General features: G+C 38.7%; 2 protein-coding genes and 1 pseudogene across 4 annotated transcripts; 1 reads left to right on the forward strand and 2 right to left on the reverse strand.

Annotated features, from left to right (window-relative positions):
• The first annotated feature begins 22,026 nt into the window (after positions 1–22,026).
• Positions 22,027–22,359, forward strand: LOC119523859 (PHD finger-like domain-containing protein 5A). The gene has a single exon (XM_037822665.1). It carries the CDS (start codon positions 22,027–22,029, stop codon positions 22,357–22,359), a length of 333 nt encoding a protein of 110 aa, XP_037678593.1.
• A 20,965-nt stretch (positions 22,360–43,324) lies between these two features.
• Positions 43,325–45,657, reverse strand: LOC119522065 (annotated as a pseudogene).
• A 2,319-nt stretch (positions 45,658–47,976) lies between these two features.
• Positions 47,977–149,813, reverse strand: TAB3 (TGF-beta activated kinase 1 (MAP3K7) binding protein 3). 3 transcript variants are annotated; one of them, XM_037821630.1, is made up of 9 exons: positions 149,659–149,813; positions 107,294–107,378; positions 97,788–97,979; positions 93,625–95,086; positions 92,092–92,252; positions 84,468–84,561; positions 81,410–81,493; positions 63,034–63,135; positions 47,977–52,233 (listed from the first exon to the last, which is right to left on the reverse strand). In XM_037821630.1, the coding sequence occupies exons 3-9, from the start codon at positions 97,887–97,889 to the stop codon at positions 52,085–52,087; spliced, it is 2,154 nt and encodes a 717-aa protein (XP_037677558.1). In that variant the 5' UTR covers positions 97,890–97,979; positions 107,294–107,378; positions 149,659–149,813; the 3' UTR covers positions 47,977–52,084. The 3 variants fall into 3 exon arrangements, with proteins under 3 accessions (XP_037677558.1, XP_037677559.1, XP_037677560.1); XM_037821631.1 differs by lacking the exon at positions 149,659–149,813 and adding an exon at positions 149,244–149,313; XM_037821632.1 differs by lacking the exons at positions 107,294–107,378; positions 149,659–149,813 and adding an exon at positions 99,188–99,247.
• Between the last annotated feature and the right edge of the window lie 138,545 nt (positions 149,814–288,358).

Below are 288,358 nucleotides of genomic sequence, written 5' to 3' on the forward strand. Positions count from 1 at the left end.
AAACTTAAAGAACAGATTCCTCAGACTAAATTCCAGAGATAACACATTAAAATATCAAAAGAGACAGGTTTCAACAAAAAAATAGGAAGCAATGGCCCAGGCAAAAGAGAAGATTAAAGCATTAGAAATCATCAATGAGGAGGACCGACCTGGGACATAACAGACAAAGATGGCCCTTGGTGAATGTCCTGTGCCTGGGGTTCCCACATATTGGGAACCCAACATGAGACATAACAGACAAAGACTAAAAAATGGTCCTAATTATGATCAAAGAGCTAAAAGAAAACATGAACAAAGAACTAAAAGAAATCAGGAAAACAACAGATGAATACAAAGAGACTATCAATAGAGAGGTGGAAATTGTGGAAAGGAACCAAACAGAGCTGAACACCACAGCAACCAAAATTAAAAATTCCCTAGGGGGGGTTCAACAGCAGATCGGAGCTGGCAGAAGAAAGAATCAGAGAACTTGAAGATAATATCATTGAAACCATCCAGTCTGAGGAGCAGAAGGAAGAATGAATGAATAAAAGTGAACAGAGCTTAAGGAACCTGTGGGACACCATCAAGTGTACCAAAATACACATTGTGGGAGTCCCATAAGAAGAAGGAAAAAAGAGGCAGAAAGAATATTCCAAAAAAATGGCTGAAAACATCTCACATTTAAGGAAAGACATGAATATATGCATCCAAGATGCTCAATGAAATCCAAACAGGATAAACTCAAAAAGACCCATGCCATGGTACGTTATAATCAAACTATTTAATGCCAAAGATAAAGAGAGAATTCTGAAAGCCACAAGAGAGACTCAACATGTTACATACAAGGAAGCCTCAATAAATTAAATGCTGATTTCTCATCAGAAACTGGGGAGGCAAGAAGGCATACTTAAAGTGCTGTAAGCAAAAAATTGCCAACCAAGAATTCTGTATTTGGCAAAACTGTCTTTCAAAAATGAGGGAGGTATTAAAACATTCCCAGATAAACAAAAAATGAGGGAGTTTGTCACCAGAAGACTAGCCCTACAAGAAATGCTAAATGGAGTTCTGCAGGTTGAAAGGAAAAAACACTAGATTATTGAATGAAGCCACATTTAGAAATAAAGATCTGGTAAAGATAATGACATGGGTAAGTATAAATACCAGTATGTGGGAACCCCAGGCACAGGGCATTCACCAAGGGCCTTGAAGATTGCACACAGCAGCTTGCGTGACCTAGGTCAGTTGAGATTTGTCCTATTCTCCTTGTAATATCAGATGCTAACTGTAATCCATACCTGAAACTACCTCCTCCTTGAGACTCCCTGAGATACTTATCTACACGATAATCTATAATCTTCCCCTCCTCCCTGTTGATTACAATCACACCCTCTGTACAATGCAGGACCCTCCACTCCCCACCTTATGCTCTCATACCCATTGGAATGTCAAGCCCTTATAACCAGCTTATTCAGCCCCACAAAGTGCAGACTATTTCCACGTTGTGCTCTGAACTGGCTGCCATTCAGAGCAGCTCCTGAATCCATCCAGAGAAGCTCCTGATTTCAGGGCAATGTGGCTCAACTTCCCCACCCTGTAGGTAAGCCCTATAATAAAAGATCATGTCTCAGAACATGTCTGGTGCTTTCTTTAGTCCTTTGGCTACAAAAGCCCTCTTGGGTCGTGACACAGTACTACTGTATTTTTTATTTGTAACTTCACTTTTTACTTCCTACAGGATTTTAAATGCAAATGAATAAAACATAATGATAAATCAATGATTTTAAGACTCATAATGTATAAATACAAAATTTACAAGAACTATGTAAAGGTGGGGGGATGGAGGGGTATAAGAACATAGTTTTTTTTTGTATGCTACTGAAGTTAACTTGGTATCAAAGCACATGAGATTGTTATAGATTTAGAATGTTGAATTTAAGCCCCATGGTAACTACAAAGAAAATATCAGAGAATCTTCAAACTCAGAGACAGAAAGTAGAGTACAGGTTACCAGGAATAGGGGACAGGGGCAATGATGAGTTTATGAAAAATGAATAGGGTTTCTGTTTGGTATGAGGGGAATATTCTAGTAATGGAAGGTGGTGAGGATACTGCAAGACTGTGAATGTGATTAATCCCAGTGGATGGTATACTTGGGAGGGGTTGGGATGGGAAGATTTATGTTGCACATGTGTCCACAATCTAAAAAAGAAAAAAATTTAAAGAGATAATGACAGGTAAATGAAATACATGATATTGGATGGAATTTAAGAATGGAGGAGAAAAGATTTAAAAGGACATTATCCAACATCGCTTAAGTTTACTGCTTTAGAAACTTTTCTTTATTAATCGATTGTTAAGTAATGTCCAACTGGGTATGCCTTTTTAGGGTTTTTAATTGAAAGAAAGCAGCAATAATAACATGTTCTTAAAAAGGACATTATAGGGGCATGAGAAACAAATTGGAATATAGAATGTAAGCTTTATATCAATGTTAAACTTCTTGAACTTGATAACTGCCCTTAAGATGAGTATATAAATGAGTATCCTTGTTCATAGGTAATGTACCTGTAGTATTATGTGTTCAAAGAGTATGATGTGTGCAACCTGCTCTCAAATGTCCAAAGATAGATGGATGACAGATAGAATGATATGATACAGGTGGCAAACAAATGGGGTTTATATTATTTTTGCAACTATCCTGTAAGTTTGAAATTATTTCAAAAGAAAAAGAAAAAAATGCATGCCCATTTGTTTTGTTTTCTAGATAGTACCTTCCACTAATTTTAATACATGATTGACTGATGTGAGCCTAGCACATTTATAATTGTATGTTAAGGCTAGAAATTTTCTGGACAGAAAAGTCTCAACTCTATACCTAAGTTTAATGTCATGGGAAAAATAAAATTGTGATCATCGTGTTGGATTTTAAGTCAGATACAAAACCTATTTACTCCAGGTCCTAGTTCATTGCGGTCCAGATAAAGCACTAAACAATAAAATTGGAAGTAATTTGTTTCCTCCAGACCATGTATTTAAAAGACACGGCAACATAAAATGGTAGGGTGATGATCCAAATGGTTAACCCCTGATATTGAAGGGCTTTGAAACTGAGATTTTTCAGTTTCACCTATGCTGCTGTTTTTTTCCCATTATGACTTGGTATTTCACTTCTCTTTGCTCACACTCAGATATTACTGCCAATCAGTTGCTTTAATGAATTTTAAAAGAAGAGCTGGAAGTAATGATTAAAGCTAAGTTGTTTGGATCATTTCATGGGTTTTCAATGTTATTTTTATGTACCCATCCCACAGATGGACTGAATTTTACACACTAAATCCCCTGTAGGGATACACATACCACACATACATGCATGTATAATACATATTTTTGTACTATTCAGTGGAATCACATTTGAGTATAGCAGCAATTCCTTAAGTTTTCTAGTAAGTAGGTTAATTTGGAATAAACAAAACCAGAGCCATTCTCTCATCTATGGATTACAGGCTGGAATAATAAAAATTTTGGGTGGGGGATTTTTGCCAAGTCTCTAGTGTGTTCATCAGAGACACCACAGTCACCATCCCTCCCTCCCGGAGAAAAGTTTACCCGTGTATGCCAGGCCTGGCACACACAGGCCTGTCTCCTAACTAACTTCCACAACTGTTTTGGGCTAATTGAACCGCACTTTCTGGTAAATGCCTGAAGGTCCAAAAAAGCAGATTGCCTTTCAAACCTAAGGAAAGAAAATCCTCACTCTATACCCAACCCCAACTGTGAAGTTCCAGCCACCTGTTTCTGTCCCACAGCTGAAAGAAGAACTTATGAAATTACAAGTGTTAATATCGGTTTCTTTCATTTGATCAGAATAGAAAGGACCTCAAATTTAATGACTGTTTTTTTGCATTAAGTTTTATTTTAGACACCATAAAGCCATTATTAGATGATTGTAATGTGGATAGGTGCTGAACCATTTCTTTGAAATATTGCAAACATTCATTCACATTTAAGTAATGTGTATCATACAAGATTTCTCTATCTTTTCCAAGTTCATAACCTGTAGTCTAAAATCTTTTACCATTTTGCCCTAAGCCATCTAGAATAGGATCTAGTGATCAAGTTACCTATGGAAAAGCTAGCTTCTTATTAGAAACAAATTGAACCCCTAGATGGCACTGCTTCACAGTCAGTCTTTTAGGTCTTCTCAGGCACCCTTTCATTAGCATGTACTGGATCCCATCAGCTTGTACTGCCGAAGTTACTACTGTACTCATTTTGGTAATCATAGTTAAATGAAACCAGTGTAGTGGCCATGGGACATGTATGGGATGCTCTCATGCTAGGATCATAAAAACCAAAGGCTTAAATGAAGTTACTAAGCCATTTACACTTTCCTGCATCTTTGTTTTTCCTTAGACTTTTCAGCTCATCATAAGTCAGGTTCAAATTTTTATCTAAGATAAATAATCACATTTTACTTTTCATTGTACTATTAGTGAGAAATTTAATTGTAGATGTATAGATGCCAAACATATACAACCAGAAAGGCATAGTCAAAGAGATTGTCTTGCTCCCCAAAATTTTTTTGGAGCTTTCTTGTAGAAAGACATCAAAACGTGGTTAGGATTTTAACTTGAAATAAAGTGAATGGCCATAGAGTCATACTATTCCTTCTTCTGTGCTCAGGTTTCTAGGATAAGAAATAATGAATTTTGTTTGTAAATATTGCTTTCAGTATAGCTCATTTTAGTCCCTTCATGGGGGCAGGAGGGGATTGAAGAAAGGAAAGTACAGTTTTTCTTGCCATGCTCAATAATCAGTTGACTTTGGTGTATCCAAATGAACTTGACCATTTTAACCATGTGTGCTTAAAATTTTTTCTGAAATAAAAAAGGAAAAAAGGTAAAATCCAGCTCTGCCATGAAATATTTAGTAAAGTAAAAAATACTTAGATCATTTTAAAAATTTACATAAATATCTTCTTGAAAAATACATTAGAAATATGCTGCTTAATAATTGGGTGAATGATAAAATTAGTGATTTTTTTAGCATTAAAATTTCAGTTTAGAGTAATGAGTTAGGTGTATTAGTAATCTATTGCTGCATAGCAAACCACCCCAAACTTGGTGGCTTAAAACAACATCAATTTTATTGGTCACAATTCTGTGAACCATCAATTTGGGCTGGGCTCAGTGGGGCCCGTTCTTCTGTTGATCTCACTTGCATGGCCAGTTGACTGGGGGCTGGCTGGTCCCAGATGGTCTCGCTCACACATATGGAAGTTACCTGAAGCTGTTGCTAGAGCACCACAGTTGTCTTCCATGTTGCCTATCCAGCAGAAGAACTCACTCAGACTTCTTCCTGTGTTGGCTGGTTCCAAGAGGGCAAGAGTGGAAGCTGCAAGGCCTCTTGAGGTCCTGACTTGGGAAGTCCCACAATGTCAAGATTCAAGGGAGGGGGGGCGCCAGCCTTCCGCGTGTTTGGCTGGACGCCCCATCTTGCAAGATCGTAAATAAATTCTTTTCTCCTCCAGAACCGAGAGAGCGTTTATTCCCTTACAGGTACCACTTTATTTCCGACAACTTGGGGGCTCGTCCGGGATCCAAAGCTTCGGAGGGGGACCCCCGAGGTGGACAAAGGGAAGGCGCGCCCCGCTGATTGAGCGGTCTCGGACTCCGCCATTGGGGGCCCATCTCCGGCAGCTAAAGGGCCCGAGACCAGATGCTTGGATCTGCCGGTTGTGGATGAGAAAAGGGGGAAAAGAAAAGGCCTGCCTCTGGTTAACCAGGCAACTCCGTGCACGGACCAAGGTAAGGAAAGAAATATTATATTACCTTGGTGGTTAAAGCATTCTGAAAGTCTGGGGCTGATCCTGAGGGAAAGATGCCCAAACAAGACTCAGAATGGGGACATTCTGATGAGCCTAGAGCTGATCCTAAGGGAAAGATGCTCAGGCAAGACTCAGAATGGGGAATAGAGGCAGTCAGCCGGCCGGGAATAAAGGGAAGGGGGTACCTTTAGGGTCCCCGGGGAACATTCCTCTAAATAATCCATTGGGAAACATGTTAAAACATTGGGCTAAAAGTAATTGGACCAAGGGAAAGGGTAAAAGAAAATGATCAAATATTATTGTTATGTTTAGACAAAAAAAAAAAAAAAAAAAAAAGCATTTTGCTGCCAAATATATTCTGGCCAAAATATAAGGCAGATAAGAGTTGGCTTTGTGCTGACCTCGTGTGTCATGTTAATAAAAATAAACCTTTTTCCAAGGCAGAATTGAACTGTGCCATGTGGTGGCTGCAGGGAAAAAAGAAACTAAAACCTGGGATAAGCATTCCCCCACCTTATGGTTTCCCCTCCCCCACTGGGGCGGGAACCATTAAAGCCTGAGGTTTTGGTGGAAGCAGTCTATGCCCCCAGGCAATTGGAGAGCCAGTTAATGCTGACTGCTCCAGTAATTACAACCCACCAAAAGTTAAAAAAAAAAAAAAAAATGGAGAGATTTCCAAAAGTTTCTGTTTCTAAAGGCTCTTAAAGAAAGGAAGGTAAGAATCATTAATAAAAAGCCTAGCAAGGCTAGCTGAATAACAATTAACTTGATTCTTAAAATCTGGTTTATGTAAATATCCCTTTCTTGGGAGAAGAAAGGGAAATGGGAAAGAGGGCGGCTGTGAGAGAAAGAGAGAGACTGCATCCACCTAAAATAAAATTGGCTGTACCCATATCCCCAAAGAACGATGAAAGTTGAGGTTTGAAGTCAAGTGGTCTCAGGCTGGGAGAGTGGAGTGGCCCACATGCATGAAAAGGGTGAGTTTGCCCTGGGGGTTGAGGGTGGGCCTTCCACCTCAATGCTCTAGAAAAGTTTTGCCGCCTCAGGACCCAGAGGGTGGAGCACATTCCCAGGGGAATGGGAAAAGCCTGGCTGCCACCCCACTGTTAGGTAGAGCCTTTACCCCGAAGAGGCAGAGTCTGGGTGGCACCCCGATGTTTAAGAAGGGTGGGGCCAAAAAGGTAATCTCCCCAACATCACCCCAGACTTTGAAAAGAAAAGGGCTGCCACAAAAGCCTCTGAAAAGGGTTGGACTCCCACTCCCTCAAGCCCCAAGAATACAATGTCATTCTGTTAATAACTCAGACTTTAAAAGGTCAGCTATATAAAGGAATTTTAGCCTAATATTCAGAGAAGATCCAAAAATCGATGAATGGCTGAATAAGCCATTAGAGGAAATATTCAGAGAGTCAACAAGCCAGGGAGGAAACAGACAAAAGTGAGATAGAGAAGTAATTGGAGCAGTTTAAAAAAAAAAAAAAAAAAAAGGAGGAAGGAAATTTGTAGCATGGGGTTTGTGTGATTCTCTATTCATATACTTATGTGGGGCTAAACAGGTATTAATAAATACATTTACATATTTTAGTGTGCTGTGTAATTAAGTCTAAGGCATGTGGAAGCTACATTTAAAGTCCCTTAATGTGTATATCAGGGTATATAGAAAGTTATATGCACATTTTTTAGGACTGTATTTGGATGCATTCTGAGAGTTAAAACTTCATGAATCTAATGGGAGTTTAAGTTGTATGTTTACACAGGAATGTGGGATAGTTGTATTTGTATGTAATAAAAGCATGTAATATAATTACGTAGGAGTCTTTCAAACTGTTAAAGTTTGTCAGTGTGTAATTTAAAACTTGGCAAAAATTTTTTTTTTTTTTTTTTTTTTTACTCATCTATAGTAAACTGAAGCTATTTCTTTGTGTCTTTATAGCGTATACTAGTTTGTGTGTACTCTAAAGCTGGGCAATTGTGTGCAGTTTCACAATAGTGTGAAAAATGAAAAAAAGTGAGAAAAACTGTGTAAAAGTTTTCTATGTATGTGTAACAGTAGTGTATTGGCTATACATGCTTGTAAATGGGAATGTATGTCTGTTTCGTATGGTTATGAGTGTGTATATAAGTTATATGTGTCTGTATTCCAGATATATGAGACTGTATTCTTGTAAAAAGCAGAATAATTTTTCTGATATATTTTGGGCAAAAGCAAAAGGTCCATACTCAAAGTGCAAGTAAATGTTCCTATAAAAGGGTTTAAGGTTCACTAAAGCTGAATTAAACAAACTTAGAACAGTGAATGGTTCATATCTCTTCCCAGGTCTCCATTTGGTAATGCCAGGTTGCTATCTTAACATTAAGTCTAATAGGAATAAAGACACCACATATATTGTCAAATACTACACACCAAGGCTTGTCCTCCTCTCCCTGGAGAGTGGGTTTTTACTCATCTAACAGCAAAACTTGTTTGTATGTTCAGGGTATGCATATATGTGAATCACGTATATTCAAGCATCACTAAACTAGGTGTACTAAAAACTGAATTTTAAGTTAGCATTTAAGAGTGGTAAGCCTTTTTATGTTCATTAATCTTAGGTTATTGTAAATTATTGTTGTCCTTTAGTCTAATTGTTCTAGCCTGAAATGTTGGTAAGTTGTGTCTGTACCTAAAGCAGGTATTAGCAGTTTTACACTAGGGGAGGCATTAGAGGGGTGCAAGCCATGTGTAATTTAGTACCTAGGCAATTACAAGGTGTAGGCCTTTGGTTTTTGGTTTGCCTTTCCCCAGGAGGACTGGAGAGCTCCCCTCCCTAGACACAAAGGATCTTTTTCTTAAGAATTATATACTGGCCTTGTCTTCTACTTTATCATCTCTCAGGCACCGTGGACTGCTGGCTCAGACCCCGCCTCTTGAATTTGCTGCCCATCGACATCAGCCTGGCAGCTGGGTTCTGATCCAGTCGTGGAAAGAATCCAAACTTCAACCGATCTGGGAAGGACCCTATCAAGTCTTGCTGACAACTGAGACGGCAGTCCGAATGGCAGAAAGAGGCTGGACTCATTACACACAAGTGAAGGGACCGGTGCCTGAACCAGACGATAAGTATCCAGCAACTCAACCTGAATCCTGGAAAGTGACTCCTACCTCAGATCCCCTAAGGATCACTTTAAATAGGCAACAGTTAAAGGAACATATTAGAAGGGAGAAAGGGCTGGATTAAACCCTATGTTTGCATTGTGCTCTGTGTATAGCTTAATGATGAAATTGCTTATGCTGATCATAATGTTCTATATTCAAGGAGTAACAGGTTCTGCTAAGCTGGTTATAAGTGTAGTCAAAGGCTTAAAGTCTCAAACTGTACAATTTGATGTTTGTCAAGTAATGAGCTGTAAAAATCTAAAACATCAGCAACAACTGAGGGAGGAATATAAGCATTTATGTAAGCAGACTGTTCAAATAGAAAGCAAGATTGTTGGGGGGCGAACATTTGAGAGTATAACTTATGAGACACCTAACCCTTGTTATTCTTCGAACACTGCTTGGTGGACCACACAGTATGAGGGATGGGTTTTACCCAGGTTGGAGGAAAAACCATTAAGGGAAACTTGGCTGGAATTTAACTCACCAGTACAAATTGACCCCAAGGTCATTAGAATACTTAAGACCAAAGACTTAAAGCAAACCACAGAAATAGAGACAGGTTATGGAAATACAAATGCCTGGGTAGAATGGGGCAAACATACCATCCAGAGTCTAAACAGAAGTGACTGTTATGCTTGTACAACCAAACAACCCACTGTTCAGATTATGCCCTTCCCCTTGGGGATGAAAAAGCATGAAAGGGAGTTTAAATGTATAACACTCCTCTTTCAAAATGCTACTCCTGGTGAAAGTTGTAGTACGTTGTCCTCCCTTTTCCCTCCAGTCCAGGAGGGAAGTGTCAAAGCCATACCAGCGTCTCACCTTGGTCCTGGAAACCACTCTGCCTGTCTCTCCAGATGGGAAGAAGGGCTCCAGGATCTTGGTACCATGGCTTTGTGTACACAGGTGTGGAATGTGAGCAAGGATAGTACTGGCAACTTCTCCAGCCTAACTATACCCCGAGCAGACCTCTGGTGGTACTGTGGGAAGGGCATCCTCTGGCCAACACTACCTGAAAGGTGGGGAGAAACCTGTGCTCTGGTTCAATTGGCTATCTCATTTACCCTGGCATTTGAAAGTAATAAAGTACCAACCCAAGGCAAAGGAGAAAAGAAAAATGTACAAAGTGTACCTAGTTCCTTCAATAAAAAAATGTTTGTAGATAGTATAGGGGTTCCCCAGAAAGTTCCTAATGAGTTTAAAGCTAAAAATCAATTAGCTGCAAAATTTAAATCGTCCTTATTCTGGTGGGTCACCATCAATAAAAATGTCAATCATCAGCTAAAATTTATCAACTATACCAGGAATGTCATTAAAGAAATAGCAGAACAGTTAGATGCCACTAGCCGAATGGCATGGGAAAACAGAATGGCCCTAGACATGATGCTAGCTGAAAAAGGAGGCATCTGTGCTATAGTTGGGGGAAATTGTCGCACATTCATCCCCAATAATACCGCACCTAATGGAACTATCATCAAAGCCCTACAAGGCTTAACAGCCTTATTTCAGAAACTAGAAAAGAATTCTAGCATTAACAACCCAGTCATAGAATGGTTGGAAAATTGGTTCGAGAAATGGAAAGGAATTGCAACATCTATTTTAATTTTCCTTATCATTCCAGCCAAAATGTTTATAACAGCTGGGTGCTACATAATCCCGTGTGCTCAAAGGCTAGTTCAAAAAGCCATCAAAACCACTAGAATCAAAAATAAGAAAGATCCCTATGATGAGGAATGTAAAAAAGCCCTTAGCAAATTTGAGAATCTAAAATGTGAAAACTAAAAGTGTTTAAAAAAAAAGAGGAGGGAATCTGTAAGAAAGGAATAAGTTTCGTTTTCACATAGAGACAGCATGGAATAAGGGAAATGGAGGCAAAACCAGTTTAAACAAGCCCCAGACAAAGAGAAGAGAGAATCTGCCTGATGTAAAGAGACATGAGGTAGTATCAGAGGCGGGAACTCACAGCAAAAAAAATAAAAATTTGGGGGGGGGCATTGGCTAATCAGTTCAAAATCTCAATAATGAGCTAGTTGGCTCTCTGGGATTGGCTGTACAAATTAAAATCTCAAAAGATGAATTAGTTAGTGTTCTCGGATAGGCTGTAACCTCTGTAGTACCCAGTCAATGGGGAAACAGGGGAGGGACTTGCGAATTAGGAGTAGGAGATTTAAACATCGCCATTCTCTTCCTCTGGGGCGCCAGCCTTCCGCGTGTTTGGCTGGATGCCCCATCTTGCAAGATCGTAAATAAATTCTTTTCTCCTCCAGAAAAAAAAAAAAAAAAAAAAAAAAAAAAAGATTCAAGGGAGGGGAAAATAGACTCCACCCCTTGATAGGAAGAGCCGCAAATGATTTGTGGTCATTCTTATATAAAACATTAGATTATTTAAATCAACGTTTTCATTGAAAATGTCAAAATAATACCTTAAAGCTATTGAACAGTTGAAAATGCATTAGGTAACTCCGAGGCCAATTTTTAATTTTTGAACAATAACTTATAATCAGAGGGATAAGCTGACTATCAGAGCACCAACAATTCATAGGCTTCACCCTTGGGATCTAGATCAAGAAGTCCAGATATAGGGAGTCTTACAGGCAGTTAGGGGATTCTCCAGCATTACAAAAGGACCCAAAAGGACAATACCTGCATGATAAGGATTGGCTCTACTCCCTCACTCCCCAACCCAGGTGAGTACAGAGAAGGCTGCTCTGGCTCTAAGCAGAGCTAGAGAAGAAGAAAGAAAAAGAAAGGAATCCCTGAAAAGTTCCACATACATGCCCTCTTGCAAATTTGCACCCCAGGGGCACAGAGTCTCAGAGGGTCAGGGCCCTCAAGCCCTGAACTTGGTTGAGGCTATCTGGACTAGAAGTACTCCCAGGCACCTGGAAGAATCAGATCACAAAACCTCTCTGAGAGGCTCCAACCATCCTAGGCCTTTCCAACAGAATTGATCAGCATGGAATCAAAGATAACACTAGAAAACAAGGTGTCAGGAATGAGAAACTGCTGAAATAACAGCAGAAAGAGAACTTCAAAATTTCAGATATTATCAGACAGGTTTCAGAAAATAAATGACAACCTTGAAAGCATTGCCCAGGCAGAAAATGATAAAAAGTGACTTGGCAGGATTGAAAGAACCAACCTGAACTTCTAGGAACAAAAAATTCAATAACCAAAATTAAAAACATAGTGGATATATTGAACAACAGATTGGACACATCAGAAGAGCTATGGGGTATTTTGGGTCATGAGAATTATTTAAAATGGAGAGTGATGAGGATTGTACAACTAAGTGATGATAATGTGAGATAGGGATGGATAATTGTGGACAGAAGATATGCTATGTGAACTTAGAAACCCCTGACTTTATAAGTCGAGCCCTCAATCTTGAGGCTTGCTCTTATGAAACTTATGGTGGTAAAGGGGAAGCTAAGCCCACCTATAATTATGCCTAGGAGTCACCTTCAGAGAACCTCTTTAGTTGCTTAAATGTGAACTTTCTCTCTCTTAGCCTAACTCTGCAAATAAATTCATCACCCTCCCCACCCCAATGTGGGACAGGAGCCCCCAGGTGAATGAGTCTCCCTGGAAACGTGGGACATGGATTCTGGGAATAAGCCTGACCCTGGCATTGAGGGGTTGAGAATGCCTTTTTGACCAAAAGGGTGAAAAGAAAGGCAACAAAATAAGTTTTCAGTGGCTAAGAAAATTCAAATAGAGTTGGGAGGCTGTCCTGGAAGTTACTCCTATGCGAGCTTCACCTAGATATGCCAAATGACCACAGTATGATAAGCTCAAGTCAACAGTGTTCCCGAAAACCCTAAAGAATACCTGGATCCCTATCTGAGACTCTATAAAAAGTTTCACTAAGTTTATTTTTCAGCAACTTAAACCCCCCAGTGTTCCTATGCCAGATAAGTCCCCAAACCTAGAGTCAACGGCCTCTTCAAGAACATCAAGCAAATGCATCCCCCTTCCCTATAATATCAACACCTCTTTTCAATATGAACAACTTGGGGGGGAGGTGTTACAGCCCAGATATCCCGAAAATTGAGACAGTGATCAAATGAGAGGGAGGAGTAGCAATAGATAAGATAGGATTTAACAAAGGATTATGAATATTGAATCTTTATATAAATATATATATTTTTTAGTCTGTAGGTTATTAGAACAGCTAGAAGGAAATAAGTGAAATGTTGGACTGTAACCCATAGCATTCTTTGAAAATTGCTCTATAACAACTTGTTAAACTGTACTTTGAAAGTTATCACTTTTCTGTATATATGTTATATTTCACAATAAGGAAATAACTGAAATCGTGGAACTGTAACCCATAACATTCTTTGAAATTTGCTCTGTGATGACTTGTTAAACTGTACTTTCAAAGTTATCACCTTTCTGTATATGTTATATTTCACAATAAAAAATGTTAAAAAATAGAATGTTCACTTTAAACTGTTCCCTGATTACTCTCCTTACTAACCTTGTTTACACTCCCATTATCTCTCAAATGTACAAAATGTAGAAACAATCACTAGAACCATAGGAAATCCATCCACAAGGTTTTTTTAAATTCAGTTTTACTGAGATATATTCACATACCATACAGTCATCCATGGTGTACAATCAGCTGTTCACAGTACCATCATATAGTTGCATCCACAAGTTTTGAATGAAACCCTATGCCCTCTGCAGTAGATTGCTGCAGTCATGGTCCCCAATTTGGTCACACCTTCCTGTAACCACACCTTCAAGTGGACCCCCTAGGCACTGACTCAAGGCTTGGTCGTGAGACTTGCTTTGGCCAAAGAATCATGAGCTATGAAATCATTGTTGTTTTAAGCCTCTACATTTGGGGTTCATTTTTTAAAACACAGCAAAAATAAACTGTCCCAATCTTGCCACCCTAACAGAATTTTCTAAGCATGACTCTGATGACACTCCACTACTTAAAACTATTCAAGATTCAATAGTGGCCCCAAAGAAGGAATCACCAACTCTGAGAGGTCAGAAGCTGAATGAGGAGGCCTCTCAGAAGAGGAGTCAAAGTTCATTCAGGAGTTTCATCCAATCTGTGTGTGTATGTATGTGTGTGTATTTGAGTGGGGCAAGAAGAGGCTCAGTGTCCATGAAATTGCAAATGTTTTTCCAGAGTCTAATCTAGGAGCAAATTCTAACCTCATTTTGAAAGCACTAAAAGATTCTAAAATATGGAGGCAAGGCTCTCAAATATTCAGAAGATGGATGGATGGATGGATAGATAGCAATAGATACATAGATCAGATAGATGATAGATAGATAGATATAGATAGATAGATGATAGAGAGATAGATACAATGATACAGCAGAGGTGGCAATGAGTTAACATTGGTGGATCTCGGTACCTGTGGGGGTGGGGATATGTTGGAGTTCTCTGTATGGGGTTTATATTATTTCTGCAACTGTCCTGTAAGTTTGAAATTATTTCAAAATAAAAAGTTATAAAAAGATAAGGAAAAAAATATGGAGGCAGGGACTGGGGGTTTTTTGCCACATGAGACATTAATAGTTCTAAGCCTTAGGGAAGGAGAAATGTTGGCAGTCATGTCTCGCCTTGTGAATTTCTTTGTGATGCACACTCAGCATCTTAGTGTAATTCTCTGGTTAGTACAACCCCCTTCACATTGTTAAACAGTGATAAATAGGTCCAGATGCTTTACTTTAAAATGACATTTTAGTTAATGTTCCTTGAGGAGAAGCAATAGTAACCAATGTTGCCCATTTGTCTGGTCATTCTGGGCTCCAGATGGCCTCATCAGTGCTTGAGGAAATGGGAATGTTTTATATGAGCTAGAAGATTAAATAATATGTGCTGAGCCACTTCTACCATTTTTGGAGGGGTTTTAAATTTAAGCCTCCAGCGTTTCTGGTAAAATTCATGCCAAGTGTGACAAGGTAATCAAAACTGCTCTCTGTTGCAGCAACAGGATGAGTGAGCTGTTACTGTCTTTTCCACAACCAACGATTTATAGAACTGTCCCTCTTTACCTATTAGCAGAAAAGCACTTTGGAGTACTAGTGACCAGATTTGCAAAGTAAGTCATTTCAGTGAGAAATTTAAAAATATATACACTGGACATTACTGAGATTATTCAATAAATATTCTAACCAAAGTCATTGAAAATGGGATTGCCCAGTTAAGATACCAGCAGAGATTGCTTTGAAGCCGCTGTTGGTTCATAAACTTGAAATGTATTTATTTTAAAGTTTGCCTGATTAGTTACAAGGGATTGCTGTGCCAATGGGATATTAAAATAAATATTATTCCAGTTTTAAAAACTGAAAATAGTTTGTCAGTAGTTGTTCACAATTGATAGAAACTTAATTTAAACTAGCTATGGTAGATTGCAGACATGACCAAAATTCTTTCCTTCCCTTCACAGTATGAAGTCTATTTCCCTACCCCCTTGAATCTGGGTTGACCATGTGACTTGCTTTTAGCCAAGGGAACACTAACAAATGTGACACAATCAGAGGCTTGAAAAGTGCTTGCACATTGTAGCCTGCCTTCTCTTGCAGCTCATGGACCCCTAAAATTGTATGTGTAGAAGCCCAAGCTGGCCTACTGGAGACAAGAAACCACACAGCCCAGTTACCTCCAAAGCACCCCAGCCAACAGTCATCTTCCCACCAGACCTGTGAGGTCATCCTCTAGATCATCGAATTGCCAGCTTATCACAGATACACGAGTGAACCCAGGTGATATCAACCAAAGCAACCCAGCCCAGAATCATCCAGCTGACCCACAGTATCATGAGCTAAATAAATTCTGGTTTTAAGCCACTGAGTTTTGGGAAAGTTTGTTATGCAGTAAAAGATAGCTGCTACTTCGCTTAAGCCAAAAAGGAAGATTCACTAGATCTTGTGTTTTGAGGCTGAACCAAGGGGAGGAAAGGATAGGATACATTTGGGCCCAGGAGCAACCAGAACAAGGTCTTGAAAGCAGTGCAAAATAAAACTCACCGTTATCTAAAGTGAAGATATTTTTAAAAGCTCATAGAGCTGGTAAGCAATGAAAACTCAAATGTTAGCCCAATAGGACTCCAAATCCACCTCTTTCAAAATATTCCCTGCATGACTACAACAAAAAAGGAACAATCTGTTTTCATGGGCCCTTCAAATTTTCCTTACCCACATTCACCAAGGCAGGTACTGCCTGAGAATATCAAGCAAACAACTCTAACCCTCAGCGGTTGTCATGGACCTGGTTTTTCATGAAAGGCAAACACATGTTAGCTACAGAAGGTATTAACCCAACAGAATGTTTCTTTTGAATCTTCTCCATTAGCAAACAAAGTCACTGCATCTGCGACATAGAGTTTTAAAAAATGTATTGTTTTCCCAGATTGCCTCAGGATGCAAAAACAAAAGTTAATTTGGTATGCACATTAATGAGTACGTGTGAGCATTCCAAAGAGTGTGTACTTTTATAATTTCTTTTTAATAAAAAGCATTCTTGTTGGGGGAAATGTAAATGTATCTGTCTTCACAGTTTGTTTTGAGATGTATAAATTTAGATTAGGTTGAGTTCGAGAGGACCACAAGAGGCAAATCACAGGCTCTGGGGTCACAAATAAGGTTGAAGATCACCCATGCCACTTTCTAGGCGTGTGACTCTAGGCATTGAACTTATCTTCCTAACCACAGTTTCTTCAACTGTAAGGTACTTAGCACAATGCCTGAAACAGTCAATTCTCAATATAGTTTAACTACTCTTTTAATAAGGGCATTAGTAATGGAAGTTTTTGTCTCTGAAATGGAATGAGAAAGAAAATCTCATAGTTGGCAAGAAAATTAAGATTGTTCTGAGGAAAAGGCGTCCACATAGCTACCTGATTGGTTTCCTTTGGAGTGGGGTGATGGCACATGCCTCAATAGCACAAAAGGCCAAGCCTATGGTAGGGGCTCACTCTACTTCGCAAGGAGACACTTGGATTAAATAGACTGTTGATTCAGTAGGAAAGCTTTTGGTTGTAAGCAACAGAAACTATCATTAGCCAAAGAAAAAGTCACTTTCTTGGATGGACCTTAAGGTATATCTTGGAGGCCAAGAACAGGAAGGTAGCTTGGCCTTGACCTCAGCTCTATATTATAGCCAAGAACTAGATCACCATCAGGTCCCTGTCACCCTTTAAGTCACCCTTTAATCTGTCTGCAATCAAAGATCATTTTCTCTCTCATCACAGACCAGCATTATCTGTTTCTAATTCACACGGTACAAATTATGGCTACCGGAACTGCCCAAGTTTTACATATTACATTTAATGGCCAGTGGGAGACACTGCCTCACACTCTTCCCTTTGTTCCCCCAAAGCTTTCTTTATTAGGGTGCTTGATGCTATGAATAGCAAACCACAAGTAGAGTGAGCTAAAAACTGCTAAAAGTAATGTCTCCTAGGAAATTCACTTACTTATTGGTTAAGGAACATTAGTTTTAGAATATATTCTTGTCTACTGGTGTAAGACACAATATTTGAAAGCCGTATGCAAAAAAAAATCACTGTCAAAAACTTGATTCACATCACATAATTGGCTTTTTTTTAATTTTTATTTTGAAATAATTTCAAACATATAGGACAGTTACAAATACAATACAAACCCCATATAGAGAACTCCAACACCCCCTGCCCCCAGATATCTGTATTTACCAATTTTACATTTTGCTACCTTTGCAGTACCTTTCTTTCTTTCCTTCCTTCCTTCCTTCCTTCCTTCCTTCCTTCTTTCCTCCCTCCCTCCCCCTCATCTTTCTTTCAACTATATCTATTATCTTTCTATCAATTTTCTATCTACCCATTTATCATATTCTGAACATTTGAGAACAGGTTGCTTACCTCATACTCCTTGAACTTGTAATACTTCCATGTACATTTCCTACAAACAAGGATGTTAACTTATGTCATTAACTTAACTGCAGTTAATTCAAGAAAATTAATACGGATATAAAGCTTAAATTCTATATTCCAATTTTTCCTTATGCCCCCTTTGAGCTTTTCTCCTCCATTCTTAGATCCACTCCGGTATCATATATTGCATTGATTGCCATTAACTCTTAATTAACTCTTTTTTTAAATTAACTATATCAAAAAAAAATTTTTTTTAAAGATATACAATAAAAAAAACATTTCAAACAAACTATAACAAGGGAGTAAGAAAAAGACAACTAACCTAAAATAACTACTTTACTTCCAACATGTTCCTACTCTATCCCAAGAAAATAACCAATGTAGCAACATTTCTGTGAACTTGTTCCTACCATACCCATCAGAAATTAACAAATCATGGTCATCTTTCCTTCTGTGATCATTTTTTTCACATTCACAAACACTGACCCGTAAGCTTTCCTGGGGATTCTTAGACAAATATCTACTATTCCAGTTATCAATTGCTGCATAACAACTTATCTAAAACTTAATGCCTTAAAACTAAAACCATTTATTATATGCCATGATTTTGTGGGTCAGGAATTTGGGCAGGGCTCAGCTGGGTGATTCTTTTGCTCCACGTGGCATCAGCTGAGATAGCTCTGTGGCATTCATGTGGTGGATGGACTGATCGGAAAGGTCCAAGATGGCTTCACTCACATGTCTGGTGTCTTGCCAGGGGTTTTTGGGCACAGCGAGGACTGCTGACAAGAGTACTGACATGTGGCTTCACTAGTATGGCAGTCTCAGGGTAGTTGGATTTTACAGGGTAGCTCAGAAGTCCTAGATTGTTCCAAGAGGCAGGAAGTGATGCTGCCAGTTTCTTGAGGTCTGTGCCTGGAAACAGTAGTGTATTGCTTCCACAATAGTCTATTGATCACAAGAGGCCACCCAGGTTTAAGGGGAGGGGACATAGACTCCACCATTTGATGAGAGTGTCAAAGAATTTGCAGCTATCTTTAATCCTTCACATCTACTATGATCCAGCCCCTGCTTTTGAGGGGTTAATGATCTATGGGAAAAGCAGACATGGAAACTGGTGGTCCTCGACTTTGATTCACATCGGAATTACCAGTGGAGCATTTTAAAAATATAGACAATATCGATCCCTTCTCCTGCCCCCAGACTCATTGAAGAGATGAGCAGAAATCCAAAGCAACACTATCAGTTCATAATGGAGGTGTAAGAAAGTGCTGTGGGAGCCCAGAGAGTAGAGTGTTAGGGAAGATCTGTGGGAGTTTCAGATCTTCTGAAACTATGTAGTTATGAGAGACATAACTTCTCTCAGCCTTGAAGGATAACAATAAGTTTGACAGGCCAAGATGGAAGGGAAGTTCAATGGATCATTTCTCTGTTCACCACTCCCAACTTCCTGATTCTGCCATGTGTACTACCTGTAGGCCAGGCTGGTAACGTTTATACTCTGTCTTCTAACTACAGTTGTCATCCCGGCTTTGTCTTCAGGTTGACTCCAAAAGCTGAAAAGCAACAATGTGCATATAGCTATGACTGTGTTCACTGCAGAATTAAATGGGTCTTAATGTGTTCTTTCCTGGAGTGTTTAAGAAGATTGTATACCTCCCTTCTGGAACTTTCTGTTCACCTGCTGTAATCCAAACTGATTGCCTCTGCACAGCTGTCATCCAGGAGCTTGTTTTCATTGCTCTCCTAAGATGTACCATCTGTTTCATAGTTACCATGTCCACCTCCTCCTTCCTTCCGCCTCCTCCTCCTGCTGCTGCTGCTGTTTCTCCTCCTCCTCCTCCTCCTCCTCCTTATTCTTGTTTACTCCCTCATTTTGCCAGGGAATATCCTCCAGAAATTTCTCCAAAAGGGTATAGGAAAGGTTAACTGCTGACTTCTTGCTTTGTCTGGGAATTTATGTATTCTGTCCTCACACTTAATTGAAATTTCCTTAAGTATATAATTTAAGTTTGAAAATCACTTTTACTCAGAACTTAGGATGAAAACATTGTTCCTTTTTTTGCACCTGGTGTTACCATTGAAAATTCTGATACCAGGCTGATTGTTATTCCTTTGTAGGTGATGTGTTCATTCTTTCTGGAAGCTTTTAGGGTCTTCTCTTTATAAAGAGAGTTCACTATTATGTGTGTGGGGCTTTGCCATTTATCTTTAATATCACTTAGTAGGCCCTTAAACTCCAGAAACTTTTCTTGTGCATCTTATTTGATAATTTTCACCCTTTGTTTTCTCTATTTTCTCTTTGAAACTCTTAGTTTTTGAAGATTGAAACTCCTGGATGGAACCTCTACATGTCTCTGTTTTTCTCTTGTTTTCCCTGTCCTTGTGATTTAGCTCTACATTTGAGATTTTTCTTCTGCTTCCAGCGTTCTCTTTATTTGCTTACTATTTTAGTAATTTAGTATTTCTAATTTCCAAAAGCCCTTTTATCCCTATGCTGATTATTCCTGTTGTAGCATCATGTTCTAGTTTAATGAATGCAATCTCTCTTCATATTGCTCTTATGGAAATAATTAGAATTGTTTCAAAGTTCCCTTAAGATCCCCAAATTATCTCTGTTTCTGCTGTACTGAATTATTTCTGTTTCTCTTGGTCAATTGCTTTCAAGTTGCAGGTTTTTCTATATGGCTAGTGATCCTTGATTGTTGGTTATTTTAAAAGGCTGCTGGGGCACAGGGCTTACCACCTGACAGAGGCAGTTGGCAAAAAACTTCCAACACCTCCAATTAGTTTCACTTATTCAGAGAAATATCCTCAGATTTGTTGTGTTGTTTTGCTGGATTGTTAGACAAGTGGTCACAAGCAGTTTTTTGAACTGGGGTTTGGAAGTGGAATGCAGGGATTTGACTGTTTTCCATTTCAATTCTCTTTTCTGTCCTTCATTGAACGTACAGACCCCAAACCCTAAACCTCTTCAGGACTTTGCTGTGATGTTGGTTGGCTCCTCAGTGGTCAGAGCTTCCACATGTATTCTCGGCTGCAGGTTCATCAGTCCATCCTGAGGCCCTACCAGAAATTTGTTGTATCTCTTGTCCCTCAACGGCCACCATTCTGTTCTATTCAATGCTATGGGTTTGCACCTTTTTAATTTCTTTATTATCATTTTAATGGGGTCTTGATGGGGAGAAGAGGAATATGTGGTTCTGGAGGATTTTTTCAGGAGATAACTTTTTGCTTTGATATAATTTCTAGCTACCAAAATCACCATTTTGCTCCATTTGTTTTATCATTCTCTCTCTCATAAATTTTTTCTGAACATTCGAGAATACATTGAAGGCATCATATTCTTTACCCCTAAATACGTCACTTTAGACTTCCTAAGAATTATACATTCTCTTACATAATACAGTATAATTTTCAAAATCAGGAAAATTATTCAATATGATACTATTATCTAACCCACGGTCCATACTCAAATTTTGCCAATTTTCATAATAATGTTTTTATAGCAAATTTTCCTGGTCCAGAAGTCAATTCAGACCACACATTTCATTGACTTTTCATGTGTCTTTAATCTCCTTTAACACAGAACAGTTCTCCTGCCTTTCTTTGTCTTTTAGGACATTGATATTTTGGGACCATTATTTTGTAGAATGTCCCTTAATTTGGGTTTCCCTAGTGTTTATCTATGATTTGATTCAGTTGTGCATCTTTGACAGGACTATCATGTGAGTGATTTTTCCTTCATGGAAACCATGTGATGACAGTTGATCTTATTACTGGTTGTCTTGATTTGCCAGAGCTGCTATGACAATTGCCACACAATGAGTTGGCTTAAACAACAAGAATTGATTGTCTCACAATTTTGAGGCTAGAAGTCCAAAATCAAATTGTCATCAAGGCCATGCTTTCTCCCAGAATCCGTAGCGTGCTGGTAACGGCAGTCTTCTGTCACGTGGTGATGTCCTTGACCTCCTCCTGGTTTCTGTGTCTTCTGACTTCTCTGACTTTATCCAAATTTCCTCTTTTTATAAGACCTCCAGTCATAGGGATTAAGACCCACCCTAATTCAATTTGGCTGTACCTTACCTAATAAAAACACCGTCAAAAAGTCTTTATTTATGAATGGGTTCCCACCCACAGGAACATGGATTAAGATTAAGAATGTGGGGTGGCCAGTTTAAGGGAACACTATGGCTAAGCATCATCCAGATTTGATCTTTTGCCGCAAGCAGGCTGGTGTTGCCGTCAGAAGACTGTGTGAAAAATGTGATGGCAAGTGTGTGATCTGTGATTCCTATGTGCATCCCTGTACCCTGGTGCGCATTTGGGATAAGTGTAACTACGGCTCTTACCAGGGGCGTTGTGTGATCTACGGAGGCCCTGGAGTCTCTGGTGCCTATTATTGTAGGGAGAGCACCATTCAGGAGAAGGATAGAGATGGTTGTCTAAAGATTGTCAATTTGGGGAGCTCTAAGACTGACCTCTTCTATGAATGCAAAAAGTATGGCTTCAAGAAGAGATGACTGGTGGGTGGCCCCTTCCTCCTCCTATCAGGCTGCCACAGCTGCCCAAGAAGGCACCAACAACCACCAGCAGAAGAGAAGCGAAGCCCAGAGCACCACCATGCTTGCTTGTCCAAATACTGACATCTTCCTACCCATTTCCTTACCCCTCACCCAGCCATGTGGCTGGAATGGAAAAAGATTCTTTATCGAGCACTCTGACAGACTGTATCAGAGAAAATGTGATAGATTCATTCATGATTTTTCTTATATTTAAGAAGCAAGGCTTTTGTTCTCTACACTGACAGCGTTCTCTCTACACCAGAGCTTCTAGAACAGGAAAAGATAATTTCAGTCTTCTGTTTGAGTAGTTAGTTGCCTATGAAGCTTTCCTTTACTACCACAGTGAAAACGTGTCCTTGTAGCAGTTCTGATGGCAGTCACCCTTAATGAAACACCAGTGTGTAATAGGGAGCTATCAGAACAATAAATGTGGGCATTTTATCTTGTAAAGCTTACCAGGTAGTGCTGGCTTCATGTTATTTTTCTTTTAAGAAATGGGACACTCTGCTGCCATTGTATTAATAAAGTTGGTGTTTATTTTTCTGGTGGCCAGTCATCTTCCCCATTTATATTTAATGTAACTCTAGGAATTTATTTTAGTCATCCAGGAATGTATGATTCAAAATTGAGGTAGTGGAATTCATTAAGCACATTGTCGTGTTATTACCACTGTAAAGAATCCAAAACCATTCCTGCCATTCATTATAGGTAAAAAAACAATGTTTGGAAACTTACTATTTTTTTCCTTCCTGTCCAACTTTAATATTTTAACTGAAAAGGCAGCTTCCAATAATGGTGAAGGGAATGAGAGAAAATTAACTCAGTGATTAGGAGGACTCCAGCTAGTTGATTGGTTTCATAAAGTGCATATTTACTCAAAAAAAATTAAGAATGTGCCTTTTGTGGGATCTGTGATTCAATTCCCAATACTGTTGATGTTAACTTTTTAAAAAAATTATTTTTTAGAGCAGTTGTGGGTTTGCAGAAAAATCATGCAAAAAGTATAGGGTTTCCATATACCACCCCCACACCCCCCACCACCACATACATACATACATACCTGCAATTTTCCCTGTGGTTAACATTTTGCATTAGTGTAGTACATTTGTTACAATTGGTGAGCCAATATTAGTATAATTCTATTATTAACTATAGCCCATAGCTTACACTAGGGTTCACTCTGTGTTGTCCAATGCTATGGGTTTTGTGATGTTAACTTTGATCACTTGTTTGAGGTGGCATCTGCCACGTTACTCCACTGTGAAGCTAGTTTTTTTGTTTGTAAGCAATAAGCTGTCTGTGAGGAGATGGGGAGATTTAAAGATGGGGAAGTCTTGAGCATATTTGAGGAGGAAGGAGCCAGTGGAGAAGCAGAGTTCGAGAAGATAATTGAAAGTGTGGGATCCTGGAGGATGTGGGTGGGGACGAGTTCCAAAGCACAGACAAAATGATTGGCCATGAGGGGCCTGGGGAAGAAGTGGGCCAGTGTGTGACTGAGCGCTTCTGCGAAAGGTATCATGCAAAACAGTAGTTAGCCCAAGAACAGACGTGTCATTAACTTATCCACCAAGGACTGCAGATCTGATTCACAGATGATTCACATTCCTTTATTTCAGTAGCTTTAAAATCTAGTATTCCTCCCAAAGCTGGTAATAGGGGTTGTCACTGGGGAGAACAATTTGACAGGTAAAGGAGAGGGGTAGGAGGGACAAGTTTAATTCTACGCTTTTGGATGATGAGCCTCTTGGTTGCATTACCAGTTAAAGACTCTAAATTAAAAAGAAAGTGTTCCTGATCATTCTGGAAAGTAGTTGTTAATTTCTTCTCTTTACCAGTTCATTTTGGCCAGGGAAATCAATATTTATGTGCTTCATAATGATGAAATCTTACATCTGCAGCAAAATCAGTTACTTTGAGCACAACAATTTTTTCCCTTTACTTTTTTTTTAATAGGCTTTAAATGTTTTTAATTAAACTGCTTATTTTGAGACAATTGTAGAATCACGGACTGTTGTAAGAAATAATGCGGAGATTCTGTGCACCCCTTACCCAATTTCTCCCCAATGATAACATCTTGCAAAGCTGTAGCACACATTCCCAACTGTTGGCGTTGTAACAGTCAAGCCACAGAGTGGTTCTGTCACCACAAGGATCTCTCAAATTGGCCTTTTGTAGCCACACCTACTTCCCTGCCAACCTCCCGTCTCTCCTTAACCCCTATGAGCCCAACTATTTAAAATGTATTAATGCTCATATATTTAATGAAATAAAGATCTTTTTAGGTGTGTGCCCCTATGATACAACAAAGGGAGCATAGGGATCCTTTCATTTTCCTCTCCTTTAATATTAGTCAGTAAACTTGTTAGTCAGCCTAATTCTACCTAATAAGGGCATGAAAACAGGATATATTTGTGATCTTCTCTAGTAGAGGCTAGTGGAGTTTATGCTTTATTTTGTAATAAATTTTTAATTTTAGAGTAATTGTAGATTTACAGGAAAATTGTAAAAATAGTACAGAGTCTTCCCATTATACCCTTCACCCAGCTTCCCCTAATGTCAGTGTCTTTGATAATCATGGTGTATTTGTCAAAGCTAAAGGGATGGGCAGTGGTACATTACTATTTACTAAACTCCAGGCATGATTCAGATTGGTTTGCCAATTTTTCCAGTAATGTTCTTTTCTATTCCAGGATCCAACCCAGGATACCACATTGTATTTAGTTACGGCTTTATTTTAAACATAAGAATTCATGCATTGCTTCTCAGAGAACAACAAAAATGTAGAACCTTCTATTTCTTACCCTAAAATACTTGCGTGTTAAGATGCTATCATTTAACCATTTAATAAATAATACTGAGTTTTCATTTTCCAGGAAAATCTGCCCTAGTATCAAGAGAAAAAAAAATGAACCAATAAACTGGCCGATGGGTGTTTCTAAACTACTCAGGGAATTATGTTCGGGTTGTTTTACAGTTATTTGCTTGAGAGAGAATTAGAACTGGGATTTTTAATAAAAAGAAAAGCTGAAGGTTCACAAAAACAAGTATCCTAGTCCTTCAGCTTATTCCCACTTCTGGTGGTGACATAATAATTATTTTAGAACTCTTTCTTCAACTTTTTCATTATTTGGCCAATTCAACATTCTTTCACCAAATATTTGTTGAATGCCTAGTATGTACCAAGCATGGTTTTAAACTTTTGCAACTCATCAGTGAACAAAACAGAGTCTGCTCATTTGTTCTTGGCCCCAAGATATCATCAATTATGCTTTGTTTCCATATATTCTTTCTCTAATAGCATTTCCTTTTGGAAGTCCCAGTTGGTTTCAGGGGCTCTGACTGTGACCGGAGCAGCCTGCCTGTGTAATCAGAACGATGTTCCCCCGAAGATGTCCATTTCCTAATCTCCAAAGCCTTTGAATATGCTAGGTTACATGGCAAAGAGTGGAATTAGGGTTGCAGATGGAATTAAGGTCACTAATCAGCTGACTTTATGATGGGAAGATTATCCTGGATTATCCAGGTGGGCCCAGTCTAATCATGTGAGCCCATTGAAGCCAAGAAACCTTTCCCGGGATATAGTCAGAGAAAGAGATGTGAGGACAGCAGAAGGGTCAGAGAGATGCTATGTTGCAGGCTTTGAAGATGGAGAAAGGGGGCTAGGAGCCAGGGAAGGGGGTCACAGCCAAGGAATGAGCCAATTCTAGAAGCTGGACAGGACAAGGAGTCAGATTCTCCTGAGAGGCTCAAGAAAGGAATGCTGTCTTGCTGACATCTTGATTTTAGCCCAGTGAGACCCGTGTCAGACTTCTGACTTACAGAACTGCCAAGTCATAAATTTATGTTGTTTTACAGCACAAAGTATGTGATAAACTGGTAAGCAGTGCTAGAAAATGAATACACTGCCCAAACAAAAATAGGCCTTGCTGTGGTCCCATTCTGAAGAAGTGATGCCTAGTTGGTCTCCCTACTCTAAACACTGGAATAGTGATCACCTATGACATTCAGGACCTCTCAGCTCAGTCAGTGCCCTTAACAGTGCCATAAGGATGCTTTCAGCTGCAAGTAACAGAATACTCAACTACAAACATGGCTTAAGCAAGAAGTCTGGAGGGAAGTGGTTACATGGTTGATTCAGTGGCAGTGGCTCAATGATGTCAACAAGGACCAAGGCTTTTCCATCTTTCGGTATCACCCCCAGTACCAAATTAGCTTGGTCTTCAGGCTTTTTTTTCCCCCTCACAAGATGGTTAGAACAGATCCAGGCATCACATGCTAACACAAGTGCAGCCAAAGGCAGCATGAAGGGAAGTTTTGCCATGCTCTTCCTTTTCTTCTTATTAGGGAAGAAAACCTTTCCCAGTATCCATCTTTCCAGAAGACTTTCCCTCTGGTTCCATTTACCAATATTTGGGTCACATGTCCATACTCAGTTTACAAGGGAGACTGGGAAAGCAAGGATCCAAAGTAGGAAGTGGTCTCTGTCAGCCAAGAAGAATGAGGGAGGGGATAGCTAATTGGTAGGCAATGATATCGGCTCTTTCCTCAGAACTATGTAAAGGCAATGCAAGGAGTAATAGGAAACTACTCACTACAGAATGACCCTATAGAAGTTTATAAGTTATTAGACATTCCTAATAGCATAGTGCAATTCTTTCTCAGAAAGGCATTGCTAAGGATCCTTTTTGGGACTGAATTTAGAAAAGTCTGTGACATCCGTGCTGGGTTCTTCTGTGTGTCATCTCTGTTATTCTGTGTCACCTGCTAATCTGCTTCGTTGTCCCTTGCCAGTTTATGTCACAAATTTTCCAAGCCAGAGACTCTCTATTCTTGCAGCAGAGTGGATACCCTGATTATAAAGGGTTCTCAGTCTCCATTCACAAATCACAGCAACTGTCTTTTAACTGCTCTAGCTTTTATTGTTCCCATTCACCCCCTATAGATCCATGTGACACTGAAATATTAAGCATTCACTCTTCTCCAATGATTCTATGCCTATGACTAAATCCCTCTTTTCAAATAAGTGAAGTGTTTTCCTTGGCTGCTAGGAAATGGGACTTACAGCTCACCCTGCGTTTTTGGCAGGAGGAGAACACATTTATGGTGAGTGCAATTTGGAAAGGGACTCCTCTTTCTTTTTTTTTCTTTTGTTTTTCTCCTGAATCCCAATGTCAAACGTCACCTGAACTACAGCATCCTTAGTTGAAAACTGTCCTTTTCACACACACGCACGCACACACACACACACTCCTCAGCAGCATAAAAATCGGGGGATGGAATTAAGGGATAGAAGATGTTCCTTAAATCTACCTATCAGAAGAAGATCCAAGTAACAGCTCCAAGTCAGCCAAAATCCTCAGTTACACTTTCTTATGAGAGAGAGAAAACCTAGAATGTTCTCAGTGGAAAGCCTGTCTATTACCCAAAGGTGATGTGTTTATAGCAGTCCCAATAACTGGTTATCATAAAATAAGTCATAGTTCTGAAGTTAAAATTGAAAAGCAAGTGGGTGTGTGTGAGAGAGAGACAGAGATAGAGAGAGATGTTTTCATTTGGCCACAAACATAAAAACAGCAGCACAAAATTTGTCAGAGTTGGAAAAAAAAGTGAACAATGTAAGGGTACTTCAAGCCAAATATATTTTGATGAACATGTAGCTCAACCAAACACAGGACTCACTTTCAATGCAGATACATTTTAAAATGTCAGCGGGAAAAAGCCAGCTCCCATGGAAGAGGCATATCAAATTGTCAAGGCAAATGTTTCGTGCCCAAGGGATCTCTGGAAGTTCACGGAAGAATGTGGTGTGTCAGGAGGACAAAATCCTAGTGCTCAGCCACTTTAAATTTAAAATCCTTCTCTGGTTCACTGGTTCTGATCTCTAGCTGGACATTCAAATTTACCTAGGGTGCTTTTTAAAGAGATTGATCCCTGGGTCGAGCCATCCATAAATTCTGATTCAGGTAGACTGAGGTGAGGTCTGAGCATCAGTACTTTTTAAAACTCCCCAAGTTTTGTTTTTACAAATCTCTCTCAAATGTATTATTTTGGTGACAAAATGAAGGAGCTTTGTAATTTTTTTTACAAATTATGAAGCATGTCAAGTCATTGTTTACATTTCTTGACAAAATAGGTACTACAGCAGCAGAATCAAATTGGTAAAAATCTTTAGATTAAATAGGCAATGATTAGGTCTGCTGTTTTGACCTTTTGTAGTAAGAGAAGTGGTTGTAGTGCTTAGATTTGTAGTAAGAGAAGTGGTTGTAGTGTTTAGATATGTCCTTGGTCTTGCTTCCTGCATTGCATTTTTCGATAAACTTAAAAAAAAAAAAAAATAAATAAATAAAACTCTCCAAGTGCTTTTAATGTGCAGCCAAGGTTGAGCATCAATTCTCAAGGCAGATGTTAGCCTAGTAAGTACTGGAGCTTCCTCCCATTTCCTGTAAATGCTAAATTTACTTCAAAGGAGAACCAAAGTCCTTATCATGTAGAACAGCATTGTACCTTAGAAGATAGAGGAATAAATATCTGCAGTCCCCACTGGTTTAAAAAGATAATAAAGGGAATAAAACAACAATCCATCCATCAACTGAAATTCCATAACTTCAAGAGATCCAGTCATCAAGAATCAGGCTCCAGGGAAACATCCTTAAAAACCAAACCAAGGACAGGACAAAGGTCAGCTGTTCAAAGCTGGGGTGTTAAACTTATCAAGTTGCTATAAATCTTATCAAGTTGCCATGGCAGAGAGGGGCAAGTTCCATTATATCGCTGGAAATGAGCCATGTGGCACCCTCAGAGGAGAGCTAGAGGCCAGAAATATGATCAGCGTGTGCCTTTGTCAAAATACCCATTTATGAGAGTTACACTGAACTCAGGGCGAAAAAGAGAGTCCAGCGGAGAGACTGACTTCTCACAGTTGTGAAACTCAACTTCTGCCAAAGTCTGCCCAATCCTCCTTCTGCTAACAAGCATAATCATTTTTCGCTTGGTTTTAAAACCATGGACTTCAGCCATGGCTTAGAATTCTACACGTTTTTTTGTTTTGTTTTGTTTTGTTTTTGGTAAAACAATTCAAAAGATCCTAACAATTGGACACATTTTAATTGATGATAGCATTTGCTATCTACATACATGCATTTTTTTTTTTTTTTAAATCATCATTTTATTGAGATATATTCACATACCACGCAGTCATACAAAACAAATTGTACTTTCGATTGTTTACAGTACCATTACATAGTTGTACATTCATCACCTAAATCAATCCCTGACACCTTCATTAGCACACACACAAAAATAACAAGAATAATAATTAGAGTGAAAAAGAGCAATTGAAGTAAAAAAGAACACTGGGTACCTTTGTCTGTTTGTTTCCTTCCCCTACTTTTCTACACATCCATCCATAAACTAGACAAAGTGGTGTTTGGTCCTTATGGCTTTCCCAATCCCATTGTCACCCCTCATAAGCTACATTTTTATACAACTGTCTTCGAGATTCATGGGTTCTGGGTTGTAGTTTGATAGTTTCAGGTATCCACCACCAGCTACCCCAATTCTTTAGAACCTAAAAAGGGTTGTCTAAAGTGTGCATAAGAGTGCCCACCAGAGTGACCTCTCGGCTCCTTTTGGAATCTCTCTGCCACTGAAGCTTATTTCATTTCCTTTCACATCCCCCTTTTGGTCAAGAAGATGTTCTCCGTCCCACGGTGCCAGGTCTACATTCCTCCCTGGGAGTCATATTCCACGTTGCCAGGGAGATTCACTTCCCTGGGTGTCTGATCCCACGTAGGGGGGAGGGCATACATACATGCATTTTTACACCAACAATACACATTGCTTCATTTATTTCATTTCAGCTCCCTGGAGAGGGTATGTGGAAAAATTAATCAACTGGGGAAGTGAGGCATGGTCTCTAAGAAATTTTATCAGGGCACACCTAATGATTTTGGGGAAAAGTGGAAATCTCAGCAGACATGGTCTCTCTTGTGTTCCATATTTCTCTATGAATGGACAAATATTCATATCCCAACAGCACAAATACCTTCAAATTTTAATGCCATGGTTCTAAAAAAAACTCTTATGCCTCAGAAGGGAGCAATGAAACAATTTATTTTTGGCATGTTGTTGAGGAACTCTCTATAATGGGATTTCAAAATCATAGTGGGTTCACTGTATTAATATGAAGTTTGCTTGGGTCAAATATAAATTTTTGAAAGTCAGCATTTCAGAGCACTCTTTTATAAATCAGAATGTGTGGTAACATCATTAAAAACCACAAGGCATGGTCTGGATGCAACGTTCAACAAATCGCTTTGGAGAGCAGGATTATGGTTTGGATACCTAAGATAATTTGATGTCTTTACAAACCTATGGTATAATTTTTAAAACTTTTTTATTTTGAAATAATTGTGGACTCACAGGAAGTGAGAAAATAGTACACAGAGTTCCATGAACCCTTCACCCAGTTTCCCCCAATAGTGATATCTTATGTAATTGTAGTACAATACCTTAGTGCCATTTTATATTAATAATGGTTTTGAGTTCAGTCAAGGTTTGCAGCAGAGGAAGACATTTGATTTGGCCAAATGATTTCAGCTCAGATGTATTTTCATCTGGTTCCCTTGAAGAAGATTTCACAGAAAAAGAATGGTGGCATGTTCTTTCAGGATAAATAATCTTGAATCGTGTAAGAGGTGGTAATTCATATATGCTAGAGAAAACTTCATTAGTTAGACCATGTTTTGTTTAAGCTTCATCTGCTTGAAATTTAACATAGTACATAATGGTTAGCTGGTCAACCCTTGATTTTCCCCAAATACAGATATTTCAGTTGAAACTCTTCTATATTCAGTTGCCTATAATTAATGTGACAAGCCTTAAGTCACATCATAATACATTCAATTCTGAAGAATAAATTGTGCTATTCTAACTAATTGTGTGGCAGTGTAGAATCTAATAATACTCTCACACATTAATATTGCATTATAAATTATCATATATTCCGTATTTAATATCTGCTTAATTGAAGAAGATACAAATATTTTGGCAAAGCAGCCCATTCATCTGAATGGATAAACTGAGCTAAGATTTCCTGTATTTTACTTTAGGTTTATAATCTATTCTGCAGGCATCTTAAATTTCCCTTCCAGACATGCTGAGACCTCAGTTGTAGGGACTGGAAGAGTAGAGGAGAAGCTGAGAAGCATCAGGCCAAGACCAAGAGAGCTAATTTGATCACAAACCTGGTCCTAGGGAAGGATATTTTGCATTTTTAAAAAAAAGAACATTTTCCATAATTTAACCTTTAAACATGTCTGTATGGTCCGTGCATCTGTTTTTCAAAGGGAGAAAGAAAAACAGAGTATTCTGCAGAAGAAAGTCCCCAATTCAGAACCTATCATTTGCTTTACCATTTTATATCCAAAACAAGGTTAAATAATTCCAAACAGATTGCTAAGAAATATCCCTGATGGGGTGGATTGGCACTGAGTCAACTCTCAGCATCTTGTTCACCATGGTGTGCCAGCATATCTGGCTGGGACTCAGGACATAGTCTGGCTCAAGAAAAGAAAAAATTTTTAAAGGATGGAGGAAATCTATTTTGAACACCATATTTATTTATTTATTTTTTGTAATGACTCAAAGTTTCCTCGTACATTTATTTCACCTTTATTAGCAAAATTGTACCAAGGCAAATGGAAACAGACACCACTCTAGTTATGCCAAGCAGAAAGTTATTCAATGTAGGGAATTAGATGCTTACACAGTCACTGGAAGGGCTGGAGGAACAGAAATCTAGGAGGTCTGCCATAGTCTTACGGTTCCCACTGATGAGATCCAGAAATCAAGAAACTCCAGGAAACACCAACCAAGGATCTAGTCATCACAAGGCTGGTGACTAGACAGTGATGCATGGGGCCTGGCCACTGCAAAATGTCTCATCTGTTAGAATGTCAGTCAACCCTGCTGCAGGATGATTTACCTCTCTTCAGCCTAATGGGCAGAACATGATTTGATCTAATGGGCAAATCTCACATGTCTTGACTTAATGAGCAGAACTTAAATTTAATTGTATCCAGTGCCCAAGTGTAAGGCTGTCTGGGAAATAAACACTTCAGCCTTTGCAATAGAAGGGAGCATATAGAAGGGATGGAAAATGTGCCAAGTGCTAATTGACAATATCTTGGACAAAAGTGATATATATGCATGTGGAAATAGCGTATGTGTATATGTCATATGGTTCAGCATGTCCCAAAGTCTGCAGGTATCAGGAATAAAGAGGTCTCATAAACAAAAGCATTTAGAAATCCCTGCATCCCCATCTTTTGGAGAGTTCTGGTACATATTAGCATTTAAAAGTGTTCTGGTTTGCTAATGCTGCTGTTAAGCAAAATACCAGAAACGGATTGGCTTTTATAAAGGGGGTTTATTTGTTTACAAAGTTACAGTCTGAAGGCCATAAAGTGTCCAAGGTAAGGCATCAACAATTGGGAACAAGTTCACAGAAATGTTGCTATATTAGGTTATTTTCTTGGCATACAGTAGGAATATGCTGTAAGTAAAGTAGTTATTTTAGGTTAGTTGTCTTTTACTTATTCCCTTGTTTTGGTTTGTTTGAAATGTTTTTTTGGTTGTATTTTTTTTAAATTTTTTTTATATAGTTAATAGTTAATTAAAAAAATGAAAAAATATGCAGAGTCCCCCTGAGGAGCTGGTGGAGAATGCAGGGGTGTTGGGCTTCCCCACCTCAATGGTTGCTGATGTGCTCACAGACATGGGGGACTGGAGGTTTGATGGGCTGAGTCCTCTATCACAGGACTTGTACTTGGGAAGACCGTTACTGCAAAGGAGAGGCTAGGCCTGTCTATAATTGTGCCTAAGAGCCTCCTCCCGAATGCCTCTTTGTTGCTCAGATGTGGCCCTCTCTCTCTGGCTAAGCCAACTTGAAAGGTGAAATCACTGCCCTCCCCCACTACGTGGGATCAGACACCCAGGGGAGTGAATCTCCCTGGCAACATGGAATATGACTCCCAGGAAGGAATCTAGACCTGGCATTATGGGATGGAGAACATCTTCTTGACCAAAAGGGGGATGTGAAAGGAAATGAAATAAGTTTCAGTGGCTGAGAGATTCCAAAAGGAGCCGAGAGGTCACTCTGGTGGGCACTCTTATGCACAATACAGACAACCCTTTTTAGGGTCTAATGAATTGGAATAGCTAGCAGTAAGTACCTGAAACTATCAAACTACAACCCAGAACCCTTGAATCATGAAGATGATTGTATAAAAATGTAGCTTATAAGGGGTGACAGTGTGATTGTGAAAACCCTGTGGATTGCACTCCCTTTATCCAGTGTATGGATGGATGAGTAGAAAAACAGGGGCAAAAAAAAAAAAAAAAAAAGGCACCCAGTGTTCTTTTTTTACCTTAATTTTTCTTTTTCACTTTAATTTGTATTCTTATTACTTTTGTGTGTGTGGTAATGAAAATGTTCAAAAATTAATTTTGGTGATGAATGCACAACTATATAATGGTACTGTGAACAATTGATTGCTTTGTATGACTGCATGGTATGTGAATATATCTCAATAAAATTGAATAAAAAAAACACAGCAATTGGGTACTTTCACTGAAGGATGGCCATTGGCGTCTGGAAAACCTCTGTTAGCTCAGAAGACACGTGGCTGGTGTCCGCTTGCTCCCAGGGTGGCGTTTCAAAATGGCATTCTCCAAAATGTTGCTCTTGGGGTGTTTTGTCCTCTCTTAGCTGCAGCTGCTCTTCAAAATGTCACTCTCAGTTGCTCTGTGTCTGGGCCTGTGTGGCTCTTTTTAAAGTACTCCAATGATCCAATAAAGACCCACCCTAAATGGGTGGGGCAACACCTCCATAGAAATAATCCAATGAAAGGTCTCGCCCACAGTTGATTGAGGCACATCTCCATGGAAACACTGAACCAATAGGTTCCAACCTAATCAACACTAATACGTCTGCCCCCACAAGATTGCATCAAAGAACATGGCGTTTTGGGGGATATAATACATCCAAACTGGTACAAAACACTCTGAGAAGCTCAGCTGTAGAGTATCCCTCTTTCCCTTTCTAGAGAATGCACAATATACTATATTAACTGTGGTGGTCTCTGGGAAATGGAAATAGGACATCAAGGGACTGTTACTTGCTGCTTCTACCCTTCTGAACAAACATTGTTTTATTTAATCATGAAAGATTATCTTTTATAATAAAATAATGTTTGTTTTCTTTATATCCAAGGTTCAAATAAGAGAGCTTTAGCTGTGAGCTGAAGGTATGAGCCTCATGGGGGCAGGGGCTCAAATGACATTAACAATAGAGGAACAAGGCCACTATTTCTTAAAGTGAGGTCTTTGGACTCCTGCATCAGAATGACATCAGGGGTTTATTTAAATGAATTCTGGGCCCTTGTGGAGATCTCCTGAATCAGAATTCTTGGGGCCAGAACCTGATTATTTGCATTTTTAACAAGCTCCCCAGGCTATCAACCCCCAAGTATACCATGGTTTGAAAACCATTGCCTCAGAACCTTGAAGTTTCAGTCAGTTTCTATTCTGGTCTCAAGGATTTCTCTCCCTTTTCAGGAGGAAAACCCAAATGACCCCATTTTGTGGTCTTACCTGGTTCTACTTGGACTCTGACAATTGACACATCACAGGAGATAAGAGTGGTGGCCCCAGAGGCCCAGTCTCAATCTAGCCTCAGGAGAACTGTTCATCCTCAACACATCCATTGAACCTACAGGCCCTGAGCTTGAGGATGCACCATGAGTGGTGAAGAGAGAAAAACACTCCACCTAGAGTCATTGAAATACTGAGGGAAGAAGCAGAAGTGTTAGCATCTCTAAGGAAGAAACTGAAAACATCCTTTGAAGGAGAAGAGGAAGAAGTATAGCGTGCTCTGTTTCAATGAGGTGTCCTGCTTTACATTTGAGGGCATGGATAATTATTCCCCAGGGATGTCCCCAAGAACAATGCCCAATCCCTTCCAAATCAAGTTATAGGAAATCCCACGGCTTTCCAGGAGCCGCAGTTCTCTATTATGTCCAAGAACCTCCAAAGGCTCTTCCTCATATACAAAGTGCCAGCTCTCGACAGTTCTGGTAGCTACTGACTTACCTCTAGAACCAGAAGACACACAAATGTACTCCCTTAGTCCTGGAAGATTCTATAAAGACTCCCTGGTACCTGGCAGCTCCAGGATGAGCTCTGCTGCTACAGCTGTTGCCAAAGCCAGAGGTTTGGTGCTTCTCCTATGTGAGTCCCTGCCCTTGCTGGACCAGCAGAGGGTGCTGTGACATATCACCACTTCTGTATATATAGCTAAACAAATGTGGCTGCTTCCAGGTCTCCTGAACTACGGCTCCTAGTACAAAATTCTCCCTCTCTTAAATGAAGGGAGAGGGGCCAAGACCTCTCAGAAAGGGGAAGAAGAGTCTTTTTAACAAATGGTGCTAGTATAATTGGGTACCCACATAAAAAATAATGTTGAACCCCTACCTTGCACCATATACAAAAATTAACTCAAAATGGTTCAAAGATGAAAATGTAATTGCTACAACTATAAAATATAGAAAACGCAGAAATAGAAAACAGGAGTAACTTCACGATCTTGGATGAGATAATGGTTTTTTAGATGAGGCACCAAAAGCACAAGCAACAAAAGAAAAAATAGGTAAATTGGACTTCATCAAAACTGAAAACTTTTCTGATACAAAAGTGAAAAGACAACCCATAGAATGGGAGAAAATGCAAATCATATATCTGATAAGGGACTTGAATCTGTAATATATAAAGAATTCTTACAACTCAATAGGAAAAAGACAACCCAATTTTAAAATGGGCGAAGGATTTGAATAGACAGTTCTTTAAGGAAGCTACGTGAATGCCTAATAAGCTCATGAAAAGATGCTCAACGTTATTAGTCATCAGGGGACTGCAAATCAAAACCACACGAGATAGCATTTCACACATACCAGAATGGCTATAATCAAAAAGAAAATTTGTTACATTGGCAAGGATGTGGAAAAGTTGGAACCCCCATATACTGCTGATGGGAATGTAAAATAGTATAGCCACATTGGAAAAGTTTGGCAGTTCCTCAAGACGTAAAAATAGAGTTAACATATGACCAGCAATTCCATTCCGAATATACTCAAGAGAAATGAAAATACAGGTCCTTGGAAAAATTTGCACACAAATGTTCACAGCAGCATTATTTATAATAGCCAAAAAGTGGAAACAATCCAAATGACCATCTACAGATGAATGGATAAACAAAACGTGATATAGTCATATAATGGAATAATATTTGTCAATAAAAATAAATGAAGTACTGATACATACTACAACATGAATGAACCTCAGAAATGTTATACTAAGTGAAAGAAGGCAGTCACAAAAATCACATATCATATGAGTACATTTATATGAAATGCCCAGAACAGCCAAATCTATATATAGACAAAGTAGAGTTTGCAGAAGAAAGAGATAGAAAAGCAAGCAGAAACAAAAGAAAATAATTCATAGATTTTGCATTTGCAAGCACCCAGGCTCTAGCAATTTGGGGGCAATTAACAGACTTTCAAGGTTAATTTTGGCTATAGTTGATTTTCATGTTATGTGGCAACCTCAGAACCTAATCCCAGAGTGAGTTAATAATTCTAATAATTGTAATAACAATCATAGTTTTAAAATATCAATAATAACATAGTGATAACAATAGGTTACCGTTTTTGAGCATCTAGAATATGCCAGGCTCTAAGTGTTTGAATGTATTAACCATTTAATCTTCACAACAACCCATTTTATATATGAGGTGACTTGCAGGTCTCGGAGGTAGAGCCAGGATTTGAACCCAGGTTGTCGAGGTCCATAGCCCAAATGCTTGACCGTCAACAGTACAGGCACCTCCCATCCCCAAAACAAAAATAAAATACTGTCTTAGGAATCTGTGTGGCATAAAAAGTGAAGTATGTGTGAGTGTGTGTTAGTGTGTGTGCACTTATAATTGGGTGAATATGGTTATTTCAGAGAATGAAATTATCAAACAATGGAGGAGTTAATATAGTGCATCATTCATTGTGAGCTTTCAGAAAGCAAACTTGCATTCTTTGTATCCAAACATTAATCCTGAGAGTAAATCTCATTTGCTATTGAAACTAGCATACTGACAGGTTAGAAAGGCACACTCCTTTATAAAGAGTGCTATAAAATTGTTACATCTTTAGTATAAATTCTCCTACAATGGAAATATTTTGTGATAGGAACAGCAGAGATTCTAACTTTATGTCTGGCCCCAAATAACCTTCTGTGTAAAAATATTTTAAAAATTGTTAGAGAAGGAAAAAGATTAATCAAATTGACAAGATTTGATAAGCTAAATTAGCTATAATTTTCTTAATTATCTGTGTGGCTCCTGTAATTATCTCTCATAGATTCCTAATTCAAGACGGACGTTTCCCCTACAACATCGCCTATTCATTCTTCCTTAGATTTCTTGTTTCTTCTGATTATAAAATTATTACATGATCATCACAAATAACAATAATTATCATTATGCAAATTCAGTCGTGTAGAATAGAAAATACCCTATCAACTGGATCATATAATTTAAATGAAATTGTAGTTTTTTAAAAAAATTATGGTATCATGTAGATATTTCATAATTTATTTACCAACCCCCATTAGTGATAACTTGTTTCTAATTCTTCATTGTGGCAAACAGTACCTTGACGATACTGGGGTTGAAGGGTACCCACATTTAGACTTTGGAGAAATGTTGCCAAATTGATCTCTAGCAGTGTGGGAAGGTCTCCAAGCACATTAGCCAGTGCTGGGTATTATATTTTTCATATTTTTATTCTGGTATTTATGCCAATAAATTCCTATTGAATTCAAGCCAGAACAGCTGAGCATTTTATAACTTTATTTTATTTAAATCCAGTATATTAGGTTAATAAGTGAGTATAGTTGAATTTCTTAATGTGTATTACATAAAGGCAATATTTCAAATTCCTTATTCAATGATGTCAATACCATTGGTGGCACTTTATTGGGAAAATGCTGAATATGCTGCAAAATGGTGACGCTCTCTACAATTTACACAGATTAAGTAGTTTTATTACATGCTCTCGAATCTTATGATCTGGACTCTAAGCAGAGAAAATTTCAATTAGAGAAATCAATACCAATAGAAAATACATTAACTTTAATACAGGTGTAGTTTAAAACCAGAAAATGAGGCACAACTAATGTAGGACAGAAATAAGAACTAATAACGTTACCATGGTGTTCAACCAGCAGCATAGAAATTGACTTTGTGGAACTGATTACCTAATGGCCAAAGATCAGGCAGTGAAATAAATTAATACAGGGGAAAGTATGACAGGGAAATGTGGTATTAAATATCAGGTAATCCTAAATGTTCTGTATCCAGTAGGAAATTATCACAATAACCAAATGCTGTGATTGAATATATGAAGAGATTTTAAAACTTAAAGCCTGTAAACAACTCAAATATAAAATGTTTAATAAATTGGCCTTCTGCTAGCTCACAATATTTACTCATAATTGAAGTTAATTTCTTATCTTTTATTCAAATTCAGAAAACAGGTTATTTATAATATGCATTAAGTTTATATTCAGAAAATTCTTTTTACAATTTAAAGTGCGTAACAGGCATATGAGAGGCTTTTCAAAAATTTTCAAAGCTCAGTATGTTTTCCTTGTTTTTGACAACTTAATGTATTAAAAATGAAACAAACTGATGTGAATTTTCAAACTGTACCTTGGCAAGATTAAAAAAAAACACACACAAAATATCTGTTTAAAACTTTTTTTGAAAATGTTGTCTTAAATATCTCAAACCAAAAGTACTGCCTTCTGATTATCTTAGAATACTGAGTTCTAAACAAATAAACATTTCTATAGCTTTTAGATTTTATGAAAAATGTTTCTTTTTGTTTCATTAGAAAAATTACCTCTGACTGAATATATTAAGAGAAAAATAGCACAATTCTTATTCAGTATCTAAAATTTATTAGTCAGAAGTATCATGTTTTTCCCATAGGTTTATGGGGTGGGCGTACAAACGGCAATAGTCTTGGGCTGATTTTTTTTTTTTTTTTAATCTTCATTTTATTGAGATATATTCACATACCACGCAGTCATACAAAACAAATTGTACTTTTGATTGTTTACAGTACCATTACATAGTGGTACATTCATCACCCAAATCAATCCCTGACACCTTCATTAGCACACACACAAAAATAACAAGAATAATAATTAGAGTGAAAAAGAGCAATTGAAGTAAAAAAGAACACTGGGTACCTTTGTCTGTTTGTTTCCTTCCCCTATTTTTCTACTCATCCATCCATAAACTAGATCTTGGGCTGATTTTGTTATGTTTTTTTCTTTTTTTACACTATTATGGATTTTGCTCATGTTTTGAGGGGAGAAAAATAACAAAAATCTCAAAGGTCAAAAATGAATCATATATAGACTCGGGCAAGATGGCGGCATAGAGAGGAGTGGAAGCTAAGTAGTCCCCCTGGAACAACTACAAAAAACCAGAAACAACTAGTAAATAATCCAGAATAACTGCGGGGGGACAAACGAGACCATCCATTCATCATACACCAACCTGAATTGGGAGGAATGCCCGAGAACACAGCATAAAATCTGTAAGTAAAACCTGCGGAACCAGGTCGGGAGACCCCCTCCCCCATAGCCTGAGCTGTGGAGCCGCGTGGTGCCACAGAGAAGCTCTCTCCCAGCAAGCGAATACAGCTCAGCTGAGCTCCAACTGGGGTTTTAAGTAGTGAGTGTGAACTGCTCACTACAGGCACGCAGCCCCAAAAAACAGACAGAGGCTTTGGGTGACGACTGACCTGGGAGAGCCGGAGGGTCGCCTTGGACTGGGTCTGAAGGGGACTATCTGTTTCTTTTTTGGCTCAGTGGAGAAAGCCCCAGTCATTTTCAGTTTCCAGGGCTGTGACTCTGGGAAGGGTGGAGACACCACAAGCAGAGAGCGAGACCATTGAAATGCTAATGACCTCCACCTGAGGGGTCTGTCTTCTCTAGGAGGAAAGGGGTAGGGCCCTTTCCATTCAGAACCAGACCCCAGAGCCTGGGGGAACACGGCCATACCTCCTCACACCAGTCAAGAATTATAGGCTAACAGGCGTCACCTGCTGGGCAGAAAAGCACAGTGACCCGAGGCATCAAAGGGTGGAGCAATTTTCTAAGACACACCCGCAGGGAAACCAGATACTGAATATTTCTTCCCTCTGGGACCTGAGCCTGTTCTGGTCTGAGAAAACCTGATTTGGATAACCAAGGAAACCATGCCTAGACAACAGAAAATTACAACCTACACTAAGAAAAACAAAGTTATGGCCCAAAGGAACAAACGTACACTTCAACTGAGATACAGGAATTTAAACAACTAATGCTAAATCAATTCAAAAAGTTTAGAGAAGATATTGCAAAAGAGATAGAGGCTGTAAAGGAAGCACTGGACATGTATATGGCAGAAATCAAAAGTTCGAAAAACCTACTAGTAGAATCTATGGAAGTGAAAGGCACAACACAAGAGATGAAAGACACAATGGAAACATACAACAGCAGATCTCAAGAGGCAGAAGAAAACACCCAGGAACTGGAGAACAAAACACCTGAAAGTCTACATGCAAAGGAGCAGATGGAGAAAAGAATGAAAAAATATGAGCAACGTCTCCGGGAACTCAAGGATGAAACAAAGTACAATAATGTACGTATCATTGGTGTCCCGGAAGGAGAAGAGAAGGGAAAGGGGGCAGAAGCAATAATAGAGGAAATAATCAATGAAAATTTCCCATCTCTTATGAAAGACATAAAATTACAGATCCAAGAAGCACAGCGTACTCCAAACAGAAGAGATGTGAATAGGCCTACGCCAAGACACTTAATAATCAGATTATCAAATGTCAAAGACAAAGAGAGAATCCTGAAAGCAGCAAGAGAAAAGCGATCCGTTACATACAAAGGAAGCTTAATAAGACTATGTGCGGATCTCTCAGCAGAAACCATGGAGGCAAGAAGGAAGTGGTGTGATATATTTCAGATACTGAAAGAGAAAAACCACCAACCAAGAATCCTGTATCCAGCAAAGCTGTCCTTCAAATATGAGGGAGAGCTCAAAATATTTTCTGACAAACAGACAATGAGAGACTTTGTGAACAAGACACCTGCCCTACAGGAAATACTAAAGGGAGCACTACAGGGTGATAGAAGACAGGAGTGTGTGGTTTGGAACACAATTTTGGGAGATGGTAGCACAACAATGTAAGTACACTGAACAAAGGTAACTATGAATACGGTTGAGAGAGGAAGGTGGGGAGCATGTGAGACACCACAAGAAAGGAGGAAAGATAACGACTGGGACTGTGTAACTTGGTGAAATCTAGAGTATTCAACAATTGTGATAAAATGTACAAATATGTTCTTTTACGAGGGAGAACAAGCAAATGGCAACCTTGCAAGGTGTTAAAAGTGGGGAGGCATTGGGGGAGGGATGCAATCAGCATAAACTAGAGACTGTAACTAATAGAATCATTGTATTGTGCTTCCTTTAGTGTAACAAAGGTGATATATCAAGGTGAATGCAGATAAGAGGGGGGGATAGGGGAGGCATGTTAGACACTTGACATTGGTGGTATTGTCTGATTCTTTATTCTACTTTGATTTAAGGTTATTTTTCCTTTTGCTGCTTCCTAGCTGTCATTTTTTTGTTTCCTCTTTCTTTTGTCTCTCTACCTTCTATGACTCTCCCTCCTGCCTTGTGGAAGAAATGTAGATGCTCTTGCTTAGTATGAGCAGAATGTTCAATTAGGATGAACTTAAATGTTTGGAAATGAACAGGGGTGTTGGTAGCAAGATGTGAGAATAACTAACAGCGCCGAATGGTGTGTGAATGAGGTGGAAAGGGGAAGCTCAGAGTCATATATGTCACCAGAAGGAAAGTTGGAGGTCAAAAGATGGAAATGTATAAAACTGAATCCTATGGTGGGCAATGTCCATGATCAACTGTACAAATACTAGAAAGCACTTCATGAACCAGAACAAATGTATGACAATACAATTAGAAGTTAATAATAGAGAGGCATATAGGGAAGAACTATATACCTATTACAAACTATATACTACAGTTAGTAGTATTTCAACATTTTTTCGTAAACAGTAACAAACGTACTATATCAATACTAGGAGTCAACAATTGAGGGGGGTTGGTTAGGGATAGGGGAGGTTTAGAGTTTCCTTTTCTTTTTTTCTTTTTTCATCTTTCACTTTATTTCTTGTCTGGAGTAATGAAAAGTTTCTAAAAATTGAACAAAAATTAAGTGTGGTGATGGATGCACAGCTGTATGAGGGTACCCAGGGGCAAGTGATTGTACACTTTGGATCTTTGGATAATTGTATGGTATCTGAATAATCTCAATAAAAATGAAAAAAAAAATGAATCATATAAACTGACATCTACTTATATGTATATGAAGGGCAAGTCTAAAATGCAAAAAAAAGGGGGGGGATTAAGGCAGCTTGAAAAGAAGAGAAAATTTATCCATCTCAAATAATCTCTACGTAAAAGTACTGCCATAGTGTAATTCATTCCTAAAATCACTGTGCATATAGTTAGACTTGAAAGTCAAAAATTAAAACAAGCATTGCAAAGTGAAGATATAGCACCAAGTGCTTTTCCTTGAGTGAATGAGAACTTGACCAGAGATATTTTTGTTTACTATCAGACATCTCACCATTTCTGAATTCCTTGCAAAGTCAGTATAACTGTTGCAAAAAATAATTAAAAAAAAAATTAACTCTTGTTCCGATAACAGTTCCCAGCTGACTACAACAAAGTATCTGATGTAGGAGACTGATTATCAGTGACAGGTTTTCATTCCCAAGTGGGTAAACTAGTGGTAAAGTCATATCAGAAACCTTCATATCCACAGTTTCTTATGAAAAACTTTCTTGTATGGAATCTCATTCACTCAAAGTATATGACACTGGAATCTGGAGTCTGTCAGTTCTGGAAGGAACTTTGCTTTTTCCATCTTTCAATTTTTAATATCCTTGTAAAATTTCTACATAATCAATGGTCTTTCTTCTTGATGGGATCGAAAGTGTTTGTTGAGCTCTCCTGAGGAAATAAAACTTTTCCCACAGAAACCACCTATGTATGGTTTTTCACCTGTATGCGTGAAAAGAGAACTAGAGACAGCAAATGTCTTCCCACAGGTATGACACACGTAAGGCTTTTCTCCAGTAAGCCTAACGAACATGGCAGGTCAGCGTGCTGACTGGGGCAAATTTTTATCCACACCTATCACAGACATAGGACTTCTCGCCACTATGTGTCCTTGTATGAATCTTGAGATTGCTAGAAGTTGCAAATTGTAAATTGCACACATCACATTTATAGGGTTTTTTTTCTCACCACGATGCACGTGACTATGGATGACAAGATGTCATTTTGAGCAAAGCCTTTATCACATAATTCATATTTGTATGGCTTCTCACCTGTGTGAGTTCTTCCATGAGTTTTCAGCTGGGTAAAAATGTCTTTCCACACATGTGGAATATGTGGGATTTGACTCCTTTACATATTCTTATGTGCTTTCCCAAGCTGCTTGCTTCTAAAAGCCCTTTGCCACACGTTACACATCGGTGTGGCCTTGGAAAACCTCTGATCCAGCTCTTGTCTGGAGCTCTCCAGCTTATAAGAATTCTCAACACTGACCATGTTAGAGTGCTCTCTCTGAGATAGTTGGGCTGTGATTTTCCACGTTTCTGTTTCACTGTTACAGATTGCACAGATACCTTGTGCCCTTATGCTGGAAATATATTTTCCACAAGTGATGTCAACTCGAGCTCTGAATTATCATTTCTTTGTGCAATTTGTTCTGCTACCGACAGTGTGGACAATTTATTTGCATCTTAGAAATAATTCAACAGATGCATTCTCTAAAATGTCACTGGGATATTGCACCGTTTTATTTTGCCTTGTTTCCTGGGAGTTGAAAGCCTTCCTTTTAGTTTGAGATGATGTTTTTGCTAAAGCTTCTTGCTTAGGATTTGCATGAAGTAAATCTGACTTTATATTTTATTCCAATTGTGATACAAGAGTTAGTTAGAAGAGCATTTTTTTTTAAGTTTTCAGTTGACTTCATTTTGGGGGAGGAGGGTAATTTTTAGATTAATGCTTTGAAGTCAGAAAAATTTGGCCCATATAATTTGTTTTAGAAATTGAGGTTTTCTTTATGTCTTTTGTGTGTGTGTGTGGTAAGTGTTTGGTGGACATTTGAAAGAACATTTAGTTCCTCTGAGGTATAAAGTTTTATCAGATGGAGATTTAACCAAAGTGATTACAATATTCATTCTTATTTTGTCTGTTTTGCATGTTGAAATCAGAGTTGTGTTCAAATTTTACACAAAGTTTTAGGAGAATTCTGTTTTCAACTTTATTTTTTACCATTTATTGTAGGTAATACTTTTTCAGCCTCCCAACCATTTTTTATCTTTGTTGCTTCTCTCCTATCTTCTGTTGTCCTTTATGGTATTTCTTATTACTTCACATTTCTTATGTTATTAGCTCTTCATCTCTTTATCTTTTTCCTCTGAATTCTAGAAAAATTTCTCTATTGATTCAGTTTTCTGAAGTTTCACCTCTATTTTTATTTTAGAACTTAGTAAAATTAGTTTTCATTTGAAAGCAAATTTTCCTGATCTGATTGTTCTTTTTTGAAAGATACAATATGCTTGTAAATTTTATTTGTTCTTATGCTTTAGAATGAGGTCCTTCTTTAAGAATGCTAAATCTTTCCATATGTTCACTGTTTTTCAGAGGATTTTTTTTAAGGTTATGTGGGTCACACTGCTCAAATCTTTCAATCCCCGACCAAAAGGAAAACAGAAAGTTTGCTACTTTATTTTCTGTAGTTTTTTCTCAATTGGAAATTACTTGATTTTGGAGTGAGGGAACACAGGGAAGTTCAATGCTTTGCTAAGCATTTGGTTTTAGCCACTCAATAAAGAGGCACCAGTCAATAAGCAGACAGCCTGTGAGTGCTGTTTTAGGTATTTATCTTGGGGTTGAAAATTTTTCCCTGGAATTCTCAGCTGGGCCAAGGAAGTTTTTCCTCCATGTTCGCTGTGGCAGCTTGAAGTTACTTGGTACATTACTAAGTCCCTTTTCTAGGTGGCTAAATCACTCTCACTAAGTCCTTTCCTTATTTAGTGAACTGTGTGCTAAGTGAGACTCAAAGCAAATGCTGCAAACTCCATGCTTCCTGTCTAGCCCATAGATCCTTTGATTTGCCCACTGCTAGGTGCTCAGGGTCTTCATGGGCTCTGTTGAGTTCCATAAACCTGCTTTGCAGATTGACCTTCGATTCAATGTCAAATGAAACCAATAGGGTAAGCAAACTATTTCAGTGTGCTAATCTAATTTTCTTCTCCCTTCAACTCCAAATGCCTGTCAAATAAAGATCTCTTTCATATCATGCACACTCAAAACAGACTATTATTAGTGATTTAAAAGAAGGCAAAATTGGGGGGGTGGGATTAAGAAGTAGCTATGTTAGCAGCTCTTAGTCAAGGGAACAGAATTATCTGAAAACTGCCTCGGTCCCCTCCACCTCAAGTCCCAAGAGTAAATGCACAAATACGGCAAAATAAAGTGAAATAATATAGAAGTAATATGGTAACCAGGGTTTCGTTCCCAACCTGCAATGCAAAACCCTACGAAGTTAGACTGCATTACTTGACTTTTCTCCCATTACATATATCTTAACCACTGCAATGTCATGAAAAGGTGGTTAAAAGCACACACAATATTCAAAAGGCAGAATAAGTGAGATGATTTGGATGGCTGTGAGGATTTGAACTGGTGAAACGAAATCACATCTGCATACCATATATCCTATTAAAACCCTTGAAACCTCTACCTCCATCACAAAACATAGTCTGTGTCCTAGAAAAGGGATAAGAGGACGGTCAAGTCAGGAAGCCTTTGGAGGGATGCAGGTGGTAGACGACACCAACAGCCCCTCTTCCCCTAAGACTTCTGTATGGAAAGCTGAGCTGGTCAGTATCTAAAAAGAAATCATTGTATGGACAGTGGGATTACAAGTAGATACTGTGGTTCTAACAGATGCTTCTCTCTAAAAATGAGCACCAAAGTAAACCACTTTTGTGCAGGTACAACACATGCAGAGCCTTTGTGGTAACCAAACAGATTTGAAGCAATTTTTTCTTTCAAAATAAATCAATTGCTTAAAAGGGACAACCAGGTTGTGGGAAAAAATGGGAGAAGGGGAGGAGGGGAATGAGAAAAATATCTCACATATTATTTTTAAAATGATTTCTATACATTATTATACTATCTGGTGGAGAGTAAACTAATAGTTGATGAGGGAAAGTTTCTTTATAAAAAGTATTCCAGTTAATAAATGACTGGATTTCTGAGGGAGAGGGGAAAGGGGAGGGGACAGGGAAAGGGAGAATTTATCCCGTAAAGATTTAATAGGCATATCAATTTCAAGTCTACCTTATTTAACTCTATTTTGGACAAGCTTGTAAAAGATATTTTGTGAGACTATTGGGAAAATTTAACACTGGCTATGATTTTTAAAAATTAGTTTTTAAGGTGGGATATGGATATACTGTGCTTATGTTAACAAAGTTTATTTACAGATGAAATGAAACAATCCAGGGCATGGGGGGAAGATGAGAATGTAGATCAAATAAGATTGCCTATAAGTAAGTAATTTTGGAAGTTAGGTAATGAGTAAATGGAGGGCCATTATACAATTCTGTACTTTTGTATGTTTGTAATTTTTCATAGATTGAAAGAATCGAGTGGAAATTATTTTGAATTAAAACATACAATGTTTACAAATTCTAGAAATTTTGAAATTAAAAAAAAGGGGGGGGGGGATGCAAGATCATCTGGTCAAATTTATTTGAGTCCCAAAATCCAGTCATGACCAAAGCTTAGACTTCTTAGCTTTGTGGTCAATTATATTGGGGGGGGGGGGGGCTCAACTGAAAAGGTTATCTACTGTAGTTCATCTGTGATGATTTCTGTGCAAAATTGGGAAGGATGAATACAGACCCTAGCAAGATGAGGGTCAGGGCCCTCTGTGATTATTTGCTTTTGAAAAACTAGCTATAAATGACATACAGATAATAAAAGAAAATTCCTCATTCTTTTATAAATAACACTGAGGTGGAATGAAAAATATAAGGTCCTAATTTATTCCAACTTTAAAATCTGTTTATATAGACTTTTGCCAATTTTCAAATTTGAGAAACATGCACTTAATATTCACCCCAAATCTATGATTACTACTACTTATTCTAATAGAGGAACAGAAATGTGATGGAAGATTACATTTGTGAGACAGCATATTTCAGACCACACATATATGAGTGTTAGAACTAGAACTAGTTTGATACTTTGAATTATTTCTAAATACACAGAAAAGATACAGAACATAGTGTTTGCTTTTAGTTTATTAATTTATTTTGCAGGAATCTTTGACTCTCTGAATATGTACTGTTTGGTGGTACGATGCATGCATAGCCTTTTAAAATGCCTTTGTACAATTTCATCTCAAAATAATTTCAATCACAGCATACACAGAAATCTAAAAGAGACTTGGTATTTACAAGATTTAATAAGTTCTTGTTTTAAAGAAGAAACTGATCAATTCCTTACAGTAGGGAAACATGGACATTAGGTATCGTTATAAATAACAATTCAGAATTGTTCAGTCTCACAGCAACTTTTCATGGCTTTAGAAATTAAAATGGGGGCATCATTCTATTAATCTCTGAATGCCCAAGCCATGCAAAATCTACTTGTATTAAATATTTGGGGATGCAAGTAATACAGAAAAAAATGCATGTCTGGTGAATGTGAAAACGTCATCAGAATTAACTTTTACAATAAGAAAATACTGTTAATTCTTTCAAAAAGATACAGTAGTGGTGCAACAGACAGTGCCCAATTTATTCTGACTTTTTAAAGTAACATTTCAATTGTCATTTTCTTCCTCTACAGATATACAGACACATTGCAATGTGGACACATTCCAGGTGTGAACAATGGTACAATATTAAAATAATTCAATTTTTAACTATAAAGGGACATTTTCACATTCCAGGATACATCACTGATATTTTTAAAGGTCAATTTTTCTGTCTTAATATTCTTGCTTTTCATTTATATTGTTGAAAAGACATTATAATTACCTTTAAAAATACTACATAATTGAATTGCCACAGAAAGCCGATATGAACCCTAGGTAACTGTGACAAAGCAATGACAAAATTTAAGGAAACATTGATTTCTTTCAATAATTAAAAAGTACTAAAATTGAGACCAGCTCCTTAAAAATTATTAAAATGCTCATCACACTTCCCATTTCATTCAGGGAAATAAACAAATTAGCAACACTTTCCCCAGCATCAATAATCTGCTCTAAAACTACATTTTTACAAGGCATTTCTTTTGTTTCTTTAAAACACCCCCCCGCCTCTATTCTCTCCCATACAAGGTCAATATCAATTCAAAACATTTTACAACGCTTAGAAAGTTTCTGGTTCCTCTATTACCACTTTAAACATTTAAGAGTACTCCATAATTTAAGGGGCAACGTACTTAACAGAATGGCAAATGTGCTTTCTAAAAACCCAGTTTGCAAAACAGTGAAATAATGTAAAATGAATAGTCAGGTCTATAGGTTACAAATGAATCAAACTAGTTGTATTTTAAAAGTCTTAATAGAAACAAGTGCTCCACCTGATTAAAAGGGCACAGGCACCTCAGCAGCCAGGCATTCATCATCCACTTTATGCCCTACCATTTACATGCCAATTGTCTGTACATACTAATATGACTAGGAGATCCTTTTGAAAAGGTACCTTGAAAGTTGGGTGAATTCTTGTTCAAACTGATTATAGGCAAGAAGCAGTCTATATAAGGGGCACAGTTAAATATATCAAATTGATCAGTGTTAAATAATTTTGCTCATTTTAACAAATGAATACAGCCTATGTTGGCATTTGAAACTTGTGCACAGTCATAAATTAACACATGCAAAATTTCCTTAAAAATCAATCTCTGATGTCTCATACCTCACCCTCCACACCTATCAAATAGACTGTTTCCTCATTTTTCCTGGCAGATGAAAGCAATGATCGGCTAGATATATCACCAAAGGACTGAACCCATGCATCTACTGTATGATAACACCTTTATTAACCTTGGTGTATTTTCATGCAATAGTTTTAAAGTCATCTACATGGTTTTAATAAAGCATCGAACTGTTTTCATACATGCTACTTTCATTCTCAACTGACAATTGCCAAATTAATTGCTGTCATTTCAGCACATCACTAAGAATACTGGGTAAACTTTTAGCTAGAACACCAAGGAGTGTGTGTGTGTGTGTGTGTGTGTGTGTGTGTGTGTGTGTGTGTATATATATGTATATATTTTCCTTAAATTGTTATGTAAAACCAAGTTGGGTTGACCATCACTAAAGAGATATGAAACCATACAAAGGCAAAGGCATTGGCATATTACAGAATAGGACTGAACTGTTATTGAAGATACAGGTCTGACAAGATACCAGTGTTGCAAAAGCCTTTAAAGAACACTGTCTTCAGGTCAATGCTTCTAAAGCCCATATTCTTTCTCACCATTATTTTCACAGTTTTGCCACAGTTGTTGTATGAGAGATGTTTTACCAGTGTAATTACATAGTCACGTTTATTTGTGAGACGAGAGGATATATTTGAGGGAATTTTCCACAGACGAAAGTGTTTTCAAAGCTGTAGGTGGAGTGTGAAATTATGATTTTTGCCTTTGGTTTCATTATGCTATTAAGTGCAGCTTATTTTCCAGGTCTGCCAGAGATTACTGCTAAACTAGAATACAAAGAGAGAGAGAGAGCAAGAGAGAGCAAGAGAAAAAGAGAAATGGAGGAAGGAAGGGAGAGAGGCAGAGAAGTGTGTGGGGTGGGAGCACATGGTATGGTAGAGTGGATATTTCTAGGTTTATAACCTTATAACCTCAGGTAAAATCCTTTAGGATTGGAAAACCTACCAACTTTATTGCTGTTTATAGTCACCAAAATGGGGGGAAATTCCAAAATCCAATTCTGAGCTAGGAAGAGTGGTAGAGACCTTAATTAAATGTGCTATAATTCATTTTCTAGTGATGGACCCTAGTGAGTCACATGATTTTAGATCTTTTCAGTTATCCACACCCTAAAGTTCTGGTTTCATTAATAAGGAGTGCTTTAATATTGCCTGAATGAACTCAATATGATCTTCGATTACAGTATGTTAAACAGTTCTTTGTTTCAAAGTCCTTTGTATTTATCTTCCTCTTAATAACATTTCTCAAGCAGCCTTCTCTTCCTCCCCGAATGTTGTAGTGTGCAACTTAAAGATATTGGCCAACTGATATTTCCCTCATGTTCATTTATTAACATATGTGCAAATAAATCTTTATTGAACAGCTAATATTGATTACTTTTCAACTAAATTAGAATTATGGCACAAAGTATTATCTGTGCTGTAAACATCATGAATTCTTCACAAAATTGGAAGGAGGAAAAATAAAAGCCCTATGGACTGCAAACATTTCTTATAGAACCACAGTTGAGCTCAAGATTTCCGAATGGATTTTGGAATGGGTTTACATTTGGCATACATTCACTGTGCTATTAGCAAAGCGCAGTTTTACAAGAATATCATTTATAAAATCATACTTTATAGGGACTTGTTAAGTTTTAAAACCAATGGCCGAATAAAAGCATGCAGGAACTTAAAAATATATATCTATTATGCAACATAATTAGGTCTTAGGTACCAGTGTTGATACAGCTTGATGAATCATTGTACAAGCAAAAGGGATCTTACCGCCTCTGATTGTACTTTAGAACAAAAGGCATGATATGCCTAATTCCTGACTGCTACCAAGTCACATTTTAAAACATCTTATTTTTGTATATGTATTTGTGTGTGAAATTACCCCTGAAAAAAGCAGCAATTACAAATATCCTTACTATTTTGCAAAAAAAAAAAAAAAAAAATCTGGGTGCTTTACCTGTCCTTCTCTTTGGCAGGAGGCAAAGGGAAGAAGCACAGGGAAGCCTTTGTTTTCCAGAGAGCTGTGACCAGGTAAGTCTGCTCTGGTAATTCACAGTTTGTCTGCATAAACTGTAACATTTCACACCATGATTCAAAGTTCTAGTTTAAAAAATAAGGGCCACTCAGCAGTAACTTTAACAATAAGGATTCCACAGAAGAGTTCTTGACTTCTCTGTATACATTCTTTCAGGAGTGACTCCTATCCCGGTTTTGGTTTCAAGTATCCCTTTTCTATCTCATTCTGCAATGAGTTAAGAAAGGAAAAAAAAAAAATCCCCATTTTTCTGTGAGTAAGCACAAGTGGATACAGTGTCAATCTTCCTCCCCTTGTGTGATGTGAAATGAAAAGGCCGGGCAGATGAGTAAATTCCCGAGGTTTCCTTTTCTCATGATGGGTGCTTGAAATTTCATTCTCAACCTGGTGCAGACTCTTCTGAATTCAAGTGTACCGTGGCATTTCGCACTGCTCACAGCGATTTAGTGCTGGGTGGTTCAGAAAGGTGCAGCTATCACAATTCCATGGAGCCCCTTCGTAGTCTTCATCTCGTGGTTGCGCCCGAGGACTCTGTTTGGAGCCAGTTAAATGCTCTGCAGGAAGTCAGGATTAAAAGAGAGAGAGAACAGATTAAATTCTTTCCAATTATAATCCATATTGAACTTAAAAACTATCAAAAAAGAACAAGGGATGTAATTTCCTGGCAGTGTATAAACCTATTCGGAAATAAATCTACTGGAAATGCATAACTGAACAGAAAGTTTATGATATGTATATATACTCCACTTTGTCCTAAACAGTTTACTCCTTTTGCCATAAGAAGACAGACAGTAGTTGAGCACAGATTACCCTCCTAGTACATTATCCATAGATAGTGGATAGTTATGCTATATTCCAGCCAAATTAAAAAAACAAACAAAAAAAAAACAAAACAAGAAATGTTATAAAGCACTGCTCAATTCTCTCTCTTCCATAAATCCTCCCTGACAACTTCAGCACCCCTTGACTTTTTTTTTAATCATCATTTTATTGAGATATATTCACATACCACGCAGTCATACAAAACAAATTGTACTTTCGATTGTTTACAGTAACATTACATAGTTGTACATTCATCACCTAAATCAATCCCTGACACCTTCATTAGCACACACACAAAAATAACAAGAATAATAATTAGAGTGAAAAAGAGCAATTGAAGTAAAAAAGAACACTGGGTACCTTTGTCTGTTTGTTTCCTTCCCCTACTTTTCTACACATCCATCCATAAACTAGACAAAGTGGAGTTTGGTCCTTATGGCTTTCCCAATCCCTTTGTCACCCCTCATAAGCTACATTTTTATACAACTGTCTTCGAGATTCATGGGTTCTGGGTTGTAGTTTGATAGTTTCAGGTATCCACCACCAGCTACCCCAATTCTTTAGAACCTAAAAAGGGTTGTCTAAAGTGTGCGTAAGAGTGCCCACCAGAGTGATCTCTCGGCTCCTTTTGGAATCTCTCTGCCACTGAAGCTTATTTCATTTCCTTTCACATCCCCCTTTTGGTCAAGAAGATGTTCTCCGTCCCACGATGCCGGGTCTACATTCCTCCCCGGGAGTCATATTCCATGTTGCCAGGGAGATTCACTCCCCTGGGTGTCTGATCCCACGTAGTGGGGAGGGCAGTGATTTCACCTTTCAAGTTGGCTTAGCCAGAGAGAGAGGGCCACATCTGAGCAACAAAGAGGCATTCAGGAGGAGACTCTTAGGCACAAATATAGGGAGGCCTAGCCTCTCCTTTGCAGCAACCGTCTTCCCAAGGGTAAAACTTATGGTAGAGGGCTCAACCCATCAAACCACCAGTCCCCTATGTCTGTGGTCATGTTAGCAACCATGGAGGTGGGGTAGGCCAATACCCCTGCATTCTCCACAGGCTCCTCAAGGGGGCAATACATCTTTTTTTTTTTCCTTGTTTTTCTTTTTTTTTTTTTTTTAACTTTCCCTTCTTTTTTAAATCAACTGTATGAAAAAAAAAGTTAAAAAGAAAACAAACATACAATAAAAGAACATTTCAAAGAGACCATAACAAGGGAGTAAGAAAAAGAAAACTAACCTAAGATAACTGCTTAACTTCCAACATGTTCCTACTTTACCCCAAGAAAGTTACATAATATAGCAACCTTTCTGTGAACTTGTTCCTACTATATCCATCAGAAATTAACAGACCATAGTCATTTCTGGGCATCCCCAGAACGTTAAAAAGCTTATCTGTTCATCTTGGATTATTGTTCCCCCTTCCTTAATTACTCTCTACTGCTAGTTCCCCTACATTCTACATTATAAACCATTTGTTTTACATTTTTCAAAGTTCACATTAGTGGTAGCATATAATATTTCTCTTTTGGTGCCTGGCTTATTTCACTCAGCATTATGTCTTCAAGGTTCATCCATGTTGTCATATGTTTCACGAGATCGTTCCTTCTTACTGACGCGTAGTATTCCATCGTGTGTATATACCACATTTTATTTATCCACTCATCTGTTGAAGGACATTTGGGTTGTTTCCATCTCTTGGCAATTGTGAATAACGCTGCTATGAACATTGGCGTGCAGATATCTGTTCGTGTCACTGCTTTCCGATCTTCCGGGTATATACCGAGAAGTGCAATCGCCGGATCGAATGGTAGCTCTATATCTAGTTTTCTAAGGAACTGCCAGACTGACTTCCAGAGTGGCTGAACCATTATACAGTCCCACCAACAGTGAATAAGAGTTCCAATTTCTCCACATCCCCTCCAGCATTTGTAGTTTCCTGTTTGTTTAATGGCAGCCATTCTAACCGGTGTTAGATGGTATCTCATTGTGGTTTTAATTTGCATCTCTCTAATAGCTAGTGAAGCTGAACATTTTTTCATGTGTTTCTTGGCCATTTGTATTTCCTCTTCAGAGAAGTGTCTTTTCATATCTTTTGCCCATTTTATAATTGGGCTGTCTGTACTATTGTCATTGAGTTGTAGGATTTATTGGATATGCAAGATATCAGTCTTTTGTCAGATACATGGTTTCCAAAAATTTTTTCCCATTGAGTTGGCTGCCTCTTTACCTTTTTGAGAAATTCCTTTGAGGTGCAGAAACTTCTAAGCTTGAGGAGTTCCCATTTATCTATTTTCTCTTTTGTTGCTTGTGCTTTTGGTGTAAAGTCTAGGAAGTGGCCGCCTAATACAAGGTCTTGAAGATGTTTTCCTACATTATCTTCTAGGAGTTTTATGGTACTTTCTTTTATGTTGAGATCTTTGGTCCATTTTGAGTTAATTTTTGTGTAGGGGGTGAGGTAGGGGTCCTCTTTCATTCTTTTGGATATGGATATCCAACTCTCCCAGCCCCATTTGTTGAAAAGACCATTATGGCTCAGTTCAGTGACTTTGGGGGCCTTATCAAAGATCAGTCAGCCATAGATCTGAGGGTCTATCTCTGAATTCTCAATTCGATTCCATTGATCTATATGTCTATCTTTGTGCCAGTACCATGCTGTTTTGGCAACTGTGGCTTTATAATAAGCTTCAAAGTCAGGGAGTGTAAGTCCTCCCACTTCGTTTTTCTTTTTTAGAGTGTCTTTGGCAATTCGAGGCATCTTCCCTTTCCAAATAAATTTGATAACTAGCTTTTCCAAGTCTGCAAAGTAGGTTGTTGGAATTTTGATTGGGATTGCATTGAATCTGTAGATGAGTTTGGGTAGAATTGACATCTTAATGACATTTAGCCTTCCTATCCATGAACATGGAATATTTTTCCATCTTTTAAGGTCCCCTTCTATTTCTTTTAGTAGAGTTATGTAGTTTTCTTTGTATAGGTCTTTTACATCTTTGGTTAAGTTTATTCCTAGGTACTTGATTTTTTTAGTTGCTATTGAAAATGGTATCTTTTTCTTGAGTGTCTCTTCAGTTTGTTCATTTCTAGCATATAGAAACATTACTGACTTATGTGCATTAATCTTGTATCCCGCTACTTTGCTAAATTTGTTTATTAGCTCTAGTAGGTGTATCGTTGATTTCTCAGGGTTTTCTAGATATAAGATCATATCATCTGCAAACAATGACAGTTTTACTTCTTCTTTTCCAATTTGGATGCCTTTTATTTCTTTGTCTTGCCGGATTGCCCTGGCTAGCACTTCCAGCACAATGTTGAATAACAGTGGTGACAGCGGGCATCCTTGTCTTGTTCCTGATCTTAGAGGGAAGGCTTTCAGTCTCTCACCATTGAGTACTATGCTGGCTGTGGGTTTTTCATATATGCTCTTTATCATGTTGAGGAAGTTTCCCTCAATTCCTACCTTTTGAAGTGTTTTTATCAAAAAGGGATGTTGGATTTTGTCAAATGCTTTTTCAGCATCTATTGAGATGATCAATTGATTTTTCCCTTTCGAGTTTTTAATGTGTTGTAATACATTGATTGTTTTTCTTATGTTGAACCATCCTTGCATGCCTGGAATGAACCCCACTTGGTCATGGTGTATGATTTTTTTAATGTGTCTTTGGATTCGATTTGCAAGTATTTTGTTGAGGATTTTTGCATCTATATTCATTAGGGAGATTGGCCGGTAGTTTTCCTTTTTTGTAGCATCTTTGCCTGGTTTTGGTATTAGATTGATGTTAGCTTCATAAAATGAGTTAGGTAGTGTTCCATTTTTTTCAATGTTTTGAAAGAGTTTGAGTAAGATTGGTGTCAGTTCTTTCTGGAAAGTTTGGTAGAATTCCCCTGTGAAGCCATCTGGCCCTGGGCATTTATTTGTGGGAAGATTTTTGATGACTGATTGGATCTCTTTGCTTGTGATGGGTTGGTTGAGGTCTTCTATTTCTTCTCTGGTCAGTCTAGGTTGTTCATATGTTTCCAGGAAATTGTCCATTTCTTCTACATTATCCAGTTTGTTGCCATACAGTTGTTCATAATATCCTCTTATAATTTTTTAAATTTCTTCAGGATCTGCAGTTATGTCACCTTTTTCATTCATTATTTTGTTTATATGGGTCTTCTCTCTTTTTGATTTTGTCAGTCTAGCTAGGGGCTTGTCAATCTTGTTGATCTTCTCAAAGAACCAACTTTTGGTGATATTTATCCTCTCTATTGTTTTTTTGTTCTCTATGTCATTTATTTCTGCTTTAATCCTTGTTATTTCTTTTCTTCTACTTGGTTTAGGATTGGTTTGCTGTTCATTTTCTAGCTTCTTCAGTTGATCCATTAGTTCTTTGATTTTGGCTCTTTCTTCCTTTTTAATATATGCGTTTAGTGCTATAAATTTCCCCCTCAGCACTGCTTTTGCTGCATCCCATAGGTTTTGGTATGTTGTGTTCTCATTTTCATTCGTCTCTATATATTTAGCAATTTCTCTTGCTATTTCTTCTTTAACCGACTGATTGTTTAGGAGTGTGTTGTTTAACCTCCAGGTATTTGTGATTTTTCTAAGTCTCTGATGGTTATTGACTTCTAATTGTATTCCATTGTGGTCAGAGAATGTGCTTTGAATAATTTCAATCTTTTTAAATTTATTGAGGCTTGTTTTATGTCCCAGCATATGATCTATTCTGGAGAAAGTTCCATGAGCACTAGAAAAGTATGTGTATCCTGGTGATTTGGGATGTAATGTCCTGTATATGTCTGTTAAATCTAATTCATTTATCAGATTGTTTAGGTTTTCAATTTCCTTATTGGTCTTCTGTCTGGTTGATCTATCTATAGGAGAGAGTGATGTGTTGAAGTCTCCCACAATTATTGTGGAAACATCAATTGCTTCCTTTAGTTTTTCCAGTGTTTCTCTCATGTATTTTGTGGCACCTTCATTGGGTGCATAGACATTTACGATTGTTATTTCTTCTTGCTGAATTGCCCCTTTTATTAGTATGTAGTGGCCTTCCTTGTCTCTCAAAACATCCCTGCATTTGAAGTCTATTTTATCTGAGATTAATATTGCTACACCTGCTTTCTTTTGGCTGTAGCTTGCATGAAATATTTTTTTCCATCCTTTCACTTTCAGTTTCTTTGTGTCCCTGTGTCTAAGGTGAGTCTCTTGTATGTAACATATTGATGGTTCATTTTTTTTTGATCCATTCTGCAAATCTATATCTTTTAATTGGGGAGTTTAATCCATTTACATTCAACGTTAAAACCGTGAAGGCATTTCTTGAATCGGCCATCTTATCCTTTGGTTTATGCTTGCCATATTTTTCCCTCTCTCTATTAATATCCTTTATTGTACCCATACCGAATCTCTTTAGTACTGAACCTTTCTCCAAGTCTCTCTGTCCTGTCTTTGTTTCTCTGTCTGTAGGGCTCCCTTTAGTATCTCCAGTAGGGCAGGTCTCTTGTTAGCAAATTCTCTCAGCATTTGTTTGTCTGTGAAAAATTTAAGCTCTCCCTCAAATTTGAAGGAGAGCTTTGCTGGATAAAGTATTCTTGGCTGGAAATTTTTCTCACTCAGACTTTTAAATATATCGTGCCACTGCCTTCTCGCCTCCATGGTGGCTGCTGAGTAGTCACTACTTAGTCTTATGCTGTTTCCTTTGTATGTGGTGAATTGCTTTTCTCTTGCTGCTTTCAGAACTTGCTCCTTCTCTTCTGTGTTTGACAGTGTGATCAGTATATGTCTCGGAGTGGGTTTATTTGGATTTATTCTATTTGGAGTTCGCTGAGCATTTATGATTTGTGTATTTATGTTGTTTAGAAGATTTGGGAAGTTTTCCCCAACAATTTCTTTGAATACTCTTCCTAGACCTTTACCCTTTTCTTCCCCTTCTGGGACACCAATGAGTCTTATATTTGGACGTTTCATATTATCTATCATATACCTGAGGTCCATTTCGATTTTTTCAATTTTTTTCCCCATTCTTTCTTTTATGCTTTCATTTTCCATTCTGTCATCTTCCAGGTCACTGATTCGTTGTTCAACTTCCTCTAGTCTTGTACTATGAGTGTCCAGAATCTTTTTAATTTGGTCAACAGTTTCTTTAATTTCCATAAGATCATCCATTTTTTTATTTAGTCTTGCAATGTCTTCTTTATGCTCTTCTAGAGTCTTCTTGATTTCCTTCATATCCCGTACTATGGTCTCATTGTTCATCTTTAGTTGTTTGAGTAGCTGCTCTAGGTGCTGTGTCTCTTCTGGTCTTTTGATTTGGGTGCTTGGGCTTGGGTTATCCATATCGTCTGGTTTTTTCATATGCTTTATAATTTTCTGTTGTTTTTGGCCTCGTGGCATTTGCTGAACTTGATAGGGTTCTTTTAGGGTTTGTAGACCTATTGAAGTCCTTATCTCTAATTTATCAGATCTACAGCTTCGTGGAGTACACTTTCTCTAACTAACCAGCAGGTGGCGTCCACGAGCCACCTGTTCTCCACAAGCCAGTTCTCCCCTGCTTAGCCTTTTTGGTGAGTGGGGGAGTGAGTCTTGTGGGGTCCAATTGGTGTACCAAGCTTGCGTGTGTAGTTGGTGTTGCCTGCCCTGTATGTGGGGCGTGTTTCTGGGCAGTCGGGGAGGGGGGGTGGCCCTAACAATCAAATCTCTCTCGTGATCCTAGAGTTTTAAAGCTGCTGCAATAGTCTAATCCTTCAGTTCAGTCGTGCCACAGTTTGTCTCTGCCACTGACCCACAAGTCTTTGGTATTGGCGTATGGCTCCTGAGACTTGCAAGTGGGCCCCTCTTCCAGGCTGTGCACCCCGGGTCCTCTGTTGAGGGATGACTGTGCTATGTCACAGGTGAGTGCCGTCCCCCCAGGGCAGTTCTGGGCTGCTGGGCTGTGTAGGGAGGCTCCCAGTCTGCTCAAATGATGGCTGAATGGGGCTTTGTTAATTCATACTGCTCCACCTTCCCAGCTCTGGGACAATCAGCTGAGGTTGCAGGGAAGGCTAATGTCCACGCCCAGTTTTGTGGTGTGTGCCTGTTATTTGAAGCACTTCCGTCACACTGGGTTGTCTGGGGCAGCTCTGGGCTATGGGGCTGGCGATGGGCAGGAGTGTTTCCTGTCCACCAGGATGGTGGCTGTGAGCGGACACCCCCCTTTTCTTGGGAAGTTGTGGTGTTTAGTGAATTTTCTCAGCCACTGGATTATTGCCTTTTGTCTCAGAGCTCTCTTAGCTCTGCTCTTGACTTGACGTGCCCAAATTGCAATTCTTTGAAGCTTTCTGTATTGGGCTTCTTAGAGTAATTGTTTTAGAAAAAGAAAAAAGGATTAAAAAAAAAAAAAAAAAAACAAACAGGGCCCTCCTCAGAGATCTAATGGGTTATTGAAATGCTAATAGGCAAAGCAACCAGGGCCATTAAGGAAAGGTCCACAGGGCAGAGAGATCAGCTTTTCTTCGGGATTTGCATATGCGCCTCAAGGCCTGAGCTCCGCCCTTCCCCTTTCTGTGTTCCCCAGAACTCCAAAAATCCTCTGCTTTTATTTTGGAGTTTTTCGTGTTATTTTTTTTTTTCTATGCCTGTCTCCTCTCTGCTGGGCTGGCAGCTCTCAGATTCTCTGGTGTCTGGTCTCAGTCTATGGTTGGAGTATGGATCAGTAGAATGAGTTTCCGAGAAGGGCTACCACTGCAGTTCTCCCTTCTCCTTCCCGGAGCTGGCAGCCCCTCCTCCCACGGGACTGAGCCTGGCAGGGAGGGGCGCGGGTCCCCTGGCCGCAAAAACTTACAGATTTTGCTGATCTCAGCAGTTCCACGTTTTCATGAGTGTTGTATGAAGTATGCCCAAAGACAGATTGCTCTGTGGTGTCCAGTCCACGCAGTTCCTGGCTTTTTACCTACTTTCCTGGAGGAGTAACTAAAACTTACAGCTCACCAGTCTGCCATCTTGCCCCGCCTCCCGTCCTTTTCTCCCCTTGACTTTTGCTCCCTATAGCACTATGTATACTATGCTAAACATCTGACTAAAAGTGTTTCTTCTTCCATAAGACTTTAAGCTACAAAATATATGTGTGTTTTATACTAATGATTCATAAATGGTGGTGACAGTTCATAAGAAAGTTTTTCTTCAGAATGACAAAAAGAGAGGGATAAAATGTACAGTTAGTTTTTCTTAAAGCTAAATTCATTCAATAAAAAAGACTGCCTTTCAGTCTAAGAGTCTTTTCTGCCTTTCTGGCAATAAAACATCCTTCAGTTATTAGTTTTAAAAAATGTTTAAACCTGGCAATATAAAATGCTGGCATTCTTATGGGGGTCCTGAAGATTCTATCAAACCCTCAAAACTGATCTTACATTCCTCCTAGGACCTCATTCTCTAGCCTTGCGCACAAAAAGGCTCTTTGCTTCTGGAGTTAATTTGTAAATCCTGCCTTTTAGGAACATACCCTACTGAGAGTGGTGTCAGAGAATAGAAGGCTAAAGATCACCAGATGGAATTCACCCTAGAATCTGGAGCAAAGGCAGGGGACTGGGATAATATATCTGTAAAACCCTAGGAATCCTCACTGCAAACTGGAAATAATAAAATTAAGATCTAAAGCGAGCAGCCTTCTTAAATAGGTAACAAAAGAAATTGAGATCTGGGGAGGCTTTACCTGTCACCATTTTGAGTTAAACGTATCCTTCCACTGGAAATTAATTGACTGACTTCTGGTTTATAAACTTGTCTTTCATGATAAATGGATGATGTAAATTACTTCCAAAGAGGTGGAGAGAATTGAGCTTAGCCTTGAACATTTACCCCAAAACATAAGGCTCAGCCTCAATCAGGAATGTGATCTTACAATATAACAGAAAAGTATAGGGTTCTTCAGCTTATTCCTATGACTATAAAAAGGAGATGGGCTTGCTTCTTTTGCCTCAACTGATGTTTTTAACGGCCATTATCACTCATCGTGTGTCTTTTGGCTCATGACTCCAAAACATGTAGATCCGACAGTTTTCTTTTTTTCTCATGGAGAGAAATAAAAAGTACATTGTTAAAGCCTCATGTTAGAGGAAAAATGTTCACTCTGCATTTCCAGAAAAGATACTTTCTTGTAGTCTTTATCTCCTAAAAGAACAATATGCCCCCAAAACTGGACACTTAAAAAAAATCGTATCATACTGCTACTGGTTTTTAATGGTCAGGCTCTAAAACATCAATTTTATACTTTTGTAGGACAGGGGACTTTTTATTTCATGAAATATTTATTATAAAGTTATACAATTTAAGATATTAAATCCTTAAGCTGTTATTTTCTGTCTTTATATGCTAATTCAAAACGTAGGCTTCAATTTTAGATTGTGGCAGTGCAAATGTTTAATATGAAAAGGTTTTTCAAACTCTCCTTTTTTCTAAACTACATAATCGAAAAAATTCTTTTAATCTAACTAATTCAGGATAACTGGAGATACTCTTTGCAGTTTAGTACTATGATGATTTAATTTGGAAAAAAATCAACTACTCTGAAGTAACTTATCAAAAAATATATTTAAAAGGCACCTATTTTAGAATTATCTTTGGTCCTAAAACAAGACACTGACCATTTCATCATAGAGAAGTACTGTTTGAATAGAAGCATCTAAAACCCAAGACATTCTTGATATCTGGTGTCACTTGATTTACAAGTTTACAGGTGTGCAAATTTTTTCTTTTTTACGAAATAAAATTTAAAAAGGTAAAATGTTTCAAGCCTCATAGAAAGTAAAAAACATTCAAAAGAATACACATATTTACATACAAAAAAGAACAGAAATAAAGACTTCTCCTTAAAAAACTAATTCTTTTTAATGAATTAACTTTAATAGGTTAAATTTCCATAAAAATGAAAATCCTCACAAATATACAACTTATTAATTTACTCATTACTTATATTACATAAGTAGAAGATGGAAGGAAATTGCTCAAAAGGAGGCAACTAGAAATTTTTAGAACTGAAAGTGTATTTTCTATGAAATAAATTTCAAAGATAAATGAATCCAGAGCTTTCAAGTCTTTTTTTAATTATTTATTTGGCCTTGCTTCCTAGATACTATTACCTTAGAATTGCTCTGTCCAATATGGTAGCTACTAGCCCCATGTAACTACTAAGCATTTGAATTGTAGCCAGTATGAACTGAGATATGCTGAAAGTATAAATACACACTAGATTTTGAAGATTTCATATGAAACAAAAAATGTAAAATATCTTGCTAATAATTTTTATACTGCTTTCACATTGAGATAATATCTTGTACATATGGTGTTACATAAAATACATTAAAATTAATTTCACCTGTTTTTATTTTTTTACTGTGGCTACTAGAAAATTAAAAATTATATATGTGGTTTGTGTTATATTTCTATTGGACAACTTGAGAAACAGTACAGAGCATAATTTTCTAAAGGAAAAAATAAAGGTCTAGCTTTAGTTATGATGAACTCTACGTAAGTTAACACGTGTTTTTGAATATTATGCACAAATTTCAGATACATAAGTACAAACCATCTGCAGCTACTGCCTGGGTGTCATGGACGTCTGCCTGTACTTTAGAAGTCACACTAATTCTTCGGGCTTTTCTCTCAATAGTGCAGGGGTCTGAGGAATCTGCAAAAGAAGAAGCAAAGCCAGTAAGAAGGGATCAAGTCATTAATTAGCAAGAGTGAAGTAGGCTCACAAGGATCTCTTCAAGTATCCACACATTGGAGTATTTAACCTTTCTATTACTTCATGTTGCCTTTAGCTCTCCTGTGGAGGCAAGTGTCATGTTTAATGCTGCTTTTACAACCTATGTAGGGCAGTGGCTCTTAAAACACTTTTGATCCTCTTCAATTACTTAGAACAAATGCCCTGCTTCATCAGTTTCTCATTTTCTAATGGGTCAGAGGTATAAACTCAGTGATAGCAATTAAATGTCAATGTGAAAGCAAAATTTGGGACATTAAGCTTTGGCAATTCTCTGATTAAGCAATAGTTATTAGAAAAATCTGTAAGGCTAACCAAAGAACCTATCACGATAATAATGATGAAATTAAACTATTGCATTTTATAATTAAAAAGCAAGAATACCTGAAAAATCAGAACCAACTCAACACTATGCATTAAGCTCATTCTCAAATCATTTCATGAATTCTAATTACCTACATGTGCAAAAGTCTAGTAGACACTTTGCAACATTGACAAGAAAAGCAGGCATCCCGATTTCTTGGTAGAATATTGTTTCTATTAATTTACAGGTTATTGGTAAACAGCCCTTTGTATTAAGTAAAAACAAAAACAAAAATGGTAGACTTCATATTATTTGCTTTTAAGAACAACAACAACAAGAAAAGATTTTGCATTTTCAAATAAGTTCTGAACCCATCAACAGTCCCCTAGTACAAACCCTCTTTGGAAATCACTGCTCCAGAATCCCTTAGCATAGTGCTTAAGCACTTAAACACTCCATTATCAGGGTAAATGAAAGCAGTTCCTGGCTTGTCTCCTTAGGCTCCAAAGAATAAGGTAAAGTTCCATTCCTTAGATTTGCAAAGAATTTAATAGTGTCACATACCTCATCTCATTGATTCTTAATAGAACCCTGCAAGATAAACAAGGTAAATGTTGGGATCTGTCACTTCTCTGTAGTGCACAGCTAAGATCCCAACAAGGTACAGTGGCCAAGATGACCCAAGAGCCGAATTCAGGTTGTGGCATACCAAGGTCAGTGTTACTGCCATGTATGAGTTACCAATGATGACGGGGAAGGGAGAGGAGATTAGCAGAATCAACCCAAGGAGTTTACACACACTCTATACTGCTTAACTACCAAGTCCATCCCAATAAAGTCTTTTTCTCTCTGTCCCTTCTCTGTTTTTCTGTCTCACCTGATAAAATTCTATATTCCACATGGATTTCTGTAGTAACTCCAGGATATATGTTCTAACCAATGAACCAATTCTGCCAGTTACTTGCATCTCACTGGTTTTGTTTTTAAAAGTGAATGGTATTGCAAGCCAATCCAGAAAAATATAGATGTACTTTTTAAAAAGGCCAATTTATATGTGAATATATTACAATAAAATCTGCAGATTAAAAAAAGTCCACTTTAGCTTAAAAAACAAACTACAGTCTGCAAATTGCTTAAAAGAAAACAAGTTTGACGTCATAGAGAAAACCAAATAGTTTTTATAAATCTGTGATAAAAAGGCTTACTAAAAAAATTAAGAACTTAATCAAGTTCTCTTGCTTATAAATTTAAACAGAAAAAAGATGAAAGGTTTAAAAACTATTACATAACAGCACCATTTTCATTCTCACCAACAATGTTATACATTATATAACTAAATAATTAGGTAATATATAACTAAAGCTCAAATTTCTAAAATAGAAGTTCATTTATAGTGAGGATGTGAGTTTAGATAGCTTTCTATTCTACTCCTTATTAAAATTCTTTGTGTACCTGGAGAGTATAAACTTCATGGGGGTAGGAGTTCTGTCCTACCTTTGCAGTGTCAAACACATATATATACATAATCTATCTACATAATGAGCATAGTAATCATATTTAAGAAATTATTCCATAATTGGAATCCCATTACAACTACCTCTTAAGACTAATACCCAATATCAGTTTTAGCAAATTTTGTCTGAATTAAAGGAGCTATGGCAAAAAGCCTTTTTATTGTAAAGGTATTTGATTTGTAGAGCACTAGATAAAGCTTGGTATTACTGAGACCACGTCACGGAATATTAATGGAAGCCTTAATTCTCTAGCTGAGGAGTGTATCAAACAGGAACCTCCCACCTCAGATATATATGGTCTTGTTACCAAAGACAAAAGGTAGGGGGACATATTGGCAACACTAACATCAGCACCGCTAGAAAACCACAAATCTTGAGGGTATGGGCTCCTGGGAGCAGATCCACAAGGTTACTTCAAGAAATTTTTTTTCCTTTTTAGTTTTTGAGGTAAAATCTATACAAGTGAAATATACAAACCTTAAGTGTACTGCTTGATGAGTTTTGACAAATGCACATATACCAGGATAACCTGAACCCCTATCAAGCCTCAGAACATTACCATCAGCCCATAAAGCCCTCTCATGCTGTTTCTCAGTTAATCCCCATTTCAGCCCCCACCCAGAGACAACATTGTTCTTACTTCTTTTTTACCATAAAGTAATTTAGCTTGTATGAGAATTTCATACAAATAGAATCACACAGTATGCATTCTTTTGTGCTTGGTTTCTTTTGTCCAGCATTATGTTGCTGAGACTCATAAATGTAGCGTAATATCAGAAGCTTTGTTGTTTTATTTCTGAGTAGCATTCCATGGTTTGTCCATTCACCTGTTGATGGGATGCTTGGGCTATTTCCAGTTTGGGGATATCATGAATAAAAATGTCATAAATCTTCTTTTTTATGGACATATGCTTTAGATTCTTTTGAATAAATCTTTAAACATAGAATTGATGGGTTATAGGACAGATGAACGTTTAGTTTTGTAAGAAATTGCCAGACCATTATCCAAAATGGCTGCACCATTTTATGCTCTCACCAAGAATGTATGAGTTGATTGCTCTACACCCTCACTTAACATTTGGTATCATCAGTCTTTGGAATTTGAGTCATTCTGGTGGATGTGAGTTGGTATCTCAGAATTTTAATTTACATTTCTCTGATGACTACTGAAATCGAGCATTTCCATGTGCTTATTGGCGGCTCATGTATTTCCCTTTGTGAAGTGTCTATTTGAGTATTTTGCCCTTTTCCATTATGTTGTCTTTTTATTACAGCATTGTAGAAGTTCTTTATATATGTTGGACACCAGTCCTTTGTCAGATATGTTTTACAAATATTTTCTCCCAGTCTGTGGCAGAAAGAATAGGTATCTTAACAATATTGATTCAATCATGAATATGGTATATCACTCCATTTATTTAGGTCTTTAATTTCTCTGGCAATGTTTTGTAGTTTTCAATGAAGAATCCTCACATATCTTTTGTTAAATTTATTCTAAATTATCTCGTGTTTTTTGATGCTATTGTAATCAGAATTGCTGTTATAAATTTTTAACTTAATTGCATTGTGATCAGAGAACACACTCTGAATGACTTCAATCCTTTTTAAATTTATTGAGACTTGCTGTTTTTCTTTATTAGAGAAGTTGTAAGTTTACAGAACAATCACGCACAAAATATAGGATTCCCATATATACCACTCTATTATTAACATCTTGCATGGGTGTGGAACATTTTTAACAACTGATTATAGCACAATTTTATAATTTTGCTATTAACTATAGTCCATGGTTTAACTTAGGGCTCACTTTTTGTGCAGTGTACTTGCATGGATTTTAAAAAAATTTTTATTCTAAACAATCTAAAGGCAATCTAACATTTTGTCTTTAATCACATTCAGATACATGTATCAGTGCTGCTACCATAGATAAAATCTAGTATTTCCCCATTTAATCATATTCAGATATATATTTCAGGGCTGTTAATTGCACTCACAATGTTGTGCTACCAACACCACCATACATTACCAAAAAATTTCCATCATACCAAATAGGAACCCTACACATTTTAAGCCTTAACTTCTCTTTCCCTATCCCCACCCTGTCCTCTGGTAACCTTTGTTCTAGATTCTGACTCTATGAGTTTGCTTATTCTAATTATTTTAATTATTTCAAATCAGTGAGATAATACAATATTTGTCCTTTTGTGTCTGGCTTATTTCACTCAACATGACGTCTTCAAGGTTCCTCCATGTTGTCGCATGTATCAGGACTTCATTGCTTTTTACAGCTGAATGATATTCTACTGTATGTGTATACCACATTTTATTTATACATTCACTGGTTGATGGACACTTGGGTCGCTTCCATAAAACTTGTTTTTGATCCCATATATTGGTCTATCTTGGTGAATATGGCATATGTATTTAAAAAGGATATGTTTTATGTTCTTGTTGCATTTAGTATTCTATAAATGTCAATTAGGTCACATGGTTGATAGTATTCAGAGTTCCTATATATTTATTAATTTTTTGTCTAGAGGTTTTATCAATTGCTTAAGAGGGGTGTGAAAATCTCCAATTATGATAGTGGAATTGTCTATTTCTCTCTTTAATTTCCTCAATTCTTATTTTATGTATTTTGAAGTCTGGTATTAGGTGCATATATATTTATGATTGGTATGTATTCCTGATGAATTCACGCTTTTATGATTATACAATGTCCCTCCTCTTTCTCCCTGGTAATACTTTTTGCCTAGAAATCTACTTTATCTGATGTTAATATAGCCAATACAGTTGTATGCTTACAGTTAGTATGGTATAACTTTCCAGTCATTTACTTTCAACCTGTCTGTAATTTTGTATTTAAGAAAAGCATCTTTTATAGGTAGCATATGGTTGTTATGAGGATTAAATGAGGTCATATATGAAAAACTTAGACCAGCACCGCAACATGGTAAACACTCATTGAGTATTAGCTGTTATTGTCCACTGTCCCTCTCGTCTCTGCTCTTTTATGTTGGTTGGGGCTCTGGTCTCCTAACTAGTCAACCTACTTCTCTCTCCTCCAAACAATCCTATACTCTGCTGCAAAAGTTCTTGACATGTTCTTCATCTGCTCAGTTCTGCAGTGCCTGCTAAAATCTTGGGTTGGCACTAAAGACATCCCTGTTCTACCCTTGGCCTAACTCTCCAGGGAAGTGTTCTACCCTCTAGCCTAGACCACTTTATTGACAGTCTTCGTCCATGCTATTTTGCCCTGTCTAGGCCACTCTTTCCCAGTACCTATCTGCAGAAATTTTACTGAACCTTCAAGGCCTACTTTAAATGTCATATCTTCCACAAAGCCTTACCAATCCCCTCAAAAGGAAGCAATCCTTTAACTTTTCCTAAAACATGTGCACAGGGTGGGATAAAGAAAACACCAGCACAGGCCAAACAAACCTATGTATGAAGCATATCTCTGCCACTATCAGTGTTACCTTTAGCAAGTTAATCTCTCTAAACCTTAGTTTCTTTGGCTGAAAAACAGACAACACAATTAAATCCAAGGCTTAAATGAGATAATTACCAAAAAAGGGGCTCAACAAAGCCGAGGCAAAAAACAAAGGATCCAATTAATAAAATGTAGCTTCCTTTCTTCTTACTTAGTGCCTTACATAGTAATTATTTATTGGTTCATGGGGGACCAGGCCTTGGTCTTAATTTTCATTGCATGCCCTAATATATTTCTTGATGAATAACTGAAAAACATATTGAGGTTTCAAAAAAGGTAAAGAGAACACCATGATTTAAAATAATAGCTAGGTGATAAGGGAAGAAATATTAAAGAGTAAGTAAATTTCCATCTTCATATCTGTATTAGTGGATTACAGTTGTACCCAAATATTTACAACTTGCTAGCAAATGAGTAAGCTTATAAGAATTGTTACAAAACCTGAATGTGCTGACAGTCCATAGATCATACACAGTCCTATTAAAAAAAAAAGTTATTGTTATATAATTTCTAAATATGTGAGAGGAACTTGATGCAGAGATGTCAATGAGGGATTTTTCAAAAGTCAGTTTGGATCATAAAGCAGTTTCTATATAATTTCTGGTTTTGTAGTAAAGATATTCACTGAATTGAGAAATAATAGAGTAAAAGTACCATGCAAATTAGTATATTGAGCAGTAAATTTTAAATAAGGATGTATAAAGCAATTTTATAATAACTATCACTTTAGAATTATCCTAAATCAGTGACAATGGTAAAGGGGTGAAACATCTTAAAAACAATCCCATGGATGGGAAAGTAAAGAACATTTACTATTCAGTGCTAACTGATCAATTTAGCATTCTAAGAGTTTTATTTAATTTCTCTTAATCAGAAAATGAACTATTAAAATGAAAACTTATTTTGTCCAAATTTTAATCTTTGCTCCCATAGGTATGTGTAATTTGGACGTCACTGATATTGCCTTAATGACATGAGAAGTCAAACAATCTAATACACAGTCTTTTAGAAATCCAAAGGGCCATTCAGAGCAATGAAGTAAATTTGGATGTTAAAGCACTAAGACTGTTCCTAATGGTCAAAATGGTGTTGCCTTTAAATATTGTCATCAACCTTGACATTCATGGTGAGAAAGAAAAAAAAGAAAGGAAAAGGAAAAGACAACTTGACAGCTAACTGGCAATTCCTCCTAAAAAGTCATTAGTTACAATTAAAGAGAAGGCAGTGTAGCAGTAAATTACACAATAAACTAAAATAAGCACATACCCTACCTTGAAACCAAAAGTGTTTTCAATAAAGGTTTTACATAAGAATGTAATAAACGCATAGATTACCTGACAAATTAATGAAAATTAAGTACTCTAGTCCACTCTATTAAAGAATACCAGAGCAAACGCATTAATGGAGCCATATACAAGTAGCTTTTCCTCCTATTTGTGAAAGAGTATTTTTTAGGGCCTTTTATTGCGTCAACTATATAGGTTTGGTGCCTGGGATGGAAGTGGGTCAAAATTCTGCCAATGGAATTTAACAAAAAAATAATCAATTAACTTAATAACCTGTACCAGAGTCCAATTCCTTGACTATTAGAGATAACCCATACACTACAATACCTACAAGTTATAATGTAGGTAGTAATTTTTTTAAAAAGAAAGATCAAGCAGATGGAGTGTGATAAAATAATTTTTACTCAACATCTTCTATTGGAGTTCAAAGGCCTACTATAGAGATTAAGGCAATGGAGGGAAGCTTCGAGGTCATTATCTGATGAACCTGATAAAAATCACTATCCTGCTGCTCTATCACTCCTAGGAATCACAGAAATCACAATGTCAAATCCATATTTGATCATCCATGAAACAAATATCTGATCAGCTACTGTGTCCAAAAACACAGGCTTGGTTAGCTGGAGGGGTGTGTGACCCTGAGCACTGTCCTATACCTCGGGCTTCCTGAAGAGCATCATTTACAAAGTTATGGGAATACATACTATCCACAGAAGGTCCTATTTTTTTCTCCTTATCCTTTGAACACATTGCATTCTGGATTTCAGTCTCCCTGCCCAGCTCTGGCTATTATCTTGAAGATCATGGACTTTTTTCTAATCAAATTTCTTCTCAAACTCCTTACATGATTACACCACTGGTTTCTTTTTTTTTTTTTTTTTTTATCATCATTTTATTGAGATATATTCACATACCACGCAGTCATACAAAACAAATCGTACTTTCGATTGTTTACAGTACCATTACATAGTTGTACATTCATCACCTAAATCAATCCCTGACACCTTCATTAGCACACACACAAAAATAACAAGAATAATAATTAGAGTGAAAAAGAGCAATTGAAGTAAAAAAGAACACTGGGTACCTTTGTCTGTTTGTTTCCTTCCCCTATTTTTCTACTCATCCATCCATAAACTAGACAAAGTGGAGTGTGGTCCTTATGGCTTTCCCAATCCCATTGTCACCCCTCATAAGCTACATTTTTATACAAATGTCTTCGAGATTCATGGGTTCTGGGTTGTAGTTTGATAGTTTCAGGTATCCACCACCAGCTACCCCAATTCTTTAGAACCTAAAAAGGGTTGCCTAAAGTGTGCGTAAGAGTGCCCACCAGAGTGACCTCTCGGCTCCTTTTGGAATCTCTCTGCCACTGAAGCTTATTTCATTTCCTTTCTCATCCCCCTTTTGGTCAAGAAGATGTTCTCCGTCCCACGATGCCGGGTCTACATTCCTCCCCGGGAGTCATATTCTACGTTGCCAGGGAGATTCACTCCCCTGGGTGTCTGATCCCACGTAGGGGGGAGGGCAGTGATTTCACCTTTCAAGTTGGCTTAGCCAGAGAGAGAGGGCCACATCTGAGCAACGAAGAGGCATTCAGGAGGAGACTCTTAGGCACAAATATAGGGAGGCCTAGCCTCTCCTTTGCAGCAACCGTCTTCCCAAGGGTAAAACTTATGGTAGAGGGCTCAACCCATCAAACCACCAGTCCCCTATGTCTGTGGTCATATTAGCAACCATGGAGGTGGGTTAGGCGAATACCCCTGCACTCTCCACAGGCTCCTCAAGGGGGCACTACATCTTTTTTTTTTTCCTTGTTTTTCTTTCTTTTTTTTTTTTTTTAACTTTCCCTTTTTTTTTTTTTTAATCATCATTTTATTGAGATTTATTCACATACCACGCAGTCATACAAAACAAATTGTACTTTCGATTGTTTACAGTACCATTACATAGTTGTACATTCATCACCTAAATCAATCCCTGACACCTTCATTAGCACATGCACAAAAATAACAAGAATAATAATTAGAGTGAAAAAGAGCAATTGAAGTAAAAAAGAACACTAGGTACCTTTGTCTGTTTGTTTGCTTCCCCTACTTTTCTACACATCCATCCATAAACTAGACAAAGTGGAGTTTGGTCCTTATGGCATTCCCAATCCCACTGTCACCCCTCATAAGCTACATTTTTATACAACTGTCTTCGAGATTCATGGGTTCTGGGTTGTAGTTTAATAGTTTCAGGTATCCACCACCAGCTACCCCAATTCTTTAGAACCTAAAAAAGGTTGTCTAAAGTGTGCGTAAGAGTGCCCACCAGAGTGATCTCTCGGCTCGTTTTGGAATCTCTGTGCCACTGAAGCTTATTTCATTTCCTTTCACATCCCCCTTTTGGTCAAGAAGATGTTCTCCATCCCACGATGCCGGGTCTACATTCCTCCCCGGGAGTCATATTCCACGTTGCCAGGGAGATTCACTTCCCTGGGTGTCTGATCCCACGTAGGGGGGAGGGCAGTGATTTCACCTTTCAAGTTGGCTTAGCCAGAGAGAGAGGGCCACATCTGAGCAACAAAGAGGCATTCAGGAGGAGACTCTTAGGCACAAATACAGGGAGGCCTAGCCTCTCCTTTGCAGCAACCGTCTTCCCAAGGGTAAAACTTATGGTAGAGGGCTCAACCCATCAAACCACCAGTCCCCTATGTCTGTGGTCATGTTAGCAACCATGGAGGTGGGGTAGGCGAATACCCCTGCATTCTCCACAGGCTCCTCAAGGGGGCACTACATCTTTTTTTTTTTTTTTTCCTTGTTTGTCTTTTTTCTTTTTTTTAACTTTCCCTTCTTTTTTCAAATCAACTGTATGAAAAAAAAAGTTAAAAAGAAAACAAACATACAATAAAAGAACATTTCAAAGAGACCATAGCAAGGGAGTAAGAAAAAGACAACTAACCTAAGATAACTGCTTAACTTCCAACATGTTCCTACTTTACCCCAAGAAAGTTACATAATATAGCAACATTTCAGTGAACTTGTTCCTACTACATCCATCAGAAATTAACAGACCATAGTCATTTCTGGGCATCCCCAGAACGTTAAATAGCTTATCTGTTCTTCTTGGATTATTGTTCCCCCTTCCTTAATTGCTCTCTACTGCTAGTTCCCCTACATTCTACATTATAAACCATTTGTTTTACATTTTTCAAAGTTCACATTAGTGGTAGCATATAATATTTCTCTTTTTGTGCCTGGCTTATTTCGCTCAGCATTATGTCTTCAAGGTTCATCCATGTTGTCATATGTTTCACCAGATCGTTCCTTCTTACTGCCGCGTAGTATTCCATCGTGTGTATATACCACATTTTATTTATCCACTCATCTGTTGAAGGACATTTGGGTTGTTTCCATCTCTTGGCAATTGTGAATAATGCTGCTATGAACATTGGCGTGCAGATATCTGTTCGTGTCACTGCTTTCCGAACTTCCGGGTATATACCGAGAAGTGCAATCGCTGGATCGAATGGTAGCTCTATATCTAGTTTTCTAAGGAACTGCCAGACTGACTTCCAGAGTGGCTGAACCATTATACAGTCCCACCAACAATGAATAAGAGTTCCAATTTCTCCACATCCCCTCCAGCATTTGTAGTTTCCTGTTTGTTTAATGGCAGCCATTCTAACCGGTGTTAGATGGTATCTCATTGTGGTCTTAATTTGCATCTCTCTAATAGCTAGTGAAGCTGAACATTTTTTCATGTGTTTCTTGGCCATTTGTATTTCCTCTTCAGAGAACTGTCTTTTCATATCTTTTGCCCATTTTATAATTGGGCTGTCTGTACTATTGTCATTGAGTTGTAGGATTTCTTTGTATATGCAAGATATCAGTCTTTTGTCAGATACATGGTTTCCAAAAATTTTTTCCCATTGAGTTGGCTGCCTCTTTACCTTTTTGAGAAATTCCTTTGAGGTGCAGAAACTTCTAAGCTTGAGGAGTTCCCATTTATCTATTTTCTCTTTTGTTGCTTGTGCTTTGGGTGTAAAGTCTAGGAAGTGGCCTCCTAATACAAGGTCTTGAAGATGTTTTCCTACATTATCTTCTAGGAGTTTTATGGTACTTTCTTTTATATTGAGATCTTTGGTCCATTTTGAGTTAATTTTTGTGTAGGGGGTGAGGTAGGGGTCCTCTTTCATTCTTTTGGATATGGATATCCAACTCTCCCAGCCCCATTTGTTGAAAAGACCATTATGGCTCAGTTCGGTGACTTTGGGGGCCTTATCAAAGATCAGTCGGCCATAGATCTGAGGGTCTATCTCTGAATTCTCAATTCGATTCCATTGATCTATATGTCTATCTTTGTGCCAGTACCATGCTGTTTTGGCAACTGTGGCTTTATAATAAGCTTCAAAGTCAGGGAGTGTAAGTCCTCCCACTTCGTTTTTCTTTTTTAGAGTGTCTTTAGCAATTCGAGGCATCTTCCCTTTCCAAATAAATTTGATAACTAGCTTTTCCAAGTCTGCAAAGTAGGTTGTTGGAATTTTGATTGGGATTGCATTGAATCTGTAGATGAGTTTGGGTAGAATTGACATCTTAATGACATTTAGCCTTCCTATCCATGAACATGGAATATTTTTCCATCTTTTAAGGTCCCCTTCTATTTCTTTTAGTAGAGTTATGTAGTTTTCTTTGTATAGGTCTTTTACATCTTTGGTTAAGTTGATTCCTAGGTACTTGATTTTTTTAGTTGCTATTGAAAATGGTATCTTTTTCTTGAGTGTCTCTTCAGTTTGTTCATTTCTAGCATATAGAAACATTACTGACTTATGTGCATTAATCTTGTATCCCGCTACTTTGCTAAATTTGTTTATTAGCTCTAGTAGGTGTATCCTTGATTTCTCAGGGTTTTCTAGATATAAGATCATATCATCTGCAAACAATGACAGTTTTACTTCTTCTTTTCCAATTTGGATGCCTTTTATTTCTTTGTCTTGCCGGATTGCCCTGGCTAGCACTTCCAGCACAATGTTGAATAACAGTGGTGACAGCGGGCATCCTTGTCTTGTTCCTGATCTTAGAGGGAAGGCTTTCAGTCTCTCACCATTGAGTACTATGCTGGCTGTGGGTTTTTCATATATGCTCTTTATCATGTTGAGGAAGTTTCCTTCAATTCCTACCTTTTGAAGTGTTTTTATCAAAAAGGGATGTTGGATTTTGTCAAATGCTTTTTCAGCATCTATTGAGATGATCAATTGATTTTTCCCTTTCGAGTTTTTAATGTGTTGTAATACATTGATTGTTTTTCTTATGTTGAACCATCCTTGCATGCCTGGAATGAACCCCACTTGGTCATGGTGTATGATTTTTTAATGTGTCTTTGGATTCGATTTGCAAGTATTTTGTTGAGGATTTTTGCATCTATATTCATTAGGGAGATTGGCCGGTAGTTTTCCTTTTTTGTAGCATCTTTGCCTGGTTTTGGTATTAGATTGATGTTAGCTTCATAAAATGAGTTAGGTAGTGTTCCATTTTTTTCAATGTTTTGAAAGAGTTTGAGTAAGATTGGTGTCAGTTCTTTCTGGAAAGTTTGGTAGAATTCCCCTGTGAAGCCATCTGGCCCTGGGCATTTATTTGTGGGAAGATTTTTGATGACTGATTGGATCTCTTTGCTTGTGATGGGTTGGTTGAGGTCTTCTATTTCTTCTCTGGTCAGTCTAGGTTGTTCATATGTTTCCAGGAAATTGTCCATTTCTTCTACATTATCCAGTTTGTTGCCATACAGTTGTTCATAATATCCTCTTATAATTTTTTTAATTTCTTCAGGATCTGCAGTTATGTCACCTTTTTCATTCATTATTTTGTTTATATGGGTCTTCTCTCTTTTTGATTTTGTCAGTCTAGCTAGGGGCTTGTCAATCTTGTTGATCTTCTCAAAGAACCAACTTTTGGTGATATTTATCCTTTCTATTGTTTTTTTTGTTCTCTATGTCATTTATTTCTGCTTTAATCCTTGTTATTTCTTTTCTTGTACTTGGTTTAGGATTGGTTTGCTGTTCATTTTCTAGCTTCTTCAGTTGATCCATTAGTTCTTTGATTTTGGCTCTTTCTTCCTTTTTAATATATGCGTTTAGTGCTATAAATTTCCCCCTTAGTACTGCTTTTGCTGCATCCCATAGGTTTTGGTATGTTGTGTTCTCATTTTCATTCGTCTCTATATATTTAGCAATTTCTCTTGCTATTTCTTCTTTAACCCACTGATTGTTTAGGAGTGTGTTGTTTAACCTCCAGGTATTTGTGAATTTTCTAAGTCTCTGATGGTTATTGACTTCTAATTGTATTCCATTGTGGTCAGAGAATGTGCTTTGAATAATTTCAATCTTTTTAAATTTATTGAGGCTTGTTTTATGTCCCAGCATATGATCTATTCTGGAGAAAGTTCCATGAACACTAGAAAAGTATGTGTATCCTGGTGATTTGGGATGTAATGTCCTGTAGATGTCTGTTAAATCTAATTCATTTATCAGATTGTTTAGGTTTTCAATTTCCTTATTGGTCTTCTGTCTGGTTGATCTATCTATAGGAGAGAGTGATGTGTTGAAGTCTCCCACAATTATTGTGGAAACATCAATTGCTTCCTTTAGTTTTGCCAATGTTTCTCTCATGTATTTTGTGGCACCTTGATTGGGTGCATAGACATTTACGATTGTTATTTCTTCTTGCTGAATTGCCCCTTTTATTAGTATGTAGTGGCCTTCTTTGTCTCTCAAAACATCCCTGCATTTGAAGTCTATTTTATCTGAGATTAATATTGCTACACCTGCTTTCTTTTGGCTGTAGCTTGCATGAAATATTTTTTTCCATCCTTTCACTTTCAGTTTCTTTGTGTCCCTGTGTCTAAGATGAGTCTCTTGTATGCAACATATTGATGGTTCATTTTTTTTGATCCATTCTGCGAATCTATATCTTTTAATTGGGGAGTTTAATCCATTTACATTCAACGTTAAAACCGTGAAGGCATTTCTTGAATCGGCCATCTTATCCTTTGGATTATGTTTGCCATATTTTTCCCTCTCTCTATTAATATTCTTTATTGTACCCATACCGAATCTCTTTAGTACTGAACCTTTCTCCAAGTCTCTCTGTCCTTTCTTTGTTTCTCTGTCTGTAGGGCTCCCTTTAGTATCTCCAGTAGGGCAGGTCTCTTGTTAGCAAATTCTCTCAGCATTTCTTTGTCTGTGAAAAATTTAAGCTCTCCCTCAAATTTGAAGGAGAGCTTTGCTGGATAAAGTATTCTTGGCTGGAAATTCCTCTCTCTCAGAATTTTAAATATATCGTGCCACTGCCTTCTCGCCTCCATGGTGGCTGCTGAGTAGTCACTACTTAGTCTTATGCTGTTTCCTTTGTATGTGGTGAATTGCTTTTCTCTTGCTGCTTTCAGAACTTGCTCCTTCTCTTCTGTGTTTGACAGTGTGATCAGTATATGTCTCGGAGTGGGTTTTTTTGGATTTATTCTATTTGGAGTTCGCTGAGCATTTATGATTTGTGTATTTATGTTGTTTAGAAGATTTGGGAAGTTTTCCCCAACAATTTCTTTGAATACTCTTCCTAGACCTTTACCCTTTTCTTCCCCTTCTGGGACACCAATGAGTCTTATATTCGGACGTTTCATATTATCTATCATATCCCTGAGGTCCATTTCGAGTTTTTCAATTTTTTTCCCCATTCTTTCTTTTATGCTTTCATTTTCCATTCTGTCATCTTCCAGGTCACTGATTCGTTGTTCAACTTCCTCTAGTCTTGTACTATGAGTGTCCAGAATATTTTTAATTTGGTGAACAGTTTCTTTAATTTCCATAAGATCATCCATTTTTTATTTAGTCTTGCAATGTCTTCTTTATGCTCTTCTAGGGTCTTCTTGATTTCCTTCATATCCCGTACTATGGTCTCATTGTTCATCTTTAGTTCTTTGAGTAGCTGCTCTAGGTGTGTCTCTTCTGGTCTTTTGATTTGGGTGCTTGGGCTTGGGTTATCCATATCGTCTGGTTTTTTCATATGCTTTATAATTTTCTGTTGTTTTTGGCCTCGTGGCATTTGCTGAACTTGATAGGGTTCTTTTAGGGTTTGTAGACCAGTTGAAGTCCTTATCTCTAATTTATCAGATCTACAGCTTCGTGGAGTACACTTTCTCTAACTAACCAGCAGGTGGCGTCCACGAGCCACCTGTTCTCCACAAGCCAGATCTCCCCTGCTTAGCCTTTTTGGTGAGTGGGGGAGTGAGTCTTGTGGGGCCCAATTGGTGTACCAAGCTTGCGTGTGTAGTTGGTGTTGCCTGCCCTGTATGTGGGGCGTGTTTCTGGGCAGTCAGGGAGGGGGGGTGGCCCTAACAATCAAATCTCCCTGATGATCCTAGAGTTTTAAAGCTACTGCAATAGTCTAATCCTTCAGTTCAGTCCTGCCACAGTTTGTCTCTGCCACTGACCCACAAGTCTTTGGTATTGGCGTATGGCTCCTGAGACTTGCAAGTGGGCCCCTCTTCCAGGCTGTGCACCCCGGGTCCTCTGTTGAGGGATGACTGTGCTATGTCACAGGTGAGTGCCGTCCCCCCAGGGCAGTTCTGGGCTGCTGGGCTGTGTTGGGAGGCTCCCAGTCTGCTCAAATGATGGCTGAATGGGGCTCTGTTAATTCACACTGCTCCCCCTTCCCAGCTCTGGGACATTCAGCTGAGGTTGCAGGGAAGGCTAATGTCCACGCCCAGTTTTGTGGTGTGTGCCTGTTATTTGAAGCACTTCCGTCACACTGGGTTGTCTGGGGCAGCTCTGGGCTATGGGGCTTGCGATGGGCAGGAGTGTTTCCTGTCCACCAGGATGGTGGCTGTGAGCGGACACCCCCCTTTTCTTGGGAAGTTGTGTTGTTTAGTGAATTTTCTCAGCCACTGGATTATTGCCTTTTGTCTCAGAGCTCTCTTAGTTCTGCTCTTGACTTGACGTGCCCAAATTTCAATTCTTTGAAGCTTTCTGTATTGAGCTTCTTAGAGTAATTGTTTTAGAAAAAGCAAAAAGGATTTAAAAAAAAAAAAAATAAAAAATAAAAAAAACGGCCCTCCTCAGAGATCTAATGGGTTATTGAAATGCTAATAGACAAAGCAACCAGGGCCATTAAGGAAAGGTGCACAGGGCAGAGAGATCAGCCTTGCTTCGGGATTTGCATATGCGCCTCAAGGCCTGATCTCCGCCCTTCCCCTTTCTGTGTTCACCAGAACTCCAAAAATCCTCTGCTTTTATTTTGGAGTTTTTCGTGTTGTTATTTTTCTATGCCTGTCTCCTCTCTGCTGGGCTGGCTGCTCTCAGAGTCTCTGGTGTCTGGTCTCAGTCTATCTATGGTTGGAGTTTGAATCAGTAGAATGAGTTTCCGATAAGAGCAGCCACTGCAATTCTCCCTTCTCCTTCCAGGAGCTGACAGCCCCTCCTCCCACGGGACTGAGCCTGGCAGGGAGGGGCGCGGGTCCCCTGGCCGCAAAAACTTACAGATTTCGCTGATCTCAGCAGTTCCACGTTTTCATGAGTGTTGTATGAAGTATGCCCAAAGACAGATTGCTCTGTGGTGTCCAGTCCACGCAGTTCCTGGCTTTTTACCTACTTTCCTGGAGGAGTAACTAAAACATACATCTCACCAGTCTGCCATCTTGCCCCGCCTCCTTACCACTGGTTTCTTAAATACTCTTTTTCTTGATTTCCATAAAATAAATGTTCTTCTTGTCTGCGCCGTATTAGAATGAGCACTAACATAAATTTGAGATCAACCTGGTACCTTCAAATGGCTTCATCTATAAATTGGAAGTAATATTTACCTCAGATGGGTGCTATGAGAATTAAGAGAATAAGTAATGTGAACAAACTTAGCATATTATACACCAAGAGCAGATACATGATGAACATAATGACTGGTTCCTCCTAGAAAATTTCTATCATATCAAAATTTAGAATAATCTTAACTTCTCTTCTTTCCCTGTTTCTGAAGAGACAGCAGTAGTATGTAAAATATACCAAATATAGGAGGCAAAGAAACGGTGAGTGAGGTAATGATGCAACCTACAAATTAGCTCACCTGACCAAGAATACTCAGGAATAAATGGGTTATAATCAACACAGTCATTCACTAACGACATCTGAGCACTGTTTTCTTCCTCAAATATTCTCAAACATTTCTCATCAACTTGGTCCTCTTTTCCCAGATTAACAACTTCTCAATGCGCTCCCTGAATTAGGGTGATTCCTCCATGATTCTTTCTTGAATCAGTTAACTGAAGTTCATCCGTTGGATTACCAGTAGGTGATGCTTCCTTAGTAGACACTCAGGCAAAATCAAGTTTCAAGACTCATTATGAATCCAACAGGTTAAAGTGATCCATAATGTATAACCAGTGACTTTCAGCATGAAAATGCAGGTAATGTTGCCACAGCACCAAATCTGGTACTTGACAGCCAGTCACTAAGATTCTTCTTTATATTATTTTCAGAAATTGGCAGGCTATTTTAAATGCAGATCAGATTAAACATCCATGATAGTATCAAACAATAAAAAGAACAGACAATGCGTTGCCACCTATAAATGAAATATTTTACTCTGTACTGAAATTAAAATAATGGAAAGTACTTCAACCAAAATTTAAGTAATTTAGGTCAGGTAACATTATTTAGAATTTATATATTCTCTAATTAAAAATAAGGAAGTCTGATAAGATTTTAAAGAGTTACACCCTTAGATGCTTTTTAAAAAATAAGCTGTTCTCCATTATCCTATATGTCCTCATGCTCAATCTACTCTGAGTTGCTTAAAGCAAAAAGGATTAAAATATGAAATGCATACTTTAGCTCAGTCTTGAGAATTCTAATTATAAAACAACATGAGCCATTAATAAGAATGGAACACAGAAAGTTAATCTAAATTCAATGACTCACCATTTAAACTTAATTGAAATTAATTTTTTAAGATACTGAAATGCCAATTAAAAATTTGGCACATATAGATAAGGCGAGATTTGATAACTTTAAATCATTTATATGTAACAATTATCCAAAAATGATTCCTCCAAACCTTGGTTATGTGGGACTTATTTTGTCCTTGATGAGAAAGCATCTAGCCCCCATCTAATTGTTATATGTTCACCTTTTGATTTCACAAAGATTCTTTTGTTGCCTGCCAATTAAATAATCTTAGATCCACCAGAAATCTAACTCTCTATACTAACATTACACTTTTAAAATTCTAATTATTTTGTAAGAATTACCTTTTAGGATTATAGTTTTTACCATGCTGAGTAAATTTATAATGTACATTACATATTATACTGTTTCAACTTCATTTTTAAAAATAAATGGTATATCTGATTCGATTTCATCTGACAATAATTCCAGAAGCTATTAATTTTAGTGCTTTTTAAAAATTAAAGCTTAGGGACATTTCATTATTGGTTCAGTAACATCAATATGGTAACTTTTTATGCTGAACAAATTAATGAATGTCTGCAATGGAAATTTTTTCAGATATATATGTGAACTTCCAAAGAACGTTGATTTTTATTTCTAGGTAGTTTGTGAAATTTCCCTACTCACCTTTTTTAGATGGTTTGGGTGGTACAACTGGGCCAGGTTCTATGTTGTCATAAAAATTATTCATGGCTTTTGGATCAAAGTTTCCTACAAAGAAAATAAAACCACCAGGCATTTAAGATTCTTTCTCCTGTTATTTGATTTTTTTTTTTTTAAAAGGAAACTATGGAAATCAAACACGTAAGAGGGGAAATTGTTCTCCTACTCTCCTCCCACTGAAATTGTGTTTTCTTTATCATTGTGAGAAAAGACCCAAGAAAACTACCACAGCAGTGTTTCTCTACAATGTATCATCTGAAGGAATATTTCTAACTGTAAGGCTGGTCTCCTTAGTCAGGACTAAGCATGTGGGGCCTTGGGAGAGGTAAATGAAGACGAGAAATGAAAAGATGGCTGATCTGTTTTCTCTCTCTGTTTGTTTTGATTTTAATGAACAAACCATGAAAAAGAAGACACTGTGAAAGCTCACTTTCATTTCTTCAATAATTTACCTTTAAATTTATCCATTATAAATTCAACTATGGAAGGAGGCAAACATATAAATTACAAAGATTAATCAAGTTATTTTATTTTGAAATATCTAAGCACCTTGGATAAATGTGAAATAACAGCAGCAGCTCATGGATTCCTGGCTTCAAGAAAAGGAAAATCTTAAATGTTGCCTACAGATTAATCAATGATAAAAGATGAAACAGTGCCAATTTCAAAATAACTAGATAAAGCAATCCTTATGAATTTTGACTTGCCATAAAAATGTCACCTCTCTTTTAAGATGTTCACTGCCTGAGGTAGTGTCTGTATTTCCACCACATCTCCTGCCATGACTCTTCCAAGGTCTGTTTTGATCCAGGTTCTGGCTTTGAGTCCTACCTTCATTTCTGTGAACCTATCACAGTAATCAGATTGTTCTGAGCAATTCTAATTAAGCTTTATAACTGTACCCATGCTTATTTACAGAGGATGCTGTACTGATAGTTCAAATGTATCGAATCTTTTGATTTGTAGACCTAATTTTTTTTCAACAAGTTTTCATCACCCAAACCAACAATAAAGCTGCTTTTCATCAAATCATGTACTGATAATTCATCTTGTCTAAACGTTCACAAAAAAAATGCCTAGATAATTTTCTGAAAACAATTCCTAAGACAGTTCATCAAAGACACGATGCTATTTGATACATTGATTGGGTCTTTTTATGCTTTTAAGATGCTGCATATGTATTTCTTCAATTACTTAAGTTGCAGCTAATGCTCCTAATTTTCAGATCCCATAAGCTTACTACACACTAACCGAATATGAGTTTTACTTCAAAGAACATAGGAGAAAAAAAATTGATGCAATTTTCTATAATATAATAGCAATAGCTTGTATAACCCCCACATTACTCACAGTAAATCTTTCAATCTTAAATCTAGTAGGCTGCGCAATGACTAGGTTTCTGAAAATAACTTTAAGGGTACCTGACTAGATTGTTCAACTTTCAAATTCAAATTTGCTTCTGCCTATTGTTCACAAAGTTTCATATCTTTTTGGTTCACCTGCTTCTACTGTTTAATCTTGCCTAAAAATAGCAATGGGCTGTTATGTTATATACTCTTAAAATACAGTAGAAACTCTCTTAGCTGCCATAATTAAGAACAGTAATTGGTGGATTAAAAAAAAAGCTGATTAAAATACTGAATTGTTAAGAAAAATTACACATACCAACTTTTAATGTAATAACAAAACATAAATAAAGCAATATATTGATGTTGGACCAAGACCTTTTTTTTGAGTATGTCTCCTGACTGAAGTTTTGTGTTGTCTTTCATATAAACCACACCCATGAAGACCTAAAGCAGGACTCAGCAAACTTTATCTGTAAACGGCCAGATGGCAATATTTTAGAATTACGGACCTGACAGACATATTGCAACTACTCAACTCTGCTAGTTGTACCACAAAAGCAGCCATAGACAACGTATAAACAAATGGGAGCGGCTGTGTTCCACTAAAACTTTATTTACAAAAGAGTCCTGGTTTGCTGACCCCTGATCTATAATTTCCTGTTTTGATTCTTTAGAATGGAGCCAGAAAGAAACTAAGAACACTTATAAAGTAATTTGAGGGCAGAATCCTTTTAGATTTCTATGAGTCCCTCCCTTTAATCTTTTTCAGTTGTTTTCATCACATATCCAATTCATGGTCCCCCCCTTTTTTGTGATTTGTTTTTGAGTCTTTAGAAAGCTCTCACCATTAGATTTATAGAAAGAGCAGCTTCTTCTGCACTCATGTCAGGTTATGAAATATTAAATTACTCAATTATATTAAATGGCAAAACAGGTTTGGGAAGATACAACTGACTTGGTAAACAGACAATTCAACAGATGGGAGCAATAGTAGATGGATAAGCCAGACTGCATTCTACTGTGGCTTCAGTGTGTCCAGCTGTAGACATCAGTCAATATATTTTAAGAGGAAATGAAGAACATCACTTAATCTGGCAAGGTGGGAAAATGAAAATCAGTTAAGAGAGCTTCTACTGTAGTATACTTCTATAAGAAATACAAAAAAAAACAAAAACTACAAGATATAGTTGAATGTTTTCCTGTAACAGATTTACCTTTGTGCTAAAAATGGCACATAGAATTTATTTTAAAACCAAAAAATCTGATATTCTGATTTGGAATTCCTATTTCTACAGATATTTTAGGTGACTTTCACATAATATGAGTTCTAAAACTAAGCGTTAGAATTTAAACCCATTAATGTATAAAATATTCACACTAAATGACTAAACAAAGATAAATGCAGTGTAACAATACAGAACTGTCTAAATGGTAAGAACTTAATGATTAAATTGCCCAAGTAAAACTATTTTTTGACCCCCCAAATCTTATCTGTGATACAAGGTGTATGGGGGAAGGTGGGGAAGGGGTGTTGGGAGGGAAATCTCTTTACCAGGGTTGTAATCTTATAATGGATAAACACTCTTAAATCTGTAAAACTAAAATTATTGCTATTTAAGCAGTTTAAAACACCACACTATTACTTATGGTTTACCAAATAATCAAGTCTATACCTCTAGATTGAAGGAGGTCAACTTCTTTCAGTGTACAGTCAACATTTATCTGGAGTTGTCTGTTCATGCTTCTCAATCTTGTCATTTCCTCAGGCTAGTAAGAAAGGACCCAAAATAGCAATTGTGGGAAAGTCATTATCAAGCCCAACATTTAAGAACTGCATTTCATGTTAATCGTTCTGTCTGGGTATTACCAAGAATATGGCCTCAGTCCATAAGAGAGGCTATGTTTAAGAAGTCCTACACGTATGTTTTGGAAGGAATAGTCAGGTAAAATGGGGACATCAAAATGGCTACATATAAATATATAACAAATCTGCATATAAAGTGGTGGGCTACAATACTAGACTGTGTTTTATTATACAAAATAGTACTACTTTAATCACACAGCACTGAAAATATTATTTTCTGTTTTCACGGTAAGAGAAATTTAAGAATCAACCTTTTATACAATGCCTATGGTTTTAATCTTGTCCAGGCTGGTAGAAATTACAACAGTACTAATTTTAATTAGAGCTTACTAAGCGTTAGGCACTGTGTTTACCAGAATTCTCTCATTCTTTCCTCACAACAATCCTTCAAAATAGGTAATAGTATCATCCCCAATTTATAGATAAGGAAACCGAGGCACAGAGAGGTTAAATAATTTTCCCAAGGTTATAAACCTAGTAATTGGTAGAGCTGGGATTTATATAGAAATATTGTATATAAAGTCATATAGAAATCTTTTCATCTTCTTTTTCTATATTGAAGGAAGTGATTAATCTAGCACATGAAAATTTCAGGAATGAATGAACCTCATTCTTTCTCCAACTTTGTTTTCTTTTGCCTCAATCTTCCCAGCACAGCCCACCCTTAGGTTTTTCAGGGGCATACATAAGGCACTGAAATGTGAACAGACTCTTAATTTTCAGTTAAATAAACTTTCTGGAAGCCTTTACTTCCCTTAACATTCTTAATTTCTTTACTATTTATGTATAGGTACAGTGAAAAAGTCAGGGAGTAGAATCTAAACGTATGGATACTGGCTTTCAGCAGAGCCCACGTGCAATAGACTGTCAGGTCTTAACTAAATTACTAGGATGAGTTCCATTATAAAGTAAAAGATTAAATATCTTCTAGTATAGGAAGAGAGAGCAAAATCCTACTCTGTTATAAACATATATTTTGCTAAAAACTAAACATGTTAATATAGCAGTGAAGAAAAATGAGCAAAAAGAATATCTTAAGTCTCTAATGAAATATTTTATGGTATTATCAGAATAACTAAGACTGTCCATTAAATCAGCAGGTATCAAAAGTTTAAAAGAAATGATGTAACAGGCAGCATAAGCTACAATTCCTTAGAATGCTAGGGGAACAAAAAAGTATTTTAGAAATATTAATTAGGGATTACTTTTCTCATTTCTACGGGGAAACCATGTGACATCAACGTGTAAAATGCTTAAGTCTTGTCTACTAGACATCCTTTAGTTTGAAACATATACCTAAGCATTTACATTATACACAGAACACTTATTTAGAGGGCTCCACAGAGTGATGCTCTCTTCCTAGGAACATGTAAAAGAAACTAATTTTTTCTTTGTAGGATCATACTGGGAAAGTCAAGTACCTGAAGGTGCTGATCCTTTCTAAACATTTTTGGGGATAGGGAGAGGAGAAATATGTTTCAGCCACAGTGATCCTGAATAATGACGATTTGTAACTAAGTATGGAAATATTATATTTTATAGCCGAGAGGCTACTGCACACTGGCTCATAACTGAGAGAGAAAAAAATGCTCATATCAATAGGTTCATTTGCAAAGACAGTAGAACCATTGGAACTCATTAAACTAAAGGTTTATCTGTGAGTTTTCAATTCTTATGTCCTTTTTCATATCTTCTGATTAAATTGGTGGAGGGAAGGAGCTGTTTCTGAAAAGTTACTATAATTTATCAAAAGTACACTATTGGAGACAGATTTGGGGGCCAATAAGCCATCTGCTCTCCTGCTTCATGCCTAGCAATAAACTCTTCTCTCTTGGGAGAAAAAAAAAAAGAAAAGAAAAAAGTACACTGGTTTCATGGAGGAGGGGTTTCAAGATTCACTGTATGTAGCTTAAGAGTTGATTGGATGATAATAGCATGTTTATATCTAACATTTCAAAATGAAAAAATTCTAAGCTTTTTTTTAAAATGTGGCAGAAATACCTTAAAGTCAGCTGTTTCAGCATCCTAAGAAGCTGTCTCACAGAGACCAACATCGAAGACCACTGGCGTTCTTTGGTGCCTTGGCCCCAAATATGCATCTGGGGCTCAAAGCTATGGGGTGGTCCAGAAACCCAGTTAGTCAGAGCAGGATGAATGTGGGGAAATAATTTGGGGGAGGGGGAATTGGCAGCTCTCTGCTTATTACAATTTTAATTATTCTTCAAGGTATAACTGAAATCTCCCCCTCCTCCATGAAACTGTCTCATCCTTGAACCGTCCTAGCATAAAGCCAACATTTCTTTCTCTGAACTCTGAGAATACTTAATGTTGTTGCAATTTAACTAATCAGCATTCCTGATTTACTATCTTATATTATCTTTTCTTTCTTTCTCACACACACAAATACAGATTCATAGATAGATATACACATATTTTTTCATACATAGATCCCTTTAAGAGATGGTATCTTCTACAGTATTTAATAACAATGCTTTGAAAATAGCAGATTGAAAGAAATGATGGCTGCCATGCATCTTGCACTTCTGTCCTCCTTAGACTGTTTCACTTCTGCTCTAAGTTTCTGCAACCACACATATAGCTGGTCATAAATGTGCATCCCAGTTTCATTAGGCAAATGCATTTCTAATCAATTTTTTGTACACTGTTTGACAAGAAATTAATTTGTTCAAAAACTCGAAGGTAGCAGTATGTGCTTAATAGCAAAAAAGTCAATTCTCCATTGGATATAGCTCCACAGGAGCAGGAAAATGATAAGGATACCCATTTATCGAGCACTTAAGTCTATGCCAGGTATTTTACATACATTATCTCTTTATCTTGACAAGAATATTATAATGTACTTGTTATAATTCCCTTTTATAGATAAGGAAATTCAAATGCAGAGAAGTTAGATATAGCCAGTGAGTGCCAGAGCTATTCTGACTCCAAAGCTAATGTGGGTGCTTTCTGCTATATCATGCTGCCTCAAATGAGCCTCTATGAACAAAAAGGGAATTCTGACTAAATGCTTTATTTCTTTTTTTTTAATCTTCATTTTATTGAGATATATTCATATACCACACAGTCATACAAAACAAATCGCACTTTCGATTGTTCACAGTACCATTACATAGTTGTACATTCATCACCTAAATCAATCCCTGACACCTTCATTAGCACACACACAAAAATAACAAGAATAATAATTAGAGTGAAAAAGAGCAATTGAAGTAAAAAAGAACACTGGGTACCTTTGTCTGTTTGTTTCCTTCCCCTATTTTTCTACTCATCCATCCATAAACTAGACAAAGTGGAGTGTGGACCTTATGGCTTTCCCAATCCCATTGTCACCCCTCATAAGCTACATTTTTATACAACTGTCTTCGAGATTCATGGGTTCTGGGTTGTAGTTTGATAGTTTCAGGTATCCACCACCAGCTACCCCAATTCTTTAGAACCTAAAAAGGGTTGTCTAAAGTGTGCGTAAGAGTGCCCACCAGAGTGACCTCTCGGCTCCTTTTGGAATCTCTCTGCTACTGAAGCTTATTTCATTTCCTTTCACATCCCCCTTTTGGTCAAGAAGATGTTCTCCGTCCCACGATGCCAGCTCTACATTCCTCCCCGGGAGTCATATTCCACGTTGCCAGGGAGATTCACTCCCTGGGTGTCTGATCCCACGTAGGGGGGAGGGCAGTGATTTCACCTTTCAAGTTGGCTTAGCTAGAGAGAGAGGGCCACATCTGAGCAACAAAGACGCATTCGGGAGGAGGCTCTTAGGCACAATTATAGGGAGGCCTAGCCTCTCCTTTGCAGCAACCGTCTTCCCCAGGGTAAAACCTATGGTAGAGGGCTCAACCCATCAAACCACCAGTCCCCTATATCTGTGGTCCTGTTAGCAACCATTGAGGTGGGGTAGACAAATACCCCTGCATTCTCCACAGGCTCCTCAAGGGGGCACTACATCTTTTTTTCCTTGTTTTCCTTTTTTTTTTTTTTTTAACTTTCCCTTTTTTTTTTAAATCAACTGTATGAAAAAAAAGTTAAAAAGAAAACAAACATACAATAAAAGAACATTTCAAAGAGACCATAACAAGGGAGTAAGAAAAAGACAACTAACCTAAGATAACTGCTTAACTTCCAACCTGTTCCTACTTTACCCCAAGAAAGTTACCTAATATAGCACCATTTCTGTGAACTTGTTCCTACTATATCCATCAGAAATTAACAGACCATAGTCATTCCTGGGCATCCCCAGAACGTTAAATAGCTTATCTATTCTTCTTGGATTATTGTTCCCCCTTCCTTAATTGCTCTCTATTGCTAGTTCCCCTACATTCTACATTATAAACCATTTGTTTTACATTTTTCAAAGTTCACATTAGTGGTAGCATATAATATTTCTCTTTTTGTGCCTGGCTTATTTCGCTCAGCATTATGTCTTCAAGGTTCATCCATGTTGTCATATGTTTCACGAGATCGTTCCTTCTTACTGCCGTGTAGTATTCCATCGTGTGTATATACCACATTTTATTTATCCACTCATCTGTTGAAGGACATTTGGGTTGTTTTCATCTCTTGGCAATTGTGAATAATGCTGCTATGAACATTGGCGTGCAGATATCTGTTCGTGTATTTCTTGATTAATATCCTACATAAGCATACCTTTGCATTATGCATGTTCTGAAAGCTAAAAGGAAATCAGTTTTGCAAAATACTTCAGACTTGTTTGTGAAGCAGATCTCACAGCAAACCTTTTCCTAGTATTTTGCAATCTGCATTATTTTTAAAGAACACTTACTATTTGTTGGGCATTGTGTAAACTGCTTTACATATATTATATAAGCCTAACAAAAATCCCAAGAGATGGGTGCTCTATTATATATGTTTTATAGATAAGAAAACAAGTGTAGGGAGTTACTTATCCAAGGACATATGAGTGTAAGTAGCAGAAATAGAATGCAAATTCGCAACTATCTTGAAAGTCTAGAGTCTTAACCACTATGTAAAACTGCCCCTAAGCCATGCAGTCCAAATTGTCCTCCATTTTACTCTAGTGAAAACACAAGGAAATCATGCATTCAAATTTCTCATCTTTCAAATATTATCACCCACGTGAGCTCATTATACTATTCTGTCTATTTTATATATCTTTGAAATTCTCCATAATACAAAGTTAAAAACAAATTACAGCCCAGGGCAAACTTTGCCTTGTTTTCTTTTTCCTTTTCTAAATAAGTCTCATCAATTAAAGCTCTGATCTAAAATCTGTTTTTTTTTAAGCACTAACCTATGCTATATTAGGCAGCTCTCTACTTCCATAAAAAAAAATAACAATAGGGTTTTATTTAGCAGAGATTATCATACAGCAAGTGGTTGCTAAACAAAGCTCATACGGTTATTTTAAAGAAAATTATTTCTATGTTAAGAAAATTTGTTTACGCTATACAGGTACCTAAAAGACTCCAAAGTACCCAACCAACATAGGTGGATTCCCATATTGGTTACATCCTTCTGTTCTCTCCCAGTCAGAAAATCCAATTAAGATTTCAAACGGAGAAGAAAAAAGGCAGAAATTTGATTTACCATTAATATCACCTTTCCTTTAAAGATAGCTTTGTAATTTTCCAAGTAGTTTAAGTAATGAAAACCCTCCCTTTTAACTTCTAATATTGACTAAACAGAAATGTAGTTGATATTACAATTTTATTAAATCGAATATGCCTATTTCTCAATAATCTCTTTCTCAAAAACTTCCACTGGTTCCAAATTACCAGCAGAGTAAAGTTTAAACTCCTCAACCTAGCATTCAAGGTCTAAACACCACTCTTCCTATGCAAATTAACTTCTGTTAAGCCATCAGAAATGTCATTGAAGTTTTAACCAGGGAACTGTATTCACTGCCTCCTAAAAGTCAGTCTCTGTCTTGACTTCAAGCCTTCATTACCTCATGTTTCTTTCCCTTCAAAAACGCCTCCCCCTTTCCTATACTTCCTATAGCAATACTATGTATCATTTAGGTCAGTATTCCTCACCTTTTTTTTCCCTTCAATCTAATAAATAACCTTATGAAAATCAGATGAAAGCTGTAAACCCCCTTCTCATATAAACACATATATGAAACTGTGCACATAATTTCAGGGAATTCACAAACCCCCTTCGAAGTCACGAACTTCAGTTAAAAACGTCTCTATGAGGGCCTAGTTGTAGACACATTGCCTGCAAGAGGCCTGATGTAGATGTCATCTTCTCTAAACCTGCATACTCTGGATTACCCTCAGTTTAGAACAGGTAGGAAAATGAAGAATAGCTCCAAAGAAAAAGTCAAGTTTAAACTGAGCCTTAAAGAACAGACAGGATTTGTACACACAGAGATGTAGAAGGGCATTCCAGTGGGAGGAGAATGTGAGAGAGCAGAGAAGTGCACTGAGTATATGCATAAACTGGTTGAAGTGTGAGTTCTTTCATTACCAGTGAGCATACATAGCACCTACCAGGCTGTATTAGAATTATTTGATGATGTATCTAATTCTCCCACTAGCAGGTATGCACTAAGCACCTAGCATAGTATCACATTCGTAAACTGTATGCCAAAAATATTTGTTGAATAGATGAATGTTGAAAGGTAACTGATAGGCTGGATCATAGAAAGCTTGTGATGTCACAAGATTTTAGGAGACATGTTTCAAAATTTTCAGAATTGTTTAAGGACCTCTGAACTCATATACACTAACCAACATATTAAAGATATATTATCCTAATCTTTACATTAGAGCAATTCCCTCTATCCATCAATATTACTATCTCAAGTTTCTACAATTACTTCCACTTTATGAAATTGTTCTACCTTAAAAAATTCTTGGGTTAACACTTTCTCCAAATTCATATTGATCTCCCCCTAATTCATTTAACCAATGCACTTAGAAGAATAATTTTTAAATGAATAATTTAAAAATGTTTGAAAATACATATATTATATATTAAGATTCATTCATATATATTATATGATATATAATATATATCATATAATACAGATTATATTCATATATATTATATACTGAGATTCATTTAAGACAATGAACACATAGAAACAATTTATAAAATATTTGGTGTACTTTTCATTTGATTAGGGTGTACTTTTCATTTCTATTTTGACAGAAAGCAATTCATGGTAAATGAGATGCTATACCTTGATTAGAATTGTCAGTATTTGAAAATTTTGATGAGCCCCTGGAATTCAGACACATGAAAATTAAAGTATCAAATTATTTTGACAAGAACTACTGAAGACAAATGCCCTTCATCCATTGTTTAAATTAAAAAACAAAACAAAACAAAACAAAAACACTCTGCCAGGAACAAAACCTAAAAGACAAGCAAATGGCCCAGACAACCAATTTCCCCACGTTCCTATCACATCCCAATAGATCACTTACCGTTGGGATTGCAGTGGTGCAGCTGACTCTTCTGAGCCGTCTCTGCATCAGGTCATGCTCCATACTGTTAACTTCAGCCTTCAACCGTTCTAGCTCCTCCTTCTCAAGTTTCAATTGCTTTGCTAACCTCTCCATCCTTGCTCGCTGATGTAACAGCAAGGCTATAGCATTACAGATAAAGTCATTGCAGAGAATAATATTGAACAAGTGACCTGAAAATTTCTATATACCTTGCTAATGTATAAAATACTCATAATGAATACCATCATCAAACTCTGGTTGGCATTTACTCTCAAGTCTTTCTAAACCTATTCTGTCTCTGTATCTGCTTTAATTTACCTCCTGTAACTGCTACCAAAATGACATCATCTATACAACTGTTTTGTTCTGTGATCCTTAGTTTCCCTAAGATTCTCTTTAACTATGCTTGTGTGTATTGTAAACAGGCTCAATACCAGGCAAATAGAATTACAATCATTATTACTTCCCTTTTTATTTTTTTTTTTTTAGTTTTTTTTTTTTTTAATCTTCATTTTATTGAGATATATTCACATACCACGCAGTCATACAAAACAAATCGTACTTTCGATTGTTTACAGTACCATTACATAGTGGTACATTCATCACCCAAATCAATCCCTGACACCTTCATTAGCACACACACAAAAATAACAAGAATAATAATTAGAGTGAAAAAGAGCAATTGAAGTAAAAAAGAACACTGGGTACCTTTGTCTGTTTGTTTCCTTCCCCTATTTTTCTACTCATCCATCCATAAACTAGACAAAGTGGAGTGTGGTCCTTATGGCTTTCCCAATCCCATTGTCACCCCTCATAAGCTACATTTTTATACAACTGTCTTCGAGATTCATGGGTTCTGGGTTGTAGTTTGATAGTTTCAGGTATCCACCACCAGCTACCCCAATTCTTTAGAACCTAAAAAGGGTTGTCTAAAGTGTGCATAAGAGTGTACTTCCCTTTTTAAATATTGAAAGAATACTAAATTCTCACATATCTTGAAACAATCTGAATAGACTTTAAGAAAATTATTCTCATTTATATTTAGTTAGGTCTACTATTAATTAATACAACAACATTCTTCACTACTAATTCCACTTCTTATAAATATATATTACTTATAAATATCACTCTTCCCTTGGGTCATCCTCTATTAGAAAATATACAAATTCTTTCATCCTGAACTTTAGTCTACCCTCTATGAATCTATTTTCCCACTCTGTATTCTGTATTTTGACAATATACATTTCACTTGTCTGTATTTTTCTACCAATGAATGTTCTTCCTAAAAAAGTCTTATGAGGTCATATTCTCAAGCCTACACTTTCATATTTTAAAATAAAGTCTCTACATGTCTCTGAAGTACTAGCCTTACGCTTAATAGCCAAGCTAATGCCCAACATTTAATAAATATTGAACATTTAATTAAAACTAAACACCTAAATTATTTTATTTTGCAAAGGAGCTTGCCACCTCACCATAATGACTGTACTTCATAAAACAGTTAAAATTTACCTTGTGTATAGGCGTAGTCATCTGATCCAGAACTAGAACTTCTCTGATATTTATGGCTTCCCTTTTCTCCCCCAGAACCTGGTATCACTGAAATGGGCTGAATAGGTTCTGGTGCTGCAGAGCGCTCTTCTTGGTCCACTAAATTTAAAAGATTTTCAGTCGTTGCTCGGCCTACAGTAATTTTAAAAACTGTAGTTGGGTTTGGTACTACCCGAGGAGATGGTGATGGAACGCACGAAGGTCCTGTTGGCTGGGTATATGTAATATACACAGGATTAACACTAAATGGAGGTTTTGGTTGACTAGATATCCCTCTTGAAGGAGAACTTGAAGGTGGTGTGGTGGCGGTGTACAGTGAGTGCTGATTCCGTGGAGATGGTTGATTACTGATGGGTGAAGGACTCCTATTAATTGCCGTCCCAGGTCTCTGAGAGGGTTCAACTGTAATTTCTATCTTCTTCATGGAACCTTTGGGTAAGCCAGATGCAGTGTATGGGAGATAGGCTACTGAATGGCTTCCCTGTTTCTGATAGCTAAGCGGTCCTTGCTGATATGGATGGGGTGGAGTAGTTGAAGGACTAGGTGGCATAAAGACGTGGGAACTTGGGTGGCCCAACTGGGAAGGTTGCACTTGATGCTGTGGCGAGCTGAAGGGTGAAGGACACTGAGAAGGAGGCGGCGAATGATAAGCAGATTGAGGGATTTGTTGTTGTTTGGGAGAATACTGAGAAGGTTGATAGTTCTGTTGATGTGGATAAACAGGTAAAGGACGTTGACTATAATGAGGAACTGGGCCCTGTGGTGAGGGCTGCCATGGCGTGCTCTGAGGAGTCTGTCTTCCCGATGAACTCTGAGATGTCTGTCTAATATAAATAGAACCAGGAGACCCATAGAGATTGCTTGGAATTTGTGGAAGAATTTGTAAAGCTCTTGGTACAGTCTGTCCAGAAGGGAGGTTTTGGGATACTGTAACAGTAATTGGGTTTGTGCTATGCCGAGGTATGTGCATGTATGAAGGCGGTGGTGGCGGCGGTGGTGAAGGCCCTTGTATAGCAGATGGATTCATTCCTGTTTGCATGGAAGATGGCTGTTGAGATGGCTGTGAAGGAGTAGTAGCTGCACTTCTATTCTGCTCATTCATAAAAAATGGATTGTAGTTGGGAGTAGCAGCCACAACGGCAGGAGCTGAGTGTGGTTCCTGAACTAAACATATCAGCTGTTTACCTGCTGTATGTTGTGGATCAATATGTCCATCACTTGAGCTATGCACCAGTGTTCGACCACCATTAAGTTGAGCTCCATCTCCATGGTGGTAGCTACTAGGAGAATGGATACCCAAGTTAATATGCAAAAGGCGATTTCTACTCATCCTGTTGTCATCTGGACTATGGTATTCCATATATAAGTATTTGCTACTCTCCTGGGAAAGGGCTCGGCAACAGGCTTCAAGATTATTGTTATTCTGGGAGAGAAAAATGGTAAAAGTAACATTGGCAAATTTGACAAATCCTAGTAGTGGAAATCAGGTTTTGCCAAAGAATTATGCAAATACACTTGCTGTAGAATAAGTAGAGAACAGTATTTTAACCACAAAATATTTCATAGTCAGAAATGGAGATCCCAAATGATTCATATTATTTTATAAATATTTAATTCACAGTACTTACTCTGCTACTGCTACTGTTACAGAAATGTATCTACTAATGAACATTTTTACTCAGCCCCAATTTTTCTGACTCGAAATCATTTTATACTTGTATTTCAACAAAGTAGAATGGTGGACTAATCTTGGATTCACCACAATTGATGCAATATATAAGGGCAAGTAATATTCATCATTGACATTTACACTGATAAACATGAAAATAACCACGTTTTAGTTTTCAAAAGGCAATGAAATCACAAACGGGAGAAAAAAAATTATAATGAAATTCTTAAAGAGTCAGCAATAAATTTTCTAACACAACCTTCACTTTTATTTTAATCAAATTTACCCTTAACTTCAATTGTCTGTATTATTATGAAAGAGTTAAGCTAAACAAAGAAATCAGTAAAAAACAAGCCCACATTTTAAATTATATTCCCATGACTTGGCCAAAGTTATTATAATTTAACAAAAAACCTGATCTCTACTACTTTAATGAAATTTATTCATGCTCCCATAGTCTCAGATGTTTTGCCCATTGAAAGGCGGTTTGGTATACTTTCAATATCATTTAATGATTTGAATTTTTTGTGTTATACACATATACAAAGATGGTAATAGCAAACTAACCTTTTGTAAGTTACAAGTGACAGAAATCAAACTTAAAAGCCAGTTTAAATTCTTGGTCACCTGACTCCCAGTTCTCTTTCCACTAAAACACTATAACTTCAAGGGAGAAGATGTTACTACTTATTATACTGAAAGTTTAGGATGTAAAAGATGGTTCAGTCAAGTAAAACTTTACAAAATGAATTCCCAGAAATTTAAAGAACTGGCTTTTTCAAAATCCCATATATAATTTATATCCTTTTCCTTACATAGATCTTTTAACGCTAAAATTCAAATATTTTTTAAAATGTTTTTTGAGTCATAGAAAAAGTATTTGTTAAAGTTTAAGAAGGAAACAATTAGAACTCAACAAATTGGCTTCTTCTTATCCTGCTTGAAATGCTGATAGAGAGAAACTAGATATTAAAAAGCAAATTTGGGACCAAACGATTCAAATTGATTGCCAACTAGGAAATGTCACTGATAAATATCTAAAGAAATAAATATGAAAAGTGAAAATAAAGTGTCTTCTTCAAGTTTTTAATAAACCTATGGCTTAGGGGAGTACAAAAAGTAGAATGGTTCATTTGAGATCTAAAACAGTCACAGATACTTTACCAAAAAATATCAATAATCCTGAAATTTCATGTTTTCTACATTGATTCGGGTGACCAAATTAATATTGCTGCATAAAGGATACAAATTTAAAATGAAACAAAGTTGGATTTGTCAGTCTATTCAAATGCATGTCTCCAGTGACAAGTTGAATATATTTTCCTATCAAAAAAAATTATAACTAGACTCCAATGTTCCATTTTTGACCAGCTAAATTTCTTAAAAAAAAAAAAAAAAGATAAAAAATTTTTTTCCAAACAGGAAATATGAAGAATGGTTAAAGAAATAAAAATTTAGTTGGATAAAGAGATCAGAATTTTTAATAAGAAATAAATGAACACTCTTGAAAGGACTGTGGTAAAAAAGCATCATACTTATGCTTCTAATCTTCTCAACTGATGATTAACCTCATCTCTCTACAGGTTTAGCTTATATCTTGAGTCCCTCAGCCTACAGAAACATAGAATTTGAACATGAGAATTGACTGTGTGTGTGAAGAAGACCAGTAGGCAGGGTAGAAGTACTGCTCCCAAGAGCAATCAAACAGGGAAATACCATAACTCAAAACTTACTGAGATCCTGTGATATAGTGAATGTGATTAATTCCACTGAATGGTGTGCTTGGGAGTGGTTGAAATGAGAAAGTTTATGTTTATATATATATGTGTGTGTGTGTGTGTGTGTGTATGTTTATGTGTGTGTGTGTGTGTGTGTGTGTGTATTCCCACAATAAAGAAAAAAGAAAGAGCGAGCAACTAAAGAGACAATGTGAATGAAATGCAATATGTGATCCTGGATGAGATCTAACAAGGGAGGAGAAAAGGCTTAAAAGGACATAACTGGGACATACAGTCTAGGATATTGTAATGATACAGTTGAGATCCAAACTGTAACTCTTAAAGATTTGGAGACTAATGGCACAACCCCAAATATTTAAAAAGTGAAACACATGAGGAAAATTCTTTTCTTTCACTACATCACTTCACTCTTTTCTCTAAACTAGTGGTTCTCAATGGAAGTGCAACCTTACCTCCCAGGGGACATTTGGTAATATCTAGAGACATCTTTGGTTGTCACAATCGTGGGAATGCTACTAAACATCCTACAACGCACAAGGCAGACCCCTACAACAAAGAATTATCTAGACCAAAAGGTGAATAGTGTCAAGCTTGAGAAACCCTGCTCTAAATTTTTCCCTCTCATACAAGAAAACTGGGTTCTGGTTGCGTAATACAAAGCCAGCTCTAATAAGGAAAAATATAACTTAATATACCATTTTTGATAGGTAATCTACCTGTAACATGCATTGGGACACCACACCCTCTGGAATCTCAGGGAAACGTTGTCGGAGATCATGGAGAACCTGAATATCAAGCTGTGGGTTGCTTTGCGCCATGCCAGAGCAAACGGTGATCAAGTTTCTCTTAGGGAATGGATGTTAACCAGCTTTCCAGTAGTAATGATCCTCCAATACCGCAGTCATTTTCTATTAAAAGAAATTAAAGTGTGGTTAAATTTAATTACATGTTTTAATTTATTCAAATAGTTACCATCAACCATATTAAAATAGAGAAAACTAAAACTAGTATACTTAATTCCAAAGTTGGAAAATTGACAAATTCAACTTAGCCAGAGAGACTTTTCTGACATAATATAGGCAAATACTGGATTAAAAGCAAAAAACAAAGCCAAAAAACAACTTCAGTTCCAGTTTAATGATAAATAAAAGGGCAGCAGCAGCAGTTAGAATTAGAGTATTATTATTTGGCAACCATATTTTTCTAGCCTTGAGAAATCCTACTTATGTATAGTCACTCAGCTTTCCCAGGGGTTGTCATATTACTCCTCTAAAATGGAGTAATCATTTTGATGTCTGAAATAATATAATCTTCAGGAAATAAACACCACAAAGCACACTTGTCCTGTCTGCCTTTTATTTCCCCTGTACTTTGAAGTCAAAAGGCTTGAATTTGAAATCTGACTAAAGGAAACTCAATGTCTAAATGAAATAACAGAACAAAGAATACAGAAATGCATAATCCTTTGTTTTCAAAGATGATGTGAGTGGCTCATCATGAGTTACACCTGCCTAGCTAAGCTCTCACCTAGTTCCGGTGCCCTTGACACAGGCACAAAAATGGCAGGATTTGGGGTGCAGTCTGACTAGAGGTAACTGCTCTTAATCTCACTGGCACTAGGCAAGTTTACCACCCATGTAAATAAGGCAACAGTGAAGCAATAATGATGCATCAAAAATCAACTGGCAGTATCAAGGGTAAATTAACCAGTCCACTTTTTAAAAGGGAAAAATGTGCAATGTATACCTTACTATCACATGTTTCTGCTGTGTTTACTCACTAAACAGTTATTTTAAAGAATGAGAAGTATCTGCACCTTCAGAGGACATATGGAAACCATAATTATGATACACACCTGAACCACACACAAGGGGAGGGTTCATCCTACACCAAATTTTTCCTTGCAAATAGGCCTTAGGACTTTAAATCATGCCACTGCTTGTGGCAATGTAGAGAACTATGGAGAATATTTTAAAATTAAAAGATATTGAAAGAAAATATTTAATTACTTTTGCTGGTTTGTAATTCAGTCGATAACTAAAAAATAAATACAATTTCAAATTTCACTTTCATTGCGGGCAGGGAATTTCATTTTGCATGTAGTCTGCTGACTTACTGGATATGCTGGTTTGGATGTATTATGTCCCCCCAAACGCCATTATCTTTGATGCAGTCTTGTGTGGGCAGGAAACGTATTGGTGTTGATTGGGTTGGAGACTTTTGATTGGATGTTTCCGTGGAGATGTGATCATTCAACTGTGGGCGAGATCTTTCATTGGATAATTTCCATGGAGGTGTGGCCCCGCCCATTCAGCATTGGCCTTGATGAGTTTACTGGAGCACTATATAAGCTCAGACAGAAGGACCGAGCTTGCTACAGCCAAGAGAGACACTTTGAAGAACACACAGGAGCTGAGAGAGGAACTGCAGTTTACAGAGACATTTTGGAGACAGCCTTTGAAAGCAGACGTTTGCTCCAGAAAAGCTAAGAGAGGACAAATGCCCCAAGAGCAACTGAGAGTGACATTTTGGAGAGAAGCTGAAGTCTAGAGAGGAACGTCCTGGGAGAAAGCCATTTTGAAACCAGAACTCTGGAGCAGACACCAGCCACGTGCCTTCCCAGCTAACAGAGGTTCTCCGGACACCATTGGCCATCCTCCAGTGAAGTATCCGATTGTTCATGCATTACCTTGGACACTTGATGGCCTTAAGACTGTAACTGTGTAACCAAATAAACCCTCTTTTATAAAAGCCAATCCATTTCTGGTGTTTTGCATTCCAGCAGCACTAGCAAACTAGAACAATGGAGATCCAGCTCTCTCTTCCCTCTTCCAAGCCAACATTTTCAAAGAGTTACATATACTCTTTGTGTCTATGGGGTGGCCACAAACCCCAATATATAAGATGCTGCACTTAACCACAGATGAAAACCTAAGAACTATTAGAGACTACTTTAATGACTTCCAACCACCAACATGGAAGATATCTAAAGAACATGATGAAAAAGTAAAACATAAGGAGTATGCAGATAGCTTCTGATTTGCATGTACACAGGCTTTATGGCCACCCTGTACTATGATACTTGATGCAATTCACTTCTTAGGCCCTCTACCCTAGCTCGCCACACTGTTCCACTGAAATACTCTCTCCATTATCTCTCTGCTGGTAAATCCAGAGGACATCTTCTGGTACCCACCCCCCTTGACCTCTGCAGCAGGATACTACTGACCATGCCTTCATTTTTGCAATGCCCTTTCTTTTTTTAGCATCTGTGACATCACACTAGCCTGGTTTCTTCCTACCTCTTGTCACTTCTCTTTGATGTTGATGTTTCCTTGGTTTTTGGCCTAGGCTGGTTCCTCTTCTCATTCTACTCTTGCCCAGTGATCACATCCACTACTAAGGTTTCAATAACATTTAAAGACTGATGATTCCTAAATTTGTATCTTGAGCTTGATGCTCTCTTTGAGACTCCAGACACATATAGCCAACTGCCTATACACAGCATCACCTGGTAATACCCAAAGGTATCAGTCAACATGTCCCCAAAGGAACTCATCTGCTCATCACAACCCTTCCTCAAATGTTCTCCCCATGAATGTTACCACTATTCACTCAGTTAACAAAACTAGAAATCAGGGTGTATCATCCTTGACTTCTCACTCTAACAAAACCAACTAAACAGAGTGTGAAGTCAAGCAGGTCATGGTTTGAATCTTGGTTCTGCCACTTATTGGTCTCTAGGAAAGATACCCAATCCTTAAACCTTAGAAGCTTCATCTATAAAATGGAAATAATAGTAGGGTTGTAGTAAAATTTCAATGGCCAACTATGTCAGAAAGCATTAGTTGCTATTATTCAGGTCATATTTGACTATCATTCTCGTCAACATTGTAATAATAACTTCCTGCTGGTCTACCTGCCTCTGTTCTTGCCCTTCTCTGTACTACAGCTAGAATAGTTGTTTTCTAAGATGCAAATCTGATCATGTCCTCTCCACTTGCTGCATACCAACCAAATGGAACCACGTGTGGTCCTAAGCATGAATGTGCTGTGCCTCCTCCTCTGAAGGCATTAGCCCATGATGATCCATCTGCCTGACATAGTTTTCCATCTCCCCTCCTTTCCCCCACTTCTCCAAATCCTATTAATCCTATACATGTCAGTTTTGGTGGCAGCTAGCTCCTCTAAGGAGGCTTCCACTGACATACCCTCTACATAGTCCTGTTGTGATGCCTCTCCTCCAGCTACACTGGGCTAGAGGACTCTCCACTATGCTGCCACAGCAGGCTGTGCATGCCCTCATTGTAGCACTTACCATGCTATACTGAAACCACCTGTGAACCTGAAGGTTTCTCATATAAAACTGTATCTCCACTTGGAATGTGTTGTTATGCCAGAGTGAGGAAGTATTCAAAAAATGATGGAAGCATGTCACAAGGACTCAGGAGTCAGCCTGAAGAAAAATCTGTGCCAGCCAAATCTGTGACAATTTGAGCACCAAAATAATTAAGGACAGTAATGAATTTTTAAAAAAAGTAGGAAACCATGAGTCCATACCAATAAAAGAAAGTTAAATATACATACACATGCCTACACACACACTTACATACATACATAAAGGGGGAGAAGGGAAGACCCTAGCTGATAAATGTGAAGGGAGTGCTGGAGCTTGAAAAATCATCATTTTGCGGCCATCACAGTAGAGACCGGTTCAGGCAAGAATCATCAATGAATGCTACATCAGAGGACTTTTTGATGAAGAGTAGGATATTTGAACCATCTTCAAGTGTCTCACCCAAAGATCGCTCATTAGTTGCAAGGGGGAAAATTTTAACCATATCATGGATAAACTGAACAATATCTTGACTCTGGGTTATCAAAATTAACATCACCAATGAGGGACAGAGGGACATGTGCCTCCAAATCTGATACCCTGAGAAGGACGTATCACTACAAAGAATTTCAGTCAGGGGCATAACTTGAAAGTATTCATGAGGAACCATCAAACAAACACAAAATGATAAATGTTCTATTAAAATAATGGGGTGCAGGGTGGGATGTCATGATTTCATCTTTAAAAATGTCAATGTCCTAAAAGACAAGGCTGGGAAAATGTTCTAGATTATAGGAGACAGAGGCATGACAACTAAATGTAACACCTGATCCTAGACTAGATCATATACTAAAGGAGGAAAACAATAAAAGAAATTAATGGACCAACTGACAAAACTGGAATATGGATGGTAGAGTAGAAACAGTATACCATCAAAGTTAATTTTACTGAATTTACTAAATTTACTGAATTGATAGCTGTGCTATGGTTATAATGAGAATATCTATTTTTAGGAATCATGCAATGAAACATTTAGGCAGAAAGAGCATGATGTATACAACTTATTCTCAAATGGTTTGGGGAAAAATCATTTATATGTATATGTTTGTATATACAATCATGCATGCAAGGGTGAACAAATGATAAAGTGAACAGGGAAAAATGATAACAGGTGAATTGGGATAAAGAGTAGACGGTGTTCTTTGTACTATTTTTATTCTTGCAACTTTTCTCTAAGTTTGAAATTATTTCCAAATAAAAAGTTTACCCTTCATGAAGACCCTGTAGCTTCATTCAGGGTATATGCCTTGCTCACTACTGCATTTTTTGAGGCTAACACCCAGTGCCTGCTCAAATATTTGTTAAATTATGAAGACTCAATTTTACTGTATTAAATGAACATACCTAATAAGACAGATTTGGATAAAACATTTCATATTTTAAAAAAATTATGTAATAGTTTTTAGATGAAACTTGTCCCCCTCTTACCCCCCACCCCCAACTGGGGGAGCAGGGATCACCTACATAGAATGGTTTGCCTGAATAACTAGGAAAATAGGCTTAGGCTACTAAATCATTGGGTACATCTTTCCAGTGTGCTCCTTTAAAAATATTCCAAATCTGAAATGCTAAGAGGTTCTACCAGATTAACAATCTAGGCTTTAATTTAAAATTAACACATCAAAATATTAAATTAAAACATCATCCAAATAGGGAGTTACAGGTTTATGGTGAGGCAGACGCTGAGAGAGGAGGAAAGACCTCTGGTACAAATAAGCTACCTGCTTTAGGACATACAAATTCCTTAGTGCTAATTTAACTTTTTTCTCCAACAGTGTTTGAATTATCTACCTTTCTAACCAAAACAAACATTACTTGCATTTTCACAGTTAGGCAATCTATAATTTGCACTAGCTAAAGGAACCCTAACTAGATTTGTTTAAACCTGCCAAGCCACTGAAGCTCTAAGGCAGTGCTGTCCAATCAAAGCATAATGCAAGTTATGCATGTTATTTTAAATGTTCTAGTTGCCACATTAAAAGAGCAAAACAGGTGAAATAGGTTTTAATATATTTTATTTAACCCAATATATCTAAATTATTGTTTTAAACATGTAATTAATATAAAAATTATTGATCAGATATCTAACATTCTTTTTTCAAACTAAGTCCTTGAAATCCAGCGTGTATTTTATACACACAGCACATCTCAATTCAGACTGGCCACATTTCAAGTGCTCAGTAACCACATGGGGTTAGTGGCTATAATACCGGAAAGCACAGCTCTAAAGCTTTAGGATTTTCATTTAATTGACAGGCTAAGACCTATAACTCAGATTCTCTTCTTCAAAATTTCCTTGAGGGTAGGCAATTGACTAGGCACAGGGACTAACACAGACTAGGTGTTCAATAAATATTTGTTAGAAGAATTAAAAATTTCAATTCATTGAATTTGATGGTAGAAATGACCTTAAGTAATCAAATCTGCCTGTATTTATATATGATATAACAGCTTTTCTATCAGGAAATGTTTCCTCAATATTTGAAGGGCTAACCACATTAAGAACACCTCATGGCTATTTAAGCCATATTCAATAAACAGCTTCTGAAGCACCCCAAAGGCTTAAGGCGAGCTTTCCTAGTGGCTCCAAAGTATGGTTTTACTAATTTCCAAACTCTAATTATAAGTCTCTACAATATAAGGGTAATGCAGAGTTGCCTTTTTATAAGAAGAAAAGGCGACAAGGGTCAAGAACAAACAGATTTCAGGTGGCAAGATCTTGGGGGTCAGCAAACCCCCATCAAACCCCCATCGATTTATCACCCAAACAGGGGTTTACAGGTATGGGGGGAGGTCGAGGGCTGAAAGGGGAGGAAAGACTTCTCGTACAAGTAAGTTTCCTGCTTTAGGACATATGAGAAGCAGAGCTAGAGAGAAGCTGTTGCCTCCCCCTTCTTTTTTTTTAAATGGTTACAAATATTGCCTTTGAAGAAACATATTAAAGCATCTTTAAAATTCAAGCCAACAACTTACACACCCACAAAGATGTCTACCATCTGAAAAGATGATTAAGTAGGCCTACTTTTCACAAAAAGCAGGAATCTAAACTGATAAAAACTTATTCTTCCGTAAGGGATTACATACATAATCTTAATAGTAGTTATCACTGTACCCTGTACAAACATTCACTCACATAAGCACTAATTGACGTGGATAATCATTAAGTATTTCATGGTAATACATAACAGTCTCAAACTTAATTTCTTAATGATTATAAAGTGTTAAAATCTTTAACAAAAGAAATTTCCTTTCTGCTCACTGGGGGGGTAAGCTAACTGACAGTTTGCAAACAGAAAATATTCCAGCCAATAAGATGAGCCAGTTTCCCTAGAAACACTTCAAGTTTTACAGTAAAGTACTACACTGTATTTTTGTATTTAATCCCATACACTACAACCAAAATGAAACATTCTCATGTGCTATCTAAATATTTGTTAGAATATTTGATATTCTCATGTGTTACAGATTTGGATATGAGGCGGATGAAAAACACAATCTATTGTCTATATATATCAAGGTATGTAACAACTACGCAAAATATACAAAATACACATAATTTCTTAACAACATTATAATGGGCTACCACTTTTTATACAATATTATGATTAGCAATAAGTTGAGACCTTTAAACAAGGCAGAGGACTCAAGCAGTAGCTGAGCTATACAGGCTAGGCATGTTGCTACCAAATTCCTGGGACACCCTTGAAACACCCCCAATAAAGCACAGATGTCCACAGCTGGGGATAGTGGAGCTGTGTCAGTGGTAACCTAATCCTAGAGCAAGAAAGAAGAGATGCTGAAGGCATAAACCCTATGATCAGCACAGTTCTGGGGCCACACGAACCAGGAGACTCTGCAGGGTCAGGTCTTTACTTTCTGGGAGCTTTGCAGGGATTCCTAATTCCTGAGGAAAGAGCCGAGACTGAGGGCCTAGATGCTACTTACTTAGCAGTGGAATCACTGAGGCTTCCTTCAGTGGCACAGATTTCTCCCTAATTCACAAGGGCTGGCCCCACCATGGTGCAGTGGGTTCTGTTCCTGAAGGAGCAGCTGCCAGGATTTCTCCCAACACAACTGCTCTTCTCAATCAGAGAGGAAGCTCCCCAAGAACACTGCTTTAATGCCCCAATTCCCCAAACCCTAGAAAATGACGGCAAAACCTAATGCTTTCTTTCGACTGTTTTTTCCTGAGCTCAGCAAATATGCAGGGAGGTGCTGTTGTGGTCCAGAGTATCTTACCTCTACCAGAATTTTAGCTCACCTCCTAAAATAATTGTATCAGAGGTTGCAAGCCAATGGTCTGTGGGCCAAATCCAGCACACAGATGTGTTTGGTTTGGCCTCAGCAGTGTTAAAAAAAATAATAATAATATTAAAGCTAAGCCACACTTCAAAAGAGGGAAATCTTACATAAAAATTGGGATATCTAGCTTTCCTCTGAAAAATCAGATCTAGCAACAGTAGGCAACAACTGGCTGAAGCTGAGGTGCAGCTCCCCTCTTTAGAAAGTACATGTACTTTTCAGTTTACCCGGTTCCTACTATACTCCCTGTGGTGTTTCAGACAATGAGACCTGGCCTGGCTTCACTCATTTACATACTTAATGGCTTTGTGACACCTGAAATGTGATCTCCAGAGAGGTTTAAAGGTACTACTTGTATCAGTCTAGTGTTTCTCAATGGCATGCTATAATTTTGGATGCAAAAATTCATCATGCAAGACAGTCCCATGCATCGCAGAGTGTTTAGCATCCTGGCCTCTCCCACTAAAGTCCCAGTTGCACTCCCAAGCGATCACTAGAAAGGCAGTAATATCTCTGGTTGAGGACCACTGCTGCTAGCATGTTAACTTTGGTGAGGTGGGCATTTCCCAGGTTTGAAGAACTTAACATAAGGGCATTAAGCTTTGTCTGTATGTTGTTTTTTCTAATATCCTACCTCTTTGTTTCTAACCTTGTAATTAGGAGGAGATCCTAAATGCCTTTATTTTTGTTGGGGAGGTTGGTGAGGGAAGGCAGAGAACAGCATTTATAACATGTCCTATATAGGTGGCAGCTAGCAAACATATTTTGTGGGGGTTAACTTTAAATTTAATCTAAATATGCTTCTATTTGTTTCTGGGGGTTATATTTAACTTGACAGAAAAAACACTCCTTAAGTGTGGGCTGCACACAGTGATTTCCTTCCAAAGAGTACAGTACGGAAAGGAGTAAAAACAAACAAATAAAAAATAAAAAGAGTAACTTTACATTAGAGAAACTTGACAAACACTACCTTGGCCATGTGATCAAGGTCAACATCAACAATGATAAGTGATGTTGATAATATGTTCCCTTGTTATGATGTGAGAAAAACAGCACTTCACCTCTGCGATCTTCCTCCCAAGAACCCATAAGCCCAGCTTACTCATGAGAAAAACATCAGACAAATCTCAACTGAGGGGCATTTTTCAGAATGCCTGATCAATAGTCAAAACTGTCAAGATCATCAAAACCAAGGCAAGTCTGAGATACTGTCACAGCCAAGAGGAATCTAAGAAGACATGACAACTAAATGTAATATGGTATCCTGGATGAATCCTGGAACAGAAAAGGACATTCGTAAAAGCTAAGGAAATCTGAATAAAGTACATACTTTAGTTAATAATAATGTACTAATATTGGTTTATTAGTTGTAACAAATGTATCACACTAATATAAGAAATCAGTAATGGGGAAAGTAAGTATGGAGTATATGGGAACTCTTTGTAATATCATCTCAATTTTTTTGTAAAATAAAAGCTGCTCTAAAAAATAAAGCCTATTTAAAATAAAATAAAACAAAAATACCTCAAGATGGTTTATGAGCCCTGGCATGGCAGTCTCATTCACATCTCCAGACCTGAATGTACCTTCTTTTCAGTAGTCTGGAAATCTGAAAAAAAAAAAAAAAAAAAAAAAGAGATGATTATCTTTTTGCTAACTTCTTCATTCAATGTGGAAAATAACAACTCATAGACTTCTGGTGTCTTTAAGTAACAGCAGATAGGATGTTAGACCACACTTTCAGGGCAGGTGATTCTTTCCCAAATATCACAAGCTGAACCCTCTTCTTTTGTTGTAGGTCCCAATATTTCTACCATAATTAATTTCCACATTATCCCAAGAAGAGAGCAGCAGTTAAAAAAGACAGTCTACTGCTTGTCTTAAGTCCCTTGTAGCCTACCTGGTTGTGACTTGACATCCTGGGCCCTCCATTGTACTTAGAGAAGAAAGGATTTAAACTAGGACCTATCAAACACATATAAACTTTTTAACTGCACAGCTGAAACAATATATAATTTTTTTTTAAATGCTTACCATTATATAACCCATTTCTGTTCCATGGAGCACAATTTATATTCATCTGACAGATAAGAACTCTCTCTCTCCATCACTTAAAGACTATCTTCATTCTTAGTAAATCTGTAAATTCAATGCTAATTTTATCATTTCAAGGCAAATAATGGCTTATATCAGAGCCACGATGTGTACATGTTTCTACTTAATCTGAGTCAACTTCATTTTATAACCACAGTACAGATAAAATGATGTACCATTTATATTGTTTTTCAGCACTTTACCAAACTTATTTTTTAATCTCTTTTACTTTATCTTGACTATTACCCCCAAAATGAACTTCAAGTATGAACAAGATATACTTTACTCACAAAAAAAGTACTTTGCACCCACATGAATGCTGTTTTCTACTACATGTAATAGATTTTTCCCCTCTTTCATATGACAATGCAAAATCCACTCCACATTCATGTTAACTTTCTGCCATTCACATCAATCAGCTCAGCTTTCTCCCCTTCCTAAATGCCTATAAAGGTTATTGTATGTTCATTACCACTTACAGCACTTGAAATAATATGTATATTAATTTTTATTCTCTTCCAGGTTTTATCTCTATTAAACCTTGAGAACAAGAACCAAACAAAATGCTCGTTTAGTTACAGTGCCTTGTACACACTGAATGCTTGGTATGAATGACAAAATATAGGACTTTAAAGATAAATGGAAATCTAATTTGCTCTGGGTAAGGCATTCCAAGGTCTTTTTTTGGGTCAATTCTTAAATGACATTATTTTAAAAGAAAGACAGGCCAACCTACTTACTGGTGGCATATGCCAGAGATGGATCATCTCCACATTTTATTACTCACAGATTACTTGGAACAGTGTTTTACAGATGGTAGGCTGCAAACGATTAATGAATTGTAAAACAAATCTACTGGGGGATGACTAGTATTTAAGAAAAAGAAAGAAAGAAACATAATAAAAAAGATTAGAGTGCTTCATACATAGTGTGGTAGACTGAATTATGTACCCCAATGAAAAACATGTTCTTAATTCTTAATCAGTGTTCCCTGAATGTGAATTTATAAATAAATAGGACTTTCTAAGGATGTTATTATTAGTTATGGTGTGGCCAACCAAATTGGGGTGAGTGGTCTTAGTCCATATAATTGGAGGCCTTATAAAGAGAAGAAATCAGAAGCCAGGAGTCAGAGAAGACCACTGGAGAAGCCAGAAGTTAGTGGAACCCAGAAGAGCAGACACCAAGAGAGAGAGACTGCCATGTGAAGGGAGGCAGGGATGCAAGCCAAGGAACCACAAGGATTACAGCAAGCCAGTACCAGAACACCACAGACTTTGGGGAGAAAGTACAGCCTTGATGACACCTTGATTTTGGACTTCTAGCCTTCCAAACTATAAGCCAATCAATTTGTGTTGTTAAGCCAACCCATTAAGTGGTGTTTGTTATAGCAGCCCGGCAAACTAAGATAAAATGTAGGGGTAAATATTGTTTCAAGATGGGGGAGTGTGTGTGTGTGTGTGTGTGTGTGTGTGTGTGTGTGTGTGTGTTTGTGTATACTAGATCATGATTAAAATGAATTTCTTACTATGGATTGCTTTGAAAAATATCAACCTAGAATTAAGGTGAGGTATTCTAGGTGATGTAAAAAAAATATTTATTACCTTTCCTTTTTACTTTTTTTCTGTGTAGATAGTAGCTTTCCAATTAATTAATAAAGCAGAGTTATTTGAGAAACCTCTGGATATGGAAGCTGAAACAGCTTAACTCTTTATGTGCTGTCCAGATGTGTTTGTGGCACTACCTCACATACATATAGTAGTGACTGCCTTTATATATATCTGAAAGATGAATAATGAGGAATCAGTCTTGTTAAGTCAGAAATTCAAGATTACAAACTATGGGAATTACTAGAAGGGTTTGAAAGAGTAACAAAGATCCAACTGATAATCATTTATTTAAAAATTTCTAACCTGACAGTATTCCTGAATTCATTGCTCATTCATGTAATAAAATCTCAGCACTGAGCCTGGAGATACATAAGGCCCATGCCCTCAAGGTGAGAGAAACACTGGTAGTTAGTTATAACAGAGTAGGGTTAAATCCTATAATGTAGTAGTCAGAAAAACAAATGATTAATTTAGGTAGGGCAAGGAAAAGGAAAACTGAGGAAAACTTCATGGAAGAAATTAAATTTAAGCTAGATTACAAAGATGAGTAAGACATGTTTTTAAAATAAAAACAATGAAAGTATAAAGCCGAAAGGAACTCCCTACACATCATCTAACTCAATGGTTCTTTTTTTTTAAACTTTACTTATCAAAAAATTAAAAAAAAAAACAATAAAAAAACAACTTTTCAAACAAAACAAAACCAAGGAGTAAGAAAAACAATTAACCTAAACTAACTGCATTGCTTCCAACATGTTCCTACCCTACTCCAAGAAAATTAACAACCATAACCAAACAAAGGAATAAGAAAAATAAATAACCTAAAATAACTACATTGCTTAACCCAAGTTCTTAACTGCGGGCAACTTTATCCCCCAAGGGACATTCAGCAATGACTGGAGACACTTTTAATTGTCACAGTTGGGAAGGGATGCTACCAGCATCTAGTGGGTAGAGGCCAGGGATGCTGCTAAACATCCTACAATGCCTTGGACAGCCCCCCACAACAAAGAATTATCCAGTCCAAAGTGTTAATAGTGCCAAGGATGAGACCCCTGAACCCAATCCCCTTGTGTTACACAAGAAGATAATGAAGACTAGCAGCATTAAAAACGAAATTTAAATAAAAAACATGCTTTCAAAAAGCCAAAACTATAAAATAGGCCTCATAACATCTTGTCCAGTGATTAATTCACAACACACACCCACATATGTTGTTATACTAGGAAACAAATGTTAATAAAGAGTGGAAACATTTTTATAAGGTGGAAAAATAAACTATCTAAAAATCAGTGCTGATATTTATAGTCTTTTTTTTTTTGACACAGACCTACCAATGGCTCAAAGCAAGAATTATGATGCTACAATACCATTAAAAAAATGATGCCATTCTTTGTTCAAAATACTAGCTATATTATCTTTTCAACTCCATTATTGAACATGTATTTGAGAATAAGAAAAATTAAAAATAAAAACTAGGACAGTGGAAGATATGCATATAAATGCATATACAGCTACTCCTTGGGGCAGGTTTTTCAGGTTCCACCAGCTCCAAGCACTGGGAGTTTTGTTCAAAATCAACTGATAAGATATCCCCCTCCTCTGCCCTTCCATTTGCCAGTTAGGTTTGTATTAGCAAATGAACTGTCCAAAGAACTTGTAACTCCCACTGCTCACAGTTAGTAGTAGCTGCTTAGGATCCTCATTGAGGGCCAAATATCCAAACATATCAAGACACCTGGACATCTTTTTATTTTTTTTCACCTTTGCCCTTAAATGCACAAAAGGGATGGGATTATAACAAGTTAACAGAGTTAGCAATATAGCTTGGTTTCAAAAAAAAATTTACTCTAAATAATATAACTATAGGAATACACAGACATGCACTCCTTACCTACAATTATTCAAGTGGCAAAACTTCAACTAAGATACTTTGTCCAGTATGACACACAACATCCATGGTGAAAAGGCTGAAGACAGTAACAATGAGCACTGTCCCAAAAAGTGAGACTACAGAAATACCATTCAAACTGATTCTTATACTGTCTCATAAAGAAAGGTTTAAAGAAAAAAGTGTGAGCAAGTGATACAGTGTACGAATAAAAAGTCATGAGATGACTTTCAGGGATGTAAGTCTCCCTGGCAACGTGGGGCATGACTTTCAGGGATGAACCTGGACCTGGCATCATGGGATTGACAATGCCTTCTTGACCAAAAGGGGGAAAAGAAATGTAACAAAATAAGGTTTCAATGGCTAAGAGATTTCATATAAAGTCAAGAGGTCATTCTGGAGGTTACTCTTATGCAAGCTTCAGCCAGATATGACAAATTGCCACGATATGTCAAGCCCCATCCAATAGTATTCCTGAAAACTCTGAAGAAAACTCAGGGCTTTATCTAAGACTCTATAAAAGTTTTACTTATTAAGTTTATTTTCCAGAAACTTAAAACTTCCAGATTGTTCCTATGCCAGGTAAGCCTTGAAACTCAGAGGTCCCAGTCTCTCCCAGAACATCAACCAGTTGCATTCCCCTACCCCATAATGTCAACACCCCTTTTCAACATGAAGAAGTTAGAATGGTCACTGCCCAAATATCCCTGAAGATTGAGAGAAGGATCAATGAGGGAGGAGGTGTAACAGAGAAGTTAAGATTCAACAAGTGATTATGACTACTGAATCAGTATATAGATATTTCTTTTTAGTTTCTAGTGTATTAGAACAGCCAGAAGGAAATACCTGAAACTGTAGAACTGTAACCCATACTATACTTTGAGATTTCCTCTATAATTACCTGTTAAACTGTATTTTGAAATTTATCACTTGTCTGTATATATATTTCACAATAAAAATAGTTTAAAAAAAAGTCACGAGAAAAAAAGCAGCCATTTGTATATCTTTACTACCTGAAGTTTCAGCAAGTGAAGTTTATGTTTAGTCAATACTAAGAAGTTCACCTGACTGCCTGAGCCACCGTGCTCCCCCTCCCAGTCACCTGTAGTGCCTAAGGCAGAGCTCCCCACAGCAGAGGGGACTACCAAAGCTTTTCTGAGTGTCTTAGTTTGCTAATGCTGCAGAATGCAAAACACCAGAGATGGATTGGCTTTTATAAAACGGGGATTTATTTCGCTACACAGTTACAGTCTTAAGGCCACAAAGCGTCCAAGGCAACACATCAGCAATCGGGTACCCTCACCGGAGGATGGCCAATGGCCTCCAGAAAACCTCTGTTAGCTAGGAAGGCAGCTGGCATCTGCTCCAAAGCTCCGGCCTCAAAACGGCTTTCTCCCAGGACGTTCCTCTCTAGCAAGCTTGCTCCTCTTCAAAACATCACTCCCAGCTGCACTCTCTTCCTCCCCCCGAGTCAGCTCATTTATGTAGCTCCACCGATCAAGGCCCACCCTGAATGGGCGGGGCCACACCTCCATGAGAACATCTCATCAGAATCATTGCCCACAGCTGGGTGGGGCACATTCCAAGCAAATCCAACCATCACCAAAACGCCTGCCCCACACAAAACCACAAAGATAATGGCATTTGGGGGACACAATACACTCAAACCGGCACATTCCACCCCCTGAACCCCAAAATGACATTATCTTTCCAAATACAAAATATATTCATTCCATCACAATATCACAAAAACTTAAATCATTTCAGTAACAAAAGTTAAGTACAAAATCCCATCAAAATCAGTTTAGGCTTGGTCAGTTCTAAGGCATAATTCCCCTCTAGCTGTGGATCTGTGAACCTAGAACAAGTTATGTGCTTCCAATATACAAAGGAGAGACATTCATAGGATAAACATTTCCATTGCCATAAGGAGAAACAGTAAGGAAAACAGGGTTAACAGGAGCAAAACAGTTCCTAAAACCCACAGGACAAAGTCCATTAGATTTCAAAGTCCGAGAGTCATTTACAGAACAATGTTGCATCCTTGGGGCTTGAGAGAGTGGGAGCCTAACCCTTCCCAAGGGCCTTTTCAGCAGCCCGTTCCTCTCCAAACACTTAGGTGAGTGCTCCAACATTTCCACACATTGGGGAGACCACCTTCTCGGCCCCACCCTCCTCAAACATCGGGGCAGCTCCCGGATTCCCTTCCATCTCCGGGTCACACGCTCAACCCCTTCAGAACAGTGTGGTGGCAGCCAGGCTCTCCCCAATTCCCTGGAAATGTGCTCCACCCTCTTTGGGACCTGAGGTGGCAAAACTCTTCCAGAGCATCGAGGCGGAAAGCCCGCCCTCGACCTCCAGGGCAAACTCACCCTTTCCATGCATGTGGGCTGCTCCGCTCTCCCAGCCCTAAACCTCTTGACTCCAGACCTCAACCTCCATGGCTCTGTCTTTGAAGAGATTTTTCCTTTAATTTTTTCCTTGTCTGTCTCCTCCAGTCCAGACCGGCAATGGCTCTGTCTATAAAGATCTCGCAAAAATTCTGTTGGCTTTGCATGAAGCATGCAGGGGTCAAAGCCATCAGACAATAGGAGTTTCCACAAATCCTTTCTGCTTAACTCCTTATCCAATCTTGGCTTGTCCTCAGGTTGGGCTGTAGCTTCTGGGATTCTACCCACTGGAAGCCCGTAATTTTCCAAGCCATCAACTTCTGGTTTCTTTGAACCCAAGAGTTCAGTTCTAAGTTTATCTCTCTCTGCTCGCATTTTACTATAAGCTGCAAGGAGAAGCCAGGATACGTCCTCCACAGTAGTCTGGAGATCTCCTCAGCTAAGTATTCCAAGTTGTTGCTTCCAGATTCTTCCTTCCATCTGACACCAGGACTCAATTTTGCCAAATTCTCTGCCACTTTAAAACAAGGATCGCCTTTCTTCCAGTTTACAACACATTCATCATTTCTGTTCAAGTCCTCATCAGAAGTATCTTTAGAGTCCATATTTCCACAAACAGTCTCTTTAAAGCAGTTTTGGCCTTTTCTGTCAAGCTCCTCACAACTCTTCCAGAAATTCCCCCTTATCCATTTAAAAAGCCGTTCCAACATGTTTGGTATTTGCAAACTCAGCAGCAAAAGCACCCCACTTCTCTGGTACCAAAATCTGTCTTAGTTTGCTAATGCTGCAGAATGCAAAACACCAGAGATGGATTGGCTTTTATAAAACGGGGATTTATTTCGCTACACAGTTACAGTCTTAAGGCCACAAAGCGTCCAAGGCAACACATCAGCAATCGGGTACCCTCACCGGAGGATGGCCAATGGCCTCCAGAAAACCTCTGTTAGCTAGGAAGGCAGCTGGCATCTGCTCCAAAGCTCCGGCCTCAAAACGGCTTTCTCCCAGGACGTTCCTCTCTAGCAAGCTTGCTCCTCTTCAAAACATCACTCCCAGCTGCACTCTCTTCCTCCCCCCGAGTCAGCTCATTTATGTAGCTCCACCGATCAAGGCCCACCTGAATGGGCGGGGCCACACCTCCATGAGAACATCTCATCAGAATCATTGCCCACAGCTGGGTGGGGCACATTCCAAGCAAATCCAACCATCACCAAAACGCCTGCCCCACACAAAACCACAAAGATAATGGCATTTGGGGGACACAATACACTCAAACCGGCACACTGAGGTTTAGGCTTCAGAGAAAGCTAGCAAGAGGAAGTTTAGCTGCATCCCTGGCTAGCCATCATGGATGGTCCCTGCAGTTTCCCATGATATACTAGTCATTAAATTTTAATGAGTTTGACTATAAAACTGTGCTGAGGCCCTTTAAGGACCCTAGGTTTTTAAATTTTAGATGACTGCATACGGAGTCTGATTTATTCTCCAGTAAAAGAGAAGAACTTTATAAATTCCCACACTCTAAGCGAGCAGCACACCCTTATAGCAAGCTCTCATCAGTGAACGGCTACATAGTCTTTTCTTCAGTTTTTTTGCCTTCTCACCAGAATCAGAACTCCTTACTCAGGACTGCAAGATCCTCCCCATAACCCAAACCATAAAATCACTAATCCACCATTCAGGAATAACTTGAACTTCCTCAGAAGGAAGAAAATCACCTTGTTCTACCTAAGTCTTAGTGAAATAGCAGGGAGTTTTCAGTTAAGAAGAAAACAGAGTCTTAGTTTCCTCAGTTGGGGATTTTAACAACTCAAGAACTGGCGAGATATTTCAGGTTAACCAAAGAGCCTTAGTGGATAAGGAAAAAGTTCTTTCATATAGAAAATTTCCATCTAACAACAGCAGAAGTGACCAAATTAGAGCAATCACAATTCTGTGTGTAAGCTTTCATTAAATAACTCACTTTCATGCACTGGTAATCAGTGGATAGTAAAACCATTAGATGAAAGGTTAGGCTTCACAAAGGGATGAGGCTGTCACCACCTGAACTCTCTGATGAATTTTAGCAACATTTAAAAGGAAACTACAAGGCATTCGGTACCTCCTGATGTGATGTAATATGAATTGACAGCAAGTACTCTTGTCCTCTCCAAAAAATTTATAATCTGAACCTAATTAAGCATATAGATCTAACTTCCAGTCCATATTAAATACTGAGGATAAGGAGCAAGTTAAACAACACCAGGAAGTACTCAGCCAAATCCAGAATGTGGGACATTGTAGGGGTGAAAAAAGGAAAAGGGAACTGTAACAGATTAAAAGAGGATTAAGAGACTTAAGGCACATAACCAAATATAATGTGTGGATCTTGTTTCAAACAAACCAACTATTAAAAAAAAATTTAGATGACCAGGGATATTTGAACATGAACTATTTTATTTAAATATATATTAATATGTAAAAATATATTACAAAGGAATTATTATTAGTTGTGCTGTATATGATAATGGCATTGCAGTTACGTAAGAAAATGTATTATTTTAGACAGAAATTATGTAGAGGTGAAATAATTTGGACGTACTTTAAAATACGCAGCAAAAAGGGAGGTGGAGATGAAACAAATATGGTGAAATGCTGATGACTATAGCAACAGAGGTTCATTGAACTTTTTGTGCACATTTGGAAATGTTCACAAAAAAAAGTTAAAAATAACAATCAACTAGGAACCACTAGAGTCTTTTATAAAGAAAAAAGTAATGTGCACTTTTCAAGTAAATAGTACTTGAAAGATGGTTTTCATTATTTTGTGCAGAGACTACAGAAAAAAAAGCCACAGACATAAAAACTATCAAGAGGAGATTCTTAAGGCACTCCAGAGATGAAATCCTTAAAAAGCCAAAACTAATACATTTATATCTACTAAGAACTTGTTACGTGCAAGGCTCTGCAATAAGTGACAGTAAGGCAAAAAGGTTTGTGAAGTCCATGCCCTATCCTCAAGCCTACTCTTGAGCTGGTGAAAAAACATACAAAGAAAATTCAGAGAAGAGAGACTGGTTTTGGTAAAGTAAGTTACTTGATGAAAAATAATCAAAGTAGACAACAGAAAAGAAGTACAACTGAAAGAACTACCCACCATGATCTAAAGATGCAACACAGTGCCCCTATCAAAATTACAACAGCCTTTTTGGTAGAAATGGAAAAGCCAATCCTCAAATGCATATAAAATTCTAAGGGGCTCTAAAACCATCATGAAAAAGAAGCTATAGTAATTAAAACAATGTGGTGCCGGTATAAAGACAGACATATAGATCAAAAGAATAGAATTGAAATAAATCAGAAACAAAGCACACATCTATGGCCAATTGATTTTCAACAAGGGTGCCTCAATGGGGAAAGAATACTCTCTTCAACAAATGGTGCTAGGAAAACTGGATTTTCACATGCAAAAGGATGAAAGTGGACCCTTACCTCACACCATATACAAAAATTAACTCAAAATGGATCAACAATCTAAATAGAAGAGCTAAACCAAAAAATTCTTAAGAGGAAAACATAAAGGGAAATCTTCAGGACCTTGAATTTGGCAAAGGATTCTTAGATATGACACCAAAAGCACAAGCAACAAAAGACAAAATAGATCAACTGGACTTCATCAAAGTTAAAATGTTTGTGCATCAAAGAACAGTATGAAGAAAGTGAAGACAATTTACAAAAATGGGAGAAAATATTTCGAAACCATATATCTGATGAGGGCATAATATCCAGAATATATAAAGAACTCCTACAACTCAACAACAAAAATATGAACCCAATTTAAAAAATGGGTAAAGGACTTGAATAGACATTTCTTCAAAGATATACAAATGGCCAATAAGTATGTGAAAAGATGCCCAACATCATTAGCCATTAGGGAAATGCAAGTCAAAACCACAATGAGATACCACTTCACACTCACTAGGATGACTATTATTTTTTAAAAAATGGAAAGTAAGTGTCAGTAAGGACGCAGAAAAATAGGAACCCTTGTACATTGTTGGTGGGAATGTAAAATCATGCAGATGATGTGGAAAAGTTTGGAATAAACATAGAATTGTCATATGACCTGGCAATTCCACTTTTAGGTATAATCCCCCAAAACTGAAAACAAGGACTTGAGCAGATACTTTTACACCAATGTTGAAAGTAGTATTCACAATAGACAAAAAGCTGGAAAGAACTCAAGTGTCCATCAACAGAAAAATGGACAAATAAAATATGGTACATGCATACAATGGAATATTATTCAGTCATATAAAGGAATGAAGTTCTGATACATGCTACAACACGATGAACCTTGAAATCATTATGTTGAGTGAAATAAGCCAGACATAAAAGGACAAATGTGGGATTCCACTCATAAGAAATATCTACTATAAGCAAATTCATACATAGAAAGTAGATTAGAGGCTACCAGGGGCTGAGAGGAGGGGGGAATAAGGAGTTATTGCTTAAGAGGTACAAAGTTTCTGTTTGGAGTGATGAAAAAGCTATAGTAATAGATTGCAGTGATAACTGAACAACATTGTGAATGTTATCGATGCCACCAAATTGTACACTTGAAAATTGTTAAAATGACAAATTTTATGACATACATATATCCAAAGTAAAATTTTAAAAGAAGAGAGAGGGGAAGAAAAAATGCAAATGTTTTGAATCAGGAAATTCAAAAGATATTAGTACCAGTCAGTTTTATCAACATTTTAAAGCATAACAGATTTGTATGAGGACATGGAGAGAAACATAATAAATGAACTTCCAAGAAAAGAACCCTTAAGATAGGGATTAAAAAACAAGCAAACACAAAAAGACAATATTCAACAGAAAATGGGGCAATACTAAATTTGAGAAAGCATCCTCATACCCTAAGCACATACTCTTGTAACTGAATACACTCCAAGTAAACAAGGTTATTTACCATTCACAGGCATAATGTAAGGTGCTAGGGCTATCATTACAAGGTTATGATTAAAGGATGTTGAAAATGGGATGCGAGGACCATTCAAAAGCAGAAGCACCACCTGAAGTATACAGGAGCACTGACTCCACGGCTGGGAAAAGGGCTCGAGGCAGATGAGCTTTGCCCTCCCTAAAATTCAGAAGGACCAGCGCAAAGAAGATTTCGGCTAGGAATTACGAAGAATGATTCAAGACGCAAGAAAGAACACCTTACAGAAGATATCTAGTAACAGAATTGTTAGAGAAGTTTGGGTTTAACCATATAAGTGACAAAGAGGAATGCAAATGCATTGGCAAAAACAAGAGGCAGCAATTTTTAGAATTGGAAAAACTGAGGCACATGTAAAAAGAGGGAAAGGGACGGTACATGTGGGAATGTGAAAAAATCAGTGACAAAGCAAGCTTGCCAACAGGGTGGAAGGGGATGGCAAATTCCAAAGATGGAGGGACACTGCTCTAGAAACAGGACTGGTGGGGGAGTGATGATGGGATATGGAGTAATCTTTCAATTATTTCAATCTTCAGGACATGAGTCACAGAGTCATAATATTATATAGCTTAGAGAAAGAAGAAAGAGAAAATGATAAAACTGGAAAGTCAGTGAATATCTATAGACAAGAGTTAATTGGCCATAATAGCTAAAATGAAATGCTGTAATAGACAAAGAACATGTGCCATTCACCAGGTATGGAACTAGACAAGTTATTTAATTTCTAAGAGGCTCTATTTCCTCACCTTCTGCTTAACACCACACCTATTATGTATCTACCTTACAAGGCTGTGGTGGGAATTAATTTACATAGAAGGAAAAAGCTTATATTTTGTAAAGCACCTATTTATTCATTAGATTGTTTGAGAGTTCGAATACAGCAGCAAACTAGGAAACTCAGAACTGTCTCCTTTTCTATTTTACAAGGGCAGATATATATTATACCTACATATTAGGTACACTGAGACAGAAGTCATGATGGTAAAAGTAACTAGGAAAATATTCTTTACCATGAGAGAAAAAAAACTTTGTTGATATACCATCCCAATTTCAACAGCAACTGAAAGGGATTTCATGTTCTGGCAGTCATTCCAGACACTATTTTTAGATGAAACATAAATACAATAAACCTGTCTACTGTCAAGGTCTAGAAACTGTTCAAGTTTGAAGAGACTTAAAATGTTGCTGAGTACTCAGGTAAGAATTTATATTTACACACACACACACACACACACACACACACAGAGATCCCACATATAATGTCACTTTGTAATAAAAAATGTAGTTTTACAAGTTTTAAGGTGACATAATTGTACTCACGTGAGTGGAGCTCTGTAAAACAAAGCTTAAAGAGAACTAGGGGTTGACTCTGAAATCCTGGAGAAAAAGAGACAAACTCTGCCATTTGGAAGTAAAGTCTGCCCATAAAGAACCAACAGGAGGCCTTTCTCTATTTGTTATGGCACAGTAGGTAATTTGAACTAACCTTCCCACTGAAGATAAGAGCTAGACAAAATATAAGAAAAGATTTTCTTAAAAGGATCAAAGAGCTAACAAGATAGTGCCTTCAGATCCAGTAAGGAACTGGAATTCAGAGTGGTGAGCCCAGCAATCCAGAAGAGGAAGTTAAAAGTTAAACTGTATATGTGACAGCCTCATAGGCCAGAGGGACAAAAGTGAGAATCCAGGGCCTGCCTAAGACAAAGACAAGGGAAGACCCTCCTCAGACCATCCCTTCAGGCTGGGACCCTGAAGGATTGCACCTTAGAAGTCAGGGTGAATCAGAAATAATCAGTCTATACACCGAATGCAACCTGGTCTTGAGTCATCTGGTTGGCCCAGAACAATCTCAGAAACTGAGATTAGATTAGGGTAATCCTGGATTCTCCCATGCAGATGCAATCAATCAATCAATCAATCAATAAAATATTTTCTGGAAGACATCATCCTTGGTCTCAAATTATTTTTTAAATTTAATGCCCAGCAAACAATGATAAACAGGTGCATGAGGAGACAAGCTACTGTGACTGAAAGCCATAGAAAACAACAGACAACAAAAAACAGATCTACAGGGACTTCAAATATTGGAATTATCCAACATAAATTTTAAATTATGCTTACCATGTTCAAGAAGATGAAAGCCAAGCTTAAAAATCTCAGCAATGTACTTGTAACCATAAAAAGTGGCAAAGCACACCTCGGCAGGTGATCTCACTGCCCTCCCCCCTATCTGGGACCTGACTCCCAGGGGTGTAAATCTCCCTGGCAACACAGGATATGATTCCCGGGGATGAATCTGGATGTGGCATCATGGGATTGAGAACATCTTCTTGACCAAACGGGGGATGCAAAATGAAACGAAATACAGCTTCAGTGGCTGAGAGATTTCAAATGGAGTCGAGAGGTCACTCTGGTGGACATTCTTATGCACTATACAGATAACACTTTTTAGGTTGTAATGTATTGGAATAGCTAGAAGTAAATACCTGAAGCTATCAAACTGCAACCTAGTAGCCTTGACTCTTGAAGACGATTGTATAACCATGTAGCTTACAAGGGGTGACAGTGTGATTGTGAAAACCTTGTAGATTGCACTCCCTTTATCCAGTGTATGGATGGATGAGTAGATAAACGGGAACAAAAATTAAATCAAAGAGGGTGGGATGGGGGGGATGGTTTGGGTGTTCTTTTTTATTTTTATTTTTTATTCTTATTCTGATTCTTTCTGGTATAAGGCAAATGTTCAAAAATAGATTGGGGTGATGAATGCACAACTATATGATGGTACTGTGAACAGTTGATTGTAGACCATAGATGATTGTATGGTATGTGAATACATCTCAGTAAAACGGAATTTAATGTTAAAAAAAAAAAAAAGAAAAAAGATGTACAGGATTCCTATTTGGAATGTGGGAAATGTTTTGGTAATAGGTGGTGATAATGGTAGTATAACATTGTGAATGCACTTACCAGCACTGAAATAAATATCTGACTGTGATTAAAAGGGGAAATGTTGGATTGTATATATGGTAACAGAATACAATTTTTTAAATATCCATGGAATTACAGTTCACAAATAGTGAACCCTAAGTTAAACCATGGACTTTAATTAATGGTGTATTTATAAAAATGTGCTATCATCAGTGTAACAAATGTTCCCCACCAATGCAAGGTATTGGTGGGGTGGTACCTGGGAATCCTGTATTTTATGCATGATTGTTCTATAAACCCACAACTTCTCTAATAACATTTTTTTAAGTGGCATAGCAGATCAAACCACATTTAAGAAACTCAACAAATTCCACGCTGAAAATCAACAAAGAAAAATTTCAAAGCATCCTGAGGGGGTGGAGAGGATTACTTTCAAAGAAGCAACACTTAGACTGATAGCTTAATTCTTGACAACAGAAATGAAAGCTAAAAGACCATGTAGATTGTATGGTATGTGAATATATCTCAATAAAACTGAATTTAAAAAAACAACTGTGTAATGCTATCCCCAAGTAACAGAAAGGGAATAACTGCCAACCTCTTATTGTATTGCAGAGAAAATACCCATCAAGAATGAAAATGAAATACATTTTCAGACAAGTAAAAACAGAGCTCACATCTAGCAGACTCCCACTAAAGAAATCATAGAACAAAAGAAAAATGACCCAAGATGGGAGGTCACAGATGCAGAAAGAAATGAACAACCATGAAAAATGAGCATGTGAAAACTTTAAAGGGACATTTTCACTTTACTTAGTACAAAGAGGCCAAAAGAGCAGGGGAAGAAGTCCCATCAAGGCCATTATCCTGGGGTGGCCAAAAACTGCTCTGGGTTGGGGTTGATGGATGGTAGCTCCACATGCCCCACTTCTCATCAAAGAGACAAATCTATACTGTTTGGTCTTTTATCTACCTCAGGGGTAGAGGGCCCTGCCCCTGAGAATTTCTGTTCTGATAAGCATCTGGGGTTGCTTGTTCCTGGTTTCTGGATTTCAAGTCTGGCAGGATCTTTTCATTAGACTTATATCTCACTCAGGTTGTGGAAAGGCACACAATAGAAAAGGATGTGGGGGTAGCAGAAGGCTAGAGGATGGCCACTTAGTGGGAGTTTGTGACTGCTCCAGAGAAGGAGGTGGGGGTAGGTGAGGTCTGGGCAATGGCTGCTTAACAGATGTCTGTGACTTCCCTAACAGTTCACCCTTCAGCCTTTATGAAATAATGTCTTGTGGGGTTTAAAATATATATAAAAAATTTAAATCATAGAACAAAAGCAGCATGCAAGTCAGGAGGTGGGTAAATAGAACTAAGTATTTTAATGTTCTTGCTCAACCAGGAGGAGGGTAAAAGTACAGTAAATTAACACTAAACTTTGATAAGGAAAGGATACATGCTATAAATGCTTCAATAATTACAAAAAGAATGAAAACAAATATGAGATATATGAACCAATAAAGGAAAAAATAGATATAAAAGCAATCAAATCAAAGGAAGAGAAAAAGAGAACAGGAGGAAAAGAAATATAGAACTGGAGGAACAAAAAAATGCAATGCTGTATTTAATCCTAAAATACCAAAAATTTCATTAAATATAAATTGATTAAATGTTCCATAAAAGAGAAAGATAGCCAGAGTAGATTTTTAAAAAATCTACAAATATATGGTGCTTTCAAGCAACCCATCTAAAACATAATACAAAAAGGTTGAAAGTAAAAGGATAAAAAAAATATATATCAAACAAACATTGGCCAAAATAAAGATAACTTACATTAGTTTCAGACAAAAAAAGACATCAAAGAAAAAGCATCACTAGAGTTAAAAAAGTAACTTCGTAATGATAAAATGCTTAAGTCACCAGAAAAATATAACAACTAACTTGGTGTGCACTTAATAGTATGGCCTCAAATATATAAAGCCTTACACATATAAAGCAAACGTTAACAAAACTACTAGGAGAAGTAGACATACATTATTATCACTATGGCAGATTTTAAGAAGCCTCTTTCAGTAGATGAAAGAATAAGCAGACAAAAAAAAAACAGTAAGGATACAGATATAACAAACTTTATCAATGGGCACATATAAAACACTGAATCCAACAGTTGCAGAATATACATATGCTTTTCAAGCACTTACAATTTACCCAAAAATGACCACATGCTGAGCTATAAAGTCTCGAGAATTCTAAAAGAATGTAGTCACTCTAAAAAGTTCTCTAAGGAAAACGCGATAAAGCTAGAAAACAATGACAAAAAATACATAATTAGAAAATCCCCATATTCCTGGAAATTAAGAAATACACTTTTAAATAACCTGTGGATCAAAGAAGAAATCACAATGAAAATTACAAAATGTAGTGAAATGAATATTGAAAACATCGTGCTTCTAAACTCATGGGATTCAGGTAAAGCAACATTTGAAATGCATATGTTAGGAAGGAAAAAAGGGTGAAAATTAATACCGAACTACTCATCTCAAGAAGTTAGAAAAAAAAAAGCACAGTAAACATTAAGAAAGTAAAAGGAAATAATGAATGTAAGAACTGATATTAACAAAACAGAAAAACACACATAGATTAGAAAAGATAAGTTGAAAGTTGGTTCTTTGGAAAAACTATTGCAATTGCTAAACTTCTAGTGAAATTCATTTGTTGAAAGAAAAAAGATACATATAATCAGTATCAAGAATGAAAAAGGCTGCAGAGAAAAGAAAACATACGTCCACGTGAAAACTTGTATATGAATGCTTATAGTATTGTTATTGATAATAGACAAAAAGTGAAAACAACTCAAATGCCCATCTATTGATGAATGAGAAAATAATAATGGTAATATATCCATATAATGGAATATTATTTGGCAATAAAAATAAATTAAGTACTAATGCATGCTATCACATGGATGAACCATGAAAACATCCTGCTAAGTGTAAGAAAGCACTCACAAAAAACCACATATAGTATGATTCCATTTATACGAAAATTCTAGAATAGGCAAATCTACAGCAACAGAAAGTAAGACAGTGGTTGCCTAGGGCTGATGGCAAGGGAAGAAGATAGAGGAAAATTGAAAGTGTCTGCTAATGGGTATATAAGAAATATTTGTTACCGAAAAGTCCTGTTAAAGGAATATTTGCCTATATCAAATTCTCAAAGACATTTTCCGAAAACTGAGACCTACTTACATATCTAACAACAACAGAATGATAAATAGTGATATATTCAAGCAATGATATAGTATACAATAATGAGAATAAATAGTCTGTTTGTAAAAAAAATTCTTAATTTGAAAAAAAGCTATAGAAAAAAGCACATTTACTACACTTAACACAGTTCTTTTATATGCTCAAGATAAAACCCATGCCATTCTAATTTTATATTTTCAAATATTTTGGCATATATGTTTATCATTAAAGTAAGGTAACATGATAATAATAATGCTTTTCCATAGCTAAATTATAGAAAACACAGGTATTTAAAAACCAATTTCTAAATTCTTACTACTATGCTGCCAAATATTTTGCTACATGGAAAAAAGTCCCTGACATATGAGTCCTGGTAACCCCTGAAGAATGGGGGGGGGGGGGGGCAGGGGAAGTCCTATAACTACAGACCATAGAGATGAATGTAACATCCACAATGCTGCACAAAAGAAGTCAGACACCAAAGAGTACACAGTGTAGTATTCCATTTACAGAAAGTACAAAAGTAGACGATCTAATCTATGATGTTAAAAGTCATGAAACTGCTTAGGGGTAGCATGGTAACTGACCAGAAGGAAGCAACGAAAGGAAAGATGTTCGTAATGGTCAGTTTCTCAGTCTGGGTTCTGGCATACAAGTGTGCTCGGTTGGTGAAAATTTACTGAGCTATTCACTATTGATTATATGCACTTTTCTGCACATATATTAGACTTCAACGAAAGGTTTATTTTTTTTTAATGTGAAGGAATATGTATTTCTTCAAAATTGTTTCGGGGATATGAGAAAGTTTGAAGTTCACTGCTTCAGGTCAAAGGATAAAAATCAACTAACAAAAACTAAAAAAAGGATTAGACAATATGCTAAGTATTAAAAAATGTTCCAAAAGGGGTCAAACCAACTAATGACTCTCAAACTTACAGTGACATTGGTTTGAAACTATTTGAATCCAATAAGATAAATTGATTTATATCTAGATTTAGTGAATACAGTGTTGAATCATTAAGATCCAAGACAAGCAACTTGATCTCCTAGGTTTGTGTTGAGTAAGAGGCTCTTTCAAACCTTAGGAAATAACTAACAAATGGATTCACACATCTAGTCAACTACCCTAATTTTACAAATGAAGGTACTAAGGTCCTTTGAAGTTGGGTGATTTGTCCAAGGTCATAGACAACTCTGAATAAGTAGAAACAAGTTATTTAATTAATTTCACTCCTTCCCAATTTTCTGTAACGTGGAGGGATTTCCACCCACCAAGTGAGCTTGTTTACTGGCAGTGTCCCTCAACACATACCATATGCAACTGAAACAAACATTTTCATCCAAATGTAACCAACTTGAAATTACTTTCTTTGCCATCCATGACTAATAACCAAAAGCTATTTCTGTGGCTGAAAAGATAAGACTTTCTAAAAGTAAAGTTCATGATGTGCAACCTAACAGATAACTTTCTGTTTACAACTAAATGACGACTTTCCTGACATGAAACTTAAGGCATATGTGATAATTAGAACTAATGCATATGGTATTTATGAAAAAGACAAAAAAAAAAAAAAAATCAAGAGGCTACAAATGGAAACCAAGGATTTCCTAAAAGCAAATATAAACAAATCTGCTAAATTGACATTAAATTATTGTACTAACATATTAATTTCTTGTTATTAAATAAAATTATGAGTACTAAAAAAATAATTTCTCCAATTCATTCCAAATAGCTTCAATATCCAAGAATATGATGAAAGTATGCTTTCTATATAATCTTAACATTTTTCTTTCATTAGAGAAGTTGTGAGTTTACAAAACAATCATGCATAAAATGCAGGATTCCTGTACACCACCCCACCACTAACACCTTGCACTGGTGTGGAACATTTGTTACAACTGATGACAGCACTTTGTAAAATAATTGTTTTGTTTTGTTTTGTTTTTAAACAGTAGTTACCTTTGTTACAGTTGAGAAAAGATTATTAAAAGAGAGCTATCCGACACATCCCAAAGTAATTTGGGCAGAGAATAAAAATATATACGCGGAAGCGTTGGACTTCCTCATCTGGATTGCTGCTGATGTCCTCACAAACACTGAGGACTGGCGGTTTGGTATACCAAGCCCACTATCTTGCTACTTGCCCTTATGGAACTCGTTACAGCAAAGGAGAGGCTAAAACTGCTTATAATTCTGCCTAAGAGTCTCCCCGAGTATCTCTTTATTGCTCAGATGTGGCCTCTCTCTCTAGCTAACCTGACTTGGCAGGTGAACTCACTGCCCTCCCCCCCTACATGGGACCTGACTTCCAGGAGTGCAAATCTCCCTGGCAACGCAGGATATGACTCCCGGGGATGAATCTGGATCCGACATCATGGGATTGAAAACATCTTCTTGACCAAAAAGGGGGATGCAAAATGAAACAAAATCAAGTTTCAGTGGCTGAGAGATTCCAAATGGAGTCGAGAGATCACTCTGGTGGGCACTCTTATGCACTATACAGATAACCCTTTTTAGATTTTAAGGATTGGAATAGCTAGAAGTAAATACCCAAATCTATCAAACTCCAACCCAGTAGCCTTGACTCTTGAAGGTGATTGTATAACAATGTAGCTTACAAGGGGTGACAGTGTGATTGTGAAAGCCTTGTGGATCACATTTCCCTTATCCAGTGTATGGATGGATGAGTAGAAAAATGGAGACTAAAACTAAATGAAAAATAGGGTGGGGGGATGACTTGGGTGTTCTTTTTTTCTTTTATTTTTTATTCTTATTTTTCCTTTTTATGGTATAAGGAAAATGTTCAAAAAATAGATTGGGGTGATGAATGCACAACTATATGATGGTATTGTGAACAACCGACTGTACACCATGGATGACTGTATGATATGTGAATATATCTCAATAAAACTAAATTTAAAAAAAAGAGAGCTATCACTCATTATTTACATTAAGTGTATTTTTTCCCATATACCATTCTATTATCACCACCTTCTCATACATTTGGTATAGCCCATGAAAAAACATTCTTATACCGTGTGCTATTAACTATAATCCATCATCTACAATAGGGTCCAATGTGCTGTACAGCCCTATGTTTAATATTTTAATTTTTATTCTAGTAATATATATACCCTAAAGTTTCCTCTTTTAACCATATTCACCATGATCAAGTGGGTTTTATCCCAGGTATGCAAGTGTGGTTCAACATAAGAAAATCAATTAATGTAATATACCACATAAACAAATGGAAGAGGAAAAACCACAGTCATCTTGATTGACACAGAAAAGGCATTTGACAAAATCCAGTATCCTTTCTTGATAAAAACACTTTCAAAGATAGGAATAGAAGGAAAATTTCCTGAACACGATAAGGGGCATATATGAAAAACCCACAGTTACCATTGTACTCAACAGTGAAATACTGAAAGCTTTCCCACTAAGATCTGGAACAAGACAAGAATGTCACCACTGTTATTCAACATTGTGCTAGAAGTTCTTGCTAGAGCAGTTAGGCAAGAAAAAGAAATAAAAAGCATCTAAATTGGAAAGGAAGAAGTAAAACTTTCACTATTTGCACATGACATGACCCTATATTTAGAAAGTCCCGAGAAATCTACAACGAAGCTATCTGAGCTAATATACAAGTTCATCAAAGTGGCAGGATACAAGATCAACAAGCAAAAATCAGTAATGTTTCTATACAAAGGAAGGAGCAATCTGAGGAGGAAATGAAGAAAAAAATTTCATTTGCAATAGCAACTAAAAGAATCAAATGTCTAGGAATAAATTTAACTGAGGATGGAAAGGACTTATACACAGAAAACTACAACTAAAAGAATCAAATATCTAGGAATAAATTTAACTGAGGATGGAAAGGACTTGTACACAGAAAACTACAAAACACTGCTAAAAGAAATCAAACAAGACCTAAATATATGGAAGGAAATTCCATCTTCAGGGATCGGAAAACTAAATATCATTAACATGTCAATTCTACCAAAACTAATGTACAGATTCAATGCAATCCAAATCAAAATTCCAATAGCCAACTTTGCAAAAATGGAAAAGCAAATTATCAAATTTATTTGGAAGGCTATTGGGATCCGAATAGCCAAAAACATCTTGAAAAAGAACGAAGTTGGAGGACTCATACTTCCTGCCTTTAAAGCATATTACAAAGCCACAGTGGTCAAAACAGCATGGTACTATCATAAAGAAAGATATAATGATCAATGGAATCGAATTGAGAGTTCAGAAATAGACCCTCACATCTATGGTTAACAGATATTTGACAAGGCTGCCAAGGCCACTAATCTGGGATAGAACAGTCTCTTCATCAAAAGGTGCTGGGAGAACTGGATATATACATGCAAAAGAATCAAAGAGGACCCCTGTCTCACACAATACTCAAAATTAACTCAAAATGGATCAAAGACCTAAATATAATAACCAGGACCATAAAACTACTAGCAGGTAAGATAAAGACATGCATGGGAAAAAAAATGTAGAGAAGCATCTTCAAGATCTTGTGGTATGTAATAATTTCTTATACTTGATACTCAAAGCACAAGTAATGAAAAAATAAACAAATGGGACCTCCTCAAAATTAAAAACTTTTGTCCATCAAAGGACTTTGTCAAGAAAGTGAAAAGATAACCTACTCACTGAGAAAAAATATTTGGAAACCACATATCCAATAAGGGTGTAATATCCAGAACATATAAAGAAATCCTACAGTTCAACAATAAAAAGATAAAAAACCCGATTTAAAAATTGGCACAAGACCTGAATAGATACTTTTCCAAAGAGGAAATACAAATGGCTAAAAAGCACATGAAAAGCTGCTCAAAATCACTAGCTATTAGGGAAATGCAAATCAAAACCACAATGAGATATTTCACATCTACTAGAATGGCCAGTATCAAAACAAACAACCAACAACAACAACAACAAAAAAACCCAGAAAACTACAGGTGTTGGAGAGGATGTGGAGAAATAGGAACGTTTAATTCACTGCTGGTGGGAATGCAAAATGGTGCAGCCACTTTGGAAGACAGTTTGGCAGTTCCTCAGGAAGGTAAGTATAGGATTGCCATTTGATCCAGCAACCCTGCTACTAGGTATACATCCAGAAGAACTGAAAGCAGAAACTCGAACAGACACTTGCACACCAATCTTCATATTGGCATTATTCGCAATTGCCAAAAGATGGAAACAACCCAAGTGCCCATCAACTGATGACTGGAAAAAACAAATGTAGTATACACATATGATGGAATATTACTCAGCTGTAAAAATGAATGAAGTCCTGAAGCATGCAACAACATGGATGAACTATGAGGACATTATGTTGAGTGAAATAAGCCAGACATAACGGACAAATATTGTATGACCTCACTAATATGAACTAATTATACTATGTAAACTTTTTTTAAATTCGATTTTATTGAGATATATTCACATACCATGCAGTCATACAAAGCATACATTCAATTGTTCACAGTACCATAATATAGTTGTGCAATCACCAAAATTAATTTTTCAACATTTTCATTACCACACACACAAAAATAATAAGAATACAAATTAAAGTGAAAAAGAACAATTAAAGTAAAAAAGAACACTGGGTGCCCTTTTTTTTTTTTGCCCCCGTTTTTCTACTCATTCATCCATACACCGGACAAAGGGGAGTGTGATCCACATGTCTTTCCCAATCACATTGTCACCCCTCATAAGCTACATGGTTACACAATCGTCTTCAAGATTCAAGGGTTCTGCGTTGTGGTTTGATACCTGCAGGTATTTACTGCTAGCTATTCCAATTCATTAGAACCTAAAAAGGTTATCTATATTGCATATTTTGGACAGACTGAATGGTGTGTGAATAATAAAATTGCATTAATAAAGAAAAAAAATCAATCAATAAATTATGCGAGTCTTCCTAAAAAGAAGAGATAATATCCCATCTACTCTTTTTTTTTTTAATCTTCATTTTATTGAGATATATTCACATACCACGCAGTCATACAAAACAAATCGTACTTTCGATTGTTTACAGTACCATTACATAGTGGTACATTCATCACCCAAATCAATCCCTGACACCTTCATTAGCACACACACAAAAATAACAAGAATAATAATTAGAGTGAAAAAGAGCAATTGAAGTAAAAAAGAACACTGGATACCTTTGTCTGTTTGTTTCCTTCCCATATTTTTCTACTCATCCATCCATAAACTAGACAAAGTGGAGTGTGGTCCTTATGGCTTTCCCAATCCCATTGTCACCCCTCATAAGGTACATTTTTAAACAACTGTCTTCGAGATTCATGGGTTCTGGGTTGTAGTTTGATAGTTTCAGGTATCCACCACCAGCTACCCCAATTCTTTAGAACCTAAAAAGGGTTGTCTAAAGTGTGCATAAGAGTGCCCACCAGAGTGACCTCTCGGCTCCTTTTGGAATCTCTCTGCCACTGAAGCTTATTTCATTTCCTTTCACATCCCCCTTTTGGTCAAGAAGATGTTCTCCGTCCCACGATGCCAGGTCTACATTCCTCCACGGGGGTCATATTCCACGTTGCCAGGGAGATTCACTCCCCTGGGTGTCTGATCCCACGTAGGGGGGAGGGCAGTGATTTCACCTTTCAAGTTGGCTTAGCTAGAGAGACAGGGTCACATCTGAGCAACAAAGAGGCATTCGGGAGGAGGCTCTTAGGCACAACCATAGGGAGGCCTAGCCTCTCCTTTGCAGCAACCGTCTTCCCAAGGGTAAAACCTATGGTAGAGGGCTCAACCCATCAAACCACCAGTCCCCTATGTCTGTAGTCATGTTAGCAACCATGGAGGTGGGGTAGGCGAATACCCCTGCATTCTCCACAGGCTCCTCAAGGGGGCACTACATCTTTTTTTTTTCCTTGTTTTTCTTTTTCTTTTTTTTTTTAACTTTCCCTTCTTTTTTAAATCAACTGTATGAAAAAAAAAGTTAAAAAGAAAACAAACATACAATAAAAGAACATTTCAAAGAGACCATAACAAGGGAGTAAGAAAAAGACAACTAACCTAAGATAACTGCTTAACTTCCAACATGTTCCTACTTTACCCCAAGAAAGTTACCTAATATGGCAACATTTCTGTGAACTTGTTCCTACTATATCCATCAGAAATTAACAGAACATAGTCATTCCTGGGCATCCCCAGAACGTTAAATAGCTTATCTGTTTTTCTTGGATTATTGTTCCCCCTTCCTTAATTGCTCTCAATTGTTAGTTCCCCAACATTCTACATTATAAAGCATTTGTTTTACATTTTTCAAAGTTCACATTAGTGGTAGCATGTAATATTTCCCTCTTTGTGCCTGGCTTATTTCGCTCAGCATTATGTCTTCAAGGTTCATCCATGTTGTCATATGTTTCACGAGATCGTTCCTTCTTACTGCCGCGTAGTATTCCATCGTGTGTATATACCACATTTTATTTATCCACTCATCTGTTGAAGGACATTTGGGTTGTTTCCATCTCTTGGCAATTATGAATAATGCTGCTATGAACACTGGCGTGCAGATATCTGTTCGTGTCACTGCTTTCCGATCTTCCGGGTATATACCGAGAAGTGCAATCGCTGGGTCGAATGGTAACTCTATATCTAGTTTTCTAAGGAACTGCCAGACTGACTTCCAGAGTGGCTGAACCATTATACAGTCCCACCAACAATGAATAAGAGTTCCAATTTCTCCACATCCCCTCCAGCATTTGTAGTTTCCTGTTTGTTTAATGGCAGCCATTCTAACCGGTGTTAGATGGTATCTCATTGTGGTCTTAATTTGCATCTCTCTAATAGCTAGTGAAGCTGAACATTTTTTCATGTGTTTCTTGGCCATTTGTATTTCCTCTTCAGAGAACTGTCTTTTCATATCTTTTGCCCATTTTATAATTGGGCCGACTGTACTATTGTCATTGAGTTGTAGGATTTCTTTATATATGCAAGATATCAGTCTTTTGTCAGATACATGGTTTCCAAAAATTTTTTCCCATTGAGTTGGCTGCCTCTTTACCTTTTTGAGAAATTCCTTTGAGGTGCAGAAACTTCTAAGCTTGAGGAGTTCCCATTTATCTCTTTTTTCTTTTGTTGTTTGTGCTTTGGGTGTAAAGTCTAGGAAGTGGCCGCCTAATACAAGGTCTTGAAGATGTTTTCCTACATTATCTTCTAGGAGTTTTATGGTACTTTCTTTTATATTGAGATCTTTGGTCCATTTTGAGTTAATTTTTGTGTAGGGGGTGAGGTAGGGGTCCTCTTTCATTCTTTTGGATATGGATATCCAACTCTCCCAGCCCCATTTGTTGAAAAGACCATTATGACTCAGTTCAGTGACTTTGAGGGCCTTATCAAAGATCAGTCGGCCATAGATCTGAGGGTCTATCTCTGAATTCTCAATTCGATTCCATTGATCTATATGTCTATCTTTGTGCCAGTACCATGCTGTTTTGGCAACTGTGGCTTTATAATAAGCTTCAAAGTCAGGGAGTGTAAGTCCTCCCACTTCGTTTTTCTTTTTTAGAGTGTCTTTAGCAATTCGAGGCATCTTCCCTTTCCAAATAAATTTGATAACTAGCTTTTCCAAGTCTGCAAAGTAGGTTGTTGGAATTTTGATTGGGATTGCATTGAATCTGTAGATGAGTTTGGGTAGAATTGACATCTTAATGACATTTAGTCTTCCTATCCATGAACATGGAATATTTTTCCATCTTTTAAGGTCCCCTTCTATTTCTTTTAGTAGAGTTATGTAGTTTTCTTTGTATAGGTCTTTTACATCTTTGGTTAAGTTTATTCCTAGGTACTTGATTTTTTTAGTTGCTATTGAAAATGGTATCTTTTTCTTGAGTGTCTCTTCAGTTTGTTCATTTCTAGCATATAGAAACATTACTGACTTATGTGCATTAACCTTGTATCCCGCTACTTTGCTAAATTTGTTTATTAGCTCTAGTAGCTGTATCGTCGATTTCTCAGGGTTTTCTAGATATAAGATCATATCATCTGCAAACAATGACAGTTTTACTTCTTCTTTTCCAATTTGGATGCCTTTTATTTCTTTGTCTTGCCGGATTGCCCTGGCTAGCACTTCCAGCACAATGTTGAATAACAGTGGTGACAGCGGGCATCCTTGACTTGTTCCTGATCTTAGAGGGAAGGCTTTCAGTCTCTCACCATTGAGTCCTGTGCTGGCTGTGGGTTTTTCATATATGCTCTTTATCATGTTGAGGATATGTGCCATAATATTTATGTCCCTCCTCAGCCTGAAGCAGCTAGTGGTTATCATCCCAAATCCATGAAGTTTGAGGAATGAACAAAAATAAGGGGGGATTATAACCACTGACTAGAGCAGATTTGTTGTTACTGTAGTTATTACCTTATGTTAACTGAGCAATTTCTAACATTGTTATTAAAAAAAAAGATAAAGGAACATGATATATGCAAACTATTCTTAAAAAGTTCAGGGGAAAAAACAATGTGTACATGTTAAACATTGGTGAATTTGGGTAATGGGTATAAAAGAGTTTTTTGTAACATCCTTGCAACTTCTCTGTAAGTTTGAAGTTATTTCAAAATAAAACGTTCAGCAAAAAAAAACACAAAAAAAAACTGGCTGGAAATTAGATATGAAGTATGGTCACAAGTACTTTTTTAAGTGCATAAAAATACTGCTGGGGCAAGACGGCGGACTGGTGAGCTGTATGTTTTAGTTACTCCTCCAGGAAAGTAGGTAGAAAGCCAGGAACTGCGTGGACTGGACACCACAGAGCAATCTGACTTTGGGCATACTTCATACAACACTCATGAAAACGTGGAACTGCTGAGATCAGCGAAATCTGTAAGTTTTTGCGGCCAGGGGACCCGCACCCCTCCCTGCCAGGCTCAGTCCCGTGGGAGGAGGGGCTGTCAGCTCCGGGAAGGAGAAGGGAGAACTGCAGTGGCAGCCCTTATCGGAAACTCATTCTACTGATCCAAACTCCAACCATAGATAGACTGACACCAGACACCAGAGAATCTGAGAGCAGCCAGCCCAGCAGAGAGGAGACAGGCATAGAAAAAAACAACACGAAAAACTCCAAAATAAAAGCAGAGGATTTTTGGAGTTCTGGGGAACATAGAAAGGGGAAGGGCAGAGCTCAGGCCCTGAGGCTCATATGCAAATCCCGAAGAAAAGCTGATCTCTCTGCCCTGTGGACCTTTCCTTAATGGCCCTAATTGCTTTGTCTCTTAGCATTTCAATAACCCATTAGATCTGTGAGGAGGGCCCTTTTTTTTTTTTTTTAAATCCTTTTTTCTTTTTCTAAAACAATTACTCTAAGAAGCCCAATACAGAAAGCTTCAAAGACTTGCAATTTGGGCAGGTCAAGACAAGAGCAGAACTAAGAGAGCTCTGAGACAAAAGGCAATAATCCAGTGGCTGAGAAAATTCACTAAACACCACAACTTCCCAAGAAAAGGGGGGTGTCCGCTCACAGCCACCATCCTGGTGGACAGGAAACACTCCTGCCCATCGCCAGCCCCATAGCCCAGAGCTGCCCCAGACAACCCAGTGTGACGGAAGCGCTTCAAATAACAGGCACACACCACAAAACTGGGCGTGGACATTAGCCTTCCCTGCAACCTCAGCTGATTGTCCCAGAGTTGGGAAGGTGGAGCAGTGTGAATTAACAAAGCCCCATTCAGCCATCATTTCAGCAGACTGGGAGCCTCCCTACACAGCCCAGCAGCCCAGAACTGCCCTGGGGGGACGGCACTCACCTGTGACATAGCACAGTCATCCCTCAACAGAGGACCCGGGATGCACAGCCTGGAAGAGGGGCCCACTTGCAAGTCTCCGGAGCCATACGCCAATACCAAGGACTTGTGGGTCAGTGGCAGAGACAAACTGTGGCAGGACTGAACTGAAGGATTAGACTATTGCAGCAGCTTTAAAACTCTAGGATCACCAGGGAGATTTGATTGTTAGGGCCACCCCCCCTCCCTGACTGCCCAGAAACACGCCCCATATACAGGGCAGGCAACACCAACTACACACGCAAGCTTGGTACACCAATTGGACCGCACAAGACTCACTCCCCCACTCACCAAAAAGGCTAAGCAGGGGAGAACTGGCTTGTGGAGAACAGGTGGCTCGTGGACGCCACCTGCTGGTTAGTTAGAGAAAGTGTACTCCACGAAGCTGTAGATCTGATAAATTAGAGATAAGGACTTCAATTGGTCTACAAATCCTAAAAGAACCCTATCAAGTTCAGCAAATGCCACGAGGTCAAAAACAACAGAAAATTATAAAGCATATGAAAAAACCAGACGATATGGATAACCCAAGCCCAAGCACCCAAATCAAAAGACCAGAAGAGACACAGCACCTAGAGCAGCTACTCAAAGAACTAAAGATGAACAATGAGAACATAGTACGGGATAAAAAGGAGATCAAGAAGACCCTAGAAGAGCATAAAGAAGACATTGCAAGACTAAATAAAAAAATGGATGGTCTTATGGAAATTAAAGAAACTGTTGACCAAATTAAAAAGATTCTGGACACTCATAGTACAAGACTACAGGAAGTTGAACAACGAATCAGTGACCTGGAACATGACAGAATGGAAAATGAAAGCATAAAAGAAAGAATGGGGAAAAAAATTGAAAAAATTGAAATGGACCTCAGGGATATGATAGATAACATGAAACGTCCAAATATAAGACTCATTGGTGTCCCAGAAGGGGAAGAAAAGGGTAAAGGTGTAGGAAGAGTATTCAAAGAAATTGTTGGGGAAAACTTCCCAAATCTTCTAAACAACATAAATACACAAATCATAAATGCTCAGCGAACCCCAAATAGAATAAATCCAAATAAACCCACTCCGAGACATATACTGATCACACTGTCAAACACAGAAGAGAAGGAGCAAGTTCTGAAAGCAGCAAGAGAAAAGCAATTCACCACATACAAAGGAAACAGCATAAGACTAAGTAGTGACTACTCAGCAGCCACCATGGAGGCGAGAAGGCAGTGGCACGATATATTTAAAAGTCTGAGTGAGAAAAATTTCCAGCCAAGAATACTTTATCCAGCAAAGCTCTCCTTCAAATTTGAGGGAGAGCTTAAATTTTTCACAGACAAACAAATGCTGAGAGAATTTGCTAACAAGAGACCTGCCCTACTGGAGATACTCAAGGGAGCCCTACAGACAGAGAAACAAAGAAAGGACAGAGAGACTTGGAGAAAGGTTCAGTACTAAAGAGATTCGGTATGGGTACAATAAAGGATATTAATAGACAGAGGGGAAAAATATGACAAACATAAACCAAAGGATAAGATGGCTGATTCAAGAAATGCCTTCACGGTTATAACGTTGAATGTAAATGGATTAAACTCCCCAATTAAAAGATATAGATTCGCAGAATGGATCAAAAAAAATGAACCATCAATATGTTGCATACAAGAGACTCATCTTAGACACAGGGACACAAAGAAACTGAAAGTGAAAGGATGGAAAAAAATATTTCATGCAAGCTACAGCCAAAAGAAAGCAGGTGTAGCAATATTAATCTCATAAAATAGACTTCAAATGCAGGGATGTTTTGAGAGACAAAGAAGGCCACTACGTACTAATAAAAGGGGCAATTCAGCAAGAAGAAATAACAGTCGTAAATGTCTATGCACCCAATCAAGGTGCCACAAAATACATGAGAGAAACACTGGCAAAACTAAAGGAAGCAATTGATGTTTCCACAATAATTGTGGGAGACTTCAACACATCACTCTCTCCTATAGATAGATCAACCAGACAGAAGACCAATAAGGAAATTGAAAACCTAAACAATCTGATAAATGAATTAGATTTAACAGACATATACAGGACATTACATCCCAAATCACCAGGATATACATACTTTTCTAGTGCTCATGGAACTTTCTCCAGAATAGATCATATGCTGGGACATAAAACAAGCCTCAATAAATTTAAAAAGATTGAAATTATTCAAAGCACATTCTCTGACCACAATGGAATACAATTAGAAGTCAATAACCATCAGAGACTTAGAAAATTCACAAATACCTGGAGGTTAAACAACACACTCCTAAACAATCAGTGGGTTAAAGAAGAAATAGCAAGAGAAATTGCTAAATATATAGAGACGAATGAAAATGAGAACACAACATACCAAAACCTATGGGATGCAGCAAAAGCAGTGCTAAGGGGGAAATTTATAGCACTAAACGCATATATTAAAAAGGAAGAAAGAGCCAAAATCAAAGAACTAATGGAGCAACTGAAGAAGCTAGAAAATGAACAGCAAACCAATCCTAAACCAAGTAGAAGAAAAGAAATAACAAGGATTAAAGCAGAAATAAATGACATAGAGAACAAAAAAACAATAGAGAGGATAAATATCACCAAAAGTTGGTTCTTTGAGAAGATCAACAAGATTGACAAGCCCCTAGCTAGACTGACAAAATCAAAAAGAGAGAAGACCCATATAAACAAAATAATGAATGAAAAAGGTGACATAACTGCAGATCCTGAAGAAATTTAAAAAATTATAAGAGGATACTATGAACAACTGCATGGCAACAAACTGGATAATGTAGAGGAAATGGACAATTTCCTGGAAACATATGAACAACCTAGACTGACCAGAGAAGAAACAGAAGACCTCAACCAACCCATCACAAGCAAAGAGATCCAATCAGTCATCAAAAATCTTCCCACAAATAAATGCCCAGGGCCAGATGGCTTCACAGGGGAATTCTACCAAACTTTCCAGAAAGAACTGACACCAATCTTACTCAAACTCTTTCAAAACATTGAAGAAAATGGAACACTACCTAACTCATTCTATGAAGCTAACATCAATCTAATACCAAAACCAGGCAAAGATGCTACAAAAAAGGAAAACTACCGGCCAATCTCCCTAATGAATATAGATGCAAAAATCCTCAACAAAATACTTGCAAATCGAATCCAAAGACACATTAAAAAAATCAGACACCATGACCAAGTGGGGTTCATTCCAGGCATGCAAGGATGGTTCAACATAAGAAAATCAATCAATGTATTACAACACATTAACAAGTCAAAAGGGAAAAATCAATTGATCATCTCAATAGATGCTGAAAAAGCATTTGACAAAATCCAACATCCCTTTTTGATAAAAACACTTCAAAAGGTAGGAACTGAAGGAAACTTCCTCAACATGATAAAGAGCATATATGAAAAACCCACAGCCAGCACAGGACTCAATGGTGAGAGACTGAAAGCCTTCCCTCTAAGATCAGGAACAAGTCAAGGATGCCCGCTGTCACCACTGTTATTCAACATTGTGCTGGAAGTGCTAGCCAGGGCAATCCGGCAAGACAAAGAAATAAAAGGCATCCAAATTGGAAAAGAAGAAGTAAAACTGTCATTGTTTGCAGATGATATGATCTTATATCTAGAAAACCCTGAGAAATCGACGATACAGCTACTAGAGCTAATAAACAAATTTAGCAAAGTAGCGGGATGCAAGGTTAATGCACATAAGTCAGTAATGTTTCTATATGCTAGAAATGAACAAACTGAAGAGACACTCAAGAAAAAGATACCATTTTCAATAGCAACTAAAAAAATCAAGTACCTAGGAATAAACTTAACCAAAGATGTAAAAGACCTATACAAAGAAAACTACATAACTCGACTAAAAGAAATAGAAGGGGACCTTAAAAGATGGAAAAATATTCCATGTTCATGGATAGGAAGACTAAATGTCATTAAGATGTCAATTCTACCCAAACTCATCTACAGATTCAATGCAATCCCAATCAAAATTCCAACAACCTACTTTGCAGACTTGGAAAAGCTAGTTATCAAATTTATTTGGAAAGGGAAGATGCCTCGAATTGCTAAAGACACTCTAAAAAAGAAAAACAAAGTGGGAGGACTTACACTCCCTGACTTTGAAGCTTATTATAAAGCCACAGTTGCCAAAACAGCATGGTACTGGCACAAAGATAGACATATAGATCAATGGAATCGAATTGAGAATTCAGAGATAGACCCTCAGATCTATGGCCGACTGATCTTTGATAAGGCCCCCAAAGTCACTGAACTGAGCCATAATGGTCTTTTCAACAAATGGGGCTGGGAGAGTTGGATATCCATATCCAAAAGAATGAAAGAGGACCCCTACCTCACCCCCTACACAAAAATTAACTCAAAATTGACCAAAGATCTCAATATAAAAGAAAGTACCATAAAACTCCTAGAAGATAATGTAGGAAAACATCTTCAAGACCTTGTATTAGGCGGCCACTTCCTAGACTTTACACCCAAAGCACAAGCAATAAAAGAAAAAAGAGATAAATGGGAACTCCTCAAGCTTAGAAGTTTCTGCACCTCAAAGGAATTTCTCAAAAAGGTAAAGAGGCAGCCAACTCAATGGGAAAAAATTTTTGGAAACCATGTATCTGACAAAAGACTGATATCTTGCATATATAAAGAAATCCTACAACTCAATGACAATAGTACAGTCGGCCCAATTATAAAATGGGCAAAAGATATGAAAAGACAGTTCTCTGAAGAGGAAATACAAATGGCCAAGAAACACATGAAAAAATGTTCAGCTTCACTAGCTATTAGAGAGATGCAAATTAAGACCACAATGAGATACCATCTAACACCGGTTAGAATGGCTGCCATTAAAAAAACAGGAAACTACAAATGCTGGAGGGGATGTGGAGAAATTGGAACTCTTATTCATTGTTGGTGGGACTGTATAATGGTTCAGCCACTCTGGAAGTCAGTCTGGCAGTTCCTTAGAAAACTAGATATAGAGCTACCATTCGATCCAGCGATTGCACTTCTCGGTATATACCCGGAAGATCGGAAAGCAGTGACACGAACAGATATCTGCACGCCAATGTTCATAGCAGCATTATTCACAATTGCCAAGAGATGGAAACAACCCAAATGTCCTTCAACAGATGAGTGGATAAATAAAATGTGGTATATACACACGATGGAATACTACGCGGCAGTAAGAAGGAACGATCTCGTGAAACATATGACAACATGGATGAACCTTGAAGACATAATGCTGAGCGAAATAAGCCAGGCACAAAGAGGGAAATATTACATGCTACCACTAATGTGAACTTTGAAAAATGTAAAACAAATGGTTTATAATGTAGAATGTAGGGGAACTAGCAATAGACAGCAATTAAGGAAGGGGGAACAATAATCCAAGGAGAACAGATAAGCTATTTAATGTTCTGGGGATGCCCAGGAATGACTATGGTCTGTTAATTTCTGATGGATATAGTGGGAACAAGTTCACAGAAATGTTGCTATATTAGGTAACTTTCTTGGGGTAAAGTAGGAACATGTTGGAAGTTAAGCAGTTATCTTAGGTTAGTTGTCTTTTTCTTACTCCCTTGTTATGGTCTCTCTGAAATGTTCTTTTATTGTATGTTTGTTTTCTTTTTAACTATTTTTTCATACAGTTGATTTAAAAAAGAAGGGAAAGTTAAAAAAAAGAAAAGAAAAACAAGGAAAAAAAGATGTAGTGCCCCCTTGAGGAGCCTGTGGAGAATGCAGGGGTATTCATCTACCCCACCTCCATGGTTGCTAACATGACCACAGACATAGGGGACTGGTGGTTTGATGGGTTGAGCCCTCTACCATAGGTTTTACCCTTGGGAAGACGGTTGCTGCAAAGGAGAGGCTAGGCCTCCCTATGGTTGTGCCTAAGAGCCTCCTCCTGAATGCCTCTTTGTTGCTCAGATGTGGCCCTCTCTCTCTGGCTAAGCCAACTTGAAAGGTGAAATCACTGCCCTCCCCACTACGTGGGATCGGACACCCAGGGGAGTGAATCTCCCTGGCAACGTGGAATATGACTCCCGGGGAGGAATGTAGACCTGGCATCGTGGGACAGAGAACATCTTCTTGACCAAAAGGGGGATGTGAAAGGAAATGAAATAAGCTTCAGTAGCAGAGAGATTCCAAAAGGAGCCGAGAGGTCACTCTGGTGGGCACTCTTACGCACACTTTAGACAACCCTTTTTAGGTTCTAAAGAATTGGGGTAGCTGGTGGTGGATACCTGAAACTATCAAACTACAACCCAGAACCCATGAATCTCGAAGACAGATGTATAAAAATGTAGCTTATGAGGGGTGACAATGGGATTGGGAAAGCCATAAGGACCACACTCCACTTTGTCTAGTTTATGGATGGATGAGTAGAAAAATAGGGGAAGGAAACAAACAGACAAAGGTACCCAGTGTTCTTTTTTACTTCAATTGCTCTTTTTCACTCTAATTATTATTCTTGTTATTTTTGTGTGTGTGCTAATGAAGGTGTCAGGGATTGATTTAGGTGATGAATGTACAACTATGTAATGGTACTGTGAACAATCGAATGTACGATTTGTTTTGTATGACTGAGTGGTATGTGAATATATCTCAATAAAATGAAGATAAAAAAAAAATACTGCTATAAAATACACCCAAAAATGTTAATAGTAGGTGTGTCCAAATGCCAAATGACAGGATTAGAGGTGATGTTTTTTTCTTTTTGGGATATAATAAATTCATTACTTTAAAAAAAAACAAAAAGCATGATCAGTATTTGGACGTGCCCCTCCCTGTTCTTGGGAAAATGTATTTTTATGTTCTTTCCTGACAGCAGCAGGCAGCCAGGGGCTGGATCCCAAGGCAGCCCACCACAAGTGGGGGATTGGCACTGGCAACCACTGTGCAGCAAGAGCTACTCAGTTCTTTACTGCAGTTTATCAGCCTTTTCCTTCTGCTCTTCCCTGGATGCTGTACAAGGTTCTTTTGGCCTCTAGAGCCCCAGAAGTTGTTTCAGACAGTTCCTGCCTGTTTGCTAGCTGGTTTATAGGAAGGAGTAAATCCTGGAGCTCTCTACTCTGCCATCTTCCCCCGAAGTACCCCTCAATCTTAACATTTTTAAAAGGAAGAATGATGCCATTTTGAAGCTAAGTCCATCAAAAATGAACAGTACATAAAACAATCCATTTAGTCTCATGAAGACATTTTTAAATTATAAAAATGTTTTAGCACCCACCCCCACCCCCACCCCCATAGTGCTCTTTCCACTATCACAGGACTGTCTTCCCTTTATTTCAAACTATAAAGTTCAGTGCCAAGATGAATCCCTAGACTTGCCATCCCTAGGGGAAATACCTGGCTTTTGAGGATCTGTAGAAAAATTAAAAATAAATTGGAAAATGGTTTTATGGCCACAGAAACTTATTCACTAAACAACTGGAGGTTTCAATGATATAAATACAAAGAATTTAAAATGACTTAACAATTAATGCAACATGGCATCCTGGATTTGATCCTGGAATAGAAAAAGGACATTAGTGGGAAATTGATGAAATCAAAACAAAACCTGCAGTTTAGTCTTAATTCATTAAATGTCTTAATTTTGACAAATGTACCAAGGTTATATACCCGAGTGAAAGGCATATGGGAACTTGTAAATCTAAAAGTTATTCCAAAATAAAAAGCTTATTTAAAAAGAAATGACTGCAAAAATTGCCAAAAGTCAAGAATTTTGTACCTCAATTCTGACCCAAACAAATTTTGTGCCAGGTCAGTATCAATCTTCAAGTATTGTATATCTATCCTCACAAGGTCTAAATGGGTGATGGTGGTGGGTTCACAGAATGGACTCTTTCAATGTTGCCTATTTCTACAGCATTCCTAAATAAAATATACTCTAGAGAAGCCACTTAAAAAAAAAAAAAGGTGGTTACTTTAGGCAGGAATGAAAATGGAAAGCTATGAAAACATTCCTCAGTGGAAAGGGAAGAGAACAATCCTATTTAACTACAACTGATGCAGGCAGTGGACAGCAGAATAGAGAGAGGTGCTCTAGAGTCATAAAACAATAGAGTTTAATAATAATAAATACATAACATTCTTTATATACTAATCTATAGGCCAAGTGCTTTATATGTACCAACATGTTTAGTCCTCCCAAGAACCCCATAAAGTAGGTGTTACTTTTGTCTATATTTTACAGATTGAGGAGTTCTACAACTTGTCCAAGGTCACAATGCCAGTAAGATGAAACAGATCTGAATCCAAGCACTCTGGGTCAAGAGTCCATGCTCTTATCCACTATGCTCTACAGCCTTCTGAGGAGCCAAGTCAGGAAAAAGCTCTGCCTTCTGGAGACCATTCCCCATCATGAACCCTATCCTTGGCCTCCATCAGAGAAGAAAGCCCTTTTCCCAAGGCATGGGAGTCTTTGCTAGAATCTTGAAGGAATATGACTCCACCACCCATCTTCAAGATTGAGGAAGAAAGGGAGTTTGGTAACTTCTTTTCCCTCCTTCAAAATCTTTCAGTACCCGATGTACTAAGTGCACGTTCTTGTTTAAACACTGTTACACATCGGAGTTAGTTTTTATAGTACTATCAATAATCAAATTCAGAAATGTTGGGCTAGACTGGGAATCTGAACACCATATGTAATATTATTGCTGTGGGAAAAGGGTGCTGATTTAAAAAAAAAAAAGTCTTAAAAATGAACCAGTTAGGAACTGAGACTCCGCTACATGGACCCTAGTCTTATAGATGCCAAGATAATCAAACAAATTTTAATAACAACATTGCAGTTACTCAAATAATCCAGTTTTACTCATGCATCAAAGTAGTATAGTTCTTTGTACCTAACATGATAGGAATGGTGTTACTGAAAAAAACTAGCTTACTATTCTGTGGATTTCCTACACTATGGCCAATTTTGGATGTTCCAAGCAGTTAATCTACTGCTCACCCTGCTTCCCCTGGCTTTGCATTAAAAAATTACCACAGAGTAAACAAACATATCTTTTATTCACATGCCCCAGAACAGAAGGGGTGTCATCTCAGAAAGTAGCAAAAGTAGTAATAGTAGTAGTAATAGTGACAATTATGATGTAATAAATGATAAGAACACTTTTTGAGCATTTACCATTGCTAGGCATATTCTAAATACCATACATCCTCTGGCTCATTTAATCATCACAAAACTCCTGTGACAATTTCATTACAAAAAAATGAGGAAACAGGTCAGAGATTAAGAAATCTGCCCAAGATCACATAGCTAATTAGTGTCAGAAGTATGATCTAAACATTTGAGCATTTTACCACTGCAGATCATGTTTTTAACCACTGTTCTGTGTATAATTAAATAAGTAATTAAATAATTTGATAAAGTCTTAAAATTAACCGAGGGTGCTTACTCAAGTTCATTTTTAAAACAAAAGAGTGGTTTGGAGGAGAAAAAACGTGCACATCTTGTCTTTTTTAGGAATATGTCCTTCAACCAGGCTAAGGCTAAACATATTTATAGAGAACAAACTTAAAACGTATTTAGCTTTGCTTTTATCACTTTGAAGTCTCTCACTTAAGTATCTGAACACCTCAAACAGCGGTAACAGAATGTAATTTCAACAACAGAGTAATAAAATTTTAAAGCCATCAGGTAAAACAAACATACTTTCCATGTTTACCACCAAGTAAACCAAAGTAAAATAATTGTGAGACTTCCAACACCTTTGAAAAGTTTCAAAACAGCAGCAAGAAATGGTAGGAACAAGATATTCCTTTTATGACAAACCAAAATCCTGTTCTTTCAACAACATATCTGCTATAAAGAAAACTCTAAGCCAGGATGGACAGAATTTATCACACTTTATTTCAAAACATGTGCCTAAATTCAGAAATTCTTCATTGACGACCTAAAAAGGCCATTGTTTTATCTCCCAGATGAGCCATCTGATCCACATAACAAATCTAATATCGGAGAACTAAAATACTGTGCTGCCTATCATTTCACTAAGTAACTGACGTAAAGCATACAATCCCCAACAACTTCTGGAGCACAAGCTGATTTTTAAAATCATCTATTTGAACCTCAGAGCCTGCTCCTAGGAAACAATGATTTATGTGTGCCAGGTTTCCAAGCCAGCCTACAAAAGCCTCAACATCCATAAGGTTACAGAAGTATAATAAAATAGTTAACCTGCATGGACAATGTTTCTGGAAAAACCCATTCAGCATTCCAACTTGGGATGAAAGCAACTAACCCTGCCCCATTCAGCCCTGGAAATAGAAAAAAGAATTCTTCCCTCCCCTAACGGGGAATTGAGCTTACCCAGGACCACAGGCCTCGGCTTCCACTCTCAGCTTCCACAATCAAGGCAGAACAGGAGGAAAGCCATGAGCAAGGGCAGGCTTCAGTGCATGAGGCTTCAGAGTTATAAGGGTAAAAGCGAAGAGGTGGGGTGGAAGTTGATCCCAGGATAAGGAAGGCAAGATCTACTCTGGGGAAAAGGAAGAAGGTTGAGATGAAAGGATGGAGAAAAGGTGTGAGGTTGAGGGTGGGCTGCTGAAGAGGATGGGAGAACAGTGCCTGCTCCTACAACAGATGGGCTTTTACATATAAGGAGAGGGAAAGAAAAGAAAAAGAGAAACTGTGGCAGGGGTCTTGATGCTGTCTCCCTCACCAGTGGCTACCCTCATACTCCTTTTCAAGAAAGAATGGGGAGGGTTAAGGGGTCTTGTCTGGGTCCCTCTTTACCTCCTTGAGCGCAGAAATTCAGGATGGGAGTGAAATTAGAGGTGGTTTTTTTGCCCAAATATTTAGGATTGATTCATATTTCATCAGGTCCATTTCATTTTTAGATAAATGAGTATTTGTGGTCATGGGAATAACTTGAGGTTTATTATGTGGACAGTATTAAAAAAAAAACATCTAAATACCTATTAGACAATTTCCTGGTGTCTTTTCTTTATATAGTGGCAATATAAATCATTTCAGAAACATTTTTTTAAATTTACTTAATAAGCATTCAGTTACATTATAATTTGTCGATTTTTTGCCCTAATATCCCAAATACCATAGGTAATTAACCTCACAAATAAGGAAATATAGTTAACTCTTTCTTAGGAGTAAAACTATAATTAAAAATGTGCTCATTCAGATCAACTGCAAAAGATCAAGACTCCAAGGTATTATTTAAAGAATAGTTCCAAACTCCGTATAACACACACACTGGTGTGTACTGAGGAACACAGAAATTCTTTTTCCTCTAGCCACTAATGCCCATGTTTCCATGAGGCATGGCTACTTAACTGAAGGCCCCCAACCAATTTACTTCTTTAAAAATTGAGCAGTAAATCCCAGATTCTCTAGAACTCCCAGCCAGGGATAATTAATTGACAAGTAAACCTGACCAAATGACCTGCTGGAGGGTAAGTGCCATTTAGCATCCTATTTTTTCCTTCTGATTTCTGCAACTATTCTTCCAGAGTAACTCTATCCAGATGTGGAGCCTCTCTCCTGAGCAAAGACAAGGGTCTAGATGGAAGGATCAGCTACACAGCATGTCAGAGATGCAAGAGCAGAGACCAGCGGGGGACAGAAGTGAGCAATGGCCACACACCGGCAAGATGTTCCTGCTGTTTGGCCAACATCTTGGATCTTGCCTGGGAATCTGTAAGTTCTTTCAGTCCCTAACTCTAGAAGAAATTATGCTGGATCCCATAATAGCTACCGTACTTTCTGCAAACTATGAACTGGGTGAGAAACCTTTGTACTAAGTTAAAGAGTAGAAAATCAGAGCATCAGCTACCAAGTACTCTACTTTTTGGAGGATATGTATATGTATGTACATATATAAGCTATGATAAAGCAAATTCATAAATAAGAAATAAAGAGTTGGTATTTTATTTTGGCAATGTAATTGGAAATACCATTCAGGATTAGAATAAATAAAATATCTGATCTTTGAAGTATCTTGGGCATGTTGAAACTGGAGGCAAAGTTACTGAAAACACGTGAATCTGAGATAGGTCACTACTGGTTACCAGGAATCCTTACAACTCAGCAGTTCCATGCTAAAGGTTATCTCTAGCTAGAAAATGGACATGTCTGGAAAAAAAAGCAACATAATTATCTTGAGCCAAGGACACTGGAAGCTTTCAAGATTACCAACAGAATTGAAAGGTTTCTTTGTAACAAAAATTTCCATTTTCTAAGAGTTTGTATCAGCCAGCACATACATTTTTGCAGAGTAGAGCAGAAAGAGCACATGCTTTGGAGTCAGCACACATGAGTTTGAATTCTACCTCTGTAATTTACCAACTGTATGATCCCCCTTGAAATTACTGAAGAATACTGGAGGTTAATGTCTTTATTTGTACAATGGGGATAACATTATCTTCAGCATAGGGTATCTACAAGGATTGAAGGCAAACAGTCCAAGCCCAGTGCCTGAATACACTTAGCGTTAGCTCCCTTAACTCCCATACAAACTGTACACAGTGTGGCATCTATAATTAAGGAGACTATGTTAAACAAACATGTAGAAGAAAATTCAGGGTGACTGAACATAGATTATTATGCTCTGTCAGATGTAAAGATAAAAGTCACATATTTAATGTTTACCTTCACTGAAGTCTAACTTTCCCTTAATTAAGCCACAGTTATGAGCAAATGTACGGGGAGGTGTAAATTGGAATACTTCGTATCACACACAGACTTAAGAGTATTTATGTGCATATGCTTGCTTTCTTCCAGCATTCATACAAAGACACCACCACAAACTTCCATGAGTGATGATGCATTTATAATTTAACACTTTAAAGAATTAAAACTTTCATCTCAAAAGCCCCTTCTTGACAAAATGTTTCCTCCTTACAAATGTTCTTGTATATTATTGCAAATCATTTGGAAAGCAAAGAAAAAACTACCCCCCCCTTTCCTTCCACCAGGTATAAAATGAAAAAGTATACAAAGGAAGCTAAGTTTTCCAAATTATTCTTCTTTCCTCCATTCATTCTTGTTCTTTTACAAGCCAAACGTAAATAAAATCACACACCAAAATTATAGTTTGATCAACAACAGTCAGTGAAGAACATACCGAACTGACAAGCCCTGTCTAGACCGAAGGCAACAAATTTTCTTAAGGAATTTAAATAAACTGCGCTTCAGTAAAGACAGAAATGCTTTATATTTTAATACATGAACAGTATGAACTTTTGATTTTATATGCAGTTTACCTGACATACCCCGTCGTCCCCCACCCCCAAAATATCCTGCGTCTATTCACTTTATGAGCTTGCACATAGTAGTAAACTGTCGAACTCAAACCAGGAATAATTCTAATCTGTTGTTGGACCTCAGAGAGCTACTTGTGTGATCTTCTTTAAATGAACGCAATGTTTTCTCCTCACTCAACACCTGCCAACACTCCTTTGCAAGCCTCTTTTAGAACAATCATTACTATTAGTATCAACTTTACCCCACATCCCCAACCTTGGTGCTGCTAGTTCTCATCCCCAAATACCCTGCTGGAGCTTGAAGCCTATCCATAGGTTCACTCTTCGCAATGTCCAGGGTCCGGCGAGAAACGACATCGTCCCCTCCGTCCGGGTACGAACGCCAGCCAACTCCCGCCCCCCACCCCGAGCCACTCCCTCTCCCCTCGGCCTCCCGGGGCGTCCGTGGAGGGTGCCAACGCGCCAGGCCCAGAGCAGATCTCCAGCAGCCCCGTAGTACCCGGTGTCCGCCGCAGCTCCAGGCGGAGCCAAGACCCCGGAACACTCGCAGTCGCGTACACGCCCACCACCCCGGGCACGGGGAGTGCCGGAACGACCCCGGGGCTGCCCCCTACTCCCTGGCCCAGACAGGTGCCGGGCCTCCTCGCGGGCACTTACCGGTGGCCGCTGCTCTCCGTAAGCCGCCGCTGCTGCCTCGCCCTCACGTCCGCCGCCTGCTCCTGCGGGGGGTCCGGGCCGGCGCCGCTTCCCCGCCCGAACCCCCTCGGGTGCGCACCGCGCAGGGCCCAGATCCGGTGCAAGCTGCCGCCGCCCCCTTCCCTCCTTCCTCCTCCCTCAGTGCGTCCCTCCCACCGAGGCCGGCCTTGTATTTCCTGGATCCGGTCTCCGTGAGAGCTTGGCAAATGAACCGGCGGCTTCAGGGTTCCCTCCGGGCGCCGTCTCTCGCCAGGCACAAAGATGGCGCGGCCGGGGACTGCCGAGGGCGATCTCGCGATGCTTCCTTGCAGAAACAGAAGGGCGGGGTCGCGCAGGAAAGCTGGCTTCGGGGCAAAAGCTCTCCCATAGCGTAAGTAGGCAGTACCGATTACGTGGGAAGTTGCCGCGTCTGCGCGGTGGCGGGCGACTACGCATGCTCAGAAAGGCTCTTGAGGTGTGACCCGGTTCTCCGGGTTTTACCTGTTTCCTCTACAGATGCGGGGCAGAGAAGTAATAGGTGGAGGAACTGGGAATGAAACCTGGGAAGAGGCCTGATAGGACCCAGAGGCGAAGTTAAGAAGAGTCCCTTTCAGGCTGGTGCTGGTATCTCTGAGGAAGGCAAAAGAGTCTGTGTCTGCTAGTGTGGAGAGCCACTCATTTTGGGAGCTGGATGTGGTCGAAAAGGGGGCCATTCACTCCTGTCACACACCCCACACAGTGGAGCCCCTCATGTCAAACATTCGTAGAAAATCTACCTCAGGTTGAGGGTTTCGCACCAAGCAGAGCTGTCCTAGCCAACCTACAAACCCATGAGTGCTCGTTGTATGGCCCGTGCCTTTATGGCTTTAAATTTTTTCTTACACGGCAAAAGCAGACTACTACGGCAGTTCTGCTCCACAAAGTAAGCGGAAGGTTAGTCTCCTGTCTTCTCGCCTGTTCTAGTTTGCCAATGCTGCTGGAATGCAAAACACCAGAGATGGATTGGCTTTTAGAAAAGGGGGTTTATTTGGTTACACAGTTACAGTCTTAAGGCCATAAAGTGTCCAAGGTAACACATCAGCAATTGGGTACCTTCACTGGAGGATGGCCAATGGTGTCCGGAAAACCTCTTAGCTGGGAAGGCATGTGGCTGGCATCTGCTCCAAAGTTCTGGTTTCAAAATGGCTTTCTCTCAGGACGTTCCTCTCTAGGCTGCAGTTCCTCAGAAACGTCACTCTTAGTTGCACTTGGGGTATTTGTCCTCTCTCAGCTTCTCCAGAGCAAGAGCGCTTTCAATGGCTGTCTTCAAACTTTCTCTCATCTGCAGCTCCTGTGCTTTCTTCAAAGTGTCCCTCTTGGCTGTAGCTCCTCTTCAAAACATCACTCACAGCTGCACTGAGTTCTTTCTCTTTGAGTCAGCTCATTTATATGGCTCCACTGATCAAGGCCCACCCTGAATGGGTGGGGCCACGCCTCCATGGAAATATCCCATCAGTTATCATCTACAGTTGGGTGGGGCGCATCTCCATGCAAACAACCTAATCCAAACGTTCCAACTTAATCCCCACTATTATGTCTGCCCCACAAGAATGCATCAAAGAATATGGCTTTTTCTGGGGGACATAATACATTCAAACCGGCACATCGCCTACAATCTCTATAGTGTTGTCCTAGTCTACATGGTCCAGAATGGCTCGGCACCATATCATATTCCAGTCATCAGGAAGGGGAAGGCTTAGCCCTTTCCTTTAAGGCTACAACCCAGAAATTGTTGTCATCCCTTCTGTGTACACCCAGAACTTGGTCACATGACTGCATCTACCTGCAGGAGAGACTGGGAAAAGTGATTTTATTCTAGCAGTCCTCTACCAAGCTAAAAATTCTATGACTTTGGAAAAGGGTAGAGGCTTTAGGGGACAGTCCCATCAAAGAATAAAACTTCAGAACTTGATTTAAATTGATATCTTCTCTTGTCTTCCAGGTGGAGCCTGCCACCAGTAAGACTCTTGGAGTTCAGGAAGGGGTGTAACTCTTCTCTTTCTGTTCCTTAGGCTTCTGCTTCTCCTCCCCTATCTTAGTAACCACAGTTTCTTTTCCTCCAGGGATGAATGCGGTGGGAATGGAGGTGGGAAAGTTATTGCTCTACTAGTACTGTCATAAGATGGCTTTATCTGCCCTGAATATGGCTGATTTCTAGTATTGGCTCTTTCTTGGTTTCTTTTGTGGGTTCTTCATAATAGGCATCCACTGGGAAGATTCAACAGCACATCCCAAGACACAAATTATGCTCTTTCCTCTATCTGGCCACTTTCTCCTCAGCCCCTGATCTCTTTCACTTTTTTTCTTTTTAACTATGTATTTAACTATTTATTTGAAATACTTTCAAACTTACAGGACACTTACAAAAATAATACAGACCCATTCGAGAGAACTCCAACAACCGCTACCACACCCAAATTGCACAAATCCATCACTTTTTTTTTTTTTAAATTCATTTTTATTGAGTATATTCACATATCATGCAGTCATACAAAGCGTACATTCATTTGTTAACAGTACCATTATATAGTTGTGCATTCATCACCAAAATTAATTTTTGAACATCTTCATTACCACACACAAAAAAATAATGAGAATAAAAATTAAAGTGAAAAAGAACAATTAAAGTAAAAAAAAAACACTGGGTGCCTTTTTTCTTTCCCCCTCATTTTTCTACTCATCCATCCATACACTGGATGAAGGGGAGTGTGGTCCATATGGCTTTCCCAGTAACCCTCATAAGCTACATTTTTATACAATCATCTTCAAGATTCATGAGTTCTGGGTTGTAGTGTGATAGTTTCAGGTATTTACTGCTAGCTATTCCAATTCATTAGAACCTAAAAAGGGTTGTCTTTATTGCATGTAAGATGCCCACCAGAGTGACGTCTCAGCTCCTTTAGGAATCTCTCTGCCACTGAAGCTTATTTCATTTCCTTTCACATCCCCCTTTTGGTCAAGAAGAACAACATAGGTTTTTAATCTATTCTTTGAGTCCCTGTAGTTGTATGCGAAGTGTGATGTGGGTGTTTATATATATTGTGTATTTTCCCTCAATCAGAGTCCACAGATCAGTTTCACAAGGGGATCACTGGCATATAAGGGAAAGAATTACCAGCACACAAATTAAGTAACTTGCCTAAAGTCCACTGTGGGGCTGGGATTTAAGCTCAGGGTATCTGACTCCAGTGGTATTAAAGGAGAAAAAGGTTCAAATGGCATATACATAGAACTATTCACAGTGCTGATCTCTGGAGGGGTGATGATAAGAGCACCACAATAATTTTTTTTTTTTAAATGAAGATGTGTTACTTTTTTTTTTTTTAATCTTCATTTTATTGAGATATATTCACGTACCACGCAGTCATACAAAACAAATCGTACTTTCGATTGTTTACAGTACCATTACATAGTTGTACATTCATCACCTAAATCAATCCCTGACACCTTCATTAGCACACACACAAAAACAACAAGAATAACAACTAGAGTGAAAAAGAGCAATTGAAGCAAAAAAGAACACTGGGTACCCTTGTCTGTTTGCCTCCCCCCTCTGTTTTTCTACTCATCCATCCATAAACTAGACAAAGTGGAGTGTGGTCCTTATGGCTTTCCCAATCCCATTGTCACCCCTAATAAGCTACATTTTTTATACAACTGTCTTCGAGATTCATGGGTTCTGGGTTGTAGTTTGATAGTTTCAGGTATCCACCACCAGCTACCCCAATTCTTTAGAACCTGAAAAGGGTTGTCTAAAGTGTACATAAGAGTGCCCACCAGAGTGACCTCTCGGCTCCTTTTGGAATCTCTCTGCCACTGAAGCTTATTTCATTTCCTTTCACATCCCCCTTTTGGTCAAGAAGATGTTCTCCGTCCCACGATGCCGGGTCTACATTCCTCCCTGGGAGTCATATTCCACGGTGCCAGGGAGATTCACTCCCCTGGGTGTCTGATCCCACGTAGGGGGGAGGGCAGTGATTTCACCTTTCAAGTTGGCTTAGCCAGAGAGAGAGGGCCACATCTGAGCAACAAAGAGGCATTCGGGAGGAGGCTCTTAGGCACAACCATAGGGAGGCCTAGCCTCTCCTTTGCAGCAATCGTCTTCCCAAGGGTAAAACTTATGGTAGAGGGCACAACCCATCAAACCACCAGTCCCCTATGTCTGTGGTCATGTTAGCAACCATGGAGGTGGGGTAGGCGAATACCCTTGCATTCTCCACAGACTCCTCAAGGGGGCACTACATCTTTTTTTTCCTTGTTTTTCTTTTTTTTTTTTTTTTTAACTTTCCCTTCTTTTTTAAATCAACTGTATGAAAAAAAAATTAAAAAGAAAACAAACATACAATAAAAGAACATTTCAAAGAGACCATAACAAGGGAGTAAGAAAAAGACAACTAACCTAAGATAACTGCTTAACTTCCAACATGTTCCTACTTTACCCCAAGAAAGTTACATAATATAGCAACATTTCTGTGAACTTGTTCCTACTATATCCATCAGAAATTCACAGACCATAGTCATTCCTGGGCATCCCCAGAACGTTAAATAGCTTATCTGTTCTTCTTGGATTATTGTTCCCCCTTCCTTAATTGCTCTCTATTGCTAGTTCCCCTACATTCTACATTATAAACCATTTGTTTTACATTTTTCAAAGTTCACATTAGTGGTAGCATATAATATTTCTCTTTCTGTGCCTGGCTTATTTCGCTCAGCATTATGTCTTCAAGGTTCATCCATGTTGTCATATGTTTCACGAGATCGTTCCTTCTTACTGCCGCGTAGTATTCCATCGTGTGTATATACCACATTTTATTTATCCACTCATCTGTTGAAGGACATTTGGGTTGTTTCCATCTCTTGGCAATTGTGAATAATGCTGCTATGAACATTGGCGTGCAGATATCTGTTCGTGTCACTGCTTTCCGATCTTCCGGGTATATACTGAGAAGTGCAATCGCTGGGTCGAATGTTAACTCTATATCTAGTTTTCTAAGGAACTGCCAGACTGACTTCCAGAGTGGCTGAACCATTATACAGTCCCACCAACAATGAATAAGAGTTCCAATTTCTCCACATCCCCTCCAGCATTTGTAGTTTCCTGTTTGTTTAATGGCAGCCATTCTAACCGGTGTTAGATGGTATCTCATTGTGGTCTTAATTTGCATCTCTCTAATAGCTAGTGAAGCTGAACATTTTTTCATGTGTTTCTTGGCCATTTGTATTTCCTCTTCAGAGAACTGTCTTTTCATATCTTTTGCCCATTTTATAATTGGGCTGTCTGTACTATTGTCATTGAGTTGTAGGATTTCTTTATATATGCAAGATATCAGTCTTTTGTAAGATACATGGTTTCCAAAAATTTTTTCCCATTGAGTTGGCTGCCTCTTTACCTTTTTGAGAAATTCCTTTGAGGTGCAGAAACTTCTAAGCTTGAGGAGTTCCTATTTATCTATCTTCTCTTTTGTTGCTTGTGCTTTGGGTGTAAAGTCTAGGAAGTGGCCGCCTAATACAAGGTCTTGAAGATGTTTTCCTACATTATCTTCTAGGAGTTTTATGGTACTTTCTTTTATATTGAGATCTTTGGTCCATTTTGAGTTAATTTTTGTGTAGGGGGTGAGGTAGGGGTCCTCTTTCATTCTTTTGGATATGGATATCCAACTCTCCCAGCCCCATTTGTTGAAAAGACCATTATGACTCAGTTCAGTGACTTTGGAGGCCTTATCAAAGATCGGTCGGCCATAGATCTGAGGGTCTATCTCTGAATTCTCAATTCGATTCCATTGATCTATATGTCTATCTTTGTGCCAGTACCATGCTGTTTTGGCAACTGTGGCTTTATAATAAGCTTCAAAGTCAAGGAGTGTAAGTCCTCCCACTTTGTTTTTCTTTTTTAGAGTGTCTTTAGCAATTCGAGGCATCTTCCCTTTCCAAATAAATTTGATAACTAGCTTTTCCAAGTCTGCAAAGTAGGTTGTTGGAATTTTGATTGGGATTGCATTGAATCTGTAGATGAGTTTGGGTAGAATTGACATCTTAATGACATTTAGTCTTCCTATCCATGAACATGGAATATTTTTCCATCTTTTAAGGTCCCCTTCTATTTCTTTTAGTAGAGTTATGTAGTTTTCTTTGTATAGGTCTTTTACATCTTTGGTTAAGTTGATTCCTAGGTACTTGATTTTTTTATTTGCTATTGAAAATGGTATCTTTTTCTTGAGTGTCTCTTCAGTTTGTTCATTTCTAGCATATAGAAACATTACTGACTTATGTGCATTAACCTTGCATCCCGCTACTTTGCTAAATTTGTTTATTAGCTCTAGTAGCTGTATCGTCGATTTCTCAGGGTTTTCTAGATATAAGATCATATCATCTGCAAACAATGACAGTTTTACTTCTTCTTTTCCAATTTGGATGCCTTTTATTTCTTTGTCTTGCCGGATTGCCCTGGCTAGCACTTCCAGCACAATGTTGAATAACAGTGGTGACAGCGGGCATCCTTGACTTGTTCCTGATCTTAGAGGGAAGACTTTCAGTCTCTCACCATTGAGTACTATGCTGGCTGTGGGTTTTTCATATATGCTCTTTATCATGTTGAGGAAGTTTCCTTCAGTTCCTACCTTTTGAAGTGTTTTTATCAAAAAGGGATGTTGGATTTTGTCAAATGCTTTTTCAGCATCTATTGAGATGATCAATTGATTTTTCCCTTTTGACTTGTTAATGTGTTGTAATACATTGATTGATTTTCTTATGTTGAACCATCCTTGCATGCCTGGAATGAACCCCACTTGGTCATGGTGTCTGATTTTTTTAATGTGTCTTTGGATTCGATTTGCAAGTATTTTGTTGAGGATTTTTGCATCTATATTCATTAGGGACATTGGCCGGTAGTTTTACTTTTTTGTAGCATCTTTGCCTGGTTTTGGTATTAGATTGATGTTAGCTTCCTAAAATGAGTTAGGTAGTGTTCCATTTTCTTCAATGTTTTGAAAGAGTTTGAGTAAGATTTGTGTCAGTTCTTTCTGGAAAGTTTGGTAGAATTCCCCTGTGAAGCCATCTGGCCCTGGGCATTTATTTGTGGGAAGATTTTTGATGACTGATTGGATCTCTTTGCTTGTGATGGGTTGGTTGAGGTCTTCTATTTCTTCTCTGGTCAGTCTAGGTTGTTCATATGTTTCCAGGAAATTGTCCATTTCTTCTACATTATCCAGTTTGTTGCCATACAGTTGTTCATAATATCCTCTTATAATTTTTTTAATTTCTTCAGGATCTGCAGTTATGTCACCTTTTTCATTCATTATTTTGTTTATATGGGTCTTCTCTCTTTTTGATTTTGTCAGTCTAGCTAGGGGCTTGTCAATCTTGTTGATCTTCTCAAAGAACCAACTTTTGGTGATATTTATCCTCTCTATTGTTTTTTTTGTTCTCTATGTCATTTATTTCTGCTTTAATCCTTGTTATTTCTTTTCTTCTACTTGGTTTAGGATTGGTTTGCTGTTCATTTTCTAGCTTCTTCAGTTGCTCCATTAGTTCTTTGATTTTGGCTCTTTCTTCCTTTTTAATATATGCGTTTAGTGCTATAAATTTCCCCCTTAGCACTGCTTTTGCTGCATCCCATAGGTTTTGGTATGTTGTGTTCTCATTTTCATTCGTCTCTATATATTTAGCAATTTCTCTTGCTATTTCTTCTTTAACCCACTGATTGTTTAGGAGTGTGTTGTTTAACCTCCAGGTATTTGTGAATTTTCTAAGTCTCTGATGGTTATTGACTTCTAATTGTATTCCATTGTGGTCAGAGAATGTGCTTTGAATAATTTCAATCTTTTTAAATTTATTGAGGCTTGTTTTATGTCCCAGCATATGATCTATTCTGGAGAAAGTTCCATGAGCACTAGAAAAGTATGTGTATCCTGGTGATTTGGGATGTAATGTCCTGTATATGTCTGTTAAATCTAATTCATTTATCAGATTGTTTAGGTTTTCAATTTCCTTATTGGTCTTCTGTCTGGTTGATCTATCTATAGGAGAGAGTGATGTGTTGAAGTCTCCCACAATTATTGTGGAAACATCAATTGCTTCCTTTAGTTTTGCCAGTGTTTCTCTCATGTATTTTGTGGCACCTTGATTGGGTGCATAGACATTCACGATTGTTATTTCTTCTTGCTGAATTGCCCCTTTTATTAGTACGTAGTGGCCTTCTTTGTCTCTCAAAACATCCCTGCATTTGAAGTCTATTTTATCTGAGATTAATATTGCTACACCTGCTTTCTTTTGGCTGTAGCTTGCATGAAATATTTTTTTCCATCCTTTCACTTTCAGTTTCTTTGTGTCCCTGTGTCTAAGATGAGTCTCTTGTATGCAACATATTGATGGTTCATTTTTTTTGATCCATTCTGCGAATCTATATCTTTTAATTGGGGAGTTTAATCCATTTACATTCAACGTTAAAACCGTGAAGGCATTTCTTGAATTGGCCATCTTATCCTTTGGTTTATGTTTGCCATATTTTTCCCTCTCTCTATTAATATCCTTTATTGTACCCATACTGAATCTCTTTAGTACTGAACCTTTCTCCAAGTCTCTCTGTCCTGTCTTTGTTTCTCTGTCTGTAGGGCTCCCTTTAGTATCTCCAGTAGGGCAGGTCTCTTGTTAGCAAATTCTCTCAGCATTTGTTTGTCTGTGAAAAATTTAAGCTCTCCCTCAAATTTGAAGGAGAGCTTTGCTGGATAAAGTATTCTTGGCTGGAAATTTTTCTCACTCAGAATTTTAAATATATCGTGCCACTGCCTTCTCGCCTCCATGGTGGCTGCTGAGTAGTCACTACTTAGTCTTATGCTGTTTCCTTTGTATGTGGTGAATTGCTTTTCTCTTGCTGCTTTCAAAACTTGCTCCTTCTCTTCTGTGTTTGACAGTGTGATCAGTATATGTCTCGGAGTGGGTTTATTTGGATTTATTCTATTTGGAGTTCGCTGAGCATTTATGATTTGTGTATTTATGTTGTTTAGAAGATTTGGGAAGTTTTCCCCAACAATTTCTTTGAATACTCTTCCTAGACCTTTACCCTTTTCTTCCCCTTCTGGGACACCAATGAGTCTTATATTTGGACGTTTCATATCATCTATCATATCCCTGAGGTCCATTTCGAGTTTTTCAATTTTTTTCCCCATTCTTTCTTTTATGCTTTCATTTTCCATTCTGTCATCTTCCAGGTCACTGATTCGTTGTTCAACTTCCTCTAGTCTTGTACTATGAGTGTCCAGAATCTTTTTAATTTGGTCAACAGTTTCTTTAATTTCCATAAGATCATCCATTTTTTTATTTAGTCTTGCAATGTCTTCTTTATGCTCTTCTAGGGTCTTCTTGATTTCCTTTGTATCCCGTACTATGGTCTCATTGTTCATCTTTAGTTCTTTGAGTAGCTGCTCTAGGTGCTGTGTCTCTTCTTGTCTTTTGATTTGGGTGCTTGGGCTTGGGTTATCCATATCGTCTGGTTTTTTTCATATGCTTTATAATTTTCTGTTGTTTTTGGCCTCGTGGCATTTGCTGAACTTGATAGGGTTCTTTTAGGATTTGTAGACCAATTGAAGTCCTTATCTCTAATTTATCAGATCTACAGCTTCGTGGAGTACACTTTCTCTAACTAACCAGCAGGTGGCGTCCACGAGCCACCTGTTCTCCACAAGCCAGTTCTCCCCTGCTTAGCCTTTTTGGTGAGTGGGGGAGTGAGTCTTGTGCGGTCCAATTGGTGTACCAAGCTTGCGTGTGTAGTTGGTGTTGCCTGCCCTGTATATGGGGCGTGTTTCTGGGCAGTCAGGGAGGGGGGGTGGCCCTAACAATCAAATCTCTCTCGTGATCCTAGAGTTTTAAACCTGCTGCAATAGTCTAATCCTTCAGTTCAGTCCTGCCACAGTTTGTCTCTGCCACTGACCCACAAGTCCTTGGTATTGGCGTATGGCTCCGGAGACTTGCAAGTGGGCCCCTCTTCCAGGCTGTGCACCCCGGGTCCTCTGTTGAGGGATAACTGTGCTATGTCACAGGTGAGTGCCATCCCCCCAGGGCAGTTCTGGGCTGCTGGGCTGTGTAGGGAGGCTCCCAGTCTGCTGAAATGATGGCTGAATGGGGCTTTGTTAATTCACACTGCTCCACCTTCCCAACTCTGGGACAATCAGCTGAGGTTGCAGGGAAGGCTAATGTCCACGCCCAGTTTTGTGGTGTGTGCCTGTTATTTGAAGCACTTCCGTCACACTGGGTTGTCTGGGGCAGCTCTGGGCTATGGGGCTGGCGATGGGCAGGAGTGTTTCCTGTCCACCAGGATGATGGCTGTGAGCGGACACCCCCCTTTCCTTGGGAGGTTGTGGTGTTTAGTGAATTTTCTCAGCCACTGGATTATTGCCTTTTGTCTCAGAGCTCTCTTAGTTCTGCTCTTGACTTGACCTGCCCAAATTGCAAGTCTTTGAAGCTTTCTGTATTGGGCTTCTTAGAGTAATTGTTTTAGAAATAGAAAAAATGATTTAAAAAAAAGGGCCCTCCTCAGAGATCTAATGGGTTATTGAAATGCTAAGAGACAAAGCAACCAGGGCCATTAAGGAAAGGTCCACAGGGCAGAGAGATCAGCTTTTCTTCGGGATTTGCATATGCGCCTCAGGGCCTGAGCTCTGCCCTTCCCCTTTCTATGTTCACCAGAACTCCAAAAATCCTCCGCTTTTATTTTGGAGTTTTTCATGTTGTTTTTTTTCTATGCCTGTCTCCTCTCTGCTGGGCTGGCTGCTCTCAGATTCTCTGGTGTCTGGTCTCAGTCTATCTATGGTTGGAGTTTGGATCAGTAGAATGAGTTTCCGATAAGGGCTGCCACTGCAGTTCTCCCTTCTCCTTCCCGGAGCTGACGGCCCCTCCTCCCACGGGACTGAGCCTGGCAGGGAGGGGCGCGGGTCCCCTGGCCGCAAAAACTTACAGATTTCGCTGATCTCAGCAGTTCCACGTTTTCATGAGTGTTGTATGAAGTATGCCCAAAGTCAGATTGCTCTGTGGTGTCCAGTCCACGCAGTTCCTGGCTTTCTACCTACTTTCCTGGAGGAGTAACTAAAACATACAGCTCACCAGTCCGCCATCTTGCCCCGCCTCTCCCATGTATTTTATTAATGTTACTTTAGTTGCCCTTTCTTTTTTTAATTGTGGGAACATATATATAATGTAAAATTTCCCATCTCAACCACCCCCAAGCATACCATTCAGTGGGATTAATCACATTCACAATGTTGTAGTTCCCTCACCATCTTCCCTTACTAAAACTTTTCCATCACCCCAAACAGAAACCCTACACCAGTTATGCATTAACTCACATTTCCACTGCCCCCTACCCTAGCAACCTGTATTCTAATTTCTGTCTCTCTGCCCCTTTCTTGCTTTCTTCTCTTTCTGGGACTCCCACAAATGCATATATTGGTTTGCTTGAGGTATCCCACAGGTCCCTCATGCTCTGTTCATTATTTTTTTCATTCTTCTTTCTGCTTCTCAGACTGAATGATTTCTATTGTCTTCAAATTCTCTGATTCTTCTGACAGCTCCAATCTGCTGCTGAACCCCTCTAGGGAATTTTTAATTTCTGTTACTGTGGTCTTCAGCTGTTTGGTTCTTTTTCATATTTTCCATCTCTTTATTAATATTCTCTTTATATTCCTCCATCGTTTTCCTGACTTCCTTCAGTTCTCTGTCCATGTTTTCTTTAGCTCTTTGAATACATTTAGGGCCATTTTTTAAAAAAAGTTTTTATCTGGTATGTCCCAGGTCTGGCCCTCCTTACTGATGGTTTGTAATGGTTTAATCTTCTCCTTTGCCTGGGCCATCACTTCCTGTTCTTTGTATGTTCTGTAACCTTTGATGGAAACCAGGATTCTGATATTTGAATATGTGTTATCACTGGAATTTAGACTCTGAGACAGCTCTTCCTTAAGTTTGTGTCCAGCTAGTATTATGACAGAGCTTTTTTTGATTTCCAGGAGCTAACAAAAAAAAAAAAGGAAAAAAAGAAAGCACCTTTCCCAGTTTCTGCAGATTGTCTTGTGAGTGCTCTCTTCAGGGCTTATCCATACAATGAGTTGAGAGAATAGCTCTAGGCCAAAATGAGGGGTCTCTCTGAGCCTTTCTGTGCTTGTACATGTGTCTTGTCTTGGGCATGCATATGTGGTCCTAGGAATTCCCAAATTTACAGGGTTCCAATTGTCTTCTCTTCCCTAGGAAAGTTTCCTCATGGTCCCAGGCACTGCACTGCAGTATGTGTCCTACAACCAGCAATCCCTTGCCCCAGGCAGCTACCACTTGACTGCCCTTCCCCAGCGTTCTGTAGGAGAGTTCCGGGAGCCACCTACTACATGCAAGGTAAGTTCCAGGACAGTGAGTCCCTCAGGCCACCACCAAAGAGATTGGATGCTCCTAGCATGTGCACATGGGCTACTATGCTCCCTCCAGAATTGGGACCAGGGATTCACACTGGGAATGCAGGCCACCTTGGTGCTGAGCAGGTGAGAGGTGCAGAGAAGGCCAGCCAGGGTGGAAGCTCCTACCACTTTTAAGTAGCCTTTTTCTTGATTTGGCGCCCCGTTACTGCAGTCCTTTAACTGTGTACTGGAGTTTTGAGAAAGATGTTTCTGCCAGTTCTTGCTCATTGTTCAAAGCTTCTATGGGGGAAGGAGCCGTGAAGTATCTTACTTTGCCATCTCATTTGGGTGGGGCCTCTCTTTTGCTTTTTGATGCTACTGTAAGTCCTCTCCTGGTTGTCAATGCCTGCTGTGTGACTGGTGTCCAAATGCTAGCTCTCTCATGGGCTGTGATTCTTCAGTACCCTCCTCACTGCACAGTTCTTAGATATGGACTCAATCTCTTCTAATTTCTTCTCAGCCCCTCTCTCTAGGGGAACACACACAGTTTCCTTACTGCTGCAGTCCTTACCCACTGGCAGGCAGGCCCTTTGGCGGGGCACAAGCAAGAGACTCAGGTTTTTTTGCCTTCTGTATTAGTCACTGTTCTCCTGACAAATGTGTGTGTGTGTATAAAGAGATTTATTTTAAGGAATTGGCCCTTGCAGTTGTAGGGCCCCACAAGTCCAAGATCCAAAGAGCCATAGGGCAAGTTGGCTGGAAATTCTGGTAAGAATGATGTGACAGCTTTGAGTCTGAAATCTGAAGGGTAAGGTAGCAGCCTGTAAATTCTGGTTAGAACTGGTGTTGAAATCTTGAAACTGAAATCCATAGGGGAGGCCAGCAAGCTGGAAACTCAGAGAGGAGTAGATGGTGTAGTCTTGAAGCAGAATTTCTTCTTTTTCTCTGACCGTCAGTTCTTTGCTTGTAAGTCCTCCAACTGATTGGATGAGGCCCATCCCAATTACCAAGGGTAATCTCCTTTACTTCACTGATTGTAAGTGCTAATCACATCTACAAAATACTTCCACAATAGCATCTAGGCCAGTGTTTGACAAAAAAACTGGACACCATAATATAGCCAAGTTTATACATAAAAGTAACCATCACATCTTCTGTCATGGTCAGTTGATTCTTGGGAAACTCACATGACCTTGCCATTGCTGCTCCAACAAGCTTTCTACATTCAGAATTCTTCTGGAAAGAGCAAGTACCAGTCTCTGTGTTGACACAAGCCTCCAAACTCCAGGTATATATGGCAGGGTCTCTCTCAGACTCTCACCAGATTGGAACTACAGATAGCTGCAGCTCTGTAACCAAGCTGCTGGAGGGTGATATGTCTTGACAGCACTCCTAACTTGGCCTGCCGAGGCCCCCCTCACTTGGCTTTTGTTGGGGTTTGAGGTGGGGGTGAAAACCAACACTCCCTCAAAGATGAAAACTAATAAAAATCTCCCTTCTAGTCTTCTGCCATATAGGCCGTGGGAATTGTTTTAGTGATAGTCATAAAACCAGTTTTCCCACCTCTTGGCAAGTCATGTAGGGAGGGGCCTGGAAGCTCTCTTTAGCATATGACAGAACTTTACCTTTATTCTCTTCAACTCTATCAGATACATCTTATGTACCATTTCAGATATTTTTGGCCTCACCTATTATATCAATAATCAGTTGCTATGTAACAAACTGCTCCCCAAACATAATAACTTAATATAATAACCGTTTTATTTGCTCATTATTCAGTGGATCAGCAGTTTGGGTTGGACTTAGATGAGCAGTTCTTCTGGTCTCACCCAAGTGACAGGAACAGAAACCATTCATGGTCCCAACAAGGTCTCCCTCTCACAAAGTCACCCCCAACCCCACAGGGTGTGGTTAAAAGCTGAAATTTTATCAGATCCTTTAATGGGCCATTTCATTAGGCTGGCTGCTTCTGAGTGATGAGGTATATGATGAGATCAGTGGTTCCCATGGCCACGTGCAACTCCTTTGCAATAAAATGGGTCTGTTGCTGTTAGGCAATGCTGTATGGTATACCATGACAATAAGTGACCATTTTGTAAATTCTTAAATGGTGGTGCTGGTGGAAGCACTGTGGATAGGGAAGACAAACTCATATAGAGAGTATGAATCAATTCTGCAAAGAATGAATTGGTGTTCCACAGTCACACACTCCTTAGTGTGGAAGGGACCCAAAGTAATCAATCAGTTACCAAACGGGCAGGCTAGTCAACTTGAGAAATGGTGCCATACTACGGTCTCATTGTTGATCTCTTCTGCCAGTTGATCTCTTGGGCCAGGAGTAGCTAATCAAACCTTGTTGAGAAGGAGCCTTAATTGGCCTGAAAGGTGTCTGCATTCTATTGGGGGGATCCCTTGCCCCTTTGCTTTGCCTTCTTAGAATGCAAGCATAAGAAGGACCTTGTCCATGATGGACTACTCAAGCTGCTTGTTGCCAGGCAATCTAGATTTGGGGTTATAGGCATTGTCTGGGACCCTGGTACTGATGGAATATTACAGTCCTCCTGATAGGGGAGACTTGGTTGCAGCCCATCCCTCTGGGAGAAGGGTGGATTCCTGTTTCCAGTTAGTTTGTTGCCTGCAACCCAGCATGAGTTCTCAAGGTTACTTTCAGACAAATCTGCTCTTTGTACTAAACTACCCTATTTAAATTATGTTAACTTTCACTTCTGTGTAGACCCCTTGATTGATTTTTTTGCTTTATAATCATATTTCTATTGTGATAATATATGTATAGAGCATAAAATTTGCCATTTTGACCATTTTTAAGTAGACAGTTCAGTGGCATTAATTGCATTCACAATGTTGTACAACCATCACCACTATTTCCAAAATTTGTCATCATCCCAAACAGAAACTCTGTACCCATTAAGCAAAACCCCTCCATTCCTCCCTCCCCCCAGCCCCTAGTAACCTCTAATCTTCTTTTTGTCTCTATGAATTTGTTTATTCTAGATATCTCATATAAGTGGATCCATACAATATTTGTCCTTCTGTGTCTGGCTTATTTCACTTCACTTAGTGTTTTCAAGGTTCATCCAAGTTGTAGCATGTATCAGAACTTCATTCCTGTTTATGGCAGAATAATATACCATTGTATGTATATACCACATTTTGTTTATCCATTCATCATCTGATGGACACTTGAGTTGCTTCCACCTTTTGGCTATTTTGAATAATGCTGCTATGAACTTTGGTGTACAAGTATCTGTTTGAGTCCTTATTTTCAGTTCTTTTTGGTTTATACTTAGGAGTAGAATTGCTGGGTCATAAGGTAATTGTTTAACTTTTTGAGGAACCATCAGACTGTTTCCCACAGTGCCTTGATTGATTTTGTCTTCTGATTTGGTGATTCTCAATGGAAAAGGACTCCCTCATAACCCAAATATCCCCCTATTTTCTACCCAACCTTTGCTTTCCACCTTACCTTCATTTAGCATTTTTCTCGGTATTGGCCAATACCCTAAATAATGAGTGTGTCAGAATACCTGCTAGCTTGCTGGAAGAATTAAAGGCAGCCTATTCTAATTTTTCCTATCATTGCCATAAGGAACCATTGAATTAAGCCCTCTTATACCAAGACACTTAAAGAGGGAATATAAAAGTATTAAATAAGTGCAAAGGGCAAAGAAGGAAGAGACACCAACTGTCCATTACCCTCCCCCTTTCACCCCTGGGCCCAGGGCAGAACACTCTCATTGTCTCATGTCTCAGCATTCTCTGACTTAGGAATTATGTATCTGATGACAGATGATATGTTACTGCTCTTCCATAACATGGCTCATCTATATTCATCAGGACTCTTTTTGGAACAAGCCAGCATAATAGGGTTGATGGATGTAGCACACCAACTTCTGTAACTCCAGCCAGTGGCCAAGATCAACCCTTCACATCTCTCCCTTTCCTTGATAGCCCCCATTCTTAACTGCCTGTGCCCCCATCCAGTAGATAAAGGTCAACTCTCCACTGGCTCATCTCCACCAAGGCTGTCTTCTGAGGAGTTGTAACTCATCTGTGAGAAAAAAAGAGTTTATTTTTTCTCGTTTGGAGTCAAAGTTTAATGAATACTAGGAATCAAAACATTTAGGGGTTCTCTAGGACTCACAACCATATCTAATTGTGATGGGACTCTGTACTTAGCATTGTTACTGAAATGAAAAGTCAGACACAAAAGACAGAGGAAGCAGCCAGAAGCTGAAAGTCAACGGAACCCAAAAGAGAAGGAAAAGGCCAGGAGAGACCGATGTACATTGCCATGTGACAGAGGAGCTGAGGACCAAACATCACTGGCAGCCAACCCCAGAACACCAGTCTTTGCGAAGAAAGTATTGTCTTGATGTCACCTTGATTTGGACTTTCTTTTAGCCTCAAAGCCGTGAGCCAATAAATTACCATTGTTTAAGCAAACGCATAGCATGTTATTTGCTTTAGCAGTGAGGAAACTAACACAACCATTGAATCCATTAACTTTGAAAGAAAATAGCTAATTGGAAATATGACAATTTCAATTGATGCAGAAAAGGCATTAGACAAAATTCAGCACCACTTCTTGATAAAGACACTTAGAACACTAGGAATAGAAGGATACTTCCTTAATATGATGAAGGGCATATACAAAAGGCCCACAGCTAACATCCTATTTAATGGCGAGAGACTGAAAGCTTTCCCTCTAAGGTCAGGAACAAGACAAGGATGCCCACTGTCACCACTGTTATTCAACATTGTATTAGAAGTTTTTGCCAGAACAATTAGGCAAGAAAAAGAAATAAAATGCATCTAAACAGGAAAGGAAGAAGTAAAACTTCCCCTATTTGCAGATGGCATGATCCCATATATAGAAAATCCTGAAAAATTCACAGCAAAGCTACTAGAGCTAATAAATGAATTCAGCAAAATGGTGGGGTACAAGATCTACATCCCCAAATCAGTGTTTTTATACACAACCAACAAACAAGTGGAAGAAGAAATAAAGAAAAAAATTCTATTCACAATAGGAAGAAAAAAATCAAATACCTAGGAATAAATCTAACCAAAGATGTAAAGGACTTGTACACAAGCATCTATAATATATTGCTAAAAGAAATCAAAGAAGACCTAAATAAATGGAAAGGCATTCCATATTCATGGATTAGAAGACTAAATATCATTAAAATGTCAATCCTACCCAAAGCAATTTACAGATTCAATGCAATCCCAATCAAAATTTCAACAATCTTCTTTGCAGAAATGAAAAAGCCAATCATCAGATTTATATGGAAGAGTAAGGGGCCCCACCCTCTCTTTCTCTCTAACTGAGCCACCTTGGCAGGTGAACTCACTGCCCTCCCCCCTACGTGGGACCCAACTCCCAGGGGTGTAAATCTCCCTGGCAATGCAGGATATGACTCCCGGGGATGAATCTGGACCCAGCATCGTGGGATTGAGAATATCTTCTTGACCAAAAGGGGGATGCAAAATGAGACGAAATAGTTTCAGTGGCTGAGAGATTTCAAATGGAGTCGAGAGGTCACTCTGGTGGACATTCTTATGCACTATATACATAACATCTGTTAGGTTTTAATGTATTGGAATAGCTAGAAGTAAATACCTGAAACTATCAAACTCCAACCCAGTAGTCTGTACTCCTGAAGACAATGTATAATAATGTAGATTACAAGGGATGACAGTGTGATTGTGAAAACCTTGTGGATCACACTCCCTTTATCTAGTGTATGGATGGATGAGTAGAAAAATGGGGACAAAAACTAAATGAAAAATAGGGTGGGATGGGGGGATGGTTTGGGTGTTCTTTTTTACTTTTATTTTTTATTCTTATTCTGATTCTTTCTGATGTAAGGAAAATGTTCAGAAATAGATTGTGGTGATGAATGCATAACTATATGATCATACTGTGAACAGCTGATTGTATACCATGGATGATTGTATGGTATGTGAATATATTTCAATAAAACTGAATTTAATTTAAAAAAAAAAGAGTAAGGGGCCCCAAATAGCTTAAACCATCTTGAAAAAGAAGAATGAAGTTGGAGGACTCACTCTTGATGATCTTCAAACTTATTACAAAGCCACAGCAATCAAAACAGCATGGTACTGGCACAAGGATAGACATATAGACCAATGGAATTGAATTGAGAGCTCAGAAATCAACCCTCACATTTATAGCAAACTGATTTTTGACAAGGGGGCAAAGACCACTAAATTGGAAAAGAATAATATCTTCAGCAATCAGTGCTAGGAAAACTGAATCTCCATTGGCAAAAAAAAAAGGGGGGGGGGACCTCTACCTCACACTTTATACAAAATTCAACTCAAAATGAATCAAAGACCTAAATATAAGAGCTAGAACTATCAAACTCCTAGAAGAAAGTGTACTGAAGCATCTTCGGGGCCTTGGGTTAGGCAATGGTTTCTTAGGCTTTATACTCAAAGCACAGGCAACAAAGAAATATAGATAAATAGGAGCTCATCAAAATTAAAAACTTTTGTGCCTCAAAGGATTTCATCATGAAAGTAAAATGGCGACCTACAAATGGGAGAAAATATTTGAAAACCACATATCTGAAAAGGTTTAATATCCAGAATATATAAAGAAATCCTTCAATTTATCAACAAAAAGGCAAACCACCCAATTAAAAAGTGGGCAAAGAACTTGAATAGACCTCACTCCAAAGAAGATATACAAATGGCCAGAAAGCACATGAAAAGATGCTCAACATCATCAGCCATCAGGGAAATGCAAATCAAAACCACAATGAGATACCATTTCACACCATTAGAATGGCTGCTATGATAAAAACAGAAAAAAAAAAAGTGATGGAGAGGATGTGGAGAAATAGGAACATTCATTCATTGCTGATGGCATTGCAAAACGATGCAGCTGATGTGCAAGACAATTTGTTCCTCATAAAACTAATTATAGAACTACCATATGACCTAGCAATCCCACTACTTGGTATGTACCTTAAAGAATTGAAAGCAGGGACTCAAACAGATATTTGCACACTGATGTTCATAGCAACATTATTCACAATTTCCAAAAAATGGAAGCAACCCAAGTGTCCACCAACAGATGAATGGGTAAACAAAATGTGCTGTATATATATAATGGGATATTATTCAGCCATAAAAATTCCTGATACGTACAACAACATGGATGAATCTTGAAGACATCATGTTGACTGAAATAAGCCAGACACAAAAGGACAAATATTGTATGAGCTCACTGATTTGAAATACTTGGAATAGGAAAACTCATAGAGTCAGAATCTAGAATATAGGTTACAAGCAGATGGGGTGGAGATAGGGAATGGGAAGTTAAGGCTTAAAATGTACAGGGTTCCTATTTGGAATGATGGAAATGTTTTGGTAATGGGTGGTGGTGATGGTAACACAACACTGTGAACACAATTAACAGCACTGAAATATATATCTGAATGTGATTAAAAGGGGAAATGTCAGAGTGTATATATGGTAACAGAATAAACATTTTTTTTAAATCCATGGAACTACACTACACAAACAGTGAACCCTAAGTTAAACCATGGGCTATAGTTAATAGTACAATTATAAAAATTTTCTATCATCAATTTTAAGAAATGTTCCACACCAATGCAATGTGTTAATGATAGAGTGGTATATGGGAATCCTGTATTTTATGCAGAATTGTTCGGTAAATGCACAACTTCTCTAATAAAGGGAAAAAAAGTTTGGAGGGCCAGTTCTCTTGATCAGTACAAAGTGATCTGTAATTCATATTTTTAAATGCATTTCAAATAGAAAACTCAATAACTACTTCTAAATAAATTCATTGTGACTCCCAATTTATTTTTCCTTAATGCTAGATAAACTCAACAGTACTCTGGGATAATCTGCATATACAGGCTGGCAGTTGCCCACGTTTTTCAACTCCCAGGTTGAGAGAATAACAAATAGATCTCTTAAAAAGTCTCTTCTCTAATGAGCCAACAGTGTAGGCTTACAGATATGGTAGGTAGATAATGGTGATAGGGGAAGACAGGAGAGGAAAACACAGATTTTGGTTAGCCAGGTAGAAGGAAATGAGTGGATAAGAGGATCAGGGTCCAGCAAAAAACACAGAAACCACTCTAGTTCTTTCAACAGAGGGAAAATGAAACAGGAAATTGACTTCACGAGGGATGGAGAAGCTGAGAAGTCAATTAGGTTATGGTGAAATAACCCAGAGATTAACCACACCACCCCTACGGATGGTGGGGCCCTTGGAGGAGGTGGTATTATCAGAGCCCAGACACCAGGGCCACCTGGAGGGAACTAGAATCTACCTTGGCTGGATCTGCCAAGCAGTTGGTTGGTCAGAACTGTCCAGTAGTAACTAGGACCGTGGAGGGAGGTTTGTGTATTAGTCAGGGTTCTCTAGGGAAACAGAACCAACAGGAGATACCTGTAAATAGTATGAGATTTTATAAAGGTGTTTTACACAACTGTGAGGATGCACAAGTCCAAATTCTGTACGACAGGCTGCAAGCTAGCACTCTGATGAAAGTCTTTGATGAACTCCCCAGGAGAGGCTGGCTGGCTGGCTGCGGTAGAGATGAAAGCTCTCTCTTCTGTCCGCTGAAGGTATCACCTCCCCCTTAGAAGCCTTCCCCTGATTACATTAAACATCTCTCCCTGTGGAAGACACTCCCTTTGGCCAACTGCAGATGTAATTAGCCACAGATGCAGTCAACGTACTGATGATTTAAGTCCATGAAATGTTCTCACAGCAATAGATAGGCCAGTGCATGCTTGACCAGACAACTGGGCACCATCCCCTGGCGAAGTTGACACATGAACCTAACCACCACAGTTTGGTTTGGCAAAAGCTGGGTCTGCAGAAGAGATGCTGCAAGTCTCAGAGAGAGAGAGAGAGGGAGAAAAATACTGTTTTTTCCCCTCTTCTTGCTCCCCAACCATCTGCCCAGTACCATCCATTGGCCAAACCTACCCAAAAGCCAGAGAAAAAAGGAACCTGGGAAATACAGTTCCCTATGATACGAAGCAGAACAGAAGGGCAGCAAGGGATCTGAGAGCAAACCAGACAGTAATGAATGAGTAAACCACTCTTACCAGTCTTTCCAATATTGTGTGTTATCATCATTATGAGTGTTCTTTTGCCATGGGAGACAGTTTGGTTTGGTAGTTAAGAGTACTAACTCTGAAGTCAGACACCTCTGGGTCTGAAACTCTGCTCTAAGCACTTCCTAATTATGTGACCTTGGGTGAGTTGCTTAACCTCCTCTAGTCTCAGTTTCTCATATATAAAATGCTGTGAAGATTAAATGACCTAAAGCACTTAGCATAGTGCCTAGCACAAAATAAGTACTCAATAAACATTAACTAATGTAATTATTAGGGGTAACATGAAATTTCTAGATTAATTTTCACTCCTTTGTAGGATAAACATTATCCAACTGATTTTTCTTCCCCATATGTAGTTGCCCAAGAGTCAATTTTTTGTTCATTCTCTTAACTGTGGAGTTTAGATGTCTTTCTTATAAATTTGAATGACTTGTTAATATGGTGTGGTCATTAATCCTTTGTCACATTTTATATTTTGTATTGCTTGAAGCTGAAGAGTTGTCATTCTTACACAAAGCTGAAACATATTCCATTTTCTTCTGGGTTTCTAGAATTGGATTATGATATATAATTATTATTTAAGACATGTTTGTGTATAACAGATAAATAAAAATCTCTGCTATAATAGTCTAGGTGAGTATGATACTCTGAAGTATCAGAAAACCAGGCTCCTTCTATCTTGTTCTTTCATCTATTGGATGCTGACATAGTCTCCTATTCCAGGATGGCTCTCTACCACCTCCATATTCCAGGTAGCAGGAAGGGGGAAAGGAAAAGGCATGTGCCTTCCCTTTAAGGGCACAAACTGGAAGTTGCACATATCATGCTCACACACCTACCATTGGCTGGAACTTTGTCCCATGACCACATCTAATCACAAGGGTGCCTGAGAAATGCAGTTTTATTTCAGGTGGCCATAGGCTTATCTCAAAATTCTATGATTAGAGATGAAGGGGCAAACAGATATTTGGGGAAAACTATTGGCTTCTGCTGTTCTGCTATTCTGGCCACACAAATGTCTATGCCTGCCCTTCTTCCCATGCATAGAACATACTGTAAGAACTCCAAAGTACAGTATAGTTACTACATTTATCTCCAAGTCCAGGATCTCTGAGTGATGCATGAGTCTCTTTATCAGGTTCAGGTGTGTCTTCTTATGGTCCCACACTTCATAAAAAATGTCATGTGCCCCATCCACACTACAATGGTGGAATAGGAGCCAGGTAACAAGAGCAGAGACACTGATCCTGAAGAGGGAGAAGGGAGCCACTCAGCAGTCATCATCGCAATTATTAAGTCCGACTGGCTTGGAAATGCAAAACCTCCTTGTCCTAGTATTGGTTTAAATTCCTCACTCGGCTCACCCGACACCCCTTATGTCTTCTCTCTTAAAGGAACCATTTGTCCAATGTCCTGTGTCCTGTGTGACCCTTGTCTCTGACCTCCAGATGGTTCATTTCCCTTGATTAGTGTGGCCACATTTGCAATGGGCCTTTCTTTGGGATTGTTCAGCTTTCATAGCTTGTCTCCTGCTAAGCAGTTTGGGGGGGGTGGTAACTTTACTTTGGGGTTCTAGTAATCATAGGCATTTGCAAGCCAGGCTTTTGGTTTCTTTGACTTTCTGATTCCCTCTAACACTTAATAAGCTTCTGGTCTATTTGCATCTTGTCAGTTACATGTAAAAGTAATCATAGTCTAAGATGTCTTCCACGGAAATTCTGCTGTTTCATTGTTCTCAGTGCTGACTCATCCTCCTCTCATTCAATTAATCGCGGCTCCCTTAACACTCTTCTGAAACATTAGGTTTGGGTGGGAAGTGGATATCCTTAATGTGGACTTGCTTTCACTTACTGGTCAAGAAGAAAGGTGCTTGAGAAAGGCGAGGAGCCAGTCTCACCTCTTGCCAAGGCTTCCTTTTTAGCAGTCTCTTTATACTGCTTCACTGTGGGGTTACAGAAAGCAGTTGGCTTTTTCAATTGTATGGGGCTCTGGAATTGCAGGCCACAGGCAAAGAATGTACTCTTGACAGAACTGTATTCCCTTCCATTTTTGGTTGCTGTCTGGCTAGCTCTAACCCAGTCCATCCCTCTGTAGGATGTTGCTAAAAGTAGCAAGAAGCAGCAGACACTCCCCAACACTGTAAATCTTTCTTATCATTTACCCAAATGCTATTGCTTCCGATGCCTATAAGCTGCTTTCCAAGATCTTGCTGACTATAGTTAATGCTGTGCCTAGCTAAAAAGCCATGTGCCCAGCTAAAATTTGTTTCTATGGAAGAAAGAGAAAATGGATGTTAAGAGAAAACTAGCGTTCTCTGCCACAAATACCTATTGATTCAGATACGTTCGTAGTTCTACTCCATAAAGTGAGTCAGCAGCTTGTGGGAGGCATAGGGCCAGCAAAATTAAAAACTAGAGTCCTCAAATTGCCATATCATTTGGTATCACAAGACTCACTTTGAAAAAGGAAACCCAGACAACCTCCCCCCATCCGCCCTGCACCCAGCCAATTGTAGCTACTTTTGCTAGTTTTGATATGATTGATATAGATGCCCAAAAATTATCTCAATGAAATTAACTTTCTGGGCCCTGTCAAAAATTAACTGAACAATAGCTTGATTTCGAAAGTCTAATAAAACAGCTATACAGTGACTTTAAAAGCTATAAAGATAAGAAAACTCATGCACTATTCTAAGATTGCCAAAGTAACTTCTAAAATTCTTTTATTCTCTTTTAGATATCTTGAATGTAAATTTGAAACTTGTTACATATTCTAAATATCTCATGATATTTCCTCCCTTCTTTCATTATAAAATAAACCTTTGAAGAGAATTAAAAATTAGTGATTGTCACAAAGATTTTTCTTTCTCTTCTCAGCATGTTTGTATTCATTATCTATAATTTTCTTGGTGTTCATTTTTTCTGATATATCTACTTCTGATTCCTTCACCTCTAGCACTAGAGACAACTTTATTTGTACTGTCAAAAGACAAATTATATATCAAATTTATTTGAAAATGGAGACAATGACCATTCTAAGCAGAAGTTCTGAAACAAAGCCAAACAGACTTTGAAAAGTATACTCTTTTGGTTATTCATACTGGTGTGAAACATAGAAGACTTTTTTTGTCAACTATTTGGTAGACATCAAACCATATTTATTGGGTTAGTGAATTAACAGATTTTTCTTTTTAATAATCCTAAAATACACTGGAAAATATTGGACACCAAAGTACTTGGAGGAGAGTTGGGGCTTTTGGGGTCTAACAAGGAGAAGACATGGTGGGATTATATAATTCAGAGTATTGAAGTTTGTGAAAGCATTCAGACCAGATGAAAAGGAATTTACCTCAGCTTAGCGTCTCTGAATATTCATACCAAGAGAGAGGAGGAGGGGCACAAAACCGAGGGGACACAATTATGTGCGATAGAGTATCTAGGACATGTGTCTGACAGGAAATGATAGCACTAATCATAATGATTGGTGACATCACTATTGAAATAACACATTTTCTTTATATACATAGTCTCTTGGTCTCACAAAAACTTGAGAAATGGTTTCTGTTATTCTTCTCATTTTTCAAATGTGGAAATTGAGCCGTGGAAGGGTAACGTCCCCAAAGTTACACAGCTGATGTTGTGGTAGAGCGAAAACCTGAAAGTCTTTGACAATGAGTGTTAGGTTGGAAAATGAAGTCATGCCTTTTCTCCATTGGCATTCGGCAACTCTGTGAATCTCTCCTCCCCCTGACCCCCATCTACAGCATATCTCCTTTTCATCTTTTTTTTTTTTTTTTTTTCTGCTTATTTATACTTTATTATTTTTTTTTTAATTTTTTTATCATCATTTTATTGAGATATATTCACATACCACGCAGTCATACAAAACAAATTGTACTTTCGATTGTTTACAGTACCATTACATAGTTGTACATTCATCACCTAAATCAATCCCTGACACCTTCATTAGCACACACACAAAAATAACAAGAATAATAATTAGAGTGAAAAAGAGCAATTGAAGTAAAAAAGAACACTGGGTACCTTTGTCTGTTTGTTTCCTTCCCCTACTTTTCTACACATCCATCCATAAACTAGACAAAGGGGAGTGTGGTCCTTATGGCTTTCCCAATCCCATTGTCACCCCTCATAAGCTACATTTTTATACAACTGTCTTCGAGATTCATGGGTTCTGGGTTGTAGTTTAATAGTTTCAGGTATCCACCACCAGCTACCCCAATTCTTTAGAACCTAAAAACGGTTGTCTAAAGTGTGCGTAAGAGTGCCCACCAGAGTGATCTCTCGGCTCGTTTTGGAATCTCTCTGCCACTGAAGCTTATTTCATTTCCTTTCACATCCCCCTTTTGGTCAAGAAGATGTTCTCCGTCCCACGATGCCGGGTCTACATTCCTCCCCGGGAGTCATATTCCACGTTGCCAGGGAGATTCACTTCCCTGGGTGTCTGATCCCACGTAGGGGGGAGGGCAGTGATTTCACCTTTCAAGTTGGCTTAGCCAGAGAGAGAGGGCCACATCTGAGCAACAAAGAGGCATTCAGGAGGAGACTCTTAGGCACAAATACAGGGAGGCCTAGCCTCTCCTTTGCAGCAACCGTCTTCCCAAGGGTAAAACTTATGGTAGAGGGCTCAACCCATCAAACCACCAGTCCCCTATGTCTGTGGTCATGTTAGCAACCATGGAGGTGGGGTAGGCGAATACCCCTGCATTCTCCACAGGCTCCTCAAGGGGGCACTACATCTTTTTTTTTTTTTTTTCCTTGTTTGTCTTTTTTCTTTTTTTTTTTTTTTTTAACTTTCCCTTCTTTTTTAAATCAACTGTATGAAAAAAAAAAGTTAAAAAGAAAACAAACATACAATAAAAGAACATTTCAAAGAGACCATAACAAGGGAGTAAGAAAAAGACAACTAACCTAAGATAACTGCTTAACTTCCAACATGTTCCTACTTTACCCCAAGAAAGTTACATAATATAGCAACATTTCAGTGAACTTGTTCCTACTACATCCATCAGAAATTAACAGACCATAGTCATTTCTGGGCATCCCCAGAACGTTAAATAGCTTATCTGTTCTTCTTGGATTATTGTTCCCCCTTCCTTAATTGCTCTCTACTGCTAGTTCCCCTACATTCTACATTATAAACCATTTGTTTTACATTTTTCAAAGTTCACATTAGTGGTAGCATATAATATTTCTCTTTTTGTGCCTGGCTTATTTCGCTCAGCATTATGTCTTCTAGGTTCATCCATGTTGTCATATGTTTCACCAGATCGTTCCTTCTTATTGCTGCGTAGTATTCCATCGTGTGTATATACCACATTTTATTTATCCACTCATCTGTTGAAGGACATTTGGGTTGTTTCCATCTCTTGGCAATTGTGAATAATGCTGCTATGAACATTGGCGTGCAGATATCTGTTCGTGTCACTGCTTTCCGATCTTCCGGGTATATACCGAGAAGTGCAATCGCTGGATCGAATGGTAGCTCTATATCTAGTTTTCTAAGGAACTGCCAGACTGACTTCCAGAGTGGCTGAACCATTATACAGTCCCACCAACAATGAATAAGAGTTCCAATTTCTCCACATCCCCTCCAGCATTTGTAGTTTCCTGTTTGTTTAATGGCAGCCATTCTAACCGGTGTTAGATGGTATCTCATTGTGGTCTTAATTTGCATCTCTCTAATAGCTAGTGAAGCTGAACATTTTTTCATGTGTTTCTTGGCCATTTGTATTTCCTCTTCAGAGAACTGTCTTTTCATATCTTTTGCCCATTTTATAATTGGGCTGTCTGTACTATTGTCATTGAGTTGTAGGATTTCTTTATATATGCAAGATATCAGTCTTTTGTCAGATACATGGTTTCCAAAAATTTTTTCCCATTGAGTTGGCTGCCTCTTTACCTTTTTGAGAAATTCCTTTGAGGTGCAGAAACTTCTAAGCTTGAGGAGTTCCCATTTATCTATTTTCTCTTTTGTTGCTTGTGCTTTGGGTGTAAAGTCTAGGAAGTGGCCGCCTAATACAAGGTCTTGAAGATGTTTTCCTACATTATCTTCTAGGAGTTTTATGGTACTTTCTTTTATATTGAGATCTTTGGTCCATTTTGAGTTAATTTTTGTGTAGGGGGTGAGGTAGGGGTCCTCTTTCATTCTTTTGGATATGGATATCCAACTCTCCCAGCCCCATTTGTTGAAAAGACCATTATGGCTCAGTTCAGTGACTTTGGGGGCCTTATCAAAGATCAGTCGGCCATAGATCTGAGGGTCTATCTCTGAATTCTCAATTCGATTCCATTGATCTATATGTCTATCTTTGTGCCAGTACCATGCTGTTTTGGCAACTGTGGCTTTATAATAAGCTTCAAAGTCAGGGAGTGTAAGTCCTCCCACTTCGTTTTTCTTTTTTAGAGTGTCTTTAGCAATTCGAGGCATCTTCCCTTTCCAAATAAATTTGATAACTAGCTTTTCCAAGTCTGCAAAGTAGGTTGTTGGAATTTTGATTGGGATTGCATTGAATCTGTAGATGAGTTTGGGTAGAATTGACATCTTAATGACATTTAGCCTTCCTATCCATGAACATGGAATATTTTTCCATCTTTTAAGGTCCCCTTCTATTTCTTTTAGTAGAGTTATGTAGTTTTCTTTGTATAGGTCTTTTACATCTTTGGTTAAGTTGATTCCTAGGTACTTGATTTTTTTAGTTGCTATTGAAAATGGTATCTTTTTCTTGAGTGTCTCTTCAGTTTGTTCATTTCTAGCATATAGAAACATTACTGACTTATGTGCATTAATCTTGTATCCCGCTACTTTGCTAAATTTGTTTATTAGCTCTAGTAGGTGTATCGTTGATTTCTCAGGGTTTTCTAGATATAAGATCATATCATCTGCAAACAATGACAGTTTTACTTCTTCTTTTCCAATTTGGATGCCTTTTATTTCTTTGTCTTGCCGGATTGCCCTGGCTAGCACTTCCAGCACAATGTTGAATAACAGTGGTGACAGCGGGCATCCTTGTCTTGTTCCTGATCTTAGAGGGAAGGCTTTCAGTCTCTCACCATTGAGTACTATGCTGGCTGTGGGTTTTTCATATATGCTCTTTATCATGTTGAGGAAGTTTCCTTCAATTCCTACCTTTTGAAGTGTTTTTATCAAAAAGGGATGTTGGATTTTGTCAAATGCTTTTTCAGCATCTATTGAGATGATCAATTGATTTTTCCCTTTCGAGTTTTTAATGTGTTGTAATACATTGATTGTTTTTCTTATGTTGAACCATCCTTGCATGCCTGGAATGAACCCCACTTGGTCATGGTGTCTGATTTTTTTTAATGTGTCTTTGGATTCGATTTGCAAGTATTTTGTTGAGGATTTTTGCATCTATATTCATTAGGGAGATTGGCCGGTAGTTTTCCTTTTTTGTAGCATCTTTGCCTGGTTTTGGTATTAGATTGATGTTAGCTTCATAAAATGAGTTAGGTAGTGTTCCATTTTCTTCAATGTTTTGAAAGAGTTTGAGTAAGATTGGTGTCAGTTCTTTCTGGAAAGTTTGGTAGAATTCCCCTGTGAAGCCATCTGGCCCTGGGCATTTATTTGTGGGAAGATTTTTGATGACTGATTGGATCTCTTTGCTTGTGATGGGTTGGTTGAGGTCTTCTATTTCTTCTCTGGTCAGTCTAGGTTGTTCATATGTTTCCAGGAAATTGTCCATTTATTCTACATTATCCAGTTTGTTGCCATACAGTTGTTCATAATATCCTCTTATAATTTTTTTAATTTCTTCAGGATCTGCAGTTATGTCACCTTTTTCATTCATTATTTTGTTTATATGGGTCTTCTCTCTTTTTGATTTTGTCAGTCTAGCTAGGGGCTTGTCAATCTTGTTGATCTTCTCAAAGAACCAACTTTTGGTGATATTTATCCTCTCTATTGTTTTTTTGTTCTCTATGTCATTTATTTCTGCTTTAATCCTTGTGATTTCTTTTCTTGTACTTGGTTTAGGATTGGTTTGCTGTTCATTTTCTAGCTTCTTCAGTTGCTCCATTAGTTCTTTGATTTTGGCTCTTTCTTCCTTTTTAATATATGCGTTTAGTGCTATAAATTTCCCCCTTAGCACTGCTTTTGCTGCATCCCATAGGTTTTGGTATGTTGTGTTCTCATTTTCATTCGTCTCTATATATTTAGCAATTTCTCTTGCTATTTCTTCTTTAACCCACTGATTGTTTAGGAGTGTGTTGTTTAACCTCCAGGTATTTGTGAATTTTCTAAGTCTCTGATGGTTATTGACTTCTAATTGTATTCCATTGTGGTCAGAGAATGTGCTTTGAATAATTTCAATCTTTTTAAATTTATTGAGGCTTGTTTTATGTCCCAGCATATGATCTATTCTGGAGAAAGTTCCGTGAGCACTAGAAAAGTATGTGTATCCTGGTGATTTGGGATGTAATGTCCTGTAGATGTCTGTTAAATCTAATTCATTTATCAGATTGTTTAGGTTTACAATTTCCTTATTGGTCTTCTGTCTGGTTGATCTATCTATAGGAGAGAGTGATGTGTTGAAGTCTCCCACAATTATTGTGGAAACATCAATTGCTTCCTTTAGTTTTGCCAGTGTTTCTCTCATGTATTTTGTGGCACCTTGGTTGGGTGCATAGACATTTACGATTGTTATTTCTTCTTGCTGAATTGCCCCTTTTATTAGTATGTAGTGGCCTTCTTTGTCTCTCAAAACATCCCTGCATTTGAAGTCTATTTTATCTGAGATTAATATTGCTACACCTGCTTTCTTTTGGCTGTAGCTTGCATGAAATATTTTTTTCCATCCTTTCACTTTCAGTTTCTTTGTGTCCCTGTGTCTAAGATGAGTCTCTTGTATGCAACATATTGATGGTTCATTTTTTTTGATCCATTCTGCGAATCTATATCTTTTAATTGGGGAGTTTAATCCATTTACATTCAACGTTAAATCCGTGAAGGCATTTCTTGAATCAGCCATCTTATCCTTTGGTTTATGTTTGCCATATTTTTCCCTCTCTCTATTAATATCCTTTATTGTACCCATACCGAATCTCTTTAGTACTGAACCTTTCTCCAAGTCTCTCTGTCCTGTCTTTGTTTCTCTGTCTGTAGGGCTCCCTTTAGTATCTCCAGTAGGGCAGGTCTCTTGTTAGCAAATTCTCTCAGCATTTGTTTGTCTGTGAAAAATTTAAGCTCTCCCTCAAATTTGAAGGAGAGCTTTGCTGGATAAAGTATTCTTGGCTGGAAATTTTTCTCACTCAGAATTTTAAATATATCGTGCCACTGCCTTCTTGCCTCCATGGTGGCTGCTGAGTAGTCACTACTTAGTCTTATGCTGTTTCCTTTGTATGTGGTGAATTGCTTTTCTCTTGCTGCTTTCAGAAATTGCTCCTTCTCTTCTATGTTTGACAGTGTGATCAGTATATGTCTCGGAGTGGGTTTATTTGGATTTATTCTATTTGGAGTTCGCTGAGCATTTATGATTTGTGTATTTATGTTGTTTAGAAGATTTGGGAAGTTTTCCCCAACAATTTCTTTGAATACTCTTCCTAGACCTTTACCCTTTTCTTCCCCTTCTGGGACACCAATGAGTCTTATATTCGGACGTTTCATATTATCTATCATATCCCTGAGGTCCATTTCGAGTTTTTCAATTTTTTTCCCCATTCTTTCTTTTATGCTTTCATTTTCCATTCTGTCATCTTCCAGGTCACTGATTCGTTGTTCAACTTCCTCTAGTCTTGTACTATGAGTGTCCAGAATCTTTTTAATTTGGTCAACAGTTTCTTTAATTTCCATAAGATCATCCATTTTTTTATTTAGTCTTGCAATGTCTTCTTTATGCTCTTCTAGGGTCTTCTTGATTTCCTTCATATCCCGTACTATGGTCTCATTGTTCATCTTTAGTTCTTTGAGTAGCTGCTCTAGGTGCTGTGTCTCTTCTGGTCTTTTGATTTGGGTGCTTGGGCTTGGGTTATCCATATCGTCTGGTTTTTTCATATGCTTTATAATTTTCTGTTGTTTTTGGCCTCGTGGCATTTGCTGAACTTGATAGGGTTCTTTTAGGGTTTGTAGACCTATTGAAGTCCTTATCTCTAATTTATCAGATCTACAGCTTCGTGGAGTACACTTTCTCTAACTAACCAGCAGGTGGCGTCCACGAGCCACCTGTTCTCCACAAGCCAGTTCTCCCCTGCTTAGCCTTTTTGGTGAGTGGGGGAGTGAGTCTTGTGGGGCCCAATTGGTGTACCAAGCTTGCGTGTGTAGTTGGTGTTGCCTGCCCTGTATGTGGGGCGTGTTTCTGGGCAGTCGGGGAGGGGGGGTGGCCCTAACAATCAAATCTCCCTGATGATCCTAGAGTTTTAATGCTGCTGCAATAGTCTAATCCTTCAGTTCAGTCGTGCCACAGTTTGTCTCTGCCACTGACCCACAAGTCTTTGGTATTGGCGTATGGCTCCTGAGACTTGCAAGTGGGCCCCTCTTCCAGGCTGTGCACCCCGGGTCCTCTGTTGAGGGATGACTGTGCTATGTCACAGGTGAGTGCCGTCCCCCCAGGGCATTTCTGGGCTGCTGGGCTGTGTAGGGAGGCTCCCAGTCTGCTCAAATGATGGCTGAATGGGGCTTTGTTAATTCACACTGCTCCACCTTCCCAGCTCTGGGACATTCAGCTGAGGTTGCAGGGAAGGCTAATGTCCACGCCCAGTTTTGTGGTGTGTGCCTGTTATTTGAAGCACTTCCGTCACACTGGGTTGTCTGGGGCAGCTCTGGGCTATGGGGCTGGCGATGGGCAGGAGTGTTTCCTGTCCACCAGGATGGTGGCTGTGAGCGGACACCCCCCTTTTCTTGGGAAGTTGTGTTGTTTAGTGAATTTTCTCAGCCACTGGATTATTGCCTTTTGTCTCAGAGCTCTCTTAGTTCTGCTCTTGACTTGACGTGCCCAAATTGCAATTCTTTGAAGCTTTCTGTATTGGGCTTCTTAGAGTAATTGTTTTAGAAAAAGAAAAAAGGATTTAAAAAAAAAAAAAAAAACAAAAAAAAACAAAAAAAACGGCCCTCCTCAGAGATCTAATGGGTTATTGAAATGCTAATAGACAAAGCAACCAGGGCCATTAAGGAAAGGTCCACAGGGCAGAGAGATCAGCTTTTCTTCGGGATTTGCATATGCGCCTCAAGGCCTGAGCTCCGCCCTTCCCCTTTCTGTGTTCACCAGAACTCCAAAAATCCTCTGCTTTTATTTTGGAGTTTTTTGTGTTGTTTTTTTTCTATGCCTGTCTCCTCTCTGCTGGGCTGGCTGCTCTCAGAGTCTCTGGTGTCTGGTCTCAGTCTATCTATGGTTGGAGTTTGAATCAGTAGAATGACTTTCCGATAAGAGCAGCCACTGCAGTTCTCCCTTCTCCTTCCCGGAGCTGACAGCCCCTCCTCCCCCGGGACTGAGCCTGGCAGGGAGGGGCGCGGGTCCCCTGGCCGCAAAAACTTACAGATTTCGCTGATCTCAGCAGTTCCACGTTTTCATGAGTGTTGTATGAAGTATGCCCAAAGACAGATTGCTCTGTGGTGTCCAGTCCACGCAGTTCCTGGCTTTTTACCTACTTTCCTGGAGGAGTAACTAAAACTTACAGCTCACCAGTCTGCCATCTTGCCCCGCCTCCCTCCTTTTCATCTTTTAAGGTTATTGTACTAATGTCATAATGTTAACATCAAGGGCTTCTTTTCTCTTCTAGTGTCCAAGGCAATACATATTGCCTGCTAGATCTTCAAGAAATAGATAAGATGGCTGGGGCCAAAGTCCCAGAATTCCTCACTAGCCACCTACAATGTCACGGATTGCTGGGGGAGCTATTTAATGGAAATACTCTGTAGTGCTTTGGCCGCCAAACATCTTTGTGGACATCGTGGCCCAGGTGAGGTGGACTGGATCAGCAGTGGGCAGTGAGCACTGTTTTGGCCTAGATTGGTGTTTTAGTTTCCTTGGCTGCTTAAGCAAATACCATGAAATGAGTTAGGTTAAACAATGGGAATTTATTAGCTCATGGTTTTAAGGCATCATCAAGACAGTGCTTTATTCCTAAAGACTGGCATTCTGGGGCTGGCTGCCAGAGATTCTTGATCCTGGGCTTCTCTGTCACATGGCAATGCACATGGTGGCCTCTTCTGGCCTCTCTGTTCTCTTCCAGGTTCTGTTGATGTTCAGCTTCTTGCTTCCCATGGCTTTCTCTCTGTGTCTGAAATAAATTCTGCTTAAATTCTAGTAATAGAATTAAGACCCATACCTTAACTGAAGTAACCTTATCAAAAAGTCCTACTTACAATGGGTTCACACCCACAGGAATGGATTAAGTTTAAGAACATGTTTTTCTGGGATACATAGCTCCAAATCACCACAGTTGGAAACTGGCCCAAGTGGCCTTCCCCATGCATCTTTTCACCTGAGCCTGAATCTGGTTTCTGCTGGAGCTTTTAAGAGCATGCACGTGGGAGTGGAGGGCTTCTTCCAAGCTGAGATAGGGAGTGATGGAAAAGAGGGATGTGGCCCATTTGTCATTACCAGTCACTGGGGAAAAGAGAAAGAGGCCAAGAATAAGAATCTCCAAAGACGGAATCCAGAGAAAGAGGTGTCCCAATGGCTTGTTCATAGAGTCATTTAACATCTCAGTTCATCAGTGGAAGCTGAGGTCATTGATTTGAAACCTTTCTTCTTTCCTACATAGGTATTTAGTGCTGTAACTTTTCCTCTAAGCTGTGCATTAGATGCACCTCACAAATTTTAATGTCATGTTTTCCTTTTTATTCAGTTTGGAATAATTTCTTCTTTGCACCATGAGTTGTGTTATTTAGTTTCCAAATGCTTGGGGATTTTCCAGATAGCTTTCTGTTACTGATTTCTAATTTAATTCCATTGTGGTCATAGAAATACTTGTATGATTTAAATCTTTTAAAATTTATTGAGACTTGTTTTATGGCCCAGAATATTGTCTACCTTAGTAAATATTCTGTGCTCACTTGAAAAGAATGGCTATGCTGCTCTTGGCGAGTGGAATAGTTTATAAATTTTAATTAGGTCATGTTGATTGATAGTGTTGTTCAACTTATTGATTGTTCTGGTTTGCTAATGCTGCCATTTTGCAAAACACCAGAAATGAATTGTCTTTTATAAAGGGGGTTTATTTGATTAGAAAGTTACAGTCTTAAGGCCATAAAGTGTCCAAGGTAAGACATCAACAGTAGGTTACCTTCACTGAAGGATGGCCACTGGTGTCCGGAAAACCTCTGTTAACCTGGAAGGCATGTGGCTGGTGTCCCTTTGCTTCCAGGTTGCGTTTCAAAATGGCGTTCTCCAAAATGTTGGTCTTAGGGTGTTTTGTCCTCTCTTAGCTGTAGCTCCTCTTCAAAATGTCACTCTCAGTTGCTCTGAGGTCCTTCTGTCTGTGAACTCCTTTATATGGCTCCAGTGATCCAATTAACACCCACCCTGTATGGGCGGGGTAACACCTCCATGGAAATTATCCAATCAAACATTTCACTCACAGTTGATTGAGTCACATCTCCATGGAAGCAGTCAAAGAATCCCAATCCAATCAACACTAATACATCTGCCTCCGTAAGATTGTATCAAAGAACATGTTGTTTTGGGGGACATAATACTTCCAAATCAGCAAACCAGCACACTGATTTTCATACTTACTGATTTCATGCTTACTGATTTCATACATGTTCATACTGATTTTTCTGTTTAGTTGTTCTATTGATTATTGAGGGGGGGTATTTAAATCTACAACTGTTAATTGTGGAATTATCTATTTTACCTTTCAGTTATATCTGTTTTTGCTTTGGGGATTTGGAAGCTTTCTGATTAGGTTTAAAAACAATTTATGATTGTTATGTACTCTTGATGAATTGACTCCTTTATCATTAAAAAATGACCCTCTTTATCCCTGGCAATATTCTTTGCTGTGAAATCTACTTTGATATTAATATGGCCACGCCAGCTTTATTTTGATTATCATGGTATATATTTTTCCATGCTTTTACTTTTAACCTACTTGTGTCTTTAATTTCAAAGTGGGTTTCTAATAGGTAGCATATTTGGGTCTTGCTTTTTTATCCAATCTGACAATCTCAAAAATCATTAGAAGTTCTGTTTATATTTTAGTTTGTATTTCAAACTAAAAAATTCTTTGTGTGTGTGTGTATGTGTGTGTGTGTGTTGGTACATGTATGTATTTTATAAATAAAGGAATATGTATATACTGGAGAGCACAATCAAAAATTATTTTACTGTTGGGACAATCAATCAAAAAAGCATGAAGACCAAGGCTTTAGGGGAATGTGAACAGGGAGACAGTCCTTATTTCAGGTGAGCACGTATAAGGACAAGATGGTACAGCTTGGCTCCCTCTGGTCACATATGTGAATGATGCTCCCTGGCATCCTGTTAAGCTATGGCCTTTGCTTGAGGATCCATCAGGAGGGAAGAGTAACAGAGCCATGTGCGAAAGAGGTTGTGAGGGGTCTGTTCCCAAGTGGACACAGGGCCAAGTAAGCTGTCCTGACATACATCGTTGGCCCGTGAATCCAGAAAGATTGTTGTGTTCGTTTCCTAGGGCTGCCATAACAAATTACCACAAACTTGGTGGCCTGAAACAACAGAAATGTATTATTTCTTCACCGTTTTGGAGGCCAGAAGTCCAAAATCAAGGTGTCAGCAGAGTCACGCTCCCTCCGTAGGCTCTAGGGAAGAATCCTTCCTTGACTCTTCCAGCTTCTGGTGGCTGATAGTGTTCTATGGCTTGTGGCAGCATCACTCCAATCTCTGCCTCCATCTTTACATGGCCTTCTTCCCTGTGTCTCTGTGAATCCTCCTCTTCTCTATCTTATAAGGACACTCAATATTAGATTTAGGGCCCACACTAAATCCAAGATGATTTCATCTTGAGATCTGTAACTAATTACAATCACAAAGATCCTTATTCCAAATAAGGTCACATTCTGAGATTCCAGGTAGATATGAATTTTGGGAGGGCACTATTTCAGTCCACCTCAACTGCCCATTTGAGGGAGCTGTGTATACTGGGCAAAGTACTGGAAGGGCAAGGACTAAGAAAAAGAGACCCAGAAATCCACACAGGGGTCCCCTTGAGTCTGTGACTGAAAAGTAAGCTACGCAGGTGTAGGATTTCAATGCATAGTGTGTTCAGAAGTGCACAGGCTTTATTTGGCAAAGGCAAAGTTTAAAGTACAGTCTATGAAAAGGAACTATTTTATACAAACAAATGCTTACAAAACATGCTATTTAAATAGTTCACTTGGTAAGCAAGTACATTCTGTGGAAGAATATTGGTAATTACCTATTTTTAAATGATAGTTTTAAAGTCTACGTGTGTATATGGACTGCCCAAAGATAATCTCACTCATCAGGCTTCTTGAATTTATTTTGTGAACTCCCCAAATCAATCTAAAGCCTGATGTTTTCTGACTTGTGGATTGAAGGTGTGAATTTCCCTCAGCCCTTGTAGGGAGCCACTTTTGAATTCATTTCCCTGGCATGAGATAGCCCTACCCAAAGCAATTTTGGAGGGAATAGTAAGTGCTATAGAACCAGAATTGGAGAAATGGGCCAACAAAATGATTTTAATCAGAGCTGTGTGGGAACACATTTAATCACTGTGTAATAGAAGGAACAACACTTTGTTTAAGAGATTTATTGACTGAGAAGTTAATTTAAACTGGATTCTCTTTCTCCCTCTCTTCCCTGACTTTGCATTTTGGAAATATTTGGCCAAGTTTGAACTCAATATTTCTGTTTGCTAGCTATTTTGTAGACTACCTCCACCACCCGCCCCCAGCATCTTCTTCCTTTGTACTATAAATGGAAATTCACATGTTTTGGTTTTTGTCCTTGCAAGTTATACTTGTCTCTGACAATTCCCTTTTCATTTGAGAAAAGCCAGAGTGGTGCTGTGTATTTTCAGTCATATTCTCTCTGGTATCAAATGTCACAGCTGGGTTGCATGAAGGTTTATTTGTATTATAATAGCATTTCCTTTAGAACTCATGGGGCCTCTATCGCTAAAATCACTTGTCTACAGGAACTTCAGGGAGAATAACTTGACCTTTTTTAACATAAACTTTCCAACTGAGTATCTCCCTCTGGATCTAGGTTCAGATGGTTGTGTGTATGTGGGGGGGGGGGGGGTGCAGGGAAAGACTTGAGCTTTCAGATTAATGTGAAATCTGACTTTTCAAAGTGATATAATGTGCCTTTGATTTCCTAAGCAGAGAGAGCTTTTGTTGATTGGAATGATGAGTAAGCTATAAGTACTGTGGCAGGATAATTTATTGAGATAACTCTGCACGTTCTTGCTTCCCATGTTTTCCTCCCCCATCCCAGAAAGTTAGTCAATTCTTTTGTGCTCCTTCCCAAAGGAGAAGTTTATATTATATTTCTAGTCATAAGTAGAGTGACCAACTGTGCCAGTTTGAATGTATTATGTCCCCCCAAATGCCGTTATCTTTGATGTAATCTTGTGTGGGCAGAACTATCAGTATTAATTAGATTGCAATTCTTTGAGTGTTTCCATGGAGATGTGCCCACCCAGCTGTGGGTGATGACTCTGATTGGATAATTTCCATGGAGGTGTTGGCCCGCCCATTCAGGGGGGGTCTGAATTAAATTACTGGAGCACTATATAAGAGCTCAGACAGAAGGAGCAAGCTGCTACAGCCAAGAGGGACACTTTGAAGAAAGCACAGGAGCTGCAGATGAGAGACAGTTTGAAGATGGCCATTGAAAGCAGACTCTTGCTCCAGAGAAGCTGAGAGAGAACAAATATCCCAAGTGCAACTAAGAGTGACATTTTTGAGGAATTGTAGCCTAGAGAGGAACATCCTGGGAGAAAGCCATTTTGAAACCAGAACTTTGGAGCAGACGCCAGCCACGTGCCTACCCAGCTAAAAGAGGTTTTCTGGACATCATTGGCCATCCTCCAGTGAAGGTACCCAATTGCTGATGTGTTACCTTGGACACTTTATGGCCTTAAGACTGTAACTGTGTAACTGAATAAACCCCCTTTTATAAAAGCCAATCCATCTCTGGTGTTTTGCATTCCGGCAGCATTAGCAAACTAGAACACCAACCATTCCAGTTTTCCCAGGCCTTCCTTGGGGGGCTTCCCAGAATATGGGCTGTTCAGTACTAAAACTAGGAGAGTCCTGAGCAAACTGGGATGAGGTGGTCATCATAGGCAGAAGTCAGGTACTCGACATCTTCCATCCTGGATTTTTTTTCTAAACTCTGAGTTCACTGAAGAGAGATGTCTCTAAGGGCAAGGGGAGTGAGGGATATCGTGTTCATGTAAACTTCTAATTGAAATATAACATACAAATGGAAATATGCACAAATCATAAGGATGCAGTTCTAACAAGTTTCACCAAGTGGACACACAGACATGTAAACTAGCACCCAGATCATGAAAGAGAAAATTTCCAGAAGCCCAGAAACCTTCTCATATGCCCTTCAGCCACTATTCCCCTCAAAGAACCATTATCCTTACTTAAAATCCTTTAGATTAGTTTTGCCTATTTTAAAAATGTATACAGGTGTGATGGTTGGGTTCATGTGTCAACTTGGCTAGGTGGCCTAGCTGTCTGGTCAAGCGGGCACTGGCCTGACGATTGCTGTGAGGATATTTGAGGCTGGTTTGTCGGATCATCAGTCAATTGACTGCAGCTGACTGATGACTCATCAAGGGGCGTGCTTCCACAGTGAGAGAATGCAATTGGCTGGATTTGGTCCGGGTGATCAGTTGGAGGCTTATAAGCCGGACGGTTAGAGAAACCTTCACTTCTTCTTCAGCTGCTCAGTGAAGCTTTTCCTGGGGAGCTCGTCGAAGTTGCCAGTTCGTTTCCTGAGGAGTTCGTCAAAGTTGTCGGTTCGTTTCCCGAGGAGTTCATCGGACGTCTTCCTTGGAGTTGACGGCTTGTTGACGGCTCTGCAGAATTTGGACTCGTGCACTCCCGCAGTTGCGTGAGTCACTTTTACAATTTGATAATAAGAGACATCTCTCATTGATTCTGTTTCCAAGGAGAACCCTAACTAATACAACAGGGAACCAAACAGTTTGTACTCTTGTTTCTAGTTTCTTTCATTCAACATTTTGTTTGTGAGATTCATCCATATATGTCATTAGTTTGTTCATTCTTGTTGCTGTATAATATTCTGTTGTATTCACATACCACAATTTATTTATGCATTCTACTTTTGATGGGCAATTGGATTGTTTCCAATTTGGGGCTGTTATAAAGAGTGTTATGAATCCTTTTGATGGTAAGGAGAAAGGGATAAAGAGATTTGACAGGATCTCAGGGAGGCAGCAGTAATCAGAGGGTGGCTGCAAGGTGTACAGAGGGAGGCTAGACCCGAGCTGTGGGTTTCCCACCTCTGTGAATTCTGTGACACACACAGGGCATAAAAGCAGGGAACTGCTGTATCAAACAGTCCTTTTCCCTATAAGACTCCTGGATTCTAATGTGACAATGAGAGGGGAGCTGTCCCGATAAAGATGGAGATCATCTGTCCAGTGGGAATGGAGACGGTTCCAGTTTGCTAATGCTGCCTTTTCGTAAAACACCAGAAATGGATCGGCTTTTATAAAGGGGGTTTATTTGGTTACAAAATTATAGTCTTAAGGCCATAAAGTGTCCAAGGTAAGGCATCAACAATTGGGTACCTTCACTGGAGGATGGCGAATGGCGTCCGAAAACCTCTGTTAGCTGGGAAGGCACGTAGCTAGCGTCTGCTCCAGAGTTCTGGTTCAAAATGGCTTTCTCCCAGGACGTTCCTCTCTAGGTTGCAGCTCCTCAAAAATGTCACTCTTAATTGCTCTTGGGGCTTTTGTCCTCTCTTAGCTTCTCAGCAGCAAAAGTCTGCTTTCAAAGGCCATCTCCAAAATGTCTCTGTAAAAGCTGCAGCTTCTCTTTTAGCTCCTGTGCATTCTTCAAAGTGTCCCTCTTGGCTGTAGCAAGCTGGCTCCTTCTGTCTGAGCTTATATAGTGCTCCAGCAAACCAACCGAGACCCATGCTGAATGGGTGGGGCCACACCTCCATGGAAATTATCCAATCAGAGTTATCACCTATAGTTGGGTGGGTTGCATCTCCATGGAAACACTCAAAGAATTACAATCTAATCAACACTAATACATCTGCCCACACAAGATTGCATCAAAGATAATGGCCTTTTGGGGGACACAATACATTCAAACCGGCACAGAGACCAAAACAGAATTTAAGGTGATTTATAGAGAACAAAGAAATGCCATATTTCCTGTAGGCAGCAGAACAGGATGTTGAAATGTAAATCAATGTGTTTTTCATGATGGGTAATTCCTTTTAACCTCCACAGCCTTTCCCTTATTAAAATGGGGAGAAAGAGAGAATAATTTACTTTAAAAAATTTCTGTTATTATGATAACCTACATATGACATCAAATTTCCCATTTTAACCACTTTCAAGTATATAATTCAATGGTATTACTTACATTCACAATGTTGTGCTACTGTCACTGCCATCCATTAGAGAATCATTGACTTTTGTGTTACAAAATAGGCTTTTGAAGCTCTTTGCAAGGCTGACATTTATGAGAGAATAGGTTTGGAGGTTGCAAGAGCCTGAGTGATTTGGGTATCAAAAGCCAAGGCCCTGGAGGCTTCAGGGTAGACACAGAAAGATCTGGAAGAAGAACAGATCAATGAGAGCTGCCTACAGCTATATAAAGTCTTCCCAGGACTAGAAGAGAGGTGAGTCAGAAAGGAAAAAGAAACTCACAATGTGTTCCTGAGAAGGAGCTCTGTGTTCTGCTTGCATTTCCCCAACCCACCTAGGATAAAGAGAATGAAAGGGCAGAGATGGCAGTCATACTGTCAGTTCAAACAACTAACAGTTGCTGTGGCAGGCACTGTCGGTGCCCCATCCATGTCCCTCAGACCTCCGCCATTTCTGCGTACTCTCTCTCTGACTTCCACTGGCAAGTAGCTGCATCTCTGCATCTGAAGGTTTCTTCTTCCTGGAATTGCTCTGCTCGGTGAGGCAGGCCAGAAATGCCAGGAAATCAACTCTGAGAGTGGCCCTCAGCCAAAAACTTTCATTATAATTATTATACCCCATTATAAATTATAGCTCATGATTAACACTCCAGCTCCTTCACCCTTCAGGGATAATTCTTTTGTTTTGTTTTCACATTTTTATTTTGGTAACTTATATACAACTGAAAATTTCCCATTTTATCCACTTTCAGATATTCAATTCAGTGGTGGTAATTATATTTACAGTGTTTCCATAACTAAAACTTGTCCATCACCCCAAACAGAAACACCATACCAGTTAAGCATTAACTCCCCATGCCCCACCCCTACCTGTCACCTGGTAACCTGTATTCTAGTTTCTGACTCTCTGAATTTGCATATTCTAGTTAATTTCATATCAGTGAGAGCATATGATATTTGTCCATTTGTGTCTGCCTTATTTCAGTCAACATGATGTCTTCCAGGTTCAGCATGCACCAGACTTCATTCCTTTTTACAGCTGGATATTATCCCATTGTCTGTGCGTATCACCTTTTGTTTATCCGTTCATCGGTTGATGGATGCTTGGGTTGCTCCAATCTTTTGGCAATTGTGAATAGTGCCGCAATGAATACTGGAGCGTAAATATACTTACAAGTGGGATTTCTGGGTCAAATGGTAATTCTCCACTTAACTTTCTAAGGAACTGCCAAACTGTCTTCACCAGCGGCTGCACCATTTTACATTCAGGTGGGCTAATTCTGAGGTGCTGTTGGGATTAACCTCGTTGAGGTACCCCGTGGAATTAACCTCTAGGTGCCCACCATAGTAGCTGGCTTAATAATACGTATTTTTACCTGCCTTGCGTTCCCTGCCTCACTTCCCCCACTCCCCTACGAGTGTTTTCTGTACCTCTCAGATAAACTACTTGCAACTGAATCCTTGTTTCAGGGTTTGCTTCTGGAGGTGCCCAAACTAAGGCACAACTCTTCCCAATAATTAAAAAGGCAAGCATTCCTTTTTAACAAGCTCATTAAGAATAAGAGAAAAGGGAGAAGGTGGTTCCCCTTACACCTATCAGATTTCTCTGTGGCTCCTTGCATAAGGATTATCTGATTAATAGCATCTGCAAACACTCAGTGCAGAGTTTCCTCATGTGCTTTGTGACTTTTTGCTCAGAGCTCATTTTCAGTGGGAATTATCTTCCATGAGAGTCCTCTGTGTGCTCTTGGTTGAGGAGATGTCTCAACTAGATGGCTTGACATCTGCTTCTGCTCTGGCCCTGCAAATGTCATAGATTCAATAGCACTTTTAAGTTGGTTTCTCAGAAGAGGATACTCACATTCCAAGGTAGTGTGAATCTGTATCCACTCCCGGGCACAGCTCAAGTCTGGGATTCCAGTTTCTTGCAGGTAGCTCTGTTTCCTCCAGTGGCCCAGGATGGGCACCATGCTTGTGTACATGCTGCTTCTTCTCTCTGAATATGGTCAGGGAAGCCCCTTCCTGAAAGCCCAGGTCCAATTTCCTAATTTGACTTTTTCCTTTAACCTGGACTCCAGTCAGTCCTGATCATATGTGAATAGCCCAGCCCCTGAGGTGTGTCTCCAGGCCCAGTACCCCAAAAGCTGCTAGACTTCAATTCCTTCTCACTGCTTTGATTCTGACGCCTGTTGTTCTTCCAACACCTAGGGATTTGCTTTTGTGCTCAATTATGTTCTAAAACTACTTTTTCATTTCTTATCTAGCATTTTTATGTTAGGAGCAGAAGAAGGGGCTCTTACATCTTGCCAGGCAAAAATAAATAGTGATTGTAAGTCAAAGCAGCATAAACTCTAAGCATGTCCCCCGTCTACAATGAAGACAATTTTTCACATTATGCAGAGTAGATTAGCTCCTCACTGTCCATTCTGGAATAGGATCTTGGCTTTACTTTTATGTATCCAAAGGCATCCCAAAGCAAAAGAGCCCTCAAAAAGAAATTCAAGCCTTTTGTTTATAGCACTTGGGCTTTGTTTCAAGATTTTAAAAATCCCAGGATCAATTTCTTAGGCAGATCTCATGGTCAGTGTATCTGAGCTGTTCCTTTCCCCAGAAGTCTCTGCAAGAGGAAAGCTCTTCCCAGACATGTGGCCCAAGATGGGGGCCTAGCCTTGACATGAGGAGATATGCAGCATAGGATATCTCTCCCAATTCCAGAGAATTTAACTTCAGGCATCACAGCTCTTTTCTTACTCCAAAATGTATTGGCAAGCCCATCTTGAAAGGTAACCTGATATAGAGAAAGACCAAGGATATCATAGTGTCAAAGAATAATTTTCAAAAGTTAAAAACACGACTCTCATACAAATATAGAATGGACACATGTCAGAGTGTATATTCTTCAAATCATTAATTAGGGAACCAATAACATGGTAAAGGTGGTTCAAAGAGCATTTTGAAGAAGGCATATTTATAGTCCACTAGGAAAGGCATTTTGAAATAAGTTTACTGAGTTGAGACAAAACCAGCTAATGTCCAAAGGGCAATGAAACTGGTAACTTTGCAGTTGCATTTTCTACTGGACAGAAATATTACAAATATAACTTCAGAGTCCAAACCCTTAATTAAAAGTAAATGACAAAGTCACTCAAATATATCCCACTAAATAATTAAATAATCCTTGAATGATCCTGTCAACACCACCAGGATGGCATTAAAAGGACATGCAACTCAACTTTTTCACTTATTTCCCAAGTTTTAAATAACAATAGGACGTAGCTATGCAGTATTCTGGCTTGTGAGCATTTACCTAAATCCTCAGACTCAGTTTATTCATCTGTAAAATTAGGGTAATAATATCTATCTTGCCTGATTGTTCTATTTTTTTCTTGCTCCCCAACTAATGGAGACTGCTGACATAAACATTTAGTTGGACAGGAGATAGAGTTGGGTGGATTTTACACTCATAGCTGGGAGCAGAGACCTGAGGATTCCGGGGTGTGGGTCAGGAAATGGACCAAAGCCTGGATCACTGTATCTGAAGGATGGGAAGCCTAGAAGGAAAACCAAGTGAAAACAAGCAGCAAATCTCAGAAGCAGTCAAAAGGAGAAGGAATCTAGAGATCAAGCCAGCAATGTGTGCCACCCAAAGTCACACACAGGTTTGGAACTCAAAAAGTAAAGTGATGGGGGAAAGAGGACCAGAGGGAATAAGAACCTGAGTCATAGAGTGTGGCAGCTTTCGTTGTATTCAGTTTTACCAATAAGCATGGGACGACCTATGCTTGCAGATGAGGGTTACCCTTGAAAAATGAATCATGTAAAGGTTAAAGATGATTTACACCAGACACCTTGTTTAGTACCTAAAAATAGCAGGTGCTTATAAACTATAGCTGTGATTATACTTTTTATCTGCTCTCTTCTCAGTGGAGGTTGTAGTTGAGACCGTTTTCCTTAGAAGGGAACTATGAGAATAAAAGTCTTTATGGGTTACTTGTTTAGTATGGAAGGTATTCCTATTACTGATGAAGATGAGGTGGACATTTGCTGATTTTGCCTGCTATGGCAAGCATGGAAGTATGCTACTTTGCATCTTCCTTCAAGAAAGACAGCCTCCGACTGTAGTGCCTTCAGGATTGGCCTCACCAGAGGGTTATGTTCCACACCTGTAACTGAGAAGTTTGGATTTAAGAAATGATTATGATTATTGAATCATTATATAGATATTTCTTTTTACTTTTTAGTGTATTAGAATGGCCAGAGGGAAATACCTGAAGTTGCTGAACTGTAATCCAACTGCCTTGATCTTTGATGATTGTTTAACTATATAGCCTTTATCTTGTGTTGTAAAAACCTTGTGATTGACCCTTACTTGTACCCCTTTATCCTGTTTTTTAACTTTAGAGTCTTATGATCACTAAAGATAGGCCCTAATGTTTACTGATGAAGGGCATTGAGTCAGCCCAGAACTAACCCACCCCAATTCCAAAACTATCTTGCTAGAGGAAGCTGGATCTAACCAAAATTGGCTCACCTGACATGTGCATTAGCTTATGTAATCAATGTACGCATGCTCAATAATTAGATCATCTCTAATGGACTCATCTCTAGCCATTGTGCTCATTATCCTAAAACCCTCCTGCCTTTTGGTACTATAAAACCATCAGAATTACTGCAGTTTGGGGACACAGATTTTTAGGCTGATAGGCCATCTGATCTCCTGCTTCACGCTTAGCAATAAATTCTTTCTTTCTTTGAAACCCGGGTGTCTCCGGAATTGGTCATTTGAGAGAACCCACTGCTTTTGATTGGTACCACACATAATTGTGAGGCCCTGCTCTTCCAAGGCCACCCCCCAGGCAATGCCTGAGCATAATGTGGCTACTAGGGTCTGCTCATTTCTGCCCAATTTAAGTCTTCACAAACAGCAATCTCTGATCCAGAGCTCCCAGCTGCGTTGGCTGAGATTTTGTCAGATATGCAATGCAGTCCGAGGCTCTCTCTGCCCAATTCTGCTCCCCCCTCCCCATTTTTTTCCCATAGGTGCCAGATCTGTATCACAGTCTGAAAGGCTTTCCCTGTTAATTCCGCTTCCTCCCTCTTTATTTTTCCCAAGTGTTAAGCTACCAATAAAACTTTTTGCACTCCTAACTCCATCTCACTATTTGCTTTCCAGGAGACTTGAACTGACACAGTTGGTACTGGGAGTGGTCTGGGATGGGGGTTGGTGACTTGCTCACTCACCTTCTGGCTGGGCAGTAGAGGACTCCATCCTCGGCAGTCTCTGAGGCATGTATAGTTCCTGGCCCAAGGTTGTAGCCTAATTATGAAAACTATTATTGGTGGTGATTTGGGAGAATATTCGGATAGAGGGGAATGCTCTGGCCTAGGCATTGATTTGAAAAGTATGTGGGTGGGGAGGTGGCAGTGCTTTTAAGAACTATGGACTTTGCTGGTTGCTATCAAGTTTCACTGACACCCTACAGAGAGATAATGAAAAGCCCTGGATAGCTAATAACCAATTAAAAAAGAAGTATGAAGGTCAGAGGGTCTCTTTTGTGTACCTACAGGCCCTCATCTCCAGCCCTGGGAGAGCAGAAAAAGCTAAAGACAAAACTCAAAAGTTAATAGTGATATTCACTGACCTTCAAAGGTGATTGAATGCTCAGCTAAGACAATCTATTATGTCAAGGTCAGGGCCCTGTTTGGGGCAACCTGGGACTCCAGTACATGGGATGGGGACATGTGGGATGATGCCTCCGAAGATTTTGGCTCCCCATATTCCTTTAAATCCTGGGAGCCTTCTGAGGTGGTCAACCCCTTCCTATTAAGAGCTAGCACTCCTACCCCAGTGTAGGAAGATAATGCAGAATCTTCTCCCCAACAAGGCAACAGGGCCCTCCCTCACGATCTGCTCCCATTTTATCTCGTGGTTGCCAGGCCAATAATTAGAATTAAGTCACTGCTTAACTCATCTGGTGAAGTGCTGGGCCCGATAAGGGAAGAAAGGGACCATACCCCAAAGGGGCTGCAAGACCTGTTCGGCTTTACTGGCAGAAGCTGGAGGAGTACCCATGGACTAGATTTTGAGGGTGACTGATCAGTAGGGCCAAAAAATTTGACTGAATAAGGGAGAGTTTATCGACTTGAGGGCACACTCTTGGGACATAGGATTTAACACCCTGGCAAGGCTCCCAGAACATGTGCACTGCAAGGGTGACTCCTAGGAGCCTGAAGAAAGTGGTAGCCCAAGCAGAATGAAGTTGAAATTCCTAAATTACCATAGTAAATGGTAGAGGAAGAAATGAAAAATCTGAGAGAAGTGGCAGACTGGAATGCATATATGTATGATGTGAAACCAGAAGACCCCACCCCTCATCTCCCCAGTGAATTATGCTCACAGCAAAGCTCAGAGGACACCCCATTTACTAAGGCCAAAAGTAATGCATTTAGTAAGGGGGCATCAGCATCACTAAGACATTCAGTGGTGACCGCCTCTGCAGGCCAGGATTGAGACAAAGATGCTGTCAGAGAGCTTGGCTTTTGATTGCAATGGGGATCGTGTGGCTCAGAAGCAATATCGGCCAGCTGGTGGTGCTTGACAACCAGAAGCCAGGGGGTTGTAATTATCGTTAGGATCAGAAAGGTCAGAGTAGTCGCCAAGGAGCCTTAGCCAGCAGAGAATTATGAAGATGGTTAAAGAATCATGGCTCCCTGGATGGGCATATGTCTTAGTTTCCTGGCTGCCATACAAAGTACCACTGAGTAGTGGGTTTAAACAACAGAAATTTATTGTCTTACAGTTATGGAGGCTAGAAGTCTGAATCAAGGTGTCCACAAAGCCATGTTTCTTCTGAAATTTGTAGGGTTCTGGTGGCAGCTTGCTAGAAATCTGTAACTCAATCTCTGCCTCCGTCACATGGCTGTCTCTCTCTCTGCCTGTCTCCTCTGGACCGTCCTAATTTCCTTTCCCCTTAAGGACATCAGTCATATTGGATTAGGACCCACCGTAATCCAGGTTAGGCCTCGTCTTAACTAAAAACATCTTCAAAGATCCTATTCCAAATAGGATCACATTCATAGAACCGGGGGTTAGGACTTGAACTTATCTTTTGGGGGGACACAATTCAATCCATAACAGCCTATAAAAAGGGTGCTGCTTAACATATATATTCAAAAGGAAACAAAAGTGGATGAGGACTTAGGGTGGTCACTCAAATAAAAAGTCATGATGCATTGCCCATTTCCTGGATCTGAGCCAATTTTCAGACCTGGAACCCATTTACTGCAGAAGTGGCTGGATAGCCAGTTTCCCAGGTCCCCAGTAGGAAAGACTGCAACATCATGACAATTCCCCCATCAACTCAAGTGATTGTATGCTGGGGTAAGGGGAACACCCAGTCATTTTGAGAACTATTGGACACTGGCTCTGCATTGTTATTGATATTCAAGGACCTAGAACAACCCTCATGGCTCCCCTTTTTAGAGTAGAGGCATATGGGAGTCAAAGTGGAGCTCACAGTATCTCCATGAGTTTCATGGATGTACCTGGTGATCATTTCCCTGGTCCCTGGCAATAGCTCAGGGAAAGGGAATTTAGAATGGATAGTGGAGGAGGGAGAGGATGAGTACCAGTTGTGCCAGAGACCACCTGCACAGGGTGCAGTGGGTCTGTTGTTCTGCATGGTCTGTAGTTCGTCCCACTGCCCTCCCTCTTATTCTAAATTTCCCCTCAGAAGGATGGGTCTGTGGAAACCCTAGAGTAGTTTCTTCCCAAACATGTAAAGAGAAGTGGATCCACGTGGGGCAAAGGATCAACTCTGGAAATTTGGAAACTCATTACCCAGATCGCCTATCGAGAAATAACCTGCTGTTCAGCTGCAAGAGTGCAGTTCACTGACAGCCTCCAACTGCCTTCAGAATCTGCCTTAAGTTTTGATCTGAGGCCTTGCACATCTGGGCAACCGTCAGCCAGTGACTGAGCATGGTGAGTGTGGGCTATTTATGTCCAGTGCAAGACTCCTTTAACAGGTAATCTTTGCTCCAGTGCTGCTCAGTAGGTTGGTGGAGACTTTGTTCAATTTGTATTGAATTCGGAAGCCCTCTGTGCCGGTTTGAGTGTATTGTGTCCCTCAAATGCCATTATCTTTGTGGTCTTGTGTGGGGCAGAAGTTTTGGTGCTGGTTGGATTTGCTTGGAATGTGCCCCACCCAGCTGTGGGAGATGATTCTGATGAGATGTTCCCATGGAGGTGTGGCCCCGCCCATTCAGGGTGGGCCCTGATCGGTGGAGCTATATAAATGAGCTGACTCAAAGAGAAAAAAAAAAGAGTGCAGCTGGGAGTGATGTTTTGAAGAGGAGCAAGCTTGCTAGCGAGGAACGTCCTGGGAGAAAGCCGTTTTGAGGCCGGAGCTTTGGAACAGATGCCAGCTGCTTTCCTAGTTAACAGAGGTTTTCCGGAGGCCATTGGCCATCCTCCGGTGAGGGTACCCGATTGCTGATGTGTTACCTTGGATGCTTTGTGGCCTTAAGACTGTAATTGTGTAGTGAAATAAACCCCCGTTTTATAAAAGCCTATCCATCTCTGGTGTTTTGCATTCTGCAGCATTAGCAAACTAGAACACCCTCCTTACCCAAATTCTGTTTCCCCTATGTTTTCCTTTCACAAGTATCAGATCAACATCATTGAATGAAGGCTATTCTCAATGATCCTATTTCCTTCTCCTTTATTTTTCCCTAGGCATCACTGCTCTATAAACCATTAAATTTCTTAATTCTGTCTTATTGTCTGCTTACCAGAGGACCTGAACCAACTCCCTTGCCAAACTTCTCTTCCCTCCTTTCTGAAATAGACCCTTTCTTTCATGAAGGCAACACATTCTATCATTCCATATAGTTTGGATGTGGTTAATCTTTGTCCTACCCACAGGGGTGGACATATGTTCCAATTCAGGCCACATGGATGAAGTCTTCCTGGGATTGAAGCTAACACAGGAAAACAACAACAATAGACATATCCAAGAGATGCAGATGAATTTCTGATGACACAGCCTGAGCACATAAAACTAGCTATTCTTGGACTTTCAATTATGTGCATTAATAGACCACCTTTGTTGTTTGAGCTAGTTTGAGTTGAGTTTCTATTACTTACAATCAGTAGAGTCCTGTTTAGCTCAGAAGGGGACCATGGATTGGTTTCTCTTAGAAGTTCCCTTATTAGGGCTGTGATGGTATGGAAGCACTATGATGTATGTATTTGAGTACAGGAGTTTTCCTTGTTGCTGATTAAAAGTAGATTCAACCTTACTAGCACCACACCAATATTAGGAGTAAATGAATAGGGCAGGATAAGAGTTATGGGGTGTTGTGGGTTTTCACTTTGGTGTGTGGGGGGGTGCCCATCTGTTATTTTTCTCTTTGGAACAATGAAAATAGTCTAAAATTGAGAGTGACGACTGTACAATTAAGCGAGGATGCTGTGAGACATCATTGATCATTTATTTTGGGTAGAATATCTGCTCTGTGAATATATTTCAAAAAAAAGTAGATTCATATTCTGGACCCTCAAATGAACACATTTTCTATACCATAAAGCATCCCTCAATGATTTCTTTTTTTTTTATCCTCAATGATTTTTCTTACCTTTAAAATTTTCAAGGCAAGGTTTATTAGTGATCCATTATATGCTATAGAAATAATTATAATAATGCATCCATAAACTATCTTATTTTAAGTAATACAGCTTTCTGGTGAATTCACAGGGTGGGTTGTTTGAAAAACTATATAGAATTACTGGATATACACATTTTAAATGTCTGATGTATAGAACTCTTGGATATGCATATGCAAGTTTCATTGAGATTTTGGCTTTATAGCAGAGACCACAAATAGGGCGCCCACAATATATGTTCTCCACCTCTTCCTAACTAACAGAACCAACTATTTTTATCTGGGTACATGGCTTCTCAGAATAAAGACCACATTTCCCAACTTCCTTTGGAACTAGATGGTCATGTGAATAATAACCTTTATATTAGCCCAGGACTTCTACTCCAAGTATTAGGTGAAATCTTAGGAAAAATCAGAATGTTGGTATTTGCTGGCTTCAACTTGCACTTTTAGCAAAGCTCTACAAGAGAGGTATGAACTCAAGTTAAAACTAGCTGATCTGTAAGCAGATGGAAAGAAATTTGACTTTGCTCTCTACATATGCCCTACAATATAAATTGACAGAGAATCATGTTATTTGTAAGCTACTAAAGTTGAAAAGAGCAACTGCTGCATTACCCTAAACTGATATAGCAGAAAACTGTGAAGCAGCTGTTTTAGCAGAGATAAGACCAGTGCCCCATCATACAAAGGCTGTGAGCCCATTGGCAAAGACAGGATTAAAGATGTCTTCCCACCCAAGCCCATTATATCAAATGGCTTCAGAGTAGCTGCCATTAAGTTGAAGAGGAGGCATGGGCAGAGCATAAGTCTACCAAGTAAAAATCCAGAATCTTGAAAGTTTAGAACTCTATCCAGATAGTTTTTGGTTGTGATTATTTATATATGGAACTGACTAGAAACAAACAAATCAGAAGACCATTATGTTTTTGAAGTAATTGCATTGTCAAAGAAATCTGAAGGTTGGCCTGAAAAAGCCTTGACTATCTAAACCTCCAATCTCTGGGCCTATGGCTCTTCATGAGAAGGAAGTGGCTTTGAAAGCAGGGTAGTCCCCTAAGAAGGGCATTTCTCCCAATGCCTACCTCAAAATTTTAAGGACATGGAGGTGGATGATTTGTTCTTTTAGAGATAGAGATAGAGAGATAGAGATAGAGCGAGAGCGAGAGAGAGAGAGAGGCTGTCTCTGTGTGTGTATGTGAAGAGTGCAGTTGGATATCCATTCTCCCCTCCTCTTTACTAATAGAACCTCCAAATATTGGGCATATTGATGCCTAAAATCAAGACTACATTTCTCAGTATCTGCTGCAGCTAGGCGAACTTTTGACTAAATTCTGATCAATGAACTGTGAGTGTGAGTGTCACTTCTGCTGGCTGGAAAGTAGATGTGAAGACTGAAATTCATCTTGGACCATGAAGTAGAAGTCATGTTGTCAGGATGATGAAACAGCAAGCCGGCCAGAGCCTAGGTCCCTGATCATTGTGGAGCCTCCATACTACCTCAAGATTGCTTAAGACTTCACTTACATGACAGAGAAATAAACTTCAATCTGGTTTAAACGAATGCTGCTTTGAGTTTCTGTCACTCACAGCCAATCTTAATTGTGATACAGGATCATTTGCCCAAAATAATGGTGTTGTTTTAGAATAGTTGATCTTAAATAGTATGTCTGATGATAACTAGATAACAGAATCAATTGCCTATTGTTTTTGCTGCCAGTTCCTGTCAATGCTATAAGCATAAAGAAACATACTTCTCTTTCTAGTCTATAATGGGAATTAAAGTGAGAGGGTATGATTCTAGGTTATCTAAAAGAGATTTGCAAATAGTCAAGATGTAAGGTGGAAAGAAGGAGGGAAAAGGCAGTCCTATATTACACCAGGTAAATTGTTGACTTATCTATCAGGAGGTCATTGGGACAGACCCTAACTTTCATAATGGTGCTTAGACTGGAGGCCTAAGTATGGAAAATCAGGGGTTCATATTGAGATCACAGAGTTGCCTTTCACAGTCAATGGGCAAGGAAAAGTCCATTAAATTAAACCTTAAAAGCTTGTTCTTAACAATTATCACCGAAGGTTATTAAAAAGTATATTAGTGGCTATTTCATGCCCATGTACAATATTGCCTGAACAATCTCATACATAAAATTTGTCAAGTAGGAACAGATACTGAATAGAAATCGAATCAAACCAATAGGTCTGTGGTTTGGGGCAGATTGACCCACCAGGAATACAATTTTATCAGGAATGATTTTACAAGATTTTAGGCAGTCATCCTTGGATTAGAAAAGCCGAGTAAAGGAAACTTTCTGGGTGCTAACTGAAATCTGAACTTGCTTTTTCAACTTCACTCACCAGATTCAAAATAGGAATTCATAGTGTCCTTTAGTTATGTTCACTAGTGCTTATAGAGACCTAGCCTAGGGCAGGGAAGTTGTATAAATAACAAGGGCATGTTTTACTTATGTGATTTTTTTACTAAAACAATTTTTAAACTTTATTATTTTTTTTTAATCAATTTCTTAGACTATATGAAGTTTGTAATGAGGATTAACTTTAATAAGATCCTCCGAGGTGGCCTATTCGGTATTTCATTTTGTGTGGCACTCACTAAACTGGTTAAGGTTTTGTTTTTTGTTTTGTTTTGTTGCATCCCAACAGTACTTGTCAAACCAGAAATTGGAATGGTGAGTCCCACAATTACCAAAACCTGGAACATGATTTTAATTTTCAATGGCCTGTTGTTAGAAATGAAAGAAAGCTTCTCTCTCCAGGCACACAGGGCAATTTCAAGAAACAGCAGAAAACTGCTAATGGAATTTAAAAACCCCTTGCTTTGAATTACTTTTCTCAACCTTTTAATCAACCCAGTCAATTAGATGAATTAGATTCCAGGACAAGTTAAGTCACCAGTTAAAGCAAGGGAAAATTGTATACTTTCTACATAGTTCAAAATATCTAAAATGTAATATATGGCACTGGCATCAAGGGTATAAAAATATTTTCCCAAGATTTGTCACATTTCCTATCACTCAGCAATATGCAATTTATAATTATAGGTAGTTTGTTGAGAAATTTTACATTGATGCAAACACAGCTTTCTTTGGGCAAATAGCTTATGGAGAACTTGCCCTCTGCCAATTGCAATGTTTAGATTTCCAAAGATCCATAAATAAAGATTATTAAAACTGGTAGAGAATAAAATAGAGAAAAACACAATCTCAGACACACTCAAAATATAAATTGGAATATCATATTCTGAAGGACAGTTCAGCAATATATGTCAAAAGCTTTAAAAAGTACATTTCTTGTATCTAACCATCTTCACTTAAAGAAACTTATTGTGAGAAAATAATCACATAATCGAACAAAGATGTTTATAAAATAATATTTATCATAGTTTTGGCTATGACAATGAAATATTGAAAACAATGGCACACTATAACAATTCAGGATTGTTTAAAAAATTATGGAGCTAATGTAAAATGAAAGATTATAAGCCATTAAAATAATTTAAAGATATATTCATTAATATAAATGATATTCATGATACTATAGAGTGAAAACAGAATGTAACAAAGTACTCTAAATCCTGTGAGGTCAATATTGCTTAAAACATGAACGTATATATTTATATATATATGCATAGAAAAATCTAGAAGTTCATAGTAGAAAATAACAGTGATTATTGTTAGGTGCTAGAAGGATTTTATATTATGAAATATTGCAAACACAGAAAGTTATGGAAAATGAAATAAGATACTTGTGTACTTAACATTTGGCTTTATCAAATGTTAACATTTTGCCATATTTGCTTCAGATATGTTTTTTTTAAATTTTATTTTGAAATAAATTCAAACTTACAGGAACAGTGGCAAAAACAATACAAACCCCATACACAGAACTCCAGCATACCTCAACCCTCCTCCCCCAATACCCCATCCACCAACTTTAACAACCTGTCACACCACCGTTTCTTTCTTTCCCTCCCTCTCTCCCTCCCTCCCTATCTATCATTCATCATCTATTGCTCTGTCCTCTGAACATTTGAGAGCAAGCTGCACACATCTTTGAACAAACAATATAATTCACATATACATTTCCCATGAACAAGAACATTCTTTTATGCAATCCCATTAAGTGCAGCTAAGAAGTTTAAGAAATTCAACATTGATACAAAGCTTACATTCTGTATTTCCTTTTTTTTTCTTATGTCCCATCTGTGTCCCTTTGAGCCTCCTCTCCTCCATCCTCAGATCCCATCCAAGATCATCCTTGGCATTCAATTGTCATCTATTTAGACTGTCTTTTTTTTTTTTTTCAATTGTGGAAACATATACAGCCTAAATCTTCCCATTCCACCCCCTCCCTAGCATTCCATTAGTGGGATTAATCACATTCAGAATGTTGCAATGCCATCACCTTCCCACCATCCATTACTAGAAATTTCCCTTCACCCCAAACAGAAACCCTACACTCATTTCTTAACTCCCCATTGCCCCTTCCCCCACTTCTCATAATCCCTACTCTACTATTCATCTCTATGGCCATATTCTCTGATGCCTTCTTTGTGTTTACCGTGGGGCTTAAATTTAACCTCTTAAATCTATAACAATCTTGTTTTTCTTTAACACCAACGTAACTTCAATAGGACACATAAACTATGTTCCTATACTCCATCATTCCCCCACCTTTATGTAGTTCTTGTCAAAAATGACTTATTTTACATTGAGTCAAAAACCACTGATTTATCATTACAGTTTATGTATTTTAGATCCTGTAGGAAGTAAATAGTGGAGTTACAAATCAAAAATGCAGTAATATTGGTATTTATATTTACCATGTGATCTTTACTGGAAATCTTTATTTCTTCATGTAGTTTCAGTCAATTGTTTAGTGTTCCTTCCTTTCAGCCTGCTCACCTCCCTTTAGCATTTCTTATAGGACTGATCTACTTTTGATGAAGTCCCTCAGCTTTTGATTATCTGGGAATGTTTTCATCTCCCCCTCATTTTTACCCTCCAGGTGTTTGTGAATTCTCCAAGTCTCTGATGATTGTTGACTTCTATTTGTATTCCATTGTGGTCAGAGAATGTGCTTTGAACAAATCAAATTTTTTTTAAATTTTTTGAGGCTTGTTTTATGTCCCAGCATACGGTCCATTCTGGAGAAAGATCCATGCTCACTAGAGAAGAATGTGTGTCCCAGTGACCTGGGATGTAATGTTCTATATATGTCTGTTAAAATTCTCTATATCTCTCTCTCCTTTCTTTGTTTCTCCGTCAGTAGGGCTCCCTTTAGTATCTGAAGTAGGGAAGGTCTTTTATTAGCAAAATCTCTAGCATTTGTTTGTGAAAAATTTAAGCTCTCCCTCAAATTTGAAGGAGAGTTTTGCTAGATAAAGTATTCTTGGTTGGAAATTTTTCTCTCTCAGAATTTTAAATATGTCATGCCACTGCCTTCTCACCTCCATGGTGGCCGCTAAGTAGTCACTACTTAGTCTTATGTTGTTTCCTTTGTATGTGGTGAATTGCTTTTCTCCTGTTGCTTTCAGAACTTGCTCCTTCTCTTCAGTATTTGACAGTCTGATCAGAATGTCTTGGAGTGGTTTTATTTGGATTTATTCTATTTGGAGTTCGCTGGGCATTTATGCTTTGTGTATTTGTATTGTGTGGAAGGTTTGGGAAGTTTTCCCCAACAATTTCTTTGAATACTCTTTCTAGACCTTTACCCTTCTCTTCCCCTTCTGGGATACCAATGAGTCTTAAATTTGGACGTTTTATTTTATCTATCGTATCCCTGAGATCCATTTTGATTTTTTCGATTTTTTTCCCCATTCTTTCTTTTGTTCTTTCATTTTCTGTTCTGTGGTCCATGAGGAGGCTGAGTTGTTGTTCAACTTCCTCTAATCTTGTATTATGAGTATCCAGAGTCTTTTTAATTTGGCCAACAGTTTCTTTTATTTCCATAAGATCTTCTATTTTTTTGTTTACTCTTGCAATTTCTTCTTTATGCTCTTCAAGGGTCTTCTTTATGTCCTTTATATCCTGTGCCATGCTCTTCTTCATGTCCTTTATATCCTGTGCCATGCTCTTCTTCATGTCCTTTATATCCTGTGCCATGCTCTCATTGTCTGTCTTTAGTTCTTTGATTAATTGCGCCAAGTACTGTGTCTCTTCTGATCTTTTGATTTGGGTGTTTGGGTTTTGGTTCTCCATATTGTCTGGTTTTATCATATGCTTTAAGATTTTCTGTTGTTTTTGGCCTCTTGGCATTTGCTTTACTTGATCTCTAATTTGTCAGAACTACAGCTCGGTGGCATACACTTTCTCTAACTGATCAGCAGATGGCGTCTGTGAGTCACCTATTCCCCTCAGGTCAGTTCTCCCCAACTTTGTCTTTGTGGTGTGTGGGGATCTGATTCTTGTGGTGTTCAATTGGTGCACTAAATTTGGGTGTGTTGTTGGTGCTGTCTGCCCTGAATGTGGTGCGCGTGTCTGGGTGGTTAGGGAGGCAGGGCAGCTTTAATAATCAAACCTCCCAGGTGTTCCTGGACATTTAAGGCTGTTGCAAGAGCCTAAGCCTTCATTGCAGTCTTGCCACAGATTGTTTCTCCCGCTGACCTCCAAGGCCTTGGTATTGGCATAGGGTCCCTGGGATTTCCGAGCGGGTCCCCTTCTCAGCTGTGCTCCTCCAGGACCTCTGCTGAGGGAAGGTTGTGCCACATCACAAGTGCGCGCCGGCCCGCCAGGGAAGCCCTGGGCCACCGGCCCATGCAGGGGCGTTCCCAGCCTGCTATAAAAATGGCTGAATGGGACATGTTAATTTCCCCCTTTTCGCACAACTCCGTCTTCCCAGCTCTGGGATAATTAGCTGTGGGTGCACTAAAGGCCACTGTCCACAGCCGATATTGTGGTGTGTGCATGGTGCTGCGGGAAAGACTCCCCATCACACTGGGTTTCTTGGCACGGCTCTGGGCTGTGGGTCAGGCCCCGGGCAGGAGGGTCCCCAGCCTGCCAGGGAGATGGCTGCAAGGGACGCGGTTTCTTTCTCCTTTTGGCTCCCTTCTGCTCCCCTGGCCCCGAGACAATCAGCAGCGGGTGTGGGAAGGGCTATCCTCCACGCTAGACACTGAGGCGTTGGCCCAGCCCGCTCCTGCCATGCTTCACTGCGCGATTCTCCCTGTCTTACCCACAGCTGCTCCTGGGTTGTTTTTTTTTAAAAGAACCAGTCCGTCTCCAAATGCCAACCCACCGTTTCCCCACACCGCAGCATAGCCACCAGACTTTCAGCTGGCTCACTCACTCATTTCAGAATGCAGACTCCCGGTTTCACCAAATGCACAGTCCCTGTGGATTTAGCAGACCTTGTCTGGCTGGTGCATTGCTGGAACTGGTGTTCTGGGTCACTTTCTGGTTTTTATCTAGTATTTTTCATGGAGGTGTTTTTTTGCCCTGTCTCACCTAGCCGCCATCTTAGGTTCTCTTTTTCAGATATGTTTTAAGTAATGAAACATTGCAGAAATATTTGAGGCCTCCGTATGGACCCCTCTCCAACCCATTCCCTCTCTCTCTCCTAACGTTAAGCAATATCCTGAATTTGTCTGTATGTTATGATTGCCATAATTATATTTTTAATAGATACACTAATATTAATATTATCATTGTATATGTGTATATGTAAATAATATATACATTATATATTATATGTATAATAAACACTATTGCTTACATGTTAAATACTTTATATAATTGTTATCATAAAGTACATGTCCATCTGCAACTTCTTTTTACCTACTAACATTGTTTTTTTAAGATTTATTCACATTGATACGTGTAGCTTTGGGTCATTTAAACTGTTAAATAGCATTCCACTTTTTGATGAACTACAAATTATTTCTTCATTCAACTATTGATGCACATGGAAGTTATTTCCATTTCTATGCTATTACCAACAGTGCACTTCAAATCACAGATAACAATTATTTAGCATCTCCTTGTATACACTCATGTCACTCATGTAATAATTTCTTTGCCTTATATTCCTCAAAGTGGAATTTCTGTGTCTATTTCATAATCTCATAATTTATATAGCTTTATGACAAGGAATAATATTTCATAGAGGAAATCTCCCCGCCTTGATTGTCTTCTTTAAAATTGCTTCAGCTCTTCTTGGTTCTTTGTTCTATCATATGAATTTTAGAACTAGCTTTGCAGGTTTTACAAAAACAAAACAGAAGAGAGAAACAAAAGCAAGGGAAAAACAAAACAAAACAAGAACACCACATACATACACACACAAAAAAAAACAAAGAAAAATAAAGAAAGAGAGAAAGTTCCAATAACCAGAAAACACACTGGGACTTTTGTGGAATTGTATCAAACAAATTACTTTATTTGAGGAGAACTGCACCATTGCAGGTTATTTGGGGAGAATTACAATACTGAATCTTCATATCAGTGGTAGATTATATAATTATTCAAAATATTCACTTCTCTTTTCTGGGGGAGCATTATATATCCATGCCCATTTGAGGTAAGGTTTGGCCATAAGACTTGCTTTAATCAAGGAGATGTGAGAAGTGACCCGTACCACTTTTAAATGAAAATTAAAGTGCCATCACATGATTCCACCATGTCTTTTTTTCCTTCTGCCCCAAAAATGGCAATGGCCAAGATAGGGGCTACTCCTTCAGCCAGCATGCCAGAACTACAGCAGTGCCACAGCTGACCTATGATAGAAATCTTTTTTTTGATAGAAGGTTTCGAATTTTATTTTCTATCAGAAGAAGGTCCATATACAGCAAATTTATAGATCTGGAATCCATTTATTTCATCAAAAGATGATTTAAATTCATAAATTTATGGGACATATTATTGGAACTGGCAACCCATGAAGGATTTAAAATGAATTTTGAAAATGTAGCATTAATTGCTTCACTTGGAGAAAAGTTAAAAATGAATATTGAATATTGTGAGCATGCTGAAATTACTTTAAGATCTCCTTTTTTCCATTCCCATCATGATCCCTGTGCAAGTCTGGCTTTGTTTTATGAATTACCTTAAAGCAAAGATGGATACAGTTTAGATATGCATCATTCCCTGAGAGTAGCATCGTTGCCAGTCCAACCTGGATTAGATATTTTTTTTTCTTTTTTTAATAATTCAATTTTATTGAGGTATATTCACATACCATACAGTCATACAAAGCATACAATCAGTTGTTCACAGTACCACCATATAGTTGTGCATCCAACATGAAAATAAATTTTTGAACATTTTCATTACCACACACATAAAAGTAATAAGGATAAAAATTAAAGTGAAAAAGAACAATTAAGGTAAAAAAAGATCACTGGGTGCTTTTTTTTTTTTTTGCCCCCTTTTTTTCTATTCATCCATCCATACACTGGACAAAGGGGAGTGTGATCCACATGGCTTTCCCAATCACATTGTCACCCCTCATAAGCTACATTTTATATAATCATCTTCAAGATTCAAGGGTTCTGGGTTGTAGTTTGATAGTTTCAGGTATTCACAGCTAGCTATTCCAATTCATTAGAACCTAAAAAGAGTTATCCATATTACACCTAAGAGTTCCCACCAGAGTGACCTCTCAGCTCCTTTTGGAATCTCTCTGCCACTGAAACTTATTTTATTTCATTTCACATCCCCGTTTTGGTCAAGAAGATGTTCTCCATCCCACAATGCCAGGTTCAGATTCCTCTCTGGGAGTCATGTTTTTTATTTTTATATTATTACTCATCTGCGCATACACTGGATAAAGGGAGTGTCAGTCACAAGGTTTTCACAATCACATGGTCACATGATAAAAGCTATATAGTTATACATATGGTTTATTTTTAATTACAGGTGGATGTTGAATTTGTCAAATGCTTTGCATGAATTGATATGGTCATGTGATCTTTCTTCTTTAGCCTGTTAATATGGTATATTATATTGGCTGATATACAAGTTATCCTTGTATAAACCCCACATGGTCATGGTGTGTAATAATTTTAGTAGGTGATAAGAGAGAGGGTTGGGAAAGTGAGTGACGTGGCCACTGAGGAGTGGTGTCTGGATTTCACTGTCTTCCTAAGTCTCCTGTTTTCACAACTGTGATGTGTGCTGCCCCAGAGTCTGGTGCATTCTCTTCCCAGGATGAACTTTTTTTTTTTTTTTTTTTTTTTGTTTTGTTTTTTTGTTTTGTTTTGTTTCGTTTTTTTATCTTCATTTTATTGAGATATATTCATATACCACGCAGTCATACAAAACAAATCGTACTTTCGATTGTTTACAGTACCATTACATAGTTGTACATTCATCACCTAAATCAATCCCTGACACCTTCATTAACACACACACAAAAATAACAAGAATAATAATTAGAGTGAAAAAGAGCAATTGAAGTAAAAAAGAACACTGGGTACCTTTGTCTGTTTGTTTCCTTCCCCTATTTTTCTACTCATCCATCCATAAACTAGACAAAGTGGAGTGTGGTCCTTATGGCTTTCCCAATCCCATTGTCACCCCTCATAAGCTACATTTTTATACAATTGTCTTCGAGATTCATGGGTTCTGGGTTGTAGTTTGATAGTTTCAGGTATCCACCACCAGCTACCCCAATTCTTTGGAACCTAAAAAGGGTTGTCTAAAGTGTGCGTAAGAGTGCCCACCAGAGTGACCTCTCAGCTCCTTTTGGAATCTCTCTGCCACTGAAGCTTATTTCATTTCCTTTCACATCCCCCTTTTGGTCAAGAAGATGTTCTCCGTCCCACGATGCCGGGTCTATATTCCTCCCCGGGAGTCATATTCCACATTGCCAGGGAGATTCACTCCCCTGGGTGTCTGATCCCACGTAGTGGGGAGGGCAGTGATTTCACCTTTCAAGTTGGCTTAGCCAGAGAGAGAGGGCCACATCTGAGCAACAAAGAGGCATTCGGGAGGAGGCTCTTAGGCACAACCATAGGGAGGCCTAGCCTCTCCTTTGCAGCAACCGTCTTCCCAAGGGTAAAACCTATGGTAGAGGGCTCAACCCATCAAACCACCAGTCCCCTATGTCTGTGGTCATGTTAGCAACCATGGAGGTAGGGTAGGCCAATACCCCTGCATTCTCCACAGGCTCCTCAAGGGGGCACTACATCTTTTTTTTTTCCTTGTTTTTCTTTTTTTTTTTTTTAACTTTCCCTTCTTTTTTAAATCAACTGTATGAAAAAAAAGTTAAAAATAAAACAAACATACAATAAAAGAACATTTCAAAGAGACCATAGCAAGGGAGTAAGAGAAAGACAACTAACCTAAGATAACTGCTTAACTTCCAACATGTTCCTACTTTACCCCAAGAAAGTTACCTAATATAGCAACATTTCTGTGAACTTGTTCCTACTATATCCATCAGAAATTAACAGACCATAGTCATTCCTGGGCATCCCCAGAACGTTAAATAGCTTATCTGTTCTTCTTGGATTATTGTTCCCCCTTCCTTAATTGCTCTCTATTGCTAGTTCCCCTGCATTCTACATTATAAACCATTTGTTTTACATTTTTCAAAGTTCACATTAGTGGTAGCATATAATATTTCTCTTTTTGTGCCTGGCTTATTTCGCTCAGCATTATGTCTTCAAGGTTCATCCATGTTGTCATATGTTTCACGAGATCGTTCCTTCTTACTGCCGCGTAGTATTCCATCGTGTGTATATACCACATTTTATTTATCCACTCATCTGTTGAAGGACATTTGGGTTGTTTCCATCTCTTGGCAATTGTGAATAATGCTGCTATGAACATTGGCGTGCAGATATCTGTTCGTGTCACTGCTTTCCGACCTTCCGGGTATATACCGAGAAGTGCAATCGCTGGATCGAATGGTAACTCTATATCTAGTTTTCTAAGGAACTGCCAGACTGACTTCCAGAGTGGCTGAACCATTATACAGTCCCACCAACAATGAATAAGAGTTCCGATTTCTCCACATCCCCTCCAGCATTTGTAGTTTCCTGTTTGTTTAATGGCAGCCATTCTAACCGGTGTTAGATGGTATCTCATTGTGGTCTTAATTTGCATCTCTCTAATAGCTAGTGAAGCTGAACATTTTTTCATGTGTTTCTTGGCCATTTGTATTTCCTCTTCAGAGAACTGTCTTTTCATATCTTTTGCCCATTTTATAATTGGGCGGTCTGTACTATTGTCATTGAGTTGTAGGATTTCTTTATATATGCAAGATATCAGTCTTTTGTCAGATACATGGTTTCCAAAAATTTTTTCCCATTGAGTTGGCTGCCTCTTTACCTTTTTGAGAAATTCCTTTGAGGTGCAGAAACTTCTAAGCTTGAGGAGTTCCCATTTATCTATTTTCTCTTTTGTTGCTTGTGCTTTGGGTGTAAAGTCTAGGAAGTGGCCGCCTAATACAAGGTCTTGAAGATGTTTTCCTACATTATCTTCTAGGAGTTTTATGGTACTTTCTTTTATATTGAGATCTTTGGTCCATTTTGAGTTAATTTTTGTGTAGGGGGTGAGGTAGGGGTCCTCTTTCATTCTTTTGGATATGGATATCCAACTCTCCCAGCCCCATTTGTTGAAAAGACCATTATGACTCAGTTCAGTGACTTTGGGGGCTGGATTAGATATTTTAACAAGCAAGAAATAAGTTCGTCACATTAAATTGTTTTAAATATTGCCATACAGGGTGTGTAAAGTATGCATGTAAGGGTCTAATTTAGGGAATCACTATTTCACTCATAATTTTGTTCAGTTACAATTGAAAAGCAACAAAAGTTATGAGTCATAGAAATTATATTAATTTTAAATGTACATTTTCAATGAACATGTTTATTATTATTTTCTCTTTCCTTTTATTTTTGTTCTATTGATTGAAATTTAATTTTTTTGTCCATTAAATCAGTTAAAAAATTTGGGTTTTTATTTTTATGTCTTTTATTCTTTTCCTTTCTACTAATTTGTTTTTATTATAATTTACATATTGGTCCACAATGGATTAAAAAACTGTCCCTTCACCACAGATTGTTTGATAACCCATGCTGTACAGTCTTCTTTGCAGACGATTATTCAATTTTGGCTTGAACCCTTCTAGTAACTAACAGTCCACTACCTTTCCAGGAATCTGTGTTATTGGACAGTTCTGATTATTAGAAAATGTTTCCTTTTATTGAATTGAAATCAGTCTTCTATGGTTTGCAATCTTTAGACTTGATCCTGTCCCTGGAATTTATGCAAAATCCCTCTTATGTATGACAGCTCTGCAGATATTTGAAAACACTTGTTATATCCCTTCTTATTTTTCTTTAAGCTCTGTTTTTTCTAATTATCCGTATGACATGGTTTCCAAAATCCTTCCTGTCCTGGTTGCCTTCTTCTTCCTTAAACTGTATTATCTACACCTGAACATAATTTTCTTGTTCTGGGCAATATACTTCTAATGGTCCCAATAATGCATTAAATTTTTTAACAGTGTCTTAGTTTCCTGTGGCTGCCATAACAAAATATCACAAACTGGGTGGCTTAAAACAACAGAAATCGCTTGTCTCACAGTTCTCGAGGCTGTAAGTCCAAAATCAAGGTGTTGAAAAGGCCATGCATCCTCTGAAGTCTGTAGGGAAGAATCTGTTCCATGCCTCTTTCTTGGCTTCTAGTGGTAGCCGGCCACCCTTGGCATTTCTTGGGCAGTGGCATAACTCGATGTCTGCCTCCATTGTCACATGGCAGCCTTCTCTCTCTGTCTCTCTGTGTCTCCTCTCCACCTTTCTGTATTAGGCCACCTGCTGCAACATCCACCAAAACCTCAGTGCCTTGACACAGTATGGGTTTATTTCTCACTCACATTACAGTCTGACATGGGTCAGTGAATGGGGTAACAGTATATCTTTTCCACAGAGTCATTCAGGAATCCAGACTCTTCCACTGGATCTTCTACATCTGTATTTCTCATGGATGGTTTCCTTCCCACACTACCCATCAAAAGCGGTGGGTTCTCTTCCTGATGCACTCAAATAATGACCAATTCCTGAGACACTTGCAAATTTTGAGCTCACAGTCTGGGAGATGATGCAAGAATGTACTGGGTCCTCTAGAGGGTGCAGTGAAGAAGTCTTGGGGCTGAAGATCAGGCTCCAGGACATAAGCATTTCACAAATTGGGAAACAAGGCTGCTTCGACCCAGGAGGGAGGGGGAAGTGCCTTAGGAGGTGAGACAGCTGCAAGTCTTGCCTTATTCTGGTACCTTAGTTTGGGATCAGCAAGGACTATTCTTTGAAGGGGCATTTGTTGCTCTTTGCAAATTCCCTCCAGGCTGGCAAATGGGGGAACTTGTACCAAGTTTCTTAGTAAACAGGGCTACACAGATGAACAGAAAACAAGATCGACTTTTGGGAGTCTAATGAACCTTCAAGACAGGGTCAAGTTGTGGGATTGGGAGAGGTGGTTGATGGAGGGTTGAAGGAGGGCAGTTTTGCAACTGCAGGAATCTCCGTGGTAGCAACAGCAAAATCATTGAGGGCAATTAAGGGGATATCAGCCCTGGATGGTTGGAAGTGGGTGGGGGCTGGGGGAGATGAGGGCTGGGAGAATAAAAACTGTAGATGATTTTTACATAAGCAAAAAATCTACTTTGTTGTTGCAAGGCACTGAAATTTGGGTATTGTCTGTTGTTGCCTAAACTGACCAGTACAGAGATTATTTCCAGAACTGGGGTGCTGTCTTAAAAAAAGGTAAAAGTATGTGGCATTGGCTCTGGAGTTGAGTGATATTTGGAAAAGAAACAGTTATTAAAGGCTGAAGAGAAGAGAAGGCGATCATATTATAAAACGGCAAAATAGTTGGTAAAACGTCACTTGTGATACCTTGGGAAGGCAGATAATGTGATGAATGAGCCTTTGTGTCTAGGCAAAGAGGTTAGGAAACAGAATATTAGTAGTGTGTCTGGGGTGCTATTGGCTGCATTTGACATGATACTACAAGAAAGAGATATGCCCAGCCAAGATGTGGCCACTTTAAAAGCAAGAATGTGAGGGAGTAGAGATAGCCCTCAAATTCAGGGACTTGTAGGAACAGAAGAAGCAAGAGATTCTTAACTCCAAAGTCAGCACAGTTTAGCATCAATTGACTATTACACCATCCATGTATCTCTTGTTTTCATTAGATATTCTTTTTTCTTTTTATTTTTCTTTTAAATTCTTTCAAACTTACAAGAAAGTTACAAAAGTAACACAAACCCCATATATAAAACTCCAGCATACCCCTACCCACTCACCCTCATCCACAGATCCACCAATTTTAACATTTTGCCACATTTGGCATATCATTCTATCTGTCTATCTATCTATCTATCTATCTATCTATCTATCTATCTATCCATCTATCCGTCTGTCTCTCTGTTACCTATTTATCAATCCACTTCTGAGTACTTGAGTGTAGGTTGTATATATCATGCTCCTTGAACGCTGAGTACTGCCATGTACATTTCCTAAGAAGAAGTATATCCATTTATGTGTCCTCCGTAAGTGGAGTTATCAAGTTCCAGAAATTTAACATTGGTATAAAACTTACAGTCTATATTCCAATTTTTTCATATGTCCCAATAGTGTCTGTGATGGTTAGGTTCATGTGTCAACTTGGCCAGGTGATGATACGCAGCTGTCTGGTGAAGCAAGCACTGGCCTAACCATTGCTGTGAGGATGTTTGTGGCTGGTTAGTAAACCAACAGGCTGGTTTATTAAATCATCAGTCAATTGGTTGCAGCTGTGACTGATGACTCAACGAAGGGTGTGTCTTCCACAATGAGAGAATGCAGTTGGCTGGATTTAATCTAGTCAATCAGTTGAGGAGTTTTAAGCAAGACAGATAGAGGACCTTCACTTCTTTGGCTGCCTGGCGAAGCATTTCCTGAGGAGTTCGTCGAAGTTGCCAGTTTGTTTCCTGAGTTCATCGAACATCTTCATTGAAGTTGCCAGTTTGCTGACTGCCTTACAGAATTTGGACTCGTGCATACCCACAGTTGTGTGAGTCACTTTTATAAATCTTATATTCATAGATATCTCTCATTGATTCTGTTTCCCTAGAGAACCCTAACTAATACAACTTGGTACCGGGAGTGGTTCTTGAGGAACATAATCTTAAAATGGGGTTTACAATTTGTTTTCTAATCTGATTAGATTCAAAGGCACTAATGACCCCATTTCCAACAATCAAGAGGGCACTGACAGTCCATGGCATGAGTTGGCAAAGGAGATATGCAAAATAGCACCGTTTGATTCTCCTAATCATACTCTTGTACGAAGCAAGGCTCCGGGTGACAGGTTTTCAACACCTTCACAGAGTTTTGCAGAATTAAGAGGTAAAATGATGTTGGCTGGCTGCTCTTAGATACAGTTGGATAAAGTTGTAAGGGAAAGGGATGAGCTAAAGGCGTCAAATTTAAAACTTAAATGCCGTATGACAGATGTAAAGGTTTCTATGTGTGCCCTGAAAGAAAGTCTTATTTCCTGTGCCCGTGGACTTAAAATTTCTGAAAACCAGATGCAGACTCTCATTGTGCGAGTAGCAGATTTACAACATAAACTAAAATCTCAACCTCTCAGGGTGTCTGCTGTTAAAGTAAAGGCATTGATTGGAAAAGAATGGGACCCAGAAACTTGGGATGGGGACATAAGGATTGATAATAATGGCAGTGAGGACATTGGAACCCTGGATTCTGCTGAGTCATTGTTAGATTTACCTGTAGAGGGCTGTCTTGAGGAAATAGCTTCCCGACCTCCAGTCTGCCCTAAGGAGCCTGCCATACAACCTCCACCTAAAGAGATTAACCCTTCAGTGCCTGCTAATCCTGTAATCACCTCCCCTGAGGAAGCAGCCCTCACTCCTCTGTCTGGAGAGATTAATCCTGTTTTAAGAGATGAAAATGCAACAGAATGTCCTGAGGTAAATTGAGGGATAATTCTAACTCTTTTCATGACCCACCCCAACCACTAGTCTTTGCTTCAAGACCTATAACTAGACTAAAGTCCCAACACGCCCCAAAGGGTGAGGTTCAAAGTGTGACCCATGAGGAAGTACGCTATACTCCAAAAGAACTGTATGAGTTTTCCAACTTGTACAGACAGAAACCAGGGGAATATGTGTGGGAATGGATATTAAGGGTGTGGGATAATGGTGGAAGGAATATAAGGTTGGATCAGGCTGAATTTACTGATATGGGCCCATTAAGCAGAGATTCTGCATTCAATGTTGTAGCTCGAGGGGTTAGAAAGGGCGTTAACAGTTTGTTTGGGTGGTTGGCTGAAACATGGATCAAAAGGTGGCCGGCATTACCAGAAGTTGAAATGCCAGAACTGCCCTGGTATAATGTGGAGGAGGGGATTCAAAGGCTTAGAGAGGTTGGAATGTTAGAGTGGATTTATTATGGAATATCTGCTCACACACCCCTGGAATGTCCAGAGGACACACCTTTTACCAGGAATGTGAGGAATAAATTTGTGAGACTAGCTCCATCATCCCTGAAGAGCTCTGTAGTCGCCCTTCTCTGTAGGTCAGATATTACTGTAGGAACTGCTGTCACTGAGCTGGAATCCTTAAACACAATGGGGATAATTGGGTCCCGAGTCCGCAGAAGCCAAGTGGCTGCAGTTAATCACCACAGACAAGGTGGGCGTGGCTACCATAATGGAAAACAGGCTCAAAGCAGCAATCAAAATAATATGACTCTCAGAGACTTATGGCGTTGGCTAGTTGACCATGGAGTACCAAGTAGTAAAATAGATGGGCAATCGACTAAATTCTTGTTTGAACTATGTAGGCAGAAGAATTCTAGGTCAAGTGAACAAAAGTCTCCCTTGAATTACAAAAACAAAGAACCATGGCCAGCTGAAGTACTTGCTGAGGGTAAAGGGAACATGGAATGGGTAGTGGAAGAAGGTAGTGATAAATATGAACTACGGCCACGTGACCAGTTACAGAAACGAGGACTATGATGGCATGAATATTTCCTCCTTGTTTTGTTATGAGTATGTTTGTATTTGTCTGTAAAGCAAATATCTTTGCTTTCTTCTCCGTCTTATCCCCTTATCATATGGCATAAGCTGTACTGTTCATTTTGCTATACTTAAGCTAAAGGAAATCAGTTTTAAGAGTTAATGTCACCGAAGGACTTGTGCCCTATTCTGGAGAGATTTAGTGTGTTTCCAGTTGTATGCTGCACAGCAGAGTATTGTTAGGCAAAATATATGTCTGTTATTGTTCTCTACTTAGAGATAAAGTATGGTTTTATGTGATGTGTATAACTGCCAAGTTGACAAGGGGTGGACTGTGATGGTTAGGTTCATGTGTCAACTTGGCCAGGTAATGATATCCAGCTGTCTGGTGAAGCAAGCACTGGCCTAACCATTGCTGTGAGGACGTTTGTGGTTGGTTAACAAACCAACAGGCTGGTTTATTAAATCATCAGTCAATTGGCTGCAGCTGTGACTGATGACTCAACGAAGGGCATGTCTTCCACAATGAGAGAATGCAGTTGTCTGGATGTAATCCAACCAATCAGTTGAAGACTTTTAGGCAAGACAGAGGACCTTCACTTCAGCTGCCTGGCAAAGCATTTCCTGAGGAGTTCATTGAAGTTGCCAGTTCATTTCCTGAAGAGTTCATCGAACCCGTTTGTGGAAGATTCCAATTCATTTCCTGAGGAGTTCGTTGAAGTTGCCAGTTCGTTTCCTGAGTTCATCGAACATCTTCATTGGAGTTGCCAGTTTGCTGACTGCCCTGTGGAATTTGGACTCATGCATACCCACAGTTGCATGAGACACTTTTATAAATCTTATATTCATAGATATCTCTCATTGATTCTGTTTCCCTAGAGAACCCTAACTAATACAGTGTCCTTTTAAGCCTGTTCTCCTCCCTTGTTAGACACTGTCCAGGATCATGTATTGCATTTAATTGTTATTGTCTTTTTAATTGCTCTTTCTTCTTTTTTTTTTTAATTGTGGCAACATATATACAACATAAACTTTCCCCTCTCAGCCACACCCAAGCATAGAATTCAATGGGATTCATCACATATACAATGTTTGGTGCCCTCACCACCTTCCATTACTAAAACTTTCCCATCTCCTCAAATAGAAACCCTATACTTATTTTGCATTAACTACTCATTCTCCCTGCCCCTCATCTCTGGAAAACTGTACTCTAATTTCTGCCTTCATGAGCTTGCATATTCTTCAGTATTTCCTTGTAGTTACCACAAGATTTAAATTTAACATCCTAAATTTCTAGCTATTTCATTTGCTTTGATACCAACTTAACTTTAATAGTATAAACAAACTGTTCCTATGCACCTCCATCCATCCACCTTTATGTAGTTTGTGTCACAAATTACAGTTTATACATTATAAGTCAAAACCACTGATATCTGGTTACATTTTATGTTTGCCTTTTTGATCCTGTAGGATGTACAACATGGAGGTACAGTCCAAAAATACAGTAGTACTGGCATTTATATTTACCCTGTCATTACCTTTACTGGAAGTCTTTGTTTATTTGGGAATGTGTTAATCTCTCCCTCAGTTTTGAAAGACAGTTTTGCCAGCTGTAGAATTCTTGTTTGGCAGTTTTTGCTTTTAGCCTTTTAAATATGCCATCCCACTGCCTTCTTGCCTCCCTGGTTTCTGATGAGAAATTGGAACTTCATTTTATTGTGGCTTCCTTGTAGATGACATGTTGCTTCTTGCTTGCAGCTTTCAGAATTCTCTATTTGTTTGCATTTGACAGTTTGATTATAAAATGCCACTGCATGAGTCTATTTGGGTTTATGCTGTTTGGAGTTTGTTCAGAATCTTGGATGTGTATATTCATATATCCTGTTAAATTTGGCACCATTATTTCTTTGAATATTCTCTCTGACCCTTTTTCTCTTTCTTCTCCTCCTGGGAGAATCATATATTGGACACTTGATGGTGTCCCACAGGTTCCTGAGACTCTATTCCTGGGGAACTTCTGCTCCTGAGGAGCTTCTGCTCCTCAGACTGGATGATTTCAATGGTCTTATCTTGGTGTACTTATCTTGGGCCTACTTATTGATGGTTTCTAAGGCTTTAATCTTCTCCTTGCCTGGGCCATCACTTCCTGTTTCTTCGTAAGTTTTGTAATTTTTGTTGAAATCTGGACATTTTGATACTTTAATGTGTTATTTCCGGAATTTAGCACTTGAGGCGTTTGTTCCTTAAGCTTGTATCCAGCTACCATTATCACAGAGCTTCCTTTGAATGCCAGGAGCTAACAACAAAAGAAGGAGGAGGAGGTGGAAAAAAAGAAAAACACCTTTCCTAATCTTTGAAGTTTGACTTATACAAATGCTTTTATTCAAGGTTATTCATAATATGAGTTTAGAAAATAGTTCCAGCCAAAGCTTAGGAGCCTCCTTGATTCTTTCTCTGCATGCATCTTGTCTTGGGCATGCACATGTGGCTCTAGGAATTCTCCCATTTACATGGATACAAATGTCCACTTTTCCCTAGGAAACAGGCACTATACATCTACAGCCAGCTCCATGCAGCACTACTTGATTGCTATCCCATGGTGTTCTGTAGGAGAGTTCTGTGAGCTGCCTTCTACATGTAGGGCAAGTTCTAGGATGGTGAGTCCCTCAGATCACCACCAGACAGATTGGGCCAGGCATACAAACTCCCAATATGCACAAGGGTTATTCTGTTCCCTCCAGAACTGGGACCGGGGGATCGGCACTGGGAGTTTCAGCTGGCTCCATGCTGAGCTGGGGAGGGGGGTAGGGAACAGCCGGGGTGCCATGGGAAACTACCACTTTTTCTTCTAAATTTTTTTATTAGAGAAATTGTAGGTTTATAGCAAAATCATGCAGAAAATACAGAGTTCCCATATATCTCACGCCTCACACACAGTTTTGCCTATTATCAACAATTTAAATTACTGTGGTACCCTAGTTATAGTTGATGAAACAACATTATTATAATTGTACTGTTAAAATTATAGTTCATAGTTTACATTAGTATTCAATATTTGTCTTTTACAATCCTGTTTTTTAAAGTTTATTCTAGTAATATATATAAAAAACCTAAAATTTCCCCATTCAACAACATTCTAATATATAATTCAATAGAATTGATTATATTCACAGTGTTGTGCTACCATCACCACCCTCCATTACTAAAATCTTCCCAACACCCAAAACTGAAATTCTGTGCCAATTAAGCATTAACTCCCATTTCCTACCCCAGCCTTCGCCTCTGGTAACCTGTATTCTAGTTTCCGACTCTATGACTTAACATATTCTAATTATTTCTTATCAGTGATGTATTCTAATTATTTCATATCCTTTTGTGTCTGGCTTATTTTACTCAGTATGATGTCTTCAAGAGTCATCCATGTTGTTGCATGTATCAGAAGCTTATTGTGTTTATGACTGAGTAATATTCTGCTTTATGTATATACCACATTTTGTTTATCCATTCCTCTGTGGATAGACACTTGGGTTGCTTCCATCTTTTGCTAATTTTAAATAATGTGGCTATGATCATTGGTGTGCCAATATCTGTTTGAATCTGTGCTTTCAATTCATTTGGGTATATGCCTAGAAGTGAGATTGCCAAGTCATTTGGAATTCTATATTTAACTTTCTGAGGAACCACCAAACTGTTTTACACAGTGGCTGTACCATTTTACATTCCCACCAACAATGAACAAGAGTTCCTTTACTCCACATCCTCTCCAGCACTTGTTATTTTCCATTTTTTTAAATAGTAGCCATTCTCATGGGTGTGAAATGGTATCTCATTGTGGTTTCGATTTGTATTTCCCAGACGGCTAATGATGTTGAGCATCTTTTCACATGCTTTTTGGCCATTTGTTTATTTTCTGTGGAGAAATGTCTATTCAAGTCTTTTACCAATTTTTAAATTGTCTTTTGTTGTTGAGTTGTGGGACTCCTTTGTATATTTTGGATAACATAGTCTCCTCTTCCCGTATTGATCTTCTGTCTAGATGTTCTATCCTTTACTGAACGTTGTGTATTGAAGTCTCCTATTATTGATGTACAACTGTCTATTTGTTCTTTTAAATCTGTCAATATTTTCTTCATATATTTTGGGGCTTTGCTTTTAGTTGCATGTATATTTATAATTGTTATGTTTTCTTGTTGAATTAAACTCTTTATGAGTATATAGTGACTTCTTTGTCCATTCTAGCAGTTTTTGACTTAAAGTCTATTTTATCTGACATTAGTATAGCTACCCCAGGTCTAATTTGGTTACTATTTGCATGGTATATATTTTCCATCCTTTTGTTTTGTTTTCAGTCTGTCTTTGAATTTAAGGTGACTCTCTTGTAGATCACATATAGTTGGGTTGTGTTTTTTTTTATCCATTCTGTCAGTCTCTGTCTTATTTTTTTAATACAGTTGTATGAAATATATTCATGTACCCTACAATCATCCACATTGTACAATCAGTTGTTCACAGTACCATCATATAATTGTGCATTCATTACCACAATTTCTTTTTTAAATTAAATTCAGTTTTATTGAAATATGTTCACATACCATACAGTCATCCATGGCATACAATCAACTGTTCACAGTACCATCATATAGTTATGCATTCATCACCCCAATCTATTTTTGAACATTTTCCTTACATCAGAAAGAATCAGCATAAGAATAAAAAATAAAACTAAAAAAGAACACCCAAGTCATCCCCTCCATCCCACCCTATTTTTCATTTAGTTTTTGTCCCCATTTTTCTACTCATCCATCCATACACTAGATAAAGGGAGTGCGATCCACAAGGTTTTCACAATCACACTGTCACCCCTTGTAAGCTACATTGTTATACAATCGTCTTCAAGAGTCCAGACTACTGGGTTGGAGTTTGGTAGTTTCAGGTATTTACTTCTAGCTATTCCAATACATTAAAACCTAAGACGTGTTATCTATATAGTGCATAAGAATGTCCACCAGAGTGACCTCTCGACTCCATTTGAAATCTCTCAGCCACTGAAAGTATTTCGTCTCATTTTGCATCCCCCTTTTGGTCAAGAAGATATTCTCAATCCCACGATGCCGGGTCCAGATTCATCCCCGGGAGTCATATCCTGCGTTGCCAGGGAGATTTACACCCCTGGGAGTCAGGTCCCACGTAGGGGGGTGGGCAGTGAGTTCACCTGCTGAGGTGGCTCAGTTAGAGACAGAGAGAGGGCCACATCTGAGCAACAAAGAGGCACTCAGGGGGAGACTCTTAGGCACAATTATATGCAAGTTTAGCCTCTCCTTTGCAGTAACGAGCTTCATAAGGGCAAGTCCCATGATACAGGGCTCAGCACATCAAACTGCCAGTCCTCAATGTTCCACAATCAATTTTTGAACATTTCCTTACTCCAAAAAAAAAAAAGTAAAAAAGAACACCTAAAACATTCCATCCCCCCATCCCACCCTATTTTTCATTTAATTTTTGTCCCCATTTTTCTACTCATCTGGTCATACACTGGATAAATGGAGTGTGAGCCACCAGGTTTTCACAATCACACAGACACACCTTGTAAGCTACATAATTATTAAATCATTTTCAAGAATCAAGGCTACTGGGTTGCAGTTCAACAGCTTCAGGTATTTCCCTCTAGCCATTCCAACACACTAAAAACCAAAAAGGGTTATCTATATGGCGCATAAGAATACCCTCCAGAGTGATTTCTTGACTCCATTTGAAATCTCTCAGCCACTGAGACTTTATTTTGTTTCATTTCTCTTCCCTCTTTTGGTCAAGAAGATTTTCTCAATCCCATGATGCTGGGTCCAGGCTCATCCCCAGGAATCATGTCCCACGTTGCTAGGGGAATTCACACTCCTGGCAGTCATGTCCCACATGGGGGGGAATGCAGTGAATTTACCTGCAGCGTTGGCTTAGAGAGAGAGCCACATCTGAGCAACAATGAGGATCACTGGGTGTTCTAGTTTGCTAATGCTGCCAGAATGCAAAACACCAGAGATGGACTGGCTTTTATAAAAGGGGGTTTATTTGGTTACACAGTTACAGTCTGAAGGCCATAAAGTGTCCAAGGTAACACATCAGCAATCGGGTACCTTCACTGGAGGATGGCCAATGGTGTCCAGAAAACCTCTGTTAGCTGGGAAGGCACATGGCTGGCGTCTGCTCCAAAGTTCTGGTTTCAAAATGGCTTTCTCCCAGGATGTTCCTCTCTAGGCTGCAGTTCCTCAAAAATGTCACTCTTACTTGCACTTGGGATATTTGTCCTCTCTTAGCTTCTCCTGAGCAAGAGTCTGCTTTCAATGGCCATCTTCAAAATGTCTCATCTGCAGCTCCTGTGCTTTCTTCAAAGTGTCCCTCTTGGCTGTAGCAGCTTGCTCCTTCTGTCTGGTCTTATATAGTGCTCCAGTAATTTAATTCAGACTCATCCTGAATGGGCAGGCCAACACCTCCATGGAAATTATCCAATCACAGTCATCTCCCACAGTTGGGTGGGGTGCATCTCCATGGAAACACTCAAAGAATTACAATCTAATTAACACCAATAGTTCTTCCCACACAAGATTACATCAAAGATAATGGCATTTGGGGGGACATAATACATTCAAACGGGCACACTGGGAGAAACTCTAAGGCACAATTGTAAGTAGGCTCAGACTCTCCTTTGCAGTAATAAGCTTCATAAGGGCAAACTCCAAGATCAAGGGCTCATCCTACTAAATTGTTAGTCCTCAAAGTTTGTGAGAATATCAGTAATAACCCAGGTGGGTGTACCAGTTTGTATATATTATGTCCCCCAGAAAAAGCCATATTCTTTAATGCAGTCTTGTGTGGGCAGACGTATTGGTGTTGATTAGATTGTTGTAGCAAGCTGCTACAGCCAAGAGGGACACTTTGAAGAAAGCACAGGAGCTGCAGATGAGAGACAGTTTGAAGATGGCCATTGAAAGCAGACTCTTGCTCTGGAGAAGCTGAGAGAGGACAAATATCCCAAGTGCAACTAAGAGTGACGTTTCTGAGGAACTGCAGCCTAGAGAGGAACGTCCTGGGAGAAAGCCATATTGAAACCAGAACTTTGGAGCAGATGCCAGCCACATGCCTTCCCAGGTAACAGAGGTTTTCTGGACACCATTGGCCATCCTCCAGTGAAGGTACCCGATTACTGATGTGTTACCTTGGAGACGTTATGGCCTTAAGACTTGAACTGTGTAACCAAATAAACCCCCTTTTATAAAAGCCAATCCGTTTCTGGTGTTTTGCATTCTGGCAGCATTAGCAAACTAAAACACTAGGTCTTGAAGATGTTTCCCTACATTATCTTCTAGGAGTTTTATGGTACTGTCTGTTATATTGAGGTCTTTGATACACATTGAGTTAATTTTTGTATAGGGTGTAAAATAGGGGTCCTGTTTCATTCTTTCTTTTTATGGCTATCCAGTTCTCCCAGCCCCATTTGTTGAAAAGACTGTTCTGTACCAGTTTATTGGATTTGGGGGCCTTATAAACAATCAGTTGACCGTATAGCTGGGGGTCTATTTACAAACTCTCAATTTGATTCCATTGAACAATATATCTGTCTTTATGCCAGTACCTGCTGTTCTGACCACTGTAGCTTTATAGTAGGCTTCAAAATCTGGAAATGTAAGTCCTCCCACTTTGTTCTTCTTTTTTAGGATGTTTTTGGCAATTTGAGGCCCCTTTTCCTTCCAAATAAATTTGGTAACTGGCTTTTCCAAGTCTGCAAAGTAGGTTGTTGGAATTTTGACTGGAATTGCATTGAATCCTTATATCAGTTTGGGTAGAATTGGCATCTTAACAATGTTTAGTCTTCCTATCCATGAGCATGGAGTATTTTTCCACTATTTAGGTCTTTTTTAAATTTCTTAATAAAATATTTTAGTTTTCTGTGTAGAGGTCTTTTACATCCTTGGTTAATTTCATTCCTAGGTACTTGATTTTTTTAGTTGCTATTGAGAATGGTATCTTTTTCTTGAGTGTCTCTTCAGTTAGGTCATTTCTAGTGTGTAGGAACATTACCAACTTATGTGCATTAATCTTATATCCTGCCACTTTGCTGAATTTGTTTATTAGCTCAGTTAGCTTTGTGGTAAAATTCTCAGGATTTTTCAAATTTAAGATCATATCATCTGCAAATAATGACAGCTTTACTTCTTCCTTTCCAGTTTGGATACCTTTTGTATCTTTGTCTTGGCAAATTGCTCTGGCTAGCACTTCTAGCACAATGTTGAATAACAGAGGTGACAGCGGGCATCCTTGTCTCATTTCTGATCTTAGAGGGAAGGCTTTCAGTCTCTCACCATTGAGTACTATGCTGGCTGTGGGTTTTTCATATATGCCCTTTATCATATTGAGGAAGTTTCCTTCAATTCCTACCTTTTGAAGTGTTTTTATCAAAAAAGGATGCTGGATTTTGTCAAATGCTTTTTCAGTGTCTATTGAGATGATCATTTGATTTTTCTCTTTTGATTTGTTAATGTTTTGAATTACATTAATTGATTTTTTGTTGAACCACCCTTGCATGCCTGGAATGAACCCCATTTGGTCATAGTGTATAATTTTTTAATGTACCTTTGGATTTGATTTGCAAGTATTTTGTTGAAAACTTTTGCATCTATATTCATGGGGGAGATTGGCCTATAGTTTTCCTTTTTTGTAGTGTCTTTATCTGGTTTTGGTATCAGAGTGATATTAGCTTCATAAAATGAGTTATGTAGTGTTCCTTTTTCTTCAATTTTTTGAAAGAGTTTGAGCAAGAATGGTGTCAATTCTTTTTGGAAAGTTTGGTAAAATTCCCCTGTGAAACCATCTGGCCCTGGGCTTTTATTTGTAGGTAGATTTTTTTTTTTTTACATTGGTTGTTTGTGAATGTATTTCTAAGCTTGTTGCCACTATTTATAAATGTAGTTAAGTCTGTTAAGAATTACAGAAGCTGTATTTGAAAACTTTTTTGAGATGTCATTTTGTTTTCAAATGATTCAGAAGTTGACATTGAAGTATACAAAGATTAGCCATATAGCAAATGTAATCAAAATCAAAGTCCTTGAAATGGTTTAACTGGGACAAATAGACAAAACAGTAGGAGTCTTGGTGTGTGTTTTTTGGGTTGTGTTTTGGTGAGTTTATGATTTGTTCAATTAGTGACTTCAATGTTAGTCAAGCCAGAATACAGCAAATGTAGTGAAGTATAATAGGATTTTGTGGTGACTTTTTTTAAATTGCTTATATAGTGTCCTGTATTCTCTTGATCTGTGTGAATTAATCTTGTGCCTTGAAAATCAGCATCTTCCAAAGGGAACATAATTTAAAAGTTCTGCATACTTAGTAGCGTTTTCTCAAACTAGCGAGTTCAGCAGGTTGCACATAGGTCATCTTTAGGAGCCAGCTGCTGTGTCCTATAGCCGTGCTGCACCACCCCCCCTTTTTTTATTCCTTTTATTGAGATATATTCACATACCATGCAGTCATACAAAACAAAGCGTACATTCAGTTGTTTACAGTACCAGTATATAGTTGTGCATTCATCACCAAAATTAATTTTTGACATTTTCATTACCACACACACAAAAATAATAATAAAAATTAAAGTGAAAAAGAGCAGTTAAAGTAAAAAAGAACACTGGGTGCCTTTTTTTTGTTTTGCTTTGTTTTGTTTTGTTTTCCTTCCCCCATTTTTCTACTCATCCATCCATACACTAGACAAAGGGGAGTGTGGTCCATATGGCTTTCCCAATCCCATTGTCACCCCTCATAAGCTACATTTTTATACAATCGTCTTCAAGATTCAAGGGTTCTGGATTGTAGTTTGATAGTTTCAGGTACTTACTGCTAGCTATTCCAATTCATTAGACCCTAAAAAGGGTTGTCCGTATTGTGCATAAGAGTGCCCACCAGAGTGACCTCTCGGCTCCTTTTGGAATCTGTCAGCCACTGAAACTTATTTCATTTCCTTTCATGACCCCCTTTTGGTCAAGAAGATGTTCTCCATCCCACGATGCCGGGTCTAGATTCCTCCCCAGGAGTCATATTCCACGTTGCCAGGGAGATTCACTCCCCTGGGTGTCTGATCCCACATAGAGGGGAGGGCAGTGATTTCACCTGCCAAGTTGGCTTAGGTAGAGAGAGAGGGCCACATCTGAGCAACAAAGAGGCATTCGGGAGGAGGCTCTTAGGCACAATTATAGGAAGGCCTAGTCTCTCCTTTGCAGCAACAGTCTTCCCAAGGGCAAGTCCCGTGGTAGAGGGCTCAACCCATCAAACCACCAGTCCCCTATGTCTGTGAGCACATCAGCAACCATCGAGGTAGGGCAGGCCAATACCCCTGCGTTCTCCACCAGCTCCTCAAGGGGGCTCTGCATATTTTTTTCATTGTTTTTTTTTTTAATTAACTCTTTTTTTAAAAAAATCAACTATATCAAAAAAATTAAAAAAAAATACATTAAAAAAAACATTTCGAACAAACCATAACAAGGGAGTAAGAAAAAGACAACTAACCTAACTACTTTACTTCCAACATGTTCTGTAGGTAGATTTTTGATGACTGATTGGATCTCTTTACTTGTGATTGGTTTGTTGAGGTCTTCTATTTCTTCTCTGGTCAGTCTAGGTTGTTCATGTGTTTCCAGGAAATTATCCATTTTCTCTAAATTGTCTAGCTTGTTGGCATACAGTTGTTCATAGTATCCTCTTATCCTCTTATGATTATTTTATTTCTTCTGGATCTGTAGTAATTATCCCCTTCTCATTTCTGATTCTGTTTATTGGGTCTTCTCTTTTTGACTTTGTCAGTCTAGCTAAGTGTCTGTCAATCTTGTGGATCTTCTCAAAGAACCAACTTTTGGTTTTGTTTATTCTCTCTATTGTTATTTAGTTCTTCAGCTCATTTATTTCTGCTTTAATCTTTGTTATTTCTTTTTGTCTACTTGCTTTAGGGTTAGTTTGCTGATCATTCTCTAGCCTCTTCAGTTGTTCAGTTAGGTCTTTGGTTTTAGCTCTTTGTTCCTTTTTGATATATGCATTTAGAGCTATAAATTTCCCTCTCAGCACTGCCTTCACTTCATCCCACAGGTTTTGATATGTTGTGTTCTCATTTTCATTTGCCTCTAGATATTTACCAATTTCACTTGCAATTTCTTCTTTGACCCACTTGTTGTTTAGGAGTGTGTTGTTTACCATCACGTATTTGTGAAAGATCTGGTTCTTTGGTGGTTGTTGATTTCTAGTTGCATTCCATTGTGGTCAGAGAATGTGTTTTCAGTAATTTCAGTCTTTTTAAATTTATTAAGACTTGTTTTGTGCCCCGGCATATTATCTATCCTGGAAAACGTTCCATGGGCACTAGAGAAGAATGTATATCCTGGTACTTTGGGATGTGTGCCGGTTTGAGTGTATTGTGTCCCCCAAATGCCATTATCTTTGTAGTCTTGTGTGGGGCAGAAGTTTTGGTGCTGGTTGGATTTGCTTGGACTGTGCCCCACCCAGCTGTGGGAGATAATTTTGATGAGATGTTCCCATGGAGGCGTGGCCCCACCCATTCGGGGTGGGCCTTGATCGGTGGAGCTATATAAATGAGCTGACTCAAAGAGGAAAGGGAGTGCAGCTGGGAGTGATGTTTTGAAGAGAAGCAAGCTTGCTAGAAAGGAACGTCCTGGGAGAAAGCCGTTTTGAGGCCGGAACTTTGGAGCAGATGCCAGCTGCCTTTCCAGCTAACAGAGGTTTTCTGGACGCTTTGTGGCCTTAAGACTGTAATTGTGTAGTGAAATAAACCCCCGTTTTATAAAAGCCAATCCATCGCTGGTGTTTTGCATTCTCCAGCATTAGCAAACTAGGACAGGATGTAATGATCTAAATATGTCTATTAAGTCTAGTTCATTTATCATATTGTTTAGGTTCTCAATTTCCTTATTGGTCCTCTGTCTAGTTGTTCTATCTATAGAAGAGAGTGGTGTAGTGAAGTCTCCCACTATTATTGTAGATGTGTCTGTTGCTCCCTTCAGTTTAGCCAATGTTTGTCTCATGTATTTTGGAGCTCCTTGATTGGGTGCATAAGCATTTATAATTGTTATTTCTTCTTGGTGAATTATCCCTTTTCTTAATATATAGTGTCCTTCTTTGTCTCTTATGACATCTTTGCATTTAAAGTCTAATTTGTCCGATATTAGTATAGCTACCCCAGCTTTCTTTTGATTGTGGTTTGCGAGGAATATTTTTTTCCATCCTTTTACTTTCAGTCTCTTTGTGTCACAGGGTCTAAGATGAGTCTCTTGTAAACAGTATATTGATGGGTCATATTTTTTAATCCATTCTATCAGTCTGTATCTTTTAATTGGAGAGTTTAATCCATTCACATTCATGGTTATTACTGTGAAGGGAGTTCTTGAACCAGCCATCTTATCCTTTGGTTTTTAGTTGTTAGGTCTGTTTTTTTTCCCCTCTTTCTTGTTTCCTTGAAGTTACCCTTAATAATAACTCTTAAGTTCCATGCTCTTCTCCAGACCTCTCTCTCCTTTCTTGTTTCTGTGAAAATTTTAATTTGTGAAAAATTTAAACTCTCCCTCAATTTTGAAGGAGAGCTTTGCTGTATAAAGAATTCTTGGCTGGCAATTTGTCTCTTTCAGAATCTGAAATATGTCATACCACTGTATTCTTGCCTCCATGGTGCCCACTGTGTACTCATTACTTAGTCTTATGTTGTTTCCCTTGTATGTGGTGAATTGCTTCTCTCTTGGCTGCTTTTAGAAGTTTCTCCTTCTCTTTAGCATTTGACAGTCTAATCAGTATGTGTCTCAGAGTATGTTTATTTGGATTTATTCTACATGGAGTTTGTTGGGTGTCTGATTTGCGTATTTATGTTTGGGAAGTTTTTTTTTTATTTACATTTATTGGGCATGAGCTATATATATTATAGCATACTAGCAATTGTGGTAGGTATTAAACATATATTAACCTGTACAATTATACTTAAAAATCCTGAGGTAACACTATTGCATTCATTTTACACATAAGGAAACAGGATCAGCTAGCTTAGAACACAAAATATATACAAGGAACAAATACAGTATGCCATGTAGATGCTGTGTGTGCTCACTCTCCTTTGTAGTTAGGTGCTTCTTCAGTAGAAAAGTAGAAAGTTTGAGAATTTAGTTAATCTGTCAAGCACAAATAATTAGTAAAAATGTTGTTTATGGCTGTGTATTTGTAGCCACTACATTTGAGACTTCATGGTCCTCTTGGGAATATCTCATTCCCAGCCTTTTTCACTATGAAGGACTCCTTTTATTCTTCTTCTTCTTCTTCTTCTTATTATTATTATTGCCCCCATTTTTCTACTCATTCATCCATCCATACACTGGACAAAGGGGAGTGTGATCCACATGCCTTTCCCAATCATATTGTCACCATTGGGTGTCTTTGATTTGCATATTTATGTTTGGGAAGTTTTCCTCAACTATGTCTTGAAACACTCTTCCTAGCCCTTTACCCTTCTCTTCTCCTTCTGGGGCACCAGTGATTCTTATATTTGTTCACTTCATGTTTTCTATAATTTCTCTGAGATCCATTTCAAATTTTTTGATATTTTTCCCATTTGTTCTTTTGTGTCCTCAAGTTCACTTATCCTTTCTTCTGCCTCTTCAAATCTGCTATTGTGTGTTTCTAGTATATTTTTAATTTGAGCCACAGTGTCTTTTATTTCCATAAGGTCTGCTATTTTTTTATTTACTCTTTCAAATTTTTCTTTATGCTCTTCTGGAGTCTTCTTGAGTTCCTTTATGTCTTTAGCCATATCGTTGAAGTTGTTTGGGAGATTTGTTTGTACTTCTTTAATTAATTGCTCCAAATTTTGTGTCTCTTGTGGTTTTTTAATTTGTTCATTTGACTTGTCCATATCTTCCAGATCTTTCTAGTGCTTTTTAATTTTCTGCTGGCTTTGGGGCATTTGCTTGTCTTGATAGGGTTATTTTGGAAAGTGCAGAATTAATTTAGCCTTTATATATAATTTGGTTTGCTGGAGTGTGGTTTCCCAGTTCTACCAGCAGGTGGCATGCTTGAGTTACAGCTTGCTGGAGTGCAGCTTCCCTGACCTACCAGTAGGTAGTGCTCTCACGTAGGTCTTCCCCGAACTTTTCCTGTGCGATGGGCAGAGTTCAAACTGTGTGGGGAACCAATCAGTGCACTGGATCTCCGTGTGCACTGGAGAATCCAGTTCCCAGGGCTACATCGTTGTCCCCGAGCAGGTAGGCAGGGAGCCTGATCAAGGGCACCCCACAGGTGGGACATGGGCCCTGCCTGCTGGTTCTCTGCCTACCTTGCACCCATGAGTCTCTGGAGTATGGGAGGGCCTCCCAATTACTGGTATGGCGCCTCTCCCTTCCCCACTTCTTGCCGTTGCACCCTCCCGGATCTCCCTGAGGGGAGCAATTGCCGCCTGCCGGGTTACCTCATGGGAGCTCCCCGATGTCTGGCTGTGCAGGATCACCCCCTAGCAAACCGTCCAGGTAGGTGCACAGGAGTGGAGAGCCGCTGCTCACTCCCTTGCCTGGTGGTGGTTTCGCTGCTACCAGCCTGGGCTGGGGTGGTGGTGGTGGGGGCAGTCCAGACAGGAAACAAACTCGCCACGTCCCTCCAGCCACCGTCTCTCTTCTGTTTTTTTGTGGGTATCCCCTCCATGTACTGTGGGGGACCCTCTGTTGCCAGTCACACCCTGAAACTGTAGTCCCTGGTGTCCTCTGGCCCCTTTCTAGTTGCTTTCTCAGAGGAGGAGAAGCCTGTTCTGCTTCACCTACTCCACCATCTTCCCGGAAGTCTTCACTCTCCTACCTTTTTGAAAGGTGTGTTTTCTTGATTCAGCACTTGCCCAGTTATTGCAACCCTTTAACAGTTTTCTAGAATTTTGAGGAAGATGGCTTTGCCAATTTTTGCTAGTTGTTCAAAGTTTCTGTGAGGGAACAGCACCCTGGAGCATCTTATGCTGCTACCTTGGTCAACTGGAAGCCTGATCCTACCATTTTTAAGTAGTCTTTTACTTGATTCAGCATTTGCCCTTTTACTGAAGTCCTTTCAATGTTTCCTGGAGCTTTGAGAAAGATGTTTTTGCCTGTTCTTGCTGGTTGTTCGAAGCTTCTGTCCAGATTTTTTTTTTATGTCCATTAATAATGATTAAATTTATTTGTAGGTATCCAAGCATTTTTGTGTTTGTCATGAATGGGGTCTCTCTTTTTTAATATCCTTATTAGTTCATCTTTATGTGTAAAAAAAAAACTTTTTTTTTACTTACAATTGTTATGGAATTTACCAAAATGTTAATGATTCCTCTGATCATTGTTGGTTCTTACTTCTTACTTTTTCCCATTAGTTTCATTTTCTTGTTGCTGAAGTATATCCTTTATTATCTATTTTAGGGAGCATCTGTGAGTCTGTTAAATTGTCCCTCATTCTTTAATTATAGTTTTGCCATGTACTGTCAGACTGTTATTCTTAGCAGATAATCTTTTTTTTTTTTTTTTCCTCTCTCTTTGGTTGCTGTGGCACAGATTAACTATATGACTAGCAATTCAGTTTTCTCTTTTTGGGCACAAAGATAAACTACATTTCTCAGCTCCTTTGCATCCAGTTGGAACCATATGAATAAGATTTCTTGCCAATGAAATTTCAATGGGAGTGCTGTGCCATATCTGATCTGAGGCAGTTAGGAGCTACTGTGTATCTTATCCACACATTCCCTCTTTCCCCATCTCCTGTCTGGATTCAGAAATACCAGTGGAGGACCACAAGGACCTAGAAAATGGACTGGGTCCTTGGGAAATCATATGGAAGGCTTTTCTTAAAAGGTCTGTGACATAAGCAAGAAATAAAACTTTTATTTTGTTAAGCCATTGAGATTTGAGAATTGTTTGTTATGGTATCTATCTTAACTCTGACTAGTAAAGTAGGTAACTAAGATTTTCTCTCAATCTTTGATATTTTGCAGTTTCTCCACATTATATCTGATTGTGGATTTATCTTTATTCTGCTTGGTGCTTAGTGTGCACTTTTTTTTAATGGTTTAATTCTTTAATACATAAAAATTCTCAAATATTATTTCTTTAAAGATTACTACTTTTGCTATTTACTCCCTTTTTCTTCTGTAACCCTATCAGACATATTCTGGAGCTTCTCAATATATTTTCCATAACTTTTAGCTTCTTTCTGATATTTTTTATCTTTATGCTGCATTCTGTGTGAACCCTTCAGTACTCTATTTTGCTTAGCCAGTCCTTTTGTTATTTTTTTCCCATCTTTTGAGTTTCTTTTCAGTGGCTTTTAAGTTCTCATTTTGGGTATTGTATTTTGTATCTCTAGAAGTTTCATTTAGTTATTTTATCTTCCATTTTTTTCTGTTCACTGCATTCATGTTTTCCTTTAAATACTTGAACATAGTTATAATGGCTCTTTTAAAGTCCCTTCCCACTAAATCCATCATCTCTGTCATTTCTGGGTCTGTTTCTAGTGACTGATTTTTTTTCTCCTGGTTATTTAGATAACAACTTCCTGCTTCTTTGCAAATCTAATAATTTTTAAAATTAGAGAAGTTGTAGTTTTACAGAAAGACCAAGCACAAAAGACAGAGTTCTAATAATTTTTGACTGGATGCAGAACATTGTGAATTTTACATTTTTGGGTACTATGTCATTGTTTTTCTTTAAAGAGTGATGGACATTGTACTGACAGAGAGTTAAGTTATTTGGAGATCATTTGATCTCTTTGAGGCTTGTTTTTGAAGCTTTGTTAGGGTGGATTTAGAATAGCCTTTATTCTAGGACTAGTTTAGCCTCTTTATTAAAGTGTGACCCTCTGGGTTCTTCACTGAAGGTCTGGATATTCAACATGAAATCTCTCCTCTAGTTGGTCAGAACTCAAATGTCTCACAGTCTTGTGTGATCTCTGGGAATTGTTCAGATTATAGCTACAATTTCTCTTTTGCCCAACTTCTAGTATTTTCACCTTATGAATGTGTTTTTGTATTCAGCAACAAATTCAAGAGGACCTCTGTGTTTATTTTTGGAGCTTTTTCTCCATGCATTTCATCCTCCCTGGTATTCTGCCCCACAAATGTCAGACATCTAAGCCTTCCTCAACAGTGGTATCTGTCTCCTCAATTTAGCAACACCTCCATAGGTTTCTGCAAGATGGTCTGGAAATTTCCTTCAGGCAGAAAGCTGTGATGATTGAATAACTCACCTCATTTGTTTGTTGTCCTTATCTCATGGGTCATGGTCCTGTACTGCCTAATGTTCAATGTCTAGAAATTGTTGCCTTATATATATTATATATTTTGACCAATTCTGTAATTGTTTATGGTGGGAGGTTATGTCTGGCCCCAGTTACTCCATCGTGGCAGGAAGTAGAGGTCTCACTCCATGAGTTTTTAAAGGCATATTTCCTTCCGAAGAGCTTGGCTGTAAAGAAAAAAAATACCATTCCTGTAATTCAGGTGTGTGTCTATCTGGAGAAAATCGTGGAAATGGGAGTTAATTGTAGTTTTCCTGAGTTATTAAGAAAGATAAGTTTGGAGGAATTAAATTTTAAAAGCTATGAGAGCTTTGCCTGGGAGCCCTAGAGGGGGTACTTCCAGGAGCCATTAAGAGGAAAACAGGTGTCTAATATAATAGATGCCATTGATATCCTGCCTTGCATCCTTCTGGCTTGCCTGAGTCACTTGAGCTATGGATATTCTCAGCAAGCTAGCAGCTTCCCAGTACAAAGTACCTGTTGTCTCTCTACTCTTTTGTCAAGGGCTCTCTCTGGCACTGCAAAAGTAGGCTCAACCTGTGCAGGGCAGTTGATAGCCCTGAGGATAACTCTCAACCAAGGGGTGATAGGAGTTGCTGGATAAATTTTTCAGTGTCCCCAACCTCTAATGGGACAATTTTGAGAGGAGTTCCATACCATATCTCAGAAGACCCTCAGCAGGATTGAGCCCTAAGTGTTTAAAATGATAACCTGTTTATTAATACACCCTTTGTAGGCTTTTCTCCCTCTCTATTCTCATCTTCCCCACTTCTTCACATGTGCTTCTTGGGACCACCTTCTAAATAAACTATGTGCCTCAAAATCCTTGCTTATAGTCTGCTTTTAGGAAAACCCAAGCTAAGATATCTAACTTATCCCGTTCATGGTATAGGCTCTTATCATAATGGACTGCCTCCAAAGACTATGCTTCTTGGCAGTAACACAAAAGTAAATGCCAAAATTAAATTTATGAGTTGAAATGCATGTTTTTTTTCTTCCTTTCCCGTTCAAAAGATCTCTCCTTCCATCCAGATCCTAAATGAGTGATCCAGCCCTAGGGTTGATGGAATTGGGCCTACACTTAGGCAGCAGAGCAGAAAGGGTAGGGTAGCATATTGGTTTGGTTGCCAGTTTCAGAAACCTAGCCAAAGTAGCTTAATCAGAAAAGAGCATTTATTGGCTCACAGAGTTACAGGATGTGGCTGGGACTTGGGAATATTTGAAACTAGGGTGTGATTGCCAATGTTTCTTTTTTCTCCCTGAATCTTGTCTTTACTTCTATTTGAGTGTTGGTTGCATTTTCTCTTGTTGCATGTCAGTTCTCTTCTCCTCTTCTTTCTTATCCTAATGGCTAATACTTATTAAGCTTCTATAATATTTTAATTGCTTTACATGGAATACTTCATTTTATGCTCATGCAACCTTACAACGTAGGTTACTCTTATATCTCATATACCAGCTCTGTGATTGATCATGGGCAAGTCGCTTAAATTCTCTGGTTTCCTCATTTATGAAATGGAGATGATACGGGTATCTACCTCGTGGAATTATTGTGATGATTAAAACAGATAATACAATAAAAGGTCTAGCATGGTGCCTTGCAGTAAGTGCTAGATGAATATTAGCACTTGTTATTACAAGGTGCCATCATCAAAGTTAAACAGGTAGATACAACCAGCCCTTCTCCCTACCGCATACTCACTTCATGGTACCATTTTTCATGGTAACATTTTTTTCCCTTTAAATATGTACCTGATTTTTAAAAATCAGATTATATCAGGGTAAAATTTTTCACAGTAGAAGGAGGAAGCATAAAATATCAAGTCCTGTGGGTCCAACTGTCCTAAAGGGATGGATTGATGCATAATCAAGAGTGAGAGAGAATTATGAAAGGGTCCCCCAACTTTTAGAATTCACTTTAGTTCTCATCTTAAGGTGAATGTCCTGCATTTTTCTCTTCATTTTGGTTCCAGACCTTGACTATTTGGGTTGACTATGACCTGAATATGTTAATAGTGTGGCCATGTTTGTTGAGGGAGTCATCTCATAATCAATCATATGTGATGCAAGAAGAAAAATGAAGTCTAAAGCTAGTTTTGATGCCTAGAGGCAAAATCAGCTACCATTATAACTAATGCAATTTTCTGCAAAACGGAATCATACCCTGGAGAAATAAGGTATTTTGTTAAAGAATATCATGTCCACACAACTTTATAAATTGAGATTTTTCTGATCATCAATTGTGGACTGGCTTTGTTTTCCCTTTTTTCCCCCCAAAATTTGAAGAAATACTAAGTTCAAACTGAGGAGGTATTATCCATTATGAAGACATTAATTGAAATGCCACCTTATATTATTAAAGAAGCTATAGTTTTCAAAGAGCATTTTTTCCACTTGATTCCCTTTACCACCAGCTAAGTGAAGTAGAACATAAAATGTGTCCATAAACAACATTAGGGTGAAGAAGAGGAAAAATTTGGAGAGGAAAGTGAGAGAGTTAGAGAACAGTGAGTGTCACTAAAAGAATACTGGGGCTTTGCCCTCACTCTCTGGGATGGGTGTGGGGTGGGAGGTGGTAATGCAAGCCTCAGTTGGATTTGGGGGGATCTGAGGGTGAAAGGAATCATTCCATACATCTCAGGCATAGCTGGGAGATTGCAAGCCTCTAAGAGAAGCCTCTCATTTAGCAAGGCACTAGATCAGAGGTGCTGAGGCTGAGAGAGGTCTCCAGCAGATGTACCTAATGTCAGTCTCACAGAGGCTTGGCTACATCAGCCAGGTGTGTTGAAAGCAGCTGAGTGTTTTAAGGCTCTGAGAGTCTGAGAGAGTGCCAGTGTGCCTGAGGGTGCCTGGGATCAGGATGGAAAAGTTGCCTGGTCCTGGTAACCCCAGGCCATGATGGGATTATGGACTTGAGCATGAATGCCAGCACATGGTGATAAAGACTGGATGAGCAAGTTGAATTCCAATTAATTCTGGTACAAGACAGAGGATGTCTGCATCTAGAAACCCTTCCCTACTGAAGCCTGATATGTAGTAAGCCAGCCAGAAAGAACCTAGTTCATTCCTGGGGAGAAAGAGGTGTTGGGAACACTAAGTTACTCAAAAGAGTTTCAGTTTCAAGCCGGAAATGGCTGAGTTACTTTGAATTGGCAAGATCAAGCTTTATACCACTGATTGCTGTTCAATAACTAAATTAAGTATAGTTAAATAGAAAGGAAGAAAGTTATATTTTTACACACTCATATTTTGAGTGAACATGATACCCATTACTTTTGGGTAGACATATCGTACATTTCCCTATCTCATGGAACAACGTCTTCTGAAGTTGTAGGGAATGCAGGCTGGAGAGCTGAGAGAGAGGGAGAAAAGGAGAGAGGGAGAGAGGGAGACCTGGTTTGAGTTCCTAGAGTCTCTAAATTATCTCCACCCCTGGTATTCTCAAATATATGAGCCAAAATATTTTATTTTTTGTTTTAGCCCATTTGTTCTAGTTTCTGTCACTTGCAACTGAAATTCTTGATTAATGAAAAAAAAAAAACTAACAAAACACACAAGTCTTATATGAAGAAAACTGCAAAACTTTATATAGAAGATCTGAATAAATGGAATAAACGGAGAGATGTACCATGTGGACAGAGACAACAGACATCCAAGAAGACGCCTTTCTATTTGGAAGGGATCCCCCATTATGTGCAGTACTGGGGGAACCACTATAGAAATCATCCCTCTCTCTACCTTCTTGGGAGGTGGTGAGGAAGCACATGGCAAAGGTTCAGCCAATCAACTCTACACTTCTTGAATGTTAATGTCAAGATAGAGGGAAGTTTAGAAATTATTCATAGGCACAGTAGCCATGAGAGCTCAGCAGTGGTGGTAACAAAGGTCCAGCACCAGTGGTTTGTGTGTTGGTGCCAACATTTGCATCCTAACTCTGGTAAACATGTCCTAAAGTGACTCTCTTCCAGCCAACAAGAAAACACGGACCTCAGTTTTATAACCACAAAGATCTGAATTCTGCCAACAATCCTGTGAGCTTGGAAGAGGACCCCGAGACTCAGATGAGATCACAGCCCTGGTCAACACCTTGGTTGAATTTCTGTGAGACTGAGCAGAGGACCCAGCTCTGCCATGCCCAGTCTCCTGACCCATTAAAACTGTAATAAAGGTAGGTTGTTTTAAGCTGCTTTGTTTGTGGTGGTTTGTTACAGAGCAATAGAAAATCAGTACACTAACCATACTCTTTCTATACCAGATGATGTCTGTTGCCTCTCAGCTCTATACTCACTCTTCACTTCCCTCTTTTGTACTGCTGCAGTTGAAAACTTGCAAACTACATTTCCCTGCCTTATTAGCTGGCTTTCTGTTAGAGTTTGCCAATGGTAAGTAGTGAATGGAAGATTTGAAGGCAGGGGAAAAGTCTTTTTTCCCCACTTTTTGGAGGAGGTCTCTGGTAATAGCTGCATCAGAGATGTTAGCCAAGGGTAACTGTAGGAAGTGCTGGGCTCTAGCAACATTGGAGAGGATGTGGGATCGTGGTTTCGTGCTCAAACAGTAGTGGTGCAGTTTCAATAGCTGTGTCTTCAGAAGCTCAATGGTGAGTGCCTGCTCATCGGCTCTAGCCCAGGGGCAGTAGTGTCTTCCTGATTTTTAAGTAACACTTCTTGTCTATTTTATTCTTCTGATAACTCCTTCTTCTCCCCTTTTCTCTGGCCCCTTTCATCATTTTGGTCTTTCAACACTTTCAACACCTATGTAACCAATTTCTTGTCTCCATTTCTCTCTGTTTGAGTACCTAGAGTGATTTCTGATTTTTTTTTTAATTATTAAACACTGGCTGATGCAAAAACTTTAGCTGTGCATCTTGCTGCCTGGTCTCCCTTGGTTTTCGCTTCACTTCCAGACCCGGGCTTTCCAAAGTTTTGTGGGTTCTATAAGATTTCTAATGTCATTGCAATAAATTCCTTTTGTATTTAAATTAGAAAGAGTCCATTTCTCTTGCTTGCAACCAAACTCTCAACTGTTACTAAAATTTCAGTATTGTAGAGTGCATTAATTTTCTACTGCTGCTGTTACAAAGTTAATGGCTTAAAACAACACAAATTTATTATCTTACAGTTCTGTAGGTTAGAAGTTTGGTATGGGTCTCACTGGGTTAAAATTACTGTGTTGGCAGGGCTGTGTTCCTTATGGAGAACTAGAGAAGAAAGGATCTAGGGAAGAATCAATTCCTTGATTTTTCCAGCTTCTAGAGGCTGGGCTGCAGTCCTTGCCTCATGGCCCCTTCCTTCTTTTTCAAAGCCAAGAGCATTATATCTCTCAGACCCTTCTTACATAATCTCTGTTTCTATTGTTCTGCCTCCCTCTTCCACTTTTAAGGACCCTTGTGGTTACATTGTACCCACCGGGTAATACAGGATAATATCCCTATTTTAAGGTCAGCTGATTAGCAACTTTAATTTCATCTGCAACCTTAATTCCCCTTTGCCATGCACATAATATATTTACAGGTTCTGGGGATTAGGATGTGGACATCTTTGGGATGGGCGGAATCCTTATTCTACCTACCTCAAAGAGCTATCTTTTCCGCCCCCAGAATTAATCTATAAATTTAATGCAATCTCAACCAGCATCTTGACAAGGCTCACTCCTATATTTGGGGCCTTGTCTGGGATGACTGAGATAGCTGGGGCCTCTTAACTTCCAGCAGGCTAGCCCAGGTCTATTCCCATAGTGGTGTCAGGTTCCAAGGGCAGCAAGAGTGAAGCTGCAAGGCCTCTTGAGGTCTAGACTTGGAACTCACAACATCACTTTCACTGAATTCCTTTGGTCAAAGCAAATCACAGGAACTGCTAAGATTCCAAGGATGAGGAAATAGACTCCACCTATTGATGGGAGGAGCTGTAACAGGGAAGGTGAAGGATTAGGGGAGTTTTTGCAATCTATCCTAGATACATGGCTAATCAATGGGTATGCTGTGATGAGAAGACGGACCTGATGACTGATGAGTGCAGACCAATTGCAGTATATTTTTGTAATAAAACAAAATACACTGAAATGTTAATACATTATTAATTTGCTCTCATTCTCTTAATGACCTCAGAAGTGCTTGGCATTCAGTCAAACGGTGAGACTGGAGTTCTTGTTTTTTTTTTGTTTTTTTTTTTCTTAGTATCGACCAACCATGGAGTTAGCTATCTCAAAAAAGTAGAATGACTTCTAAGTGACATTCTTAAAGAGTGACAGTAAAACCTGTCTTCTATAGGCTGAATCTAGGACAAAATTGTTGAAAAAGATGAGGGGGTGATGAGAGTATACATAAGGACTTTAATGTCCCCAAATCAGTCACGAATGGAAAGTTAAAAAAACAAAAAAACCACAGCAGTTAAAAAAATCTGCCTCAGGCAATCTCAAAACGTTTGACATTTCATTTATTGGAAAAATGTAGCTTTTTGTAATTAAAAAAGTTTTGACAACTGAAAGTGACTTTAAGACCTGTTAAAATCAGTTCAGGGAAGCTGCCGATGATCTCCAAGTTTTTATCTTAACATTGAAAGATTGAAGGCTGTGGATTTTTAGCTGTGCATGTAATAGATACTACAGAGGGGAAATGCTTCCCAACGAAACATTTTTAGATTGCAATGATGCATAGGCTTGCAGAAGCCTAGGGAGTTCTAAATAACTTTTATTCATGTCCTACTTTCATATTGTAACTATAAAAGAAATGAGCCCTGTTAAGGTAGCATTCTGTTGGCGGCAATCCTTATTTGATTTGTCAACTCTGTCAACAAAATCTTGCCTGCAATGGTCAATAGGGTCCGCTGGGTTGAGATAACTCCCTACAGTAGTACATGAAAACAATAAAAGGATTAATTATGTTACTGAGTCCTCACTTCCCCTCTTGCATTGTCTATTTTCAGTGCATCCCTTACTGTTTATGTCCACACCAGCAGATGCTAAGATGGTCAAATCATTGCTCAAAGTTCACTCTGGACACATACTCTATCCAACAGTAATTGCTAAGGAAAAATTGCCTTCTTCCAAAACTGCTCCTGATTTATCATCAGACTGTAGCTTCATTTTATTTGCGTGGTTCTGCAATCTTCAGCCTCCATCAGTATGAGCTCTGCCTGTTGTCTGATCGGCATCCTGTGTTCTGCCAGTTGTAGGGCTGTGAGAGGAGTGTTCCAGCCTCTTTTCTTTTGGTGGGAAAGGCAATTTCTAGTTTGGGTTCTCAACAGATAAGAAGTCTCTCCAATGCTCATTATTCATTAAGATTTTTTGTTTGTAAGGAAAGTAACTGACTCTTGTCAACTTAGCTGAAAAAGGACCTCACTGGAAGGATATGGAGTTTCCCACCCAATTAGAGAGAAAGCCAGACAAGCAGGCCTTAGAAAGGATAGGAATCAGGGACACTCCAGGGATTGAAGGAGCAAGAATTAAAGAGAATCTCTGAGTGATTCAAATTCCAGAGTTGCAGGAGGAGAGAGGAGGAAGGGGAGGAGAGGATTATATTGGTTTAGCTTGTATTATATCAGCCAGGGGAAGGGCAGGGCGCCTTGATTGATAGCCCCAGTGAGACTTATGCAATGTGGGAGGGGTTATTGCCCAAGGGAAACTTGAGATGCTACTACCAAAATGAGGGGGCAGAAATGCTGCGTGGGCAAAAATAACAGATGTCCCTACATTTGAAAACATAAAAATGCCACAGTACTTAAGGTCAAGCATCCTCTTTGCTTATAGAAGTCCAGGATTTTGCATTCTAAACATTCCACACCTGAAAGTCGTAGAACGGCTCTGGGTGGCGTTTACTCGGATTCTGGAGCCAGACTGCCTGGGTTGGAAGCCCAGTGCTGCCATTTCCTAGAGGTGTGAGCTCGAAACTATGGCTTAACCTCTCTGGGCCTCAGTTTCCTCATCAGTAAAATGGAGATAATTAAAATATTTTCATCATAGTGTTGTGATGATTAAATGAACTAATACATGTAAAACCCTTAGAATGGAGTGCCTGACATCCAAGAACTATATACTTCTTAGCTATTATTAGGGAGGTAGTGCAGCATTGTTGTATTGTCTGAGTTCTTTCATTATAAATATTAATTATACTTATTAAGCCAAGAAATGGCTCCCTTTCCTGGCTTCACAAGCCACAGTATTCCTGTTGGATTTTCATCATGATGGTGCTCTGCTCATAGACTGCCACTGCATTGGTTTCCTACTTCTACTGTAACAAATTGCCACAAATTTAATAGATTCAACAATACAAATTTACTACATTACATTTCTGGAGGTCAGAAGTCTCACTGGGATAAAATCAAGGTGTTGGCAGGGCTGTTTTCCTTCTGGGGATCTAGGGAAGAATTGGTCCTTTGCCTTTTCCAGCTTGGAGGTGCAGCCCCATTCCTTGGCTCGTGACCCCTTCCTCCATCTTCAAAGCCAGCAAGCTCATCACTCTGACCTCTGCTTCTGTTGTCCCATCTTCTTTTCTGTCTCTGACTCTCCTGCCTCCCTTTTCCCCTTATAAGGATGCTTGTGATTACATTGGACCCACCTGGGAAATCCAGGATAATCTTCCCATCTCAAGATCCTTAACTTCATCACATCTGTAAAGTCCTTTTTGTCCCACAGGTTCTGGGGATCAGGACAGGGACATCTTTGGGGGGGGGGTGGCATTATTCTGCCTACCACAGCCACTCAATAATTAGTCACTGTATTTAAAATTTCTAATGATTTCTTATCAAGAATTGTTAAACTTGTTCACTGATGTCAACAGCTGTTTTATTGTTTTTGAGCAGTATTTTGTTAGAAGCTAAATTGAAGGATCAGTTTTTCAAGTGAAAGGATATTATTAATTATTGAAAAATAGACTTCCTTTCTCAGATATCTCTTGGCTAGTTTTTTTTTCTTTACTAGTTGTCCTCCTATTGTTTTTTTTATTTTTTAAACATTTTTTATTGTAAAATATAACTTATGTACAGAAAAGTGATAGGTTTCAAAATACAGTTTGACAGTTAGTTATAGAGCAAATGTCGGTGTATAGTATGGGTTACAGTTCCACAGTTTCAGGTATTTCCTTCTGGCTGTTCTAATATAGTAGAAACTAAAAAGAAATATCTATGTTATGATTAGTAGTCATAATCATTTGTTAAATCCTAACTTCTCTGTTACACCTCCTCCCTCTCATTTGATCATTTTCTCAATCTTCAGGGATATTTGGGCAATGACCATTCTAACTTCTTCATGTTGAAAAGGGGTGTTGACATCACGGGGTAGGAGAATGCAACTGGTTGATGTTCTGGGAGAGACTGGTACCTCTGAGTTTCAGGGCTTATCTGGCATAGGAGCAATCTGGAAGTTTTAAGTTTCTGGAAAAGAAACATAATAAGTAAAACTTTTATAGAGTCTTTGATAGAGCCCTGGGTTTTCTTTAGGGTTTTCAGGAGTACTGTTGGCTGGGGCTTGACATACTGTGGCAATTTGTCATATCTGGCTAAAGCTTGCATAAAAGTAACCTTCAGAATGACCTCTCGGCTCTATTTGAAATCTCTTATCTTGGCTAGATTTTGAGATACTGTTAAGAAAAGGATTTGCTCCCAAATATAGTATTGGTCAGTTGTTGTTTTTTTAATAAACAAACCCTTTATTCATGTCTATTTCCCAAAGGTGTGCCTATTTTAAAAATTTATTGTGGTAAAATATATATAACATAGAGATTTTCATTTTAAGCATTTTAAACTGTAAAAGTCAGTGGCATTAATTATATTCATAATGTTGTACAACCATCACCAATATCTATTTCTAAAATTTTTCATCACCACAAACAGAAACTCTGTACCCATTAAGCGGTAACTACCCATTCTCCTCTTCCTCCAGCCCCTGGCAAACTCTAATCTACTTTCTGTCACTATGAATTTTCTTATTCTAGATATTTCATATTAGTGGAACTGTACAATATTTGTCTTTTTGTGTCTGGCTTACTTCACTCAACATGATTCATCCATACTGTAGCATGTATCAGAACTTCATTCCTTTTTTATGACTGAATAATTTTTTATATATTGTATGTATATACCACAGTTTGTTTATCCATTCATCATCTGATGGACAGTTGAGTTGTTTCTACCTTTTGGTTATTGTGAATAATGCTGCTATGAACATTGGTGTATAAGCATTTGTTTGGGTCCTTGCTTTATTTCTTTTGGGTGTATACCTAGAAGTGGAATTGCTGGCTCGTATGGTAAGTCTATGTTTAACTCCCTGAGGAACCACCAAACTGTTTTCCACAGAGGTGGCACCATTTTACAATTGTTGGCAAGTTTTGACACCTATGACTTAAGAAAGTTAAATACATGGGGTTTGGTTTAGGGGAAAGACCTATTTATTCTGTTTTATTCTAATTTCAGACTCGTATTTGTGAATGGTTGTGAATGAAACATTGTGAATGTTTCATTCTAATTTCAGACTCCTATTTGTGAATTCACTCGTATTGTGAATGAGCAGGTGTCAGAATCCCCAGTGGCTCTCAACTGGGGGTGATTTTGCCCCTCCCTCCTCCTAGGGGACATTTTGCAATGTCTGGAGACATTTTTGGTTGCCACGACTGGGTGAGGTAGGGTGCTACTGGCATCTAGTGGATATAGGCCAGGACTGCTGCTATATATCCCACAAAGCACAGAAAACCTTCCCCTGCCCCCCAACAAAGAATTATCCTACCCAAAATGTCAGTAGTGCTTCAGCTGAAAAATCCTGCTCTACTGAGTATCTCACCTCCACCCCCCACACTGATTATGTGACTCTTTAAAGATAGTACCTTACAGATATAGGGAAAGTTTTCCTGGCCAATTGAATTTTAGATTTTACCAAATCATTAAGTGTAAAAAACAAGCGAACAAACATCAACTTCATGAATGGTTCTTTTAGAAATGTAACGGTATAAGATTCAAGAAAATGCCGTAAATGAAGACTAGGTCATTTTAGACTGGTGTTAAAGCTTTCTTTCACATAATCACTGATTTAAATAAAACATTTATTTCCCTTTTAGTGGGAGGGGAGCGTGACTATAACTGCAAACTTTTTTTTCAATGAAGGGTTTATAAGTCTTTTAAGACGTGAATTTTCCAATTTTCTACATTAATACATTTTGCAACACCTTGGTTTTGTAAAGGCAGTCTATATTTTAGGAGTTTTCTTGTGAGGCTACAAATTCACAAATCATTTCATGTAGATGAGGAAACATCGTAAAATGGTCCTGTTCTCTGCCTTACTGGAAGACATGGGGTATGCAACCCCTCTCCTCTGAGACCTGGAAGAGAACAGGGAAGAAGGAACTACCTTTCAGTTCATTGATGAAGCTGTGTCTTTCTTTCTGCTAGGGCCTGCAGCTAGGTGAAAATCAACCATTCCCCTGGAGATGGCAGTAGCAGGCTGGGATGGAGATCATTTGCCAAGCAGCCACAGTCAGAACTGCAGGCAGGCAGCGCTCCTGATGGCTTGTCCAGAGGGCAGCCATGCTGGATCCTTGTGGCTGCAGAGGGCTGATTTTGCTGCTGATTGTTACAGTGAGTTCCCATCTTCTCCCTCTCTGAAGTTTAGTTCTCAAGTACTTCCTTAAGTCCTTTCTGAACAAGGTCTTGTATAAGTGAGTGAATATATAAATAATATCCATAGTGCAGGTTAAGCCCTGCCACACCTGCTTTAGTTTCGTTTGCTTACAGAGAACCTATTGAATTGCAGGTGCAGTATTGGCAGGCACTGAGGTACAAAAGGTGATATGAGTGAGTCCTTGTGCTGCAGAGATTTAAAAAACCCCCCACAAATCTATGATTTCAGTGTGTTAGAGTGTGACCAAAATAATCCGGTGCCTTGAAAGCCAATGGTTAAGGTTAACCCTCCAGCCAGAGGGATCAGAAACACTTTCCCCGATGAGATGACCACTGGGCTGAGTTGGAAAAGAATAAATAGGAGCTAGTCGGGTGAAGAAAAAGAAAAGGAGCATTCCAGGCAGGAGGCACAATAGGAATAAAGATGTGGAGGTTGGAGACATCATGACATTGACTACAGTGCAGCGTTGCAAAGTACAAGGCAGGGTGACTGGGAGACAGGGGGACAGCAGCTGGAACGAGGCTGGAAAAATAAGAGCCATCAAACTGTGGAAGTGCTGAGGAGGAAAAATGCTTCGGGATTAAAGATGTCAGTAGTGGGCGATCACCTGAAACTCGTGTTTTACATGGATTTCCCGACTCCATTAGCAGACATTTCTAGGCACCCAGCCTCATGTTAGAGTTGTGTTTATCATATTCCCTGGATCATAGCAGATTATCATCTCCGTCTGCACATAGCTCTTCTTTTATATATTTACTTCTTTGTCTCATTATTTACCAATTTGTTTTCTCCCTTCATCCTTGGTCCTCATTCCCACTCCATTTCCCAACTGACACCCTCCCTATGTATGGATGCATCTTTACTTAAAAGAAATCATTTTCAAAAAACTATGTGTTTTAAATGTACATAAGTGGTGTGCTATAAATAACAGGTCTTACGATTTTCTTTCATCTCTTTATTTTAAAGATATTGTCGTATTGCTCTATGGTTCATTGTGTTTGTTGCTTCTAACTGCTATATAGTATTTCACAGTATGCTGCCACACATTTTACTTCTCCATTCCCCTCGTGGTGGCTACATTGTTTTTCCTTCCAAATCCTTGCTACCACAGACAGCTCTTTGAGGAGCATTCTCATTCAAATCCCCATGTGGACCAGATGAAATTTTTTCTAACTCCAGAGATTCTGATTTGACGGGTCTGAATTGGGGCTCAGATGATTCAGTTACATTCGGCTGCTTTTGTAGTGAGGTGGCTTACTGAGAAGCAGGGTGACAATGGTTCTCAAACTTCAGCAGGTGTCAGAATCCCCTGGAGGGCTTAAGACGCAGACTGCCTGAGTCAGGACCAGCATACTCCCAACACTTGTATGCCTCTGAGAGTGGGTGCCTGCTTGTATTTTGCACCCTAGGAACTTCCATTGCCTCATCATAGTCCCGGCCCTGGCTAGACTATCCCACACCCAGAGTTTCTGATTTAGTAAAGAGGTCTGGGACTGGGCCTGAGAATTTGCATTTAGAACAAATTCCCAGGTGATGCCGATGCTGCTTGTCTGGGGGCCATAGTTTGAGAATCATGGTTTTAGGATCTTGCTACTAAACCTTCGGCCTGCAGACCAACAGCATCAGTATCTCCCAGGAACCTGTTAGAGATGTAGAATGTTGGGCCCCACCCCAGACCTACTGCATCAGAATCTGCTTTTGAGCAAGGTCTCTAGGTGATTGGTAAGCACACTCAAGTTTGAGAAGCACCACTTTAGGAGATATGGGAAGATACATCTTTATACCAAAGGAACTAATTACAAGTAGGACCCCAAATTTCCTGAAAGTAGTCAGGAGATATTTTTTTAGGGAATCTGAGATTGTTTGTCACTTTCAAGCAATGAAGTTATGTCATAGTCTACTCAGGGTAACTCACCTGCAGACATACCATGTCTGCTTGCCCTCCACCTGTGGTGTTAATTTTGATCACTTGGTTAGAGTGTGGTCCAATTTTTCTGCTACGAGAATATCTAATGATTTGCAAAACCCCACTGTTTAATAATTATGTTCACTTCCTGTTTGAGGCAGTGACTAGAGAGAGACTGCTCCTGGATGAGGCATAAATTCCACCTCAGCCCTTCATTTCTGCCCCAGGACATGTTCAGAACATCTCTCCCCTTTGAAAGAATGCACTGGATGGGCTCACGGGGTTTGGTTGTGGGGTGTGGTCAGTCACTCCTTTTGCCTCCTGATCCAGGCCAGTTCAGAGGTGGGAAGGTAAAGCCTGTCTTCAGCAGAAGGCTGAAAATGTACACTAGTACATTCCTTGACGTCACTTAGAATTTTCTTGAGAGGAGTAAAAAATTAAAATCACACGCACAAATGAACATGCCTGACTCTTGGTATTCAAAACCTTCTATCTTGTTGATTTTAAAAGGATCAAAACGATGCCTAGTCCAGAGAACAGAGTGATGTCTGATTTTTGTAAGGATGGAAAACACCACCCTGTCTCATCCCTCCCTCGAGGCAGTGTGCACCAACTCACCTTCCTGCTTCGACAGGGAGAAACAAAGGAAGAATTGTAGGGGAGAAAACAATATTAGTTAACATTTCAGAAAATCATCCATCCATGTGTCTGACAGCATATAAACAGATTCTGTGGGTGAAATTCCTCAGAACATGAAGACTCCCCCTGAAAAAGGTAACGTGTTTATTGCATAGTTATGTAAATTTCCCTAGTATGACAAAAGTGGAAACATTTATGAGCAGTGACTGAGGGCCATTCCTCCTCATGGTAAGCCAGGTGGGAGTTTTCTGTGGCCCAGATGGGAACACGTGGCTCAGAAACTGGGAAGCATTGAGCAACCAGCTCTCACCCAACATACTTCCAAGGGGAGAGCATCAGCGCCCCCAGCAGGAGAAAGCAGGAGATGCAATGTATAAACTGGACTAATCGCCATTTCTTAGATATGCCTCCTACTTCCGACTCTACGTTTGCTCACATTTCCCTTCAGTCTGGAATATATCTCCCCCCTTCCTTCTTCCTCTCAGTCTTGAAATTCTCTAAGGCCCAGTTGAAGTACCTTCCTCTTCCTTGAAGCCTTACTCGATTCCTCCCATTCCCATCTACCAAATGGAATCTTTCTCTCGCTGGCTCTTAAAAGATTGTTTCTCTATTAGAAAGCCCGTGTCTCTCATTTTTAGTCTACATTGAACAAAGGAAGAAAAGATCTCAACTAATAATCAATGAGATATCTGATTACAGCTCCCAGCTAAACTCCTGGAACTCCATCTACTAACTCAATTCAACCCAGTAGACCTAATACAACTTCCTGCTGCACTGAGCAATGTATCAATTTCAGGCGTGGGGTCCTCAAAGAATAGGAGCCATTTTATCAGGCCTTTGGCAGAGGTATCTTGATCCCAGAGCTCTGCTATTTTTCTCTTCTGGCTACTGGATAACCTGGCATTTGTGACATAGGCCTGCACTTCTGTTCTCAACTGTTGATGATTTTGCTCATCTCTTCCCATCAAGGAGCACAGCACTTTCTACTCAAAGAGGAGAAGACTCCCCCCATGCCTTTATGGCATCTCTTTCAGCTACCTTTGAGTGACTGAGCACTGAACATTTATAGTTCTAGAACTTCTCAGTAGGTAGCCTTGCTGTGGTCAAGACTGTTGATGTTCACCAATCTGCCTCTTCTCTTTGCTGGTCACACAGCTAAATTAAATTTCTCAGTCACCCTTGTATGTAAGTGGGATCATGTTTCTGAATTCTGGTCCAGGGAATGTGGGCAGAATAGTGTATGCCACTTCCAGGACTAACCCATAAAACATTCCACATAATCGTCTATGCTCTCATCTCGCCATCGATTAGCTAGATGACACAAGAGCTACCTTGAAGTCACAAAATGAAAGTACCTGGGTATTGTGTGAAGCTGCTGAGATGACCTACTGTGACTAATACGTTTGCCTTTTCAGTTTTATAAGTACCTTTAATGAAGATCTAGACCAAGACTATGTGAAACTATTCTGTCTATCCCGGCTCCTGACTATTCTAATAATCTTCCATTATTCTCACCCCTGTTTCCCAAAGTAGATGCTCACCCTTTGACTCACTCCCATCTTAGGCTTATTCCCTACTTTCCTGAATATCTTTCCAGGAGAAGGAAGACAACCATGTCCCAACTTCTTTGTGGTAGAGCCTTAATCCCAGGGTTTGATAATCCATTCTTCAGCTTCAAAGTTCCCCTCAAATTTCTTCCCAGAGGGCTTAGGAACCTATATAAATAGGACATCCAATAGCTTGCTGTGATATTCCTAGGTATTGAGTAGGTAAGCAGTAAGTCTGACCCTGGGGTGCCCACTTATTATTCTTTATTTTACAGTAATTGGTTGAGTGCATAACTGTTGTTGTTATCACCACTAGGCAAAAGAAAAAAAATTGGCAGCAACTTGAGAGTGGGACTCCTGAATTATTCATTTTATATCTCTAATAATGCCTAACATGTTGTCTTGCAGATTGAAACACTCAGTGATGTCTGTTGAATAAAATGCGGCAGTTAGCAGGATTCTACCAGCAGACCTGTGACCTCATTAGTTTACCAACATGTGAATTTACAAAGAGGCTGATACAAGAACCACCTTTGTACCCCGGGAAAATTTTTATTTTCTACACCTTTGTTAGATCCCAATATGAATTTTTCAAACACCTTTATATATATATATATATACATATATATATATATATATAAACTTTCAAAGTATGATTTAACAAGTAGTTATGTAGGTAATTTCAAAGAATGTTATGGGTTACAGTTCCACTGTTTCAGTTATTTCCTTATTGTGAAATATAAGATATATACAGAAAGGTGATAACTTTCAAAGTACAATTTAATGAGTAGCTATAGAGCAAATTTCAAAGAATGTTATGGGTTACACTTCCACCATTTCAGTTATTTCCTTCTAGCTATTCTAATACCCTAGCATTTAAAAAAAAATTTATATAAAGATTCAGTATTCGTAATCCTTTGTTAAATCCTATCTTGTCTGTTGCTACCCCTTCCTCTTGTCTAATCACTTTCTTGATTTCCATTGGTGTCTAGGCAGTGACCCCCCAAAGTTGTTCATGTTGAAAAGGGGTGTCGACATTATGGGGAAGGGGGCTGCATCTGGTTGTTGTTCTTAAAGAGGCTGTTGCATCTGGGTTTTAGGACTTGTCTGGCATAGGAACACTCTGGTGGATTTAAGTTTCTGAGAGATGAAACTTAGTGAGTGAAACTTTTATAGAATCTCAGGTAGGGACCTAGGTATTTCGGGACTACTGTTGGTAAGAATAACCTCCAGGGTAGCCTCTTGACTCTATTTGAAATATCTTAGCCCTGTAACCTTATTTTGTTACCTTTCTTTTCCCCCTTTTGATCAAGAAGGCATTTTCAGTCGCTCGATGCCGGGCTAGGCTCATTCCTGGGAGTCGTGTCCCACTTTGCCAAGAAGATTCACTCCCCTGAGAATCATGTCCCACGTAGGGGGGAGATTAATGAATTCATTTGCCAAGTTGGGCTTAGAGAGAGAAAGGCCATATCTGAGCAATAAAAGAGGTTCCCTGGAGGTGCCCCTTAGGCATAATTATAGGAAGGCTTAGCCTCCCATTTACAGCCCTAAGTTTCACAAGCATAAGCCTCAAGATCGAGGGCTTGACTTATTAAGTAGGGGGTTCCTAATTTCACATAGCATATATTCTGTCCAAGATAAACAATCAGTGTCTCACATTATCTTCACTTAGTTGTACAATCATCAACACTCTCAATTTTAAACAATTATATAGAGATATAATTTACACACAATAAAATGCATAGATTTTAAGTGTGTAGTTTGATGAGTTTTGAAACCACCACACTGCTCAAGACATAAAGCATTTCCACCACCCTAGAAAGTTCCCTTGGTTCCCCTTTTGGTCAATCCCTCTTTCACCACTGCCATCCCTGTTGTTCCAGGTGATCACTGATCATATTTCTATCACCATAGATTGGTTTTATCCATTTTAGAACCTTGTATACATGAAAACCGTATAGTATGTGGTGTTTTGTGTCTACCTTCTTTCATTCAACATAGTGTCGATGAAATTCATCCAGGTTACTGCATGTATCAGTAGTTCATTCCTTTTGTGCTGATTAGTAATTCATTGTGCTAACATATCTCAAATTGTGTACCCATTCACCTGTTGATGGGCATTTGGGTTGTTTTTAGTTTGGGGATATTAGGAATAAAGCTATGACTATCTTGAACAAGTCTTTTTGTAGACATATATTTTTGTTTCTCTTGGGGAAATACCTAGTAGCAGAACTGCCAGTTCAAAGGGTAGGACATGTTTTATTGAGCTTTTTAAGAAATTGCCAAACCATTCTGCAAAGTGGTTGTGCCATTTTACTTTTCCACCAGCAATGTATGAGAGGTCCAGTTGCTCCACATCCTTGCCAACACTTGGTATTGTCAGTCCTAGTAGGAATTTATAAATGATATTTCATTTTAGAAGGTGAAAGAGGAGAGAGGAAGAGAGAGGAAGCGAGAGGAGAGAGAGAGGAAAGAGGAAACAGAGGAGAGGAAAGGAGAGGAGAGGAGAGGAGAGGAGAGGAGAGAGGAGAGAGACAGAAAAAAGTGAAATATCTAAGAAGTAGAGTCATAAATACAGGCAGGTTTTCCAGTGTCTGCTCTGATCTCTTATCAACTAGACTGCATTGCCTTACAAGGGAGAAATATGAAGCAGTATTCTCCCTGTTATTGCGGGGGGTGGGTATGAGCTGGACATTGCATAGAGTTTATTCCAGGGAGCTGGTAGTATTTCAAATATAATTTGGACTGGAAAAACTGCAATTCTCGAAGAATTATCTGCATGACAGGAGCTGGCAACAATTTTGAAGTTTCTGTTCATGTTGTGAAACCTGGCTGTTTTGTACTCGTGGGAAGAAACATCTTTTTCTCCTTTGTAAAAGCATCAAAATGAAGGTTTTATTCATTGCAGGCACATTCAAACTAATGATCAGCAAAGAGGCAAAAGCCAGTAGCTATGACAGATAACATGGGGAGAGGGAAAGAAGGACAAGATATACATTCTTAAACTTCACTTCTGCCTAAATAAGCTCAAAGCTGTTCTTGTTCAGCCAGAAAAAAAACATTATTATGGGATATGATTCGAAGAACTAGTCTTTCTAGAGTAAAAGTCTGGTCCTTCTGGGAAGGATGAATGTGGATATAGAGAGCAAAGGAAGGATTCTAAATAGTGAGGACAAAAATGTGGATTTAAAAAAATTCATTGGAAAGGACCACCATTATGAAGTACCTGCTCAGTTTTGCAATTATTCTCAGTATTGAGACTTATAATTTAATGCCTCTGTTCCTTGATGAAGCCTCCTCCTGGATTTGGGGAGAAGTGCCCACCAGCTTCAAACCTAGAGTAGAGTGAATGAGAGGGTCTTCCTAGCTCTCTCACTTTGGGGTCCTCACTGAGGGCTCAGTGGGCAGCATCTTAGGGGACAATTGGGGAGAAGGAGGCAGCTCTTCCAGTTTGTGTTAAAGAGACATTTGGCTCACTTACCACTAATCAGCTACTACCCCAAACCCTCACAGCTACCAGCAAGGCAAAGAGGGTGGGCCACACTGTGCCCTTTCACGTCACACCTCATGTTGCTTATTTGCAATTTCTTTCTCCCCAAACTGTCCTTATCTAAACGAACTAAGGTGCCTAGCATATGTTTCCTGCACAGTAAATATGAGCATTCATTCATTCATTCGGTTAATGTTTATTGAGGTCCTTCTGTGTACCAGGTACTGTTCTAGATGCTGGGGCTATAGTGGTGAATAAAACAGGACAGAATTGTTGCCTTAATACTAGTGGGGGGAGACAGACAATAAAAATAATAAAGATACAAAATATAGAAAGTATAGAAAAGTGGTAAGTGCTGTGGAAAAAAAACATACAGGATAAGGGGAATGGTGAGTTCTAGAGTTGTGAAGGGAGGATCCCACTGGGATAATAATAAGCTATTATTAGTATCAATGTTTACTGAAGCCAGGTTTCATGCAACCCACAAAGTGAAGTTTATCTCACCTCTCCATATGCCACCAACTCCCATGAAAACCTAGAACTATGTCAAAATTATTCTAGGAGATCCATTCCCCACTCTGGAGACTAAATTGGGTATAATTATGTTCTGTGTAGGTAATGACATCACTATCATGCATCTCAGTACTTACTGGGTATCAAGTACTAGGCCAAGACCAGGAAGTAAGACACAGAACCACTGTATACAGTTCAAACCATAGTGTGAATGTCTCCTCCACTCAGGGTTATACAGTGCACATATTAATTGATAGCTTGCTTTATTCCTTTTCATGTAGTGGCATATCTTTCCCCATGCCAAGAAATATTTTTTATAATATGGTTTTTCTTGCTGGCCTAATATTTTCCTTTGTATGTATCCTAATTTCTGAACAATCTCATTATTTTGTTACATTCTGTTAGTTTCCAAATTTTCACAGTGATAAAATACCTATACATGTAACTTGGGGCTAATTTATGCTTTTATCCTTAGTATAACTTACAAAAGGGAGAATTGTGGGTTCAGAATATATGCATAGTTTTAAAAATTTTTTTGACATACATTATCAATTGCCCACTAGAAAGCATGAATTTCGCCTTACCTCTCTAGCCATGTTTGAGAATGTTTATTTCTTTATATTCTTACCAATGCTTGTATTTGCCATTCTTTTTACTTTATTAATTTGAAAGATGACACTCCATATCTCATTACTGTTTTTAATTGCTCTTTCCTCGATTGTGAGGTTTACTGGGATTTGTACATCTCCTTTTGGAAATTGCCCAATTTTAATTGGTGTGATTATTTCTTTCCTATTGATTGCTAAGAGTTCTTAACATATTAAGGGTCCTAGCTCTTTTGCTGCCATATGTATTGCAAATATTTTCCCCAGTTTTTAAATTGTGCTTTAATTTTATTTCTAGTTTTAAAAAAGAGGCATTGATGTTTGGGTTCTTTAAAAATCTTATTTAAATTTATTGTGTTTTTCTTCCTATGCTTTTTTGAGAAGAAATACTTTCTGCAAACCCCCAATTATGTAAATTTCCATCTGATTTAATTTTATTTTACATTTAACTATCTAGTAATATCTGGAATTTATTTGTGTCTATGGCATGATGTAGGGCCCTGACTTTACTTTTTCCCAAATACATGTCTAACACTCGAAGGCCATCTATTAAATAATCCACCTTCCCCACAAATATAAAACACCAAATATGTCATATACTAATCACTTATGAGAACTATATGAGGCAGAACAATGTGAAGTTGCTGTTTTGTGGTCAAAAATAGTATAATATTGGCAGTTCCATTTGATTCAAGCTTATATTAGCTTCGGGCAAAAGTGAAATTTTTTTTTATTAAAGGATAATGTAGAATATTTTAATATTTGAAAACATAAGCTCAGTTAAAGAAATTCAGATTGTGTAAACTGGGAAAGTTTTTTTTCATTTTTTAATGCAATTTTATTGAGATATATTCATATAACATACAATCATCCAAAGTATACAATCATTTGTTCACAGTATCATCATATAGTTGTGCATTCATTACCACAATCAATCCTCGAACATTTTTGCCACTCCAAAAAAAAAATTAAAATTAAAATTAAAAAGAACATCCAAAACATCCCATTCCCCTCCTCCCCCCATTGTTCATTCACTTTTAAAAATACAGTTTTATTGAGATATAGTCACACACCCTACAGTCATCCACAGTGCACAATCAGCTATTTATAGCACTACCATACAGTTGTGCATCCATCACCAGAATCAATCTTTGAACCTTCTCCTCACTCTAAAATAAAAATAAAAGCAAAAAAGAACACCCAAAACTTTCCACCCCCTCCATCCCACCCCATTCTTCATCCAGTTTTTGTCCCCATTTTTCTACTCATCTGTCCATATACTGGACAAAGGGAGTGTGAGCCACAAGGCCTCCACAATCACACAGTCACACCGCACAAGCTACACAGCCATACAGTCATCCTCAAGAATCAAGGTCACTGGGTTGCAGCTCAACGGCCCCAGGCATTTCCCTCCAGCCACTCCAACACACCAAAAACTAAAAAGTGATATCCACATAGGGCATAAGAATACCCTCTAGGGTGATCTCTTAACTCTATTTGAAATCTTCCAGCCACTGAAACCCTACCTTGCCCTGTCTCTCCTCCCCACCTTGGTCAAGAAGATTTGCTTAATCCCATAGTGCCAGGCCCAGGCTCATCCCCAGAAGTCGTCTCCTGCATTGCCAGGGGGATCCACACCCCTGGGAGTCATGCCCCACATAGGGGGGAGGGCAGCAAGTCCACCCGCTGAGTGGGCCCAGAGACAGAGAGGGCCACATCCGAGCAACAAAGAGGCTCTCTGGGGGAGACCCCCAGGCACAACCATAAGTAGGCTTAGCCTCTCCCCTGCAGTAACAAACCCCACAAGGGAAAGCCCCCAGATCGAGGGCCCAGCCCACCAAGCTGGCAGTCCCAATGCCTGCGAGAAAACCAGCAATAACCCAGGTGGGGAAGTCCAATACCTCTGCACTTCTCCCCAGTTCCTCAAGGTGGGGGTGGGGAGGCACCTGCAAATACATTACTCTCTGCCCTTATCACTCTGGGATGTATAGGGATTTCACCCCTAAACTGAGAAATTTTTGTTAGCAGGAATAAATGAGTTGTAGATGTGAGGTCAAGTCAGTGGGTGGGGTTAACTCAAGCATTTTTTCCTTTAAAATAAAAGTAAATGCTGCCCACTGCACTTCTTAAAATATGATATTCTTCTCTCCCCTGTGGACTTTGGGTCCACTTCACAACAGCTGAGCTGGCTCGCTGAACAGAACTCTCTCCGTTAAGGTCTTTCTTGCTTTTCTGTCTTTTCCCTGCTGGCCTCATTATTAAAAATGTGCTACTGTCAGATATAAATGATGTTTCTCACTAAGTACACTCAATAACATTTTCCTTTCACTCTGTTTTTCCTGCAAATCTAACAATAAGCCATTTTGCCTTAGTGAAAAAAGATCCCACGCTTCTCTGACTATTCCCAGCCTTGCAACTTGGCGTGACTGGCAGTCTCAGTGATTGATCCATCACCTTTGGGCACTCAAGCAATTATAAGCTTTGCTGTGCCAGCAGAGCAAATAAAAATACTTGGGAATCTAATTCTGGGTCAGCAAAGCTCTCTTTTCATGATATTATATGAAATAAGAATTTTATCCGTAACAAGGAATTCTTTAGAGAACAAAGAAAAGTATTTACATTTTTTCCATCTAATCACCATGAAACATCATAATGATTACTCCTTATTTTTCCTTTGTCCATGTCTAAATTTTTTCTCCTTGCAACCTTCAACATATCCTTTTACAGCCTTTCCACTAATCTAGGAGTAGAGGTTATGAAATCCAGGTTTCTGGTGTTTAAAGAAAAATGAAAGTCAGAAATAGCCCTTGTAAAGGAAAGTTTCAATATTTCCACTCCAATAATTCCAGGAGTTGTCAATGAGTTTTATTTTCACTAATGAGGCAACAACTCAAGAGCTGATCCTCTCCCGTCAGGAGACAAATATTATGAAACAGTACTGTCATTTGTCTCAGAGCTGTGCTATATGCAGAGGTGTACGTGTATGTGCTTGTAAGAAAAAAGGGCATTTTCTCAGCCAAGATAAAATGAGCTGTAATAGACTGATTACTAAATGGTTTATCATGAAATCTCAGTACTGGGGAAAAAAAAAACATTAAAGGTCATATGTTTCAGTCTCCTGTCTATAAATATGTTCATTCAAAGTATAAGGGCCAAGTTAACAGGTTTTAGAAGCTGCTGAACACTACTGTGCCAGTTTGAATGTATTATGTCCCCCAAACACCACTATCTTTGATGTAATCTTGTGTGGGCAGACGTTCTCAGTGTTGATTAGATTGTAACTCTTTTCGCCCCACCCAACTGTGGGTGACGACTCTGATGAGATATTTCCATGGAGGTGTAGCACCACCCATTCAGGGTGGGCCTTGATCAGTGGAGCCATATAAATGAGCTGACTCAAAGAGAAGGAACTCAGTGCAGCTGTGAGTGATGTTCTGAAGAGGAGCAAGCTTGCTAGAGAGGAACATCCTGGGAGAAAGCCATTTTGAAACCAGAACTTTGGAGCAGACGCCAGCCACGTACCTTCCCAGCTAACAGAGGTTTTCCGGATGCCATTGGCCATCCTCCAGTGAAGGTACCCGATTGCTGACATGTTACCTTGGACACTTTATGGCCTTAAGACTGTAACTGTGTAACCAAATAAACCTCCTTTTATAAAAGCCAATCCATCTCTGGTGTTTCGCATTCTGGCAGCATTAGCAAACTAGAACAACTATGTTCGTCTAATTGTATGAACTCTCTCTTCCCAAAATGTTCTCTGACACATATATTCTTCAAATTGATTGTCTTTAGAATTTTGTGACCATGAGAAAAATTGCAGACATCCTTGAGTAGCTTATAATACTCTTAGGAAAATGATATTTTTCTAGGAGAATGACTGGTTCACTTTTCTATTTATTTTATTTATTTATTTTTTCTATTTATTTTAGTTGCTATTTATTGACTATAAGAAGAAAGCACTGCTCCTAATCTCCTTGTGGTTGGTTGTTAAATTAATGGCCCCTCCCCTCCACACACCACACCTCCCTGTCCATCCCCTTGTGTAGTCTCCCCACACTCCACATAGACTCTAGGCTTGGCCAATGGGACATTAGCAAAGTGCTTGTGCATTGAGTCTTGGCTTCTCTATTGTTGCTTTTGCTTTCAGAATACAATTTCCATGTGAACAGGCCCAGGCTTGTCAGTAAGAGACATGTGGCCCAACCAAGACCAACTGCTATACCTGTGAGTAGGGCCATGTGTGATGGTTAAGTTCATGTGTCACCTTGGCCAGGTGATGGTGTTCAGTTGTTTGGTCAAGCGGGCGTTGGCCTGATTGTTACTGTGAGGCCATTTTGTGGACTTAAGTCATCAGTAAGTTGATTGCATTTATGGCTGATTACATGTACAATCAACTGAGGAGATTGCCTTCTACAATGAGAGAACTCTCATCCAATCAGTTGAAGTCTTTAAAAGGAGAAGTGATAATTTCAGCAGTCAGAAGAAAGAATTTCCATCTCTACTTCAGCCAGCCAGCTTCTCCTGAGGAATTCATTCAAACCTTCATTGGAGTTCCCAGCTTACGGCCTGCCCTATGGAATTTGGACTTGCCCATCCCACAGTTATGTGAGACAATTCTTATAAAAATCTCATCATATTTACAGATATCTCCTGTCAGTTCTGTTTCCCCAGAGAACCCCAACTAGTACAACATCTTAGATCATCCAGTCCCAGTCGAGCCACTACACAACTGAAACTAAATAAAGCAAGACCAGCAGAAGAACCATCTAGCCGAACCCAGCTTAAATTGCTGACCTACCAAATCATGAGCAAATAAAATGGTTGTTGTTTTAAGTCACACAATTTTAGGGTGATTTGTTTTATAGTAATAAATAACTGATGTACTCCTGGTATAGTAGTGTCACATATTTCTCTGAGGTTAGGCTTTCCAGCTAATGTGTAAGGAAAAAAACGTCAAAATTATCATTGAAAATCTTTTAGGAAGTTACCACATACTCTCAAAGCAAACATTTTCTATTCCAGTATTGGAAGATAACACTGATTTTTTTTTGACCACCAGATAAAATAATTGGCTTGTGTTTGGGGGATATGCTATATGAAACATATACTCTGTATCTTTAAATATTCAGCTTATAACCCATGGGATCACCACTAAAATCACCCTTCTATTGCAAACACTCCTAACCCCTTTGTCCCTCTCCCTTTTTCATACTCCCCTAGCAAAATTCTAACTTTGGTTACATCCAACTATCCTTCTCTGCACCTGTACTGAATAACCTGAACCTTGCTGGAGAAAATTACCAACCCAGATAAGCACTCTCAATTTAAATTTATTACAACAAATCTCTAATGGACCTTCAGAACTACCTACTAATGCTATTACATATTTCTTTTGTAAACTACATTCCAAATCTGATATAACCATCTCATACTTTCTTCTGCCTTCTTATATCTCCAACATCCCCTCCCTCCTTCAACACTGATTTTAGGTGTAACGTTCAAGGAGTTTTGACAAATGTATACACATGTGTAACCACCACCATGATCAAGATATAGAACATTTCCATTACCCTAAAAAGTTCCTTTGTGCTTTTTTAGGTATATGTTTTCATTTCTCTAGAGTAAATACCTGGAGTGGAATTGCTGGCTCAAAGGGTAGGTATATGTACCAGAATTTACCACAAATCTAATAACCAGTGAGTTTCACCAGCATCACAACAGAGAGCTTCTAGGCAAAATCTGGGGAAAATAAGGTTTATGTAGGGAGGAACAGGACCTGAATATTTTCTTATCTGGGGCAGATGCTGTTGGGCTCCATATGAATTGGTAGAAGGATTCAGCTAAATGTTTTCAATGAATTTCTAAAGGTCAAGTGAGGGCAAATTTGAAGACTTCATTTTCTTGTAGGATTTTCCCTTACAAACCCCACTTCCATAGGGAAAATCAGGGAGACTCTCAATAAAGCTTCCATCATGCTGTTGGCTGGGGTGGGGAACAGCAGCCGTTCTTGAAACTCAGCTCAACCCATCTCTCCTATCTCTTCTATGGAGCAAAAAGCCTAAATCTTTAGAGGGAAGAGCAACAAAAACAGTCATTTTAGGGCATTGCAGCTGGGGGAAGAAAATAGGAAAAAAGCTCTACCCCTGCAGGAAAGGCAAGAATATGTGCTGAGCCAAAACTACATCTGGAGGAGGGTCAGGAGCACTTGTGAAGGCCACATCCCTGAGATATGCCAACTGTCTAAGACCACTAGACCATCAGAGAATGCCCCTGTCTCCCACCCCTTACCACTAGGTTAAGAAACATCCAGTAAAAATAACAATTGAATAGAGCTGGGAGAGCTGCAAGAGACATACTCTGGGGTGCAGCACAAATGGAAAACCCAAGGCCACAAGAATAGGAGCCATTGAGAAAATCACCTCTGGCAGACCAGCCCACACTGGAAACCCCATGTATGATAAGAGGAATTTGAAGCCTATGATGTACTGAGGGTAACCATCACAGCAATGAGTCTTCACTCTGAGTAGGTTAATATAAACCTCCACACTAAAGACCCGGCATAAAGAAAGGCATGCTCGTCTCCAGGCGTAAAAATATTTGCCTCAGTATTTGTCCTACATAAGGTATCTGTCTTTCAGCAAAAGTATGAGGCATAGGAAAAAAAGCAAGAGAAAACAGACAAAGCAATCATCAAACTCAGACTTAGATATGACACAGAAGTTGAAAAAAATCATACAGGGAATTTGAAATAATTATGATTAATGTGTTAAAGGCTCTAATGGAAAAGGCAGGCAACATTTCAGCAGAGAGATGGAAACTATAAGAAAGAATCAAATGAAAATGTTAAAAAAGAAGCACAATAACAGAGATGAAGAATGCCTTTGAGGGGCTTACCAGTAGACTCCTCACAGCCAAGGAAAAGATCAGTGAACTTGAGCATAAGTTAATAGAAATGACCCAAACTGAAACACAAAGAGAAAAAGGGGGGAAAAAAAAGGAACAGGGCATCCAAGAGCAACGGGGACAATGTCAAATGGTTTAACATACGTATAACTGGAATTCCAGAAAGAGAAAAAAGAAAGAACAGGGCACATGAAATGTTTGAAGAAATAATAGCCTAGAATTTTCCAAAGTTAATGAAACACACCAAACCACAGATTCAAGAAACTCGGAGAACACTAAGCAGGATAAACACACACACACACACACACACACACACACACACACACATATACTCTTGAATACATTTTTAAATAACCTACTTCTTCCTCCAAATAATATTATGCCACTTCACTAAATAGGATATTTACTTATGCTCAAAATATTTTCCCCCAAGTATTAATTACTGTGTTACTTTTAATATAAGTCCACAAAGTCTTTGACCCTCCGGGAGGTACAGCTTAATTCTCCTCTCTTTGAGAGTCGGCTGATCTTAGTGACTTGCTTCTGATGAATAGAATATGGAAAGGGGAGGGAAAGTTACTTTACAGTGGAGAAACCTGGGAGACACCACCGTAATCAAGTGATCAAGGTTATCATCACCAGTAATAAAACATATTAATATCATGTACCCCCGATATCATGCAATGGGAAGGTACTTCATCTTTGTGTTAGTCTTCTCAAAATTTTATAACCCCAATTTAATCATGAGAAAACTTCAGACAAACCCAAATTCAGAGACATTTTGCAACATACTTTACCAGTACTCTTCAAAGGTGTCAAAGTCACCTAAGACAAAGAAAGGCCGAGGAACTGTCACAGACTGGAGGGGAATAAGGAGACATGGTAACTAAATGCAATGGGGTATCCTGGATTGGATCCTGGAATAGGAAAGGATGTTAGTTTAAAAATGGGTGAAATCTGAACATTATCTGTAGTTTAGTTAATAATATCATACCAATGTTAACTTAGTTTCGATCCCTGTACTATGGTTATTTAAGATATGTTAGGAGAGGATGGGCGACAAGTATACAGGCAATTTCTTTACTATCTTTGCAACTCTCTTGCAAGTCTAAAGTTATTTCTAAATAAAAGTTTAAAAATAAAACATACCTCCAATGTCTTTTTGTTGCACTTAGAGTAAAATTCAAACTCCTACCAAGCCTCTATATAATCAAACCTCAGCCAACCTCTTCATCCCCATCTTGTCCAAATCTTCTCTTTGGTCACTATACTCAAACCAGATATGTCCTCTCTCAAGGCCTTTATTCTATCGGTTCCTTCTGCTAGGAGCTCACTCCACACATTTTTCACATGGCTGTAGTCTCATCATTCATATGTCAGCTTGGAGAGTTTTCTCACCGTGCTTTTGAAGAAATCCCATTCCCCACCATTCCCATCAATCTCTCTCTGTCCCATTACCTTGTTTTATTTTCTTCATATCACTATGAGAAATCATTTATTCATTGTGGTTTCCTCACAATATAATGTAAACTTCGTGAAAGCATGAAGCTCTCTAATATTTTCCAAATGACCTTATCTATTTAGCTGACTGCTGTATCTCCAGAACTTAGGACAGCACTGGCACTTGTAATTCTTCAGTAAATATTTGTTGAAAGAATGAGTGACTCACCCTCAGTTAGATGCTACACCAAGAGACTGAGGGAATATCAGTTTCGTATCTCACATCTCTCCCTAGGAAATATTCCCATTGAATAAAATGGTGTTCAGAATTACTTGAGTTATTTAAATCATTATTTCTCTCTTTAATCATTATTTTTTACCTAATGCATATGGTTTAAATCAAATAGGTTAAACAAATATATGACGAGGCCTCTCTGTAATACTTTTTTCTCTTTTAACAGCTATTTGAGCCTTAGAAACCCCTTCAACAGTTGCAGTCATGCAAGCTATATGCTGAAGGTAGCTGTATCTGAACCTGCAATGAGATGGTTTAGAAAATTATTCAAATGGGGATTTGATAAAAGAGAGGAGCTTATTCACAAACAGCTGGCCAAACGTTAATGACATATCAAAGCAAAGGTAGAAGAAAGCAATTCCAACCTTAAAAAAAATCATAGTAGATACGATCCCATAATCTCCTCTCTTCATTCAGATATAAAATGTGTGGTGGTGGTGGGGGGGTGTGAGGAGGGGAAGCCCAAGCAATAATGAAATAATGCTCCTTTCTTCTTATATATTTTCCTATGGGTTATACTTCAGCTTGCTGGGCATCTGTTTTTTATCTGTACATTGACAGGATTGGGCCAGATGACCTCTATAGTCCATTCTAGTTTCTTAAGATTACTAAGGAAAATTAAAGAAAAATCTAGAATAGATAGCATTACCAAATTGAGAACCATACTACACTCCTCTAAACATACACACACACCCTATTATCTTCCAGTGCATTTTTCATATACCTCATTTCTTCTTCTTCATATTTTGTGGTGTGTGTGTATGTGCATGCGTGTGTTTGCTTGTGTGTATATGTTTTAAAATCAGTTCAGTGCTTATTAGGTGGTGAAAATCCATTCTGATAGTCTGAAGCTAGATTTTATTCCTTAAACCTCTAGTTCACCATAATTCGCTTCTGGTGTTGCAGTCATACTGCTTTTGCTATTTAGTGGAGTCAGAAATGATAAGAATAGAGAAAAGTGAAGTGATTATACCATTTTGTGACTACAGGTTACGTTGAGCAAAATACCAAAATATATGAGATGCAGCAAAGGCAGTGCTGACAGGGACATTTATAGCTCTAAATGCTTACATTAAAAAAGAAGAAAGACTTCAAATAAGAGCCCAAACCTCAAAAATTATTCAGGATTCCAAAGAATTTCTGTTTGTATAGGTTATATCTATCAATATTTCCTGTCAGACAAAAAATATGAGTATTTTTGTACTCATTTTCAAGCATTTGTGTAAATGGTTTTGGAGGACAGATTCTTAGTGGTGGAATTGTGGGTCAAAGGAAACTGCATCTAGGAAGGCAGCTGGCGTCTGCTCCAAAGCTCCGGCCTCAAACCGGCACACTCACCAAAACCAAAATAGCCAGTTTCACTTTAAAATGTCCTTGACCTTACACTGAAAATGATTGATTTTTATAAATTTCAATATTTGAATACACATCTTTTTAATATTCTGTGTGATGAAATGGGAATTATGCACAAAGTACTTCTGCCACCTGTTTATATGTATATACATATATATACATAAAAACATGTAGTGGAGTTATGATGATTTAAAATGGACAGTAAATAAAAATATATTTTTAAATTTCTCAGTTTTAATTTTTAATATGGAGAGAAGACCCATGAAAACTTTAGATGCAGTTTCCTTTGACCCACAATTCCACCACTAAGAATCTGTCCTCCAAAACCATTTACACAAATGCTTGAAAATGAGTACAAAAATACTCATATTTTTTGTCTGACAGGAAATATTGATAGATATAACCTATACAAACAGAAATTCTTTGGAATCCTGAATAATTTTTGAGGTTTGGGCTCTTATTTGAAGTCTTTCTTCTTTTTTAATGTAAGCATTTAGAGCTATAAATGTCCCTGTCAGCACTGCCTTTGCTGCATCTCATATATTTTGGTATTTTGCTTTTCTATTTTCATTCACCTCAAGATGTTGCCTAAATTCGCTTGTGATTTTTCTTTGACTCACTGGTTCTTTAGAACGTGTTGTTTAATTTCCACGTATTTGTTAATTTTCCAGTTCTCCTTCTGTTATTGTTATTCTAGCTTAAAATAGCATGACCCAACTATATACTGTCTGCAAGAGATTCACCGTAAATTCAAAGATACAAGTAGGTTGAAAGTGAAAGGATGGAAAAAATGTACCATGCAAGTATTAACTAAAAGAGAGCTGGGGTAGCTATACTAATATCAGATAAAATAGACTCTAAATAAAAAGCAGTTCCGAGGGACAAAGGTGGTCGTTATATACTGATGGTCATTATATACTGATGATTTAAAATGAATAGTAAATAAAAATATATTTTTAAATTACAAAATGTTAATTTAAAAATTGTGTAATTTTAATATTTTTTAATTTATTGAGACTTTTCTTGTGACCTAGCATATGGTTTATCCTGAATAGTGACCCATGTGTACAAGAGAAGAATGTGTATTCTGCTGCTGTTGGGGAAAATGTTCTATATATGTCTGTTAGGTATAGTTGGTTTAGAGTATTGTTCAAGTCTTGTATTTCCTTACTGATTATCTGACTAGATATTCTGTCCATTATTGAAAGTGGTATATTAAAGTCTCCTATTATTAATGTAGAACCGTACATTTCTCCCTTCAAATCTGTCAGTATTTGCTTCATATATTTTGGGGCTCTGTTGTTAGGGGCATATATATTTATAATTGTTACATCTTCTTGTTGAATTGTCTCCTTTATCAGTATATAATGACCATCTTTGTTCCTTATAATTGTTTTTTATTTAGAGTCTATTTTATCTGATATTAGTATAGCCACCCCGGCTCTCTTTTGGTTAATACTTGCATGGTATATTTTTTCCATCCTTTCACTTTCAACCTACTTGTATCTTTGAATTTACGGTGAATCTCTTGCAGACAGTATATAGTTGGGTCATGCTATTTTATCCATTCTGCCAATCTCTGCCTTTTGACTGGAGAGTTTAATCCATTTACATTTAAAGTCGCTAGTTATACAGGACTTTCTTCTGCCACAAATCCATTTCTTGCTTGGAGGAGAAACTCACCACTACTTCAGAGGTACCCTTTGAAAGAATATGGAGAGTAGTTGAGAATAGTTGAGAATAAAATATTGATTGTTCCTGGAACAAAGCACGAGATACCTTCTAAATTGAAGAGGTAATTGGGTCAAATACATTTAGCAGAAAAATTAGGCAATTCAGCATAGTACTTAAAAGCTTGGGCTTTGGAATTTGACTGATCTTTGTTAGAATCTTGAATTCACTATTTATTAGCTGTGTAACTTTGGGCAAGTTATCCCTTCTCTCTGAGCCTTGATCTCGTCTCTAAAATGGGGATAATAATACCTTCCACATAAGATTGCTGTGGGGATGCAATGACATAGTGTATATATAGCACTTAGCAGTGCCTGGAACATAGTAATCAGTGGTGAATACTGGGATATTTGTATTACTAGATCATGGGTTCCATTATACTCACCTTGGAAAATGAGTACCCTGAGGGAAAACAATAATTCACCTTCTTGTTCTTTTTAAATGTGCCAGTGTATCATGAATATTAAGGAATTTGTGAGCTGCATCAGACTCAAAGACCTTTAGACTTTGTCTAAAGATACCTCAATTTCCATGAGAATCAAAGTACAAGTATGCAGTTCCAAGTATTTTGTAAATAAATCTAGATGTGATTAATTTCACAATCCTGTCATTCATAACAAAGTTTTTCAGGCAGTTAAGTATATTATTATTTTACCCACATATTCTGTGGCTTTTCTTAGGGGGATTCCAGTTGTTAAGGCAATTGAGCTCACATAAGAGGAAATAACTTGCTTAGTATCCACCATTACCCATGTCTACTATTTTACTAAGGTCCATAACTGTAACTGCAGATGACATGCCTATACAACTGGATGGCCAAAGTACAGGAATGGGTCTTATTATAAACAGGCTGAACTATTGGCAGACAAACTAAAAATGCATTAGGTGTATTATGTTTGCAAAGTTAGTTTTTAAAAAAAGTATTCTAAGTTTAGAAGATTTATGATACTTTAAAAATGATATATTTCTTTGTTGCTCAGATGTGGCCCTCTCTCTCTAGCTAAGCCAACTTGAAAGGTGAAATCATTGCCCTCCCCACTACGTGGGATCAGACACCCAGGGGAGTGAATCTCCCTGGCAACGTGGAATATGACTTCCAGGGAGGAATGTAGACCTGGCATCGTGGGACGGAGAACATCTTCTTGACCAAAAGGGGGATGTGAAAGGAAATGAAATAAGCTTCAGTGGCAGAGAGATTCCAAAAGGAGCCGAGAGGTCACTCTGGTGGGCACTCTTATGCACAATTTAGACAACCCTTTTTAGGTTCTAAAGAATTGGGGTAGCTGGTGGTGGATACCTGAAACTATCAAACTACAACCCAGAACCCATGAATCTCGAAGACAATTGTATAATAATGTAGCTTATGAGGGGTGACAATGGGATTGGGAAAGCCATAAGGACCACACTCCACTTTGTCTAGTTTATGGATGGATGAGTAGAAAAATAGGGGAAGGAAACAAACAAACAAACAGACAAAGGTACCCAGTGTTCTTTTTTACTTCAATTGCTCTTTTTCACTTTAATTATTATTCTTGTTATTTTTCTGTGTGTGCTAATGAAGGTGTCAGGGATTGATTTAGGTGATGAATGTACAACTATGTAATGGTACTGTGAACAATCGAATGTACGATTTGTTTTGTATGACTGCGTGGTATGCGAATATATCTCAATAAAATGAAGATAAAAAAAAAAAAGAAATCAGTAGAAGATGTAGGAGGAGACAGAAAGAGACAGATTGCCATGTGGGATGGAGACAGAGATTGATTACTGGTAAGCCACCACAGTGCTCAAGTCTCCGGAGAAGGCATGGCCTGCTGATACCTTGATTTTGGACTTTCAGCCTTCATTCTGTGAGCCAATAAATTCCTGTTGTTTAAGCCAACCAGTCTGTGATATTTGTCCTAGCAGCCCTACCAAACTATGACAAGAGAAAAGGTTTAAAATCAATGATTTAAGACCCTATTTCAAAAAAAAAAAAAAAAAAAAACCTAGAAAAAAAAGCACAAAGTAAGCTTGAAGAAAGTAGAAGAAAGAAAATAAAGGATAAGAGAAGAAATCGCTGAAATGGAAAGAAGATACTAAAGAGAAAATCAACAAAGACAAAAGTTGGTTCTTTGAAACAACTGATAAAATGAAAAAATGGCTAGGAAAACTGATGAAGAAAAATAAGAGAAAAACAAAATTACCCATATGAGTAATACAAGAGGGTAATTACTACTTCAAACATTACACTGAGATGGCACATTCTTTGAAAGACATAACTTACCCGTGCTGGCACGAGAAAAATAAAAAATTGAGATCATTATCTTTATATGAAACAATATGAATGCATAATTAAAACCTTCTCACAAAGAAAACTCCAAGTCCAGATGGATACATTGGTGAATATCTCCAATATTTAAGGAAGAAATAATACCAAAAGTCACAAACTCTTCCAGGGAATAGAAAAATAGCATATGCTTCACAACTCATTTCCTGAGCAGAGCACTGTAATGATACCAAACAAGGACATTCTAAGAAAGGAAAATTACAGGGCAATGTTTCCCTTGTACATGAAAGCCAAAAATCTTAAACAAGAGTCTGGCAAATTGATTTCTATGATATGTAAAAAGGATTATACATCACAAAAAAAGGAGGATTTATTTATTCCAGCAATGCAAGGTGTGCTTTAACATTCAAAATCAATCAGTATAATTTACAATATTAGAATAAAGAGAAACGTGATTATCTCAAAAAAAAATGATATATTTTCTAAATAGCATATACTCATTGTAGAAAATTTGGAAAAGAAAGAAAATTAAAATCCCCCATAATATCACCATCCCAAATTAACCAAAATTAATAATTTGGTTTATTTTCTGCTAACATTTTTCCTAATCAGAGCCAGGCAGGGTTGGAAGGAACCTCAGAGATCATCTAGTGCACCCACTCATTTTGTAGATGAAAAGAATCCATTAAAAGGTTGACTCTATTTCCTGTTTTGTTTCAAGTAATTAAATAAAAAAAAGTATACTGTCATTATAAGACAGCTCATCCTGTAGTGTAGATGTGTTTGCATAAACCCTGGGTTGCATCATGGGTCCCCAAAGAGAGACATTGGTCCCCAGACAGAGAGCTTGATCTAAACCAGTTGACCTCTATTTGATCATTTTCCTGTCATTATGTGATAGTTGGAGCTGCAGCAGCTATCTTGTGATGATGAGGCAACAAGGCTGAGGACAAAAAGCTCACACACTGAAAGTGACAGAATGGAATGATGGAAAGAACATGAGTCCCAAATGACATAATTGAGCTGCCATGCCAAGCCTGGAATCATCTCTCCTCATGCTCCTTGGTCAGAAAATTTAAATGCTTCCATTGTTTACTTGTAACCCCCTGTGGTAATTTGAAACTGTTGTTTACACCAGAAAAAGTCATGTTCTTTTAATCCATTCCTGTGGGTGCAGACCTATTATAGATGGGACGTTTTGATTAGGTTATTTCAATTGAGAGGTGATCCGCCTCATTCAAGGTGGGTCTTAATCCTCTTATTGGGGTCCTTTATAAGAGGATAAAACACATACAGAAGCTAAGAGAAGAAATTAAGAGATGCTCACAGAAGAAGCCCCAAAGAAGTTTATAGAAAATGCTACATACAGAGAAGTTGGAAGCTGAAGCAGTGAAACCTGGGAGAGAGGGACCAGCAGACACTGGCCATGTGCCTTCCCATGTGACAGAGGTGTCCCAGATGCCAGCAGGTATCGTTCTGTTGATGCCTTAAATTGGACATTTTCACAGCTTAAGAACTGTAAATTTTAAGTTAATAAATCCCCATTGTATAAGGAAACAACAGAAATTGTGGAACTGTAACCTATAGCATTCTTTGAAATTTGCTCTCTAACTACTTGTTAAATTGCACTTGGAAAGTTATCACTTCTATGTATATACGTTATATTCTACAATTAAAAAAATCCCCATTGTAAAAGCCAACCCATTTCTGGTATATTGCATTCTGGTAGCTTAAGCAAACCAAAACACTCCCCAAATCTACATTCATTAACTGTGTGCCCTTGAACACATATATGTATTTAACTATTCTCTGCTATGTACACATATATTTTACAAAATTGTGCACACTCTTTTGCATTCTACTTTTGTCATCTAACATTATATAATGTGATTCTCCTATGTTCTTCAACATTTTTCTAAAAGGTTTGATCTTTAATAGTTATGGAGATGTCCATCACATATTTTCCCCAAAATGCCCTTATTGTTGATCATTTACATTGTTGGCAAATTTTCTCTTGTATAAGTAAATGTTACAATGAATCCTTGCACACGAATCTTTATATCTTCAATTATTTCCTTAAGATAAATTCCTAGAAGTAGAAATAACTGTGTCACATTTTTAAGGCTTATAATATCAATTGCCTCATTGTTTCTTCTTCTCCCAGACTTAACATTGCCATTAAGAGGGTACAAAATGTTACCATATTCTTTTTAATAAGTAATGCATTTACATGGTTCAAAAGTCAAAAGTAGACACTGAAAAGTTTCTCGTGTCCCTGTCCCCTAGCCACCCAGTTCCTTCCCCAAGGTTACTGGAACAACTTTCTAAATATATTCTAAGCATATACAGGGCTCTGGCAGGAAACAGTTGGTACAGTCAAAATAAGTAACTTGAGGAGAGTTTAATAAGATTATTTACCAAAGTGAAGCAGGGTATTGAGAAACCCAAAGGAACAATGTAATGCCCTAGGGTTAGTAACTGAGGGCTCAGTAAATACCCCTAGGAAAGAAGTGAGGAGAGGGAACCTTTGTCTAAAACCGGAGACAGAAAGGCTGTGTGGAGAGGTCAGTGTTAAAGGAATGTGTCCTTCAGTAGAGGGAGAGGGAGGCAGGCAGGCAGCCAGCGGCAACCCCACGGGGAGGGCTGGAGGAATAAATCTCCGGAGTTCGCTGCTCTCCTGCTGGCTTTCCACTCTGAGCCCAGTGGAAGTCAGAGAGCAAAGGAGTCTGCCCACATCATCCCCTTTGATACCAGGGAACCCAATTTTGTGGCAGCATCTCCTGTTTTCAATCTCAGCATACAAAGGAGAGCCATCACTGAGTTTCTCAAAGACAACGTTGCTTTTCTCACTGGTGCATTCGTTATAGCTTTCATGAAGGAAGTGTCCTCTGAGTTCTCCCAGAGAAATAAGTCAGATGCTGTGGTTTTTCAGCCACACATATCAATCCCATTCCAACATTCCTCCTCCCTAACCTGGCCTCTTCTCAATGCTGTCAAAGCAGATCCAGTGTCTCTACCAATGTCATGTCTGCCCAAGCTTTAAGGAGCCATCCTAGCAGTCTTTTAAGACCAGCCCCAGATATCCTTGCCAGGATGTTAAACTCTGAGTCATGGGAGAATGCTCCCATGACAATAAATTCTTCTCCATCTAGCCTGATAATCCACTCTGGTGGTCTACACCCCTTGGTGTTGCCACAGTTCTTATTGGAACATATAGACCAGATCTTGCAATTGTTTAGATGGGCATGCTGTTTCCCCCTAGAGCCGGGATTATATTTCAATTCATTTCATATATTTCAATGTGCTGTTACCTGACTCTCATTATTGGTTTGGCAGCAATGAGGGAAAATGGGGGCAAATCCTGAGGCGGACAAGCTTCACTTGAGAGGTGGGGTCTTTGCAGGGTCTCCAGCTGTGGGGAGGCTGCTGTCTTCTAGCATGGGGGAAGGAGCCACTTCTGCAAGCCCAGTGAGTTTGCCAGGTTACAGGGGAGGATATGGGGATTCAAGCTTCTCAGGCTTGCCCACCCAGATATCCCCACCCATCCTAATTCTCAGTCTTATTCTTTTCTTATCAGGTCCCTGACTTTGACATGGGAACTCTATTAAGGCCGTATATTCAACTCTTTTGTTGGGAGGAAAAAAAAGGATGGTACTGGGTAGGTGAGAAAAATTTTTAAAGTTGTGGGCAGGATAACCAAAAGATTATCCTATATTTTTTGGGTTAGATTGGGGTTTTTGAAAAGCAACCAAGGATGGTACAGAACCCCAGGGCTAGCAATAGTTAAAAGCTGTAACCATTCCTAGTCCTTAAGAAGAAGATGGCTAGAAAAAGAGACTAACAAATATCCACAGGACAGTTTACCTTGTGTACCTAAACACTGGGCCCACCTCTGAAGTGGATGACCTCTGGTAGGCATTTATGGGGATGTAAATATATCCAAACTTTCTTTCCATTCTGCGAAATCTATCCATATACCTCTCCCCAGTCCTTCTTGTCATCAGTCTTTCAATCTTGTTCTTTCTAAGTCTCTGAACAGCCAGCCAACATATTAGTCAATCCCCTTGAATTAGTTTAGATCTGTAGCATAGACCATCTCTCTTCTGAAAAAAAGTGGGAAAACCAGATTTATAACCTGAAGTTGTGTTCTCTGGGGAATTCCTCTTCACCAGTGTCTTTCAAGGTCACCCATGTGTAGGGCTGTATTGTAGTGGCTATCCGCTTCTAGCTGGGGCTACCAATTTGTACAGATCCAGACCTGTGTTTTTACCTCCTCTAATATCTGGTCAGAGTGAATTCCCTGTGAGGCTATAAGTGTAAGTTAAAAGCAGCATGGCAAAGCGGTAGGCACAGGTACCATGGGAGTGTGAGCAAGCAGCCTGAGCAGTTTATTTGTGCCTTTTTGGACTTGCTTTGGTTCAGTCTTACATATACCATTTGTAGTTTCCAATGGGATGCTGCTGTGCCATCCAGTTTCATGATAATGTAGAAAAGATAACACCTAGTTCATGGTGAGCAGTTACCTTGGTCAGGCATTCAGTTTCTACCAGGGCCTAGCAGCCAGCTGGGCGTTACTTTTAAAATGGAGAATTGCTGGCAGAAGATTCTCCCATTGAGGCTTGCCAGAGACTCCATGCAGTACCACCATCTGCCCTCAGCACTTCCAATACTGGAATGTTAAGAGATAAGGCCAGGTGACAGGATAACTTGCACTGTGGCCTGGACCTGTGTTCCAGTTTGCTAATGCTACCAGAATGCAAAACACGAGAAATGGACTGGCTTTTGTAAAGGGGGTTTATTTGGTTACACGGTTACAATCTTAAAGCCATAAAGTGTCCATCAACAAAGGGTACCTTCACTGGAGAAAGGCCATTGGCATCCGGAAAACCTCTGTTAGCTGGGAAGGCATGTGGCTGGTGTCTGCTTGCTTCCAGGTTGCATTTCAAAATGGCGTTCTCCAAAATGTCTGCATCAGCTTCCAATGGCCGTCTTCAAAATGTCTCTCAGCTCCAACTAGCTATGAGCTCCTTCTGTCTGAGCTTATACAGTGCTCCAGTAAACTAAACAAGGCCCACGCTGTATGGGTGGGGCCACACCTCCATGGAAATTATACAGTCAGGGTTATCACCTACAGTTGGGTGGGTCACATCTCCATGGACACTGAACCAATAGGTTCCAACCCAATTCACACTAATATGTCTGCCCACACAAGAATGCATTAAAGAATATGGCTTTTTCTGGGGGACATAAATATACAAACTGGCACAACCTGTAACATAGTCTTATCTTGCTCCAGTCCCTACTTAAAACAGGCAGCTTCACAGGTTACCCAGTAAATGGGCTCAAGAGCTATGCCCAATGTAGTCAATGTTGACTCCAAAATCACTGTGCCTTTTTCATTGTATAAGGAGAAGCAATTTATCTCTCATTTTATAGGTGATATCCCAACTTCCAGACCACTGGACCCTTAGAAACTTGTGGCAGGCCCCTGAATCTTCTTGGTGTTATCTCCCACCCTCTGGCATGCATATATCTTGCTTAGGCATATATGTATACTTCCTGTTCATTCACTGGGTTCAATTAATAACATAATGTTATAATTATATTGGGCCAGCATGATATTCTGTTGGAAATAAAGATGATCAAGGACTCTCTAGACTCTATTATGACAGAGAACAAGATTGCTGACTGAAGCCTGAGTATATTCAGGTATATTGCTGTCCCTGCATGTGAAGGCAAATGGCTTTTGATTATCTTTGCTGATAGGGACAGGTTAAAAAAATGTGTTTGGTCAGTAGCCACAAACCAGGTGTCAAAAGTTCTATTTATTTGCTACTATAAAGTTATCATATTAAGATATGACTGGACTCATCATCTGATTAAGTTTGTAATTATCTATAGTAATTTTTTAAGATCTGTCTGGCTCTTGCACTGACCAAATTATGTTAAATGGGGATGTGGTAGGAATCACCACCCTTATGTATTTCAAGTCTTTGATGGTAGCACTGGTCTCTGTAATCCCCAAGGGATGCAGCATTGCTTTTGGCTTACTATCTTGGTGGAGTGTGTGGGGCATTTCCAGGGCCTCCTTTTGGCCCTCCCTACATAATAGCCCTAACTTCACGGGTCAGGAAACCGGCATTGGAATGCTTCCAGTTACCAAGTGTACCCATTCCCACAGTGGGTCTGGAGAAATAACCACAGGATGGTCCCACTGGACACACTGTGGGCTGGATTTGGGCCAAGATGCTACCTATTACCTGAGCTACAAAAGCCTTCACCCTTAGCATCCACTCTCATACATACCCTCTGGACTCCTGTGAATACCATTTGGTGAAGCACTACAACTTTCTGTTTCAGTTTCTTCTCTTGGACTAGTCCTTTTATTTCTTCATTAGGGATATGTTGAGGTCTCATCTTGTGAGGCTACCATACCAGGTACAGTTATTGAAAAACTTTTATACAGAGGAAGGTTAGCTACAAACCAGGTACTAGAGGTTCTATTTATTTGGTCCTGTAAAGGTGGTGGGTTCTGCCTCCTCCAGCAAGGGAGGTTCAGGGAGATTGAGGGGTTCAAAGTTCTCAGTTTTGTCTGTGTCTGTCCAAACATGCCTATTTGATTTCTGAGGATCCCACTTAGCATCAGTTGTGAGATTGGTCCTCAACTATGTCTGTCTTGCAACTTCAGGAGATGACCAACTACTTAAGCTGCCCTCAAGGCCTTCTGATTTTGCACCTGTTCCCTGTGTTGAACACAAAGTTTTCAATTTATCCCCCCCCCCACACACACACACTCTTTCTAGGGCAATTAGAAATAGCTGACTTCACAATCATTATAATCACCCTTATTGCATGGTGACCAAACTGTACAGCCATTTGATTTCACAAAGCTATTCCTGGGACCCTGAATAATACAGTAATTGATACCAGAATTGTCCCCAAGACATAGAAGCTTAAAGTGGAATTCTGGAATAGGATGGATCACATATTTGAGAAGTGCATAAATAACTTCTTTGCCAAGAGAAAGTAGGACACTGGTATTCCCTGTATTATTCAGGGTCCCAGTGTGAACCATATAGTATATTTACACTGTATAATTGAGGTGAGTTAATAAAGGGGCCATTTACAAAGTTGTAGTGCTTCACCAGTGTTTAGAGAAAGGATGGAGCTAGCAACCACATGAAGGAGCAAAGGGAGGGGAGAGTTACCAGAACTAGATGAGGGTACCTGTATAGAAAGGACCACCAGACAGAACCTATGGCCTTTGATAGAGGGATGTGGGCAACCCACAGCCCAGCAGAGGAGGAGTAAATGCCCTGTCCCTGCTCTCCTACCTTCCAATCTCCTGTTAGTATTCCCATTGGCCAAACCCAACCTTAAGCCAGAGGGTGAGAGAGACCTTACAGTTCAGCCTCTTGGGCACAGAACAGAATACAGAAAGGTGTAAATGAAAATGGGTACCCAAACTGTAAATCCTGTGCTCCTCATCACTATATAGTAAGATGCTAGCCCGAGTCTATTGTTTGTAATATATATAGAAATCGGAAATCTAGGAGAACTTCTCTATTATTTTGTTTTATCACTCCAGGATTTCATTATTCCTGTTGACATTAGGGAACCCATTCCATGGAGGCATCACATCAACTGATGATAGTCACCACAGAGAGTTTCAAGCATGGTGGTACTTACATTTACTATTTTTAAAGGCATATGTATTTAATACTTTATTTCAAAAAATATTTTAAAAAACTTTTTATTTTGAAATACTTTCAAACTTACAAGAGAGTTAAAAAAATAATACAAACCTAATACAGATAACTCCAGCATACCTTTATCCTCTTAGACACCCAGATCCACCAATTTTAATATTTTGCCATATTTGCCATATAATTCTATCAATCAATTTATCCATCTATCTATCTATCTATCTATTTATCAATCCATTTCTGATTTTTGAGCTCTTTGAGCATATTTAGGACCATTTTTAAAAGTCTTTGTCTGTTATGTCCCAGATCTGGTCCTCCTCATTGACGGTTTCTAATACTTTAATCTTCTCCTTTGCCTGGGCCATTGCTTCCTGTTTCTTTGTATGTTTTGCAATCTTTTATTGAAGCCTGTACATTTTGATATTTTAATGTGTGATCACTGGCATTTAGACTCCGAAGTGTCTGTTCCTTAAGCTTGTATTCAGCCAATATTATGACAGAGCTTTCCTTGAATGCCAGAAGGTAATAAAAATAAAGAAGGAAAAGAAGAAAACACCTTTTCGTCTTCATAGATTGACCTGTGCGAGCACACTCCTTCAGAGCTTATCCATATAATGAGCCAGTGAGGGGCTGGTGGAGGGATCAGTCAGGCTTCCACAAGATCCTACTGCTTCTAAGATGCTCTTTTCTTGATTAGAGACTCTCCCTGTTTTCTGGAGCTTTGAGAAAGATGTTTCTGCCAGTTTTTGCTGATTGTTCAAAGCTTCTGTAGGGGGACAGGACCCTGAAGCTTCTGACTATTGTTTGAAGGGTGGGGACCCTTCACCATATTTAATACTCTTTTGATGAATTAAAATATTTAAATAAGAAAATTATGATATTAAGAACACGCGTATCAACATGGCCATCTACTCATTTTATGATTGTTCAATCATTTTTTCTATAAATGCTTATTGAATTGACTAGTGCCAACAAACAAACAATAAAAAAAAGACAAATATAACTCAGGAATTTCACATACTAGTGGGGGAGTCAGACAATAAATAAGCAAATGAACAAATAAACAACAAAAAGCAATTAAGATTAATTCACATATAAGTGACATAAAGAAAACAAAAGAAGATAATGTGAAGGGAAGTTATAGGGGCAGTTGGGAATGGGGATAGGAGGCAACAGAGGACCTCTCTTCAGAGGTGACTTTGATGACAGCACGTTGAGGTGGAGCCAAGCATGTGTTCTGGGAATCGAGAAGAGTATCTGCACAGGCCCAGAGGTGGAAATGAACTTGGTATGTTTGAGGAATAGAAGGAAGGCCAATGTGGCTGGAGCATAAAGAGGAAAGAAAGAGTAACATGATAGCATGTAAGGGAAGAAGGCAAGGCTAGATTATACAATAAGGAGTTTGTATTTTATTTGTTGTAGAATGCAAGGCCATTGGAGGATTTAAGGAAGGAAGTAATATAATCTGATAAATGTTGATATTTTTTAAATGGTCATTTAAACTGCTGCCTGGAGAATAGACTATGATGGAGAAAGGGTGGAAGCAGGGAATCCATTTAGGAGTCTATTGTAGTAGCTTAGAAAAGAAATGGTGGTATTTTGAACTAATATGTTAAAAGAGAAGAGGATGCACATGTGACATTTTGGACATAGAACTAACAGGATTTGCAGATGGATTGCACCTAAAGGGAGAGGGAAAAGAAAGAATTGAAAATGACATCTAACCTTTTGACTAATGAACTAGATGACTAGAGATATCAGTAATTGATATTAGAAAAGCTGTGGGAAGGAAAGGTTGGGGGTTCAGGTGAGGGTCCAGGATGGGGCATTGAGAGTCCTGTTTTGGACATGTTAAGTTTGTGCGGTCTATTAGATATCCATGTGGAGATGTCTGGTAGGTAGCTGACCATAGGAACCTCACATTCAGAAGAGAAGACAGGGCTGGAGATTGAAATACAGGAGTCATGAGTGTACAGGAAGTATGTAAAGCTATGGGACAGGATGAGTTATCAGGAGAAGAGAGTAAAATCGATGATGCCCCAGAAGCTCAACCTTTAGAAACTGGGGAGGGAGGCGGGGCAAGATGGTGGACTGGTGAGCTGTATGTTTTAGTTACTCCTCCAGGAAAGTAGGTAGAAAGCCAGGAACTGCGTGGACTGGACACCACAGAGCAATCTGACTTTGGGCATACTTCATACAACACTCATGAAAATGTGGAACTGCTGAGATCAGCGAAATCTGTAAGTTTTTGCGGCCAGGGGACCCGTGCCCCTCCCTGCCAGGCTCAGTCCCGTGGGAGGAGGGGCTGTCAGCTCCGGGAAGGAGAAGGGAGAACTGCAGTGGCAGCCCTTATCGGAAACTCATTCTACTGATCCAAACTCCAACCATAGATAGACTGAGACCAGACACCAGAGAATCTGAGAGCAGCCAGCCTAGCAGAGAGCAGACAGGCATAGAAAAAAACAGCACGAAAAACTCCAAAATAAAAGCGGAGGATTTTTGGAGTTCTGGTGAACATAGAAAGGGGAAGGGCAGAGCTCAGGCCCTCAGGCTCATATGCAAATCCCGAAGAAAAGCTGATCTCTCTGCCGTGTGGAACTTTCCTTAATAGCCCTAATTGCTTTGTCTCTTAGCATTTCAATAACCCATTAGATCTGTGAGGAGGGCCCTTTTTTTTTTTTTTTTTTTAATCCTTTTTTCTTTTTCTAAAACAATTACTCTAAGAAGCCCAATACAGGAAGCTTCAAAGACTTGCAATTTGGGCAGGTCAAGACAAGAGCAGAACTAAGAGAGCTCTGAGACAAAAGGCAATAATCCAGTGGCTGAGAAATTTCACTAAACACCACAACTTCCCAAGAAAAGGGGGGTGTCCGCTCACAGCCATCATCCTGGTGGACAGGAAACACTCCTGCCCATCGCCAGCCCCATAGACCAGAGCTGCCCCACACAACCCAGTGTGACGGAAGTGCTTCAAATAACAGGCACACTCCACAAAACTGGGCGTGGACATTAGCCTTCCCTGCAACCTCAGCTGATTGTCCCAGAGTTGGGAAGGTGGAGCAGTGTGAATTAACAAAGCCCCATTCAGCCATCATTTCAGCAGACTGGGAGCCTCCCTACACAGCCCAGCAGTCCAGAACCGCCCTGGGGGGACGGCACTCACCTGTGACATAGCACAGTCATCCCTCAACAGAGGACCAGTGGGTGCACGGCCTGGAATAGGGACCCACTTGCAAGTCTCCGGAGCCATACGCCAATACCAAGGACTTGTGGGTCAGTGGCAGAGACAAACTGTGGCAGGACTGAACTGAAGGATTAGACTATTGCAGCAGCTTTAAAACTCCAGGATCACCAGGGAGATTTGATTGTTAGAGCCACCCCCCCTCCCTGACTGCCCAGAAACACGCCCCATATACAGGGTGGGCAATGCCAACTACACACGCAAGCTTGGTACACCAATTGGACCCCACAAGACTCACTCCCCCACTCACCACAAAGGCAAAGCAGGGGAGAACTGGCTTGTGGACGCCACCTGCTGGTTAGTTAGAGAAAGTGTACTCCACGAAGCTGTAGATCTGATAAATTAGAGATAAGGACTTCAATTGGTCTACACATCCAAAAAGAACCCTATCAAGTTCAGCAAATGCCAAGAGGCCAAAAACAACAGAAAATTATAAAGCATATGAAAAAAACAGACGATATGGATAACCCAAGCCCAAGCACCCAAATCAAAAGACCAGAAGAGACACAGCACCTAGAGCAGCTACTCAAAGAACTAAAGATGAACAATGAGACCATAGTACGGGATACAAAGGATATCAAGAAGACCCTAGAAGAGCATAAAGAAGACATTGCAAGACTAAATAAAAAAATAGATGATCTTATGGAAATTAAAGAAACTGTTGACCAAATTAAAAAGATTCTGGACACTCATAGTACAAGACTAGAGGAAGTTGAACAACGAATCAGTGACCTGGAAGATGACAGAATGGAAAATGAAAGCATAAAAGAAAGAATGGGGAAAAAAATTGAAAAAATCGAAATGGACCTCAGGGATATGATAGATAATATAAAACGTCCAAATATAAGACTCATTGGTTTTCCAGAAGGGGAAGAAAAGGGTAAAGGTCTAGGAAGAGTATTCAAAGAAATTGTTGGGGAAAACTTCCCAAATCTTCTAAACAACATAAATACACAAATCATAAATGCTCAGCGAACTCCAAATAGAATAAATCCAAATAAACCCACTCCAAGACATATTCTGATCACACTGTCAAACACGGAAGAGAAGGAGCAAGTTCTGAAAGCAGCAAGAGAAAAGCAATTCACCACATACAAAGGAAACAGCATAAGACTAAGTAGTGACTACTCAGCAGCCACCATGGAGGCAAGAAGGCAGTGGCATGATATATTTAAAATTCTGAGTGAGAAAAATTTCCAGCCAAGAATACTTTATCCAGCAAAGCTCTCCTTCAAATTTGAGGGAGAGCTTAAATTTTTCACAGACAAAGAAATGCTGAGAGAGTTTGCTAACAAGAGACCTGCCCTACTGGAGATACTAAAGGAAGCCCTACAGACAGAGAAACAAAGAAAGGACAGAGAGACTTGGAGAAAGGTTCAGTACTAAAGAGATTCGGTATGGGTACAATAAAGGATATTAATAGAGAGAGGGGAAAAATATATATGACAAACATAAACCAAAGGATAAGATGGCTGATTCAAGAAATGCCTTCACAGTTATAACGTTGAATGTAAATGGATTAAACTCCCCAATTAAAAGATATAGATTCGCAGAATGGATCAAAAAAAATGAACCATCAATATGTTGCATACAAGAGACTCATCTTAGACACAGGGACACAAAGAAATTGAAAGTGAAAGGATGGAAAAAAATATTTCATGCAAGCTACAGCCAAAAGAAAGCAGGTGTAGCAATATTAATCTCAGATAAAATAGACTTTAAATGCAGGGATGTTTTGAGAGACAAAGAAGGCCACTACATACTAATAAAAGGGACAATTCAACAAAAAGAAATAACAATCATAAATGTCTATGCACCCAATCAAGGTGCCACAAAATACATGAGAGAAACACTGGCAAAACTAAAGGAAGCAATTGATGTTTCCACAATAATTGTGGGAGACTTCAACACATCACTCTCTCCTATAGATAGATCAACCAGACAGAGGACCAATAAGGAAATTGAAAACCTAAACAATCTGATAAATGAATTAGATTTAATAGACATATGCAGAACATTACATCCCAAATCACCAGGATACACATACTTTTCTAGTGCTCATGGAACTTTCTCTAGAATAGATCATATGCTGGGACATAAAACAAGCCTCAATAAATTTAAAAAGATTGAAATTATTCAAAGCACATTCTCTGACCACAATGGAATACAATTAGAAGTCAATAACCATCAGAGACTTAGAAAATTCACAAATACCTGGAGGTTAAACAACACACTCCTAAACAACCAGTGGGTTAAAGAAGAAATAGGAAGAGAAATTGCTAAATATATAGAGACGAATGAAAATGAGAACACAACATACCAAAACCTATGGGATGCAGCAAAAGCAGTACTGAGCGGGAAATCTATAGCACTAAATGCATATATTAAAAAGGAAGAAAGAGCCAAAATCAAAGAACTAATGGATCAACTGAAGAAGCTAGAAAATGAACAGCAAACCAATCCTAAACCAAGTAGAAGAAAAGAAATAACAAGGATTAAAGCAGAAATAAATGACATAGAGAACAAAAAAAAAACAATAGAGAGGATAAATATCACCAAAAGTTGGTTCTTTGAGAAGATCAACAAGATTGACAAGCCCCTAGCTAGACTGACAAAATCAAAAAGAGAGAAGGCCCATATAAACAAAATAATGAATGAAAAAGGTGACATAACTGCAGATCCTGAAGAAATTAAAAAAATTATAAGAGGATACTATGAACAACTGTATGGCAACAAACTGGATAATGTAGAGGAAATGGACAATTTCCTGGAAACATATGAACAACCTAGACTGACCAGAGAAGAAATAGAAGACCTCAACCAACCCATCACAAGCAAAGAGATCCAATCAGTCATCAAAAATCTTCCCACAAATAAATGCCCAGGGCCAGATGGCTTCACAGGGGAATTCTACCAAACTTTCCAGAAAGAACTGACACCAATCTTACTCAAACTCTTTCAAAACATTGAAGAAAATGGAACACTACCTAACTCATTTTATGAAGCTAACATCAATCTAATACCCAAACCAGGCAAAGATGCTACAAAAAAGGAAAACTACCGGCCAATCTCCCTAATGAATATAGATGCAAAAATCCTCAACAAAATACTTGCAAATAGAATCCAAAGACACATTAAAAAAATCATACACCATGACCAAGTGGGGTTCATTCCAGGCATGCAAGGATGGTTCAACATAGGAAAATCAATCAATGTATTACAACACATTAAAAATTCAAAAGGGAAAAATCAAATGATCATCTCAATAGATGCTGAAAAAGCATTCGACAAAATCCAACATCCGTTTTTTATAAAAACACTTCAAAAGGTAGGAATTGAAGGAAACTTCCTCAATATGATAAAGAGCATATATGAAAAACCCACAGCCAGCATAGTACTCAATGGTGAGAGACTGAAAGCCTTCCCTCTAAGATCAGGAACAAGACAAGGATGTCCGCTGTCACCACTGTTATTCAACATTGTGCTGGAAGTGCTAGCCAGGGCAATCCGGCAAGACAAAGAAATAAAAGGCATCCAAATTGGAAAAGAGGAAGTAAAACTGTCATTGTTTGCAGATGATATGATCTTATATCTGGAAAACCCTGAGAAATCGACGATACAGCTACTAGAGCTAATAAACAAATTTAGCAAAGTAGCGGGATACAAGATTAATGCACATAAATCAGTAATGTTTCTATATGCTAGAAATGAACAAACTGAAGAGACACTCAAGAAAAAGATAACATTTTCAATAGCAACTAAAAAAATCAAGTACATAGGAATAAACTTAACCAAAGATGTAAAAGACCTATACAAAGAAAACTACATAACTCTACTAAAAGAAATAGAAGGGGACCTTAAAAGATGGAAAAATATTCCATGTTCATGGATAGGAAGGCTAAATGTCATTAAGATGTCAATTCTACCCAAACTCTTCTACAGATTCAATGCAATCCCAATCAAAATTCCAACAACCTACTTTGCAGACTTGGAAAAGCTAGTTATCAAATTTATTTGGAAAGGGAAGATGCCTCGAATTGCTAAAGACACTCTAAAAAAGAAAAACGAAGTGGGAGGACTTACACTCCCTGACTTTGAAGCTTATTATAAAGCCACAGTTGCCAAAACAGCATGGTACTGGCACAAAGATAGACATATAGATCAATGGAATCGAATTGAGAATTCAGAGATAGACCCTCAGATCTATGGCCGACTGATCTTTGATAAGGCTCCCAAAGTCACTGAACTGAGTCATAATGGTCTTTTCAACAAATGGGGCTGGGAGAGTTGGATATCCATATCCAAAAGAATGAAAGAGGACCCCTACTTCACCCCCTACACAAAAATTAACTCAAAATGGACCAAAGATCTCAATATAAAAGAAAGTACCATAAAACTCCTAGAAGATAATGTAGGAAAACATCTTCAAGACCTTGTATTAGGCGGCCACTTCCTAGACTTTACACCCAAAGCACAAGCAACAAAAGAGAAAATAGATAAATGGGAACTCCTCAAGCTTAGAAGTTTCTGCACCTCAAAGGAATTTCTCAAAAAGGTAAAGAGGCAGCCAACTCAATGGGAAAAAATTTTTGGAAACCATGTATCTGACAAAAGACTGATATCTTGCATATATAAAGAAATCCTACAACTCAATGACAATAGTACAGACCGCCCAATTATAAAATGGGCAAAAGATATGAAAAGACAGTTCTCTGAAGAGGAAATATAAATGGCCAAGAAACACATGAAAAAATGTTCAGCTTCACTAGCTATTAGAGAGATGCAAATTAAGACCACAATGAGATACCATCTAACACCGGTTAGAGTGGCTGCCATTAAACAAACAGGAAACTACAAATGCTGGAGGGGATGTGGAGAAATTGGAACTCTTATTCATTGTTGGTGGGACTGTATAATGGTTCAGCCACTCTGGAAGTCAGTCTGGCAGTTCCTTAGAAAACTAGAAATAGAGTTACCATTCGATCCAGCGATTGCACTTCTCGGTATATACCCAGAAGATCGGAAAGCAGTGACACGAATAGATATCTGCACGCCAATGTTCATAGCAGCATTATTCACAATTGCCAAGAGATGGAAACAACCCAAATGTCCTTCAACAGATGAGTGGATAAATAAAATGTGGTATATACACACGATGGAATACTACATGGCAGTAAGAAGGAACGACCTCGTGAAACATATGACAACATGGATGAACCTTGAAGACATAATGCTGAGCGAAATAAGCCAGGCACAGAAAGAGAAATATTATATGCTACCACTAATGTGAACTTTGAAAAATGTAAAACAAATGGTTTATAATGTATAATGTAGGGGAACTAGCAGTAGAGAGCAATTAAGGAAGGGGGAACAGTAATCCAAGAAGAACAGATATGCCATTTAACGTTCTGGGGATGCCCAGGAATGACTATGGTCTGTTAATTTCTGATGGATATAGTAGGAGCAAGTTCACAGAAATGTTGCTATATTATGTAACTTTCTTGGGGTAAAGTAGGAACATGTTGGAAGTAAAGCAGTTATCTTAGGTTAGTTGTCTTTTTCTTACTCCCTTGTTATGGTCTCTTTGAAATGTTCTTTTATTGTATGTTTTTCTTTTCTTTCTTTTTTTTTTTTAATTTTTTTTTTCCATACAGTTGATTGAAAAAGGAAAAAAAGGTTAAAAAAAAAAAAAAAAAGGAAAAAAATATGTAGTGCCCCCTTGAGGAGCCTGTGGAGAATGCAGGGGTATTGGCCTACCCCACCTCAATGGTTGCTAACATGACCACAGACATAGGGAACTGGTGGTTTGATGGGTTGAGCCCTCTACCGTAGGTTTTACCCTTGGGAAGACGGTTGCTGCAAAGGAGAGGCTAGGCCTCCCTATAATTGTGCCTAAGAGCCTCCTCCCGAATGCCTCTTTGTTGCTCAGATGTGGCCCTCTCTCTCTAGCTAAGCCAATTTCAAAGGTGAAATCACTGCCCTCCCCCCTACGTGGGATCAGACACCCAGGGGAGTGAATCTCCCTGGCAACGTGGAATATGACTTCCGGGAAGAATGTAGACCTGGCATCGTGGGACGGAGAACATCTTCTTGACCAAAAGGGGGATGTGAAAGGAAATGAAATAAGCTTCAGTAGCAGAGAGATTCCAAAAGGAGCCGAGAGGTCACTCTGGTGGGCACTCTTATGCACAATTTAGACAACCCTTTTTAGGTTCTAAAGAATTGGGGTAGCTGGTGGTGGATACCTGAAACTATCAAACTACAACCCAGAACCCATGAATCTCGAAGACAATTGTATAAAAATGTAGCTTAGGAGGGGTGACAATGGGATTGGGAAAGCCATAAGGACCACACTCCCCTTTGTCTAGTTTATGGATGGATGAGTAGAAAAATAGGGGAAGGAAACAAACAAACAAACAGACAAAGGTACCCAGTGTTCTTTTTTACTTCAATTGCTCTTTTTCACTTTAATTATTATTCTTATTATTTTTGTGTGTGTGCTAATGAAGGTGTCAGGGATTGATTTAGGTGATGAATGTACAACTATGTAATGGTACTGTGAACAATCGAATGTACGATTTGTTTTGTATGACTGCGTGGTATGTGAATATATCTCAATAAAATGAAGATAAAAAAAAAAAAAAAGAAACTGGGGAGAGGAGGAAGAACCAGAAGAATGAAAAAGAGGGGCAAGCGAGGTAGGCCAGGGGAGTTTGGTGTCCTGGGAGCAGGTTCAAGAGAGTGAAGCAGACAGAAATCCAACTGGAAAGGATTGAGTGGAGTCAATGAGTATAGAAAACTCTTAATAGGCTTTAATGTGAATGGAACAGAGGAATGGCGCTACAGATCATTTCATCTTCTCTTTTTTTCTCTCTCTATTAAATGCAGTGTTTAAAGATGATACATTTTTTAATAGCTAGCTGTTACTATATAACCCACCACCCCAAAACTTAGTAGCTTAAGAGATAAACATTATAAACATTTTTAATTTCTCATGGTCTTCTCTCTGGCTGTTCTGGTCTGAGTAGGCTTGGCTAAGTTTGGCTGGTCCCAGATGGCCTCACTCACATGTCTGACTCTTGGCCCTATGTCAGGCAGGACAGTGGATGACTTGGTCATGTGTCCTTCATCATCCAGAGGCTAGCCTGGGCTTGTTCAAGTGTGGTGATTATAGGGTTCCTAAGAGCACCTAGACAGGGCAAGTCCCAATGTACAAGCCCTTTTGAAAAATCTGCTTATGTCACATTTGCTATCGTCCCATTAACCAAAGCAAGTCACATGGGCAAACTCTGAGTAAGTGTGGGAGTGGACTGCTTGAGGACATGGAAAGAGAGAGAAAAT

Source organism: Choloepus didactylus, chromosome X (genome assembly GCF_015220235.1).
Source record: "Choloepus didactylus isolate mChoDid1 chromosome X, mChoDid1.pri, whole genome shotgun sequence".
Classification (NCBI taxonomy): domain Eukaryota; kingdom Metazoa; phylum Chordata; class Mammalia; order Pilosa; family Megalonychidae; genus Choloepus; species Choloepus didactylus.

Coding starts and splice junctions, on each gene's coding strand:
- LOC119523859 (XM_037822665.1), top strand. CDS start 22,027: ATGGCTAAGCATCATCCAGATTTGATCTTTTGCCGCAAGCAGGCTGGT.
- TAB3 (XM_037821630.1), bottom strand. CDS start 97,889: ATGGCGCAAAGCAACCCACAGCTTGATATTCAGGTTCTCCATGATCTC. Junction 63,136..81,409: donor ACCCAAACCATCTAAAAAAG/GTGAGTAGGGAA, acceptor CTTCTTTTGCAG/ATTCCTCAGACCCCTGCACT. Junction 52,234..63,033: donor CCAGGCAGTAGCTGCAGATG/GTTTGTACTTAT, acceptor GACTTCCTGCAG/AGCATTTAACTGGCTCCAAA.